The sequence below is a fragment of the Chlorocebus sabaeus genome, chromosome 6 (assembly GCF_047675955.1).
Source record: "Chlorocebus sabaeus isolate Y175 chromosome 6, mChlSab1.0.hap1, whole genome shotgun sequence".
NCBI lineage: Eukaryota > Metazoa > Chordata > Mammalia > Primates > Cercopithecidae > Chlorocebus > Chlorocebus sabaeus.
This window is the reverse complement of record NC_132909.1, coordinates 60,158,712-60,429,771: the sequence shown is the minus strand read 5'-3', so window position 1 is coordinate 60,429,771 and position 271,060 is coordinate 60,158,712. Positions and strand designations below refer to the sequence as shown.

The 271,060-nt window shown below is 57.4% G+C and overlaps 14 protein-coding genes across 26 annotated transcripts in view; 6 read left to right on the top strand and 8 right to left on the bottom strand.

Moving 5' to 3' along the window:
- Nucleotides 1–52,761, top strand: part of DOT1L (DOT1 like histone lysine methyltransferase) — a 71,607-nt gene extending 18,846 nt beyond the window's left edge. The window contains exons 2-29 of one of the 2 annotated variants that reach the window (XM_007994703.3): nt 357–400; nt 6,682–6,756; nt 10,180–10,243; nt 11,489–11,717; nt 14,218–14,312; nt 14,705–14,767; nt 21,160–21,215; nt 23,769–23,848; nt 27,636–27,704; nt 28,482–28,588; nt 29,827–29,868; nt 31,273–31,383; nt 31,492–31,726; nt 31,933–32,046; nt 32,413–32,504; nt 34,205–34,306; nt 34,498–34,635; nt 35,123–35,248; nt 36,883–37,367; nt 37,568–37,703; nt 38,386–38,532; nt 40,381–40,495; nt 42,250–42,833; nt 43,234–43,439; nt 45,624–45,688; nt 46,356–47,300; nt 47,892–48,519; nt 49,929–52,761. In XM_007994703.3, coding sequence (XP_007992894.1) covers nt 357–400; nt 6,682–6,756; nt 10,180–10,243; nt 11,489–11,717; nt 14,218–14,312; nt 14,705–14,767; nt 21,160–21,215; nt 23,769–23,848; nt 27,636–27,704; nt 28,482–28,588; nt 29,827–29,868; nt 31,273–31,383; nt 31,492–31,726; nt 31,933–32,046; nt 32,413–32,504; nt 34,205–34,306; nt 34,498–34,635; nt 35,123–35,248; nt 36,883–37,367; nt 37,568–37,703; nt 38,386–38,532; nt 40,381–40,495; nt 42,250–42,833; nt 43,234–43,439; nt 45,624–45,688; nt 46,356–47,300; nt 47,892–48,484 — 5,118 coding nt within the window. In that variant the 3' untranslated portion in view covers nt 48,485–48,519; nt 49,929–52,761. The remainder of the gene's footprint in view (nt 1–356; nt 401–6,681; nt 6,757–10,179; nt 10,244–11,488; nt 11,718–14,217; nt 14,313–14,704; nt 14,768–21,159; nt 21,216–23,768; nt 23,849–27,635; nt 27,705–28,481; nt 28,589–29,826; nt 29,869–31,272; nt 31,384–31,491; nt 31,727–31,932; nt 32,047–32,412; nt 32,505–34,204; nt 34,307–34,497; nt 34,636–35,122; nt 35,249–36,882; nt 37,368–37,567; nt 37,704–38,385; nt 38,533–40,380; nt 40,496–42,249; nt 42,834–43,233; nt 43,440–45,623; nt 45,689–46,355; nt 47,301–47,891; nt 48,520–49,928) is intronic. The other variant, XM_007994704.3, reaches the window with a different exon arrangement.
- On the bottom strand, nt 50,308–53,936 carry LOC119622435 (uncharacterized). The gene is given in 3 exon segments (XM_037994371.2): nt 50,308–50,654; nt 50,657–50,898; nt 53,893–53,936. Coding segments are annotated over 3 exon segments (633 nt in total).
- PLEKHJ1 (pleckstrin homology domain containing J1) lies at nt 53,274–56,773 on the bottom strand. Of its 2 annotated transcripts, none has more exons than XM_037994441.2 (6): nt 56,260–56,773; nt 56,028–56,038; nt 55,867–55,933; nt 54,277–54,367; nt 54,125–54,188; nt 53,274–54,011 (listed from the first exon to the last, which is right to left on the bottom strand). In XM_037994441.2, exons 1-6 carry the CDS (start codon nt 56,351–56,353, stop codon nt 53,946–53,948), a joined length of 393 nt encoding a protein of 130 aa, XP_037850369.1. In that variant the 5' UTR covers nt 56,354–56,773; the 3' UTR covers nt 53,274–53,945. The 2 variants fall into 2 exon arrangements, with proteins under 2 accessions (XP_037850369.1, XP_007992890.1); XM_007994699.3 differs by having other exon boundaries at nt 56,028–56,095; nt 56,260–56,764.
- Nucleotides 56,774–56,880: 107 nt separating this feature from the next.
- On the top strand, nt 56,881–69,863 carry SF3A2 (splicing factor 3a subunit 2). Of its 3 annotated transcripts, none has more exons than XM_007994697.3 (9): nt 56,881–57,005; nt 63,406–63,568; nt 64,531–64,602; nt 64,719–64,765; nt 66,323–66,432; nt 67,936–67,985; nt 68,065–68,205; nt 68,790–68,858; nt 68,952–69,863. In XM_007994697.3, exons 2-9 carry the CDS (start codon nt 63,443–63,445, stop codon nt 69,750–69,752), a joined length of 1,416 nt encoding a protein of 471 aa, XP_007992888.1. In that variant the 5' UTR covers nt 56,881–57,005; nt 63,406–63,442; the 3' UTR covers nt 69,753–69,863. The 3 variants fall into 3 exon arrangements, with proteins under 3 accessions (XP_007992888.1, XP_007992889.1, XP_072873248.1); XM_007994698.3 differs by lacking the exon at nt 56,881–57,005 and adding an exon at nt 57,044–57,620; XM_073017147.1 differs by lacking the exon at nt 56,881–57,005 and adding an exon at nt 58,157–58,191.
- Nucleotides 69,864–69,971: 108 nt separating this feature from the next.
- AMH (anti-Mullerian hormone) lies at nt 69,972–73,283 on the top strand. The gene is made up of 5 exons (XM_007994696.3): nt 69,972–70,943; nt 71,535–71,683; nt 71,855–71,963; nt 72,051–72,222; nt 72,313–73,283. Exons 1-5 carry the CDS (start codon nt 70,529–70,531, stop codon nt 73,166–73,168), a joined length of 1,701 nt encoding a protein of 566 aa, XP_007992887.1. The 5' UTR covers nt 69,972–70,528; the 3' UTR covers nt 73,169–73,283.
- Nucleotides 73,284–73,292: 9 nt separating this feature from the next.
- JSRP1 (junctional sarcoplasmic reticulum protein 1) lies at nt 73,293–79,969 on the bottom strand. Of its 2 annotated transcripts, XM_007994691.3 has the most exons (7): nt 77,916–79,969; nt 76,716–76,854; nt 75,952–75,989; nt 75,688–75,808; nt 75,125–75,298; nt 74,096–74,187; nt 73,293–73,978 (listed from the first exon to the last, which is right to left on the bottom strand). In XM_007994691.3, exons 2-7 carry the CDS (start codon nt 76,816–76,818, stop codon nt 73,526–73,528), a joined length of 981 nt encoding a protein of 326 aa, XP_007992882.3. In that variant the 5' UTR covers nt 76,819–76,854; nt 77,916–79,969; the 3' UTR covers nt 73,293–73,525. The 2 variants fall into 2 exon arrangements, with proteins under 2 accessions (XP_007992882.3, XP_072873249.1); XM_073017148.1 differs by lacking the exons at nt 76,716–76,854; nt 77,916–79,969 and adding an exon at nt 76,084–76,705.
- Nucleotides 79,970–85,994: 6,025 nt separating this feature from the next.
- On the top strand, nt 85,995–89,819 carry OAZ1 (ornithine decarboxylase antizyme 1). The gene is given in 6 exon segments (XM_007994690.3): nt 85,995–86,226; nt 87,802–87,859; nt 87,861–87,947; nt 88,203–88,375; nt 89,078–89,163; nt 89,298–89,819. Coding segments are annotated over 6 exon segments (693 nt in total). The 5' UTR covers nt 85,995–86,080; the 3' UTR covers nt 89,441–89,819.
- A 948-nt stretch (nt 89,820–90,767) lies between these two features.
- On the bottom strand, nt 90,768–97,739 carry PEAK3 (PEAK family member 3). Of its 2 annotated transcripts, none has more exons than XM_007994687.3 (4): nt 97,545–97,739; nt 96,874–97,030; nt 94,314–94,843; nt 90,768–92,510 (listed from the first exon to the last, which is right to left on the bottom strand). In XM_007994687.3, exons 2-4 carry the CDS (start codon nt 96,953–96,955, stop codon nt 91,701–91,703), a joined length of 1,422 nt encoding a protein of 473 aa, XP_007992878.3. In that variant the 5' UTR covers nt 96,956–97,030; nt 97,545–97,739; the 3' UTR covers nt 90,768–91,700. The 2 variants fall into 2 exon arrangements, with proteins under 2 accessions (XP_007992878.3, XP_007992880.3); XM_007994689.3 differs by having other exon boundaries at nt 96,874–96,959.
- Nucleotides 97,740–107,070: 9,331 nt separating this feature from the next.
- LINGO3 (leucine rich repeat and Ig domain containing 3) lies at nt 107,071–126,261 on the bottom strand. The gene is made up of 2 exons (XM_007994686.3): nt 126,185–126,261; nt 107,071–108,995 (listed from the first exon to the last, which is right to left on the bottom strand). The coding sequence occupies exon 2, from the start codon at nt 108,947–108,949 to the stop codon at nt 107,171–107,173; it is 1,779 nt and encodes a 592-aa protein (XP_007992877.1). The 5' UTR covers nt 108,950–108,995; nt 126,185–126,261; the 3' UTR covers nt 107,071–107,170.
- Nucleotides 126,262–141,190: 14,929 nt separating this feature from the next.
- On the bottom strand, nt 141,191–147,877 carry LSM7 (LSM7 homolog, U6 small nuclear RNA and mRNA degradation associated). The gene is made up of 4 exons (XM_007994685.3): nt 147,813–147,877; nt 147,639–147,729; nt 144,050–144,121; nt 141,191–141,482 (listed from the first exon to the last, which is right to left on the bottom strand). The coding sequence occupies exons 1-4, from the start codon at nt 147,816–147,818 to the stop codon at nt 141,340–141,342; spliced, it is 312 nt and encodes a 103-aa protein (XP_007992876.1). The 5' UTR covers nt 147,819–147,877; the 3' UTR covers nt 141,191–141,339.
- A 3-nt stretch (nt 147,878–147,880) lies between these two features.
- SPPL2B (signal peptide peptidase like 2B) lies at nt 147,881–169,381 on the top strand. Of its 5 annotated transcripts, none has more exons than XM_007994681.3 (15): nt 147,882–148,028; nt 153,452–153,571; nt 155,810–155,992; nt 157,000–157,089; nt 157,301–157,440; nt 158,053–158,192; nt 158,301–158,397; nt 159,126–159,242; nt 161,291–161,372; nt 162,061–162,135; nt 162,753–162,815; nt 162,945–163,044; nt 163,631–163,708; nt 166,024–166,184; nt 167,483–169,381. In XM_007994681.3, the coding sequence occupies exons 1-15, from the start codon at nt 147,882–147,884 to the stop codon at nt 167,744–167,746; spliced, it is 1,857 nt and encodes a 618-aa protein (XP_007992872.1). In that variant the 3' UTR covers nt 167,747–169,381. The 5 variants fall into 5 exon arrangements, 4 of the variants coding, with proteins under 4 accessions (XP_007992872.1, XP_007992873.1, XP_007992874.1 ...); XM_007994682.3 differs by having other exon boundaries at nt 158,050–158,192; nt 166,024–166,247; nt 167,483–167,592; XM_007994683.3 differs by having other exon boundaries at nt 158,050–158,192; nt 166,024–166,207; nt 167,483–167,589.
- A 5,460-nt stretch (nt 169,382–174,841) lies between these two features.
- Nucleotides 174,842–242,222, top strand: TMPRSS9 (transmembrane serine protease 9). Of its 2 annotated transcripts, none has more exons than XM_073017143.1 (19): nt 174,842–175,391; nt 205,108–205,274; nt 210,605–210,732; nt 214,406–214,473; nt 214,619–214,794; nt 216,509–216,550; nt 218,234–218,347; nt 220,388–220,559; nt 223,645–223,919; nt 225,997–226,133; nt 229,722–230,040; nt 232,543–232,714; nt 233,422–233,693; nt 235,132–235,268; nt 237,840–238,239; nt 239,992–240,160; nt 240,947–241,212; nt 241,299–241,435; nt 241,878–242,222. In XM_073017143.1, exons 2-19 carry the CDS (start codon nt 205,133–205,135, stop codon nt 242,037–242,039), a joined length of 3,288 nt encoding a protein of 1,095 aa, XP_072873244.1. In that variant the 5' UTR covers nt 174,842–175,391; nt 205,108–205,132; the 3' UTR covers nt 242,040–242,222. The 2 variants fall into 2 exon arrangements, with proteins under 2 accessions (XP_072873244.1, XP_072873245.1); XM_073017144.1 differs by lacking the exon at nt 174,842–175,391 and adding an exon at nt 176,502–176,544.
- A 297-nt stretch (nt 242,223–242,519) lies between these two features.
- TIMM13 (translocase of inner mitochondrial membrane 13) lies at nt 242,520–243,845 on the bottom strand. Its single transcript, XM_007994678.3, has 3 exons — nt 243,378–243,845; nt 243,221–243,289; nt 242,520–243,011 (listed from the first exon to the last, which is right to left on the bottom strand). The coding sequence occupies exons 1-3, from the start codon at nt 243,495–243,497 to the stop codon at nt 242,913–242,915; spliced, it is 288 nt and encodes a 95-aa protein (XP_007992869.1). The 5' UTR covers nt 243,498–243,845; the 3' UTR covers nt 242,520–242,912.
- A 93-nt stretch (nt 243,846–243,938) lies between these two features.
- Nucleotides 243,939–267,757, bottom strand: LMNB2 (lamin B2). 2 transcript variants are annotated; one of them, XM_073017145.1, is made up of 12 exons: nt 267,463–267,757; nt 258,848–258,984; nt 253,480–253,636; nt 253,268–253,393; nt 249,836–250,006; nt 249,628–249,753; nt 249,135–249,355; nt 248,666–248,948; nt 248,307–248,414; nt 247,687–247,806; nt 247,454–247,564; nt 243,939–244,112 (listed from the first exon to the last, which is right to left on the bottom strand). In XM_073017145.1, the coding sequence occupies exons 1-12, from the start codon at nt 267,724–267,726 to the stop codon at nt 244,050–244,052; spliced, it is 1,887 nt and encodes a 628-aa protein (XP_072873246.1). In that variant the 5' UTR covers nt 267,727–267,757; the 3' UTR covers nt 243,939–244,049. The 2 variants fall into 2 exon arrangements, with proteins under 2 accessions (XP_072873246.1, XP_007992867.1); XM_007994676.3 differs by lacking the exon at nt 243,939–244,112 and adding an exon at nt 244,114–246,855 and having other exon boundaries at nt 267,463–267,756.
- Nucleotides 267,758–271,060: the final 3,303 nt, after the last annotated feature.

Genomic DNA, 271,060 nt, shown 5'->3' with positions numbered 1-271,060 from the left:
AGCTGACCTCCAGGGAAAAAATGGGGAGATACGTGGAGGAGCTTGGGGCAGCCGTTTGCTCTAGGGTGGGAAAGAAGCAGGGCTGGGGGCCATAGACTCCATCCCAGCCTCTCCCCGCTCTCTGCCTGTGGTAGGACACAGCGTGCCAGGAATAGGTCCCTAGCAAGGTCTGTGTCCCTTCGTGGTCCACGGTCTGGGAATGTCTCTGGTGGTCTCCCCTGGTGGTGGGCTTGGGAGTTGCACCAGTTGGGAAATGAAGAGGTGGGAAGTTGATGGCATCACCTGTCCGGGAAGAGAGCGACGGGCTCACGGGGTGGAGGGTGGCTCTGCGTCTCAAACCTCTCTCTCTCTCTCAGGACAAACATCACGATGCTGCTCATGAAATCATCGAGACCATCCGGTGAGTACACGGCCTGCAGTGTGTTGTCTTCAGAGCCTGGGGCCGCTTCCGTGGACACCCGTGCCCTGCAGACTGTTGTGGGGATGGCTGCCGCAGGGGTAGATTCCTGGAGGTGTTGCGAAGTGGATCGGGGTGACCCAGGGACAGGTAGAGCTGCTTCCTCCAGCTCCGTTCCTGGCCAGTGGGTGCAGAAGTCCTGAGCTGGTGGGGTGTCCAGTGGTCCTCCAGGGGCGTTGCACTGCCTTCCTCTGTCTCCTTGTCAGTCTCCCCACTGTGGGTTTTGGACTGACCTTCACCCTCACGTGCCTTTGACGGCCTCCTGTGTCTGCCCCGTGGGTGCAGAGAGGAGCGTTCTGGGGATGACTTGGATGGGCAGGAGGAGGAGGCCATCCTGTCCTCGTGAGCTCCAGCCTGGTCTCCAAGGTCTGCAGCAGCAGTGCAGGGAGGCCCTCTGGGTGCCTCTCTGCTGCCCACTGGGAAGCTGCCCATGGTGGCTGGCATTCTGCCTGTCTCAGGTGCTCAGGGTCAGAACCCTCACTGTGTGGCACCTGCAGGGAGGCCACATGTGTCCATGTGGCCCTGGCGTCTTGCTGGGCTGTTCCTTGGCATGCTGGGTGTGAGGACACCGCCTGTGCACAACGCCCAGCATCTGCCCAGGCCTGCAGCTGCCACTAGGGCCATGCCGAGCTGCTCTTGGCCGGTGGCTCTGTGCCAGGCCCTGGCTCCTGAGGTCTGTGGTTCACTGTTGGGGCCCGGCAGCCTCTCCCTGGCCAGGGTGTTTGAGGATTCAGTGAAATCGTTTGTGTAGGTCGGCCAGGGTGGGCCTGACCCAGGGCCTGTGCTTAGAATGTGGGATCTGCTTTTTGTTAATGTCATGATTTGTGGACCAGGCAGTGGAGTAGGGGCCCCTTTGTTCTTGGTAAAAGAATCCTGGTGTTATGGTTGGAGGGAGGGCTGTGGATCAGGCAGCTGGGCCCCAGCCCAGCCCCCGCCCAGCCCCAGCCCAGCTGCAGCATGCTCCTGGCAGCCAGCCGCCTCTCTCTGCCTGGGTTTCTCTTATGGCAGCCAGCGGCCAAGACTGTGCTGGCATGAGCCTCTGTGGGTGCTCCTCACACAGGGCCGTGCAGTCTTTTTAAGGACGCTCAAGCCGTGCGCAGTGGCTCACGTCTGTAATCCCAGCACTTTGGAAGGCTGAGGCAGGGAGATCACTTGAAGCCAGGAGTTCGAGACCAGCCTGGGCAACTTGACGAAACCCTGTCTTTACTAAAAAAAATACACAAATTAGCCGGATGTGGTGGTGGGTGCCTGTAGTCTCAGCTAGTTGGCTGAGGCAGGAGAATAGCTTGAACCCAGGAGGTGGAGGTTGCAGTGACCCAAGATGGTGCCACTGCACTCCAGCCTGGGCGGTAAGAGTGAGACTCCATTGCAAATAAATAAATAAATAAGAATGCTCAGCTGGGCATGGTGGCTCATGCCTGGACTCCCAGCACTTTGGGAGGCTGGGAGGGTTGATCACTTGAATCTAGGAGCTGGAGATTGGCCGGGCAACATAATGAGACCCTGTGTCTACAAGAAAGTAAAAAATTAGTTGGGCATGGTGGTGCATGCCTGTGGGTCCCAGCTGCTTGAGGGGCCGAGGTGGGAGGATCACTTGAGCCCAGGATGATCACTTGAGACCAGTGGCACTGTGATTGTGCCACCACCCACCAGCCAGGCAACAGAGTGAGACCCTGTCTCAAAAAACAAAACCCAAACAAGAAAGAATGCTCCAGTGCTGTGGCTTCTCCAGGCCATTGTTGTCTGTGCAGGTTCTGCCAGTGATGCCCAGACGCAGTCTCTCTGGGTTAGGGTCTTGGTGCAGCAGGTGTGGAAGCCCCGCTCTGACCAGGCTCTTGCTGGTGGGTCTCGAGGTGCTCAGGCAGCAGGTGAATTGCATCTGCTCCCCATGGGAAGTGGCCCGCACAGGCTTCTGGGGTTGGAGGAGACCCCAGGCCCCCGGATCTCAGGCAGTGACGGTGAGGGTGCCTCGCCGAGGAGACCCCGGGCCCCCGGATCTCAGGCAGTGACGGTGAGGGTGCCTCGCCGAGGAGACCCCGGGCCCCCGGATCTCAGGTGGTGATGGTGAGGTTGCCTCTCTGGCTGCATGCTCTCCTTCTGCAGGGCTCAGAGCTGACTGTCTTGTTTGAACCTTGTGTATTTTCTGGGGAGTGCATCTGGAGCTTAAGTGTTGTAGGGAACAGGGGTCCAGGCACAGGGGTGCGCACCAACACCTGGGCATCCGTGGTGTAGGCAGAGGCCTCAAAACTCAAACCCCCTGGAGAGGCTGCTTTCTGCTATGCGTCCCCAGCACATGACCAGGGTTCTCACGATGTGACGCTGCACAGACCTTTTCTGTCTCACTTCCCCCAGAAACACTGATGACGTTGACGTTTTTACACAGCAAACACCATTCAGTCCCCATACGGCCAGTGTCCCAAGCGTGTCCTCCCACCGTGTTATTGGTTTTTTGGGTCAGAGTCTCGCTCTGCTGCTCAGGCTGGGGTGCAGTGGCGCCATCTCAGCTCACTGCAACTTCTACCTCCTGGGTGCAAGCAATTCTCCTGCCTCAGCCTCCCAAGTAGCAGGGATTACAGGTGCTTGCAACCATGCCCAGCTGATTTTTGTATTTTTAGTAGAGATGGGATTTTGCCATGTTGGCCAGGCTGGTCTCAAACTCCTGGCCTCAAGTGATCCAGCCCCCTCAGCCTCCCGAAGTGCGGGGAGGGCTGTTGTTTAAAGATGGTTCAGCGGTCCCAGGCTCTCCTCGTTTGGATGTCCACTGGAGAATCAGCCTCTCCATTTCTCCAGAAAAGCCAACTGGGCTTTTTCTAGAAATTGGTTTGAGCCTGCAGTTCAGTTTGGGGAAAGGGGCGTTTAAACAATGTCACTCCCAGGTATTCCTGTTTCAGTGCTTTTTTTTTTTTTCGAGGCGGAGTCTCGCTTTCTCACCCAGGCTGGAGTATAGTGGCATAATCTCGGCTCACTGCAACCTCCATCTTCCAGGTTCAAGGAATTCTTCTTCCTCAGCCTTCTGAGTAGCTGGGATTACAGGTGCCCACCATCACGCCTGGCAAATTTTTGTGTTTTTAGTAGAGACGGGGGTTTCACCATGTTGATCAGGCTGGTCTCGAACTCCTGACCTCGTGATCCGCCCGCCTCAGCCTCCTAAAGCACTGGGATTACAGGTGTGAGCCACTGCGCCCGGCCTTTGGTGCTTTTTTATGTGGCATTTTGACAATCCTTTGCTGCCAGTATGTGTAAAGACTGCTCCCTTTTGCTTGCCGGCCTTGCCTGTGCTGAGCTCCGGCAGCGTCCACGCGTATCCCTTAGCGTGCTCTGTGGCGCAGAACCACGGGTCTCAGTGAACGCCATACCGTGCTGAGCTCTGGCGCCGTCTGTGGCGCAGAACCACGGGACTGAGTGAACGCCATACGGCTGCTCCTTTCAGGCTGCTTGCTGCTTGTTTTTCTTGCCAAGTTGCTCCGGCCAGGACCTCCTGGACGATGTGATGAGAAGAAGTAACTGCAGACGGCCTTGCTCGCGTCAATCTCGGGGGCCTTGCTCAGTGCCTGGGGCTTTTCGTGATCTGTGTCGTGGGGTCCCCTGCCGGTGTCATCCGGGTGTGCAGGTGTTGACCAGGCTGGGGAGGGGTGACGAGAGGCACCAATAATCACAGAGGGCAGGTACTGCAGCCCTTCTGACAGGATGCTGTGTGTCTCAGTGTGGGAGGGTCTTGGGGGCACGTGAACCTGAGGTCGGGTCCTGGCCAGCTGGTTGGAGTCTGTGGCCGGGTGGGGACTTGGTGTGGGGTGGGGGGCAGTGAAGCTGCTCTCGGAGTTCTGGAAAGCTGCCAGCTGGACTTAGCAGGTCGAGAGGAGTGGGGGGCAGAGGCCGAACCCCCATCCCTCCCCGTTCCCGCCTGCTGAGCCGCAGGCCAGGCGGCTGGGGAAAGTGGGCCTTCAGCTGTCACAGTGGCTCGGTGACTGATCCCGTGCAGTTTTCAAGTGGAAGGCGTGTTCTTGCATTTCTGGCCTCTTGTGGGGTACTGTCGTGATGGCACTGAATGCCATCCTGCGTGCTTTCCCACCTGCCCACGTGGGGCTGCTCAGACCTCTGTCCTGGTTCCTTTGGTGAATTGCAGTGACTAATTTTAGAGTGAAGCAGCTTTTCCTCCCTGGGAGGTGCTGCGCGTGGTTGTGAGGTGCCACTGCGCAGTTCCCTCACGTTTTTAAGGGATTGTGGGGTGTGTTGGTAGGGGATGTTGGTGTGCTGTTTCCTTTCTTATCCTTCCTTTCTAGCCCTTTGTGTCTCTATGGTTTTGGTGTCAGGATGATGCTGGCTGCATAAAAAGTGAAAAAGTTTCTGTAAGTTTAGTGTTGTGTCTTGTCAGTGTTTGATGGAATTCACCAGTGAAGCCGTCGGGGCCTGGAGCCGTCTCTAGGAAGCAAACTCTGACAGGTGTAGAGCTGCGGAGCTGTTGTTTCTTCTGTGTCAGTTTCGGTCATTCGTGTTCCTCGGGGGATGTTTATTTCTTTGAGGCTGTTGGATTTATACCATTTTCTTTTGTTTTTATTGTGGAGACAGTCTTGCTCTGTCACCCAGGCTGGAGTGAAGTGGCAGGATCTTGGCTCACTGCAGCCTCAACCTCCCAGGTTGAAGTGATTCTCCTGCCCCAGCCTCCTGAGTACCAGGGACTACAGGCATGAGCCACCGCACCTGGCTCCGTTTTCTTAGTATCCCTGATTCTCCTTGCTGTCTGTAAGTTCTGCAGGGATGATGCCCCTTTCATGATTGGGTCCTTTTTTTTTTTTTTTGAGATGGAGTCTCGCTCTGTTGCCCAGGCTGGAGTGCAAGGGCATGATCTTGGCTCACTACAACCTCCGTGTCCTGGGTTCAAGCAGTTCTGCTGCCTCAGCCTCCCAAGTAGCTGGGACTACAGGCATGTGCCACCACACCTGGCTAATTTTGTATTTTTAGTACAGGTGGGGTTTCACCATGTTGGCCAGGCTGCTCTCGAACTCCTGACCACAGGTGATCCGCCCACCTCAACCTCCCACAGTGCTGGAATGACAGGCGAGAGCCACTGCGCCCGGCCTTCATGATCCTTTTCAATATGGTGTCAGGGTCCAAGTCAGGTCAAAGAGTTTTAATGGGCTGGTTTGTTTCCGTCTCTTCATCTATGACCCCCTCCGCCTCATTTTTCTTGGCAGTGTTTGTTGATGAAGCTCTGCTGTATTTTGGGATTAGTTAATTCTTCAAATTCCTGTTGGGTTTATTTTATTTATTTATTTTTGAGATGGAGTTTTCGCTCTTGGTGCCCAGGCTGGAGTGCAGTGGCGCGATCTCGGCTCACTGCAACCTCCGCCTCCCAGGTTCAAGCAATTCTCTTGCTTCAGCCTCCTGAGTAGCTGGGATTACAGGCATGCAACACCATGCATACAAACACAATGCATACAAACACTAATTTTGTATGTTTAGTATAGATGGGGTTTATTCATGTTGGTCAGGCTGGTCTCGAACTCCTGACCTCATGATCTGCCCACCTCGGCCTCCCAAAGTGCTGGGATTATAGGCGTGAGCTACCGCGCCTGGCACCAGTTGACTTTAGTTTCTAGTCGATCGGTTGCTTTTTGAGCTCTGATGTGGCCAGTGGGTCCCTAGACCAGCCCTGTAGCAGGTGCGTTCACTTAGCTCCCCGGAGCCACCGGCGTGTGGCCTGGAAGCCATGTAAGATCAGTGTGCTTCAGTAACAGCTTCATGGCGCACGTCGTAGCCTGAGTTTTGAAGGCACGCCTCCTTTCTCTCTCCACTCTGAGTGGAGTGGTAGGGATGTTTGTTTTCTGTTGGAGAGGATGCAGTGTTTAAGAACATGCTGGTAATGCTCAAGATTTTCAGGCCTGTAATCCCAGCGCTGTGGGAGGCTGAGGTGGGCGGATCGCTTCAGATCAGGAGTTCGAGACCAGCCTGGCCAGCATGGCCTAACGCCGTCTCTACTAAAAATACAAAAATTAGCCGGGCATGGTGGCAGGTGCCTGTAATCCCAGCTACTCGGGAGGCTGAGGTAGGAGAATCGCTTGAACCCGGGAGGTGGAGGTCGCAGTGAACCAAAATCACGACAGTGCACTCCAGCCTGGGAGGCAGAGGGAGACTCTGTCTCAAAAACAAACAAACAAAAAGACAAAAAACAAAACAAAACCAAAAAAACCAAACCCCTTCTGATTGTTTCTGCTGCTGTGTTTCAGATGGGTCTGTGAAGAAATCCCGGATCTCAAGCTCGCTATGGAGAATTACGTTTTAATTGACTATGACACCAAAAGGTAAGCAGAGTCCTGCCCGGCCACTCTGCTCTGAGGACAGACTTGGCTCTTGGGGAGGACAGGAGGACGCATCCTATAATTAGCTCTTCTTAGATGGTGCAAGCTGATCTGAAATTTCCTTTTAGAGTTGGCCGTGGCCACCATAAAGTTATTTTGGTAGGAAATGTTTATCAACTCTTGGCAAAGGCTGTCAGAGGCTGGACAGAATTGGAAACTCCGGTTGTGGAAAGTGGGATTGGCATGTGTGGAGTCAGCCTGCGCTAGTGATGGCTCTTTTTATAGCGGGCGGCTGACGGCCAGAAGTCCGAGTTCCTGCCTGAGGCTGCTGGGAGGGCCTGGGCGACCTCAGGCTCCCTGGCAGCTCTGCTTCTATCTCAGTTGGGTTTAGTTAGTCCCTCTGTCTCCAGCCCTGTGGCTGTTAGCAGTTTTGCCCTGGCAGCTTCTGGGTCTTGGAGGAGGGTCTTGTGGGTGGAGAGGGGCAGGGCTGTCTCTGGAATGCTTGCTTGGAAGTGTTTTGTTTTTCTTTGAGAAGGAAGACATTCCAGGCTCACGCCTTTTTCAGCTCTTGGGAGTCTGAAATCAACAGAGTAGTCCTCCGTCAAGGGCTATGCTGTTGTGAGCTTAGGTAAGCCCCTCTCCACAGACAGTCAAGCCTAGAGGGCCCTGGCACCCTCCCAGGCTGAGCACATGGCTGCACTTTACCTGGCTCTCCGGCCTCGCTGGCATGTGGGAGGGACTCCTTTGTCTGTGGTCAGCGGTCTCAGCCTCAGTAAGCCTCGAGATCCTGTGCCCCTCCCTCAAGCCCTGCCCATTCCCTGGTTAGCACCCTGGTACCCCACAAGCAGACAAGCGCGTTGCTGGCAGGGTCCTCCATGCCGACCCGCTGCCGTGGATTTCACGCCACCTGCCCCGCAAGTCTGGGCCTCGCGCCACCCCTCCTCAGGCGTGATGGTGTGCTGGGCCCTTCCCTGGTTTAGTATAAAGGGTGTGATGCAGCGTGCAGATAAACAGCCGCATGGCAGGGTCCACAGGGAGGGGCCTGCAGGGCCCTGCACAGAGCTGTGTCTCCATGGAGTTGGGGTGCACTCACCCCAAAGCTCTTTGCACCCTGTGCTTTTGGGTTTTCACGGGGGCTTCTTGGAGACTTGCTTGATGATTGCCTCCATCTCTCTCTAAGCTTCTTACTGCAGCTTGGGCTTTACCCTACCCGGGACCTTACAACAAAAGATGCTCCTGTCACCTAGAAGTTCCCAGCCATCAGGAGCTTTATTAGGAACCGGAGGCCCCTCGGGTGGGTGGGTGTTGTTGGGCTGAGCCCTTTCGTATTAACCTGGGGCGCTTATGGCGCCTCACTTGTGTGTGGCCAGCGTCTGCCTTGGCTCTGAGCAGCAAGTGTGTCAGACGCTGTGCTCACGGCGCCCCTGCACGTGGGTGTGTGGTGTCCTTCCCCTTCGTGTGGGATGGGCTTAGCCAAGGCTGGAAGGACGTCCGGGACAGGCTGGGCAGGGGGTAATCATTGGAGCTGGGAGGACCACCTGAGGGACCGAGCCATTAGGGCTTTAGGCCAGGGACAGCCCAGCTCCTCTGAGCACCTGCATTTGGACATCCTGCCAGGGAAGGGTCTCTTCCCGGGAGTATGCAGAGATGATTTTGAGAGGGTCTGGTTGTCAGGGTTGAAGGCGGTGTGTAGAAGTGAAAACACAGGAAGGGCCAGCACTGCTCCCCGGAGCTGCCGGAAAGGCAGGAGGCAGCAGGCTGGCTCTGTTGGGTCATCTGGCCCTGGCCAGATGCTGCTCATGGACCGAGGCCCACACGGTGCCTGCTGGCCCTTCACACTACCTGGGCTACCTCCGCCCCTGTGTCCTTTGTCCTCCGGATGATCCAGGTTCTGTGTGGCCGTGCTCCCGGGGCTGTCAGCTGGCTTTTGTTCTTGGTGTTTGCTGCTCTTAAGTTCTCTTGCTTTATTCCCTGCAGCTGCTGCTTAAGAAAAGCATGAACCTGGCCTTTGGAGCGCAGGTTTTCCTATGAGGAAGGGAAAGTGTGAACCTTGGGCACACACTGCCCAGGTGAATTCAGGGCTGCCAGGGCGAGGCAGGAAGAGCATGAGACTGGGACTGGGGCGGGAGCAGGGGTCTGATTGCGCAGCCACGTCTCGGAGCATCTGTCAGGCTCTTGGGGTTGCCCTTGGGAGGAAGCTGCCTGCGTGCACGTGGAGGCGGCGGAGGAAGGAGGTGGAGGAAAGTCCCAGCCGCGCCCCCCCCGCACAGGTGCAGGTCTCCTCGGTGCTGGGGACTGGATTGTTCTCTGGCAGGGACCGTCCTGGACACTGCAGGGTGCCGAGCAGGGTCCCTGCCTCCATCTGTTGCTTGCCTCGCCATGTTCCCGGGGTCCCTGGTGAGAGCCACTGTGTGTGACAGTGTTCATGGGACAGGTTACCCCTCCTCCTCCTGTCTCTTGGTCTGCTCTGGACACCTTCTGAGGTGGTGGGACAGACGCTGTTGTCCATGTTTTGCCAGTGGGTCCAACAGGTTTGGAAGATGAGCAAGTTATCCCAGGTCGAGACTGGACAGACTAGGCCAGGCAGACCCTGCAGCAGGCCTGCCCCCACCCCGGAAGCCCCCCTGAATCTGGGCCTGGGCGTGGCCTGTGTTTCTTGTGGCTCACATGCCCCACAGACAGTGGGCGCTCCCTGGAGCACAGGTGCCCCCTGCTGCCCAGTTGGCCCTGCCCTGGATGCTGTTGGGTGCAGGCATTTAGGTAATGAAGGATTGCCCTGTGGCTAGGGCTGAGCGGGGCAGAGCTGCTGCCAGGGGACCGAGTCTTACGGTGGACCCTGCTATGCCATGTCTGACGTGACACACTGCTGACGTGTGAGTCGGAGCTGTTGAAGGACACGTGCACAGAGCAGTGCGGGCGTGGGTGGGGCACCCTCCTCTCTGCAGTGCTCCCTCCTCCTGCACCTGCCCTGTCAGAGGCCCAGTGATCCCTGGGACCCCAGCCATTCACCTGCCTCTGGCGATGGTGGCTGTCCCCAGCCAGGGCAAGGAAGACCCTCTAAGGCCGGCCCCAGGGGTTCCTGCTGTTGGGCCGGCCTCCGTCCCCCTCGAGCCGTCTTTCTCTCCTCACGCCTCCAGCACACCTGGACCTCAGCTTAGTGTGGGGAACCTGGGCAGGTCCAGACTGCCTCAGGGCTCAGTGCTTTCCTGCACCAGTCTCTCGGCCGGCCTCCTCGCCTGTGCGTCAAACCTGAAATCTCCATCAGGGTGGAAAGTGAGGCTTCTGCCAGAGGGGTCTTGGCCAGCTGGCTGGTGGCTGTCCAGGCAGAGACCGCACCGTGGAGCCTGCCCTGTCCGTGTGCTGTCCCTCCCATGCATGCGGCTCGCACTGGCCCATGTGACCAGGGCCTTCCCTTGCCTTTTTCAGCTTCGAGAGCATGCAGAGGCTCTGCGACAAGTACAACCGCGCCATCGATAGCATCCACCAGCTGGTAGGTGGCTTGCCCCTGCCCGGGCGGTCAGTAGTGGTGCCAGGCTCCCAGACCCCTCCAGACCCCTTATGTCACCACCTTGTGGCACAGGGCTCCCCTTAGAGCCCCCAGGGATTGGAACATGCAGCATGGGGGGACCGTGGTCTGTGGGTGAGTGATGTGGGGGCTACTGAGGCTGGGCTATGTCCTCGTGGGCCACGCCAACTGCGTGCTGTGGCCATGTGCCAACACAGAGCCGTCCGTGGTTTGTGTGCTGAGGCAGGGCCCTGAGGGTTGTGGTGTCTGCACATGCCTCTGCAACCCTGGGTTTGTGACCGTGGGCCCCAGCAGAGGCGGGGTCCCTGTCCTCCCCGGGCTGTGTGAACGCCGGCCTTCCCCTTGGACCTCCCCCACACCGCCTGCCTTCATCAGGCTGGATGCTGGCCTGGGCTGCGCCCTTGGACACCCCGGTCCTGCTGTGTCTCGTGAGGCTTTCCTCACAAAGGACGGGGGACACAGCGAGCTGGGGTGTAGCAGGGAGGGGAGCGTGCTGCTTCCCATGTTCTAGAAGGCGCCGGGGGCCCCTGGGGCATGAGGGCAGGGAAGCTCTTTCTTGAAGGTCTTGATGTGGAGGGAGTCCTGCTGGGGGCGGCATGGGCTCACTCAGCCCTCCTGAGTGGGGCTGGGCTGCCCCGCCCCATGAGCCTGCCACCCTGCCCCGGCTTCCCCCTTACCACGTGCATGCAACTCTGTGGGCCCCTGAGAACTGAGCTAGCTGGGACGAGAGGGGACCACCTCGGCCTGCTGCAGGCGGTGGGGAGGAAGGCGGGGTTCCAGGTGGTCGAGTCAGGTGAGGTGCAGTAGGCTCAAGGCTTTCACGGGGCTCGTGGCACCTGATGGGGGTCCCTTGGTGTCGGCGCCCCGCTCTGCTGCCTCGGCCCGGAGGAGTGATGGTGTTCTCAGTGGCCTGTGTGGTCTCGGTGGTCTTGCCAGTGAGGAGAGAGGTCTGTGGTGGGAGGAGGAGCCTCCGGGGACCCCTCTGAGATGGGGCCTGACCCTGGGGATGCTGCTTTGCTGCTTGTAGGAAATGGGGCTGGGTTGGAAACTGACCTGGGAACCTGGCGGCCACCCCACAGGGGGACGAGAGGCCCTGCAGCCGGCTCCCTGCTTCTGCTGGGAAAGGGCCTAGGTCTCAGGGGTGGAGGGGCTGGGCAGCCTGTAGCCGTGCGGTTTATGTGACATGGCCGGGCCACCCTCCGTCTGCAGTGGAAGGGCACCACGCAGCCCATGAAGCTGAACACGCGGCCGTCCACTGGGCTCCTGCGCCACATCCTGCAGCAGGTCTACAACCACTCAGTGACTGACCCCGAGAAGCTCAACAACTACGAGCCCTTCTCCCCTGAGGTGTACGGGGAGACCTCCTTCGACCTGGTGGCCCAGATGATCGACGAGATCAAGATGACCGATGACGACCTGTTTGTGGACTTGGGGAGCGGTGAGTGTCGCCCGCCACGCCCGGCTGCTGTGCACTTCCAGGCCACACGCTCTGCCTGACCCACACCTGCTTGGAGAAGAGTTTAACAGGGACTCATGATGTTGGCGTGGACGGCGCTTCCTTTTCCCGGCCCCTCTGTCTTGTTGTGGGTCCGTTCCTTTCCCCAGCCCTGACCTTCCCCAGAGCCCGGGGCTCTACCCAGAGAGGAGAAATCGCAGGAACCCAGTGGTTCCCAGACCAGGCCCATCCTTCCAGGTGCCCGGAGACTCTGCTTTTCCCTGCTTCCCACTAGCCGGGGAGCTAGACCTGTGCCCCTCTGTCGCTCACTCCCAGAAGCTGCCACTCGCTAGCCTGGGCCCCAGCCCAGTCCCCACCCGCACTGCAGCCTACTGCGGTCCTTCTCTGGGCACACCTGCTCCCTTTGCAGCGGCTGGAAAGGTCCCATGCAAAGGAAAACCCCAGGTCCCTGGGCTCATGGAGGCCCTCTCGCCCTCCCTGCATCCCCGGCCTCCCTCAGTACCCCTGCGTCTGGGCCATGCCCTGCCCCTCCCAGGTTGGGGCTCAGGGTGGCCTCGACGAGTCCCTACAGACCACCTCCCACCTGCTGGCATTCTTTCGGCCTCCCCCTGCACTCAGAGTCTGATAGGCGACAGGCTGTGCTTGTGAGGCGTCGTCTCCTCTCAACCACGGTCGGGGCCCCTTGAGACCAGGCCCCAGATGTGGGTTTCTGGCCCTGTCTTGAGCCCCGGCGTGGCCTGGCCGAGGCATAGATGAGTGGTCAGCTCAGGAACAACGTCATCAGCCTGACTCTTTCCTGATGGGACCACCCCATCCAGGCAGGGCTGACGGGGCCACCAGCCGACAAGGGTCAGATGGCAGAGGCCCCTTCTCCACAGTGTCTGCACTGTCTCTGGGCTTCTTGGACCTCGATGGACATGTGAACCTTGTGCCTGCAGGCATGCGAGCCCCACATCTGCCTCACTCCACAGTCCTGGCTTTGATGTGGGGGAGGGGCCCCGAGGGCAGGGACCAAGAGGACTTTGCACAGACCCGGTGTGGCGGCTCATGCCTGTCATCTTAGCGCTTGGAAGGCTGAGATGGGAGGATCGCTTGAGGCCAAGAGTTCAACACCAAGCTGGTCAGCGTAGCAAGACCCCATTTCTATTTACTTATTTAAATTTATTTCCAAATTTTAAAAATGCAATAAAAAGAATGTATATTGGCTGGGTGTGGTGGCTCACGCCTGTAATCCCAGCACTATGGGAGGCCAAGGTGGGTGGATCTGAGCTCCTAAGGTCAGGAGTTCGAGACCAGCCTGTCCAACATGGTGAAACCTCTTCTCTACTAAAAGTACAAAAATTAGCTGGGTGTGGTGGCACATGCCTGTAATCCCAGCTACTCGGGAGACTGAGGCAGGGGAATTGCTTGAACTTTGGAGGCGGAGGGTGTGGTGAGCTGAGATCACATCACTGTATTCTGGCATGGGTGACAGAGTGAGACTCTTGTCTCAAAAAAAAAAAAAAAAAAAAAAAAAGGCATATCTGGCTGGGATCAGTGGCTCCTGCCTGTAATCTCAGTGCTTTGGGAAGCTGAGGTGGGAGGATTGCTTGAGCCCAAGAGATTGAGACTGCAGTGAGCCAGGATCTCACCACTTGCAGTCCAGCTTGGGCGACAGAATCAGACCCTGTCTCAAAAACAAAAAATTAAAAAGGCGTGTATGTTTTAGATGACTAGCACTTGCCGGCCCGGCTCTGGGCCCCTGTCCCTGTGTGCTTTTCCCGCTGCTGTGGTGGTGGCGGTCTGTGCCTGCTGTGGTTGCACCGTGGTTCATTCCCTGGAGTGCAGAGCTGCCTAGCAGGGGAGGAGAGGCGGCTTGACACCCCCAGTGTGTGCCGCTGCCTCCGCCCTCCTGACGCTGGCACATCTGCAGCCCCCATTCCCTCCTTCTCCCTTAGAGCCGGGGGTTGCTGGGTTGTGTGCTGACGCTGTGAAACCGCGGCGGCCGGGAGACTGTCTTGGCTGCAGGGGCTCCTCACTGCCTCTCCCACCCCACATCGAATCTCAGTCTAGTCCCGCTCATGAGCCTTCCTGGGGTGCCGTGAGATTTCATCCACCAGGTTGCTGCGTGTCTGTGTCATGGTGACGCGGGGATAATTTGAGGTGGACGGGAGCCTCTCCAGACCTGCCAAGTCTCGGGCAGCCCTGTCTGAACAGTGAACACCACATAGGGCCTTTAGACTCAAAATGAATTCTGGTTTCAGGGGCCACCAAGTGATGTCCATGGATGACACGTTGTGATGACCATCCCCTTGTGGGGGCTCCACTGGGGGCCTGGTCTCACCCTGAGTGACCTTGGAGCATCGGATATGTGTGGAGACTTGTGGCCTCCCCTGTGGGTCTTCATGGCTGCATCTTTGTGGCCTCTGTATCCGAGGCTGGCATGGCCTCCTGGGTGGCATCTGAGTGCTGTGTGGTATCTGATGGATCTCTCTGATCACAGGTGTGGGCCAGGTCGTGCTCCAGGTCGCCGCTGCCACCAACTGCAAACATCACTATGGCGTCGAGAAAGCGGACATCCCGGCCAAGTATGCGGAGGTGAGCAGGTCCGGGCGCCAGGGTGCGTTGGAGGCAGGGGACCATCAGAGGAAGTGATGCCCTGGGTGCCCCCACCCCACTGCTGGGGGACTCCGAGTCTGGGCGGCGTTCTTTCCAGGCCCAAGATGTCTTAGCTGCCTGCAGAGTGTGCCTGTGAATACGGTGCCCGCATGCCCTCACGGCCCATCACAGGCAGGCCTTCCAGGCGCTGCGGGGGCGTCTCTGAGCCTGTTTCACAGCACGTGCCACAAGTGAGGCGGGAAGTGCTCAGCTCCACCTCATGGCACAGCCCTCTGAGAAGTGGGGTGTTTTGGGTGGCCTGCCCAGGCGGGCGCATTGAGGCCCCATTGCCCTGAGAGTTTGTAATGGGCGTTTGGTTTCTTTCCTTCCAGACCATGGACCGCGAGTTCAGGAAGTGGATGAAATGGTATGGAAAAAAGCATGCAGAATACACAGTGAGTGCCATCGCTCCACCCTGGCTCCCATCACCGGCCCCATCCCCGCTCCCACCCTCCTCTTAGCCCCTCCTTTCTTGCCAATGTTGGCACATGGCTTTCGGCACATGGCGTGCCCCCTGGAGTCCCCTCTGGTTCTCATAGGGCTGCCTGGGCGTGGCCTCTGAGCCCGCAGCAGGTGCCTCTGTTGGCCCCGTCGCTCCCATCCTCTGTGACATAGCTTCTGTCCCTCGGCAGCGTGCGGTGCACAGAGGCGGTTCAGGGAACGGGCTCGGGGCTCCACGGAGCGGAGGCCTGTGGGACAGGCCGGGTTCTGGGCCGGCTGCAGCGTCCTTGGGGTGTCATCCCTCACTGGGGACAGCCTTGTTTGGACGGGTTCCTGGTCCTCAGCGCCGTGTTCTTCATGACAAGCCGGCAACCTCGGGGTGGGCAGTGTTCTCTCCCGCCCTGTTGTGATGCGGTCTGAGGTGCTCCTCCCGTGTTCCGTGTGGATGGCGCCGCGTGTGGCTGTCCCTGTGGGGTGTGCACTCCCCTCGATGGCTGAGTGGCAGTGGGATGGGAGTGGGCGTGGGAAGGGGATGCTCTTTAGGGAGCAGGAAGGACGGTTTTCCTGACCCAGGTCGGGTGATTACTGGGCCACAGCTTCCAGGAGTAGCTGCCGCTCCTGCATCCTCCCCGGACTCCTTCCCACCCCGTGCTAAGTCCTTAGACACCAGGCTCCACCCTGGTCCTTTCCACACAGAGGCCTGCAGAGCTGGGTCCTTCCTTGACCTGTGCTCTCCTCCTCCCAGTCCCAGCTGCCCAGGAACTCACCTGTGGTGGAGTCTGACGGCGCTTGGGGCCCATCGGCTCTGCCTCCCAGCAACGTCTCAGACCTGCGGACTCCATCCCCTCCCCGCCCTCGTGGGGTGTGGGCTCGGTGCTGGCGCAGCTGCTCCTGTGATGTGGATTGGAGGGTGGCTTGGGGTCTGGGGTGCAGGAAGGTGGGTGCTTCCTGTTCTAGACTTGGAGTCCCTGGAGTACAGAGCCCGCAGCCCCTTGAGTCCTGAGAGGCCTCCCTGACAAGGCGGAAAGAGTGCTGGGCAGAGCGGTTGCCAGGTCACCACCTTGGGAGGACGATGGCGCAGGAGTCGCCAAGCTGCCCAGCAGAGCAGCTCAGGACAGAACATGGCAAGGCCAACTCGTGATCCCAGGTGCCTGCGGCAACACAGTTCCTGGGTGGAATCTGCACGTTTGAGAAGCAACTGGAAGAAGGTGTTCAGGGGTCCTGTTGTCAATCGACTCTCACAGTTCAGAGGGACCAATGAGGGACACAGGTGGCGTATAGTTCCAGTCCTCTCCTAGGCGGTACCCGCCCCTCACTGTCACCTCAGCAGGGTGGATGGAGGTGTGGCCAGGGCTGTGTACCCTCCCGTCTGTCTGGAGCTCCCTGCCGAGGCGCCCTCTGTGGGCCTGTCAGTCGGGTCCTTCCTCAGATCGCTGTGAGGCCTCGGCATTCCTGTCATTGCCGCGAGTGGGCGTGCGTCCTGCCTAGCATGCATCCCTGGCCCCCACCTCAGACCTCTCCATGCTGTCCCACAGCACAGGTGAAGGCCAGAGTCAGGGTGCTGGGCCCCGATCCCTTGCTGGCTGGTTCTGCCCTGGGTGTCCTGGCTGTGGTGGTCTGAGCAGATGAACCTGAGTGGGGACACAGATGCATGGTCCAGGCATGGCCGTCTTCCCCTGCGAGGCCTGACATGGGCTGCAGTGGCAGGGACACCTGAGTCAGGCAGTGTCCTTCTTTGCATCCTCAGGGAGGGAGCTGCTGGCTGGAAAGTTTTGTTGTTGTTTTTTAGAGGCAGGGTGTTGCTCTGTTCTCCATGCTGGAGTGCGGTGGTGCAATCATAGCTCATTGCAGCTGTGAACTCCTGGGCTCAAGTGATCCTCCCACCTCAGCCTCCTGAGTAGCTGGGACTGCAGGCGTGCACCACCACACCTGGCTAATTAAAAAAATAATTTGAGCAAGACACAGTGGCTCACGCCTGTAATCCCAGCACGTTGGGAGACTGAGGTGGGCGGATCGCCTGAGTTCAGGAGTTCAAGAGCAGCCTGGCCAACATGGTGAAACCCCGTCTCTGCTAAAAATACAAAACCTGGCTGGGCATGGTGGTATGCACCTGTAATCCCAGCTACTTGAGGGGCTGAGGCAGGAGAATCACTTGAACCCAGGGGGCGGAGGCTACAGTGAGCGGAGATCGCACCCCTGCACTCAAGCCTGGGTGATAGAGCAAGACTTTGTCTCACACACACACACACATACAAATTGTAGCAACGGGGTTTCACAGTGTTGGCCAGGTTGGCTTAAACTCCTGTGTTCAAGCGATCCTCCTGCCTTGACCTGCTGAAGTGCTGGGATTACAGGCGTGAGGGTGCCCGGCTGCCTCCGTGTCTTTTTGAGGCTTGACAGCCCATTTCTTTTTATTGCTGAATAGTAGTCCATTGTCTGTATGTGCCACAGTTAATTCACCCACTCGCCTGCTGAGGCCATCTCGGCTACTTCCACAGTTCGGCAGTTATGAGCACAGCTGCAGTAAAGGTCCGTGTGCAGGTTTCTGTGTGGGTGCAGGAGCTCCACTCCTGTGGGTAGACACCAGGCAGCACGATTGCTGGATCGTCTGGAAAAACCGCCAGACCGCCTCGTAGTGCGTCTGCACCGTCTGCGTTACCTCCAGCGGTGAACGGGAGTTTCTGCTGCCCCAAGTCCTGGCCGGCACCTGGTGCCGTGAACATCTAGGGAGGTCATTGATACTTTCTCTTCCCCTCATCTCCTGAAGCCTTGCTGCAACGTGAGTTCCTGGAGTTCTTACCGATTCCTTGTGGTTTTCTTTTCTTTTTTTTTTTTTTTGACATCAGAGTCTCGCTCTGTTGCCCAGGCTGGAGTGCAGTGGCACAAGCTCAGCTCACTGCAACCCCCGCCTCCTGGGTTCAAGCGATTCTCCTGCCTCAGCCTCCCGAGTAGCAGGGATGACAGGCGCCCGCCACCATGCCCAGCTAATTTTTGTATTTTTAGTAGGGACGGGGTTTCACCATGTTGGTCAGGCTGGTCTCAAATTCCTGACCTCATGATCCGACTGCCTCTGCCTCCCAAAGTGCTGGGATGACAGGCGTGAGCCCCCGCGCCCGGCCTCCTTGGGGTTTTCTGCATTGACACTTGTGTCGCCTGCAGACACGGAACTTCGCTTTTGCCTTCGAAGTCCCTGTCCCTTTCTTCTCCTTTTCCTGTCCTCTTGTACTGGCCGGCGCGGGCATTTCCCATGCGATGTGAGTCATGGGGACAAGACGGTTACCCTTCCCTGCCCTGCTCTTGGTGGGCAGCTGAGCACCTGGCCATGGAGCACGGTGTTAGTGGCGGGCTTGTGTGGATGCTGTCCCTCGGGTGGAGGACGAGCCCGCAGTCCTGAGTGTGCGGCACGCGTTTTTTCGGTGCTGCTTCTAGTGTCAGCGCAGTGCTGTGGTTTCCATTCCTCACCCTGTTGCTGTGATGGGTTTCCAGTGTTGAATGTGTCCCCCTTGGTCAGTGTGCGATCCTGTTTATCCGAAGCGGGATTCTGCTGGCTGATGGGCCGCTGAGGTGTTTTCTGCCGTGGTGGGAGCTGTGGTCTGCAGTGCTTCCTTGCGGCCGCACCTGTCTGGTTTGGTCTCTGGGTGGTGCTCCCTCGGCTTCTGTTCTGCTGTGTTTGACCAGGACTTGTGCACCCAGGGCTGCGGGCCCAGCTCTCCTTCCCTTTCTTGTGGTGATTGTTCCCGAATACCCTGCCCACAGTGGAAGCTGGGTCCACTTGCAGTCCTGCCGGAAGTTCCCACATGGGTTCCTGGCTGTGGCAGGAGAGCCACACAGATCCCAGCACAGAGGATGGAAGCCCTCACCGTGGTTCCCAGCGATGGCCAGAAGGGCACCATGGTGCCTTCCTCTGCGTGGTCTGACTGGGCTGAGCCTTGCTCAGGAGAGGGTGGCTGTCAGGTGCGGGGGCTGCCCCGGCACTGCTCCCCCTTCTGCCTCATCTTGTCAGCGTTCAGGGTCAGCACCCTGCTTCTAGGGCCTGGGTCCGCAACATAGCTGAGCAGCGTAGTGTCTCCTATGGCGCAGGCGCTCCCAGCATGGAGCTGCGTTCGTGGTCTGAATTCCGTGCGGGGTTAGGTACTCAGGGTCAGGCCAGTGGCTCCTGAGATGTGTCTGGGAGCATGATTTGGGGGGAAGGATGGCATTCCTCAGGGCTTTGGTAACACGTGTCGGAAAGAACCTGGTGGTGGGGAAGGCAGGTGTCGATACCAGCCTCCACCTCTGGCATCCGTGCTGTTTGCAGCCAGCTCTGCTGCGGAGGGTGCGCCAGAGAGGCTTCTACCGACTGTCCGTGGCCCTTTCTGATGGGAACTTACATTCCGGTATTGGAGGAAAGCCTCGGAGCAGCTCTCTGTGGCTCTGCCCATGCTCTGCTTGGGAGGCTCCAGGTCCTCCTGCCTGAAGCGGTGTCACCAGGAAGGCTCCCAGAGACCCAGACTCCCGGTTCCTATGGGGCCGGGGTTCCAGACTCCAGAGGGAAGCAGGGTTTCACATAAACCATGGCGTTTGCAGAAACAGCTTTGGCCCCAGAGCCTGCCCTGTCATGGAGCGCGGCGGACCCCAGGGTGGGTTCCCAGCCCCAGGCCTGCGATGCGAGCCCGAGTCTGCTGAGTGCTGCTCAGGACTTGGGATCTGAGTCATTTCCTGGGTGGCTTGTCCACGGGGAATGAGGGATGTTCACAGGGTCTGTCAGGTGTAGAGAGGGAGGAGACGGGTGTTGGGGCAGCCCAGCACCTGCAGAGGCTCAGGATGGCCTGCGTGCGCACCCCCATCCCGTCTCCCCCCCTCCTGGGAACTTCCCCTGGCCTTGGAGAGCAGAGGATATATAGCTGCTCCTGGCTGGGGCGGGCGGCCCTGCCCTCTGGATCTGCATCTGGGTGGACGGGTGGCCCTGTCCTCCGGGCCTGGAGTGGGGGTGTCCCTGTCTCTCTCGGGCTGGGTGGGTGGGCCACCCTGTTGCTTGGGGCAGCGGCTTGCTTGTGGGACCTTCTCTGCTCAGGGACTCCCCCCCCATCCTGAGAGACACTCGGTGGGCACTGGGCCTGCGGCTGCTATGAAAGGAGTGTTGCGGGTCCTCCCTCGGCCCTTGGGGTGCAGGTGTGGGCTTCTTCGACCGTGACTCAGGTTGCCCTGACCCCCAACAACTCCGGCCCCCAGCATGGATCCCCTTCCTGTCTGTGGATGGGCCTGTCCCGGACATTTCACAGAAATGGGATCACACACTGCGTGGCCTTTTGTGTCTGGCCTTTTGTGTCTCTCACTGAGCATGACGTCCTCAGGGTGCATCTGCGCTGTGGCCTGGGTTGGAGCCTGGCTCCTGCTCCTGGCGGGGTCCTGCTTCCGTGTGCACGGCCTTGCTGGGCTCTGTTGATCTTTCATCTGATGGACACTTGTCTGCTTCCACCTTTTGGCTGTGGTGAGTCGTGCTGGCTTTTGGAGGCATTTGTGTCAGGCTTTTGCTTGGGTGTTTCTTTCTCTGGGAATGGAGGTGGTGGTAATTTTGAAGGATTTGAAAGGCAGGGTCTCAGTTATCCAGATGCTACTGCGTTGGGCAGCTAGGTTAATAAGAGGTGTTTCCTCCTGGACGGTGCTTGGTCTTGAGGTCTGGAGGTGGACTGGCGTCAGGCTGCAGCTGGCTTTGCTGTGAGCGCGGCGTGGAGCTGGGGGACAGCGCTGCTCTTAGCTCAGCAGCGCACAGGGGCGGACACCCCCAGAGACTGGCAGCTCAGCTTTGCTGTGTGCATGTTTCTTGCGGTTGGTGAGGGAGGGACAGAGCTCGGCACTAGGCTTTCCCGGCCTGGCCAAGTGTCGCTGCCTGCCATGGAGGGTGCCCCCCAGCGTCCTGCCGCCTCCCTCAGGCACTGCCTGGAGCCAGCATGGTGGGGACTGCAGGCCCTGCCTCGGGGCGCCCCTGCTGGCCACTTCTGGTCCTGGGAGTGGCTGCAGCCCCTGATTTTGAGCTTACATTTCTAGGAGACTGCAGCATGGCTGGCAGGTGTCTGTTGGTGTGGCTGTGGTCCCCTTGGCTGGGCCTGGCCTCCCCGAGTGGATGCTGGAGCACGAGGGCCTGTCCCGGCTTCTCAGGAGGTCCTCCCTGTTCTCTGCGCATCCCTCTCACCTGCACTTCTGCCTGCAGCTCCCAGGGCTGCAGCCGGTGGGGCCTGGGCGTCCTCCTGCTCCTTCCCTGCAAGCGGAGCTGTGCTCATTTCATTCTTTCTTCACAGGGGCCGGGGCGGGCTGGGGCTGCCAGGGAGGCTGGGGGTCCCCATTCATGCCTGTTTTCTCTTTTCAGTTGGAGAGAGGCGATTTCCTCTCAGAAGAGTGGAGGGAGCGAATCGCCAACACGAGGTATGGCCGGCATGGGGCGTGCGGGGCATGTGGGGTATACGCTCACGGGCGGGCAGTGGCCATGGCACTGGGGTCCGGGAATGGCCCCTCACTCCTGTGCTGGCTATGTCAGGAAAGAGGCCAGTGGGGACAGGAAGGGCGCCTTTCCCTCACCCTGGGTCTCCCTCTGAGGGCGTACAAAGCGGACATGCCCAGCAGATGTGCCCAGCAGAGCCCCTGTCAGCCCCTGCAGATCCTGCTGGCAGTGAGCCTGTTCCTGCTGCCCTATCCCCTTGACTTTGGGACATTGTGGGCCCCTCTCGCCTGGGTTCCTGGGCCTCCTCCGCGCTCAGGCTTGGTCTGGGGGTCTTCCTGTCTCCGTGCATCGCTCCTGGAGTGGCTGGCACCCACACAGTGTGCACAATGAGGGCTGCTCGAGGGAGCGGCCCCCCCTGGTCCCAAGCCATCTCGGCGCTGCCTGGGCTTGCCCCCTCCGCGCCGCCTCGCACCCAGGCCCAGGAGCTCAGGGCATTGTCCAGGTCCGTCCCCACTGCCACCTGTTTGTCCTGGTGGCTACCGGCTCTGTGTGGCTGGGCTGAGCCCCTGTGCTCTCCACTGCCCAGCCTGGGTGTGGCCACGGTGCTCCCGCGTCTGCCAGGGACCCTGGGGGCCCAAGGCTCTTGTGAGAGCAGCCAGCGAGGTGGGGTCAGCAGCCGGCTGGGCCCTGCTCCCCCAGTCCCACTGTCCTCCCTGCTCCCCTTGTCCTCCCAGCATTCCTTGTCCTCATGTCCGTTGTCCTCCCTGCATTCCTCGTCTTCCCCACATTCCTCGTCCTCCCCATGCCCCTCGTTCTCCCTGCGTCCCTCATCCTCGCCATGCCTCTCATCTTCCCCGCACCCCTCCTTCTCTGCATTCCTCTTCTTCCCCATGCCCCTTGTCCTCCCCGCACCCCTTGTCCTCCCTGCCCCCTCGCTCCTGCTGTCTTCCCTGTGCTTTTCTTCCTCTCGGGTGTGCTCATGGCTTATGGTTAAGTGTCCCCCATGGACAGGGTTTGGGGTACAAGTAGAAAATGGGAGTTTCTTTTCCCAAAAGGTTCCTAGGTTTGCTCTTCTGTGTGAACTTCTATTTGGGTTGGGGCACTGTGCCCACCGGTGGGTGTTCTGCCATCTGGAGGGAATCGTGCTGACCCTGTGGTATCCCCATCCCATGGGGTGGTGGTGGGAGCACAGGGGGACCTGCAGCGGTCAGGCCATGATTGCTGTCTTGTAACAAACTCTTAAGCCGAGAGGCTGGGCATGGTGGCTCAAGCCTGTAATCCCAGCACTTTGGGAGGCCAAGACGGGCGGAGCACGAGGTCAGGAGATCGAGACCATCGTGGCTAACATGGCAAAACCCTGTCTCTACTAAAAAAAAAAACATACAAAAAACTAGCCAGGCGAGGTCGTGGGCGCCTGTAGTCCCAGCTACCTGGGAGGCTGAGGCAGGAGAATGGTGTAAACACGGGAGGCGGAACTTGCAGTGAGCCGAGATCCAGCCACTGCACTCCAGCCTGGGCGACAGAGCAAGACTCCATCTCAAAAAAAAAAAAAAAGAAGGGGAGAGATTTCCTGGCATCCCGTTGACATCTGGGCTTGGCACAGGCTCTTGCAGTTCCTCTCTAGGAGCTGCCAACCTCGCTGCCTTGTTGGGTAGCCCCAGCCCTGGGCTCAGCCTGCTCTGGCTCTGGGCACAGTGTGCAGATCTTGACCAGGAGGGGCTCCTCCCATAGGTTGCCCGCTGACCGTGGGGCCTCGCACTCTGGCCTCAGCCTGTTTTTCCCTTCCTGTGTCTCACCCACGATGGCGGTGGCTTTGGAGGTGGCATCATGGAGTTTGCTTCTCTGAACACCCAGTTACCCAGGTCTTTCTGGCTCATGCCACTCAGCCGCCTTGGCCACCTGAGCTCAGCCAGCCTTACGTCTAGCCTCCCTAAGTGCAGTCCTGAGTGGGGAACACAGGCGGCCCCAGGACCTTCATTTGAGGATAGTGGCCTGGGAAAGCTGTGCGGGGCCTGCATGGGAGCCTCCGGTTCCCCGCTGCTTGCCAAGGGGTCTGAAACGCTGCCAAGGGCGCCTCACCTGGGGCTGGTTGTCTGCGGTCTCTGCGGCGGTTGAGCGGGAGCCTCTGCTTGGTGCCCCCTGTGGCCGTCCAGCCCCCTGCTGGGCCTCTGTTTTTGGACACCTGCCTTCTTCCCTCGGCCTGTGGGTCCTTCGCGGCTGCTCCTCCTGCATTGTGTGGGCTGCTCGTGAACCTTCCCAGATCCCTGGACTCCAAGATTCACGATAAGGGACTTGGCCCTGAAGCCCGCCCCTCTGTGTTTGGCCCCGCTCAGAAGAGGCCGCAGTTGCCTTTTCCCTGCACCTGAAACCCACGGTGTGCGCGTGGCGGTGTGCGCGTGGCAGTATGCGCGTGGCCCTGGAGGTGGCGGCGGGTGTGGGCAGGGCTTGGCACCGACAGCAGCGGTTGTTGGCTCTGCCGGGTGGCTGTGCCCGTGAGACGAGCCTTCATGGCACTGAACTGGAGTATTGTTTTGCAGTGTTATATTTGTGAATAATTTTGCCTTTGGTCCTGAGGTGGATCACCAGCTGAAGGAGCGGTTTGCAAACATGAAGGAAGGTAAGGCGCCCTCCTCACCGGTCTGTGCTGGTGTGACGTGATTGAGGAAGGGCGGCCGGGAGGTCCCCGCAAGTTGTCCTGCAGAAGGCAGCTCAGACTTGGGGTCCTTAGTCCCCTGGGAGCCAGGCGGTCTTCCTTCGTGCTTTTTTTTCTTTTTTTATTGAGACAGTTTTGCTCTGTCTCCCAGGCTGGAGTGCGGTGGTACAATCTCTGCTCACTGCAACCTCCGCCTGCCGGGTTCAAGCGATTCTTCTGCCTCAGTCTCCCGAGTAGCTGGGACTACAGGTCCGTGCCACCATGCCCAGCTAATTTTTGTTTTTATTTTATTTTATGTATTTTTTGAGATAGAGTCTTGCTCTGTCCCCCAGGCTAGAGTGCAGTGGTGTGATCTCAGCTCACCACAACCTCTGCCTTCTAGGTTCAAGCCATTCTCCTGCCTCAGCCTCCCAAGTAGCTGGGACTACAGGCACACACCACAATGTCCGGCTAATTTTTGTAATCTTAGTAGAGACGGGGTTTCACCATATTGGCCAGGCTGGTCTCGAACTCCAGACCTCTGGTGATCTGTCTGCCTCGGCCTCCCAACATTTTGGGATTACAGGCGTGACCGCCACGCCCGGCCCTGGAACCTTCTTGCGTTGAGCCTGCAGCTGATCACCCGGGGCGAGAGTCCCCTTTGTTCTTGACCTGAGCACATGGAACGCAGTGTCCAGAATGAGCAGGAGCGGGGCTCTCAGCTGTTTTGTTTTCTCCCTCCGGAGAAAGGTCACCAGGCCCATGCAGGGCCCTTCATGCTGTTTTCTGAACCCCAAGCCCTGGCGTAGTTTCAGGAGCGGATAACTCAACCCATCACATCAATTCCAGTCCTGCAGTTGAGGGTGGGACCCAGATCACAGCCTGTGGAGTGCCCCTTCCCCTAAACATGGAGACTGAGCGTGCCATTGTCCCCCAGCCCCTGCCAGCCCTCCAGCAGGACGCAGGGCAGGTTTGGGGTCTTCCTTGAGGGGACTGTGCTGCCTGCCTTCCGAGGCTCTCCACCAAGCCTTGCAGCAAGCACCACCGCGTCTGTGTACTGGCCACTGCCAGACTCGGAGCCAGGTGCTCTGGAGGTACCCCCTCTCCCTCCCGACTGCTTCCCACCTGTCCTCTCTAGGGAGGCTTCCAGAGGCTAGGGGAGAACCGTGGTGGGCTCTTCAGGCCTCTCAAACAAAACCCAGAGGGTCTGCAGCTGCCTTCAGCACCAACTCCCCACAACCATGGGGATTTGGAGGGTGCTTGTGTGCATGTGTCTGTGAGTGTGTGTCTGTGTCTCTGCATGCCTGTGTGTCTTGTGTGTGTGCCCGTGTGCCTGCGTGTCTGCTTGCGTGTCTCTGTGTGTGTGTCTCTGTCTGCATGTCTGTGCCTGTGTGCATGCCTGTGTGTGCGTGCCCGTGTGCCTCCCTGTCTATGTATGTGTTTGCTTGTTTGTTTCTGTGTGTGCATGTAGGCCTACGTGTCTCTGTGCATCTGTGTGCCTTGAGAGTTTATTTGATATCTGTGTGTGTGTGTGTGCGTGTGGCAGTGGTGTTTCTGAATTATCTTAGAGCTACATGAGGACACCATGCTTCCCCGCCCAGTCGCCCCCACACCTCAGCAGCACTCCAGGCCTCCCTGCACTCTGCCACCGCTCGCAGGAAGGCAGCAGTGGCCGCAGGCAACTCCTGTCACCCCCTCCGTGGTCCCCGTACCTGCTAGAACGCCTCTTCTGGCTGTTTCTCGCTAGCTTTCTCTGCACGCTCAGACGTGGTGGCTGGGTCAGGGTACTGCAGTGGCGTCTCCTGTCCAGCCCCTCCCTGTTTTGAAGGGAGTGGCCAGCAGCACTGATTCTAGGGACCCTGAGGATCCTAGACGTGCCCGTTAGCATCTGTCAACCTGGCTCTGCAGCCATTTGACTTGGCCCTGCTCATGTTTGAGGTCCTCTCGTAGGGATACTGGCCTAACCCGTGTGCCCAGCCTGGCCCCGGAACTGCCCTTCCTGCCCCTCCTGAGGGGAGTGGCGTGCAGAATGCCAGGCCTGGGCTGGCGCGGCTTCTGGGAAGAGAGCTGGGATGGCGGGGTGTGTGTGTGTTTAAATGGATCCATTTTGACTTTTACTTTTTTTTTTTTTTTTTTTTTTTTTTTTTGAGGCGGAGTTTCGCTCTGTCGCCCAGGCTGGAGTGCAGTGGCCGGATCTCAGCTCACTGCAAGCTCCGCCTCCCGGGTTCACGCCATTCTCCTGCCTCAGCCTCCCGAGTAGCTGGGACTACAGGCGCCCGCCACCTCGCCCGGCTAGATTTTTGTATTTTTTAGTAGAGACGGGGTTTCACCGGGTTAGCCAGGATGGTCTTGATCTCCTGACCTCGTGATCCGCCCGTCTCGGCCTCCCAAAGTGCTGGGATTACAGGCTTGAGCCACCGCGCCCGGCCTTTTTTGTTTTTTTGAGACGGAGTTTCGCTCTGTCGCCCAGGCTGGAGTGCAGTGGCACGATCTCGGCTCACTGCAAGCTCCGCCTCCCAGGTTGACGCCATTCTCCTGCCTCAGCCTCCCAAGTAGCTGGGACTACAGGCGCCTGCCACCTCGCCTGGCTTATTTTTTTTATATTTTTAGTAGAGACGGGGTTTCACTGTGTTAGCCAGGATGGTCTTGATCTCCTGACCTCGTGATCTGCCCACCTCGGCCTCCCAAAGTGCTGGGATTACAGGCGTGAGCCACCGCACCTGGCCAGCGTAGTGGGTTTTGAAGAAACTGCCTTACACACGTTGGCTGGCCTTGCCTTCCTCATTTAACAGGAAATCCCGGGAATCATACTGGACAGCGCAAGCTCCTTTCCTGGCGCATCTTGCAGCAGTGGCTGCCCAGGGCTCTTCCGCAGCCGCGTCCCCCGCTGGGCTGAGTTGCTCCTCTTTTGGGAGGTTCCTGTGCAGAGCCCATTTCACGCAGGGAAGCCCTGGCTCAGGGTCTGGGCTGCTTCAATTTTGTGAGGACTTGAGAACTTTTTTTCTTTTTTTGGGGCTGGTAGGGGGGTTGAGTCTCGCTGTATCATTCAGGCAAGGAGTATAGTAGCTGTATCTTGGCTCACTGCAACCTCCGCCTCCCAAGTTCAAGCAATTCTTCTGGCTCAACCTCCCGATTAGCTGGGATTACAGGCATGCATGACCACACCTGGCTAATTTTTGTATTTTTTTAGTAGAGACAGGATTTTACCCTGTTGGCCAGGCTGGTCTGAAGCTCCTGGCCTCAGGTGATCCACCTGCCTTGGCCTCTCAAAGTGCTGGGGTTACAGGCATGAGCCACCACACCATGCCAAGAACGTTTTTTAAGAAACGTTATTTGTAGGAGGTTGGGCACGGTGGGTCACGCCTGTAATCCCAGCACTTTGGGAGGCCGAGGCAGGCGGATCACCTGAGGCCAGGAGCTCCAGACCAGCCTGGCCAGCAGGGTGAAGCCTGTTCTCTACTAACAATGCAAAAATTAGCCAGGTATGGTGGTGCGTACCTGTAATCCCAGCTACTCAGGAGTCTGAGGCAGGAGAATCGCTTGAACCAGGGAAGCGGAGGCTGCAGTGAGCCGAGAGGCTCTGTCGCAAAAAAAAAAAAAAAAAAGTTACATGTAGGATAGGCTTACCCTTGGAAGGTGTAGGCAGGTGGACAGGACTCGGAGCCCAGTGTGTGTGTGTTCCGTGTCGTCGCTCCTTCTCTGTCACCTTGAGTGGTGTCTGCGCCTCTGTTTCCTCTCCCCTGTGTGGCAGTAAGCAGTGTCTGTGTTTCAGGTGGCAGAATCGTGTCCTCGAAACCCTTTGCACCTCTGAACTTCAGAATAAACAGTAGAAACTTGAGTGGTAAGAAACTCTCAGCATTGTTAATGATTCACACGGGTAATTTTAACCATCTGACATGTGCTATTCCTAAGTTTCTCCCCCTTGGCCCTGTGGAAATTGGGGCTGGATCCTTCTCTGGGGTGGGGCTGTCCTGGGCACTGCAGGGTGCTGAGCCGTGTCCCTGGCGTCCACCCACTCCCTGCCAGGAGCACCCCTGGTCATGACAACCACACATGTCCCTAGAGAGCACTGTGTGCCCTGGGGGCAGCATCACTCCTAGGGGAGACCCCGGCTTTGAGGGGAGACGTGAAGGATTTACGGGACTCTTGTGGACAGGGACAGGCCCACGATGGGAAGGAGCTGGCCCCTCCTGTGCCCCCTGCCTGCCTCGCTGTGCTGCGTGCTCTGTCGGCTCCCGGCCATGCTGGGCAGCACAGCCTCTTCTGAGGGGCTTCCCTGAGGAGCGCCCACCTGGGAGGTGCCTGTGTTGCTGGGTGCTGGCTGTTCTTGCAGCCACGATCTAAGTTGCTTCCAGATCTTCTCCCCCTCCTTTTCCATTCCACTCAGCTAGGTTTGTGGCTGTTTTTCTGAGGCTGGAGGGCCCCAGACCAGGTGCTGTTGAATGGTTCATCTCCCTGGGACGGCCTCTGTGGGCCGCTGTGGCCTGACTCAGTGTGGGAGAAGAGGGAAGACATGCAGCTCAGGCTTCTGTCCCCACACCTGCCCTTGGGTGGGTGAGGTCGGCATGGAGGGGCTGCGGGTGGACGTGGGCCCGGGCCTCACCTGTGGCTCCCACAGACATCGGCACCATCATGCGCGTGGTGGAGCTGTCGCCCCTGAAGGGCTCGGTGTCGTGGACGGGGAAGCCAGTCTCCTACTACCTGCACACTATCGACCGCACCATAGTGAGTGTCTTGTGCCTTTCGCCCCGCCCACGCCACACCGCCCGCCTTTCTCACGTGGCCTCTGAGACCCTCCCCCAGAGCCCTGAACGCGCACCCCCACCCCTCCACGGCTCAGGCCCAACTCCTCAAGGCCCCCTCAGCACTGCTTGCTCCGCGGGACCCACCAGGGTCCTCCCAGGCGCTGGGCGTGTCCTGGGTGAGGGCCGAACACTGTCTCCCCTTCTCTGTGCTCAGCCCTGGGGTGAGGTGGGGCCATCATCGTGATGCGTGACTGTAAGGGTCCTGGCCGCCATATCCAGAGGCCCCTGTGAACAGGAGTCCCACGTCCCTGTTCCCAGCTCCCTCCATGTGAGAGGGTCCTGAGCAGGGAGACGCCAGGGTCCATGGGTGGGGTCTGGGATGCTTCTTCCCTCCCTGTGTTCCCCAGGGTCCTCTGACACTGCCCTGGGCCAGTGTTCGGCCTGCCTGCCTCCCAGGGTGCTTCCCCCACAGCCCCTTCGCACAGGTATCCCGAGCCACCTGGCGTGTGGGCAGCGCTGGCCCTCCAGGGCTGGGAGGCTTCCCCTGGTCTCTTTCTCGTCCTTTGGTTGGGCAATCTGTTCTTGTTATTGGGGTAGCGGTGGTTTTCCTCACGGTGGTGCTGGTGTGTCCAGACCCTCACTGTCCGGCGCTCGGAGCCTCCACTGGAGCCTTGCTGGGGAGCGCTGGTGCGGACTGGGGGCCGACAGCCCTAGTCAGACTCACCCCGCCCCTCCCACTGCTTCCCCGAGGGCCCTGGGACGAGAGGCATGGTGAGCTGAAGCTGAGGCTCTGGGGGCTTGGCCTACCGTGTGGCCCCCACCCCCACGCAGTGCTGCTGCTTCAGCCGCCCTGGCACTGATGCCCTCGGCGTGGCCCCTCCCCTCCTCCTGTGAGGCGGGCGCGGTGCTTCTGTGCAGAAAGCCCTTCCTCTTCCAGAAGCAGAGACACATCCTGGGGCCCCGTATCTATTCTGAAGGCTCAAACCAGCTCTGCCCACCCGTCGCGTGCTGGTGAATTGAGGGTGATGTCTGGCCACAGCTGGGTTAGTCACATCTGTGTTTGCTGCTAGGTGGCTCCAGCTGCATGCCTGGTGTCCCCAAATACCAGAACGGCCTCCCCCGCCACTCTCCAGGGAGCTGATGTTATCTGGGTGTCCAGGCAAATCAGAACAGAGATTGGGACTCCCTTCTAATAAGGGTTCTCTTTCTTCATTTTAGCTTGAAAACTATTTTTCTAGTCTGAAAAACCCAAAACTCAGGGTAAGTTTGTGTGTTTTTTCTCCTGGGTTAATAACATGCATGCACTGATGTGGGGAGACGCAGAGCCGTGCGCAGCCGGGTTCAGGAGCCATGACTGGAGCATAGCCCTGCTGCCCTTCAGGGCCCAGCCCAGTGGCCTTTCCCGCCTCCTTCCTGCTCCTCTCTGTCATTCCTGGTCCTCTCCCTACCCTTTCCTCCCTGTCCTCCTGCTCCTCCTCTCCTGTCCCAGCCCTTCTCTCTCACCATTCAGTCTCTCTCTCCCACCCTGCCTCTCCCTTTCTCTCTCTCTGCCACCCACTCTCTTGTCTCTTTCTCTCCCTGTACTTTGCCTTGTCTTCGATGGTTTGGCCTGGGCCATCCTTCTTGTTAATACCCATTTCTGGGGAGGTGGCTTGGGTTAGTTTTGGTGATGGGGTAAGTTGCACTGAAGGGCTGGGTGGGTGAACAGCTTGTGCATCACTGCCAGCTGCCCCCTCTTGAGGTCTGAGTGGCCACACCTGCACTTGTCCCACCCTCAGTGCAGAGTGCAGCTCCTGGGCCCCCGCCGCCGTGCACGCTTTGCACTGTCGCAGGCAGGGCTGTCCCCTCCGCTCCCACCTTAAAGCCGCGGTAGGAAAGCCTGGCTCAGGAGCCGCAGTGGCTGCCCTGCTCCCTGGTGCTTCTGCAGTCTCATACCTGCCTGCTTATTTGCCACCAAAGCTGAGAAGACGTTTGTCCAGGTGTCCTTTCCTTTTGGAGGGTCAGATGGGACCAGTGTGTAGAGAGCCCCATTCGGGAAGGGCTCTGTCACTGCCTGGATTTGTAGCTGGGGCTGGGCTCCAACCTGGCCTCAGAGTATGGTAACCCTCGGGGGCCCTCTGTCCTTCCCACCATGCTTAGGGGGATGCAGGTCTTCCCTGAAGAGCAGGGAACAGCCCGAGGTGGCTGGTGCCCCCTGTGTTCTTCTCGTGGGTCGCGCCCTCCGCCAACTCTTACATCAGAGAACTTGTGCACGGTGTCCCGCGTGTGGGCCTCGGTGCCTTTTGAAGAGAGGAGAGAGGGTAGGGGAGGCTGTGGGCTGTGGTTTCTAGGTCCTGCTGCCCGAGGGGCTTCTCGTCTCCTTTCTTAGATGTGGTTCTTCTCTCCGTGGCTCACAGTCTGGCTTCTTACTGACGGGTGGCTGTGATCGTGGGAGTGGCTGTGAATGCCATCATCCGTGCCTACAGGTCACGTCCTGGCCTGTGGGACCCCAAGCAGCCCACTGCTGTCTCTGGGCCTCAGTTTCCTGATTGGTGCCACAAAGGACTTGCAGTGGACAGAGTTGGGCCTGTGGCCCCCTCGAGTCTGAGCTCCGCGTGCCTCTCGGTGTAGGAGGGCTGTGGGCAGCGCTGGGGCTCCCCGTGGCTCAACCCGCTCTCCTTCCAGGAGGAACAGGAGGCAGCCCGGCGCCGCCAGCAGCGCGAGAGCAAGAGCAACGCGGCCACGCCCACCAAGGGCCCCGAGGGCAAGCTGGCCGGCCCCACCGACGCCCCCATGGTAAAGCCCGGCCTGGCTCCTGGTGCTGGAGGGCACCCGCCCGCTGCCCGGGAGACCTCATGGGCGGGAGGCTCGGCGCCCACCTCTGTTCTTCTTTGTGTCCTCCAGGACTCTGGTGCTGAGGAAGAGAAGGCAGGAGCAGCCACCGTGAAGAAGCCATCTCCCTCCAAAGCCCGTAAGAAGAAGCTCAACAAGAAGGGGAGGAAGATGGCTGGCCGCAAGCGCGGGCGCCCCAAGAAGATGAGCACTGCGAACCCCGAGCGGAAGCCCAAGAAGAACCAAACTGCACTGGATGTCCTGCACGCCCAGACCGTGTCTCAGACGGCAGCCTCCTCGCCCCAGGGTGAGTTACCCCTACGCCACGGCCCCGTTCTCCCTGAGTGCAGATGCCTGGGGGGCCGTCTGCTGGGACGCCGCCCTCCTGAGCCCCAGGCGTTCAGGGTGTCCCAGGAGCCTCCCTGGTGGGGCTGTGCCTTCAAGGTGGCCCCGTCCTAAGGGGTTGCTGGGTACCTGCCCCGTGCTGATGCCCTGTCCACCGCTCTCACCCAGATGCCTACAGGTCCCCTCACAGCCCGTTCTACCAGCTACCTCCGAGCGTGCAGCGTCACTCCCCCAACCCGCTGCTGGTGGCGCCCACCCCGCCCGCGTTGCAGAAGCTGCTAGGTGAGCTCACGCGAGGGGTCTGGCGGAGGGTGCTGGGCTTGGGGTCCCGGGAGGACCGTAGGTTGTGAGTCTGACCTCGCAGCAGCTTAGGGGTGCTGCTGGTACGGGGTGGGATGCTGCTCAGGGCCCTGCAGTGCCCACGATGTCCCCACGCAGCGAGCACTCGGCTGTGCAGGGGTCAGAGGGCCTGAGTGCTCTGAGAGCCCGGAGTGTGTGGTGTGGGCCCCGCCGGGCTCTGCTGAGCTCCTGCCTCATGAGCGCCTGACACCTGCCGAGGCCTGGGGCTCGTTCTCAGGGGCCGCTCCCTCCTCGTCCCGCTCAGCCTCAGCTGTTCTCTTCTCACTGGTACTCCGCCTCTCTTCCCAGAGTCTTTCAAGATCCAGTACCTGCAGTTCCTGGCATACACAAAGACCCCCCAGTACAAGGCCAGCCTGCAGGAACTGCTGGGCCAGGAGAAGGTGGGTCCTGGCCCCCTTGTCGTTCCTCCTTCCTGCACAGAGGCAGGTCGGTTCCTGTTCCTGGGCATCTGTCCGCTGTGGCAGAGGCCCTGGAGCGCAGGCCTGAGTGAGCTCCCTCCTCCTCTCACCTGCTGCGAGAAACAAACCTACCCGTTTAAACCCAAAGAATGGACTGAGAGACCCGGAGAACAGCAAAAATGAGACTGTTAATCATGGTTTTGCAAGACCTGGTGTCCGATAGGCACACCCTGCTCAATTTTAACAAGCAACTTAGCCCGTAGTGCACAGGTCCCTCCCCCGGTTCCTCAAAGGCTGAGTACTGTGCCTGGACATTGCCTGTTGGTTGCTCGGCAGGGGCTGTAGGTGTTTTGTTTTTCTTTTCTTTTTTTTTTTTTTTTGAGGTGGAGTCTCGCTCTGTCGCCCAGGCTGGAGTGCAGTGGCGCGATCTCAGCTCATTGCAAGCTCTGCCTCCCGGGTTCACGCCTTTCTCCTGCCTCAGCCTCCCCAGTAGCCGGGACTACAGGCCCCCGCCACGACGCCCGGCTAATTTTTTGTATTTTTAGTAGAGTTGGGGTTTCACTGCATTAGCCAGGATGGTCTCGATCTCCTGACCTCGTGATCCACCACGCCTGGCCGTAGGTGTTTTCTTTAGGGTTGTCCTGCTGCATTTTGTGCATTGCAATCCCAGTCAGCTCAGGGGCTTTTCAAGTATTTGACTTATGACCTAAGTAGCTGGGCAGGCTGATAAGAACAGACAAAGCGAGCTATTTTGCAGACTAGTAAACCTTCATCTTAGACTAAACTTCTTTGATTCGGGTGAGGGCAACTAAGCGGGGGGAAGGGGAGGCGGCGAGGCTGACAAGAGGCATCAGCGATCCAAGCAGGGGCCTAGTGCCTGCTGTCTTCTGTAGTTCGCTGACCTAAGCTGACTGAAAGCACTTTGTCCTGAAAATGGACCACTGTATCCATGATTTCTTTCACCTGAGGTCCCGGCTGTGGGGCCCCGCCCATCCCACTCTGGGAGCCTCAGAGGACCTGCCTCTGGGGAGTTAGGCCTGGGCTATGGGGTGGAAGTTCTGGTGGCCCAGAGATAACTCCAGAAGCCACTGGAGCCACAAGGTCAGTGGTCCCTGAGCCCTGGTTTGCATTTTTGGACTTTGGTTTTGCTTTAGGAAAAAAAAAAAATGCTTATAGCGTGCTTTGAGCATACGCACATACATTGCTCCCTGTGTAGCCGACAGCACGCCTGGGCCGGGGCCCTGTTCTCTGCTAGTGTCTGGAGGTTGTCCTGTGTCGATGGCTCCTGGGCTCTTCCCTTGGAGGTGGGCCTCCGGACGCTGAGTTTTTGCTGTTACGCTGCAGAAGGCTTCCTTGCAGATCCATGTGAAAAGTCCGTTCCCTGGTATTGCCTTGGGATAAACTCCTCAGCGTCAGCCGGCTTCTGCGTGGCTGGGGGCGCTGCCCTGGCTGGGCCCGGGTTGGGTGGCAGGCGCCATCCCTCCAGCTGCAGAGAGTTCTTTGCAGTGAACCTGTCGCAGAGGTGGTCCCCTCCCGCTGTGGCCTGAGTGTTTCTCGGCATCTCAGCCCGGTGTGGGTCCCCTCACACGTGTCTGTCCTTGAGCGCGTCTTCGGGAAGTGTGAGGGGCAGGGCGTGGGCCCTCCCTGTGGGCCCTCAGTCACCTGCCCTGTCTGTCCTGCAGGAGAAGAACACCCAGCTCCTGGGCGCGGCTCAGCAGCTCCTCAGCCACTGCCAGGCCCAGAAGGAGGAGATCAGGAGGCTGTTCCAGCAAAAATTGGATGAGGTAGTGGACCCCAGAGGGCAGGTGGCAGCTGGGGCACAGCCTGGGGTGGCCCACGTCCGTCGGTATGGCTTCCTATTTGGGCCTCTGTTGGGCTGTGTCCCAGGGGCTGGGCTGCAGGGTTGGTCATGGCTGGGGGCTTACTTCACCTTGGAGGCCACCAACATGACCTCTGCCCCACCCCATGTCCCCAGCTGGGCGTGAAGGCGCTGACCTACAACGACCTGATTCAGGCGCAGAAGGAGATCTCCGCCCACAACCAGCAGCTGCGGGAGCAGTCAGAGCAGCTGGAGCAGGACAACCGTGCGCTGCGCAGCCAGAGCTTGCAGCTGGTGGGTGCCGCAGCGCAGGGACAGGGACGTAGAGGGAACCAGAGGGGCCCTGCCTGGGTGGGTGTGTCCCCTCTGCAGACGGGAGGCTCTGGAAGGCTCGCCTCTGTCTCGGGGTTTGTTTGGAGACGAGTCGCGCCACCTGTGAAAGCTTGTCGAGCATGTCCCATCAGGCAGGCCCCAGCCCTCGGCTGGATGGTTTCTCAGCGACCCTGGGTGTCAGGGAGCCACACTGTGTCAGGCTCAAGGTGTGGGGTCATGGGAGCACCCCCCTGTCGTCGTGTGGGTGCTGGAGCTGCCTTATCTGTCCGTGGCGGGTCCTAGTCTCCGCTTGTTCTGCATCCTCAGTCTGCTGTTCCAGAAATGGGGTCTGTGCCCTAAACACACAGGCTGTAGGCTGAGGCGGGTCCAGGGAACTCTGCCCTGAGGGTGTGGAGTGTGCCAGGCAGGCAGCCAGCCAGTCACAACTGCCGCATCCCTGTCCCCTCAGCTCAAGGCTCGCTGCGAGGAGCTGCAGCTGGACTGGGCCACGCTGTCCCTGGAGAAGCTGCTGAAGGAGAAGCAGGCCCTGAAGAGCCAGATCTCAGAGAAGCAGAGGCACTGCCTGGAGCTGCAGGTGGGCTGCGCGCAAGGCTGCGCTCCATGGTGTCCAAGCCTCTCCCTTCGGCCTCCCTGTGACAGCGTTGAGGCCCGGGGTGGTTGCTGTGACAGCGTTGAGGCCCAGGGTGGTTGCGGTTGCAGCAGCCTAGGAAGAAGGTAGAGGGGGACAGTTGGGCGGAGGCTTGTGGAACCTGTCTTGGGCCGCAGGCTGGCTGTGTGGCTGGCCCCGCCTCACTCTGGCCCTCAGCTCTCGGGGGCATCTCAGGCTTGCTAGGCTGAATTCGCAGCGCTAACCCAGGATTTCCTGATTTCCTGGCTGCCTCCTTGCAAATCGCTTCTGTAACAGTTCTAGGGGAGAATTTGCTCATTAGAAAAATAGCTGGATCGGTGCAGGGGTTCACGAACGCCTGTAATCCCAGCACCTTGAGAGGCTGAGGCGGGCAGATCACCTGAGGCTAGGAGTTGGGAGACCAGCCTGGCCAACACAGTGGGACCCTGTCTCTACCAAAAATACAAAAATTAGCTGGGTGTGGTGGTGCATGCCTGTAGTCCCAGCTCCCAGGCAGGCTAAGGCAGGAGGATTATTTGAGCCCTGGAGGTGGAGGCTGCAGCAAGCCAAGATTGCACCACTGCACTCCAGCCTGGGCGACAGAACCAGGCCCGTCTGAAAGATAAAATAGCTCATACTTTCTGACACCGAGAAATGCATTTGTGGAGGCCAAGTAAAGGAAGTGTGGAGCAGGGTATGCGGTGGGCAGGTGCTCTCCTCCCTCCTCCCGGGCAGGGGCAGGTGCTGGTGGGCGGTGCCCACAGCTGCCGTGCAGCCTAGGAAGCAGCAGGTCATGGGCTTTGTTCCCAGAGCCCTGTCCTGTCGAGGCTGTGCCCGCCTGCTGGCCTTACGTATCCCCAGTGTGGTTTCACTGTTGGTGGACCTAGTGCCCTGTCACCGGACCTCCGTTGCCCTTTCAAATTATCGTACCAAACTTGCTGCAAGGCTGTCCCCGGAGGCAGGCTCCCATGGGCGGCTGACGGACGTCGGGAAGCGCCACCCACGTGCTGCCAAGCCGCTTCCTCACGTGGCCCGGGCGAGTCTCACTAGCATATGTTAGAGAAACGGAAGTCGCTGACCTCGTTACCACAGCCAGGCCCCAGGGTCTGCCTGGAGTAGAGGCCTCGGGAAGAGCGTATTTGGGTTCTGACCATTTTTGTCATAATCTTTCTTCTGTAATAAAGAAACAAAATGTTTGTTAACAGAAAGGAAAGCATGTAACCAGAACAGATAAACCAAAAGGAAAAAGCCCCTCGGAGACGCGGCGCCGGGGAAGCTGCCACGTCCGACTGGCATGTCCCTCCACAGGAGGGTGTTTTACACTCTGAGTCTATTTTGAGAGACGAGAGCGCTCTGTATCCTCCTGTTGCTCTTTTTGGAGAAGGTGCTTTCATGTCAGCAAAAACCATCCTCGGCCCTCCACGGTGCTTTATTTGGCGCCCCAGCTTCCCGACCCTGCCTCTAGGTGGTCCGTGGCTTTGGTTTTTCCATCCCATGCAGGCAGCGGGGTCCGGCCGCCCCTCGGGTGTGCATCTGTGCTGCAGTCTTGGGTCCCCGGTGTGGCCCCTGGTGGGGCGGGCCTGACGCCCTCTCTCCTGCAGATCAGCATCGTGGAGCTGGAGAAGAGCCAGCGGCAGCAGGAGCTCCTGCAGCTCAAGTCCTGTGTGCCGCCTGATGATGCCCTGTCTCTGCATCTACGCGGGAAGGGTCCCCTGGGCCGCGAGCTGGAGCCTGATGCCAGCCGGCTGCACCTGGAGCTGGACTGCGCCAAGTTCTCGCTGCCTCACTTGAGCAGCATGAGCCCGGAGCTCTCCATGAACGGCCAGGCTGCCGGCTATGAGCTCTGCAGTGCGCTGAGCCGGCCCTCGTCCAAGCAGAACACACCCCAGTACCTGGCCTCACCCCTCGACCAGGAGGTGGTGCCCTGCACCCCCAGCCACGGTGGCCGGCCACGCCTGGAGAAGCTGTCTGGCCTGGCTGCACCCGACTACACCAGGCTGTCCCCGGCCAAGATTGTGCTGAGGCGGCACCTGAGCCAGGACCACACGGTGCCCGGCAGGCCGGCCGCCAGTGAGCTGCACCCGAGGTGAGTGCCCTGGCGGGGTGGGGGTCTGCACCTGGTGCCTGCCGACTCTGCCTGCTGTGCTCAGGATGTCAGGGGTTCTCAGCAGGAGTGCGTCTGTTGAGGAGACTGAGGTGGGGAGGTGCTGGGCCGGGCCGCTGCCTCTGAGCGCCAGCCTGCGGCCCTGCGTGGCCCTCGAGAGTGACTGCAACTTCTCATTCCAGAGCTGAGCACACCAAGGAGAACGGCCTTCCCTACCAGAGCCCCAGCGTGCCTGGCAGCATGAAGCTGAGTCCCCAGGACCCGCGGCCCCTGTCACCTGGGGCCTTGCAGCTTGCTGGAGAGAAGAGCAGTGAGAAGGTGCGGGCCACAACCCCCGCCCAGGGCTCAGGGAGGCGCTCAGCAGAGGCGGCCTGAGCGAGTTGCTAGCAGGAGGGGTTGTCCTAGTTGACCTTGGGGCACAGCGAGGGACTGGGGTTGACCTGGAGGAGGACATTGTGGCTGAGTTGGGGGGCAGCCGGTAAGGACAGGTCACAGGAGACGCTGGGCAGGTGCCATGGAGGGTGTGGGCTTTGTCAGGGTGTCCCTGGCGCCTCTCAGTTCTCAGTGACAGACGGCAAGTGCTGGTGGAGATACAGAGCCCTGTTTGGGAGGCCGCTGCCCTCGAGGACAGCCCAGGGGGCACTGGCCTGTGTGCGCAGGGATGGAGAGGGATGGACAGCGACGTTGCATGGACTTGGCAGTGCTATGGATGTGGGCCCTGGGAGGCTTGGTGGCCCCTCGGGTCACTGCCCACCGAGCTGGGCGGGCAGGCTGGAGGGGACAGATGGGCATTGCTTTCAGACGGCAGGAGCGTGCTGTGCCTCTGGAGTGTCCCAAAGCTGGTGTCCAGGAGGGCCTGACTGTGTGGGGAAGGTTGCAGGGCCTTGGCAGCGTGGGGACCGCCTTGAGAGAGCTGCAGCAGCCCCCGTCCTGTGGCTGTGGTTCCTTTGTCCTGGAGGGGTTTGTTGACCCACGCCTGGGGGCGGGCCTTCGTCCGCAGGGCCTGAGAGAGCGCGCCTACGGCAGCAGCGGGGAGCTCATCACCAGCCTGCCCATCAGCATCCCGCTCAGCACCGTGCAGCCCAACAAGCTCCCGGTCAGCATCCCCCTGGCCAGCGTAGTGCTGCCCAGCCGCGCTGAGAGGGCGGTGAGTGGCTCCCAGGATGGCGTCCCCAAGGGTCATGTTGAGGCAAAACAGAGTTTGGGGTTCTCGAGACCTGGCTCGCTTTGTGAAGTCACAGACTGTTAAATGATGTCGAGCCTGAGGCAGTGCAGTGAAGGTGGACCGTCCGAAGCCGGGGTGTGTCTGGTGACCTGGGCCGTTGTTATCGCCAGTCTTTTTCTTTTGGGTAAAAGGTGGGTGTGCAAGTGGAGAGGGCCTCACACCTTCTGGGTTGAGGAGGAGCTCAGAGGCGCACCCTGGCTCCCAGCCTCATTCCTCACGAGGCCCCGTTGGCTGCTGTGGCCCCTGTCGTCGCAGCCGCCTCTGGGTTCTCCCCCCCCAGTGCTGTGCATGCAGAGAATCTCATTTTGTGTAGCATGGGTGGGATTTTCTGGGCATTGAACTATTTTTTTTACAAGTATACACTTCAGCGGTTTTTAGCATTTTCTGTTCTTTTTTATTTGATTTTTTCGAGACAGAGGCTCGCTCTGTCACCCGGGCTGGAGTGCAATTGTGTGATCTTGACTCACTGCAGTCTCCTCCTCCCAGGTTCAAGCAGTTCTCCTGCCTCAGCCTCCCGAGTAGCTGGGATTACAGGCATGCCCCACCACCACACCTGGTTAATCTGCCCCCAACCCCCCGAGACGGAGTCTTGCACAGGCTGGGGTGCAGTGGCACGATCTTGCGATCTTGGCTCACTGCAATCTCCGCCTCCTGGGTTCAAGCAGTTCTCCTGCCTCAGCCTCCTGAATAGCTGGGTTTACAGGCATGCGCCACCATGCCCAGCTGAGTTTTGTATTTTTAGTAGTGACAGGGTTTCACCATCTTGGCCAGGCTGGTCTCGAACTCCTGACCTCAGGGGATCCGCCCACCTTGGCCTCTAAAAGCGCTGGGATTACAGGCGTGAGCCACTGCATCCAGCCAATTGTTGTATTTTTAATAGAGGTGGAGGTTTTGCCATGTTGGCCGGGCTGGTCTGGAACTCCTGGCCTCAGTCGATCCACCTGGCTCGGCCTCCCACAGTGCTGGGATTCCAGGCATGAGCCCCCGTGCCCGGTCAGTTTTTTCGTATTTTATACACCTCGGTCTAATTCAGGACATTTTCTTCACCCCAGAAGTGTTGCCCCCGTCAGCAGTCACTCCCTAGCCGTCCCCCAGCCCCCGGGCCGCCGAACACACTCGTGTCCGGGCCTGTCCCTCCTCTTGGCACGTGAGGGCATTCCCTGTGTGGGCGGAGTGTGCCGTCTTCATCGTGCCCAGGTGATGGGCCCCGGCTTGACTCCCCGTTTTGGCGATTGTGAATCATTCTGCTGTGAGCGCTTGGGTCCAGGCTTCCGTGTGGATGTAGACTTGCTCTTTGGCCCGTGTGGGAGTGGAGCTGCTGGGTTCTGCAGTCACTACTGACCTTTGTTGGACTTGGAGTGTGGTGTGGGGAAGTGCAGGGGTGGTGGCCGGTGGGTGTGGTCTCGTGAGCGCCCCCACGCGACCGCTGACATTTGTCCGTGCTACTCAGAGAACAGCCACTTTCCCTGTTGAGGGTGGGCCGTGGGTGGTTTGAGTGGTGCCCAGTACTCCCTCCCCACCGCCGGACCCCAGGATTCCCGCCTCCTGACCCCCCTGCCTCAGGCCCGCTGCCTCATTCACACACAGGCACTGCCCCCCCTCGCTGCACCACCTGCCCGTGGCCCCACTGCAGTTCCCCCACTGCCCTCCTCCCATCCCGGACTGGACGGTGACCCTGGCGGCCTCCCCCAGCCAGCTGCAGCCCTCCACACTCACTGTTTCCAATTGGGTTCTGGGTCTCGCCCCTGACACGAGGTTTTCTCTCTGCAGAGGAGCACCCCCAGTCCCGTGCTGCAGCCCCGCGACCCCTCGTCCACACTTGAAAAGCAGATTGGTGCTAATGCCCATGGCGCTGGGAGCAGAAGCCTTGCCCTGGCCCCCGCAGGTAACGCCCCTCCTGTGCCCTACCTTCAGGACTTTGCTGCGGCTGCTCTTCAGGCAGGAGGGCCGGGGTGCTGGGAACGCAACACGGCTTCCTGGGGTGATCATGGGGGCTGCTGCCCCGAGCCACCAGGCCTCGTTACTGACACCCTTTCCTGCATCCCACCGGCTGGGTTGTGGATCGGGCTCAGCTGCAGCCATCGCGGCCTAATGCCTGCGTCTCCCAATACTGACACCTTGTGCTTGGGTATATTAATTCAGCCCGTGAGGTCGGCCCCAGCGCTGTCAGGGGCTCCTCTACTCACAGCCTGACTCAGGATCAGCTCCACACACAGCAGTGCCCAATGGCACAGGACCGTGGGCCTCCATGCTAGTAGCAGCGTGGTTTCTAGTTTCTTCAGAAGCCTGACCAGACTGCTGTTAGCCCAGTTTCTGCAAAGAGCCAGAGAGGACGCTGCTTTGGCTTTTGTCGACACTGCAGGCCTGTCTGTTGTGGAAGCTGCAGAGAGGGCACGTCAGCGAGCATGGCTGTGTGCCAGTAAAACTTGACTCACGACAGCGCAGGGCGCCAGACCCCAGGCTGGTTTGCTGGCCCCGTGTTGACACGTGGTGTGATGTGGCCGCTACTTCTTTAGGAGTAAAAAGTAAAATGGCCGGGCGCGGTGGCTGACTCCTGTAACCCCAGCACCCTGGGAGGCTGAGGAGGGTGGATCACCTGAGGACAGGAGTTCGAGACCAACCTGGCCAACATAGTGAAACCCCATTTCTACTAAAAGTACAAAAATTAGCCGGGTGTGGTGGCAGGCTTCTGTAATCCCAGCCACTCGGGAGGCTGAGGCACGAGAATCACTTGATCCTGGGAGGTAGAGGTTGCAGTGAGCTGAGATCGCGCCACGGCACTCCAGCCTGAGCAAAAAGAGTACAACTCCATCTCAAAAACAAAACAACAACAAAACGAGTAAAGTGCCGCCATTGAGATAGGAGGCTCTAGGGAGGCTGGGCAGGCTTCACAGTTGTCCACGTGAGGGCCCCGGAGAGGCCGCCGAAGCCTGGGCAGCTCTGCCCTCACAGGGTTGGGTTGTGCCCTTGGGATGAGGTCTGCTTTGCAAGAGGCAGTGACAGTGTCGGGAGGTTTTCAACTGGGTGGCAAACAGCCAACTCCAGAAGCGCCTCACTGCGCCCCTGCACTGAGGCCTCATTGGCAGAAGCAGAGAGGCTGCCCTTTGTCGTTGGGTGGTCATGGAAGTGCACCACTCATCGTGGGCTGGGAAGCGCGGCCGCAGCCTCCAGGGCGGCCATAGCTTGGAGCGTTCAAGCTGAGTTGTCCTCTGAGAGCAGGTGGGAGGGAGGCCCCTCAGCCTTGGGCTTTCCTCATGGTATCTCTGAGATCATGGGGCCAGAGAGCAACTTACTCAGAGGAAGCCCAGCTCAGCGGGGAGCCCGCACCAGGAGGCTTCTTGGGAGGCAGTATCTCAGCTGGGACCTGCAGGACACAGGCAGCCCAGATGGCGGGATGAGGCACAGGGTCAATCCTGAGCCCTGAGCTTGCCCACAGAGCCTTCTGGTTCCACCCCAGAGGGGCCGTTTTCAGACTCCAGCCCTGCTCCCCACTTCCCCGCCTCTCCTGGAGCCCACAGAGCTCCTGGAGGGTGGTGCTCCCACAGCCTGGCTTTTTCTTTGGCGCAGTGGGGCCCAGCATCCGCCTCTGTGGACTGAGCCCGTCCTGTGTTCCCTGACACCCCATGTCCTTCCTGACAGGCTTCTCCTATGCTGGCTCGGTGGCCATCAGCGGAGCCTTGGCGGGCAGCCCAGCCTCTCTCACACCTGGAGCCGAGCCGGCCACCTTGGATGAGTCCTCCAGCTCTGGGAGCCTTTTTGCCACCGTGGGGTCCCGCAGCTCCACACCACAGCACCCCCTGCTGCTGGCGCAGCCCCGGAACTCGCTCCCGGCCTCTCCCGCCCACCAGCTCTCCTCCAGCCCCCGGCTTGGTGGGGCTGCCCAGGGCCCGATCCCCGAGGCCAGCAAGGGGGACTTGCCCTCAGATTCCGGTTTCTCAGATCCTGAGAGTGAGGCCAAGAGGAGGATCGTGTTCACCATCGCCACTGGTGCGGGCAGCGCCAAACAGTCGCCCTCTAGCAAGCACAGCCCCCTGACCGCCAGCGCCCGTGGGGACTGCGTGCCGAGCCACGGGCAGGACAGCCGCAAGCGTGGGCGGCGGAAGCGAGCATCGACGGGGACGCCCAGCTTGAGCGCAGGCGTGTCCCCCAAGCGCCGAGCCCTGCCGTCCGCCGCTGGCCTTTTCACACAGCCTTCGGGGTCTCCCCTCAACCTCAACTCCATGGTAAGGATGGGGACCGGCGGGGCTGGGGAGCACGGCCTGTGAAAGAAAGACCAGAGGGAACTGGGGGGCTATGACTGAGTCTGGCCGTTGTCCACCATCTGCGGCCTGGCAGCCTGGGAGGAAGCGGCCGACAGCTGCTTGCAAGCTTCTTCATCCTTGGCTGTGGGGCCTTGGTGGGGGTGGCCACATGAGGAGGGGGTGTGGGGGGCTCTGGGATTGCGGGGTCGTGTGTGAGGACCAGGAGGAACCAGGATGGGGGCTGTACTGGCCACTGGGCAGGGCGTCAGTTTCCTCAGGAAACCCTGGGGTGCAGACAGGAGCCTCCTGGGGCCATGGGGCTCTCTTGCCTTGGGGTCCCAGGTCTGTGGTGTATACATCCGCTCTGTCTGTCTGCCCTCAGGTCAGTAACATCAACCAGCCCCTGGAGATTACAGCCATCTCGTCCCCTGAGACCTCCCTGAAGAGCTCCCCTGTGCCCTACCAGGACCACGACCAGCCCCCCGTGCTCAAGAAGGAGCGGCCTCTGAGCCAGACCAATGGGGCACACTACTCCCCGCTCACCTCGGACGAGGAGCCAGGCTCTGAGGATGAGCCCAGCAGCGCCCGGCGAGTCCAGGGGCCTGGAGGGGGGCAGGGCCTGGCAGCAGGGGCAGGAGGTGCCTGCTCACTGTGTGCTTGTGTGGGTGGGGAGGACTGGCAGGCTCTGAGGGGGGGGTGCCCTGGACGGGAGGGAGGCATCTGTTTAGTGAGGGGCCTCCCCGCAGGTCCTGGGCCCTGTTCCGGGCAGGGCTGGCCTCCCGGGCCATTCGCGGGGGGGGACACGAGCAGGGCCGCCGGTTAGAAGAGGCAGGCCAGGGAGGAGCTGAGTGCAGCAGGAGGGAAGTTTCAGCAGTGACGCGTGTGGGGGTCTCATCCACATGTCTCGCCCAGTGTATTGCAGTAGCTTTGTTACATGAAATTCATATATTATATTCTCCATTTAAAGTGTGCAACATTACCACTGCCTAAATCCAGAACCTTCCATCATGTTCTGAGAAAATCTCATCCCCTCGGAACACTTACTCCCCATCCCCTCCCCAGAGCCCTTGGCACCCCCCACCCCCCACCCTACTTTGTGTCTCGTGAATCTGAGGGCCCTGGGGACCTCCTAGGAGCACAATCACACAGGATGTGTCCTTTTGTGTCTGGCATCTCTCTCAGCATGACGTCCTCAAGGTGCATCCTCGGCCCCTTTCGTGGCTGGGTGGTGCTCTGCCATCCATCCGCCCATTGCGCTGGGCTTGCTTACCCTTGGCGGTTGTGAGCAGCGCTGCTGTGGCCACGGGCGTGCGTGTTTGTGTTCGGAAGCGAGTTTCCCGTTTCCTGCTGCCTGGGCAGAGGTGCTGGGTGGCCCAGCCCCCTGTGCTCTCCAGCAGCTGCACCATTCCACCCTGCCACCACGGGTGCACGAGGGTCTGAGGTCACCACATTGTCACCGCACTGAATTTCTTGTTTTGATTCTACTCATCCGAGTCGTCGTGAAATGATATAACGTTGTCGGGTTTTTTGCTTTTTTTTTGGAGACACGGAGTCCTTTTTTTTTTTTTTTTTTTTGAGACAGAGTGTTGCTCTGTTGCTCAACCTGGAGCACAGTGGCCAGATCTCAGCTCACTGCAAGCTCCGCCTCCCAGGTTCACGCCATTCTCCTGCTTCAGCCTCCCGAGTAGCTGGGACTACAGGCGCCGCCACCTAGCCCAGCTAGTTTTTTGTATTTTCAGTAGAGGCGGGGTTTCACCAGGTTAGCCTGGCTGGTCTCGATATCCTGACCTCGTGATCCGCCCATCTCGGCCTCCCAAAGTGCTGGGATTACAGGCTTGAGCCACCGCGCCCGGCGAGACACGGAGTCTTAATCTGTTGCCCAGGCTGGAGTGCGGTGGCGTGATCTTGGCTCACTGCAGCCTCCGCTCTCTGGGTTCAAGTGATTCTCCTGCCTCAGCTTCCTGAGTAGCTGCAGCTACAGGCACACGCTACCAGCGTGCCTAGTGCGTTTGTTTGTTTTGTAGAGACAGGGTTTTGCCATGTTGCCCAGGCTGGTCTCAAACTCCTGGCCTCAAGCATTCCGCCTCCTTCTGTCTCCCAGCGTGCTGGGATTATAGGCGTGCACCATCATAGCAGCCCTAAGTGTGCTTTTGGTGGTGGTCTAAGTTAGTTCATTTTGCTACTTTCCCACATGTACGTGCACGTGTCACATAAAAACTATCCTAGCCCTTGGGTGCTCGTTTTGCATTGGGATTGCTCAGCTTAGTGGTTTCCAGGATCTTTGGGAATTCGTGTGTTCCTGGTGTGTTCTTGGGACACTGGATCAAAGTGACCCCATGCAGTGTGTGGTTGGGTGTGGCTTCATGTGCTGACCTGCAACGCTGTGGCATTGTTTGCCACCTGAGGCACCAAGGTCTGAGGGGGGCAGGGAGATGGAGGTAGGGAGAGAGCTGTGTCTGGGATTCTCACACTTCTGTGTGCTGGGAAATTGCTTCTCCCATTCAGCTGCTGTACCTAATCTCTTGGCCCCTTGTCCCAGCAGAGGCCCTGGAGCCCCTGCCAGGACAGTGCCTTTGTGGCGCAACGGGGGTGGATCCCAGGGCCCAGCCGCCCAGTCGAGGCCTGGCCCAGGGTGGCTGCACGGATCCCATCTGGGCCCGGTGCTTCTTGCTCACCGCCTCCCAAGCTCCCGGGGCTGTTGGCTTTCAGTATGTGTGTCGTTCTTAGCATACAACTGGGTTTCAAGCATTAATGACCTTTTTTTCTTAACAGAATTGAGAGAAAAATTGCAACAATCTCCTTAGAAAGCAAATCTCCCCCGAAAACCTTGGAAAATGGTGAGTAACAAGTGTTTTGGGGCGTGTCCAGGTGTGTCCGTGCGGCCGTGGTGCCTGGTCAGTGCTGCTGACCCACTGGCTAGCCTGCTGCGTAGTGTCCTGCGTGGGTGCCAACACTGGGGCGCTGGGCTTCCAGAACTGCCTCTGGGAGGCCCAGGGCCTCCGCACATGCGCCGTGCTCTCGCAGTGGGTGGCTGACCTGCGGGGATCACCACCTTGGGTCCCATTTCCTTTGCACCCTGGCCTTCCCCCCGAGTGGTGCCTGCTTTCATCCCCCGCCCTGCCTGCGTCCTCAGTGAAGTCCCTGGCCTGCTCTGGGGCAGCCCTACCTTACCTCCCAGAGGCCTCCTGGCCTCAGCATTTTCCCCAGAGCTAAGGGAGAGCTCATCCTGCATGGCCTTGTCTGAGATCCGCTTCAGCTGCCTCGGTCCTGTCCCATCCCCTGCCATGTCATCCTGTGCTGTACCCCTCCTGTCCCATCCCATCTTGTCTGCTCCCATCCCCTTCCCTCCTGTCGTGTCCCTTCCTGTTCTTTTTGGCATCTTGAGTGTCTGTGGCCAGCCCTGCCTGCAGAGTTGCCTGTGCTGTGGCAGCAGCCCCGGTCAGCCTCGGGGGTAGCCCAGGCGGGTGCTCTGGGCTCACGACCTCTGCCTTTCCTCTGTGCCAGGTGGTGGCTTGGTGGGAAGGAAGACCACGCCTGCGAGCGAGCCAGTCAACAACAGCAAGTGGAAGTCTACTTTCTCGCCCATCTCCGACATCGGCCTGGCCAAGTCTGCAGACAGCCCGCTGCAGGCCAGCTCCGCCCTCAGCCAGAACTCCCTGTTCACGTTCCGGCCCGCCCTGGAGGAGCCCCCTGCCGATGCCAAGCTGGCCACCCACCCCAGGAAAGGCTTTCCTGGCTCTCTGTCGGGGGCTGACGGACTCAGCCCAAGCACCAACCCTGCCAACGGCTGCACCTTTGGCGGGGGCCTGGCGGCGGACCTGAGTTTACACAGCTTCAGCGATGGTGCTTCTCTTCCCCACAAGGGCCCCGAGGCGGCCGGCCTGAGCTCCCCGCTGAGCTTCCCCTCGCAGCGTGGCAAGGAGGCCTCGGACGCCAACCCTTTCCTGAGCAAGAGGCAGCTGGACGGCCTGGCTGGGCTGAAGGGCGAGGGCAGCCGCAGCAAGGAGGCAGGGGAGGGCGGCCTGCAGCTGTGTGGGCCCACGGACAAGACCCCGCTGCTGACCGGCAAGGCCGCCAAGGCCCGGGACCGCGAGCTCGACCTCAAGAATGGCCACAACCTCTTCATCTCCGCTGCGGCTGTGCCTCCTGGAAGCCTCCTCAGCGGCCCCGGCCTGGCCCCGGTGGCGTCCTCCGCAGGCGGCGCGGCGTCCTCCACCCAGACGCACCGGCCCTTCTTGGGCCCCTTCCCGCCGGGACCGCAGTTCGCGCTCGGCCCCATGTCCCTGCAGGCCAACCTCGGCTCCGTGGCCGGCTCCTCCGTGCTGCAGTCGCTGTTCAGCTCTGTGCCGGCTGCCGCAGGCCTGGTGCACGTGTCGTCCGCTGCCACCAGACTGACCAACTCGCACGCCATGGGCAGCTTTTCCGGGGTGGCAGGCAGCACAGTTGGAGGTAGGCAGGGCTGCTGCCCCCGCGCCCCCGCCGGCGGCCCCTTCCTTTGCAGGTTACCTTCCACGCGCTCTGGCGCCAGGAGCTGAGCTGCAGGTCCCCTCGTGCTGGCTGGTCCCCACCGTCCCGGCAGGCACAGTCGTGAACCCCAGTCCTGTGGGGAGAGGGCTCACGCTGAGTCCATGTGTCTTGGGTTCTCTGGTTGTAACCGCGTCCCTCTTGTTTTCAGAAGGCCACGGCGCGCAGGGCCACCAGAGCATTACTTTCTCCCGTGGAGGTCACCTGCTAAGTGTGGCCGCCCGGGCTCTGGAAGGCTCTGGGAGCTGGTGTTGGGTAAGAGCGAGTCCCCGCAGTTCCTGCCCAGTCAGGGCGGAGAGGAGCCGCCGGGGGAGCGGCCTGGCCTTGGGGCTGCTTCGGGGCGGGCGGCCGGAGGGCGGGCAACCGCGAGCCTGGCCGAGCCGCCGTTCGCGCTTGGTGCCCGCACGCGCCCGGCGCCTCCGTTTCGCTTCCCTTTTTGTGAGCCTGCGGCTGCTTCTCTGCGCTTGCCTGGATGCTGCCGCCTGTTGAAGCTGCGTTTTTCTCTCCTGTTTGCAGGTGTCTTTAACCACGCGGTGCCTTCCGCCTCTGCTCATCCGTTTGGAGCCCGTGTCGGCCGCGGGGCTGCATGTGGCAGCGCCACGCTGGGCCCGAGCCCGCTGCAAGCGGCGGCCTCTTCCTTTCAGGCCCCGGCCTCGGTTGAGACCCGGCCGCCCCCTCCGCCTCCGCCTCCCCCGCTGCCCCCGCCTGCGCACCTGGGCCGGCCCCCCGCGGGGCCGCCCGTCCTCCACGCCCCGCCTCCACCTAACGCCGCCTTGCCTCCTCCCCCAACGCTGCTGGCCTCTAACCCTGAGCCCGCGCTTCTGCAGAGCCTCGCGTCCCTCCCGCCTAACCAAGCTTTCTTGCCCCCCACCTCTGCTGCCTCTCTGCCGCCTGCTAACGCCTCTTTGTCTATCAAGCTCACCTCCCTCCCGCACAAGGGCGCCCGCCCCTCCTTCACGGTGCACCACCAGCCCCTGCCCCGGCTGGCCCTGGCCCAGGCCGCGCCCGGGATCCCGCAGGCCAGCGCCACGGGGCCGTCCGCGGTGTGGGTGTCCCTCGGCATGCCGCCTCCCTATGCCGCGCACCTTTCGGGGGTTAAGCCGCGATAAAGACCTTGCTTAGCTAGCAGTGCGTATTGTGTAAGGTAAGGCCGGAGCCCTGCGCCGTGGCTCACTCCAGACACTGAACTGTCCTTCCTTTGGCAGAGAAGATGGCCACAGGGCTTGGCAGAAGTCCCGGGGGTCCTGAGAAGGGAAAAGGGAGAGAGCCAGGGAGACCAGGGACATGGTCGTGCGAGAGGGACTGCAGGACAGGCACCAGCCGTGGAGTGGCCTGAGTGTGTTGAGTTCCAGCTGCCCACAGCTGGGTCCCTGTGGTGATGCCGCAGGACTGAGGTCAGCCCTGGGGGCAGCTGTGCCAGCCCCTGTGGGTGAGGCTTACGGGGTGCCAGGCCAGGGGGCTGGGGGCTCTAGCTCCTAGAGCAGCCTCCAGGGCTCCATCTGCACCAGGCGCAGGTCACTCATGACAGGTGGCATGGCTTGGTGCTGTTCTCCAGGCACCCAGCGTGTAGCAGGCACAGTGCTGGCTGCAGAGGTCCTGGGGAGCCAGGGTGGCTGGATGGATGCCTCTGGTTGGGGCCTGTCTGGCTGGTGGCCTCGGATACCCCTCATAGGGAGCCAGTGAGGCCCCTGGTGCCCCGCCTGCCTGGGGGCTGATGGGTTCCTGGCGGGGTCGAGAGGCAAGCTCTGTGCCCTGTGTGTTGGGGCTCCCTTGCTAGACATGGCTGATGGCGGCCACACTGTTCTGTGGTTGTGGCCCACAGCCAGGGGGCTTTCAGCCGCTCAGATACCAGCACCGCATCGGGCAGGTTAGTGTAGTGTCCACCTTTGAGACCAGGAGGAAGTTGGAGGCAGGAGTGATTTTGATGATGTGAGGCCTTGAGGGACGGTCCTGTCCACTCCTCCCGAGAGTCTGTGGAGACTGTGGCCGCTGACCCAAGGGCAGTTGGCCACCCGTGCCCTCCAGGGACATGGTGTGCCCAGCAGCGCAGTGCGAAGGTGCCCTCTGCTCGTCCCTGGCCTTCTGCCTCGGGGGTGGGCCCTGGGACGCAGGCCTTCCTGGGCGAGTCCAAAGCCCACCGGGCAAGGAGAGGAGGAGGACTGGGAGCCAGGAGCCAAGGCGGAGGCCGTGGCCAGGGCTGGTCGGCCAGGCGGGTCGGTGCGGGCACCTGCGGGCTGAAGAAGCTATGCTGGGTCTCATAGGAGATGAGCTGCAGGTAGGGTGGCTTTAGCTGAACTCGGCTGTGTGTCTCCTTTGGAGGAATGCCGGAGCTTGGCCTGCGTGTCCACGTGTCAGGCTCCCTGGGTCTACCACGGGGCACGCCCATCATCTGTTGCGGTTAGAGGGAGCTGGCACCATGCCTGTCATGGTGCTGGCCCCAGGTGGCCTGTGTGCTCATGGGAGGCCTCGGTCCCCAGCCTGGGTGAGTGTTGGGCTCCCCCAGACGCGATGGTAACCTCAGGTGGTCGCTCTTCCCATTGTGCCCTTCTGCAGGTAACTAGGATTTCTACCTCAACCGCGAGACCTATGCAAGGACGGTGTGGACCAACTAGCGCCCGTGGCATGGTGCCCACCGGCCTGCCAGGCTCCCACCCCTGGATGGCAGAGGCGAGGACGGACGGGAGCTCCACTGTGAATCGGCGGCGCACGCCGCAGGAGGCTGGGACTGGTCCAGTTTGTACTGTCGATAGTTTTAGATAAAGTATTTATCATTTTTTAAAAAGTATAAACAATTCTGACTTATTTTATTCCATCTAAGTGGTAAAAGGCAACCTATTGAGAAATATAAATATCTATATATGAGAGATCTATATAAAGACACGTGTCTGCAGGGCGGGCCCGCCAGCGGATTCGCCGACAGCCTGCCCCGGTGCTATCTCATCCCCAGGCCCGCGCCTGCCTCCACCCGCTTGGTGCTGACTAGACGCTGACAACGCCGAACCCCGTTCTCAGAAACGCCGCCCGGCCAGCTCCCCCGACGCACTGCTCCCGTACCAAAGGCAGGCCCGTCGCCACCACATTCCTCGGAGGCCCCCACCGCGGCCTGAGCCCCTTCCTGAGCCCCTGGCGCCTGTCCTGAGCTCTTCACCTTTACCCCGGCACTGTGAACCCTTAGACTGTTCACCCTCCGGGGCTTGGGTCGCGCCCTTGCACGAGAACGGGTCTGCGCGGTGGTGTAGCTGGCCGCGTGCTGTGCGATGGTGCTGTGAGGACGGCCAGGCACGTTTAACAAGTGCATTTACTTTTGTATTTCTCGGCTGTCCATGGCTCGCAGCGTGCCCTGCGATGTGGGGCAGGCCTGTGTGGGTCCGTTGGTGTTTCTGTACAGGAGAGAGTCACACTAATGAGTGGCAGTATTTTATAGAGATGTGATGAGAATTTATAAATTTCATAGATTTGACAGCTTCTATTTTTAGATGGTATAATGCACAGTGAAGAGGAAAAAAAAAGCGAGGGGAAAAACCTTATTTATTCAAACAGTGCACAAAGTGGCCCCGGGGTCGGTCCCCACCCCAGACCCCTCAGTGGCAGCTCCCAGCAGCCCAGACAGAGCTGCCGGCGCCCCTGCCTGCCCCACATCCCCTTCCTGTCAGGGTCACGCCTGGCACCCGTCCCGTGAAGCCTGTGGTGGCTCTCCCAGCTGCTGTGGGTGTGCTGGGGCCGGGGCGCACTGCTGAAGCCTGGCCTCTCTGGCCTTAGGCCCTAGGGCGATGTCGGCCCCCCACTCTGCAGCCTGGGGGGTGCCTGGGACTGGGTGTGGAAGGAGAGGCGCTGAGCCGGGGTGTGGCAGGCAGGCAGGGCCACTCTGGTGCTTCGGGAGCCCTGCAGTCGGCCTGGGTTGTCTGGGGAGTGGTGGCTCTGTGCCCTCCCTGGAGGATGGGATCTGGGAGTCTGAGCTGCCCACACCTGACCCCGGGCTGTGTGGCACTCCCTGAGCCCACCTTCTCAAGTGCTTGCCCCTGTGAGGTGGCATCCGGGAGCCTCTTCCCCAGGGTGCCACAGATCCACCCTCCAGGTGTCAGCCCTGCGTTCCGGTTCCCAAGGGCAGGATGGACACACATCATGTCCCTACCACGTTTTCCTGCCGCGTGGCCTCCAGAGGGAGCCGAGGAGGAAAGGTTTCTGTGGTTGCTAGGTGGGCGAGTGCTGTGTGGGAGGGCCTGGAAGACCCCTGCTTGTGCCTGGTGGGGGTGCTGCCTCCCCCGGCCCTCAACAACCTCTCAGACCCCTGTCCCCCAATATAGTTGAGTTCTGAAGATGGTGCTCCAGACCTGTCCCTTAGGTGGCGCCCAGCGCCTTCCCCGCCCCGCGTTGGTGCTCTCAGTTCGAAGGTGCTGTGCCTCTGCCTGAGCCCCAAGCCCTGAGCCTGGCCTTCAGGACGGGCAGCCCGCTCCATGTCGCCACGGGCCCGATATGCTGCAGGGTTGATGGCAGAGAAGGCATGGAGTCCCTGGTCTAGAACAAGACACATTCTTTAAACACTGTATCACTTCTGCCTCCCTCTAGGGGACAGTGGCAGTCCGGGTGCCACCGCGGGTCCTGCAGACGGGCCATGCAGGGCTCCTGCCCATGCAGCCCATATCCACACACAGACGACCGTGTGGTCAGGGCGCACACTGGGTCTTGGAGCCACTGGCCCAGGCAGAAGTCTTCTTGAGCCCACTGGGTCACATGCGTGTCACCACACATCAACTAGTGTGGTGCTGCCTGTGGACACTCTCCTGTTCTGAGCCCTGGACCCGTGTCCCTCTCGGGCACTCCCAGACTGAGGGGGGGTGTATGGCAGGTGGCGGGATGGCTGTGGAGCCTGGTGATCTTGGAGCCTGGTGCTGGCACCTGGTCTGAGTTTCCATGGGCAGCCGACGGGGACCTGTGCTGCTGCTGCTGACTGTGGGCAGGCGGGCGGCGCCTGGGAGTGGCTTTTGCTCAGGAATCGATAGGAACCCTAACGACTAGGACACCCTCTCCTTGGCCCACGAGGCGCACACGGTGACTTATTTAAGACTTCCCCCTTAATTTATCTGCCCCCAAGACGCGTCAGTCTGTTCAATGGTCAGCAGGGGACCCCCCGCCCGCCAGCTGACTGCCCTCGTCATCGGTGGTCAGATCCTCCCCCTCCCACCCCCACCAACACAACACGCTGCTGGTCTGTGTCAGCCTTTGTAACACGCGGGAGGCTCTGCCGTGTCTTTCTGGTGAACTGTATTTGGATTGCGCGCATTGTCACGGTCCGCCCCCGGGCTGCGGGCGCCCCTCCCTCCGGGCACCCCTGCATTCTGCATCCCCACCTCTAGACGCTGTAATAAACAGACCGTTTTCACTTGGACCTGGTGTGAATGGCAGCCTTTCTTCTGGGTGGCATGAGGCATCTCCTGGCGGTGAGAGGCCCCGGCTAGTGTCGTCGCTGAAGCAGGGGGAGTGGAGGGCCTAGGGGTGCTCCTAGCAGAAGCTACAGGGGCTGACACCAGGACACCCTGGCCTTGGGGAGGCTTATGACTGCACCAGGCCACAGGCAAACTGCCTTCTGACGAACAAAAAACCTGATCTGCAACCCCAATGACATGAGCAAAGTCCTTTTCACATCAGATGGACCAAAGCCAGCCAGCCCAGGCCCCGGCCACACTGAGAGGACCCATGAATGCTAGAGGCGGGACCCCAGGTCGTCACAGGATTCCTGATACCACACAGCAGCCCCGTTCTCCCCAGGCCTGTGTCCCAGCCTCCACCTGTCCTGGCTGGGGGTTCCAGCCCCTGCCTCTCAGGACCCCGAGCTTTACTTCCCTTGGGCGGGGGCTCCCCAGCTGCCCCTCCCTTCTCCTTCACTTCATTGCCACCCAGTGTGGAAAAGAGGTACCTTTATTTGAACATGACAAGCACCCTGACCCCAGGGCAACCACTTCCCCAGGCGCACAACCAGGGCCCTCCTGTCTGCAGGAGAATTCACAGCTGGTGGGGGCTCGGCCCCCATGCCATTCACAGCTTTGTCTGGCTCTGTACATTCATCAGCGGGGGCAGGGCGCCACGCCACCAGCCCAGGGGCTCGCGAGGTCCTGGATGCACACAACTCAGGCAGGGCACCCGTGGGAGGGCGTGTATCCTGCAGCAGCACTTGGCACCAGGTGCCAGGCCAGTCAGGTGGGTCCTGGGGCCCCGGAGAGGGCAGCTTGCTGGGCAGTTTCACAAAATGCAGCCCCTGCCCACACCCAGCTGGCTTCAGGCTTTGGATGTCTCCAAACCAAAAACCTCCCACCGAAATCCAGGTGTGATGGCTGGGTGTGACGGCTCATGCCTGTGACCCCAGCGACTTGGGAAGCTGAGGCAGGAGGATCACGTGAGTCCAGAAGGTCAAGGTCACAGTGAGCTGTGGCACCACTGCACTCTAGCCTGGGCAACACAGTAAGACCCTGATCCAAAAACCAAAAACCAAACAAAATCCAGGCATGGCCAAGCGACTCACGGCTGGGCAGGGCCAGTCCTGTCCAGCTGCACGCTGACCGCCATGCCCTGCGCTCATGCCTGCAAGCCACTCAGCTGGAACCTGGCCTCCTCGGATATGCCGAACTGCTCCAGGGGGTCCTGTGGGGTGGACGGGTGGCCATTAGCCAGGGCCAGAGGACTGCCTCTGCCACCTGCAGCCCCACCCCAGCCACCTGCAGCCCCGCCCCGGCCCTCTGCAGCCCCGCACACACCTTGCCTGTCACCTTCCGGATTTCGTTCCTGTAGAAGACGAGGCTTCGCCGCATGAACTCGTAGCTGGGGAAGAGGGTGGCACGGGGTCAGCTGCCTGCTCTGCATGGCTGCTGTGCCCACCCCAGCGGTGCCCACCACCGCCTGGCCCCACCTGGCCCGACGCAGAGCCTCCATCCACTCCTGACACTGCTCCTCGCTGCTGCACTCAAAGTGGTACTTCCTCTCAGGGTCCTCGATGAAGCCTGGGGAGGGAGCACCTGTGGTCGGTCCTGCCCAAAACCACAGGAGCAGCTTCCTCTTGCCACTGCCCAAAACTGTTCCTCCTCTGGCCCCCACAAAGATGTGTTCATGTTCTGAACCCCCAGAACCCGTGAGTGTGGCCCTGTAGGGAAATAGGGTCTTGGCAAATAAACTAGTTAAAATGAGGTTGTGGCCAGACACACTGGCTCACACCTGTAATCCCAGCACTTTGAGAGGCCGAGGTGGGAGGATTGCTTGAGCTCAGGAGTTCGAGAGCAGCCTGGGTGACATAGCAAAATCCCCATCTCTACAAAAACAAAAATTAGCTGGGTGTGGTGGTGGGGCCTTGTAGGCCCAGCCACTCTGGAGTCAGAAGTGGGAGGATCACTTGAGCCAAGGGGGTTGAAGCTGCATTGAACTGTGATCACGCTACTGCACTCCAGCCTAGGAAACAAAAGATTCTGTCTCAAAAATTAAAAAAAAAAAAAAAAAAAAGAGGGCCAGGTACAGTGGCTGGAGCCTGTCATCCAGGCACTTTGGGAGGACAAGGCAGGAGGATCACCTGACGTCAGGAGTTTGAGACCGGCCTGGCCAATATGGCAAAACGCCGTCTCTACTAAAAATACAAAAATTAGCTGAGCATGGTGGCGCACGCCCGTAATCCCAGCTACTTGGGAGGCTGGGGCAGGAGAATCACTTGAACCCTGAAGGGGGAAGTTGCAGTGAGCCTAGATCACACCACTGCACACCAGCCTGGGCGAGAGAGCAAGACCCTGTCTCAAAAAATAAATAAAAAATAAAGTAAAAAGTGGTTGTCAGGGTGCGCCCTAAATTCTGCTTGGCGTCTGTGTAGAAGGGGAAATGTGGGCACAGACGTGATGCAAGGATAAGGTGACACTTCCACAAACCAAGGAACCTGGAGGATGCTGGCCGCCACTAGGAACTGGGAGATTCCCTTCGGCCTCAGAAGGACCCAGCCCCACCAACACCTTCATCTAGGACTTCTGGCCTCCAGAACTGTAGAGAATGTTTCTGATCTCTAAGCCACCTGACCTGTGAAAATTTGACAGCCACTCTGGCAAACCAGCAGGGACTCCATCTTTGCCCGCAGAAGGGAATCTCTTAAGACCCAGGAGAACACCCCCCTCTCACTTCCCCTACCCCCACCTAATGCTAGACCCATGCTAGTTGTGGCAGTTGGGAAACCCTTTGGGCGGGGCTGGCCCAGCCTCTCTGTGAGTACAGCCTGGGCCCACAGGGAAGAAAGAGCACAATCTGGAAGGTACCCAAGCTTAAGTGGACTTGGCAGGTGGGCAGGATGGTGCCCGCCAGGAGAACCTGACCTTGAACTGCCCGTGGACAAAGCATTCTTATGTCTGGGGAGGGTGGCGCCAGGCTGGGGACACAGTGGAGGCCTTGAGCGCCTGGGGAGGGGACAGTTGCAGCGCTGCTGGTGCCCCGGGCTGCGGGAGGCGCCGCTGGCTTCCCTAGCCCCACTCACTGATGGAGAAGGCGCCAGGCTCTTCCCGGATGACTCTGCAGCGCTCCAGCAGCAGGGCTCCGACGGGCTGGAGGAGACACGGGCGCCGGGACGGAGCCGTGAGCACCCGGCCTCCGCGGGGCCCAGCCTGGGACCCGCCCGCGCGCCCTCGACGCCCCTACCTCGGCCTCGTCTGTCCGGAAGTAGAAGAGGAAATTCACCACTAGCTTCACCAGCCGCCGCTTCAGCACTGCGGGCACAGCGCGCGCTCAGGGGCGCAGGCAGCCCCCGCCCGGACCCCGGCCTCCCGCCCCCGGCGCCCCGACCCGGAATCCGGCCTCCGCCTCCCGCGCCCGGACCGCGGCCCCAGCCTCCCGCCCCTGGCACTGTCCCGGTCTCCCGGGTCCCGCTCACCGCTGCCCTTCTTGGGGCCCCTCATGCCCAGCTCGGCCGCCATCTCGGCCGGCTGCCGGGACAGCGCCTGCAGCTCCTTCTCGTTGTACCGCATGGCTTCGCGGGGAACGGGAACCTGGACCGCGCCCTCCCGGCCGCCGTCCCCGTTCACGCCGGGGCCGGCGCCAAAAAGGTCTCAGGGCGCAGACACGGAAGCACCGCCGGGGCTAGTGCGCCTGCGCACTTTGGGCCGGCCATGCCGCCAGTCTCCAGTGCGTGGCGCTGGCGACCTGGGGCGGGGCGCGGTGCACGGGTTGGTAGCGGAGACGGACAGTCGTTACATAACCATTAAATTGAAATAAACCAGACAAAGGTGGAACAGCATCAAGGCACCCCCGCGATGGCTGGCACCCCTTCCTAGAGCGGCCAGGCGCAGGCGGAGGGAGCGATAACGTCTCCCGAAGAATGTCAGCCGCCCCTCGCGAAAGTTAGCCCAGCGCGGCCGCAGCGGACCAAGGGTTCGTTGGGAGCGTTGTGCGCACGCGCGGTTTGCCTTCCAGGCCGGGCATTTAGCCCCGCCCCCTCCAGCCCTTTCCCTCGCGCCTCCTGACCCTCTGACTTGCGCCGCTGGGCGGGCCGGGCATGCGCACACCAGAGGGCCCGCCCCGTTTGCCCCGGAAGTGCTTTCTTTGCCCGCGACGCGCGTGCGCCGAACGAAGTCGTGGCGGTGGCGGATGGAGGAGGAGATAACGCGGCCTCAGGCTCTGGTGAGGAGTGGAGCCGGTTGAGGGTGGCGGGCGACTTGGACCGGGGTTTCCCTGGGGAAGAGCGGACGTAGGAGAGAGGAGCTTGCGACAGGCCTCAGGCCGAGGGGCGGGCGGCGGCGTCGCTCCCCTCCCTCCTCCCGTGAGCGTCCGGCCTTGTGCATCCTGTAGGCCCCGCGCTGGGCGGGCCCGGAGGGTCGGGCCGGCTCGGAACTCTATTTCCAAACTCCTGGTGGGAGGCCGCGCGCGGGGGCTCACGCCTGTAATCTCACCGCTCAGGGAGGGCTTGGGAGGATCGCTTGAGGCCAGGAGTTCGAGACCAGGCTGGACAACACAGCGAGACCCCATTTCTACAAAAAAATTTTAAAAATTAGCCAGGAGTGGTGGTTGCACCTGTAGCCCCAGCTGCTCGAGAGGATCGCTTGATCCCGGAATGTCGAGGCTGCAGTGAGCCGTGATCACAATTGCACTCCAGCCTGGGCAACAGAGCAAGACCCTGTTTCACAAAATGAAAAAGAAACAACTAAGACTCGTTGGGATCAGATCGGGATCGCGGCTGAAATGGTTTGGGCCTCCTTCCTTGTAGCCGAGAACGCTTCTGCATGCTAATCTATACCTGTGAGTTCACTGGGACTCTGTGATATAACTCCTGTAAGCCTCATTCCCCTTAAAATGGGAGTGACAGCTTCAACACCATGCCAAAGGCGACCGGAAAACGTTAGCTGGCCCCATTTTGCAGGTGCACACCGCTGTGACCGTTGTTCGTGTGTATCCTTGGAGAACACCAAACAGCCAGGGGGAGCTTTGGAAAAGAGGTTGTTTGCTGGGTTTAACGAGAGAATGGTGTTGCCACCAAAAACTAATTCCTTCTCGCTGGTCCAGTCCCAGGTCCCGGAGGCCACCTTTCCTCAATTCTTAAGCTCATTTCCCCTGGTCGTCGTCGGTTTTTTGTCTCTCTGTTTGTTTTGAGACAGTGTCTTGCTCTGTCACCCAGGCTGGAGTGAGTGCAGTGGTGCCACCACAGCTTACTGCAGCCTCGAACTCCCATGCTCAAGCCGTCCTCCTGCCTCAACCTCCCGAGTCTCTGGGACCACAGGTGCTCACCACCATGCCCGGCTAATTTTTGTATTTTTTGTAGAGACGGAGTTTCGCCATGTTGCCCAGGCTGGTCTCGAACTCTTGACCTCAGGTGATCCACCCCCCCCCCCACTGCCCACAGCCTCCCAAAGTGGTAGGATTACAGGCATTAGCCACTACACCTGGCTCTTTTTTCTATTTTTTTGTAGAGATGGGGTTTTGCCACTCTGTTCCCTGATCTTTACCTTAGTAAATAACATACTTCTTCCTGGATATATCCATTTGTAGACATCATCTGCTGATTTCCTGTCACTGCTGTTGAGATCTTCTCCCTCTTATCCACCCACTGCACCTTCGCCTTCCATATCCTGAATGAGTTTCTGTCGTGAGCACAGTTGGTCATTGGTTGTATTTTCTAAATAAGATGCAAAATGTTGTTGGCTGCTCAGGGCCGGGCGCGGTGGCTCACGCCTATAATCCCAGCACTTTGGGAGGCCAAGGCAGGTGGATCACGAGATCAGGAGATTGAGACCACCCTGGCTAACATGGTGAAACCCCATCTCTACTAAAAATACAAAAATTCAGCCAGGCGTGGTGGCCGGCACCTGTAGTCCCAGCTACTCGGGAGGCTGAGGCAGGAGAATGGCGTGAACCCGGGAGGCGGAGCTTGCAGTGAGCTGAGATCACGCCACTGCACTCCAGCTTGGGAGACACAGCGAGATTCCATCTCAAAAAAAAAAAAAAAATATATATATATATATATATGTATATAAGTTGGCTGCTAAAACAAGTAATGTGTTCAACTGGGCTTTTGTTGTAGCATTCTATTTTCCCTTAAAGCTAATTAACTTTGTTTTTACCATTAGCCTTTCTTTTCCCTACTGTTTGTTTATTTCCCCACAAAGCTCCAGCATCTCACACCTATCAGTTGTGTTTTGCACAGGTTTAAATAAACTGATCTCCCCCTCACCACTGCCCTCCAAGACCCCCGTATCCTCCTTCTCCAAATGGGACTGGTTGTGCTCTGCCTGGGTGAAGCTGGTGTCCCAAACCTTCCTGTCCTTGCTGCCCTGTGCTGACCTGTGTTCCCAGTGTGGCCATCTTTTCCTCTTCCTGCTGTCAGAGCAGAACTTCTGGGAGCTTTGGAAGAAATAGGTGATTTTTTTCGGGGATGGGGGAAGTCCTTGATTGCCTGAAAATGAGTTTATTTACCCTCATAGTTAGAAGTTTGGTGGGGTATAAAAATCTACATTGAAAATCCATATTTGTAGGCCGGGTGCGGTGTCTCACACCTGTAATCCCAGCACTTTGGGAGGCCGAGGCGGGTGGATCACCTGAGTTTGGGAGTTTGAGACCAGCCTGGCCAACCCGGCGAAACTCCATCTCTATTAAAAGTATAAAAATTAGCCAGGCGTGTTGGCAGGCGCCTGTAAGCTCAGCTACTCAGGAGGCTGAGGCAGGAGAATCGCTTGAACCTGGGAGGTGGAGTGTGCACTGAGCCAAGATCGAGCTACGGCCTGGGCGACAGAGCAGGAATCCATCTCAGAAAAAAAAAAAAAGAAAGAAAGAAAAAAACATCTGTGTTTGCTCAGAACCGTGAAAGCATTGTTTTCAGTGCGGTTCTCGGAAGATCAGTTCCTGTGCTGGTTTCTGATCTTGTCTGCTGAGTTTTCTTTGTCTAGTGGAAGCTGCACATTTTCCTGAGTGGTGTGCGGCGTGAAATTCCCTGGTCTCCCCGTTCCCTGGGGTCTTTTTCTTTTCTGATCTTGGTGAGTCCTTGGTATCTGGACAGTTTGGTTCCTTTTAGTCCTGGGTTTTGTTTTTGTTTGAATTTTCTTGTTTTTACGTTATTTCTGTGATCATGTTTTTCATGTTTTATTTTGTTGGGTACTTTTTCTGTTCTCATTCTGGAATGCTGTCTGGGTTCTTGCTTTTCTCCTGTTTTTTCGACACTTGGCTTTCCTTTATGAAAGATTTGTTTGGCTGAGCTTCCAACTCTGGTATGGAATCTTTTGTTTGGATCGTCCCGTCTGTATTGTTCAAGGGCTTTTTGTTTTAATTCAACTTGGTGTCATTCAGCTTCCCGTTCTGGTTTTCTGGTGCAGCGGTTTCCCCCAATAACGAAGGAGGGAGGCAGCAATCTCTTATTGGGATTCCCATCAGTCTCTTTGTTCTCAGATGCGTGTGTTTCTCTTTAAGAACAAAGCGGCTGGCAGCTCTGTGTGAGCGCCACTTCTCATCCGGGAGGCCAACTGCCCAGTGGTCTGGCGAGGAGCGGGGCTTTTCTTTGAGGTGTGGGGACCCCGAATGTTCGTATTTGAGGATTCTTCCTCTTGTGCTGTTTCCCCAGAAAAGACTCCTGGCCTCCCCCTGGGCGGGGGGGCATCTGTGCTGGGCCGCCTGCCGCCTGAGCTGTGCCGAGGAACCGCAGGACTTCCCGATGCCCAGTCGGCAGGTCGTGATTCGGTCCCCTCTTTTCAGCCTGATGCTGGGCCCCGTTGCTCTGCTGGGCCTGTCTCTCTAACTCCAGAGGTCCTTTTATGTCAGTTCTGCTGGAAATAAAGTTCTGATCTAGTCGAGGGCCGTGGGGGATCAGAGCGTGGGACCTTCCCCAGGGTGCCGCCACGTTTCAGCTGCTGGGGAGGGACGGTGCGGGTGTTCAGCGGCTGCGATGGCTAGGCTTGGGTTCAGATGGCTTCTGGGTTTTGGATCAGAGTTTTACTTGGTGAGTGGTTGAGTATTGGTCTGGGTTTGGGTTTCTGTGGGCCAGACTCCACAGGTGACAGCTCCCTGTGACAGCTGGAGCTTGTGTCCTGAGCCAACCACTGGCCGCTGGGGTGTTCTGTCTGGCCAGTTTGAGAAGTAACTAGGCTCGCCCTAGATGGATTTGAACTCTTGGCTTTGTTAGCATTTTGCCATCTAAGTTCCTTTTCCAGGTCCTCCCAGCCATTGGGTCGTTAGAACATTCTGGAAATGTCACTAAAATGTGATGGGAAATAAGTACATCAGAATGGGTTGGTGGCTCTTGGTGTGGCCATCTGCACCTGTCCTGGCCCCAGAAGCTGCGCTGCCCCTTCCCGCGTGTAGGAGCGAAGCGCAGGTCACTCCTGAGACTGAGCCCCGCTCCTCCCGGGTCCTGGGTCCTCCACAGACCGTCTGCTCTTCTCTCCGGCAGACGCTGCTGGCCATGAGGACACATGGGCGGGCACTGTGGAGAGTGCAGGCTTGGGAGTAGAGACCAGTGATGGCTCTGCAGAGCTTAGCCTCAGAGTGGGGGCATGGTCCAGGAGGGGCCACGACCGGGGACAAGCAGGGTGTTCGCATGCTGCTGAATTCTTTCATGAGGGAAGGAACAGGCCGTCCTCCTGGGAGAGGGGAGCGCTTGATGACTCCCCAAGATCTGTGTGTGGGAGTGCCTCCCAGCACCAGGCCCCCCTGGGTTCTTGGGGTGCATCGTGAAAGAAGGCCGATTCCCTGCCTTCTGGCACGTTCCCCCCAGTGAGGGCTTGGTTCGGTGCTGAGGTGCGTGGAGGATTGTGGTTTCTGTGAGGTGTGGAGAGGCAAGTGCAGCCGCGGCCTGGTGGGAAGCTGCTCACTGGGCTCCCCACGCACATCCCCCGATGTGAGTTTCATGTCGCTTGACCAGGAAATGCTTGAATGTCCTCCAGAGAAAAACTAGGCACTTCATGAACCTTTCGGGCAGCACCCACACAGTCCCGCCCGCCTGTGCGCCGTCCGGAGACAGAGCCTCCCAGGCAGTTGTAAGCTGGCAGCAGGGATGGTGGGAGTTGGCATGGCCTGCGGCTGACGGCACCAGCACGGAGAGGATGCCGTTCTCCCTGGTCCTGAAGAATGCGTGGTCAAGACGCCGGAGGCAGGGAGGGCTCCTTGGGGCCAGAGGGTGGCGTTCCCGGCAAAGGACAGTCCTTCTGGTGTCACAGTCTCCTTTTTCACAATGGAATGTTCTTTGTTTTGTGAAGGGATGGCGATGGCCACGGTGGAGGTTTCTCGAAGTTTACGTGACAACACGTAAAAATGGGCATCTCTGGGTGGGCTTTTATAATGTCTGAACTTGTGATGGGGCATCTGTGATGCTGCAGTGAGCTGGGAGGTCCGCCTCACCCGTCACCACGCTGGATCATTTTCATCAGCTTGCCCAGGGAATAAAAACTGGGTGGGGAGGGGTCCTGGGCCCCCGTAGATTAAGGGGTGACTTCAGGCCCCACCGCAAGTCAGCAGCACAGCTGGCCTGTCTCTCAGCGTGCCCCTGCACACCTGCCGCCACCGTGGCCTGTCCCTCAGCGTGCCCCTGCACACCTGCCGCCACCGTGGCACATCACTGCAGATGCAGTCGTTCAGATGACATGGCTGTATCAGCTTCTGGTTCTGGGGTCAGAGTCCAGTCCACAGGGCTCCATTCCTTCTGGAGGCTCTGGGGGAGAACTCGTTTCCTGCCTTTCCCAGCGTCCAGAGGCACCTGCGTCCCTCGCCTTGGGGCCCCTTCCTCCCCGTTCACAGCCACAGCACAGCCTCTCTGACTCAACGGGAAGAGTGCCAGGAGATGAGAGGAGGCTGCCTGGAGCTCAGGTTTGCACGGAGCCTGAAAGGGCGTGGGAAACCGTGGCAGGCCTGCGTCTGGAAGAGGGTGTTGGGGACTCAGCAGAGCCCTCCTGCGCCACAAGCAGATGTGACCGATCTCCCGGATGTTACCCAGTCAGGACGCAAAGATCAGTGTCCTCACCTCCCAACAAGTTTACAGCGAACCCAAGAGATAGAATTAGGCTGGGGACAAGTAAGCGCAGCCAACCAGAGATAGAATTAGGCTGGGGACAAGTAAGCGCAGCCAACCAGAGATAGAATTAGGTTGGGGACAAGTAAGCGCAGGCAGCCAGAGAGGGAGTTCAGAGGAAGACTTGAACACTGGGGGCTTAGGCAGTCCGGGAAGGCTCCCTGGTGGTGGTGACTCGTTTGTGAGAATTTGGCCTTGTCTTCCCTTTATGCCTTCTCTGGGCTCCCCGCTCCATTTCAGGTCTCCAGGCCTTGGCACTCTGGGCTGGAGTGGCTTCCTCTCCATCCCTCACATACGCTCATTTGGAGACAGGCTCCAGCTTCCTCGTGTCTGTGCCTGTCCACAGTGGGCCCCGGCCTCCTGGAAGAGACTGGGTGCACTTTGGGGTGGCCCCCTCGGGGCTGGTTAGACCCTGGCTCTGGAAGTGCAGGGTGAGGGGCTGTCTCACAGGCTCCAGCCTGGTGGCCTGGCCCAGGGAGGTCCCAGCAGCAGCCCTGTTCTGAGCCATCCTTCTCCCTCTCCTCTTGGCCTCCACAGGTGTCTCCCAGTCTGCTAAAGCCCCAAGGCTGTCACCATGGACTTCCAGCATCGCCCTGGGGGCAAGACCGGGAGCGGGGGTGTGGCCTCCTCCTCCGAGAGCAACCGTGACCGCAGGGAGCGCCTCCGGCAGCTGGCCCTAGAGACCATCGACATCAACAAGGTGGGCCAGCCACCATGCAGCCGCCTGTGGCGGGGGCTCGGCTTTCCAGGACAGCCCTGGAGAGGGTGCCAGAGGCTTTTCGTGGGCCTCCACCCAGCCTGGGTGGTGCAGCCCCGTGTCCAGATGCTCCCCTGTTGCCCTGAGCAGCCACAGCTCCCGTCTGTCCACCTTAGAGAGCAGACCCTCTGTGGCTCTGAGCCCCGTGTGAGAATGTTTTGTTCTGTCCAAAACCTTCTGTTTCGCATCATTTAATTTTCTGGGAGTGGGGAGAGCTTATGTCAGTCCAGCCAGATGTGGTGAAGGGCAGCCTTTGATTTTAGCTTGTGCAGGGGCAGGGATGAGCCGGGTCCCCTCAGCACCGTGGACATCGGGACTGGAGCACTCTGTGTACCCTGACACGCCCCACGGACCTGGCCTATGACGAGGGCTCTGTCACCGTCCCTGTCTTCCAGATGAGGTCACGGGTGGAGGGGGTGCCCCAGCCACAGATGCTGGAGTTAGCCTTTGAACTCCAGCGTCTGACACGAGAGACGTGCACCCGGCTGCCCCGGCTTAGGGCCTGGAGATGGGCGGGTCTGTGGGCCTTCAGTGTAGCCCATTTGCTTTTCTTGTGCCTTTGTCTGCCTTGTGCCGACCACTGGCGTGGTGGCATGGGCAGCGGACAGCTCCCTGCATCAGGAGTGACCAGGAGTGCTGTCCTGACTCTGCCTCCCTCTGACTCAGAACCACCAGGAAGGTGGTGCGGGGGGCTCCCTGGGAACCCCAGCTGCTCAGAGCCTGGGCCACAGCCCCAGGCGGTGACAGCTGTGCTCACAAAGGCCTCCCGCCGGATCCCCCGTTTTCAGAAACGCTTGACACCGTCAGGGACAGCCATGCCTGTACAGAAAGGGAATCCTGCGTCTGAGGGCCCTGACCGCAGCAGGCCTCGATCTGTCTAACGGGCGCCTGTTCTTCCCCTCCAGGACCCGTACTTCATGAAGAACCACCTGGGCTCCTATGAATGCAAGCTCTGCCTGACGCTTCACAACAATGAGGTGCGGCCTCTGCCCGGCTCCGGGCAGCTCTCGGCGGGCTGAGTGGCTGACGTCAGGGGGACCTGCCTGTGTCTCTCTGCCCGGCCCGAGTCATGTGTGTTTCCTTTCCACTCCAGGGGAGCTACCTGGCACATACCCAGGGGAAGAAGCACCAGACCAACCTGTGAGTACCCCGTGCCCCTTTGATGCCTGGTGCTCCAGCAGCTGTCAGCTCAAGTCTCTGTGAGCCTCACGGGCCACTGCTCCACGGCCGGGAAGCCAGCCTGGCCTGAGCCTCCCTGGGCGCTGGAGTACGGTTTCTGGGGAGCATTAGAGAACAGAGGCGTGGATGGCTGAGGTGGGCAGATCACTTGAGGTCAGGAGTTCGAGACCAGCCTGACCAACATTGTGAAACTCCATCTTGTGCCGGGCGCGGTGGCTCACGCCTGTAATCCCAGCACTTTGGGAGGCTGAGACGGGTGGATCACGAGGTCAGGAGATCGAGACCATCCTGGCTAACACGGTGAAACCCCGTCTCTACTAAAATATACAAAAAACTAGCCGGGCGAGGTGGCGGGCGCCTGTAGTCCCAGCTACTCGGGAGGCTGAGGCAGGAGAATGGCGTGAACCCGGGAGGCGGAGCTTGCAGTGAGCCGAGATCCGGCCACTGCACTCCAGCCTGGGCGACAGAGCCAGACTCCGTCTCAAAAAAAAAAAAAACTCCATCTTTACTAAAAATACAAAAATCAGGCTGGACATGGTGACGCACGCCTGTAATCACAGCTACTATGGAGGCTGAGGCAGGAGAATCTTGAATCTGGGAGGCAGAGGTTGCAATGAACTGAGATGGTGCCACTGCACTCCAGCCTGGGCGACAGAGCGAGACTCAGTCTTATTTAAAAAAAGAAAAAGAGGCCGGGCGCGGTGGCTCAAGCCTGTAATCCCAGCACTTTGGGAGGCCGAGACGGGCGGATCATGAGGTCAGGAGATCGAGACCATCCTGGCTAACACGGTGAAACCCCGTCTCTACTAAACATACAAAAAACTAGCCGGGTGAAGTGGCAGGTGCCTGTAGTCCCAGCTACTCGGGAGACTGAGGCAGGAGAATGGCGTGAACCCGAGAGGAGGAGCTTGCAGTGAGCTGAGATCCGGCCACTGCACTCCAGCCTGGGTGACACAGCAAGACTCCGTCTCAAAAAAAAAAAAAAAAAGAAAAAAGGCCGAGCGCAGTGGCTTACGCCTATAATCCCAGCACTTTGGGAGACCAAAGCGGGCAGATCACCTGAGGTCAGGAGAGCAAGACCAGCCTGACCAACATGGAGAAACCCCATCTCTACTAAAAATACAAAAAAATTAGTCAGGCGTGGTGGTGCATGCCTGTAATCTCAGCTACTGGGGAGGCTGAGGCAGGAGAATCGCTTGAACCTGGGAGGTGGAGGTTGTGGTGAGCCAAGATCGCGCCACTGCACTCCAGCCTGGGCCACGAGCAAAACTCGGTCTCAAAAAAAAAAAAAAGGCAGAGACATGGAGTTGTTGGAAGGACCCCAGCCAGGGACAGTGAGGAGCATGACAGGAAGAGAACGTGCCTGTCCTATCCGTGTTCTCAGCCAAACCCAGGGCCCCTCCCAGGCCCCTGGCCCTCCTCATCCCTCAGTTTGTAGTGAGCTCCAAGTTCAGGGGGCCCGTGGCCTTGGTGCCTGTGTGCGGAGGGGCCCCAGCACCACGTCCATCCTGCCTGCAGGGCCCGGCGAGCCGCCAAGGAGGCCAAGGAGGCCCCTGCCCAGCCCGCACCTGAGAAGGTCAAGGTGGAGGTGAAGAAGTTTGTGAAGATCGGCCGCCCAGGCTACAAAGGTGAGTGCCCGGAGCGGCGCTGGCCACAGCTGCTGCTGCTACATGAATAGGTTCTTTGGGCTCCAGTGCAGGAGGTGCAGCCCTGAGACCCTTGTTCCTGAGCCGCTGTTTTCTGGCCTTGGTGGCCATCCCTCACCCACCTGCAGCCTCTGGCGTTGTGTCTGGGAGCTGTCAGGCTGAGCCCGATAAGCACCCGTCTCACCCAGCGGCCCCTTTCCCAGCTGAGCCACAGTCTGTGCCCTCCTGTCCGAGTGTTGTGGAAGCTTCTGGGGAGTCTTGCTAAGCAAAAGAGTGGAGGTGTGGTGAGCCCTGGTACATTCCTCCAGTTAACCTTGAAGCCTCTGAAGGAGGACAGGAAGAAGCAGCTGTTAGAGGCGGCTCCTCCGGGACCCTCAGCAGTGGGAATGGCAGGAGGTGACCTGGTTCAGAAAGCCAGGGAAGCGGCCTGGGTAGAAGAGACAGACTTGTGTCTGTAGGGTCAGGAAGGCGGACACGCTCCCCAGCAAGTGTTCTTTTTTTTTTTTCTTTTTTTTTTTTTGAGACAGAGTCTCGCTCTGTTGCCCAGGCTGGAGTGCAGTGGCGTGATCTCCACTCACTGCAAGCTCCGCCTCCCGGGTTCACACTGTTCTCCTGCCTCCGCCTCCCGTGTAGCTGGGACTACAGGCACCCGCCACCGCGCCTGGTTAATTTTTGTATTTTTAGTAGAGACGGCGTTTCACCGTGTTAGTCAGAATGGTCTCGATCTCCTGACCTCGTGATCCGCCCGTCTCGGCCTCCCACAGTGTTGGGATTACAGGCATGAGCCACCGCGCCCGGCCCCAGCAAATGTTCTTTACGGAAGATGGGGACAGCCTGTGTGCCTGGCCTCCAGACAGGAGCCTGCAGGGCACAGGCCCCGGGGCAGGTGCACTGGGTGGACGAGGGCGGCTAGAGCGGCAGACTCCTGGTGGGGAGACCCTGACAGGTCCTGAGCTTGGGCTCAGGGCAGTGAGGAGGTGGAGGGCTTGTGAGCGTGCGTGCCTGAGGCTGCTTGGAGAGTGGCCAGGCCGTAGGCGGCCCAGCAGCCATTCTTGGGGTCCAGGCTGCGGAGCTCTGGTGGGAAAGGCATCCTCTCCCGCTCACCCTATAGATGGTGTTGGCCCTGTTCAGGCGGCCCCACTCTAATCCCAGAGCCAGGGTGCCAAGGGCCACTCCCTACCCAGTGGCCCCGACTCCTGCTGGATAGTGTCCCAGCACCCTGGGTGAAGGGCTCTGGGGATTAGGACAAAGGAGTACCACCCTCGGTCCCTGCCCGAGTGACTCCACAGGTAGCTCAGCCCTGGCGCACCTGTGCCTTCACCTATACCAGAGTCCCAGAGCCTGGGCGGAGATTGGCGGTTGCCTGGAGCCACAGGGCCTCCCCTGGGGTCTCGCCCTCATTCAGTGGGTGGCATTAGCCCGCCCCAGGTCCCTCAGCTTCGGGGAGGACAAGCAGCCGGGACCTGAGAGCTTTCTGTGTTGCAGTGACCAAGCAGAGGGACTCGGAGATGGGCCAGCAGAGCCTCCTCTTCCAGGTGAGATCAGGGGTTTGGGTGTGGGGGGCGGCCGAAGGCACCTGAAAGGCGGCGCTGCCACCCGGCTGTGTCCCCACAGATCGACTACCCTGAGATCGCCGAGGGCATCATGCCACGCCACCGCTTCATGTCTGCGTACGAGCAGAGGATCGAGCCTCCGGACCGGCGCTGGCAGTACCTGCTCATGGCCGCTGAGCCCTATGAGACCATCGCCTTCAAGGTAGCATGGCTGTGGGGTCCCCTGGGCCCCCGGGCCCCCTGAGATGTGCGAGCCAGAAGGATCTGCACAGGCTGGGCAGGGCGCCCCTCCTTTCAGGCTCTGGGGTCTCCTGAGATCCCTGAGACGGAGCCAGAAGGGTCTGTGCAGGCCGGGCAGGGCACCCCTCCCATTGGGCTTTGCAGGAGGGGACCTGCTTGGGCTCCACCGTGCCCATGGAGAAGGGAGGCCGGCAGGGCTGAGCGCTGGGCCTGTGAGGCCTTCGCCAAGTGACCTCACTTCTTGGTCCAGGCTGCTGGAGGGCTTCCCACAGCCTGTGCCCACGCCTGGACAAGGCAGCCATCAGGAAACAATACAAACGGCGCCTGTCCAGGGCGGGGACCAGCCGTGTGCTAGCATTGAGGCTGGGTCTGTGTCACTCCAGAACTGAACCCTGTGCCCATCGAAAGTCTTACCAGGCCGGGGCCTTCTCTTGGGCTCCCAGGGTGGAGTCCGGGCCGGGGAGGCTAACGCCTCAGGCTCCCTGCCTGATGGCTGCCCTGAGGTCACAGGGACCAGGAGCCCCTCTCTGTCCCCCGCCCTCCCAGGTGCCGAGCAGAGAGATTGACAAGGCGGAGGGCAAGTTCTGGACACACTGGAACCGGGAGACCAAGCAGGTGAGTGGCTAGCCCTGAGCTTGGCTCCTTCGTGCCCAGCCCTGGTGGCCCTAGCCCCACCCGTGCCTGCTGAGCCTTTCTCCGTCTCTCTAGTTCTTCCTCCAGTTCCACTTTAAGATGGAGAAGCCCCCGGCTCCGCCCAGCCTCCCCGCCGGCCCCCCTGGGGTGAAGCGGCCTCCACCCCCGCTGATGAATGGTCTGCCCCCTCGGCCACCGCTGCCCGAGTCTTTGCCACCGCCACCGCCAGGAGGCCTACCTCTGCCACCCATGCCCCCCACGGGGCCTGCGCCCTCAGGGCCCCCAGGACCACCCCAGCTACCCCCGCCAGCTCCAGGGGTCCACCCCCCGGCCCCAGTGGTGCATCCCCCCACATCTGGCGTCCATCCCCCAGCTCCTGGGGTCCATCCCCCAGCTCCTGGCGTCCATCCCCCAGCCCCTGGGGTCCACCCACCAACCTCTGGGGTCCACCCCCCAACTCCCGGAGTCCACCCTCCAGCCCCTGGGGTTCACCCTCCAGCCCCCGGGGTTCACCCACCAGCCCCTGGAGTCCACCCACCAGCCCCTGGGGTTCACCCACCAGCCCCGGGGGTCCATCCTCCCCCATCAGCGGGGGTTCACCCCCAGGCCCCAGGGGTACACCCAGCAGCCCCTGCTGTTCACCCTCAGCCCCCGGGGGTGCACCCACCAGCCCCAGGGATGCACCCTCAGGCCCCGGGAGTCCACCCCCAACCTCCCGGGGTCCATCCATCAGCTCCTGGGGTCCACCCTCAGCCTCCTGGAGTTCATCCCTCAAATCCTGGGGTACACCCCCCAACTCCCATGCCCCCAATGCTGAGGCCCCCACTCCCCTCCGAAGGCCCAGGGAACATACCTCCCCCTCCCCCAACCAACTGAGAAGCTGCTCCCTCCCCCAGCAAGCCCAGCGCCAGGTGCTCCTGCCTTTTCCCATCGAGAGAAGGCTGCTCTTTTGTACTGCCCCCTGCTCATTAAACAGCCTTCCCCAGCCCTGAGTGCACTGATGTCTGCAGCGCTTGTCAGTGCTGTGTGGGAGTGCCAAGCACAGCACCATCCCTGAGTTTGCGCCGACTGGGGAGGGCCTGGGGCGTGCCAGGAGACACCTGTGGGAGGCCTGAGAGACAGCTGTACCTTGGAGGTGGCCTGGTGGAGGACAGACTCCACCAGCCAGCTAGCAGGGGGTCTGGGGTCCTGTCCTGGGGAGGGAAGAGCAGACTCTTGTGATATCCTTGGGGTCTCCAGATAGCCCACCAGGGGTTGGGAGGGTGAGCAGGGACAGGACGCCCCCACTGACTTGGGACCCTCCTCCTCCAGGCCCACCCCCTAGCACCCAGGACACTGGGCCCCCCGCCCCCAGCGCTGTCTAGTCTGGCTGCTTGGCCATCACTCCCAGCCTGGTTCCCACTCCTGTGCCTTCTGGGGACGGGCCCTCAAGGACAGCATGTTGACAAATCAGGCGCAGCTCTATCGCTGTGGGGAGGGAGATAGGCTGCTGGCGACAGAAAGGGCTCTTTGAGAAGGCCACTCTGCCTGGAGTGGGGGCGCCGGGCACTGTCCCCCAAGGTCGCGGCAGAGGAGATAGGGGCCTGTCCTTTACAAACACCCCACCTTCCACTGCTTCCACAAGGCGGGCAGCCCAGCCCCTGGCAGCACCCATGACGCGGGACCTGCCTCTCACCAGCCTGACCCTGGTGCTGTCCGCCCTGGGGGCTCTGCTGGGGACTGAGGCCCTCAGAGCAGAAGAACCAGCTGTGGGCACTGGTGGCCTCATCTTCAGAGAAGACTTGGACTGGCCGCCAGGCAGCCCACAAGAGCCTCTGTGCCTGTTGGCACTGGGTGGGGACAGCAATGGTAGCGGCACCCCCCTGCAGGTCATGGGGGTTCTGAGCGCCTATGAGCGGGCCTTCCTGGGGATCGTGCAGCGGGCCCGCTGGGGCCCCCGAGACCTGGCCACCTTTGGGGTGTGCACCCCCGGTGACAGGCAGGCTGCCTTGCCCTCTCTACGGCGGCTGGGGGCCTGGCTGCGGGACCCTGGGGGGCAGCGCCTGGTGGTCCTGCACCTGGAGGAAGGTACGTGGGGCCCAGCCCCGAGCTTGGCACCGCCGGCCTCCTTCAGGTGGGCCAGGTCTTCCTAGGGAAGATCATTGGCTGGCAGAGCCCACACCCTGGGCAGGGAGGCCGTGGTCTTGTTCCGGGGCTGGGTTGTGGGTCTGTGGCCTGGAAGGTGGGCACTGTGCTCTGTCCTGTCCCTGAAGCCCAGCTCTTAGACCGGCCCCTGCCGCAGTGGCAGGGAGAGAGCTGTTGTCTTCTCGCCACCCATGAAGAAACCACCCTGTGGCTCGGGGCCAGTGGAACCCTCCTCCCCACTGCCCCACACCTGGCCAGCCTGTTCTCGGGGCCGCTGGCCTGAGAGACTCCCTGCGGGGAAGGGGCTTCATCGGACACCCTAACCCAGAGACCCCAGGGCAGCAGCCCCACCCACAGCCTCAGACGCAGCCTCTGCCTGCACAGGAAGGCGGTGAAGAGGGACACTTCGTCCCCCGCTCGAGGCCCCCTGCACGGTGGCCAGAGCAGCAGGGACGGATCCCAAAGACTCCCAAAGGAGTGTGGGACGGGCCTGGCCTTCAATGGCTCAGGCGTCCCCTGCTGTCCTGGTTGCAGTGACCTGGGAGCCCACACCTTCGCTGAGGTTCCAGGAGCCCCCGCATGGAGTAGCCGACCCCCCGGAGCTGGCGCTGCTGGTGCTGTACCCTGGGCCTGGGCCTGGCCCTGAGGTCACTGTGACGAGGGCTGGGCTGCCGGGTGCCCAGGTACCAGGGAGTTGCATGGGGCATTGCCTGGGCCGCGGCAGGGGCATGGATTTGTTGCAGGGTCTGAGGTACTGAGAGAAGTGTAGAACCAGTGGCAATGGGAGGAAGGGCACCGGTAGAGCGGGGCTGGCTAAGCCTCCATCCAGCCGGGCTGAGCCCTGGTCTCCACAGAGCCTCTGCCTGTCCCGGGACACTCGCTACCTGGCGTTGGCGGTGGACCGCCCTGCGGGGGCCTGGCGCGGCTCCGGGCTGGCCTTGACCCTGCAGCCCCGCGGAGAGGGTAGGTGTGCGTGGAGAGGGACCGGGCGCCGGGTCGACTGCCCTCAGCCCCCAGCCCCTGAGCCAACCCCGCGCCCACCCACCGCAGGCTCCCTCCTGAGTACGGCCCAGCTGCAGGCACTGCTGTTCGGCGACGACCACCGCTGCTTCACGCGGATGACCCCGGCTCTGCTCCTGCTGCTGCGGTCTGAGCCAGCGCCGCTGCCCACGCCGCTGCCCGCGCAAGGCCAGCTGGACACCGTGCCCTTCCCGCCGCCCAGGTGCGTGCAGGCCCGGGGGCATGGGGCAGGAGCAGGCGGGGGCCGCGTGGCCTCGCGCCCGCTCTCAACTCCCCTAACTGCGGGTTCCAGGCCAACCGCGGAGCTCGAGGAGTCGCCGCCCAGTGCAGACCCCTTCCTGGAGACGCTCACGAGCCTGGTGCGGGCGTTGCGGGGCCCCCCGGCCCGGGCCTCCGCGCCGCGCCTGGCCCTGGACCCGGACGCGCTGGCCGGCTTCCCGCAGGGCCTGGTCAACCTGTCGGACCCTGCGGCGCTGGAGCGCCTGCTAGACGGCGAGGAGCCGCTGTTGCTGCTGCGGCCCACCGCGGCCACCACCGGGGACCCCGCGCCCCTACACGACCCCACGTCGGCGCCGTGGGCGACTGCCCTGGCGCGCCGCGTGGCTGCCGAGCTGCAAGCAGCAGTTGCTGAGCTGCACAGCCTCCCGGGTCTGCCTCCAGCCGCAGCCCCGCTGCTGGCACGCCTGCTCGCGCTCTGCCCAGGCGGCTCCGGCGGCCCCGGCGATCCCCTGCGAGCTCTGCTGCTTCTGAAGGCGCTGCAGGGCCTGCGCGCGGAGTGGCGCGGGCGGGATCCACGCGGGCCGGGGCGGGCACAGCGCAGCGCAGGAACCACCGCCGCCGACGGGCCATGCGCGCTGCGCGAGCTCAGCGTAGACCTCCGCGCCGAGCGCTCCGTACTCATCCCGGAGACCTACCAGGCCAACAATTGCCAGGGCGTGTGCGGCTGGCCGCAGTCCGACCGCAACCCGCGCTACGGCAACCACGTGGTGCTGCTGCTGAAGATGCAGGCCCGTGGGGCCGCCCTGGCGCGCCCCCCCTGCTGCGTGCCCACCGCCTACGCGGGCAAGCTGCTCATCAGCCTGTCGGAGGAGCGCATCAGCGCGCACCACGTGCCCAACATGGTGGCCACCGAGTGTGGCTGCCGGTGACCCCTGCGCCGCGCGGACTCCTGCCCCGAGGGGCCGGACGTGCCCCAGCTCGCGCCCCTTCCCATATTTATTCTGACCCCAAGTATCGCCCCAATAAAGACCAGCAAGCAACCGAGTGGGGTGTCCGTGCGTGTTAGAGGGGCCGCCCGTCTCTCCTTGGGCACGGCCTGGGTCCACCCTGTAGCGCTCGCTGTCTTTCCCCTGCCTGAAGCGCCCCGCGACGGTCTTTCAGGCCCCGGACTCGTTGCCGGGTCCAGGCGTAAAGAAGCAGATGACTCTGCGGCCGCAGCCCTAGCTTTATTTCGCCAGAGTCGCGGGTTGTCGAGAAGGGGTCCCTGGACTCGGGCGCGGGCCGGCTTAGTCCCGCCTCTTGCCTGCGCGGAGCTTCTGGCGACTCCCAGGCCGCTCCTCCTCGTCGGGACGCCTCGGGGAGACCCAGGCCTGCCTCTTCCTGGGCTCGGCGTCCCTGGAGTCCCGTGCCCACGGCCGATGGCCCCCTTCGCGTGACTCCCAGCGCCGAGGCAGGGCTTCCCGGGGCTCCTTGGCGGCCCGTGGCCTCTCCTCCTTCCGCGGCCTCTCTTTCTTCGGCCTCTCCTCCTTCCGCGGCTTCTCCTTCCGCGGTTTCCCCTCTCTCCGAGGCCTCTCCTTGGGTCCCCGGTCTGCGAGGGGCGCACGGTCCTCCCCGACGGCCTCTCCGGTGGCCTCGTCCTTCTCTGCAGCATCCCGACTCCCGGGAATCTTGGGTCTGATCTCTGCCTCGGTCCGGGGCGCAGGCAGCGCTGATGGGGGCGCCTGGGCCTCGAACTTAGGCTGCAAGACAGAGAATGGGGTCCTGGGGTAAGCGCCCACCTTGCCCCCGGCCCGGGCTCCTTCTTTCCCTGGGGATGAAGGCCCCACTGCCCGCGGTCACTGGAAGGAAGCGCTTACCAGGGGCGACGATGGCTCCCTCGGGGCCGAGCTTGGCGGGACCCAGGGCTCGGGCGCACGCGCTTGGACTGCTGCCTCCCCAGCCACGGCGTCTGCAGCGACAGGGTCGGGACCCGAGTCAGATGGGTCGAGGCATGGACCACACTGTCCATCCGTCCCTCACCGCTAGAGCCCCCCTCCCTGGACAATTGGAGTGGGGCTCCCGCGGTACGGCTGAGGCTAAGGATGCCCTGAGCCGTGGGAAGGGACTCCGGGACTCCGCTGCTGCGGAGCGCCCCTCCTCCGAACCTCGCTCTTTCTTTTATTTTTTTTTTTTCTTTTTGAGACGGAGTCTGGCTCTGTCGCCCAGGCTGGAGTGCAGTGGCCGGATCTCAGCTCACTGCAAGCTCCGCCTCCCGGGTTTACGCCATTCTCCTGCCTCAGCCTCCCGAGTAGCTGGGACTACAGGCGCCGCCACCACGCCCGGCTAGTTTTTTGTATTTTTTAGTAGAGACGGGGTTTCACCGTGTTAGCCAGGATGGTCTCGATCTCCTGACCTCGTGATCCGCCCATCTCGGCCTCCCAAAGTGCTGGGATTACAGGCTTGAGCCACCGCGCCCGGCCCGAACCTCGCTCTTTCAATCCCTCATTCTTTCCCCCGACCACGGGCTGTAGGAGACCCCTAGCAAGGGACGGGTCGCAGGAGTGCCCCCGGGGGGCGCTCACTAGCTGAGCTGTCCCCAGAGAGGGCGCAGGAGGAAGGCGGCAGAACGCTTCGCGGGAGGAGGGGTTGCACAAGGTCCATCCGGAAGCCAGAACCTACTCGCGGCGAGGGAAATGGGCCCCGCAAAAGGTCCAGACGGGGTGAGAGGGGCGCGCAAGGCCCGTCACTTAAGGGGAGATGTACAAACCAACTTTGGGGGCATGCAAAACCTACTCCTGGGAAGGAGGCTCCCAGACCCCACCCTTGCGTCACAGGGCCCTTCCTTGGAGGAATAGGCGCATAGGTGGACCCCAGCCTCGCCCCACCTCTGGGGAGCCCGCGCTCACCGCGGCACAGTTGGAAAGCCGAGCCCAGCAGCGCCACCAGCGAGGCGAGCACCAGGCACTTGTTGAGCGACAGGTCTCCCCAGGGCAGCTCCTGGCTCAGGGCCGGGGGTTGTGGCGGCGGCTGCGGGGGCGGCGCGGTCTGCGCCTTCTTGCGCGCGGGGGCGCTCCGAGGGCCTGCGGGGGCAAGTGCGTGCTGCGCTGTGGCCACTGGCTCTGCGCCGCCCCATTCCCCGGGCACAGGGGGCAAGAGAGAGGCCTGCGCCCTGAACCCGGCTCACCCTACCTGCCTGTGCGGCCCTGGGCGCAGGTGAACCCAGCCCCGGTGCCCCGCAGCTGCACGGGGATGCCCAGAGTTTCTGGAAGTTAACTTCCGGGAGCTGAGTGGCTTAGCCGGTATTATCACGCATTAGTAGAGGCTCCCGGCCCGTTGACTCGCTGCCTGCCACACTTCGACGCCACTCAACCAGGACACCCCCCAAGATCCAAGGACCCAGCTCCGGGACCTGAGCCTCACACCAGTCCTTTCCCACCCCACACCTCACCCACGCCTCCTGCAAACCCACTCGCTCCGGCTTTCAGCCTCTCCTTCCCCGTTCCTGGGGTCCCCCTGGCGGCAGCCTCTTTTTCCATCTTCTTGGGCCTGGTGTCCACACTGCGGCCTTCAGCCACCGGCTCCTGAGAGTCCTGTGGTTATCATGAGACATTCCACATGTTTCCTTCCAGTGCCAAACCCTTCCCGTGGGCTTTAGACACCTGCCTCCCTTGGTGGGCTTGTCCCCAACTCCCCAGGCATCCTGGGTTAAAGGCTGAGGGTCCCAGCTACTCACGTGGGGCGGGCTGCCGGAGTCGGCCAGCCTGGGTGTTGCTGTGAGAACAGAGGGAGAGTCAAGGTTGTGGGGACCCCCAGGCCAATCCCACCCTCTCCCCTGGCCCTGCTGGGTGACGCGCGGGTGACTAACCCCATCTTGTAGATAAGTAGGCAGAGGCCAGCACAGTGGTTCACACCTGGAATCCCAGCACTTTGGGGAGGCTGAGGTGGGAGGATCACCTGAGCCCAGGAGTTTGAGACCAGCCGGGGCAACACAGTGAGACCCCATCTCTACCAAAAAAAAAAAAAATTAGCCAGGCATGGTGGCTGGCACCTGTGGCCCCAGCTACTTGGGAGGCTGAGGCACGAGGATCACTTGAACCTGAGAGGTCGAGGCTGCAGTGACCTATGATCATGTCACTGTACTCCAGCATGGAAGACAGAATGAGGCTCGGCCTCAAAAAATAAAAAATAACAATAATAAAAAAATATAAAAATACAAAGAAAGCAGACAGGCTTGGAGACAGCTTTGCCGGGAGACACGAAGCATTTCGGTGGCAACGCAGGATTGGAACCTAGATCTGTGTAGCCCAGCACCTGTCTTCCTTGGGGGCTCCTTACAGACCCCTGAGGCAGAAATGAGGGCCGGGGGTTGAACCTGGGGAGCACAGTTTAAGCCAGTCCAGTGTGGGAGGCTAAGAAGCTCTGGTCTCTGAAGATGGGCCTCCTGGCTCACGGGGACCATCAGGGAAGGGCTTCCTCCTGCCAGCACCACAGGGGTACCTGGAGCCCTGTCCTCCTGGGGCTCGGCCAGCGCAGAGTGGTCTTCCAGGGCCTGGCAGCTGCCCAGGCCGCCATCTAGCTCCTCCCAGGCGCTGGTTGCCATGGAGATGACTGGAGCAGCAGCAGGTCCCGGACCAGGCTGGGAGGGATGGGGAACAAGCTCTTGCATTTACTGAGTCCCTCACGGGCCTGGGCCTGACCTGGAGGTTCCGTGGACACCAACTAACAGGCCCCGTCCTGCCACCCTCGACCGAGGCTGTGATTTCTGCCTCAAGCACCCCTCACTCGGGAAATTCACACTCATGCCAGGCACGGCCCGGCGCCCACACCAGGCATCTCCCTGTCCCTGCATGCCAGCCCTGGGGCCCCTCCCTGTAACCCAGCCTCGCTGGGGCCCAATATCCATCAGCACAGCAGCCAAGGCTGCTCTGGCCCAGAGAGGGCGGGAGCCCCTGCAGGGCAACACAGCAGTAAGTCCCAGACACACCCCAAACGAAAACTCTTGGCCCCAGTGTCAGCTCATGTTCTCTGAGACCAGGGACTATTTTTATCTGGTGCCTGAGGCCAGCGGGACAGGCTAACAGGTGCCCCAGCCCCTCCCGAGCCTCTGCTATCATGGGGTCTCCCTCTGGGCCACCCTGACCTGCCATTCTGGGCACTTACATCCCGCCGCATGACCCTGTGAGTCTACAGGCTCGGGCCCCAGCAGCAGAACCATCCTGGCTCCGGTTGTGACAGGCCGGGGCAGGGGAGGAGGGTCCCAGGGGCTGTCTTCTGATCCTGACACAGAGTACCCTGCCTTGTTCCACTAACTTTGTTCCCATATGACAGATGAGGAAACTGAGGCTAGAGACAGCGCCATTGGCTGGAGGGCGCAAGGAGCTTCAAGTCAGACCTGGAGCTGTACTCTTCAGGGTCTCCATGGCCTCTGGCTGCTGGGATTAGGGTGTCCCTATATCTAGGCTGAAAAACCACCCAGCCCTGGGGCTCCAAGACCTGGAAGGGGCCTGTCGCGTGGCCGTGGGGGAGGGGCCCAACAAGCATGGGAGGCTGGTGTGCGGCCCCTGGGTGTGAGTGGGGGGCAGCTCTAGGAACTGGGGGCCCTTACAGTCCTCCGCAACACCCTTCCGCACCCCGGGAGCCCACGCCTCTGCTCGGGACTCCCCCAGCCTCACTTCCTTACCCCCGAGCCTCACTTACCCGCCAGCCGCTTTGCTGAGCCTTGTGGACAGGATGGAGGATGGGGAGGGTGGCCCCGTGATGGACGGCAGCAGGTGGCTGGAGACCGGGGGTGGGCCAATCAGCAGGCCCGCGGGAGTGAGGTCACAGCCAGGAGTCCCCCACCCTTCCCTGCCATTGCAGCAGGGCAGGGCATTGCTCCTACTCACTCAGCACTGGCTGCTGCCATGCCAGGGAGACACAGCACCTGCAGCTGGGACTACAGGCGTGCACCACCACACCCGGTTAATTATTTCTATTCTATTCTATTCTATTCTATTCTATTCTATTCTATTCTATTCATTTTTTGACACAGAGTCTCGCTCTGTCGCCCAGGCTGGAGTGCAGTGGCCGGATCTCAGCTCACTGCAAGCTCCGCCTCCCCGGGTTCACGCCATTCTCCTGCCTCAGCCTCCCGAGTATCTGGGACTACAGGCACCTGCCACCACACCTGGCTAGTTTTTTGTATTTTTTAGTAGAGACGGGGTTTCACCAGGTTAGCCAGGATGGTCTCAATCTCCTGACCTGGTGATCCGCCCGTCTCGGCCTCCCAAAGTGCTGGGATTACAGGCTTGAGCCACTGCGCCCGGCCTTTATTTTTTTTTTTGAGACGGAGTCTCGCTCTGTTGCCCAGGCTGGAGTGCAGTCGCGCCATCTCGGCTCACTGCAAGCGCCGCCTCCCAGGTTCACACCATTCTCCTGCCTCAGCCTCTCGAGTAGCTGGGACTGCAGGTGCCCGCCACCACGCCCGGCTAATTTTTTTTGTGTGTTTTTAGTAGAGACGGGGTTTCACCATGTTGCCCAGGCTGGTCTCGAACTCCTGGGCTCAAGTGATCCACCCGCCTTGGCCTCCCAAAGTGCTGGGATTACAGGTGTGAACCACTGCGCCCTGTTTCTATGCTTAACTTTTTGAAGAGCCGCTAGTCTTTTTTCCAAAGTGACTGCACTGTTTTACCTGCTCAGCAGCCACACAGGACCGTTCTAACTTTTCCACATCCAACTCATCATTTTCCAATTTCTTTGTTTTTTTTATTGCCAGCCTAGTGGGTGTGAACGGCATGATCTCATTGTGGTTTTGATTTGCATTTCCCTGGTCAAAATAAATAGCTTTTTTTTTTTTTTTTTTTAAGAGACCTGGTCTCAAGGCCAGGCACGGGGACTTACGCCTGTAATCCCAGCACTTTGGGAGGCCAAGGTGGGTGGATCACGAGGTCAGAAGATCGAGACCATACTGGCTAACACAGTGAAATCCTGTCTCTACTAAAAATACAAAACTTAGCTGGGCGTGGTGGCGGGTGCCTGTAGTCCCAGCTACTCGGGAGGCTGATGCAGGAGAATGGTGTGAACCCAGGAGGCAGAGCTTGCAAGAGCTTGCAGTGAGCTCAGATTGTGCCACTGCACTCCAGCCTGGGTGACAGAGCAAGACTCTGTCTCAAAAAAAAAAAAAAAAGAAAGAAAGAAAGAAATATAAGTACAGTAAAGGGAAAAACAGCAGCTTGCTTGAGATAAGCCCTGTTTACTTGGGGACCTCGCTTTTCCGTGTGTGTTTGCCCAGCTCGTCCCGAGGTTGGAGGTTGCCTGCACGGCTGTGGGTCCTGCTTTATCACCCAGCAGCAGACGCCTCTGCGGCTTTGTGGCCAAACCCCGGCCTTGTGCAGCCTCCCTGTGGCCTGAGCTTATCACAGGCAGCATGGTGCATATTAAAAATGGTAAGTTCGGCCGGGCGCGGTGGCTCAAGCCTGTAATCCCAGCACTTTGGGAGGCCGAGGCGGGCGAATCACGAGGTCAGGAGATCGAGACCACCCTGGCTAACACAGTGAAACCCCGTCTCTACTAAAAAATACAAAAAAAAAAAACTAGCCGGGCGAGGTGGCAAGCGCCTGTAGTCCCAGCTACTCGGGAGGCTGAGGCAGGAGAATGGCGTGAACCTGGGAGGCGGAGCTTGCAGTGAGCTGAGATCCGGCCACTGCACTCCAGCCTGGGCGACAGAGCAAGACTCCGTCTCAAAAAAAAAAAAAAAAAAAAAAAAAAAAAAAAAAGGGTAAGTTCAGGTCGGGCGCGGTGGCTCAAGCCTGTAATCCCAGCACTTTGGGAGGCCGAGACGAGCGGATCACGAGGTCAGGAGATTGAGACCATCCTGGCTAACACGGTGAAACCAACACGGTGAAACCCCGTCTCTACTAAAAAATACAAAAAACTAGCCGGGCGAGGTGGCGGGCGCCCGTAGTCCCAGCTACTCGGGAGGCTGAGGCAGGAGAATGGCGTAAACCCAGGAGGCAGAGCTTTCAGTGAGCTGAGATCTGGCCACTGCACTCCAGCCTGGGCGACAGAGCGAGACTCCGTCTAAAAAAAAAAAAAAAAAAACAGGTGTAGTGGCTCATGCCTGTAATCCCAGCACTTTGGGAGGCCTAGGCGGGTGGATCTCGAAGTCAGGGGATCGAGTCCATCCTGGCTAACACAGTGAAACCCAGTTTCTACTAAAAATACAAAAAAATTAGCCGGGCGTGGTGACGGGCGCCTGTAGTCTCAGCTACTCGGGAGGCTGAGGCAGGAGAATGGTGTGAACCCGAGAGGCGGAGCTTGCAGTGAGCCGAGATCGTGCCACAGCACTCCAGCTTGGGTGACAGAGTGAGACTCCGTCTCAAAAAAAAGAAAAAAAAAAAAGATTGGTTCAGCCAGGCGCGGTGGCTCACGCCTGTAATCCCAGCACTTTGGGAGCTGGAGGCGGACAGACCACGAGATCAAGAGATCGAGACCATCCTGGCCAACATGGTGAAACCCCGTCTCTACTAAAAATACAAAAATTAGCCAGGCGTGGTCGTGTGTGCCTGTAGTCCCAGTTACTCGAGAGGCCGAGGCAGGAGAATCGCTTGAACCTGGGAGATGGAGGTTGCAGTGAGCCGGGACTGTGCCATTGCATTCCAGCCTGGGTGACAGAGCAAGACTCCATCTCAAAAAAAATGGTCAGTTCTCCGGGAGGCAGAGGTTGCAGGGAGTGGCCACTGCACTCCAGCCTGGACGATGTCTCAAAAAAAAAAAAAAAAAAGGCAGTTCTTCTTTACTTCCTTTTTTCTTCCCCACACTGTTTGTTCAAAAGAGTTCATGGGCCTTCTGAGTTTTTCTTCAGGAGACAGAGCCAGGCTGTAACGTAATGCCAGGCAGGAAGACAGGGAGAAAAGGAGACCAAGATTCTTCTTTATTTTCCTGTGGTTTTTTTTTTTTTTTTTTGAGATGGAGTCTTACTCTGTCGCCCAGGCTGGAGTGCAGTGGCATGATCTCGGCTCACTACAAGCTCTGCCTCCCGAGTTCACGCCATTCTCCTGCCTCAGCCTCCCGAGTAGCTGGGACTACAGGTGCCCAACATCACGCCCGGCTAATTTTTGTTGTATTTTTAGTAGAGACGGGGTTTCACCATGTTAGCCAGGATGGTCTCGATCTCCTGACCTCGTGATCGGCCTGCCTTGGCCTCCCAAAGTGCTGGGATTACAGGTGTGAGCCACCGCGCCCGGCCATTTTCCTGCTTTCTTTCCTTTTCCTTTTCTTTCTTTCTTTTTTTTTTTTTGGAGACACTATCTTTCTCTGTCACCCAGGCTGGAGTGCAATGGTGTGGTCACAGCTCACTGCAGCCTTGACCTCCCGGGTTCAAGTGATCCTCTTGGCTTAGCCTCCCAAGTAGCTGGGACCACAGGTGCCCACCCCAATCCCAGCTAATTAAAAAAATTTTAATTTTTTTCTTTTCTCTTTTTTTAAGACGGAGTTTCGCTCTGTTGCCCAGGCTGGAATGCAGTGGGGCAATCTCGGCTCACTGCAAGCTCTGCCTCCCAGGTTCACACCATTCTCCCATCTCAGCCTTCCCAGTAGCTGGGACTACAGGTGTCCGACACCACACCGGCTAATTTTTTGTATTTTTAGTAGAGACGGGGTTTCACTGTGTTAGCCAGGATGGTCTCGATCTCCTGACCTTGTGATCTGCCCAGCCTCTGCCTCTCAAAGTGCTGGGATTATAGGCATGAGCCACCACACCCGGCCAAATTTTTTTAATTTTTAAAAAATTTCTAGAAATTTTTAAAATTATCGACGAAGTGAGAACCTAGTGATAGGGTCTTGCTATGTTGGCCAGGCTGGTCTCTAATTCCTGGGCTCAAGCGATTCTCTTGCTTTAGCCTCCCGAAGTGCTGGGATTACAGTCGTGAGCCATCATGTCCAGCCCCAATCCTTCTTTATTTTTACCTGTTTACATTTTATTTTATTTAACTTATTATTACAATTCTTTTAGAGACAAGGTCTCCCTCTGTCACTCACGTTGCAGTAGGGAGATCACTGCTCACTGCAGCCTTGACTTCCCTGGCTCAGGTGATCCTCTTGCCTTAGCCGCTAGAGTAACTGGAACTAGAGGTGTGCACCACCATGCCCAGCGAATTTTTAAATTTGCTGCAGAGATGGGGTCTGGCTATGTTGCCCTGGCGGGTCTTGAACTCCTGACCTCAAGCGATTCTTTTGCCTCTGCGTCCCAAAGTGCATACTAGGCCCACATATCCTTTTTAAAATCAGAGTCAGCTGGGCGTGGGGGCTCACACCTGTAACCCCAGCACTTTGGAAGGGTGAGGTGGGTGGATCACCTGAGGTCAGGAGTTCGAGACCAGCCTGACCAATATGGTGAAATCCCATCTCTACTAAAAATTCCAAAATTGGCCGGGCGCGGTGGCTCAGGCCTGTAATCCCAGCACTTTGGGAGGCCGAGACGGGCGGATCACAAGGTCAGAAGATCGAGACCATCCTGGCTAACCCGGTGAAACCTCGTCTCTACTAAAAAATACAAAAAACTAGCCGGGCGAGGTGGCGGGCGCCTGTAGTCCCAGCTACTCGGAAGGCTGAGGCAGGAGAATGGCGTGAACCCGGGAGGCGGAGCTTGCAGTGAGCTGAGATCCGGCCACTGCACTCCAGCCTGGGCGGCAGAGCCAGACTCCGTCTCAAAAAAAAAAAAAAAAAAAAAAAATTCCAAAATTAACTGGGCATGGTGGTGTGAGCCTGTAGTTCCCAGCTACTTGGGAGGCTGAGGCAGGAAAATCACTTGAACCTGGGAAGTGGAGGTTGCAGTGAGCCGCTGAGATCATGCCCCTGCACTCCAGCCTGGGTGACAGAGTGAGACCCTGTCTCAAAAATCAATCAGCCGGGCACGGTGGCTCACACTGTAATCCCAGCACTTTGGGAGGCAGGCAGATCATGAGGTCAGGAGTTTGAGACCAGCCTGGCCAATATGGTGAAATCTTGTTTCTACTAAAAATACAAAAATCAGCCAGGCATGGTGGTGCATGCCTGTAGTCCCAGCTTCTCGGGAGGCTGAGGCAGGAGAATCATTTGAATCCTGTAGGTGGAAGTTGCAGTGAGCCAAGGTTATGTCACTGCACTCCAGCCTAGGTTACAGAGCTAGACTCTGTCTCAAAAAAAAAAAAAAAAAAAAAAAAAAAAAAAAAAAATTCAATCAGTCAATCAATCAGAGTTATACTCTCTGCCTCCTCTGCCAGCATGCCTATCCCCTCAACCTTGATTTCAGAGGAAAACCCAGGCATGGGCCCTCTATCCTTGACCACCGACATCCTCTGCTGTCCCTTTCAGGCAGTTCAAGCCTCTTGAAAGATATGCCTCTTTCCCTCCCTGCTGTCTGGGGGTCCCTCACCAGTCACAGACTTCCCAGCTCTCAGCAAAGCACCTCCCACCCTGGTTCCCAGGGAGCCTGGCCAGGTGGGCCAGCTCGGCACAGTTGCTGATACTGGCGCTCATCCAGCGTGGCCTGGCCAGTGTGGGGGTGGCCCTTCTAGAAGCCTCACAGCATTGGCAGGCGGCCATCAGAGTTAGAGGTGGACAGGAGGAGGAAGTGAGAGCTGTTGCAATCAGGACAGAGGGACGGGGTTCCCTGGTCGTGACTGTTCTGGAAATCGCACTCGTGACCCGTTCATTTCGAGCACCCTCTTGCCTCAGTTCCCAGAGGAAGTCCTCAACTAGGGGATGTCATTCTGCCCCCAAGGGACATTGGGTGATGTTTGGGACATTTCTGGTTGTCATGACTTGGGGTGCTCCTGGCATGGAGTGAGTGGAGGCCAGGGACGCTGCTCAGTACCCTGCAGTGCCCAGGATGCCCCAACCCAAAGAACAATCCAAGCCCAATGTCCACGGGGCCAAAGGAGGAGACCCTGAGTTAATTATTTGAAACAGAGTCTGTTTTCTGCTCCAACCAGACACCAGGATAAAATCCCAATGGGGCAAACAGTATAAACCAGGAGGGCCGCAGCACCTGGGATTCTTCTCCTCTCTCCTTCCCCACTCAGGGTGTGGGCTGTTTTGTTTTTTGTTTTTTGTTTTTTGAGCCGGGCGCGGTGGCTCACCCTGTAATCCCCAAACTTTGGGAGGACAAGGCAGGTGGATCACCTGAGGTCAGGAGTTCGAGACCAGCCTGGGCCAACATGGTGAAACCCCATCTCTACTAAAAATACAAAAATTGTAATCCCAGCACTTTGGGAGGCCGAGGCGGGCGGATCACAAGGTCAGGAGATCGAGACCATGGTGAAACCCCGTCTCTACTAAAAAATAGAAAAAAATTAGCCGGGCGCAGTGGCGGGCGCCTGTAGTCCCAGCTACTCGGGAGGCTGAGGTAGGAGAATGGCGTGAACCCGGAAGGCGGAGCTTGCAGTGAGCCGAGATTGCGCCACTGCACTCCAGCCTGGGCGACAGAGCGAGACTCCGTCTCAAAAAAAAAAAAAAAAAAAAAAAAAAAAAAAAAAAAAAAAAATTAGCCAGGCGTGGTGGCGGGCACCTGTAATCCCAACTAGTTGGGAGCCTGAGGCAGGAGAATCGCTTGAACCCGGAAGGCGGAGGTTGCAGCGAGCCAAGATTGCACCACTGCACTCCAGCCTGGGTGAGAGCCAGGCCGGCTGCAAACAAAACAAAATTAAAACCATGAACGAAATCGGGATTTGCCAGAAGTAGCATTTTTGCTTGGTAAGAACAAAATTTAGTTTATACATGAAATATAAAATATTTTATTAAACCTCACTGCAAAGTGGCAACTTTTTGCGGAATTCATAGTCTACACACAAGCTATGTACCAGTATGTAACTGCCAAGAGTTCTATCTTTGCTTACTAAATGCAAACTGCAGTTCACACCTGAGATTTTTTTTCTGGGTTTAACCAGGAGGGGAAATATTTTTGCTGGATAAGTCCACATTTTAACTCAACAGGCGAAACAGTTTACCGAACTTAACCACCAAAGAAATCGTTTTTTCCTTGGGAGATCCACATTTTAGTTCATACATGAAATGTGTTTCTGAATTTTAACTGCCAGGAGTAGTGTTTTTCCTTAGGGTAAGTGTTAGTTTCCACAGGAAAAATCTGAATTTATCTGCAAAGAATAAAATTTTTGCTTAAGTCCAAATTGTACACGAAATATTTTACTAAATTTGAGTATCTTTAACATTGGAAGTTCTTTTTTAAAAAAACACTGGAAGCATTTTAAGAACTGCAAGACCAAATTAAAAAAAAATAAAACCAGTATTAGCGATGATTACCAGGAGTTACTGGAAATAATTTTGTGCTATGGGAGGATGGGCGCGTTTGGACACCCCTCCCAATACCCAGGGGCCTACCCAGGGGAGGGGTCCCGCTGCGTGAAGGGACCCTAGGGAGGGCGACGTGCACCACGACAGACAAACGGGCACTCGGAGAGCCCCGAAAATCGGCCCCAGCGAGCCGCCCACGCCCCAAGACACGGTTGTGGGGGCGGGGACGGCTCAGGGCGAGCGCAGCGCGTACCCGGCGCTATGGCAGCCCCGCCCCCGGGCGCCCGCAGAAGGACGCGCGCGGGAGGGGGCGTGGCCCGAGGCTCACCAACCAATCTCCAGAGCGCCTCTCCCTTTTCCTTTACCTTCCACCAATCAGACGCTGGAAGGGGCGGGCGTGACTGTTTTTCCCGGCGGCCCCGCGGCTCTGCCTCTCGTGCGGCCGCGTTCCCGGCGGTGCGGGGGGCGTGGCCCGGGCGCGGCGTCTATAAAGGCGGGCGGCGGCAGCAGCGCCATTTTGCGAACGGCGAGCAGCGGCGGCGGCGCGGAGAGGCGCAGCGGAGGTTTTCCTGGTTTCGGACCCCAGCGGCCGGATGGTGAAATCCTCCCTGCAGCGGATCCTCAATAGCCACTGCTTCGCCAGAGAGAAGGAAGGGGATAAACCCAGCGCCACCATCCACGCCAGCCGCACCATGCCGCTTCTAAGCCTGCACAGCCGCGGAGGCAGCAGCAGTGAGAGGTGAGCGCCCCGCCCCCGTCCGAAGCTTCCAGAAGCGCCGGCCGCGCAGGCCCGCGGGGGGGCCGTCCTCGGGGCGCCAGATAGGTCCCCGGCGCGCGAGATCCACCCCTTTGTCAAGGCCAGAGTCGTGCCGGGGACGAGGTAGGGGCTGGGCGGGCCTGGAGGTCCCCCCGGCCTTGGCATAGCTCTTGGGTCGGGTTTGGGGGTCACGGGTGCGGAGTTGGATTTGGGGGGCGCCGTCCGGGGCGCCTGATTTGGGGGTGGGGCATGAGTCGGAGGTCGGATTTGGGCGCAGGACGGGGAATGTCGGGGAGGTGTGTGTGTTTTGCGGGGTTCGCAGGATGGGACTCGGCTTTGAAGGAGGGGAGAGAGTTGGATTTGGGGGACGCAGACTGGAAATACGGTTTGGAGGAGGGGTGTGCGAGCTGGACGGATTTGGGAGGCGCAGGATGGGGCAATCTGGTTGGGGGCGGGGTCGGCCTTGGGGGGCCGGTCCGAGGTCAGGCAGGGCCCGCAGGGCCGGTGAATCTGCACTTTTCGGTCCCGGCCGTTGAGCGTGCGTTGCCGGAGCGGGGAGCGCTTCGCGGCGGACGAGCTCCCTTGGGTCTCCTGCGCCTCGATGTGGCCCCCCGCACGCAACCGACCTCGTGGGCCCCGTTTTTCGCCCCAGAGCGAGTCGGTCTGGATGGCCGGGGACGCGCGGGGCGAGGGCGCGTACGTAGACGGCACCCAGTTGTTCTCCGCGGGGGCCGTCGGGGAGCCGGGGGTCGCGCATTCCGACAACCCAGCAGCGCCCTGGGAAGTCCCCCGCCGCCTCCCGGGACGACGCGTCCCGCTTCCGGGGACGCGGGTGCCAGCTGCGGTTGTGGGGGAGCCCGCGGGATTTCGGTCGAGCTTCCACGACTGCGTTTCCCGAGGTGGGCGTCGCTGAGTCCCGGGGATCGGGAAGTTGGGCCGCGGTGCTGGCGGTGCCACGGTTTGGGGGCCGTGCAAAATGGAGGCAACTTTGGGGCCTGTTTACACCGCGCAGCAAATGGCTGCTGGCGCTGCCGGCTGCGCGATTGTGAAAATCTCCCCTGGGGCGCGGGGCCGCGTCTGCCTAGATGACGCAACCGGGAGGGCCCGGGCCCGGAGCGGGGGCGGGCGGGGGGCGGCCAGGAGCAGTAGCGGGGCGAGTCCTCCGCGAGGTCAGGCCAGGCCCGCCCCCTCCTCGCGAGGACAAGCAAGGGTTCCAGATTCTGACCGCAGTGCAGGGTGGAAAGGGGAAGCCGCGGCCGAGCTGAAAAGGGGAAGCGCCGGCTGGCGCGGTGGCGGGGGGGTGAGGCTCTGTCCCGGCGGGGCTACGTGAGGGGAAGGGACCCACTCCGCCCTGGGAGGGTTGGGCTATCCCGGGTGGCGCCGCCCGAGACGTCGGGGCTCAGTGACCGATGCCGTTGTAGGTGCTTGGGGCAGGCGTTGGAGCTGCCCTTGGGAAGCCCCGGGGGTGTGGGGGTGGGTGGCCGAAGACCGTCCGGGCGCCCTGGAGGGGTCTCCGCCGGGAGTCTGGCGCTGCCTGGTGATCGCATCTGCCTTCAGTTCCAGGGTCTCCCTCCGCTGCTGTAGTAACCCGGGTCCGGGGCCTCGGTGGTGCTCCTGATGCCCCTCACCCACCCCTGAAGATCCCAGGTGGGCGAGGGAATAGTCAGAGGGATCACAATCTTTCAGCTAACTTATTCTACTCCGTGAGTACGGCGCTGGGGTGGGCGGGGCTGGGGCTGCTCTGGGGCCGCTGGCACTTGTTGTGCACTTCGCTGCCGGTACCTGTGATTGAATTTAATCCTGGGAACCCTTCTGAGTTTCATCAGAGAGGGGGCACAGTCTGCACCCCAGGCCTTGCTTGAGCTGAACACGGCTTAGGCCCAAGCCTTAGCGCTACCGGTCTCTTGCCCGTGGGGTGAGTCGGGGTTCTGAATTACGCTGCACCGTCCCCCGGACAGGATGATCGGCTGAATGTAACAGAGGAACTAACGTCCAACGACAAGACGAGGATTCTCAACGTCCAGTCCAGGCTCACAGACGCCAAACGCATTAACTGGCGAACAGTGCTGAGTGGAGGCAGCCTCTACATCGAGATCCCGGGCGGCGCGCTGCCTGAGGGGAGCAAGGACAGGTGAGGGTGGGGACGGGGGGGAGGGGTGCTTGCCCAGGGTGGCAGGGACAGATGAGGGAGGGCACTGCCTTCAGGCAGCAAATATGGGGGCCACCATCGCTGTGTGGGTTGGGATGGGCCCCCCTTGTTTTTTTTTTTTTTTGAGAGGGAGTCTTACTCTTGTCGCCCAGGCTGGAGTGCAATGGCATGATCTCTGCTCACTGTAACCTCCGCCTTCCGGGTTCGAGTGATTCTCCTGCCTCAGCCTCCCGAGTAGCTGGGATTACAGGCGCCCGCCACCCATGCTCAGCTAATTTTTGTGTTTTTAGTAGAGAACGAGGTTTCGCTGTGTTGGCCAGGCTGGTCTCAAAACTCCTGACCCCTTGATCCGCCCACCTCGGCCTCCCGAAGTGCTGGGATTACAGGCGTGAGCCACCGCTCCCGTTCTGGGATCCCTTTTTAAAAAGTGCATTCCAAGTTTGTACCCTGGGATTCCACCCTCCAGGGGATACCGGGCAGTGTGTGAGAGCCTTTCTGTCCCGGGCCATGCACGTGGGTGGGTGCAGCGGTGCTGCTCACCACGGCGGTGTCAGGACGGCCCCACCCAGAGAACGATCCGGGCCCCAGGGGGACCCTGGAGTAGAGTGGGCTTCAGGGTAGCTGCTAAGGCCCAGGAGGTAGGTGGGCGGGTCGGGCTAGCCAAGACTCTGACACCCGCTGCAGCTTTGCAGTTCTCCTGGAATTCGCTGAGGAGCAGCTGCGAGCCGACCATGTCTTCATTTGCTTCCACAAGAACCGCGAGGACAGAGGTAGGTGACTCGCATCGCCTTCAGCAGGGTGTGTGGGGGCACCTGCCATGCACCTTCATTTTCTCCCGGCGGGGGTGTGGGGGGCGGGTGGGGGCTCCTGGGCGGCGGGGTTTCTGACGGCTTCTCCCCCACAGCCGCCTTGCTCCGAACCTTCAGCTTTTTGGGCTTTGAGATTGTGAGACCGGGGCATCCCCTTGTCCCCAAGAGACCCGACGCTTGCTTCATGGCCTACACGTTCGAGAGAGAGTCTTCGGGAGAGGAGGAGGAGGAGGAGTAGGGCCGCCTGTGGGCTGGGCATCTGGCCCCTGGGGCCACCCCTTGTCAGCCGGGTGGGTGGAAACCGTAGACTCGCTCATCTCGCCTGGGTTTGTCCGCATGTTGTAATTGTGCAAATAAATGCTCACTCCAAATTAGCGTATATTTCTTGAAGTTTAATATTGTGTTTGTGATACTGAAGTATTTGCTTTAATTCTAAATAAAAATTTATATTTTACTTTTTTATTGCTGGTTTAAGATGATTCAGATTATCCTTGTACTTTGAGGAGAAGTTTCTTATTTGGAGTCTTTTGGAAACAGTCTTAGTCTTTTAACTTGGAAAGATTAGGTATTAATCCCCTCTATTGCTCTCCGAAAACCAATAAAGTGATTACACCCGATGCACATGGCTCCGTGGTGGTGACGCCGGGGGCTGGTGGGAGGAGTGCCTGGGACCACAGAGGGCCCTGGGTAGAGGGGTCGCAGGGGACTTGTCACCAGGGCAGCTGCAGGACCCCTCCCACGGAGGAGACCCCCTGGGCTGGGAGGCCTGGGCCCTCAGCTTGGCGTCAGCCTTGCCACTGTTCGCTTGGAGCCCCTTCCTGCATCGCGTCCCCTTCCGCCCCCCCCGGGCCTGCGCATGGGGATGTCTGTTCCCGACTCCTTTGGGTCACCGTGTTACTGGCCGCGCCCGGGGACCTGCAGCGCTGTTCAGGGTTCAGGTCAGGAGCACTTCCGGTGGCGTCAAGGCCTGGAGCGCTTCCGGGTCTGCGACCCCCGCCGTTTGCGCGGGGCTGCGCCACCTGCCGGCCGCATCCGGGAGCATCACCCGGAAAGTTAGGGCCAGGCCTGGCCGGGAAACCGATTGGAAAGAGGAGGAAAGGCACTCGAAGAGATTGTAGCCTTGGCGAGCGGGGGCAGGGGGATATTCAGCCGTTTGAGCATGGTGGGGTCGGCTGGGAAGATAGATGTGAACACAGACACTCTCAGCTCATTTGGGCAGTGCAAATGCAGAGAAGGGGTGTTAGAGCTGAGGCGTTGCAGGATGAATAGGAGTCTGAACCAGAGTAGAGGGGGCTATTTCCGGCGTTAAAAACAACTTGGGCAAAGGCATAGAGGCCGGAAAGTACAGGGATAAATGACGTGGGGTTGGAGACTGAGGAGACTTTGGAAGAGACCTGTATGTATTCTGAGGCACTGGGGAGCCATGGGAGGTGTTTGAGCTGGAGAGGGACCTCATATCTGGGGTTGGAAAGATCCTCCCAGGACTGCCATGGGGAATGGAATGGAAGGGCAACTCTGAGTCTCCAGGAAGGAGGCCACAGGCAAGTGCAGTGCGGTGTGTCAGAGGCATAAAGACTGCATTCCCCTCCAGTGAGTCTACTCTGTGCCTGTTTATTCCATCATCCTGCAGTATTAAGTGAGCACCTACCGTGTGCCAAGCCTGGCCTTTGCCCCCAGGGAACTCACAGCCTTGGGGACAGTAACAGAGGAATAAATGCTCCTGGGAGTGGGCGGAGAACGAAGGGTAAGGAGCTAGCGAGGGCCCAGAGGGGGCACCTTTATTCGTTTAGATAAAGTGGAACTGGAACAGTATGGCAGAGGGAACAGCCTGCACAGATGCTTGGGGGTGGGAAAGAAGTTAGTGTGTCATGGAGGAACAGGAAGGGAGGCAGGGTGGGTGCAGAGGGATTGTAAGGAGGTGGCAGGGAACCGCGGGGACTGTTTTAGGGATGGTGAGTCCAGACGCCTCTGAGATGAGCTGGGTGTCTAAGGTCCCAGGGAGCCTTCCCTTCCTGTGTCACCACCAAACAATTCTCCACTAGGGACATGGCCAAAATCGCTGGCCGTCTTCAGCACAAGGGGGTGCTCCAGGGCCAGGAATGCTCTGGTCCCGGCATTGGCCTCTCAGGGAGACAATGACAAGACTCACCGCGGAAAAGTGCCCTGGCTGCTGGGGAAAGCGGAACACAGAGAGACACTCATCAGCGGGGGTGTCCACACCTGGAAGTGGCCTGGGGGCCCTGGCTTCAGACAGCTGCTGCCCACACAACAGGCGCTGGCCAGCCCCCAGCCCTGGAGGGGTAGCTGCACTCCTGGGAAGCCCTTGACCCACATCGCCAGCACGAGAGGGGAGACCCTGGAGGGGGGCGCTGCTCTTTCTGCTGCGTCCCTGGACTCTGCAGGAAGAGGTTGTCTTGGCTATCATAGAGACGCTGACCTCAGCCCCAGCCCTGCCTCCTGGGCAGGCCTGGACCTGGTGTGTTCGCCCTGGGTTGGCTTCAGTCCCACAGCAGCGCCAGGGCCTGGCCCATAGAGGACTCGGTGGCCTCGGCCAGGTATTCGCAACACAGCCAGTCCTCGAGGCTGGGCGCTTCCCCACCTGCGGCCCGCTCTGCCAGGCGCAGGACCAGCAGCCCGCGGTGCAACCGCAGCCAGGGCCCGAGCGCCCTGAGCCAGGGACTGAGCGGTGCTCCGCGGCCGCGCATCTCCGGGCCGGGTCCCCAGAGCAGCGCCTGCAGCGCGCCCCGCGTCCGGGACGCCGAGGGCTGCAAGCGGGTCAACTGTGCTGCCAGGCGCTCCAGGCCCGCGGCCAAAGGCGTGGTCGAGGGCGCAGCAAGGCCTAGCATCTCGCGGAGGAGGCTGCCCAGCTGCGGCGCGTGGGGGCCCGGGGAGCCCGGGGGTCCGGGGGGCTGCAGACAGACGCGGCCAAAGTCAGCGAGGAGTAGGCGCGGGTGCCCAGTCGCCGCACAGCCCCGAGGTGCCGCCAGCAACAAGTTCTCTGGCCGCAACTCGACCAGGGCCGCGCCCCACGCCTCCAGGAACTCCAGGGCCGCGCTCAGCTGCAGCAGCACCAGGGCCACGGCCCACACGAACTCCTCCGGCGGCTGCGTGCAGGCCTCCATCAGCCACTGCGCCACCGTGCGCTCCGGCACCTCTGCTGCCAGCGCCACCGCGCCTCTCCAGGGCGCCCCGGGCAGTGTGCCTTCAGGCACCACGCCACACAACCCCTGCAGATTGAAGTGTGGAGACAGGGAGGCCTGCAGCTCCAGGCCCCACGGGTGGGGCACGTCCGCCCCGGGCTTGGGTACCTGCAAGGCAGAGGGGGTGTCGGGGCCTGAATCACTGGGCCCCCCACCAGCACTGCCCGCCCCAGAGCGACCTGCCACGAAGTCTCCCCCGCACACCCCCAAACTGCCCCCACTATGGCTGGGGGTGGGAGACTGCCTGCATCCCTCCAGCAGCAGGAGGTCGATGTTAATTGGGAAGTTAGTCACCAGTAAGGGCTTTTAGGAAAATTAAGCCAGGGAAGAAGATGGTGGCAGTGTCCCTGGGCAATGAGTTCGAAAGCAGATTCCTGGGCCGGGCACGGTGGCTCACGCCTGTAATCCCAGCACTTTGGGAAGCAGGGGGATCACTGAGGTCAGGAGTTCGAGACCAGCCTGGTCAACACAGGGAAAGCTCGTCTCTACTAAAAATACAAAACTAGCTGGGCGTGGTGGCGCGCCTGTAATCCCAGCTACTTCGGAGGCTGAGGTGAGAGAATCGCTTGAACCCAGGAGGCGGAGGTTGCAGTGAGGGGAGATCGTACCACTGCACTCCAGCCTGGGCAACAGAGTAAGACTCTGTCTCAAAAAACAAAACAAAACAAAACAAAACAAAACAAATAGATCCCCGGCCACAGAGGTGTGGGAGGGGTTTTGACAAGGGCTCCAAGGCCATATCCATGGCCCCACACTTTAGAAACGTGGTTTCCTGGGTTAACTGTATTGATTCACATGTTAGTTGCAAAATAAACAAGTCTAATATGGTCTGGATCTGTGTCCCCACCAAATCTCATGGCAATTGTAATCCCCAGTGTTGGAGGTGGGATCTGGTGGGAGGTGACTGGATCTTGGGGGTGGTTTATCATGAATGGCTCCGCACCATCCTCCTTGGCACTGTCGTTGGGATAGCGCGTGAGTTCTCGTGAGATCCGGCTGTGTAAAGGTGCATGGCACCTCCTCCCTCCCTTCCTCCTGCTCCTACCATATGAGATGGCTGCTCCCGCTTCGCCTTCCACTATGATTGGAAGCTTCCTGAGGCCTCTCCAGAAGCAGAAGCCACCAGAACCATGAGCCAGTTAAGGCTCTTTTCTCTATAAATGACCCAGTCTCCAGTATTCCTTGTTTTCTTTTCTTTACTTTTTTTTTTTTTGAGACAGAGTCTCACTCTGTCTCCCAGGTTGGAATACAGTGGTGCAGTCTCGGCTCACTGCAACCCCCACCTCCGGGTTCAAGCGATTCTCCTGCCTCAGCCTCCAAGTAGCTGGGACTACAGGCGCACACCACCACGCCTGGCTAATTTTTGTATTTTTAGTAGAGACGGAGTTTCATTATGTTGGCCAGGCTGGTCTCGAACTCCTGACCTCATGATCTGCCCGCCTTGGCCTCCCAAAGTGCTGAGATTACAGGCGTGAGCCACTGTGCTGCCCAGCCTTTTTTTTTTTTTTTTTTTTGAGACAGAGTCGCTCTGTTACCCAGGCTGGAGTGCAGTGGCACATTCTTGGCTCACTGCAAGCTCCGCCCCCCAGGTTCACGCCATTCTCCTGCCTCAGCCTCCCAAGTAGCTGGGACTACAGGTGCCCGCCACCACGCCTGGCTAATTTTTTGTATTTTTAGTAGAGACGGGGGTTTCACCGTGTTAGCCAGGATGGTCTCAATCTCCTGACCTTGTGATCTGCCCGCTGTGGCCTCCCAAAGCGCTCGGATGACAGGTGTGAGCGCTGGGCTCCAGTATTTCTTTACAGCAGTGAGAGAACTGACTCACAGAAAGGCCAAGCGAAACAAGCCCTGGGTTATGCCTAAGATGGGACACTGGGGACACCTCAGAGAAGGTGGGGCCGTGAGTCTCACCTTGGCGACCAGGATGTGCCAGGCGTCGTCATGCACGCGCACCACGCGGTAGTACAGGGCATCCCCACTCTCTGCGCAGGGCGAGCTGTCCAGGAGGCGGAAGCCGTGGCCAGGGCGGCAGGGCCCGGGGTGGCCCCCCATGAACCGGGTATGGAGCCGGGCATAGATGGCACGGAGGCCCTGCAGCTGCCGGGCAGCCAATGCAGCGTGCACAGCCTCTGGACTGTGCAGATTGCGGAGGGACAGGCCCAGTGGGGCATCAGTCAGGCCAAAGGTCAGCTCTGCAGGGGGACAAGCTGGTCCCACCTCAGCCTGGCTCTTGTCCACACTGTGGGACCACAGAAAGGGCCTCCGAGGCAGCTGTACTTGGATGGAGCTGGCATGGGGGATCCTGCGGTTGGGCAGTGACTGGGTCCGGGTTAGGATTTTCTTGGGCAGGGGTGGGGGCAGGGGCTGTGGGTCGGTGGAGCGGGACCCAGGGGTCCGGGGGCGGCAGGCCTTGGAGGGCAGCAGGTGGGCACGGATCTCACCTGCAGGGAGAGACAGTGGGGAGGGTTGAAGACAGGCGGAGTGGGAACGGGACACATGACTCCACCTCTCAGTCTCGGTTTCCCCATCTCTAACATGGAAGTAATAAGGCTGGGCGCCGGTGGCTCATGCTTGTAATCCCAGTACTTAGGAAAGTGGAAACTGAGACAGGAGGATCACTGGAACTTAGGGTCTGAGACCAGCCTGGGCAACCTAGTGAGACCCTCTCTCTGCAAAAATTTAAACAAATTTGCCAGACGCGGCCGGGCGTGGTGGCTCACACCTGTAATCCCAGCACTTTGGGAGGCCAAGGCGGGAGGATCATGAGGTCAGGAGATCGAGACCATCCTGGCTAACACGGAGAAACCCCGTCTGTTACTAAAAATACAAAAAATTAGCTGGGCGTGGTGGAGGGCGCCTGTAGTCCCAGCTACTCGGGAGGCTGAAGCAGGAGAATCGCTTGAACCTGGGAGGCGGAGCTTGCAGTGAGCTGAGATTGCGCCACTGCACTCCAGTCTGGGGGACAGAGCTTACGGAAGGGGAAACTGAGGCTCATAGGAGGATGGATCAGTTTCAGAGAATGGTGCCACCCAGCACTCAGTGACTCCTACTCTTACCTCTGTGACTTTGGGCAGGTGTCTCTCTGGCTTTTTTTTTTTTTTTTTTTTTGAAGTCTTGCTCTATTGCCTAGCCTGGAGTACAGTGGCCCAATCTCGGCTTGCTGCAACATCTGTCTCCTGGGTTCAAGCGATTCTCCCACCTCAGCCTCCCGAGTAGCTGGGATTACAGGCGCCCGCCACTATGTCCGGCTAATTTTTGTATTTTCAGTAGTGGAGATGGGGTTTCACCATATTAGCCAGGCTGGTTTCAAACTCCTGACCTCAGGCGATCTGCCTGACTCGGCCTCCCAAAGTGCTAGGATTACAGGCTTGGATCACTGCACCCGGCCTTTTTTTTTTTTTTTTTTTTTTTTTTTTGAGATGGAGTCTCCCTCTGTCGCCCAGGCTGGAGTACAGTGGCTCAATCTTGGCTCCCTGAAACCTCTGCCTCCCAGGTTCAAGAAAGTCTTCTGCCTCAGCCTCTCCAGTAGCTGGAATTACAGGTGCGCACCACCGTGTCTGGCTAATTTTTGTATTTTTAGCAGAGACTGGCTTTGCCATGTTGGCCAGGCTGGTCTTGAACTCCTGGCCTCAAGTGATCCTCCTCCTTGACCTCCCAAAGTGCTGGGATTAAAGGGTGGGATTACAGGCATGAGTTACCGTGCCCAGCCCCTCTCTCTTTTTATTATTATTATTATTATTATTATTATTTTGAGACAGAGTCTCGCTCTCTGGCCCAGGCTGGAGTGCAGTGGCCGGATCTCAGCTCACTACAAGCTTCGCCTCCCGGGTTCACGCCATTCTCCTGCCTCAGCCTCCTGAGTAGCTGGGACTACAGGCGCCCACCACCTCGCCTGGCTAGTGTTTTGTATGTTTTTTTTTTAGTAGAGATGGGGTTTCACCGTGTTAGCCAGGATGGTCTCAATCTCCTGACCTCGTGATCCGCCCGTCTAGGCCTCCCAAAGTGCTGGGATTACAGGCTTGAGCCACTGCGCCTGGCCTCTCTTTTTAATGGTATATATTTTTTTCTCTTTCATGGCTCACTGCAGCTTTGACCTCCTGGGCTCAAGGGATCCTCCTGCCTCAGCCTCCCCAGTAGCTGGGACTGCAGGCGCTTGACACCATGTCCATCTTATTTTTTATTTTTTTGTAGAGATGGGGGGGCGGGTCTCATTATGTTGCCCAGGCTGGTCTTGAACTCCTGGCCTCAAGGGATCCACCTGCCTCGGCCTCCCAAGGTGCTGGGATTACAGGCGTGAGCCAACACACCCCGCCCACCAACCCACAGGTTATTTTTCAGCCCTTGCCCACTCCGGGCCTTCCTGAGGTCACTCATTTTACCAACTGCTGCTGTTCCCAGAGGACACGGTGTCCTCCACCCCCTGCCACTCCCTGCACCCCCCCGGCCCAGGGCTCCCTGGGGAGCTGCTTACCGAGGTTGCTATACGTGGGCTGAGTCGACCAGGTGGGGTCGTCGGGCTCAGGGGGCTCTGTGGGGGTCTCCGGGCTGCTCATGTTGCTGGGGGAAGGTCAGACGGGGCGTGGTGGGGTGGCGCACGCACAGGGCGACATGGGAGGGGTCCGTGAGTGCTGCAGCATGGGAGACCGTTGAGGCCCCCTGCTCCAGCGCCCTTGGTGAGAACAGGGGCACCCACACTCCACTCCCTTGTCCAGTTTTGACCCTGCTGTGTGATCCTGAGTGGGTTTCCTGCCCTCTCTGGGCCCCTGCTGTGTGATCCCAAGTGGGTTTCCTGCCCTCTCTGGGCCCCTGCTGTGTGATCCCGAGTGGGTTTCCTGCCCTCTCTGGGCCCACTTCCTCAATCATGAGGCAGGTCTGTCACCCATTAATCTTCCAGGCAGTGGGAAGGAACCCCCACTGCACGTTTGGGATGGGGACAGAATGTTCAGCCTGAGGACAGGTCTTTGGGGGTCAGTTGTGGGGAAGACAGTGTCCAGGGACCCAGGGATCCACGCTCAGGCCTCCTCCCTGAGGGCTCAGCTGTGCGGTTGCTGTCAGCAGCCAGGCCCCAACCCACCCCCGCCCAGATCCCCACCTGAAAAAGTGACCGCTTCTGTCCAGCTCCCCGCTCCAGGAGCCCCCTACCTTCAAGACTGGCGTGCCCTCTGGGGGAGGAGGGGTCCTGGGGGACGAACTCCCAATGGCCACAGCCCCTGGCCTCGAAGGAGGGGTCTGACCTAGCGCCGGCAGCTGACAGGAAAGCGTCCGGCCAACTGTCAGACCGCAGCCCGGGGTGGGGCGGAGGCATTTCGGCAACACTTCCCCACCCACCGCGGCCACCCCCTCCCCTGCCCGCCCTCAGAGGACCCAGGAGGTGGGATCTGAAAGTCAATAGCACCAGGGCTGACAGCCTCAGAGGCCAGGCTGGGGTAGGGGCAATGAGGAGCCCTGTGAGATGGGCAGAGGGGCAGAGCTGGCCCACCGTAGGGAGGGCACAGAACGTGGTGGCGGCTGTCCCTGGAGAAGGTGAAAGTGGGGTCTGTGGGTTTCACTTCCCAGGGAACCGCCTCCCCTCCTGTGGCAGCATCTTGAGGAGCCCCCAGCGGCCCCCTGCCCGATCCCAGGGCCCCCGAATGTGGAGTGTGGGCGAGGACCCTCCCGGCTCTGCCGCGCGTCGCTGTGTGACTGTGGACAAATCCCCACCCCCTCCCTGCTCTGGCCAATAAAGTAAAGCGTCTCCCGCATCCCGCCTGGTAACAGCCGCGCCTGCTGGATTTTTCTTTGAAAAAAACGGAATCGGCTCACTTTCCCCCTTCCCCCTTCCCCCTTCCTCACTGCCTTGATGCATTTATTTAGAAAAGACGTTGTAGATAAAATCACCATAAATGGAAAAATCAAGAATGGAAAAAACCCAAGGAAAAGCAGACACGGGGTGAAATTCCAGCTGAAGTGTGTGCCTGTCAAAACTGTCTTTTTTTTTTTTTTTTTGGAGACAGGGTCTCACACTATTGCCCAGGCTGGAGCGCAGTGGGGCAATCGCAGCTCACTGCAGCCTGCAGGAAACTCCTGGGGCGATCCTCTGGCTAAGGAAGGAGCCCACTACTCCTCCTGCTGCCCTCCTCCCCCCACCTTGCCTAGTTCACAAGACAGGAGGAGAGAGACAAAGCAAACAGTTAGAAAGAAACAAAAGTAAGATAAATAGCCAGACAACCTTGGCACCACCATCCGGCCCTAGGAGTTAAAAAGGTAATAATAGGGCCGGGCGCGGTGGCTCAAGTCTGTAATCCCAGCACTTTGGGAGGCCGTGACGGGCGGATCACGAGGTCAGGAGGTCGAGACCATCCTGGCTAACACGGTGAAACCCCGTCCTACTAAAAAATACAAAAAACTAGCCGGGTGAGGTGGCGGGTGCCTGTAGTCCCAGCTACTCGGGAGGCTGAGGCAGGAGAATGGCGTGAACCTGAGAGGAGGAGCTTGCAGTGAGCTGAGATCCAGCCACTGCACTCCAGCCTGGGTGACAGAGCAAGACTCCGTCTCAAAAAAAAAAAAAAAAAAAGTAATAATAGGCTGGGCGTGGTGGCTCACGCCTGTAATCCCAGCACTTTGGGAGGTTGAGGTGGGCGGATCACGAGGTCAGGAAATTGAGACCATCCTGGCTAACACAGTGAAACCCCGTCTCTACTAAAAATACAAAAAATCAGCCGGGCATGGTGGCGGGTGCCCATAGTCCCAGCTACTCAGGAGGCTGAGGCAGGAGAATGGCGTGAACCTGGGAGGCAGAGCTTGCAGTGAGCCGAGATCGTGCCACTGCACTCCAGCCTGGGCGACAGAGCGAGACTCTGTCTCAAAAAAAAAAAAAAAAAAGAAAAAAAAAGTAATAATAATAACATCGATCCCTGACCTAAACTACTTGTGTTGTCTGTAAATTCCAGACACTGTATGGAAAAAGCATTGTAAAACTTTTTGGTCTGTTACCTCATGCCTGTAGTCCCCAGTCATGTTCCCCACACTTGCTCGATTTATCACGACCCTTTCACATGGACCCCTTAAACTTGTGAGCCTTTAAAAAGGCCAAGAATGTCTTTTTTGGGGAGCTCGGCTCTTAAGACGCGAGTCTGCTGACGCTCCCGGCCAAATAATCCACTTCCTTCTTTAATCCGGTGTCTGAGGAGTTTTGTCTGCTGTTCGTCCTGCTATACTGCCTCGGTCTCCCAAAGTGCTAGGATAACAGGTGTGAGCCAACCTGCCCGGCCCCAGAGATGCTCTTGCAGCAAAGATTGAGTGTGTTTCATGTGGGGTTCCTGATCCCATTTCCCTGAGGGGAAATGGGCCCAGAGACAGTATGGGCTCCATCAAGGGTCACACAGCAGCTCGAGGCTGGGAGCAGAGGTCCACAGAGCCACTGCTGAGTCCCCCTGACCTCCCCCAATCCCCTGAGAAGGGGGAAGAGGGGAAGGAGACTACCTCTCCCTTATGAACATCCTTCGAGTGGGTCCTGTGCCACACTTTTTTTTCTTTGAGACACGGTCTCGCTCCATCACCTACACTGGAGTGCAGTGGTGTGATCATAGCTCACGGCAGCCTCCGCTTCCTGGGTTCAAGTGATCCTCCCACCTCAGCCTCCTGAGTAGCTGGGACCACTGGCGTGCACCACCATGCCTGGTTAGTTTTTATTTTGTTTATTTATTTTTGAGGTGGAGTCTCACTCTGTCGCCCAGGCTGGAGTGCAGTGGTGCAATCTTGGCTGACTCCAACCTCTGCCTCCTGGGTTCAAGCAATTCTCCTGCCTCAGGCTCCCAAGGTACTACAGCCACCGGCTACCATACCTGGCTAATTTTTGTGTTATTATTATTATTTTTAGTAGAGTTAGGGTTTCACCATGTTGGCCAGGCTGGTCTCAAACTCATGACCTCAGGTGACCTGCCCACTTTGGCCTCCCAAAATGCTGGGGTTACAGGCGTGAGCCACTGCGCCTGGCCAGGGCACAGAGTTTAAAATGATGCAAAAGCTGGGCAAATGCCTATAAAAAAAATTAGCCGGGCATGGAGGTGGGTACCCGTAATCCCAGCTACTCTGGAGGCTGAGGCAGGAGAATTTCCTGAACCTGGGAGGCAGAGGTTGCAGTGAGCTGAGATCCCACCACTGCACTCCAGTCTGGGTGGCACAGCAAGACTCCATTTAAAAAAAAAAAAAAAGTCTGGGCATGGTGGCTCATGCCTGTAATCTCAGCACTTTGGGAGGCTGAGGTGGGCAGATCACCTGAGGTCGGGAGATCGAGACCATCCTGGCCAACATCGTAAAACCCCATCTCTACTAAAAATACAAAATTAGCCAGACGTGGTAGCCTGAGCCTGTAATCCCAGCTACTCAGGAGGCTGAGGCAGGAGAATCGTTTGAACCCGGGAGGCAGAGGTTGCGGTGAGCCAAGATTGTGCCAATGCACTGCAGTCCGGGCGACAAGAGTGAAACTCTGTCTCAAAAAAAAAAAAAAAAAAAAAATGTTCATAGTGTGGTATGGCCTCTGGATCATGCCCCTCCAGATCCTACAGTTGTCCCTTCATTGAGGCCCTTATTGAGCTGTGGGAGCTGGGACCACATTCTCTCTGGGTCCCCAGCATCGCCCAGCACGGGGCGGGGGGGCCACATGCTGATGGATTTCACATGACTTTGGCCTGTTGGAGAAAAATGCCTGTTTGGTTTGAGACAGGGTCTCACTCTGTCACCAGGCTGGAGTGCCGTGGTGCGATCTCGGCTCACTGCAACCTCCGCCTCCTGGGTTCAAGCGATTCTCCTGCCTCAGCCTCCCGAGTAGCTGGGATTACAGGCGCACGTCCACCACGCCCGGGTCATTTTTGTATTTTTAGTAGAGATGGGGTTTCACCATGTTGGCCAGGCTGGTCTCAAATTCCTGACCTTAAGCGATCCCCCTGCCTCGGCCTCCCAAAGAGCTGGGATTACAGGCAGGAGCCACTGCGCCTGACCCGTTTTTTGTTTGTTTGTTTGTTTGTTTGTTTGTTTGTTTTAGTAAGCAGAATAACAGCCTCAAAAAGCTCCTGTGTCCTCATCTCTGGAATCTGACGAGGCAGCTGTCTGGTAAGGGGGATCAAGGTTGCAGATGGAATTCGGCTACCTTTCATCAGATAGGGAGATCTTCATTTTTTGGGGGCTCAGTGTCCACACAGGAGTCCTTGTAAGGAGGAAGGCAGGTGGCTCAGGGTTAGAGAAGGAGATGTGATGACCGAAACAGAGGTCAGAATGACGTGGCCACGAGCCCACGGATGCAGGCGGCTCTGGAGACAGAAAAGGCAGAAAGTCGATTCTCCCCTGGGATGTCTGGAGGAAACAGCCCTGCTAACTGATTTTCGACTTTGGGGCTCCAGATCTGTCAGATCATAATTTTAAGTTATTTTACGCCACTAGGTTTGTGGCCATTTGTAACTGCGGTTGTAGGAAACTCACGCAGTTTTTATCGTGCATACCACAGGACGATTGCAGGATTATTATTATTATTATTTGAGGTAGTTTCCCTCTTGTTGCTTAGGCTGGAGCACAGTGGCACGATCTTGCCTCACTGCAATCTCCGCCTCCTGGATTCAGGTGGTTCTCCTGCCTCAGCCTCCTGAGTAGCTGGGATTACAGGCGGCTGCCACCACACCCGGCAAATTTTTGTATTTTTCGTTAAGATGGGGTTTCGCCATGTTGGCTAGGCTGGTCTCGAACTCCTGACCACAGGTGATCCACTCGCCTCGGCCTCCCAAAGTGCTGGGATTACAGAAGTGAGCCAACACGCCCAGCCTATTGCAGGATTATCTTCCAAATTACAGACAAACAAACCGAGGCACAGAGAGAGGCAGGGACTTGCCCCAGGCCACGCAGCAATGGAAGCCAGAGACCTGAGCCTCCAGCTTCCCTTGGCCCCACGAGCAAAAGCTTGCGTGTGGGAATCGTGTCTCTGTCTTGTGGAGGAAAACAGGAGGGAAGTTAATATGCGGGGCTCAGGGAACCACCTGGAAAAGATGCCGGCTTGCTGGGGGGATGTGGGAGAGAGAGAGACACCCCAAACACGCATCCACGTCCAGAAGATGGGGGTGAGAGACCCACGAGGGTGCAGGCGTGGGCTGGGGCACCTGGAGTGCTGTTCTAGCTCCGTCTGGGAGGGGAAGTCAAGGCAGGCTTGGTCAGAAGCCACCCAGACATGTGGCGTGAGGATGGCTTGGTCCCGTCCTGGTTTTAGGGGCCCTCTCTTGGGTTTCCAGCCACCAAGGAGATCGGTGTTACTTTAGCTGGGTCTTGGCTGCCTGAGCAGGAAGGGCCTCTTCTGAGGTCTCCCCTGCCCTCCCCGCAGTGCACCCCATAAATGAGACAGGATTCATGGAAAGCTTGGAGGTTGCACCTGGTTCATGTCAGGCACTCAGAGCATTGCACAGGGAACAGGCGGCTCTCCTGGACGGGGACTCTGAGGCCCACAGGACAATAGTTTCACCTGCCTTTGCTGCAGGAGAGAACAGGAGATCAGTCTCCACGGGAGAGTCCCACAGCCTAGAGCCCCCCTCACCCTCCAGCTGCCTTGAAACCAGGCATGGAGAGAGGGCCGCCTCACAGTCGCTGACGGGCCTCTGTTCTGCCCCCGAAGGGCAGGGAAATAAAGGAACCTTAGTCCTAGGTTCAAATCGGGGAACCGAGGTCCAGAGAACAACACTGGGCTGTGGCGAGTGGGAGGCTGCTCTTGGCTGGGACTTCTGCATTCTAGTTCCGTCCACCTCCTTCCTGAAAAAGCACGAGCTTCTCCCTGTGCCTTCCTGGGTGGGTGGGGTTTGAGTCTTCACGCCCATTGTGCCTCAGTTTCCCCACCTGTCGCCTCTCCGTGCCTCGGCTTCCCCATCTGTTGCTCCTCTGTGCCTCAATCTCCCCATCTGTCAGTGAGGACTGGCGCGGGCTAAAGCACTTTATTAATCTCACTTCCAAAGCCAAGACTCCCTGGTTTTTCTCGGAGCCCTCAGAGACAGGCAGGGCAGACGTGGGACCCTGTCAGCAGCACCCAGACTCCACGACAGGCCAATTCCAGGAGGCACAGCGGGGACCCATGTCTTCTTTCTTCCCTGGTCTGAGGCTGGGGAAGGAGTTTCCCAACGGCCCAGCTTTGCCCACTCTTCTCAGCCCCCACCTGTCCCTAGCTGGGGTCTCAGAGCGGCTTCCCTCCATTCTCTGCCCCTCCCTCAACCCATCTGTAAAATGGGTTCGTTAACAGGATCCACCCAGCTTGCAGGGCTGGCCTCAGCATGAAAGGAGGGCACACACACAGTGCCTGGAACAGTGCTGGGAACAGCATGGGCGCTGCAGAAGTGTGGCCTATCACATGTCACTAGTGGCATGGAATTCTCTCAGGGTTGGCTTCCCCTGGGGACCCCAGCAGTCCCTCATCCCTCAGCCCTGCCCCCTATTGCTCCCATGGAAGTAAGAACAAAATCTGAAGTTTGTTATTAAATCGGTTCCATTTTTATTGGATTTGAACCAAATACAGCAGGATGAGGGGTAGGGGACTGAGGGGTCTTGGTTCATGTTGGGATGGGGTGGGGAGCTCAGGGGGCTGGGAAATCCTAATATACGGATGCTCTGTGAACCCTAACATGACCGAGAATGCACCCCCTCCTGTCTTTGATAGGCTAAAGGCACTTGGATATCAATTTTGGGGGGGCCCTTGGGGTTGTCATGGTAAGCAGAGTCAGGCAGGTGCTAAGAAAAAAATTGGTTCTGCTCAATTCAGGGGTGGCGGTTGGGGTTACAGGAACTTCACCCTCACTCATGTCGAGCCCCCTGGACCATCCGTACACCGTGGTGCAGGCCTGGGCCCTCCCGGCCACAGCTCAGGGAGAATGGGCCGGTGCCGCCTTCCAGCTCCGTCTGAAACCTTTGCTCAAACCCTCCAGGGCTGAGCCGGCTTTCTCTCTGTTTCTCTCTGACTGATCTCAGAGCAGTCTTGAGGGATCCAGGATCCAAGTCAAGCCATCAGGCCCATCTGCAGGCCTGGCCTCTGAATACAGGGTAATAGGTTTCACCCTCAGACCCATTTTACAGATGAGGACACTGATGGTCTAGGTGATCTTCGGTCACCAGCTGAGATCGTACAGCTGGGCAGGAGCAGAGCTGCTTTTGAGCCCTTCCTGCAAAGTCCTAGAGGGTCTGTCCTAACCTCTCGGTTGGCAGCCAAGCCCTTTCTGACTGAGGTTTTGGCCCAACAATGGTTCCTGTCCCTGCCCCCAGAAACGTCCTAACTGTCCTCTGGAGGATGTGGAGGGGGAGGGGCAAGAACTGGCTATGAGGAGGCCAGGTCACAGATGGTCCCTATGGTCCCTGTCTAGTGTCTGAATCCTTCTGCAAAACCTCAGCTCCTGCTTGTTTACCCCCCGTGACGGGGAGCTCACCATCTGCAGAGCAACAGGGCGGTGACTTCGGGGAAGCTTTTCCTTGACCTGAGCTGCAGTTGGCCTGTGACCCCAACTTTGGTCCTAGATCTGCCCCACCTCTGCAGGTGCAGAGACCAAGTTTCTTCCATCACATTCTTCCAAGGACCCAGGTCCAGGCCTTCCTGCAGGGTGAAGCCCTTGTTCTGGCCTTGTTCTTGTCACTGCCTCTGCAATGCACATAGCAGGGACCCCCCGGGAACTCCCTGTGCTCTTTGGTCTTGTTCCCCACCTGTGCCATGAGTCAGCAGGGCTGGGCATGATGGGGCCACACTCAGGGCTTGTCTGAGGCTGGCTTAGGGGTCAATGTGTACCTAGAGGCAAAGGTCCCTCCAGTAGACCCATTTAGAGGGACACTCAGGACCCCAGAAGCCATGGTCCTGGGCCGGGGCCAGGGTGGCTACCTCTCCCTTGTGGGGTGGCCCTCTCTTGCCAACTGTTCTGAGAAGCAAGTGGCAGTGGAGGGAGGTGGAGGGCTGGGGCAATGGCTCCTCCTTGCGGACAGCCCTGCTGGGCTGTGGGGAGGACAGAAGACAGGGCGTGGGGGCCCCTGACTGTAACCACTGTGTGTGCTGGGTCCTCAGCAGACCTGAGCCCAGGCCCTGAGGTCGACTGGGAGATGCTTAGCAGAGCAGGCGCTGGGGTGGGCTGTGTGTCCCGGGTGTGAGCTGTGTCTCAGTTGTGAGTTGTGCCTGTCCCAGGTGTGAAATGAGCATGTCCCGGGTGTGAGCTGTGCTTTCACGAGAGCCCTGCCTGCCTCTGTGGTCAGCTCTGGTGCCCAGGGCCTGGTTTTAGTGTCAGCCGGGTGTGAGGTGTGTGTTTCAGGTGTGGTGAGCTGTGTGTGTCCCAGGTGTGAGCTCTGTGTTCTGGGTGTGAGCTGAGCGTGTCCTGGGTGTGAGCTGTGTGTTCTGGGTATGAGCTGTGCCTGTCCCAGGTGTGAACTGTGTCTCGGGTGTGAGCTGAGCATGTCCCAGGTGTAAGCTGTGTGTCCCGGGTGTGAGCTGTGTGTTCTAGTGTGAGCTGTGCCTGTCCCAGGTGTCAACTGTGTCTCAGGTGTGAGCTGAGCCTGTCCCAGGTGTGAACTATGTCTCAGGTGTGAGCTGAGTACATCCCAGGTGTGAGCTGTGTGTTCCAGTGTGAGCTGTGCCTGTCCCAGGTGTCAACTGTGTCTCAGGTGTGAGCTGAGCCTGTCCCAGGTGTGAACTATGTCTCAGGTGTGAGCTGAGTACATCCCAGGTGTAAGCTGTGTGTTCCAGTGTAAACTGAGTGTGTCCCAGGTGTGAGCTGTGTGTCCCAGGTGTGAGCTGTTTGTTCTGGGTGTGAGCTGTACCTGTCCCGGGTGTGAGCTGTGTGTCCCGGGTGTGAGCTGTGTGTTCTGGGTGTGAGCTGTCCCTGTCCTGGGTGTGAGCTGTGTGTCCCGGGTGTAAGCTGTGCCTGTCTTGGGTGTGAGCTGTGTCCCAGGTGTGAGCTGTGTCTCGAGTGTGAGCTGTGCCTGTCCCAGGTGTGAGCTGTGTCTCGAGTGTGAGCTGTGCCTGTCCCGGGTGTGAGCTGTGTGTCCTGGGTGTGAGCTGTGCCTGTCCCAGGTGTGAGCTGTGTCCCAGGTGTGAACTGTGTCTTGAGTGTGAGCTGTGCCTGTCCCGGGTGAGAACTTTGCTCTCATGAGATCCCTGCCTGCCCCTGTGGTCAGCTCTGGCGCCCCGGGTCTGGTTTTAGTGTCGGCTGGGTGTGAGGTGTGTTTCACCTGCGTGATTGGGTTCCAGGTATGAGTGTGTCTCTGGGTGTGAGGTGCAGGAGGCCCAGGTGTGAGCAATGCAGACTTTCTGAGCACCCTCCCCTTGGGGCTGTAGGGTCCTTTGTGGGTCTTGGGTGTCCACCGTCTCCCCGGTGTGATCTGTGTGTAAAGGGCTGGGGGAGCGGAAGCCCAGGGCTTGGGGGCAGCAGAATTGTGCCTCCTGGGTGTGAATTGCGGGCCCTGAGGATCTTGGGGTCTCTCAGCACCCCCAGTCATTCCAGGTTGGTAGATGGGAGCCCATCACCCCACCCTTGCAGCCCGCACCCCCACCACCAACTCAGCCACCATAGCAGGGACAGGAAGACGGGTTGAAACCTTTAGAAAACGCTTGAGAAACTGCAAAAAGACGCATGCTGATGAAAAACAGTCCTGCGGTTGGGCGTCTACAAAAAAAGGGGAAGTTCTGCCAGGGGAGCCGCCGTGCAGCCGCCCCCGCCCCCTCCGGAAAATGCATAGGTGGACACGCGAGCGGCCGGCCCGCGAGGGGTGGGAGGGGAGGGCCCGCCCCTGGGGACCCCTCAGATCATCTTCATGTTGAACTTGCGCGCGCCCCCCTGGCCCGCCGCGGCGGCCGGCCCATCCACCTTGCGGAAGGAGTACTCCACCGAGAAGTTGTTCTTGTGCTGCCCGCGGCCGCGGCTCCACACGAACAGCAGCACGAAGCAGAAGAGGACCACGCCCAGGAAGGTGATGCAGCCCATGGCGGTGGACACCAGGATGGTGGTGAGGTCCAGCGGCGCGCGCAGGGCCGCCAGCGTCTCGTTGTGGGCCTCGCCCGGGGTCCGGTTGGCGGCCGGCTCGGGGCGCACGGTCAGCGTGGCGAAGTACGTGTCGTTGCCGCCCGCGTTGCTGGCCACGCACGTGTAGGTGCCGCTGTCCTGCGGCCGCGCGTCCTGGATCTCCAGCGTCCCCCCGGGGAGCACGTGCGCCCGGCCTGCGCTGGTGGCAGTCACTGGCCGGTGCTGGGGGGTCACCCAGGCCACCGTGGGCGCCGGCTCGCCCTCGGCGCGGCAGAGGAAGCGGACGTCTTCGCCCGCGGTGGCTGTGACGCGCTGCAGCCGCCGCTCCCGGATCTTGGGTTTGCGGCACACGAAGTACTCGAACAGCACGGAGTCCGGCAGGTTTCGCAGCGCGTCGCCGCGCACCTCGGCCGGGGTGGCGCAGGCCGGCAGCCGCCCATCGAAGTTGAGGGTCTTGCGACGCTGCACGATCCACAGCAGGCGACAGTCGCAGGCCAGCGGGTTCCCGTCCACGCGCAGCGTCTCCAGCGTGTTCACCGAGTGGAAGGTGCTCTCCTCCAACGTGGAGAGCAGGTTGTTGGAGAGGTTGAGCAGGCGGATCTGGCGCAGGCCCAGGAAGGCCTGAGGCTCCACCACGGCCAGCAGGGCCCCGGCCAGGTGCAGCTCGCGCAGGCGGACCAGGTCCCGGAACGACCCCCGCGGCACCGTGCTGATGGGGTTGTGCGACAGATTGAGGCAGGTGAGGTGCGCCTGGTGCCGCAGCGCGGCGGCCGGCACGGCAGTGATGTTGGTGTGGGTGACGGACAGCGATGTCAGGTTCAGGCCCCGCAGGCTGCCTGCGGCCACCTCCTCCAGCAACGGCCAGTTGTCAATCTCCAGGTGCAGCAGCCCGGGCAGCCTGCGGAAGTTCTGGTCCTCCAGCGCGGCGATGGCCAGGTGGCGCAGCCGCAGGGCGCCCAGGCCGCGCAGGTGGCCCAGCGACTCCCCGGACAGAGCCGTGAGGTTGCAGCGCTCCAGGGTCAGCTCCTCCAGGGCCAGCAGCCCCGCGAAGGCGCGGCGCGAGATGAACACCAGGTCGTTGTCACCCACCTCCAGCCGGCGCAGGCTGTGCAGGTCCTGGAACGTGTAGTCCAGCAGGATGACCAGCTTGTTCTCGCTCAGGTCCAGCAACGTGAGGTTGTCCAGGCGCGTGAAGACCCCGGGCGGGATGAGCTTCAGCTGGTTGCCACGGAGACGCAGGACGCGCAGGCGCGGCAGGTTGGCGAAGGCGCCGGGCTCCACGTGCGCGATGGCGTTCTCGCTCAGGTCCAGCTCCTCCAGCGCGGGCAGCGCGGCCAGGTCGCCCGGGTTCAGGCAGCGGATGCGGTTGCGGCTGAGCTCCAGCAGGCGCGTCTCGGCCGGGATGCCTTCGGGCACGGCGGTCAGGCGGCGGCGCGTGCAGGCCACGGCGCGGGTCTGCGCGGTGCACTCGCAGCGGGCCGGGCAGCCTCCAGCCGGGGGCGGTGCCGCAGGCAGCAGGAGCAGGGGCAGGCTCAGGACGCACAGCCAGCAGGTCATGGTGCGGAGCGTGGGCCTAGGGCCGCGCCACCATCCTCCTGCGCACCTGCGGGCGGGCGAGGAGCGGGCAGCGTTAGCAACGTTAGCACCGTTAGCACCGGGTGCCCCTCCGCGGCGCCTCCGCACCCAGCCCACCCCTAACCCGCCCCAGCACAGCGGCTGGCGCCTGTAATCCCAGCATTTTGGGAGGCTGAGATGGAATAATTGCTTGAGTTCAAGAGTTCCAGACCAGCCTGGGCAACATAGCAAGACTCCCATCTCTGCAAAAAAATAAAAGATGAGCCACATGTGGTGGCGTAGGCCTGTGGTCCCAGCTCCTCAGGAGGCTGAGGCAGGAGGATCACTTGGGCCCAGGAGGTGGAGGCTGCTGCAGTGAGCTATGCTCGTGCCACTGCACTCCAGCCTGGGCAACACAGTGAGACCCCTGTCTCTACAAAATAATAATAATAATAATAATAATAATAATAATAATAATTAGCTGGTTTGCAAGTAATTGTGAAATCTTAAGAAGTTTACCCAGGCATGGTGGCCTGCACCTGTGGTCCCAGCTACTCAGGAGGCTGAGCCAGGAGGATTCCTAGAGCCCAGGGGGTCAAGGCCACAGTGAGTTGTGATTTTTTCACTGCGCTCCAGCCTGGGAGACAGAGGGACAGAGGAAGACCCAAAAAAAAAAAAAAAAAAAAAGCAGCATTGATCCACTGTGTGGCTGCAATTCCAATCTCCTGGAGTTTTGTTTTGTTTTGTTTTTGCTTGTTTGTTTTTTTGAGATGGAGTCTCGCTCTGTCGTCCAGGCTGGAGTGCAGTGGCTTGATCTTGGCTCACTGAAACCTCCACCTCCTGGGTTCAAGAGATTCTCCTGCTTCAGCCTCCCATATAGCTGGGATTACAGGTGCCTGCCACCACGCCTGGATAATTTTTGTGTTTTTAGTAGAGATGGGGTTTCACCATATTGGCCAGGTTGGTCTCAAACTCCTGACCTCAGGTGATCCACCCGCCTTGGCCTCCCAAAGTGCTGGGATTACAGGTGTGAGCCACCGCGCCCACCCGCTCCTGGGTGTCTTTACACAAGAGAATGGAACACACAGTGCATGGAAAACCTGGGAACATTCACAGCCGCATCTGTAACCGCCAAACCGTGGGAAAGGCTGGACTGTGCACCAAGGAATGGATGGGTCAGCACAGTGCAGCCGGCCACACACGAACACGACTCAGCCACCAAAGGGAGCCAGGCTCTGACCCAGGCCACAGTGAGGATGCACCTTGAGGATGCCATGCTCAGTGAGAGATGTGACAGAAGGCTACATCGTGTGATCCTCCTTCTTTCTCTTTCTTTTTCTTTCTTTTTCCTTTCCTTTCTCTTTTTTTCTTTCTTTCTCTTTTTTTTTTTTTTTTTGAGGCAAAGTCTCGCTTTGTTGCCCAGGCTGGAGTGCAGTGGCTGGATCTCGGCTCACTGCAAGCTCCACCTCCCAGGTTCACGCCATTCTTCTGCCTCAGCCTCCCGAGTAGCTGGGACTACAGGCGCCCGCCACCTCGCCCAGCTAGTATTTTTGTATTTTTTAGTAGAGACGGGGTTTCACTGTGTCAGCCAGGATGGTCTCGATCTCCTGACCTCGTGATCCGCCCGTCTCGGCCTCCCAAAGTGCTGGGATTACAGGCTTGAGCCACCGCGCCCGGCCCTTTCTTTCTTTCTCTTTCTTTCTCTTTCTTCTCTCTCTTTCCTTCCTTCCTTCCCGCCCTCCCTCCCTCCTTCATTCTTCCCCCCCCTCCCCTTCTCTTTCCTTCCTTCCCTCCCTCCTTCTTTCTTTTTTTTCTTTCTTTCTTCTTTCTTTTTCTTTCTTTTCTCTCTCTCTCTTTCCTTCCTTCCTTCCTTCCCACCCTCCCTCCTTCCTTCCTTCTTCCCTCCCCTCCCCTTCTCCTTCCTTCCTTCCCTCCCTCCCTCCCGCTCTCTCTCTCTTTCCTTCCTCCCTCCCTCCCTCCCTCTCTCTCTCTCTCTCTCTCTCTCTTTCTTTCTTTCTTTCTCTCTTTCAAGACGGAGTCTTGCTCTGTCGCTCAGGCTGGAGTGCAGTGGCTGTGATCCTGGCTCACTGCAAACTCCGTCTCCTGGGTTCACGCCATTCTCCTGCCTCAGCCTCCCAAGTACCTGGGACTACAGGCGCCCACCACCACACCCAGCTAATTTTCATATTTTTAGTAGAGACTGGGTTTCGCGGTGTTGGCCAGGCTTGTCTTGAACTCCTGACTTGGGGAGCCTTGACCTCCCAAAGTGTGGGGATTACAGGCTTGAGCCATCGCGCCCGTCCGTGTGATCTCATTTCTATGAAATATCCAGGACAGGCCCATCCACAGACAGGGAGATGACATTTGATCTCAGACCCTGTTGTGGGTGGAACTGTGTTCCTGCAAAAGATATGTTCAAGGCCAGGCACGGTGGCTCACGCCTGTAATCCCAGCACTTTGGGAGGCCGAAGTGGTGGATCACCTGAGGTCAGGAGTTCGAGACCAGCCTGGGCAACATGGGGAAACCGTGTCTCAACTAAAAATACAAAAATTAGCTGGGCGTGGTGGTGTGCATCTATAGTCCTAACTGGGGTGGGGGAGGTCTGGGGTGGGAAGATCACTTGATCCCAGGAGTTGAGGCTTCAGTGAGCCATGATCGCGCCACTGCACTCCAGGCCCTGGGCAACAGAGCGAGACTGTCTCAAGGGTGGAAAAAAAAAAAAAAAAAAAGGTATGTTCAAGTCCTACCCTCCGTACCCGCTGTGCACGGGACCTCATTTGGAATCAGGGTCTTTACAGATGCACTCAAGTTTAGATGAGACTGTGGTGGGTTACAGTGAGCCTTTTCCAACGACTCCTGTCCTTACAACAACAGGGACACCTGGCCACACACCTCGCCCCTTACAGGGGAAATACAGCCGTGTGAAGACGGAGGTAGAGGCTAGGGTGACACAGCCACAAGCCAGGGATTGCTGAGAGCCCCGGGAAGCTGGGAGAGGCAGGAAGAATGCTCACTGGGAGCTTCCAGAGGGCCCCCAGCCCTGCGGACACCTTGATTTTGGACTTCTGCCTCCAGAGCTGGGAGAGCGTATGTTTTGGTTGTTTTTTTTTTTTTTTTTTTTTTTTTTTTTTTGAGACGGAGTCTTGCTCTGTAGTCCAGGCTGGACTGCAGTGGCTGGATCTCAGCTCACTGCAAGCTCCGCCTCCCGGGTTTGCCATTCTCCTGCCTCAGCCTCCGGAGTAGCTGGGACTACAGGCGCCCGCCACCTCGCCCGGCTAGTTTTTGTATTTTTAGTAGAGACGGGGTTTCACCGTGTTAGCCAGGATGGTCTCGATTTCCTGACCTCGTGATCCGCCCGTCTCGGCCTCCCAAAGTGCTGGGATTACAGGCTTGAGCCACCGCGCCCCGCGTTTTGGTTGTTTTAAGCTCCCTGGGTTTGCGGCGCCTTGTTCTGGCAGGAAACAGGCCGACCCAAAAGTGGAACAGAACAGAGCCCGTGGATTTCTGGAGGGAGGGTGTGTGGGCTGGGGGAACAGCCAGTGTAAAGGCCCTGAGGTGTGGCGGGCATCTGGAGAAGCTAAGGGAGAGGGTGGAGTGGGGCGGGGAGCTGGGCCTCTGGGTGGGGGGCAGATGGCATGGAGCCGTGGTGGCCCAGAGGAACAGGTACCAATGCTCCGTGGGTCCCGGTGGCTGTGCGTCCTGGGCTCTTCCCATCTCTTCTGGGAGCCTGCTGCACCCCTACCAACTCTTCTTGGCTGCAGCCCGGATTCTGGGGGCTGGGGTGGCAGGTAGAGGTGGGGTTGGAGGGAGCGGGAGGACGGAGCTGGAGCTACCAGGCGGCACTGCCCAGCTTCTTCTGCTTGGCTGCTTCGCCCGCCAGCCAGCGGCTATTTTTGGCATCTTAGCAGCTGAGCCCCGCTAGGCATCCCCCCAGGCCCCTTGGCCCAAACCAGGCCTTGTGTCTCTTCACGGTTCCCATTGGCCGTCGATCCTCATCTGCTAAATATCTGCGAAGGCAGCTCCTGCCTTCCCAGCGCCTTTCAAGAATTTAAGCGGAGAGCGAACAGACGCGGAGCCCCGGGAGACTGCTTAATGTCAGAGATGAATCGTACGTACATGAGGACAGTTTGTATCTTGCAGCTGTAATTCATTAAGATGAGGTCACGCAGGAGTAGGGGGAGCCCTAATTCAATGACTGGCGTCTTTATAAGAGGGAAATTTGGACACAGAGACACAGGCAAAGGCCAAGTCACCGCACAGGCAGAGACCAGAGTGATTCATCCGCAAGTCAAGTGACACCAGGGATGGCCAGCTACCACTGGAAGCTGGAAGAGTCAGAAAGGGTCTCCCCGAAAGCCCCCAAAGGAAGCTGGACCTGCCTGAGCTTCGACTTCCAGACTCCAGAACTGTGAGAGAAGAAGCTCCTATTGCCAGGCGCGGTGGCTCACGCCCGTCATCCCAGAACTTCGGGAGACTGAGGCGAGCGGATCACTTGAGGCCAGGAGTTCGAGAGCAGCCTGACCAACATGGAGAAACCCTGTCTCTACTAAAAAAAATACAAAAATTAGCCGGGCGTGGTGATGGGCACCTGTAATCCCAGCTCCTTGGGAGGCTGAAGGAGGAGAATCGCTTGAACCCGGGAGGCGGAGGTTGCAGTGAGCCGAGATGGCGCCACTGCACTCCAGCCTGGGCGACAAGAGGGGAAACTCCATCTGAATAAATAAATACATAAAGTGAAACGCCAAACTGAATTCTGGATTTAGGTGGACACGGACATGTATATACAGATGCCAAAACTGGGTGTTCACAGCCCGCATGGAACAGCAGGGCGCTTGGCAGGAAGGAAGGTGTCACAGGCGAGAATGCGGTCCCACCGAGAGAAAAGCGAGGGGCCTCTGGTTTCCAGGAGGCCTTGGTCCTCCTGCCCCCAGCTTGGGATCGTAGGGAACTTGAGGGAGGGAGCGAGAGAGGGGGCATGGCCCCCTCCCCCGCTCCCCAGAATCGTGTTTAATCCCAACCTGGACATTTTACAGGGAAGGCAACCCTTCCCTCCAGCAAGCTCCCTCCCAGCGCTGTTTTTCTGGGTCATTCTCTCCCGAGCTGCTGCCCTGCCGACAGCACCCTCAGGGGCTGTGTCACAGGAGGGGACGAGAACGCTAGGGCAGTGATGGCACTTTTATCTGTCCCCCGCCCTGTACCTCCCCCCTTACTGTCCACTCCACAGTGTTTATAAAACCACTGGTGAAAACCTGCCCACGGGCCGGGCGCAGTGGCTCACACCTGTAATCCCAGCCCACAGGGCGGACACAGTGGCTCACGCCTGTCATCCCAGCACTTCAGGAGGCCGAGGCAGGGGGATCACTGGAGCCCAGAAGGTCCAAGGATGCAGTGAGCTGAGATTGCACTGCTGTGCCATAGACTGGGCAACACAGCGAGATCCTGTCTTTGTTCTTTTTTTTTTTTTTTTCCTTTTTTTGAGACAGGGTCTCGCTCTGTCGCCTGGGCTGGAATGCAGTGGCATGATCTCAGCTCACTACAACCTCCACCTCCTGGGTTCAGGTGATTCTCCTGCCTCGGCCTCCCGAGTAGCTGGGGTTACAGGCGCCCGCCACCACACCTGGCTAATATTTGTATTTTTAGTAGAGACGGGGTTTCACCATGTGATCCAGGTTGGTCTTGAAGTCCTGACTTCAAATGATCCATCCGCCTCGGCCTCTCAAAGTGCTGGGATTACAGGTGTCAGCCACTGCGCCTGGCTGCAAGACCCTGTTTTATTTATTTTTATTTATTTATTTATTTTTTGAGACAGAGTCTCGCTCTGTCGCCCAGGCTGGAGTACAGTGGCGCGATCTCGGCTCACTGCAAGCTCCGCCTCCTGGGTTCATGTCATTCTCCTGCCTCAGCCTCCCAAGTAGCTGAGACTACAGATGCCCGCCACCACGCCCGGCTAATTTTTTGTTATTTTTAGTAGAGACGGGGTTTCACCATCTTAGCCAGGATGGTCTTGGTCTCCTGACCTTGTGATCCGCCTGCCTCAGCCTCCCAAAGTGCTGGGATTATAGGCGTGAGCCACCGTGCCCGGCCAATTTTTTTTTTTTTTTTTTTTGTGAGATGGAGTCTCGCTTTGTCACCCAGGCTGGGGTGCAGTGGTGTGATCTCAGCTCACTGCAACCTCTGCCTCCTGGGTTCAAGCGATTCTTCTGTCTCAGCCTCCCGAGTAGCTGGGATTACAGGCCCCCGCTGCCAGGTCTGGTTAATTTTTGTATTTTTGGTAGAGATGGGGTTTCACCATGTTGGTCAGGCTGGTCTCGAACTCCTGACCTTGTGATCCGCCCGCCTCGGCCTCCCAAAGTGCTGGGATTACAGGCGTGAGCCACCGCGCCCGGCCCAATAATTTTTTTTTTAAAGCAGTTCCCACAAAGCACAGATAAGGGCAAAATCAGGAAGTTTCCTAGAGAGATGACAGGTCTGGAATCGCCTGGTCACAGTCACACTGATCCAGTGGCAGAAATGCCAGTGGGAGGCCTCAATTCGGATAAGCTGTGTGACCTCTGTTGAGAAACCTACCCTCTCTGGACCGCGCCTGTCACAGCACAGGCACAAGAGCCCTCCGGGGCACCCTCCAAGCTCTGGCTCTATAATTACTCCTGGGATGAGAGGACAGATGATCCCTCGAGCCCGGCAGGGCCCACTCAAGCGGTGACCTAGTTTTACAACCCTGACTGCCCCCCTCAACGGCCTGGCCCTATCATTTCCTCTGCGGGGTGCTGCCGGGGAGGTGGGAGGGGGAATCTGGCGGCTGGACTCAAGCTTCTGACATGTCCCCTAAGGGTCTGGTGCTCCCCAACTTGGGAGCAAGAACTGGTTCCTGGAGAGGGGACCTGGGAGACTCGATTCTGTCTACATGGCCTGCCTCTGCTCACTGTGTGCCCTGAACGCATCTGGTTGGTCTCCCTGGTCTCTTTTTATTTTTATTTTTTGGGATGGAGTCTCGCTCTGTCGCCCAGGCTGGAGTGCAGTGGCGTGATCTCGGCTCACTGCAAGCTCCGCCTCCCGGGTTCACTCCATTCTCCTGCCTCAGCCTCCCGAGTAGCTGGGACTTGAGGTGCCCGCCACCATGCCCGGCTAATTTTTTGTATTTTTTTTTTAGTAGAGACGGGGTTTCACTGTGTTACCCAGGATGGTCTCGATCTCCTGACCTTGTGATCCGCCCGCCTTGGCCTCCCAAAGTGCTGGGATTATAGGCTTGAGCCACTGTGCCTGGCTGGCCTCCCTGGTCTCTTGCAGGGCGGTGTCTCTTGGGTGGAGGGCTGGGGGGGTCTTCAGCCAAGATGCCAGAGAGCTCCCTCAACTCTTGCCGCTCTCAGGTGAGGAAGGGGCTGGGTACTCTGAGCAGGGGGTGACCCTTTCTGGGTCGGTTTTCTCACCCTGGAGCCCGGGGCGTTAGGTAGGATGGGGTTAGAAAGCCAGGACCCCCACTGCTTTTCTTTGTTTATTTGAGACAGGGTCTCACTCTGTTGCCCAGGCTAGAGTGCAGTGGTGCGATCATAGCTCACTGCAGCCTCGACCTCTTAGGCTCAAGTGATCCTCCTGCCTCAGCCTCCCACGAAACTGGAACTACAGCTGTACAACACCATGCCTGGCTAATACTGAAAATTTTTGTAGGCCAAGAGTGATGGCTCATGCCTGTCATCCCAGCACTTTGGGAGGCCGAGGCGGGCGGATCACTTGAGGTCAGGAGTTTGAGACCATCCTGGCCAACATGGCGAAACCCCGTCTCTACTAAAAGTACAAAAATTAGTCTGGCATGGTGGCAAGCACCTGTAATTCCACCTACTCGGGAGGCTGAGGCAGAAGAATCACTTGAACCCAAGAGATGGAGGTTGGGATGAGCCAAGATCGCGCCACTGCACTCCAGCCTGGGTGACAGAGCGAGACTGTCCCTAAATAAATAAATAAGGGAGACGAGAAATTCACGGCTCAGACAGCATCAGGAAGGGCAGACCAGGCGGAGGGCACTGTGGGGCAAAGGCTGTGGGGCAGGACTGTGCCACGGTCACACCAGGCTGCGCAGACAGGCTGATTTTTTTTTTTTTATTGAGTCAGAGTCTCACTCTGTGGTCCCGGCTGGAGTGCAGTGGTGCGAACTTGGCTCACTGCAGCCTCCACCTCCCGGGTTCAACTGAGTCTCCTGCCTCAGCCTCCTGAGTAGCTGGGATTACAGGCGCCCGCCACCCCACCTGGCTAATTTTTGTATTTTTAGTAGAGGTGGTTTCACCCTGTTGGCCAGGCTGGTCTGGACCTGCTGAGCCCAGGTGATCCACCTGCCTCGGCCTCCCAAAGTGCTAGTATGACAGGTGTGAGCCACCACGCCCGGCCACCAGGCTGATTCTTTAGGAGCCTCTGTCCCCTCCCTTGTCCTCAGGCTGCAGCCCTCGGGGAGGCAACACTTTCAGGGCTCTCTATCTCCATCCTCAGAGGTCCCTCGGACCACTCCTCTCCCAGGAAGCGGCCACCCACCTGGAGCATCACCTCCCGTCGTCCCAGCATGGAAACCCCATCTGTTCACAGACACCTCCCAATGGTGTGTCCTGGTCACCTGAACTGCCACCCAGGGACCCAGCCCCATCCCTGACGTCTCCCAGGGTGACCCGCAGAGCCCCAGCGTCACCCCGGCCACACGGAGCCAACCCCAGTTCCACCCTTCCTCTCCCACAGGCCAGACTCCTCCCTTGCCCTGGGCCTCCCGCCACTGCCAGGCCTCTGTCCCCCACCCCGAACTCCCCTCCTTCCAGCCGGGCTCCGGTTCGCCCCCAACATTCAATACGCTCCTCCTGTTCTGGCCTCGGTGTCCCCAGCTGCCAAATAGAAATGGGATAGGGGCGGATCAGGCCAGCCCCTGCAAACCTGGGTCTCTTTGGGCTCTGTGAACGTTGGGGGCCTGGTCGTTCTCTGGGGTGGGGCCGTCCTGGGCCCTGCAGGGTGCTGAGCAGCGTCCCTGGCCTCCACCCGCTCCATGCCAGGAGCACCCCCTGTCAAGACAACCACAGATGTCCCCAGACATTACCAAATGTCCCCTGGGAGCAGAATCACCCTGGTTCAGACCCCCTGGGTTAGGGGATTCCACGGACCCTCAAGAGACTCTGCATCCCACCATCCTCAGCCCTGCTGAGGTCCCAGGAGGCTGCACACGTTGAAATCCATGCCTGAGTAGGAGGGAGAGAGGAGGTGAATCCCAGGAGCTGGGGACCCCTGCTTTATACCGTCTGCCCTTTCGGGAGTTCATCCTGGTGTCTGGTGTGAGCAGGGGACAGATTTAGAATTTTTTTTTAATTTAAATAATTAATGCAGGTCTCTCTTGGCACCATGGACATCTCATGCAGATGATTCTCTGTCCTGGGCACTGCAGGGTGCTGAGCAGCATCCCTGGCCTCCACCCACTCCAAGCCAGGAGCACCCCCTTCCCAGTCGTGACAGGCACAAATGTCCCTGGACACGACTCAGAGTCCCCTGCAGGGCAGAACCTCCCCGAGTGAGTTCTTGCTGTAGAGGACGCTGGCACACAGCCCGCCTCCAGTTCATGCCCCAGGAGGAGCCAGGGCGATTCAGCCTGTTTTACACAGGAAGGTGGAGAGCCAGAGAGGACGGCAACGTGCTCAGGGCCACACAGCAGGCAGGAAGCAGGTACAAGATGCGACCCCGGGCCTGCACACCCTGTGTTCCTCCCGTGGTTCTGCTAGGGTTTCAGGGGGACCTCACGCCCCATGGGACCTGACTCCTGCCCATCTCGTGCCAGCCTGGCCGAGCCAGGAGGCATCTGGGAGCTCCACGCCTGCCGGGCGGCCCCATCACAAAAGCTGCAGCCTCCCAGAGCCCAGGCCCCAGACTAGCAGATGTTTAAGAGACACGGACGACCCAGCACTTTGGGAGGCCGAGGCGGACGGATCACGAGGTCAGAAGATCGAGACCATCCTGGCTAACACGATGAAACCCTGTCTCTACCAAAAATGCAAAAAATTAGCCGGATGTGGTGGCGGGCACCTGTAGTCCCAGCTACTCGGGAAGCTGAGGCAGGGGAATGGCGCGAACCCGGGAGGCGGAGCTTGCAGCGAGCCGAGATCGCACCACTGCACTCCAACCTGGGCGACAGAACGAGACTCCGTCTCAAAAAAAAAAAAAAAAAAAGAGACACGGACAAGGCCGGGCACAGTGGCTCACGCCTGTAATCCCAGCACTTTGGGAGGCTGAGGCAGGTGGATCTCCTGAGCTCAGGAGTTTGAGACCAGCCTGGCCAACATGGTGAAACCTTGTCTCTACTAAAAATACAAAAAATTAGCCAGGCGTGATGGCAGATGCCTGTAATCCCAGCTACTTAGGAGGCTGAGGCAGAAGAATCACTTGAACCCAGGAGGCGAAGTTAGCTGAGATCGCGCCATTGCACTCCAGCCTGGGCAACAAGAGTGAAAATCCATCTCAAAAAAAAAAAAAAAAAAAAAGAGAGAGAGACGATGGGAGCCGGGGAGCCCCCAGGCCAGCCTGTACCTGAGTTTCCTCAGCCCCAGCCCTGGGCACCCCCTTCCTGGACTGAGGGTGTGGGTCAGTGTGGGGGTTGGGGGTCCTCATCGCCCACAGGGGCCCCGCTGTGTGGTTGCTGATTCCTGGTGAAGGCCTTTGCTGACATGAAGAGTGCCTCTAGAATCCCAGGGCCTGCTCTAAACAGCTCATAGACCCAGACCCCCCCAACACACAAAGCCCCTTGCAGGACCGGATGAATGTTTGTGAAAACATTAAAAAAGTAGCCCAGCCTGGTGGTGTGCACCTGTGACCTCAACTACTTGGGAGGCTGAGGCAGGAGGATCGCTTGAGCCCAGGAGGTGGAGGCTGCAGTGAGCCATGATCACAATGATCACACCACTGCACTCCAGCCTGGCCAGCAGAAAAAGACACTGTCTCAAAAGAAAAGAAGAAAAGAAGAAAAGAGAAAAGAAAGAAAAGAAAAGGTACCAGTTGCCCTTCCGTGAACTGGAAACACAATAGAGAACAGAGGCCAGAAAATCCCCGTCCTTTTATTTTTATTTATTTATTTGTGTTTTTTTTTTCTTTTTTTTTTCCTTTTCTTTTCTTTTTTCACCCAGGCTGGACTGCAATGGCACAATCTCGGCTCACTGCAACCTCCGCCTCCTGGGTTGAAGTGATTCTCCTGCCTCAGTCTCCCAAGTAGCAGGGATTACAGACATGCGCCACCGCACCTGGCTAATTTTTGGATTTTTTAGTAGAGACGGGGTTTTGCCATGTAGCCCAGGCTGTTCTCGAACTCCTGACCTCAGGTGATCCACCTGCCCCGGCCTCCCAAAGTGCTGGGATGACAGGTGTGAGCCACCGCGCCCGGCCCCCTGTCCTTAAGGAGCTTACATTCTGGTGCAGGTGACACCGTGAAATCAGCGTATGTCACATCAGCTGGTAATAAACGCCACGGAGGTGAGAACAGCTGTGTCCTCGGGTGACGTCACCTCCTCAGCTCTGCGCCCCGCCATCCACAGGCGTGAAGCTGGAGCTGGGGCTGGCCACCGAGAACCTTCCTGCCTCCCCTCCCGAGCAAGGGGCACGTCCCACCAAGCCCGGATGGCCCGTCTGCCCCTGCAGGGTCCCCCGCTCTGGTGGTGGGCTTGGTGAGCTCTGCTGCCCGGCCTCAGGAGTCTGGGGGAGCGCGGCGTCGACCCCTGTGGAGGGAGGACTCCTGTTTCAAGGACAGAGCCTCATTACCATGCACGACCAGCCGCAGCCCAGGCCGCAGAGGCCTTTAGCAGGGGGGCCGGGCCGGTGGCAGGGACTGCGTTGGCGGTGGTGGACGGGAGTGGGGGTCTGTCCTCAACAGGTGGGGCTGGTCCGTGTGCTGGCCCCTGCCATGCGATCGCACCCAGGACTCTGGTCCTCCCTCTAAGCCCCAGCATGTGCCCGTGCTGCGCGGGTGCTGGAGGCACGGCAGCCTCCACGCAGACGCCCGCAGCATCACAGCCTGTGCGCTGCACATCCACGCCCTGTTACAAATGTTCCATTCAACGCCTTCTAGCACATTCACAGATCATCCGCCGGCACCTCTAGTTCCAGAACATTCCATCGCCCCCAAAGGGAAGCCCCGTCCCCTTCAGCAGTCACTCCCAGTCCCTCCCCAGCCCCGGCCCGGCCCGCACGCATCTGCTTCCTTTCTCTGCGGATTGGCCTGTCCTGGACCTCTCGCATCAATGCAATCAGATCATCTGTGGCCTCCAGGGACCGGCCTTTCCCTGAACGTCAAGTTGGGGGCACAAACAGGCGAGCATCGCGCAGCCCAGCGAATGGGCAGATCGTCCGAAAAAAGCGCTGAGGAGGGGAGTCAGTAGGGAGCTGTCGGGGGGTCTGTTCCGGGCTGTGGCTGTGTTCCACGGGCCCAGGGAAGACCCCCTCTGGGCTGAGACCTTGATGGGGAGCCGGGGTCAGCGGGGTACAGCGAGGTGAGGGGCGATGCTGGCCGGGGGTGTGTCTGCGCTTGGTGGGGTGGGAGCCCTGGCTGGCAACAGCAAAACAGACCCGGGCACTGAACCCTCAGGGAGGTGTCTGGACTTGCGTCCACAGGCAATGGGGAGCCATGGGAGGATAAGGAGCAAGAACATGGTGAGATCTGGGTTGCAGTTGGAAGGTGCGTCCAGCTCTGCGCAGTCCAACCCCAGGTCGCCCTGCCTCCCCCAAACCTGGAAAATCTGGACTCTCGGCCGAACCTCCATCTTGAGAAAGCAGGGCGCTACTACCTCCCTCGGCACCCCGTCACCCACACGCAGAGCTGTGGCCAACGACGGAGCATGGGGAGGCTGAACTGAACACCAGGTGCTGAACCAACGACCCTTTGTCCACTCCAGAGCCAGGACAAGAACTCAGGGGTCCCCACCTGAATCGGCCACCGACCGCCTTGGGCAGAGACATCGAAGTCTCTGAGCCTCAGTTTCCTCTTCTGCAAAAGGGAACCGCAGGGTTCCCAGTCATCTCCCCGGAATGAGCGAGTGAGAGGTCGGGTGAGGAGGTTCCTTCCAGGGAAGTCTCTACTGAGTGCCGGCTGGGGTCAGGAGCCCCAAGTCATAGGCCCTGGTCTGCTCCTGGCCATGTGTTCACCTCATTCATTCATTCAACAAGCATTCACAAGCATTCATTCGACAATCATTCATTCATTCAACAAGCCATTCATTCGTCCAAAAGCATTCATTCCTTCTTTCAACAATCATTCTTTCAACAAGCATTCATTCGTTCATTCAACAAGCATTCATTCGTTCATTATAATTCAATCATTCATTCATTCAACAAGCACTTAAATACAATACCTGTGTGTCAGGCACTGCTCTTAAGACAAACAGCAGTGAACAAAACAGACAAATCCCTGCATTCTGTTTATGGGCGAGAAACAGAAGAAACAAGGAAAGCCAGCTGTCACATGGCGGGCCATGGTATGGGAGAAAATAAACAGGGAAGGGGGGCTTGGGGTTGGCAGAATGGGGTTGGCAGAACGAAGGCCTCCCCACAACCAGCCCGTTCTAATCCCCGGAACTGCAGATAAAGCCACCTTACATGGAAAAAGGGTCTCTGCAGATGGGATTAAGTAAGAATTGTGAGATCAGGAGATCATCCCGGATCATCCGGAGGCCCAACATCCTCACAGGGTCCTCACGAGAGGAGGCAGGAGGGTGCAAGTCAGAGACAGATTGGAAGAGGCTGCACTGAGGCTATGAAGGGAAAGGGTGGGGCCCTGAGCCAAGGGATGCGGGTGCCTCTGGGCACTGGGAAAGACAGGAACTGGATTTTCGCCTGGAGCGCGCAGGAGGGCCCAGCCTTGCCCATGTCCGGTTTTTTTTTTTTTTTTTGAGACGGAGTCTCGCTCTATCACCCAGGCTGGAGTGCAGTGGCACAATCTCGGCTCACTGCAACCTCTGCCTCCCAGGTTCAAGTGATTCTCTTGCCTCAGCCTCCCAAGTAGCTGGAACTACAGGCACCTGCCACCATGCCCAGCTAATTTTTTGTATTTTTAGTAGAGATGGAGTTTCACTATATTGGCCAGGCTGTTCTCAAACTCCTGACCTCAGGTGATCCACCCGCCTGGGCCTCCCAAAGTGCTGGGATTATGGGTGTGAGCCACCGCACCCAGCCTTATGCCCTGGTTTGATGCCAGTGAGGTCCATTTTGGACTCTGGCCTCCAGAACGGTCAGATAATAAATGTGTGTGGTTCTCAGCCACTGCTGTCACAGCAGCCGGAACTCATCGGGGTCATTGCAGTCTTGAAGAGGGAGGTCGCTCAAGGCCTCCGGGATCTGTGCACCTGCCTTCTGGGGCACGTAAGGCGGGGGACACTGACCTCTCCTTGGGGTCTGAGATCTGTAGCGACCACAGTGCAGGCACCGGCCTTGGGGACCCCCTCCCAGAAACTGCCCCCCACGGCAGGACCTGGGCAATGGAGGCCTCTCTTCCCAGTATCCCCAGCTGTCCTTAGATACGGATCCTGGGCTCATGATCCTGGAAGCTCAGCCCAAGGAGAAGGCAGAGTGTGGCTGGGAGTGGCCGGGGTCTCTCCCTAGAACAGAGGCGGCCCCACCTGCTTGGTGCCTGATGGGATGGGCAGCTCCCTCCCTCGGCTCCTGGCCAAGTCCCGAAGCCCTTCCAATCCACCTCCTTTATTCTGAGCAGGGCTCTTCCCCTCGGCCCTCTTGCAAGGTTACCTCAAACACATTCTCCCTCCAGTCCCCGCCCAGGGCAAGGGATGCTGACATCTGCCTCGAGAAAGGCCCTCCTGGAGGCCGACCGAACCCAGAGGTGGCAGGGGTGAGATGCTTGGTAGCTGCCCCCTCTGTCCCCAGGCCCACAGCGACCTCTATCTCCCTCTCTCTACCCCCTACCACAACCGGGGTGGTGGGAGTAAGAGGAGTGTGGTCTGGATGCGATCCCCATTCGAGCTTCTAAGACAGATATGGGAGGAGGGGGCCCAGCCCTTCACAACACGCGGCCCTCCAAGGTCTACTTTTGGGGACACGCTGCCGGTCCCGCAGGACCCCTGCATCCTCTGTCCTAGATCCAGGCCCTCCCGGGGCTTCATCCATGACAATTCATTAAGCCCTAATTAGCTTCCATCTGCTGTTAGTCCCCGTCAACCCCTCGAGGGGCTGGGGGCCTCCCGACCCACTTTCCTTCCCAGCTTGTACACGGGGGCCGTGGACTGCTCTCTGCAGGTGGGGCCTCTAGATCTGGAACCCGTTTTGGAGCACCTACTGTCTACAGCGGCCACTTCACCCACTAGCCCAGCCCTGACGGCGGGGGGAATAATAAAGTTCATTTTGGAGAGAAAGAGACTGAGGGTCAGAGTGGGCCCCAGCTCACCGCATTGCTTAGCTGCAGACAGTCAGCATTTGAACCTGAGTCTGATGCTAGCTCCTACCCACAAAATCCCAGCTCTCCCCTAGAGGGTGGAGGGCGCTCTTTGGAGGCCTGAGATTGACATGTGGTGGTGGGCGGCTCGACGGGGCCCACCCGGGGCAAACTTTGCTCGCAGAGTTCTTTGAGAGGCTCTCTACCTGGTGACGAGGTAGTGACTCAGGGGGTGCCGAGGAATGACAGTGCTGTGGGAAGAGACATCAAACCGCCTTCTATTCCCACTCAGCAAGGTACCTTCAGGTCCCGGCTTACCCTGGGGGTGGATGGCTGAGTCTGAGGGGGGCCAGGAAGGGCCCTGAGCATCTGTTTTATGGCGGCAGCACGCCACAGCCGAGGTGGGCAGCATCTCATTTAATACTGTGTGGGGTGAATCTGAGACAGGGGACGTCATTTGCCAGAAGTCGCTGGTGGAGACTGGACAGGCAGGGCAGGGCAGGCTGAGTTGAACTCTCCTAAGCCCCCATCCCACTGCCCGGCTGCCCCTTTCCTGCCACCCCATATCATCCAGGTGGGGACAGGAGCTGGGTCTACAGGGGAAGTCCATGGGTTCTTTCCGCTCAGATTCTGTCTCTGACGATGGCTGCCGCTTCGGCTCGGAGAGGAGCCAGGGTAAGGCCATGTCCCAGCAGCCCACCCCGCACCAGCCTCCTGATAAAGCCAGCGCCACCCTCCCTGAACCTGTTTCCAGCCTGCATCCTCCACCTGACCACTCACACCTCACACCTTCTCCATCCTCTCCACGCCACTTTCAGGGAGCCCTCCTGGGTTGCTCTGGTTCTCACAGCTCTGTTGTCCCTGAAGGTTCCCCCCAGCCAAGCCCAGATCGTCCCTCTGCGAACACCACTGCACAGCAGACGCCCGCTCCCCACCCCCGCCAGAGCAAGGGTGTCTGCAGCCTCACTGCGTCCACGGATTAGCCAGGGACTGCCCGCTAGAATACAGCTTCTGGGGCCCATCACCTCAGAAGTTCTGACTCCTCAGAAGTGGGGGGGCCGGGACACCGGCACCATTAGTGCCCCAAGCACACGTTACCCAGTTATAAGGTGGTCTCCAGCGTAAGGACGCGGGGCTTCTCTTGTGCCTGGACCAAGGCGCAAGGTGCTGCTCCCCAAAACTTGTTGAATGGGGTTCAAGGCCTCCCCTGGCCAGGCCCCAGAGGCCCGGGAGGTGGGGGCACCCAGGCCCAGCCTCAGGGCACAGAGAGAAGCCCCTACCATTTCTGGGGCTATTCAGACGCAGGCCCCCAGAGCAGGGGACTCAGCCCTATGCCCCTAGGTCCCTCCCCGACAGGCTGGGCCGTCAGCTCAAGGGACGGAGCAGGCTCCGGTGTGGACCCCAGACGCCCTGTGCGTCTTCCAGCTCCGCACCCCCAGGCTGGACCAGACCCGGCTCGGGAGAGACAGGCAGGTAGGCGCGGGCTGCAGGCTCTATTCGGACATTCCCCACACCCCAGACCCAACCAGTGCCCCCTTCATCTCCTCCTGGAGAGGAGCGCATCCTCCCAGCGTCCCCACTGCTCCGGGGAGATGCCCACCCGGTTTCGCGCTCCTTGGCGCTCCAGGGGAGGGGCGGGGGGACCCCAGGGTGGGGAGTTCGCCCCCAAAGTTTCCAGGGGGAGCGTCGGGGGCCTGGCAAGGAGCGACGCGCCCGGGAGGGGTGCGCGGGGCGATTTCCCCTGGCTGAGGATGGGGTCGCGGGTTGGGGGCTTCGGGCGGCAGGGGCGCAGGGTGCAGGTGTGGGGTCCCCAGGCCTGCGGGCGCGCCCCACGCCGGGCCCCGGCTCGGCCACTCACCTGGGCGGCTCCGCCGCGGACACGGCGCGGGCTGCGGCGCGGGGGCCGCCCGGAGCCGACACGAGCAGCCGCCGCCGCCGCCGCCTCCCGGGCTCCGCCGTGCGCGCCGCCGCCGCGCGCACCCGCCCGCCGGTCTCCTCGGCACGCCTGGCGGGGGCGCGCGGGGGCTGCGCTGGGCCGCGTGCTCGGTGGTTGGGGCCGCAGGTGTGCGAGGCCACGTGGGCGCAGGTGCGGGAGCGCTGGGAGGGCAGGTGCGTAGCCCCTCCGTGAGCACCCTGCGCGCTTCGTGTCCGAGGACCCCCTGTGCCCGGGTGCGCCTGCGGAGATGGCCGTGCAATAAACGCAGGGGCACCCCAAGTGCAGCAGGTTGTTCCGTGTGGAATCTTCTGGAAGCTGCCATCGCCTCCTCTGCCCACCGTCCCCAGGCCGCCACCATCTGCACCTGAACACCTGCCACAGCCCAGCCCTCCAGGCCCATTCCTTATGTTGCCCTCGGAGAAAGCCCCTCAGAGGAAGCTTAGCCGCTGGGCTCCAGAACCTGCCATGGTTCCCTATTGCCCTGAGGGTCCCGTGTGCATCCCATCTACGTTGGGATTTCGTTTTTTCTTTCTTTCTTTTTTTCTTGAGATGGAGTCTTGCTCTGTCGCTCAGGCTGGAGTACAGTGGTGCCATCTTGGCACACTGCAACCTCTGCCTCTTGGGTTCAAACCATTCTCCTGCCTCAGCCTCTGGAGTAGCTGGGATTACAGGCTCCCACCACCATACCCAGCTAATTTTTGTATTTTTAGTACAGCTCGGTTTTCACGATGTTGGCCAGGCTGGTCTCAAACTCCTGACCTCAGGTGATCCACCCACCTCAGCCTCCCAAAGTGCTGGGATGATAGGCGTGAGCCACTGCCCGGCCGCCTGCACTGTTTGGTCTGCCGCACTGCCTCCTTCCCCCTCACTTGTCCTCACTCACTCTTTCCCGGGCTCCACCCTTTCAGCCTTCCTCAAACAGGCCAAGTCCCTCCAGTCCCAGGCCCTTGCCTTCACTGTGGCCAGCTTGGACGGCCTTTCTCTCCATCCCTCTGTCGAGCAGCTTGGAACCTCTGTCTAACGGGCTTGTTCCCCAATGTGCCTTCCGCCTAGCACACACCAAGTGCACCATGAATGCTTGTGGAAAGTTTTTTAACCTTTTTTTGTCTTTTTTTTTTTTTTTTTCTTTTTTGAGATGGATTTTCCCTCTTGTCACCCATGCTGGAGTGCAGTGGTGCAATCTCGGCTCACTGCAATCTCCGCCTCCTGAGTTCAGGCGATTCTCCTGTCTCAGCCTTCCAAGTAGCTGGGATTACAGGCGCCTGCCACCATGCCTGGCTAATTTTTGTATTTTTTAGGGGAGACGGGGTTTCACTATGTTGGCCAGGCTGGTCTCGAACTCCTGACCTCAGGTGATCCACCCACTTCAGCCTCCCAAAGTGCTGGGATTACAGGTGTGAGCTACTATGCCCAGCCCCTTGCTGCATCTTCTAAAAGCCACATTTAGCCTCTCCATCTCACAGATGAGCAAACCAAGGCTGGGAGATGCCATTTCTCCCAAGTGAGGGGCGAGAAGGAGGCCTTGGGAGCCTGTGTGCCTAACCTTGCTCTGTCTGCCCCCTTCACCCACCCCGCAGTCCTCCCCACCCGCTGTGTAATCCCAGTGGCTTTGGAGGTGGCCTGGCATTCGCGCAGCCACCTGTGACTCAAGCAGGCTCTGTTCCCAGACTGTCGCGTTGGCTGGAAGCCCAGAAACTGCATCCCTGGAGGCTGCAGGCCAGGCCCCCCCACCACGGGATGCTGTGGGGGGCAGGTACAGTTCACTTCCTGGCCCCAGAGAGGTCCAGAAGGACTTTATGCCCCCCATACTCTCCCCACCAGCTGGCCCTGGGCTACTGCACTTTATGAACCCAGTGGAGGAGGTCTCCTTCTCTCTCTGATCCTGTTTCTCTCTGTGTAAAGTGACGCTCCTGATAGCTGGCTCTCAGGGCTCTTGTAGGAAGGCATTCATTGAGCACCTACTGTATACCAGGCCAAGGGCTGGAGGGAGGATTCTAGACTCAAGGGGGATTTCTTCGGACAGAGGGAGCAGATGTCTGAAATATGAAATCATCACAAAGTGGCATAGAAGAGGCAGTAGAGACACCGGGTCCCGGACCGAAGCCAGGGGCCAGGGAGGCCTCCCAGAGGAGGGGACACTTGCCGTGAGTCCTGGAGGATGAGGGATGCCAGCTGGGGTCCAGTCTAGGCCCTGCCTGTGTAACTGTGGGCTATGTCCCTTCAGCCTCAGTCTCCACCTCTGCAAAATGGAGATCAGAGCAGTTCCCATCTTCTTCCGGGGCTGCAGAGACTCTGCAGTGGCTCTGCCTGGTTTGTGGCCAGTGCTCCTGAGCCCTTGGCGGGGGAGATTGGGCCAGGCTCCTACCGCAGGGCCTTAGCACGGGCTGTTCCCTCTGCCTAGAACGCCCTTCCCCCAGACCTCTGCCCCGCCTGCCCCTTCCTCCTCTTCACTCGCGTCTCCACCTCCAGCCTCTGTCTATCCCTCTCTCCCGGCCTACGTTGACACATGCCTGCTAAGATGTCCAATTTGCTGATGTGCCCCGTACAAGCTCTACCCTCCTTTTTTTTTTTTGAGACGGAGTCTCGCTCTGTCACCCAGGCTGGAGTGCAGTGGCCGGATATGAGCTCACAGCAAGCTCCGCCTCCCGGGTTTACGCCATTCTCCTGCCTCAGCCTCCCGAGTAGCTGGGACTACAGGCGCCCGCCACCTCGCCCGGCTAATTTTATGTATTTTTTTTTTTTAGTAGAGACGGGGTTTCACCGTGTTAGCCAGGATGGTCTCCATCTCCTGACCTCGTGATCCGCCCGTCTCGGCCTCCCAAAGTGCTGGGATTACAGGCTTGAGCCACCGCGCCCGGCCTACCCTCCCTTTTTATCATGGTCTCCAGTACCCGGCACACAAGAGGCCTCCAATAAATGCTGGTTGAACAGATGGATGATCCAGTGGCATTGAAGATGGTGGAGTTTGTTCCCAGAGCAGGCGTTTCTGGGGGGCTGAGTGGGGAAGCGGCCCCCCAATCCTGGTTTCCCTGGAAATGTCTACCGCTTCCAGAAACCACTGCCTCTTTTTTTTTAGATGGGGTCTGGCTCTGTCGCCCAGGCTGGAGTGCAGTGGTGCGATCTCAGCTCATTGCAGCCTCCACCTCCCGGGTTCAAGCGATTCTCCTGCCTCGGCCTCCTGAGTAGCTGGGATTACAGGCATCAGCCACCACGCCCAGGTAATTTTTGTATTTTTGCTAGAGACAGGGTTTCACCATGTTGGCCAGGCTGCTCTCGAACTCCTGACCTCAAGCAATCTGCCCGCCTTGGCCTCCCAAAGTGCTGGGATTACAGGCGTGAGCCACCTCACCTAGCTCTTTTTTAAGGCAGGGTCTCACTCTGTCGCTCAGGCTGGAGTACAGTGGTGCAGTCATAGCTCACTGCAGCCTTGACCTCCTGGGCTCAAGTGATCCTCCTACCTCAGCCTCCCAAGAAGCTGGGGCTACAGGTGAGCACCACCGCACCCAGCTAAGTTTTAATTTTTTTTGTAGAGACAGGGTGTCACTATGTTGCCGGGGCTGGTCTTGAACTCCTAGCCTAAAGTGATCTTCTCTTCTTGGCCTCCCCAAGTGCTGGTATTACGGGTGTGAGCTACTGTGCCCAGCCCAGTCTTGTAATATTATGTGTCCATTTGTTCCTTCCCAACATGATGAGGGATTAGTTATTATTATTATATATTTTTAAGAGACAGGGTCTCATTCTGTCACCCAGGCTGGAGTGCAGTGGCATGATCACGGCTCACTGCAGCCTCGAACTCCTGGGCTTAAGTGATCCTCCTGCCTCAGCCTCCCAAGTAGCTGGGACTACAAGCATGTGCCACCACACCTGGCTAATTTTTAAATTAGCTTTTTAAATTTTTTGTAAGACAGTTTCACTCTGTTTGCCCAGGCTGGAGTGCAGTGGTGCAATCTTGGCTCACTGCAACCTCTGCCTCCCGGGTTCAAGCAATTATCCTGCCTCAGCCTCCCAAGTAGCTGGGACTACAGGCGCATGCCACCACACCCATTTAATTTTTGTATTTTTAGTAGAGATGGTGTTTCTCCATGTTGACCAGGCTGGTCTAGAACTCCTGACCTCAAGTGATCCGCTCACCTTGGCCTCCCAGTGTGCTGGGATTATAGGTGTGAGCCACCGAGCCTGGCCCTGATTAACTTTTAATTAACAGGGTCTTGCTATTTTGCCCAGGCTGGAGTGCAGTGGTGCAATCATAGCTCACTGCAGTCCCGAACTCCTGGCCTCAAGTGATCCTCCCATCTCAGCCTCCCAAAGTGCTGGGATTACACATGTGAGCCACTGTGCCTGGCCTGGATTCATTATTATTCCCACTTTACAGATGAGAATTTGGGGGCTCAGAGAGGTTAGGTCACTAGCCTCAGGTCACACAGCATCTGCCTGCTGAAGCCGGGGCTTGACCTCAGGCATCTGGAGCCCAAGGCTGCAGGACTCTACACGTTTGCCTCTTAGCAGCCAAGGACTGTATCCCCGGTTACAGAGGGAGGCCACTTGTCTGGGGCCACATGGGAGGCTCCCAGGCTACCTGCCCCTGCAGCCTCCTTCCTTGGAGCATGACTGCCACTTCTACCCGCACCTGGTCCTGTCCCTCACGCTGGAGAGGGCGAGCAAGAGGAGGAGGGCTTTTAATTTTAGAAATGATTCCTGCCGCAGAAGAGTTCCTGCTGGTTTTCCCAGGCAGGACAGCACAGGACAGGAGACCCCTCGGCCCTACCACGCCCCTCCCCAGAAGGCCACCTTCCTCTGCGGGCTGCTTCCTCCCCGCCCCCAGCCTCTCCCACGGCTTCCCCATCTGGAGCCGCCCTCTCCGCCCAGGTGGTGAGTCTCCATGGCAACATCCCATCACAGGTGGTCGTAACCTTAGCAACCAGGTGCTCCCGCCCCACTGCCTGGGAGGCTCAAAGCTGCGCCTGCTTCCCCCTCCCACGCTCTCCCTGCCCCCCGGGGCAGCTCTCCATGAGGAACTGAGGGAGATGCATCCTGCCAGGGATGCTGGGCCCAGAGACTTGAGGGACACCCCAAGGTCACCCAGCAGCTGAGAGGCTGGGCCTGGGGTGCTCCACGGGATGTGAAACCCACCTCCCTCATCCCGCTGGATGCAAAAGAACCTGCACTTCTCAGCATCTCCTGGGCACCTACTAGGTGCTGGGTCCATGCAGGCTCAGGCACGGTTACTACCTTCAGGAGGCTTCCACTCAGGACAAGGGGTGGGGAGACACTGACCGAGGACAGGAAGGGGACAATGCCTGGAATCCCAGCACTTTGGGAGGGAGAGGCAGGAGGACTGCTTGAGACCAGGAGTTCGAAACCAGCCTGGGCAACACAGTGAGACCCTCATCTCAAAAAAAGAAAAAAAATTAGTTGGACGTGGTGGTGCACGCCTGTAGCCCCAGCTACTTAGGAGGCTGAGGTGGGAGGATCGCTTGAGGCCAGGAGGTTGAGATTGCAGTGAGCCAGGATCTTACCACTGCATTCCAGTCTGGGTGACTGAGCAAGACCCTGTCTCAAAAAATATATATGCATATTGGCCGGGTGCACTGGCTCACACCTGTAATCCCAGCACTTTGGAAGGCCAAGGCAGATGGATCGATTGACGTCAAGAGTTAGAGACCAGTGTGGCCAATGCGATGAAAGTACAAAAATCAGCTGTCCCCACAAATAAGTGACCCCCAGAGTAAGTTCTAGGTTTAGAATGAAGTTTATCCATCTGCCATAAAAAAAAAAAAAAAAAAAAAAAATCTCTCGGCCAGGCGCAGTGGCTCACACCTGTAATCCCAGCACTTTGGGAAGCTGAGGTGGGCGGATCACCTGAGCTCAGGAGTTTGAGACCATCCTGGTCAACATGATGAAACCCCGTCTCCACTAAAAACACAGAAATTAGCTGGGCATGGTGGCAGCCGCCTATAATCCCAGCTACGAGGGAGGCTGAGGTAGGAGAATCACTTGAACCCAGGAGGCGGAGGTTGCAGTGAGCTGAGATCGCACCATTGCACTCCAACCTGGGGGATAGAGTGAGACTCTGTCTCAAAAAAAAAAAAAAAAAAACAGAACTCTCCTCTGATATACATGGAAATTAATCGCCCACATTAGATTCTGAAGGAAACTCTTGCTTATATTCACTTTTTTTTTTTTTTTTTTAGTTGGAGTCTCGCTCTGTCGCCCAAGCTGGAGTGCAGTGGCCGGATCTCAGCTCACTGCAAGCTCCACCTCCCAGGTTTACGCCTTTCTCCTGCCTCAGCCTCCCGAGTAGCTGGGACTACAGGCGCCCACCACCTCGCCTGGCTAGTTTTTTTTGTATTTTTTAGTAGAGATGGGGTTTCACCATGTTAGCCAGATGGTCTCAATCTCCTGACCTCGTGATCTGCCCGTCTTGGCCTCCCAAAGTGTTGGGATTATAGGCTTGAGCCACCATACCCGGCTTTTTTTTTTTTTTTTTGAGGCAGAGTCTCGCTCTGTTGCCCAGGCTGGAGTGCAATGGCGTGATCGCGGCTCACTGCAACCTCCGCCTCCTGGGTTCAAGCAATTCTCCTGCCTCAGCCTCCTGAGTAACTAGGATTACAGGCGTGCACCAACACGCCCAGTTAATTTTTGTATTTTTAGTAGAGACAGGGTTTTCACCATGTTGGCAAGGATGGTATTGAACTCCTGACCTCATGATCCACCCGCCTCAGCCTTCCAAAGTGCTGGGATTACCGGCGTGAGCCACCGTGCCTGGCTTAGCCTTTTATTATGGAAAATTTTATACACAAACAAAGGCTTAGAGAATCACGTAATGAACCCCCATAAAGCCATCCCCTAAGTATGATGCATCTTGTTCCATAAGTCCCTCTCCACCCTCCCCAACAGACTATGTCAAAGCAAATCCCAGATGCGAAGTAATTTCATCCATAGATATTTGCATTTCTAAAATACAACAACTTAAAAAAACACAGCCAACAATTCCATTATCATTTTTTAAGAAAATGGACAGTAATTTCTTAATATGCTCAAATATCCAGCCAGTGTCCAATTTCCCTGACTGCCTTCTAAAATTTTTTCACACTTTGTTCGATTCAGAATCCAAATAAGGTCCATTTATTGCAGTTGGTTGATATGTCTGTCTGTCTCTCTCTCTTCTCTGTCTCTCTGTGTCTCATTTTTTTTTTTCTGGAGACAGGGTCTCACTTTGTCACCCAGGCTGGAATGCTGGAATGCAGTGGTGCAGTCATAGCTCACTGTAGCCTTGAACTCCTGGGCTCAGGTGATCCCCCTGTCTCAGCCTCCTGAGTACCTGGGACCCCAGGTGCATGCCACCATGCCCATTAATTTTTTTCTTTCTTTTTTTTTTTTTTTTGGTAGAGACGGGGTCTTGCTGTGTTGCCCAGACTGGTTTTGAACTCCTGGGTTTAAGTGATCCTCCTGCCTCAGCTTCCGAAAGTGCTGGGATTACAGGTATGAGCCACTGAACCACCACTCCTGGCCTTAGTTATTCCTTACTGCTGTTTGTCTTATATGTTATTTTCCTGTCTTATCACACTGTGTGGAACCTCCAGTACAATGTTGAAAAGAACCAGTGGAACTGGACATCCTTCCCTTGTTTCTGGTCTTAGGGGTAGAGCACTCAGTCCTTCACCACTGAGGATGGCGGCTGTAGGGTTTTTATAGACACTTTTTATCTGGTTGAGGATATTCCATTCTATTCCTAGTTGCATGCTTTAAATTTGCATGAGTGCTGAATTTTGTCCAAGTGAGAGCTGAATGTTCTGCATCTACTGAGAAGAGCATATGGTTTTCCTCCCTTATGCTAATCATGTTGATTCTTGAGTATTAAACCAACCTTGCATTCCTGGGATAAGCCCCACTTGCTGGTCATGATGGAGAATCCCTTTTATAGATAGCTGGATTCAATTTGTTAATATTAAGGATTTGTGCATTGATATTCATGAGGGATATTGGCCTATGATTTTCTGTAATGTGTGTTGGTTATGCTGGCCTCATAAAACACGTTGGGAAATGTTCCCTCCTTCTCTAGTTTCTGAAAGAGTGGGTAGGATTGGTGCTGTTTGTTCTTTAAAAGCTTCAGGATCGATTCTGTTGTTGTTGTTGTTGTTGTTTTCCAGAGAGGAAGTCTCTATGTTGCCCAGGCTGGCCTTGAACTCTTGGGCTCAAGCCGTCTTCCTGCCTCAGCCTCCCAAAGCACTGGGATTTCAGGCATGAGCCACTGTACCTGGCCTGGGAACAATTCTGAAAGTAGAGTTGTCAGCATTTGCTGATGGCTGGGACGTGTGAGGCAAGAGAAACAGGAGGGAAGGGCACCCTAGGGTGTAAGCTTGAATCAAGGAGCTGTTTCCTTGGATGCAGAAAGCTGGAGCAGCACCTGGTGGAAGGAGCATTGATTTGGGGTGTGCATTAATTTTGGAGTGCCTGTTTGGTGCTGGGGCAGAGATGAGGTCAGGGAAATGGAAGTCAGAAGCCTTTTCAGCATAAAAGTGGAACCCACAGGCATCTCTGTCTCTGACTTCGTACCCATTACCCCCAGCTTCCTGTTCCCATACTGCTTCCGGTCTGTGTTCACTGGCCAGCCTGCAGGAACTCTGTCCTCTGTCAGGCACTGGAACCCTAGTGGCCTTGGGCCCATCATTCCTGGGTGAATCCTGACCCCTGCTGGCTCTGGTCAGCACGGCTGAGGCCAGCTCGGCCAAGGCCAGCGTGGCCGCGCAGTGGTCGGGGAGTCCACGGAGCCGGGTCCTGAAGGGAGGTAGAGAGTGTGAGAAACTGGAGGCAGAAGGGCACGGAGTTCAGACAGACCTGGGCCCACTGGGAAAGCCCCTGTCTAAAGGGCAAGGTGGGGAGCCGGGACTTATTCCTGTGGACAGTGGGGGCTTTGGGGAGGCGCAGAGTGGGAGGGACCTGGTGAGATCCCAGGAGCTTGAGCCCTGGCCATGGAGCTGGGACCCCCAGGAGTGTTCTTTTTGAGACAGGGTCTCACTCTGTCACCCAGGCTGCAGTGGCACAATCACATCAGCACAGCCTCGGCCTCCTCGGCTCAAGCGATCCTCCCACCTCTGCCTCCCTAAGTGCTGGGATTACAAGTGTGAGCCACAGCGCCCGGCCCTAGGGGTTTGCTAACCTCTCTCACCCTGGGCGCTCCCCAGGCTCAAACCAGCAATTCCTGAACCCTAGGAGCTCTCCTCGTGGGCACAGCTTCTTCTGGTTACAAACCTTCTTCCCTTCATATCCATGTCCTCGTCTAAATCTAGGCAGGAAATCGAGACCCAGAAACAGGTGGCGATGGGCAGCATGGGCCTCTGTGGCAGAAGGTCCCGTGCTACACAGCACTGTCCGGGTCCTTGCACGGGTTTCCAGAGGCGCAGGGAGGCCTCTCCCCGGTCGTTCAAGGCAGGCATGGACCTGCGGCGTGAGGCCAATGGTGACTTGCTTTCTCCCAGCTCCTGGGGCCATGGCGTGTTCATTCCCTTTTCTTTTCTTTCTTTCTTTCTTTTTTTTTTTTTTGAGACGGAGTCTTGCTCTGTCACCCCAGTTGGAGTGCAATGGCGTGATCTCAGCTCACTGCAACCTCTGTCTCCCAGGTTCAAGTGATTCTCCTGCCTCAGTCTCCTGAGTAGCTAGGATTACAGGCGCCTGCCACCACGCCCAGATAATTTTTGGACTTTACTAAAAGTCCAAAAGAGATGGGGTTTTGCTATGATGGCCAGGCTGGTCTGGAACTCCTGGCCTCAAGGGATCCACCCACCTTGGTCTCCCAAAGTGGTGGGATTACAGGCATGAGCCACTGTGCCCAGCCTCATTCCCTTTTCTCTTTGCCTCTCTTAGGCACTGGGACTTAATATCCGTGCCCACAAGATGGGGGTGGCTGGGAGTCCCGGTGGCTTGGGGCAGAGGAAAGGCATGGTGGGGGAGATGGAGCAGCAGGCAGCCCACTTCCTAGGCTAGGATTCTGGCTGTGTTACCCTGTGCAAACTGCTTAACCTCTCTGGGCCTCAGCCACCTCATCCGTGAATGAGAGTAAAAAAGGACCTGCCTGAGGGTTTGGGGGAGGGTTCTGTGAAGCAGAGCTACCTTGGAGAGGGCAGCGGGGTCGGGGAGGTGCCGGACTGACCATCAGCAATGTCCAGCTCCCGTCCTCCTTTGGAAGCCTCCAGAACCTGCAGTGAGGTGGTGCCCTGAGGATCTCTGGCTGGTGTCGGGGCGAGACGGGCCCATCTGTCTTATCCGCCAATGTCTCCCAGAGTGGGGCCTCCGAGGACAAGACCCGAGGGGTCTCGGCCAGCACCCGGAAGCCGTGGGCCGTGGTGACCGTGGGCACAGGCAGCAAAGCTGGTTCCCGGGCCAATGGCTGCGGCCCCCACACCGTGATCCGAGGGCTGCACTGACCATGGGCAGGGAGTTGAAAGGGTGGATCTGGGCCAGGGTCGGGAGCAGCCTGCAGATGGCACGGCGGGCTGGCTGGCGGGACCCACTGGGGCTGGGGATTTGTACAGGGCAGGAGGGCGGAGGCCTGGGGGGATCCAGTGAAGCCGGGCAGGCCGCTGTGTCCTCATTTCTCTGCCGGTTCCCTCTCTGCGTCTCCGCCTCTGTTTCCGCCTCTCCCTGTCTCTCTCCAGACCTCTCTGTGCCTCCCTATCTGTAACCGGGTTTTTCTTCTCTGACTCTTTGTAAAATATTAAATTTTCAATGTAATATGGAATGTAAAATATTAAATATTAAATTTCTCCTTTTAAAATATTAAAAGCAGGCCAGGTGCAGTGGCGTGCGCCTGTCATCCCAGCACTTTGGAAAGCCGAGGTGGGAGGATTCCTTGAGCCCAGGAGGTCAAGGCTGCAGTGAGCTGTGCTCACACCACAGCACTCCGGCCTGGGCCACAGAGCGAGACCGTCTCTTAAAAATAAATACATAGATACAATTAAAAGTGGCTTTGTAGTTGGCTGGAGGTCCTGAACTCCTCCAGCAGATCCTCTAGTGGTAGGCAGCTGGGTTACTTCTAGTCTTTTCCAAGCAGCTCAGAGTGGCTCTCTGGGGTAGAAACGGTTGAGAGGAACAGGCTCATTCTGGTCTATTATCTGGGGAGTTCTGTCTGTGTCCCCAGGAAGCTGACCTCTCCCTCTCCCGGCCTGCACAGCATTCTCTTACTGTCTTTGGGTCTCATTTCAAAGCTTCGTGCCCTGGGCTGGGCATGGGGGCTCACGTCTGTAATCCCAGCACTTTGGGAGGCTGAGCCAGGAGGATCACCTGAGGTCAGGAGTTCGAGATGAGCCTGGCCAACATGGTGAAACCCCATTTCCACTAAAAATACATAGCCAGGCGTGGTGGCAGGCACCTGTAATCCCAGCTACTTGGGAGGCTGAGGCAAGAGAATCGCTTGAACCAGGGGGGCGGAGGTTGCAGTGAGCTGAGATCGTGCTGCTACACTCTAGCCTGGGCAATAGAGTCAGACTCCCATCTCAAAAAAAAAAAAAAAAAAAAAAGCTTCATGCCCTGAACTCTATCCCCAAATGACTGACTATCCCCGAGTGCCCAGCTGCGGAGTGGCTACTCAACACCTTTTTCAACACTTAAGAGGGAAGGAATTGGATTTCAGAGAGGTTGGGACACCTTCCCTAAGCCACACAGCATGTGGTAGGAGGAGCCTTGAGCCCAGGGCTTTGTGGCTGCAGAGGGCTTTGCAAACTTCATCAGCTCACTAGGAAGTGACAGAGTGGGCAGAGAGCAGTCTGCAGTGTGGGGGGCTGTTTTGAGGGGTGCAGCGGTGGGCAGGCCTTGCTTCCTTGGAGAAACCATGGGGCTGGAAGACTGGACTTCCTTCCTCTCCTGCCTCCCTGCCATTCCTGGAGGTTCTAACGAGACCAGTTAGCCTCTAAGGCCTTGACACCTTCTCCCACCGGTGGCTGAGGCCTCTGGGCCACTGGGACCCTGGGTTTCAGCCTTTACTTCTGGCTCAGACAGGGCAGGCAGGTGTGCCTCGTGAACAGCTTGTGGGTCTCCGGGGCGGTCGGCTCTTGTGTCAGGGTTGGGTTTCTCCATCGTGCGACCTCTGGGCTCTGAATCTTGATTCCCCCACCTGTCAAAAGGACGTGGGGAACTGGTCCCCTCATTTCAAAGCTTCGTGCCCTGGGCTGGGCATGGTGGCTCACGTCTGTAATCCCAGCAATTGGGGAGGCCGAGGCGGGTGGATCACTTGAGGTCAGGAGTTCGAGACCAGCCTGGCCAACATGACGAAAGCCCGTCTCTACTAAAAATACAAAAATTAGCTGGCTACGGTGGCGGGTGCCTGTAATCCCAGCTACTCGGGAGGCTGAGGAAGGAGAATTACTTGAGCCAGGAAGGCAGAGGTTGCAGTCAGCTGAGATCATGCCTCTGCACTCCAGCCTGGGTGACAGAGTGAGACTACATCTAAAAAAAAAAAAAAAAAAAAAAGCCAAGCCTGGTAGTGGTCACCTGTAATCCCAGCTACTCAGGAGGCTGAGGCAGGAGAATCACTTCAACCTGGGAGGCGGAGGCTGCAGTGAGCTGAGATCGTGACATTGCACTCCAATCTGAGCAACAAAGAATAAAAAAAAGAAAAAAAATATATAAAATATATATATATATTTCTCAAAAGAAAAAAATATATACATTTTTTTGTAGAGATGGGATCTCACTATTTTGCCCAGGCTGGTCTTGAACTCCAGGGATCAAAGAGATCCTCCTGCCTCATCCTCCCAAAGTGCTGGGATTCCAGGTGAGAGCCATTGTACCCAACCTCAGGACATGCTGTGAGCAGGGAAGGAACCCAGAGGGAACTGGCTGTAGGTGACCAGTCCACCTCACAAGGGGGGCAGCAGTGGGGGCAGGTGTTAGCAGCATGGGCTGTGGGGTCCAGCCTCCTGAGGCACCCACCCTCCTGATACACCCACCTCCTGATGCACCCTGGCCTCCTGATACACCCCACCCTCCTGATACACCCACCTCCTGATGCACCCCGGCCTCCTGATACACCCCACCCTCCTGATACACCCACCCTCCTGATACCCCCACCCTCCTGATACCCCCACCCTCCTGATACACCCACCCCCTGATACACCCACCCTCCTGATACACCCCACCCTCCTGATACACCCACCCTCCTGATGCACCCACCTTCCTGATGCACCCACCTCCTGATGCACCCCACCCTCCTGATACACCCCACCCTCCTGATACACCCACCTCCTGATACACCCCACCCTCCTGATACACCCCACCCTCCTGATGCACCCACCCTCCTGATACACCCACCCTCCTGATACACCCCACCCTCCTGATACACCCCACCCTCCTGATGCACCCACCCTCTTGATGCACCCACCTTCCTGATACACCCACCTCCTGATACACCCCAACCTCCTGATACACCCAACCTCCTGATACACCCACCTCCTGATACACCCACCCTCCTGATACACCCCACCCTCCTGATACACCCCACCCTCCTGATACACCCACCCTCCTGATACACCCACCTCCTGATACACCCCACCCTCCTGATACACCCCACCCTCCTGATACACCCACCCTCCTGATGCACCCACCTTCCTGATGCACCCACCTCCTGATACACCCCACCCTCCTGATACACCCACCTCTTGATACACCCCACCCTCCTGATACACCCACCCTCCTGATGCACCCACCCTCCTGATACACCCCACCCTCCTGATACACCCACCTCCTGATACACCCACCCTCCTGATGCACCCACCCTCCTGATGCACCCACCCTCCTGATGCACCCACCCCCTGATGCACCCACCCTCCTGATGCACCCACCCTCCTGATGCACCCACCCTCTTGATGCACCCACCCTCCTGATACACCCCACCCTCCTGATACACCCACCCTCCTGATACACCCACCCTCCTGATATACCCCACCCTCCTGATATACCCACCTCCTGATACACCCCACCCTCCTGATACACCCCACCCTCCTGATACACCCACCCTCCTGATACACCCCACCTCCTGATACACCCACCCTCCTGATACACCCACCCTCCTGATACACCCACCCTCCTGATGTACCCCACCCTCCTGATACACCCACCCTCCTGATACACCCCACCCTCCTGATACACCCACCCTCCTGATGCACCCACCTTCCTGATGCACCCACCTCCTGATACACCCCACCCTCCTGATACACCCACCTCTTGATACACCCCACCCTCCTGATACACCCACCCTCCTGATGCACCCACCCTCCTGATACACCCCACCCTCCTGATACACCCACCTCCTGATACACCCACCCTCCTGATGCACCCCACCCTCCTGATACACCCACCCTCCTGATACACCCACCCTCCTGATACACCCCACCCTCCTGATACACCCACCCTCCTGATACACCCACCCTCCTGATGCACCCACCCTCCTGATGCACCCACCTCCTGATGCACCCACCCTCCTGATACACCCCACCCTCCTGATACACCCCACCCTCCTGATGCACCGACACTCCTGATGCACCCACCTCCTGATACACCCACCCTCCTGATACACCCCACCCTCCTGATACACCCACCTCCTGATGCACCCACCCTCCTGATGCACCCCAGCCTCCTGATACACCCACCCTCCTGATGCACCCCACCCTCCTGATGTACCCCAGCCTCCTGATGCACCTGGCTCCTGCTGTCTCAGGGGTTGGCCTGGGGTTCCACAAGCCCCTAATCAGACTGAGGCTCCTGACTTGCCTGTCCCGGCCTTGCCTGTGCCTGCCTTGGTCACCTGTGAACCCTCACCCCCAGGAGGGACCATGGCTGGTATCTGATGAGCTCCAGGGTCTGAGTCCAATCTCCAGGAATCCAGGTTTCCTCAGAATGTCAAGGGAAAAGCAAGATTCCAGGGCTCAGACACAATGAGGTTTGCAGTTTTATTAAGAAAACAAAAATTCAACCTATACAAAAAGGAAAGCACTTCCATTCCAGCAGGCGGCACCGTAGTGGGAGCGGCGGCCAAGTCTGTGGGGAACCGAGCTGCTCCGGCCTGTCCTGCAGCCCTGGCCCGGCTAGGCGTCCTGCTGCTGGATGAAGGGGTTGGGGATGGCCTCCATGCCGTCCTGCGGGCAGATCAGCACCACAGACGTGCCCCGGCACACCACGAGGCCTAGTTGCCGGGTGTCCTCCGTGAGCTTGTACTGGTCATCAGGGTCTGGGAAGGAGCAGACAGAGAGGGCTGAGGGAGCTCCAGGAGGCCTCTGAGAATTCCCACCGACACAAGACCCTTGCTCCGCCCTCCCCACCTGCACCCTGCGGGTGCCATGAGCATGCAGGGACCTCAGAGGGGGTGCACTCTGTGGGGCAGGTCCCCGGCTCCCATGGCTCAGACCCACAGCCCCTAGAGACCAGCGACAGCTCCACAGACAGCAGCCACAGCCTGCCCTCACTCCACAAACCACAGGAACAGGGAGGCCTGGGCGACAGCCGGCTACCCTGGGTCTCGGAGCTCACTGGAGCCCAGGCACCAGGGCCGGGGACCAGGTTATCAGATGGCCAGCCAGAATACAGGCACCCCGGGCCTCCTGGTCTCTGCAGGGTTCCTGGAACCCTAGGGGGCCAATATTCACCCTATAAGAGGCTGGGGGCTGGGCGCGGTGGCTCACGCCTGTAATCCCAGCACTATGGGAGGCCGAGGCGGGTGGATCACGAGGTCAGGAGATTCAAGACCATCCTGGCTAACACGGTGAAACCCCATCTCTACTAAAAATACAAAAAAATTGGCTGGGTGCAGTGGCTCAAGTCTGTAATCCCAGCACTTTGGGAGGCCGAGACGGACGGATCACGAGGTCAGGAGATCGAGACCATCCTGGCTAACACGGTGAAACCCCATCTCTACTAAAAAATACAGAAAAACAGCCAGGTGAGGTGGCGGGCGCCTGTAGTCCCAGTTACTTGGGAGGCTGAGGCAGGAGCATGGTGTAAACCCAGGAGGTGGAGCTTGCAGTGAGCTGAGATCCGGCCACTGCACTCCAGCCTGGGCGACAGAGCTAGACTCCGTCTCAGAAAAAAAAAAAAAAAAAGAGGCTGGGCTGGGTGCAGTGGCTCATGCCTCTAATACCAGCACTTTGGGAGGCTGAGGTGGGCAGATCACGAGGTCAAGAGATTGAGACCATCCTGGCCAACATGGTGAAACTTGGCCTCTACTAAAAATATAACAAATTAGCTGAGTGTGGTGGCGGGCGCTTGTAGTCCCAGCTACTCGGGAGGCTGAGGCAGGAGAATCACTTGAACCCAGGAGACGGAGATTACAGTGAGCTGAGATGGCGCCACTGCACTCCAGCCTGGTGACAGTGAGATACTGTCTCAAAAAAAAAAAAAAAGAAGAGGCTGTTCATGTGGGCTGGCACCCCAGGGAAGCACCAGCAAGCCCAAGACAAGCTCTGAAGAGGCTGACGGCGATGAAAACTCCTCACTACTGTGGTGGTGTGGTGGTGGGGGCATGGGAGAACCACAGGGCCCAGGTTGTTAACATTTTTGTTTTAGAGACCAGGTCTTGCTCTGTCGCTCAGGCTGGAGTGCAGTAGCGTCATCTCAGCGCACAGCCCCAACCTCCTGGGCTCAAGCAACCCTCCTGCCTTCGCCTCCCGAGTAGCTGGGGCCACAGGCACAGGCACCGTCATGCCTGGCTAATTCATTTTTTTTTGTTTTTTTGTAAAGACAGGGTCCCACTATGTTGCCCAGGCTGGTGTCAAATTCCTGGGCTCAAGTGATCCTCCTGTCCTGGCCTCCCAAAGTGCAGGGATTACAGGCATGAGCTACCGTGGCCAGCTCCAAGAATAAATCTTGTGTCAGTATCAATGGGTCCGAGGGGTAAGACCGTCTCTTTCTAAGTCCTGGCCTCCCCCCGATGCCTTGGCTGGGCTGGGGACTTGCAGCAGGAGCTTCTGGAGGGGAGAGTCTAAGGACCTGGCGGCCTCACTGGGGAGGGGAGCGAGCAGGGGCAGGGAAATGAGGGAGGGTTCTCTGGGGAGGAGATGGGGGCCCTGCGTTCAAAGTGGGAATTAACAAGGCAGAAGAGGAGAGGGGCCCGAGAGGGGTCCCACAGCATGCTTGCTCTCCCACAGCAAGGCTGCTCTCGGCTGGGCGCCACAGCTCACACCTGGAACCCCAGCACTTTGGGAGGCTGAAGCAGGGGGATGGCGTGAGCCCAGGAGTTCCAGACCAGCCTGGGCAACACAGTGAGACCTCAGCTTATCTCTTTTTTTTTTGAGACGGAGTCTCACTCTGTTACTCAGGCTGGAGTGCAGTTGCACCATCTTGGCTCACTGCAGCTTCCGCCTCCCGGGTTCAAGCGATTCTCCTGCCTCAGCCTCCTGAGCAGCTGGGATTACAGGTGTAAGCCACCGTGCCCGGCCCCTCGCGACACCAGTTTAACAAAAACTAAAATAATACAACATTTAAAAAGGCTGTCCTCTAACTGTGCCGGGAGCATTTTAAGTGCCCTGTCAGTATATAGAGACCAGTGGGGAAGCTCCCCCGTCTCTCCAGGCCCCACAACAATGGAGTTTCCAGCTTTGTGAGGACGTCCAGGACCGGTGAGCGCTCAGCCCGTCCATTGGCCACCACAAGGCTTCACATTGGTGACTCAGAGTGAGGTTTTGTGGGTTTCAGAGAGGAAGAACCAGCAGGCAGCCCCATGGCCGCCTCCCTTGCCCTGCTGCCCCCTCACCCCACTGCCCTCCTCATCCCACTGCCTGCCTTGGCTGCCGCCCCACTCACCTCGCATGTACTCAATGGTGCCGTCCAGCACAAGGTTGAGGAGTGGGTCGAAGCCCTTCAGGATTCCACTGGCTTGGAGAAATCACCGGGGGAGAGAAATGAGAAAGCATGAGATCCGTCCTGGGTACAGGCCCTGCCCACGTGGCCCAGGCATGCGGCTCACTGCTCCAGGGATGGAGGATTGAGGGTGCGGGAGGGCTCCCGGGAGGGGCTGGTGACAGGCGCCTCCAGAGTGACCCCCACCATGGGCAGCCGACTGTGTCTGCAGGGGGCCAGAGGGCAAACACTTCTGGCCGTGTGGGCCACAGGGTGCCGGCCACAGCTGCTGGCTTGGGCTGCCTGGGTGGAAGCAGCTTCGGTGATGAGTCCATGTGTGGCTGAACCGTGGCCAGTCAGCTCTACACACAGGCACTGAAATGGGAATTTCATATCATTTCCACATCGTGAGACAGTCTTCTTTTGATCCCTTTCCAGCTATTTAAAAGTCATAAAAACAATTCTCAGCTCAAAAGCAGTAGCAAAACAGGCAGCGGCACATGCATGCGGTGGAACCACCAGCCGGGAAGAGGAGCGAGGCTGGCGCAGGCCACGGTGTGGATGTGCCTGAGGACGCGCCTGAGGACGTCACGCTCGGTGAGAGACGCCAGTCACAGAAGGCCGCGCAGCGTGTGATTCCGTTTCTATGAAAGGTCCAGGACAGGCCAATCCACAGAGACAGGGAGGCGACAGGCAGTGACAGCTGATGGGGACAGGGCTTCCTCTAGGGGAGACAGAGTGCTCTGCTGTGACAGCGGTGATGACTGCGCTGCCGGACCCGTGCTGGGGCCCTCAGTGAGTTCATGGAATACAGAAGAACAAATCCCAGCCCTGCGGCTCAGGGCTTGCGGGGAGCGGGCAAGAGAGATGCTCTGAGACCCGGGTGCAAAGGCTTTGGGGGCTGAGGCGGTTGCTGTGGCTTCTCTCTCCACGCTGCCTGCCCCACCCCCCAAGCCTCGCCGCCTTAGGTCACAACTTGCCACCTTGGGTTAGGGCTCTCTGACCCGGTGGTGACCTCTGCCATCTGATCCTGCTCCGCAGTGTCTGGTAACACTGAGAAGGGTGAAGGGGGAGCTGCGTGTCCTCAGCAGAGGCCAGCCCACCCTCCCTGCCTGGGACTCCCCTCCCCTCCCCGGCAGGCTCCTCCAGCCCAGGCCCAGGAGCGGTTCCACCTCTGCGCTCACTGAGGGGCGTCCCACAGCCACCCCCTCCCTACCCTCCTTCTTACCCCTGTCATCTTTCAGGTGCTTCCTCCAGACACCAACCCACACCCCTTAGGGTGCTGCCCTCTGCATGCCCCCCACCAATCTCAGGAAGCAGGCACCACAGGCATTATTCTGCCCGCTTGTCTCCTCCCAAGGCAGGGCCGTGAGCCTGTACTACGACCCTTAGGCGAACGTGGCCCGCCGCTCATCGCTGTAGTCAAAGTTTCACTGGCCCACTACCACACTCGCCCACTCAGGCGCTGACCAGGGCGGCTCTCCTGCTTTGCGGGCATAGCTCACTGGTTGTGACAGAGACCATCTGGGCTGCAAAGCTGAAGATATTTGCTGTCTGGCCTTCTACAGAGAAGGTCCGCCCGCCTGCATATAGGCTTCAGCCCCTACCTCCACGGCTCCCTCTCTCTGCGCTCAAGTCCCTCCCCTGCAAAATGAAACTCGTCACCTATGAGATGGGGTCAGACGCAGCTGTTCAGGTCCTTGGCACCAGCCTGACCAGTGAGCCAGCCCTCCTCACCGGGACAGATGCGAGCACTGAGGTAGGTAGGCCTCTAACCAAGGTTCCCCTCCCCGGGGTGTGGGCTCGGGCCTGTGACTCCGGCAGGACATGATGTCACTCCTGCACTTAGGTTATGTGGCGACGACAAGGAACTTTGCAGCTGTTTGAGCCCCTGAACCAGCTGACTTTGAGCTAATCTAGAGGGAAACACCCTGGGTGGGCCTGACTGCATCAGGTGAGTCCTTCAGGGACCAAACTCTTTCTCTGCTGTGTGCGTGCGTGCGTGTGTGTGATTTATTTATTTATTTTTAGATGGAGTCTCACTCTGTCTCCCAGACTGGAATGCAGTGGTGTGATCTCGGCTCACTGAAAACTCTGCCTCCAGGGCGATTCTCCTGCCTCAGCCTCCCAAGTAGCTGGGATTACAGGCATGAGCCACCAGGCTTGGTTAATTTTATATTTTTAGTAGAGATGGGGTTTCTCCATGTTGGCCAGGCTGGTCTCGAACTCCTGACCTCAGGTGATCTACCCGCCTCAGCCTCCCAAAGTGCTGGGGTTACAGGCGTGAGTCCCCGCGCCCCGCCAAGAGCTGCAGCATGCATCACCAGCCCACTGCCTGTGGGAATGCTTCCTGCCCTCTGAGAGCTCGCCCTGTCTTCACTAGATTCCATGGAAGAGTCGCAGGCAGAGGCAAGCATCAGGTTAACATGCATGAAACTGCAAAGGGTGACAGGTGCTACCAGGATCCTAGAACGATGGGGCCTGATCCCCAGGCTCAGGGGGGGCTTCCCAGAGCAAGCGCCTGCGGAACTTGTGCTTTTGCCCCCTTTGCAGTCATGAGCCTCGATGCCTTAATCAGAAGTATGGATTTGGATTTTACTCCAGAACAACGGGGAGCCTCAGAGGTTTTCAGCAAGGAGCAAGAGGCCTCCATTTCTTTTTCATTAGGTGCCTCTGGCTGCTGAGTGGAGACTGATCTTAGTAGCTGTGATTCCCAACCCGAGGGTCGGGGGGGGGGAGGGCGGTCCTGTCCCCAGAGAACACTAAGCAACGTCTGAGGCTATTTAAGTTGTCACAACTTGGTGGAGGCCAGGGATGCTGCTCAGCACCCTGCAGTGCCCCAGGACGGCCCCACTCCAGAGAATCCGGCCCCAAATGTGTCCACACTATTGTGCCGGAGAGACCTTGACTTAGGGGGAGGAAGAACAGAAGCTGGGAGATCTGTGGGGATCTGGGGCAGTCCTTGGACATACAAGATTTCGGGAGGCCAAGCTGGAAATCCCAATACCGGCTGCGCCACTGTGACTTTGGGTTACGTTTGTTTCCCGCTCCTTGCCCCAGTTTCCCCGCCTGCAAAATGGCCATACCAGTTCCTACCTCCCGGCGTAATTCGGAAGCCTGCACAAGGTAGTCGGCGTCAAGCGTGTAAAGAGGCGCCTCTGCGGCGGCTCACGCCTGTCATCCCAGCACTTTGGGAGGCCGAGGCGGGCGAATCACTTGAGGTCAGAAGTTTGAGACCAGCCTGGCCAACATGGTGAAACCCCGTCTCTACTAGAAATACAAAAATTAGCCAGGAGTGGTGGCGCCTGTAGCCCCAGCCACGCAGGAGGCTGAGGCAGGAGAATCGCTTGAACCCGGGAGGTGGAGGTTGCAGTGAGCTGAGATCGCACCACTTGCACTCCAGCCCGGGCGACAGAGCGAGACTGCGTCTCAAAATAAATACATAAATAAAAATAAATAAAAGAGGCGCCTCTGCATGCATCCTCATCACCTCTGTTGCTGAGTTTATTTTAAAATTTTAAAGCGGGGGTGCCGACGGCGGGAGCCTCCTCACCTTCGCGTCCTCCCTGGAACTTCACCCGGATCGTCTTGTCGATGTACTTGGACAAGTCCAAGATGCTCTCCTTTTTCTTCTTCTCCTTATCCTGCGGGGAAAGCAGAGCGCATGAGGCCTGGAGCACGGCCCGAGCCCCACGCCCCCCGGCTCCGGACTCCGCCGCGCGCTCACCGCCATCTTGTCGCGCCGTGCGGCTCTTCGCAGACACCGCCCCGTGCCCTTTGACCTCCCCCCACGCGCATGCGCGGCGCATGTGTGGCCCGGGGTCTCGGGGCGTTGCTGGGAAACATCTGCCGACGGTTGCGGCGGGCACCGGCCGACATGGCGGCGGTGGCGGCGGCTGCGCTGGCGCGGCTTGTGGCGGCCTTTCTGCTCCTCGCGGCCCAGGTGAGCGCGGCACCGGTCCCGACGGCACCGCAGGCTGCGGCCCCTCGGCCTCTCGGCCCCGAGGCTACGCGCAGGAACGACCCCTCTTGGCCCGTCTTGGGGGTCCAGCCTCGGGGATCCGCGGTCCCCTCGTTGTCGGCCGGCGGTGCCGGGGCCCGGCCGTGACCTTGCGGGGCTGTCCCCGGCTCCTCTCCCTTCCCCGCCTCGGAGGCCCTCCGCCGCTGCAGCGCCTCTCACTTCCCACCGGGCCTGAAGTTTGTGCCCCCTCCACCCTCCGGTTCTGCTTGTCCGTTTCGGGGTCTCCAGCCGCCGCGGGGGACGCCTGTCTCCCGCTCTGTGGCCTTGGGCAGGCGGCCGCCCACCCCGCTCCGAGCCTCAGTTTCCCTTTAGGCGGAACGGCCCGGTGCTAAGCTAACCTCACCCTAGGGGGTGCGGTGGGGGAACCCAGAGGCGTCCCGCGCGTCCCCCAGTGACTGGCCAGCATCCTGGAGCGGCCGAGAGCCCAGCCCTGCACTGGGGTCGTATCCCCGCTCCATCTTTTACTCCGTGACCTTGGACGAGGGAATTCCCTGCTTTGAGCGTCAGTTGCTCGTCTGGAGAAGGGGGGTCGACTATGGTGTGGATTCTGGAGATGCTACCCCAGGGTGACCAGCACCTAGGGCCAGCACACGTTCCTTATGTTCATTGTGTATCCTTTGATGTAGAGTGTCAGGTTCTAGTGGGGACAGTCTACGAGATCGCACTGTCGTTAACTGCATCTTTTATTTTCTTAATTCCAAATCTTCCCTCTTACCTGAGTTTGGTGGCTCAGGGAATGGAACCCGGAGCAGCCTCACAAATGCGGCCCTTAACCTTCACTCCTCTCTCAGAGTTCTCTTAAGGCGTCGCCGCCACCGGACTCCTTCTTAGTCTCCACTCCTCCAGCCCCACTGCCATCCCCCTGCTGTGGCTGCCTTTGTCCCCCACATCCCCAGTCCATCCTCGACACAGCAGGAGTGACCCTTTCAAAGTATGTCAGACCATGTCGCATCTGGATGAACGTGCTGTCCAGTTGTGACCTGGCGCCAGGGGAGCCTGCAGCTCATTGCAGGAGCTTCGTTGTCTAGTCTTTTCTCTTACCCTGAAACGCCCGTGGTCTCTGCAAGGCTGGAGGGCCCCCTCAGAAGCTTTCTGCGAACCCCACCTCCACCCCCAGCTGCCCTGTCAGCCCCCTGGACTCCCCCCATTCTGCGGCCAGGGACCTAGAGACCCCGGACATTTGGAAGGAGGAGGAAAGCCAAAGGTGGAAGAAAGATCATAGAACGCTGTGGAGGGAGGGACTCAGTTTGCTTTTCCGAAGCAGGTGTGGTTTTTTTTTTTTTTTTTTTGAGACGGAGTCTCGCTCTGTCTCCCAGGCTGGGGTGCGGTGGTGCGATCTCAGCTCACTGCAACCTCTACCTCCCGGTTCAAGCAATTCTCCCACCTCAGTCTCTCGAATAGCTGGGATTACAGGTGCACGCCACCACACCTGGCTATTTTTTTTTTTTTTTTTTTAAGTAGAGACGAGGTTTAACCACATTGGTCAGGCTGGTCTCAAACTTCTGACCTCAGGTGATCCACCTACCTCGGCCTTCCAAAGTATAGGGATGACAAGCGTGAGCCACCATGCCCTGAAGCAGGTGTTCTGAGCCATGAGTAGGAGTTTGCCGGGTCGGCAGGAGGGGAAGGGTGTTGGAAGCACCAGAAGCAGCATGAGCGGGGGCTGGGAGGTGTGAGAGCTAGCAGGTGATTTGGGGTTGGCAAGGGGTGGGCTGTGGCTGGAGTCTAGGGTGGAACAATGCTGGAAGGGAGGATTTACACCCTGAAAGATGTCACCACCAAGGAGGTCCTGGGGGGTGGGCTGTGGAGGGATGCTGGAGCAGGGACACAGAGGAGGGGAGTGGTGCGAGTGGCCCCAGGCAGAGAGTGAAGGCAGAGCATTTGGCCTCTTAGGCTGGATGATAGGCCGCCTGGTGGAAACCAGGTTGTGGAAGGCTCTCTGTGCTGGGGTGCATGGACTTTAACCTGGGCGGGCTGAGGAGTGTGAGCTTTATCTGGAGGGTGGGGAGTCAAAGGACGTGTCAGAGGGACGTGAGAGAGCAGGTGCTCCTGGCCTTCCCAGAATCCTGGTTGTAAATACACCCTGAGAGGCCCGTCCCTGTTGGGGGGCGGTGCTTCGCGGCAGTGGACATTTGAGTCCGATTGCCCAGTATGAGACTAGTTCTCTGGGCAGAAGCCTGCTTGGTGACAGTCCTCGACTCGCTTGCTACCATTCTGTGACCCTGAGCAAGGAAGTGACCTCCTCAATGAGACACCTCCCCTCCCCCACCCCATGGAGCCCATTCCTCAGCAGATCTGAGCTGGAGCTGGTGGCCCTGTCTGGACCCAGCCTGGCTCCTGGAACTCCTGCGTTCCCAGAAGGGAGGCTCTCCCGGCCTGGACTCACTGGCCTGTTTCAAAGGCCCTTGACATGGATGCTTTTACACTCACTTCGAAGCAAGGTTTCTAAGCCTAGAAGTTTCTAAACCAGTGTGCAGTGGCGAAGCATCTGAGCTGCCATTTGTGAAGGATTTGGAGGTCAAGGCCTGGGCTTTGAGCCTGTCCTTGTAGCCCGAGCTTTTTCTGCTCCTCCAAATTTCGGCGGGCCTGACTAAAACTCAGGGCCCTCAGAGCTGTGGCCGTTGGACTAATTGTTCCCAGTTTCTTTAACTCAGCAGATGAGGAAACTTCCTGGTGAGACGCCGCTGCGTTCTCTGGCCTTTGATAGAAGCATAGGCTTGTTTTTTTAACAGAAAACCAGTTTTGCGAATTGTGGAGAGGAAAATGCATGAATGTGCTTTTGTGCTTTTAAATGACCCTTTTAGACAGAAGCAGAGAAGCAGTTCTGTCGGTTCCCATTTTACACAAAAGACACTTTTCACCAAAGTCCCTGATCCCATAGAACAGAGCTTGGCAAGTGTTTTCTGGGAAGTGCTAGACAGTAGTTTTGCTGGACTCTGTGGCCCATGTGGCCCGTGGTGTGGATGCTTGGTTTCTCCTGTTGTACTTCTAGAGCCAGAGACTCTTCCTTAGGAATGGGCTTGGCTGTGTTCCAATAAAACTTTATTTACAAACACAGAAGGTGGGCCGGACTATGGATTCTTGGCCTCTGCCGTGACCCATAACATTCCTCCTGGAGTAGGTGCGAGGGGTTCTGAACACTGTGGGGCTGTGTTGTAAGGAGCACCCTCCGGGCTCGGCCCCAGGGCCAGACTAAGGGCTGCTCTCAGGGAAGGCAGTCTGGTGGGCAGAACTGGAAAGAAAGGGCTCCTGACTCTGCCTCGGCTCTGGGGGAGGGTCACACGGGAGGTGCTTGGAGTTGGGCTGGGGCAGGTGTGGGAAGGAAGCAGCATTAGCCAAGTGCTATGAGACCCCCAGTTGATTGTGGAGACTGGGGCTCCGTGGGCTTTCACCATGCTGCCACCCCAAGGTCGCCAGGGCCTTGATCAAGATGCTCCCAGACCAGGCCGGAGCCCTTGTGTGATTTCAGTGAGGGCCCGGCTGTTGGAGAGCCAGTCTGTGCCCGTGTGCTGGGGTTGGTGTCTGGTATCAGGGACCGTCGGGACCTTTAGCCAAGCCAGAGCTCCCCTTCCCCAGCTCCAGCTTGGCAGAGCTGCTTCTGCACTGTGGGCCCTTGTGGCGTTGTGGCATTGACCTTTTCGGTGCACGGCTCAGTCCCCCTCCAGATATGTTGCCATCCTGTTCCTGATGAGGTGAATGGCTGTGGCCTGTTTGTTTCCATGGCAGGTCCCCTGGGGGCCAGGGGGTGTGGCTGTCTTTCTGTCTGGGAGGTTTACAACCTGGCCCAGGAGCCCGCAGCGTGCAGATGGGCCCTGCGGCCCTGGAAGGCCGAGGGCTGGGCACTCCTGAGAACAGGCGGGCCTAGGGTGCGGGGTGGGCCTCCCTGGTCCCTGGCACATGGCTTTTCTCCTGGGACCCCTCCTTCCTGTGCAGGCCGGGCTCCCCTGGGGGCCCCCTCTGAGGGTCTGCAGTGTGACGCAGCAGCTGGGACCTGGGCCCCGTCCCTGTGAGACCCTCTGGTGACTGGTGTCCTCACGAGATGGAGAGCTGCTGGGTGGGGGCCCTGGGCAGGGGAGCAGGAGGAAGGTGGGGATGGTAGGTGCGGGCGGCTGGACTGCACTGGGCTCTGCTGGGAGAACTGTGGCTCTGCTTAGGCCAGAGCCCCTCAGGGTCTGCAGTGGTCCCGCGGTGGGAAGTGTGGTGAACAGCACCGGCTTCCTGCATATGGAATTGCGTCTTTCCTCATAGCTCCATCCTGCTCTGTTAAACATTGGATTGAGGAGGCGGGGCTCAGCCCTTCTGGTCCAGGCCCGTCTACTCCGTGACCCTCCTGGGAGGCCTCCAGGGCTTCGGGGCCTGGTCCTGCCCCTTACTTCATTTTGAGAGCATAGCAAGGGCCTGGGCCCACTCTGTCCCGGTGCGGTGGGCCACCACCCCTGCTCCTCTCGGCAGGCTTTGGCCACTCGTGCCCGTTCCGTGTCAGGGGCTCCTGCCAGAGGATCCGGACTTCTCCCTGTGGCCCTCTCTGAGCCGCTGCTGCAGGCTGGAGAGCACGAACTTGAAGCCCTGGCTGGCTGTTCCTTCTCCCTCCCAGGAAATGGGAGCTGCTGTGCTGGACTCTGCTGGTTTGGGGCTTTGTGGGGAACATGACGCTGTCTGTCCTGCTGGTGGCAGCGTGACCTGTGGCAAACCTCAGCCTGTCCCACTCAGGACCCAGTGCCCGTAGGCCCCTAGGCTCAGCTGCTTCCTGCTATTCTTCCAGCAGGAGCTGAGGGGTGCCGGCCAACCTGGGATCCATCCCCCTGGTCTGGGACCCATTATGTGCCTGGACCCCCTTGTGCCCCTGGAGCGCCAGTCGATAGGCAGTGCTCATGGGGCTGTGGGTCAAAGGCCACTCAGACCTGGGGGGGTGTGGAGGCTTGTCCAGGCCTCCCGCCCAAGCCCAGGGCCAGGTCCGCTGGGGCCCTGCCCTTCTTCCCTGCTGAGGGCTCTGCCTTCGGCTGTCCTTCTCCCACCGTGCCCACTGGTCCTGGGAGGTCCAGGAGGTGATGCGATCCCTGTTTTTTGGTGCAGAAACTCGGGAGCCACAGAGAGGTGACCTGACACACTCATGGTCACCAGCCTGGGGCCCCCTGAGGAAGGTGAGCTGGTCTGCGTCTTTGCCATAAACCATGTACCATCACATCCCTGTCTGTCCTGTCGAGACGGGGAGGCATCCTAGATGACCTCGTCAACACGGGTGCCCTTCCTGGAGGCATCCGCGTCTCCTCGGGCCTGTTTCCCGTGGGGCAGTGTAGCCCCACGCGTCCCGTGCTGTGGCTCTGATCGCCGGCCTTGTCCCGCAGGTGACCTGTGAGTACGGCATGGTGCATGTGGTCTCCGAGGCTGGGGGCCCCAGAGGCAAAGACTACTGCATCCTCTACAACCCACAGTGGGCCCATCTGCCGCATGACCTCAGCAAGGCGGTAAGTACCCGCCAGCCGGGCGCCGCCGCGGAGGGCATGCGTGGGCCCCAGGGCTCTAGAGACTCATCCAGTCAGGGCTGCAGGAAAGATCCAGAGGCGAGAGGCAGGCCCTGGCCAGGTCTGGGGGACTCTTGGGTAGCCCCTAGTTCCCCTGGGCCTCCCCAACCCTGGTCATCAATGCAGGCTGTCCATAGGGCCTTGGGATGCAAACCTAGAGGCACCGGCTGAGCCCCATGTGGTTGGACAAGGGTCTCTATTTCTCCATGCTGGGGTCCCCATCTAGTGGGCCCGGACAGAGGGGTCCTTGGAGGAGTGACAGCAGAGGGCACAGTGGGGTCTCGGGGACGAGACCTGTTCCTTTCACCATCTTCCCGACTGGGGCACTAACACCGGTTGCTGGGTGGGTCCCTCCCTCCCTCAGAGGCCCCACCTCCTTTTCCACTGCATCCCTTAGGCCCTGCCCCCTTCTCACTGCATCCTTCAGGCCCCGCCCTCTTTTCCACTGCATCCCTCAGGCCCTGCCCCCTTCTCACTGCATCCTTCAGTCCCTGCCTTCTTTTCCGCTGCTTCCCTCAGGCCCCGCCTCCTTTCCCACCATGTTCCTCAGGCCCCGCCTCCTTTCCCACCATGTTCCTCAGGCCCTGCCTCCTTTCCCACTGTGTCCCTCAGGCCCCGCCTCCTTTCCCACTGCATCCTTCAGGCCCCACCTCCTTTCCCACTGAGTCCCTCAGGCCCCGCCTCCTTTCCCACTGAGTCCCTCAGGCCCCGCCTCCTTTCCCACTGAGTCCCTCAAGCCCCGCCTCCTTTCCCACTGCATTGCTCAGGCCCCACCTCTCCTGCTGAGTCCTTCAGACCCCGCCTCCTTTCCCACTGTGTCCCTCAGACCCTGCCTCCTTCAGGCCCCGCCTCCTTTTCCACTGCTTCCCTCAGGCCCCGCCTCCTTTCCCACTGTGTCCCTCAGACCCTGCCTCCCTCAGGCCCCGCCTCCTTTTCCACTGCTTCCCTCAGGCCCCGCGTCCTTTCCCACTGTGTCCTGCCCCCTCCTGGATCCCTCGAGGCCTGTCGGCCAAGAGGTGCTAGCATCTTCCTGTCTGCTTTGTTCATAGCGTGTGCGTGAGCATGTGTGTAATTGGTACGTGCCTGCACATGCGTACGTGTCTGAGTGCATGTTTATGTGAGTTTGCATGAGTGTATGTGTCCACATGCCTGAGTGTGTGTGTGAGCACATGTGTAATAGACATGTGCATGGACATGTATGTACCTTAGTGTGTGTGTGTGTGTCAGCACATGTGTGCATGTGAGCGTGTGTAATAGGTGTGTGGGGCATGTGCATGGGTCTGAGTGTGTATGTCTGTGCACGTGTGTGAGCATGCATGCAGTAGGTTTCTGTGTGGGTGTGTGAGTGCATGTGTGTGTGTGTGCAGGTGTGTGTAAGCATGTAACCATGTAATAGATATGTTTGTGGATATGTGCATGTGTCTGTGCATGTGTAATAGGTGTATATGTGTGTGCGTGTGCATAATAGGTTGTGTGGATGTGTGTGGATGTGTGTGCCTGTGTGTTTTGAGTTCGTGTGTGTACATGAGTGTGTGCGTGTGAGCTTATGTGTCATAGGTATGTGCACGTGCCTGAGTGCGTTTGTGTGAATTCGTGTGTGTGTGCGTGCGTGTGTAATAGGTATGTGTGCACGTGAGTGTGTGTGCTCCAGCCTGGCGGTGGGTGTGTGCGTGTGTGTGTCATGTGCTCCGGCCTGGCTGTGGGTAAGCGCGTGTGTGTGTGCGCACTGGCCTGGCTGTGTGCGCGTGTGTGTGCAAGCGCACGTGTGTCTTGGCTTCCTTCCTGGGCTGTGAGGTTGCTGAGAGTTGGGGCCTTGCTCTCCGCACACTGGAACCCCTCCCGTTTCTCACAGATACCTGGCTGTGGTGGGGCTGTGGTGGGGACCCACTCGGTCTTGCTGAGTGAGCTGTGATGGCTCGCAGGGTGGCTCAAGTGTCAGGGGACAGCCTTGTCTGTGAGGACTCCGGCCCTGCTCAGATGAGGCAGCCCAACCCGTCGCCCAGCGCCCTGCTGTGGGAACCACTGTAGGGATGGCTCTGCCTAGGTGGGGCTGAGGCCATGCGGGGCTTTAAGCGAGAGCCGAGATCTAACTCGGCGCAGGCTTCGGGTGGGAGAAGGGGCAGCTGGGTCCTCCTGGTGACTCACATCATGTGAGACGAAACCGTGCCCTGGCCTTTCCAGTCTTTCCTGCAGTTGCGCAACTGGACGGCCTCCCTGCTCTGCTCCGCAGCGGACCTCCCTGCCCACGGCTTTGGCAACCAGATCCCACTGGTGGCCCGGGGGAACTGCACCTTCTATGAGAAAGTGAGGCTGGCCCAGGGCAGCGGAGCACGCGGGCTGCTCATCGTCAGCAGGGAGAGGCTGGTACGGCCCTGCGCCCCCACCACCGAGCCAGCTCTCAGGGGCAGGAGGGGGATGCAGGAGGCAGCAGCGGCAGGGGCTGGTCTTCTGATTTCTCGCCAAAGGCAGGCCCTCTGTGGGGAGGATCCGGGCTGAGTGTGGCTGTGGGGAGGGCAAAGATGAGTCTGTTCTTTCTGTGCTGCTGGTCGGGGGTGTGGAACTTTGGCCGTGGTCTTGTTGGGTGCCTGTCCTAAAGCAGCCCCCAGTGGTGAGGGAAACCACACACTCCGTGGGGAGGGGATTGGGGTGTCTTCTGCGGAGCAGATGGCCTGGCCCTGAACTGGTCCCTTCTGGGGACGCTGGTGCCGGCTGTGCTTACCTGTGTGGTCCCAGCCAGGTGGCCTGAAGCCCAGCCCCTTTTCCATCTTCTGTGAAACGGGCTGTGGTTGAGAGCTGGGGGCCTGGCAAGGCTGGTCACAGCAGGGGACACGCTGACTGCTGGGCTGGGCAGGGTGCACGGCGCCCCTGAAGTGTAGTTTTGGGGTAAGAAGAAAACGGAGTGCAGGAATTCCCTCACAGCCCTGCCTGTGGCTCTGGGCTGCCCCCACCAGCGTTGCAGCCTGAGCCTGGCCACCTAGGGAGGCCTGGGGCAGGGTCTCAGGGCTGAGGCCAGAGCAGGCCGGGCAGAGCCGAGGGTGTCATCCCCGTCTGCACGTGCTGCCGTCGTCATTGAGAGGCCCTCAGTGGGTGTGGGGCTCAGGGTGGCCTAGTGGGCAGGCGTGGGCTGTGACAAGTGTCACTCAGGACGTGTGTGTGCGGTTAGGGAGTCCCACGGCTGAGGGAGTGATTGGCTGTCTTAGGCCCGGGGCCCTGTTGTCGGGTGAAGAAGGTGCAGAGGGGGAGCAGATAGGCGCCCCCATCCTGGCCTGAGCCTCGAATGAGGGTCCCAGGAGAGGAGGCAATGGGCACAGAGCTGGGGGCCCACGCATTGCTGCGGGTGATGCCTGCCGCTCCCTCCTCTGGGCCCCCAGGTCCCCCCGGGGGGCAATAAGACGCAGTATGATGAGATTGGCATTCCTGTGGCCCTGCTCAGCTACAAAGACATGTTGGACATCTTCAGGGTAGGTCTGCCGCTGCTGAGACCCGCGCTCCCGAGGAGATGGGGCGGGGGCTTCGGGCTGGCTGCTGGGGGGGTTTGTGCCAGGGTGGTGGGTGAGGCGTGGCCCCTGCAGGCCAGGGTCTCCAGCCCCAGCCCCATAGCCCACCGCTGCACGCTGACCCGTGGCTGGCGGGTGGCTCTGATGCCTGCCCCTGGTGTGTTCCTTGAGGCAGCGTTTCGGCCGCATGGTGAGGGTGGCGCTGTACGCGCCTCATGAGCCAGTGCTGGACTACAACATGGTCATCATCTTCATCATGGCCGTGGGCACTGTCGCCATCGGTGGCTACTGGGCCGGGAGTCGGGACGTGAAGAAGTGAGTTTTGCGCCCTGCGTGGGCTGTGATGGGCGGGCGGGTGGGCGAGCGGCTCTGACGCGGGTTGGGACGGCCAGTCTTCCCATCCGGAATAGCAGTGAGCGCTTTGGCCTGGGCAGGCATGGCTCGCCCCGTGGAGCCCTTCCTTTCTTCCTCAGGAGGTCCTGGGACAGAATCAGGCTCTTTTGCTGCTGGGGTGGGCTCCGGGGACCCGGTGGGTGTGCGGGGCTGGGCAGGTGTGGATGTGGCAGGTACGGGCGTGGCAGGTGCAGGGTGGGCAGGTGGCTGGGGCTAGCTGCCCTCTCCTGCCCAGCCGCCCGGGTCTGGGAAGGCCCCATGTCCAGGGCTCTTTATGCAGAACCCGCACAGCAGCCTCTGGCCCGGCCTAGTGGCCGCCCCAGCTCAACCCAGGGACGGGAGCCCGGCCACCCTCTGCGGTGTGGTCTCCTCTGCCCTGGGGACGTTTGGGGCAGTTCCTTGCACTTCAGTCCCCCGGGTCCCCTCCTGCTCCTGGGTTTTCTGCCGCATTGCCCCGGGTGGCTGTGGACTCCTGGGCCCCGTGTAGGCCAGCCGGCCCCAGCGCCCCGTGACCCCATGGTGTCTCCCAAGAAGGTACATGAAGCACAAGCGCGACGACGGGCCCGAGAAGCAGGAGGACGAGGCGGTGGACGTGACGCCAGTGATGACCTGTGTGTTCGTGGTGATGTGCTGCTCCATGCTGGTGCTGCTCTACTACTTCTATGACCTCCTCGGTGCGCGGCCCCGGGTGGGTGGGCCGCGGCGTGGAGATGCAGCCGGCCCTGAGGGAGGGAGGGTGGCGTGCGGGCCTGGCCCCTGGCCTCACGGCCCTGCCCCTGCAGTGTACGTGGTCATCGGGATCTTCTGCCTGGCCTCCGCCACCGGCCTGTACAGCTGCCTGGCGCCCTGTGTGCGGCGGCTGCCCTTCGGCAAGTGCAGGTGAGGCTGCCTCGCTGGCCCCGACGTGCCTGACTCTGTGCAGTGATGACCACGGCCCCTTTGCCGCCCCATAGCCCCCATGGTGCAGTGTAGCTCAGAGTCCACAGCAGGCGCTTCCTCAGCACTTGACTGTGGTTCCAAGGCCCAGGAGCAGGGCAGAGTCCGGGCGAGCTATCAACGGAGCCCGCCAGCAGCCAGGCACCGGGGGTGGCGGGGGGAGGGTGCTCTTGTCCCCAGGAACCCTGCCCCAGGTGGCAGGCTGGCCGGGGCATGGGAGGGCACCAGGGTTCTCCAGGGAACCCAGAAGGTTTCCCACAGCACGGAGCTTGGCCTGGCTCTTAGGGGTAAAGGGAGCTCCGGGGGCGTCTCCGGCAAGATCAGACCTGGGTCTAGGACTCGGGCTCGCCCAGGGGAGACCTTTGTGGGTTGCTGTCCCTGGGTGAGGAGGCGGGAAGCCTGGAGCAGGCAGGGCCTCGGGCGAGGGGTGCAGCGCAGGCGAGGGGCTCTGTGGGTGCAGCCAGTGGCCCCCCAGCACCTTTCTGGGCCAGGCTCTGCCCTGCCCTTGGGGTGCCTACTGTTGTCATCGTGCGGGGATGTGGAGTTTAATAAGGAGGACAGAGTGGGGCTGCCACTCTGGAGGGGGTGCCTGGGCAGGGCCCGAGGGTGGTGGGCAGTGGGATGAGGCCGGGGGCTGGTGGGCTTGGCTCTGACTGCCCCGTGCCCCCCAGGATCCCCAACAACAGCCTGCCCTACTTCCACAAGCGCCCGCAGGCCCGCATGCTGCTCCTGGCGCTCTTCTGCGTGGCTGTCAGCGTAGTGTGGGGTGTCTTCCGCAATGAGGACCAGTAAGTGCTGCCTCCCCCTGGCCCCGGCGGGCGGTGGCATCCTCAGATGCTCCCTCCCACAGGGCTCCTGGGGCCCTGACTCGCTGCCCTCCCTGGAGGCTGCCCCAGCCTGGAGCCGCTTCAGGACCATGTTATGAAAAGCCCTGGCCCTGGGCTGCCCTGATGGGGCCGTGGGGTCATTTCACCTGGGTTTGTGTGGGTGTCATGGGAACCCTGACTGGAATCTGGGAGGAGAGGTCAGAGCCTCTGTGGCCGGGAGCCACGTCCTCCAGCAGGCCTGGATGGGACTCCTGTGCAGGGCATCACTGCCCAGAGCCAGTCTGTTCCCTGCTGTCCCCGTCTCTGGCACCAACGTGCGCACTGCAGGCCCGAGGACGAGGGTGTGGGCTCCAGGGCAGCCAATCCTCTTGGTCATGCTTGCCACGGCCTCTGAGCAGTGATGGAGGTGGGGCAGGCACTGCTCCCTCCTTGCTCAGCTCCTACGCGGCCTGGACTTGTGGCTGCCTCCTGCCATCCAGGCCTCCTCGACGATGCCGAGCGCCTGGCACTGTGTTGGGAGGACGGAGCTGGCCTGTCCCCGCCTGGCTCCTGCCACTGTCACTGATACCGTCTGGCACTTCCTCTCGGCTTTTTCCCAAGGCAGCCAAGTGCGCTTGGCTTTGGTGTGTATTGGAGCCGCGGCACGTTTAACTGGCAGAAGGAAGACGTGAAAATATTTTGAATCCTTTGTACACAAAAGGAAAATGAATCCTTTCAGTTATTTCCAAGCCAGGAAACTCATTCCGTCACGTGAAGTTAGAGCAGGCTGCAGTCAGCTGGGCACAGGGGCTCACGGCTGGGATCCCAACATTTGGGAGGCCAAGGCAGGACCATCACTTTACCCAGGAGTTCAAGACCAGCCTGGGCAACAAGCAAGAGCCCCTCTCTATTTAAGAAATAACATAAAATCAGAAAAAATAACTGGCCACAGTTCTCTGGGTGCTTGTGGCGTGTGGCTCCTGGAATTGACTGTTCCAGCGTCTCCATGGAGGCCTCTGTTCTTAGCAGCCGCCCTGCCCTGGAGATGTTTTTATCCCATTTTCAAATGAAGCCTTTGATGTTTGAGACGCTGAGGAGCGCTGGGCAGCTCGTCCAGCAAGTGGCAGGCAGAGCCTCCATGGGGGCAGGGGCCAGCGGGGACACTGGGGCTTCATGGGGCTGGGAGAGAGTCAAGGTTGCAGCTGGCTGCAGGGGCTGTGGCCTTGTTCAGGAGGCGGTTCTGTGCTTTGCTCCAGGGCACCAACTGCATGGCAGCCCCACCTACTGTGGACCCAGAGGTTCTGCAAGGAAACCTGGTGTGGCACAAGTTTTACTTTAATAAACAGTTTGGGCGCGGTGGCTCGTGCCTGTAATCCCAGCACTTTGGGAGGCCAAGGCGGGCAGATCACTTGAGGTCAGGAGTTTGAGACCAACCTGGCCAACATGACAACCCCATCTCTACCAAAAATGCAAAAAAAATCTGCCTGGCATTGTGGTGGGCGCCTGTGATCCCAGCTCCTCAGGAGGCTAAAGCAGAATTGTTGAACCTGGGAGGTGGAGGCTGCAGCGAGTCAAGATGGTGCCACCAAACTCCAGCCTGGGCGACAGAGTGAGACTTCATCTCAAAAACAAAAACAGTTTGGAGGGGGTCAGTGCCCGAGCCTTCCTGTACATGCACCCTGTGCCTGGCCGCTGCCTCCAGCCTGGCACCCGCCATCCGGGGACAGTGACTGAGGGGATGCAGCCGGCCAGGCCTGTGTCCACCGTCCTGGCTGCAGAGTGGTGGGCTCCTCTACCTGCTTCTGCAGGGGGGCCCTGGGGTGGGGCCTGTGCTGCCCGCCCTGCTGGAGTTGTAACAGCAGGGGTCCTCCCACAGGTCTGGGGTCCTCAGGGTCATCCCCGGGGCAGGTGGAAGTGCGGCAGGGCCGCCTGCTGGCTGAGAGTGAAGGCCTGTGTGTGGCTCGTGGGAGACGGCGTCCTGGGTGGTCAGCCAGCCTCCGCCCCGGCAGGGATGCTGCTTTGTCTTGCAGGTGGGCCTGGGTCCTTCAGGACGCCCTGGGCATCGCCTTCTGCCTCTACATGCTGAAGACCATCCGTCTGCCCACCTTCAAGGTGAGCGCGGGGAGGGTGCGGCTATGGGGCAGCGTGGGTGGTGGGGGGCCGACCCCCCGCCTGGCCCATGTGGGGCTGTGGTCCTTGCAGGTCTGTGCTCCTGCTCACTGCCCTGGCTACGGCCACCTTGGCCTGTTGTGAAGGGTGGAGCTTGAAGATTGGGTCCCAAAGCCCCCGCCGAGGCGGCCTGGGTGGGTGACTGCGCGGCGGTGGTCCCGGCAGGGGCAACTCATATGTCTGCATGAGGTGGTGGGGAGAGCGGTGGAATAGGGCTGAAAGAACTGGCCTCCATGGTACCAGGAGCACGGGGATGTTGTCAAGCCCCAGGCGGCCACCTTCCCATGAGGGCCCCACAGGACCCCAAGCGAGCGGCATTTGAATGCTCGGGACGGCCCCCTGTATCCCCAGAGCCAGCCGGGCGTGGCATGGGCCTCCACCCTCTGCCCCTCCTGCCCCTCCTTCCTGTTATGCGGAGACTCTGAAAGCCTAACTTTTGTCCTTAAATCCTGACCTGATGTTGCTTCCAGAGCTGCTCCTGCATGGTGCGGCCCAGCACTGGCGCTCTGCTGGGTTCCTTTAAAGGCTTCCTCCCAGGCGGAGGCGCTGGGCCTCATGAGATGGGAGTGGAAGGGGGTGTGGGGGAGGCACAGGCTGGGGTGAGGGCTGCCCTCAGCCATGGGCTCCGCAGGCCTGCACACTGCTGCTGCTGGTGCTGTTCCTCTACGACATCTTCTTCGTGTTCATCACACCCTTCCTGACCAAGGTAGGAAACCGCCTGCACCCCGCTCCACCCCATTACCCCGCTCCCCTGCCCCCATCCCATCACCCCGCTCCCCCGCCCCATCACTCCCATCACCCCACTCCCCCGCCCCCCCTACCCATCACCCTGCTCCCCTGCCCCCATCACCCCATCACCCCCGCTCCCCTGCCCCCATCACCCCATCACCCCACTCCACCGCCCCCCTACCCATCACCCCACTCCCCTGCCCCCATCACCCCATCACCCCACTCCACCACCCCCCTACCCATCACCCCGCTCCCCCATTCCATCACCCCATCACCCCGCTCCCCCGCCCCCCACCCCATCACCCCGCTTCCCCATCCCATCACCCCATCACCCCGCTCCCCCACCCCCCACCCCATCACCCCGCTCCCCCGCCCCATCACCCCATCACCCCGCTCCCCCGCCCCCCATCCCATCACCCCACTCCCCCGCCCCCCATCCCATCACCCCGCTCCCCCGCCCCCCCTACCCCATCACCCCGCTCCCCCCGCCCCCCCTACCCCATCACCCCGCTCCCCCGCCCCCCACCCCATCACCCCGCTCCCCTGCCCCCTACCCCATCACCCTACTCCCTCACTCAACCCTCTTCTGTGCAGAGTGGCAGCAGCATCATGGTGGAGGTGGCCACAGGGCCTTCGGACTCAGCCACCCGGGAGAAGGTGCGTCCTCTGACCGCAGGGCCTCCGGTTGCCATGGGCCAAGGTGTTGCGCGGAGAGGGATAGGGCTCGAGGCGTCCTGCGGCTGGATGAGGATCCTGGAGGACATTGTCCTCTTCCCGTCTTTGCAGCTGCCCATGGTCCTGAAGGTGCCCAGGCTGAACTCCTCGCCTCTGGCTCTGTGTGACCGGCCCTTCTCCCTCCTGGGTTTCGGAGACATTTTGGTGCCGGGTACTGAGGCGGGCGGGGCACACGGTTCGCGTTGTGGGGCAAGGCCCTGGGTGACTGGTTTGCCTTTGGGAGTGAGCGGCCTGCGCACGGTTGGCTGCAGATAAAGCCCTGAGGGTCAGGGTCGGGCAGGTTGGGGCCGTTGAGGCCTGTTTGCCTGGGCAGCGAGGGCATTGCCTGGGTGGGGTAGGGACGCTTTGGGTCCTAGGGAGCAGGGAAGGCCTCCCGATTGCAGACAGCCTCGCTCCATCCTGCTCAGGGTTGCACAGGGGTCCTTGCTGGGGCCTGGGTCCCAGTGAGCTCACGTTGCTCTGAAGGCAGAGACTGTACCCTTGCAGCCTCAGTGTCCCCAGGGTCCTGCCAGGTGTGTCTGCCTGGGCTTTGCTCTCACTGTGGACTCAGTTTACCCACAGAGTCTTGGCAGCCCTGTCCTGAGCAAGCGTGTGACCTGTCTGTGAAATGACAGCAGCCACTGGGCAGAGAGAGGCCCATGGCGCCCACAAGTGCTCAGGTGCCCGCCTGCTCCCAGGGAGCGCCCACTCCAAGGCTCTGTGGGCCCAGGCGAGCCTCCTCTGTGTGCCTCCCCCAGGGCTGCTGGTGGCCTACTGCCACAGGTTTGATGTCCAGGTACAGTCCCCCAGAGTGTACTTCGTGGCCTGCACCGTCGGTAAGTGCCTCGGTCGAGCCCATGCTGGCCACTCCGGCTCCGGCCCCGCCCTGACTCAGCCTCTGTCCTAACCGTGACCCCAACCCCAACCCTAACTCCAGCTCTAACACCATAACCATGACACCCTAATCCTAAACCGTAACCCCCTAACCCTAACCCCCGGCCGCTCTGGGAGCCGGGCTCGGGTGCCTGGGCCTGTGCCTGGGCCTGGGCCTCGGCCTCCTTCCCCCTCTTTCTCATTCTCCCTGGCTTCCATTGTTCTGTTCTGTTCTTTTCCTTTTCTGTTTTCCTCTTTTTGTCTTTTTCTTCTTTGTTTTGTCTTCTACTGTTTCTGTTGTTATGAAAGTGTTTATACAAAGTGCCGTTTTCTGCTGAGCGACATTGTTTTAAGAAATGTTCCCCCACCACAGCCGGCCCTAAGAAGCTGTGGTGCTTTCTGGTTCACGGGCAGGAGGGTGAGCCGCCTCTGCTGAGCCACGCCCTCGACCCAGCCCTCCACATGGCTCCCTAACGTTCACTCCCAGGGCCAGGAGAGCTCAGGCCGGCCTGCAGTGCCCTTTGGTTGGTGGTGGTCCCCTCACCCCTGCTTCCTGCAGCTGCAGGTGACCCTGGCTTTCCCCTCGCCCCATTTTACTGTCTTCATGATTATCCTTTAAAATCACGGCTGAGGCCGGGCCCAGGGGCTCATGTCTGTGATCCCAGCACTCTGGGAGGCTGAGGTGGGGGGATCGCTTGAGCCCAGGAGTTCAAGACCAGCCTGGGCAACATAGTAAGACCCTGTGTCTGCAGAAGAATACAAAAATTAGCCAGGCATGGTGACATGTGCCTGTAGCCCCAGCTACTCGGGAGGCTGAGGTGGGAGGATCACTTGAGCCTGGGAGTTCAAGGCTGCAGTGAGTCATGATCGGGCAACAGAGTGAGACCCTGTCTCGAAAAAATAATAATAAAATGAAAGAAAAAATAAAAACACAGCGGCAGAGATTTCTCTCTCCTGAAGCATAATTTGTCAAGTTGTCCCTGTAATTCCTGAGATTGAAGCCACTGAGATTTTATAGGCGCCAGACCTCTCCGTTTGTCTCCCCATCTGTCGATGATGGCTGATGGACACATGGATGGTCTAAAATGGACCAATAGGGACGCTCCCTGGGGCATGGTGTCAGAAATACAGAGATGAGTGTTAGAAAAAGTGCCAGGAGCAGTGTGCTTGCTGGACACAGCGGCTCTTTTTTAAGAATGTTCTAGTAAAAAGTTAATTTTCTCAGAGCTTTATTTTGAAATTTTAAATGACAGTTGCAGGGTTGGTACAGAGAACTCCTGTGTGCCCTGTTCTCAGAGGGACTGGCCATTTCCTCACATTCGCTTGATTCCGTTCTCTCTCTCTCTCCACACACTCATGTGCTCTCCCATGTACTCCACTTGGCCCTCCCTAGCCCTGGGTTCCGCAGCTGTGGATTCCACCAGCTGTGGGTTGAAAATATTTGGGGAAAAGAAATTGCATCTGTACTGAACATACCCGGATTTTTTGGGCCGGTATTCCCTAAGCAGTGCCGTGGGACAGCCACCGCCCGCAGTGCCGTCGTGTTTGTATTTGTAGGAACCTACCGGGATTTGTGGTTCGGCAGGACGTGCGTGGGTTCTAGGCAGACACTGCACAAGTTTACGTCAGGGATGTGAGCAAGGGGGGTCCTGGCAGCCCTCCCCTGCGGGTGCCAAGGGTGGCCACGTGCACGTTTGTGTACTTACACACACACACATGTAAATCACAGGCTGTGTTCTCAGGGGACTGGGGCACCGCGCCGGTGGGGGGACACTGTGCCCCTTGACCCCACACCTTTGACTGGGTGTCTCCTGAGAACATACTTGATACGCCCCCAGCTCGGTGTCCAAGGGTTTTGTGGTCAGGCACAGGTGTTCACCTTTGGCTGATTTTCTCATTAGAGGTTCATAGAAACTGCATCCTGGATGTGTCTTGCAGCCCCGTCTGCTGTCACATCTGCCTCCCGCGGTCCTGCAGCTGCCCGAAGCCTGCCCCTGCCTGTCCCTCTCCTTGCCCTGCCCCTTCCATGTCCTCGGTGACCCTCACGCCCCTGTCACTGGCCCCGCTGGGGCAGGGTGGGAGTGCGGCCCAGGAGGTGCCGGAAGGATCCATGTACTTCGAGGAGCCTGTGGCCCTGCTGGCTGAACCCCCGCTCTACCTCTCCCGGCCTTGCACACCCCTGCCCTCCACTGCGCCCAGCCCGCTCGCATTCTTCCCAGGGGAGTGGCTGGTGGCCCCGGCCTGCCTGGCTGAGGTGATGCCTCTTCTGTCCCCACAGCCTATGGCGTTGGCCTCCTGGTGACATTCGTGGCGTTGGCCCTGATGCAGCGTGGCCAGCCCGCCCTCCTCTACCTGGTGCCCTGCACGCTGGTGACAAGCTGCGCCGTGGCACTCTGGCGCCGGGAGCTGGGCGTGTTCTGGACGGGCAGCGGCTTTGCGGTGAATACCAGTTTGCTCTGACTGTGAGAAATAGTCGCCTAGTGAGCCGTAACTAGAGTTCAAGTTGAGTGAGGCCTCCGGCCACAGCAGCCCCGCGGCCGCGACGGGGTCAGGGTCCCGGCAGCGTCTGCTTTGGGTGTCGTGCGCGTGCGGCGCCGGTGGACGGACGTGCTGGGTGGGCCCCGGGGGTGCCCTGTCCTTGCTAAAGTTGCTTCCCCCAAAACGGTCACTGGCGCCCCACTTGTGTGGGCATTGGGCATCCGTCGCCGCCTCCTGAGCGCGAGGCGCCCGACTGGGAGTGGGGCCGCAGAGCCCTGTGCGAGGGGAGCAGGCTGGTCCTGGCTGTGGAAGCCCTGTCCCCTGTCCCCTGTCCCCTGTCCCCCTCGGTGAGGCAGGGGGCGGCTGGCAAAGGTTAACCGTGCGCGACGCAGGGAGGGCTTAACGCCATGTCAGTTCTGCTTTTGTGATTTTTATAAACGAGAAGTGGGTGGGACCCCCCCCCTCCCAATGGGCTGTGGGGCGCTTAACCAAGAGGGGTAACTTCCTGGGTTCCCGAGACTCAGGCACATTGCGCCCCAGAGCTGCCCCCGCCCCTCCGGGCAGTGCCTCTCGGAGGCCATGACCACCCAGGGAGCAGCCCCGCGCCGCAGGGCGATCCTCAGGCTGTTGGGCATCGGTGCAGCTCCTCCCGTAGCCGGCCTCCCTCTGCGGGTGATGCCGCGCTTCTCAGTGGTGCCCGCCGCGTGTGGCGGGCCTGCGTCATGTTTTGTGGAAGTTAGACCACACCCATCTGCCGCACTGGTGTGGTGCATTGGGCCGAGCTGTGGTTCCAGGGCCAAGCCAGGCTCATGGGCCCCACAGATGGGACCATGGCCTGAGACCAGGCCCGAGGGAGAGGTCTCCTGGGGCCAGCACCCCCACCCCAACGGTTTCCCCATTCTGATGGGTATTTCAGAAAGTTCAGGAGAAGTGGGGGACCAGGCCCCAGGGCCGAGAGACGGAGAGTCCAGGCTTCTCTTTGGAGGGGCTTTGCACAGCTCCCAGCCTCTGCTGGCCTTGGGTTCCCCTCCTGCGGCCCCTGTGCAGATGGACGGGGTCCTGGGTGCCCGTGGGCCATGGAGCCGGCCCCCTCCTTGGGACACCTCTGCTTGTCCCAAGCCTGGGTCCAGAGCCCCTGGGGATGGCGCCGCATTTTAACCCTGCCCCCGTGGCCTGCGGGTGCTGGGTGTCGTGGCCCCTACCAGGGCCCTCCTCTGGGTCCCTGTCTTCTCCTCACCTCTGCCTCCCTTCTCCTGTAGAAAGTCCTACCTCCATCTCCGTGGGCCCCAGCGCCAGCCGACAGCCCACAGCCTCCCAAAGACTCGGCCACACCGCTCTCCCCGCAGCCACCCGGCAAAGAACCAGCCACGCCTCCCCAGCCTGCTGAGCAGCCCCCAGAACCATGTGTGCCCGAGGAGATGGGGGCTGGAGCCCCCATGCGGGAGCCTGGGAGCCCGGCTGAACCCGAGGGCCGGGACCAGGCCCAGCCGTGCCCGGTAGCCCAGCCTGGCGCCTTGCCCTAGGGGAGGGGTGAGACGCTCGCTGCCGTGCCCGCCATACCAAGTTGTTGGAGCTGCCTGGCGCCCACTGGAGACAGACGGACAGATGCCTGTACCTGGCACTGAGGCCTGTGCTGTCCCCACCCGCCCCAACATGGTGCTCATCCTTGCCGAGACCCCCGTGGTCCGTGCCCGCGCCCAGCCCAGCTGCCCCGGCTGCACGCCTGCTGCTCCAAGCTCGCCCGGCTGCCACAAGCCCTCTGCGGGTCCGTCCTCCTCCCCACTGGAGTCCGTCCTCGCAGGCCCTGCCTGGCCTCTCTGCAGACCCTCAAGCGCCGTCTACATGAGTGAGCAGGCGTGGGTGGACTCCGGCCGCAGACACACTTGGTGCTCACCGGCCGCTTCGTCCTTCAGGTGACCTTCCTCCCCACAGCATCCTGTTCTCGGGCGGAGGAGCAGCTTTCTGTCTCCCAGAAGGCATCGCTTTTCCCTCTCGAGCAGATCGGAGCCCCTGGGAGGTTTGGAAGCCACCTCCAAGCCTAGGACATGGCCTGGTGGCCGGGGTGGCATCTGGACCCTGACGCTGGCTGAGACAGGCCTGTGGGGCAGGGTTTCGGGGCGTGAACGAGGCTGGCAGTGAGTGGACAAGCCGTTCCCCTGGCTCAGGCCCCGCCCTGCCCTCAGCCGGGGGCACCTGGCCGTGCCTGCACACTCCTCCCCGTTTTAATAAACAGTCGCAACTTCTAGAAGTCCTGCTGGTGCCACCTGGTGGGGTGGACATCTCAGACTGCCCTTCTGACAAGCAGGGGTAGGCGCCAGGCAGGCTGGGTCAGGCCCTCGGGGGTCCCTGGGGCCCTGGGAGGGAGGGACTGGGCCGCGTGAGGTCCTGGCTGCTCCTGGCACCCAACCTCACTCCCCGCGTGGGCCCTGTGTTGCTTTTCCGCCGAGAGGGGCTTGGGCCTGGGTTCTCCCTGTGGCAGCGGCATTGGTGCGTGGTTCTTAACCCTCTGGACGCAGCATCTAGGAGCTTCTGGAACCCACGAGGACATCTGCCACTGGTGTGGTCTACTCCCTGATGAGGTTCTCCTGACTCCGGGGCAGAGACGTCCATGCAGGAACTGACTGAGGCGTGGCCCCAGGCCCCGGCATCCTCTGCTCGCTGACCAAGGTGTGGCCCCAGGCCCTGGCATCCTCCCCTCGCTGCACGTGGGCACTTCCGAAACAGCGCTCCCTGTGGCTGCAGCGACAGAGCTTGCACCCTGGCTGTCTGCGGCGCCAGGGCCCCAGCTCCCGCCTGCCACCCACCCTGTCCACGCAGCCTCCAGACTCGAGTCCAGAATCTGTTTCTGTCCAGTCAGTCAGCCCCAGCTGCACATGGGGACTGCTGAGCGCTGCGCTCTCACGGGTCTGTTCCCATCAGAGGGTGGCAGGGGTGAGCCCCGATCCCTTCCAGAAAATACCAGCTTCCCAGGGCGTAATGGCACCTTCACTGAAGCCATTTTGTACATGGGGACAGGGTGGGGACCTCTCTTTTTTGGTGTTGGACGTTGGACCAGTGGGGAGGGGTTCAGAGGCGGTGGTCCTGTCCTTGACTCCGTCTGTCCGTGTGGCCTTGCTGCCGTTCAGTCTGATCATTAAACACAGCTTTTGATACACGTGGCCCGGCCTCTGCCTCTGCAGTGCGTGGCTTGGGGCATCTGCTCTGTGCAGGTCGCGGTGAACAGAACTGAGAGCTGGCAGGCCGCCTGGCTGTCCTGCAGAGGACGGATGGGAATGGCCACCGCAGGGCCGGCCAGTGCTGTGAGGTGCCCAGCGTCACTCCCGTGGGCTCTGCGGGCTGCGTGGTCCCCGTCACGCATCTCAGCTCTGCCACTGTTGCTGGAAAGCATCACAGACCATGTGTAAAATGGGCCAAAATGCTTTTTAAAAATTAAAATAGAGATGGGGTCTTGCAGTGTTGCTGAGGCTGGTCTCGAACTGCTGGGCTTGGGTGATCCTCCCGCCTCGGCCTCCCAAAGCGCTGCAGTGACAGGCATGAGCCACCGCGCCCGGCCCCCAGATGGTTTTCTTGCCAGACCCTGTAACTGGAATTGTATAGCATTTTCACATCTCAAAATAGTTTATTATTATTTTTTTCTCTTTAAAAATGCAAAGAGCTGTCTTAGCCGCTTTGTGACAAGGTTTGGTTTCCAGCTGCTGCTCACTGGCCCCAGGCCTGTGGAAATGTGGGTGATGGATGCGGGTTTGTGTGTGGGCCGAGGAGCTCGTGAGCCCTGAGCATCTGCCAGGCATCAGGGACTGTGTGTGTGTTGTTCTAGTCTCACCAAGTTCTCCGCTACATTAGAGAAAGTGAGTCCCAGGCCGGGCACGGTGGCTCACGCCTGTCACCCCAGCACTTCGGGAGGCTGAGGCGGGAGGATTGCTTGAGCCTAGGAGTTTAAGACCAGCCTGGGCAACGTAGCAAGACCCCGTCTCTACAAAAATTACCTGGGTATGGTGGCACACACCAGTGGTCCCAGCTGTTCTGGAGGCCGGGGTGGGAGAATTACTTGAGCCCAGGAGGTCAAGGCTGCAGTGAGCTGTGATCACACCACCGCACTCCAGCCTGGGTGACAGAGCGAGACCCTGTCTCAAAAAACAAAACAAAACAAAAAAAACCCCAGCAAGCCTCTGAGGCTGCGTGACTGTAAGGGATCAGAGACGTGGATGCCTGCAGGCCCTGAGCCAAGCCAGGACTGCCTGGCAGCGTGACGCCCTTGGCCTTAATGTGAAACAGGGTAAGGACACAGTGGGAGATGGAGGCTCAGGCCTTACCCTCACAGCAAAGCTGAATTCAAACCCACTGGGGACGGGACGGCTTAATCACGGAAAGCGAATTCCAGAATACTTGAAGTCACAATATGTTTCGGTTTTTTGACCTGAGCAAGTTCATCGATGCGCTCCAGAAGGAGCACCCCGGATGGCCTTTCCACAGGGGAAATCACTGCTCAGAGACCACCTAGCAATGACCCTGAACGCTCCTCCCCTGCCTGCCTCTAGTGGTGATTGGTCCTGTCCAGGAAAAGAAAAACTCGCTATGTCCTTAGCTCCGGTGGACTTGAGCCCCAGGGCTGAAGGTTACAGTCGGGACTCAGTGCCTGGAGCCCTGGGCTGACACCGCCTCCAACTGTGACCACCTGCGGTCGTGGGCAAGTCCCTCCACCTCCAACTCCCTGTCGTCTGGAAAGTGGGTTAGTGATGCACCCACTGCAAGGCACGGCGGCCGGAATGCCACCAAATCAGCTGTCTGGTTGGACGCTTAGAAGCAGTCGTGACTTTTGTGTTAGTGACACACTTGGTTCAGGAAGACAGAGAGCTCCTGCCAGGCTCAGCAGGTGTCCAAGCCCGGGGGTGTGTACACACCCTGACTGTCGGGTCACACACCCCGGGATGTCGGGTAGAGCTCGGGAAATGGAAACAGCCTACTCCTTGGCACTGGGGAGGATATTTTGTTTCTTTTCGGGGAGAGCACACCTCTGTCTTGCAGTTTAAGTTACAAAGTGGAACAGTATGGTAACAATAGTGATCTTCTTTCACTAAGCTGAGCAGAGCTTACGAATTTTTTATCCACCCACCTATCCGTCCACTTATCCAACCAGCCGTCTACCCATCCATACATCCATCCACCCACCCACCCATTTATCTAACAATCCATCCATCCATCCACCCACCCACCCACCCATTTATCCAACCATCCATCCATACATCCATCCACCCACCCACCCATTTATCTAACAATCCATCCATCTGTCCACCCACCCACGCACCCATTTATCTAACCATCCATCCATCCACCCACCCACCCACCCACCCATTTATCTAACAATCCATCCATCTGTCCACCTATCCATCCACTTATCCAACCAGCCGTCTACCCATCCATACATCCATCCACCCACCCACCCACCCATTTATCCAACCATCCATCCATCCATCCATCCATCCATCCACCCACCCACCCACCCATTTATCCAACCATCCATCCACCCACCCACCCACCCACCCATTTATCTAACCATCCACCCATTCACCCACCCACCCACCCATTTATCTAACAATCCATCCATCCATCCACCCACCCACCCATTTATCCAACCATCCATCCATCCATCCATACATCCATCCACCCACCCACCCATTTATCCAACCATCCATCCATCACCCACCCACCCATTTATCTAACCATCCACCCACCCACCCACCCATTTATCCAACCATCTGTCCATCCATCCACCCACCCACCCACCCATTTATCCAACCATCTGTCCATCCATCCACCCACCCACCCATTTATCCAACCATCCATCCATCCATCCATACATCCATCCACCCACCCACCCATTTATCCAACCATCCATCCATCACCCACCCACCCATTTATCTAACCATCCATCCACCCACCCACCCACCCATTTATCCAACCATCTGTCCATCCACCCACCCACCCACCCATTTATCCAACCATCTGTCCATCCATCCACCCACCCACCCACCCATTTATCCAACCATCTGTCCATCCACCCACCCACCCACCCACCCATTTATCTAACCATCCACCCATTCACCCACCCACCCACCCATTTATCTAACAATCCATCCATCCATCCACCTATCCATCCACTTATCCAACCAGCCATCTACCCATCCATACATCCATCCACCCACCCACCCATTTATGCAACCATCCATCCATCACCCACCCACCCATTTATCTAACCATCCATCCACCCACCCACCCACCCACCCATTTATCCAACCATCTGTCCATCCATCCACCCACCCACCCACCCATTTATCCAACCATCTGTCTACACACCTGTCCACTTATGTATCCATCTGTTCATCCACACACCCACCCATTCACCCACCTATCTGTTCAGTTATCCATCCATCCACATACCCTCCATCCACCCATTTATCCAACCATCTATCCACACACCCATCCACCCATTTATCCACCCATCCTTCTACCCATTCACCTGTCCACCCACTCATCCATTTATCTACCCGTCCATCCACTCATCATCCACCCATCCATTTATCCAACATCCATCCACACACACACCCCCATCCATCCATCTTTCCATCCACACACCTATCCATTTATCCAACCATTCATCCACCTATTCACCTGCCCACCAATCCATCCATCCACCTGCCCATCCATTCATCCATTTACCCATCCATCTACCCATTATTTACCCCCCCACCATCCATCTGCCCACCCACCCATCCATCCATTTGCCCATCCATTCACCCATCCATCCACCCACCCACTCATCCATTTACCCATCTACCCATCTACTCACCTACCCATCCATCTATCCATCCATTCATCCACCCACTCACCCACCCATCCACACACACACCCATCTATCCACTCATTTACCCTCCGTCCGTCTGTCCATCCATCCATCCATCCTTCCCTCCCTCCATCACTGAACCACCCATCCACTCATTCACCCACCAGTCATCACTGCCGTGTGCCAGGTCCTCTACTAAGCACCCCCTCTGGTCCAGGCAGAGAGCTGCTATAGCTGCACAAGGAACCAGGACTCAAGTGTTTGGGGCCAGGTGGGAAGTCATCAGAAGGTGAGAGGGTGGAATTCTGGAAAGAGTCCACCAATGGCCCTGAGAAATAGAGGAGGGGGTTCCCGTGGGGTCACAGACTCTTCTCCACACAGCTCAGAGCAGGTTAGAAATGCCTCTTGGGAACCAGCCGCAGCCCGCCGCCGAACAGGGGGGTGGGCAGGAGAATGCAGCAATGGGAGGTCTTGGACGTGGAGCCCCAGCTTGCATCCCAGGAGCTGGATGACTGGCTCTCAGGGCTGTAGCCACCTCTTCTGCCTAAAAGGAGGTGACAACTACTTTTGTGAGGCCATCATGAGAACCTAGTGGAGTCCCTGCTGAGTGCCGGGCACACAGCACATACTCAATAGACTGGATCATTCTGCAGGCGGCTGGGGAAATGGGGACCCAGGAGGTGGATCCTCCAGGATTGCTGTTCCTCCATAACCAGGCTTGGCTCCCCAGGGCTTGCAGCACTTCTCAAAAGCAAATCACCACTTAAGGCACAAAGACGTTGCAGCCAATGGTAATAAAATGGGGCTGGTTGCTCAAGGCAGTTCCAAAAAAAAAAAAAAAAAATGTCCCCAAAGTTTCTTGAGATAAGAGATGAGACAGTGGTTCTAACGAAGTGCACCGTCTCTTTCGACGGCATGGAGGAATGTGAACAACTTCATGACTAAGCAGGAGAGGCAGCCATCGAGGCAGCGGGTGGCACAGTCAAAACCGAGGCCACCCAGTCTGACCATGAGGGAGAGAAACACCAGACAAACCCACTTGAGAAGTGTCCTGCCAAACATCAGACCTCCTTCCCCGGGAGCGTGCAGGGGTCAGAAACGGGAACGTGACCTCCTTCCCCGGGAGCGCGCAGGGGGTCAGAAACAGGAACGTGACCTCCTTCCCCGAGAGCGTGCAGGGGTCAGAAACGGGAACGTGACCTCCTTCCCCGGGAGCGTGCAGGGGTCAGAAACGGGAACGTGACCGCCTTCCCCGGGAGCGTGCAGGGGTCAGAAACAGGAACGTGACCTTCCCCGGGAGCGTGCAGGGGTCAGAAACGGGAACGTGACCTCCTTCCCCGGGAGCGCGCAGGGGGGGGTCAGAAACGGGAACGTGACCTTCCCCGGGAGCGTGCAGGGGTCAGAAACGGGAACGTGACCTCCCTCCCCGGGAGCGCGCAGGGGGGTCAGAAACGGGAACGTGACCTCCTTCCGCAGGAGCGTGCAGGGGTCAGAAACGGGAACGTGACCTCCTTCCCCGGGAGCGCGCAGGAGGTCAGGGACGGGAACGTGACCTCCTTCCGCAGGAGCGTGCAGGGGTCAGAAACGGGAACGTGACCTCCTTCCCCGGGAGCGCGCAGGGGGGGTCAGAAACGGGAACGTGACCTCCTTCCGCAGGAGCGTGCAGGGGTCAGAAACGGGAACGTGACCTCCTTCCCCGGGAGCGCGCAGGAGGTCAGGGACGGGAACGTGACCTTCCCCGGGAGCGTGCAGGGGGTCAGGGACGGGAACGTGACCTCCTTCCGCAGGAGCGTGCAGGGGGTCAGAGACGGGAACGTGACCTCCTTCCCCGGGAGCGTGCAGGGGGTCAGAAACGGGAACGTGACCTCCTTCCCCGGGAGCGCGCAGGGGGGGGTCAGAAACGGGAACGTGACCTCCTTCCCCGGGACCGCGCAGGGGGGGTCAGAAACGGGAACGTGACCTCCTTCCCCGGGAGCGCGCAGGGGGTCAGAGACGGGAACGTGACCTCCTTCCGCAGGAGCCTGCAGGGGTCAGAAACGGGAACGTGACCTCCTTCCGCAGGAGCGTGCAGGGGTCAGAAACGGGAACGTGACCTCCTTCCCCGGGAGCGCGCAGGGGGGTCAGAAACGGGAACGTGACCTCCTTCCCCGGGACCGCGCAGGGGGGGTCAGAAACGGGAACGTGACCTCCTTCCCCGGGAGCCTGCAGGGGTCAGAAACCGGAACGTGACCTCCTTCCCCGGGAGCGTGCAGGGGTCAGAAACGGGAACGTCTGGGAAACTGCAACAGCCTGGAGAGACCCAAGGAGACGCAACGCCTCGATGCCATGTGGGATCCCGGGTGGGGCCCGGAGCAGGAAAGGGCACTGGGGGACACTGAGTAAACCGGAATCAAGTGTGGACTCCACTTAACAGTGATGCATCAGTATTGGTTCATTGACTGAGACAAATGTATCCCACTGGCCTGGATGCCGGGAACAGGGGACCTGGGATGTGGCACACGGGAGTTCTGAACTATCTTTGCACATTTTGTGGGAATCTAAAACTCTTCCAAAACGTTTAGGCTGGGCACGGTGGCTCACTCCTGTAATCCCAGCACTTTGGGAGGCCAAGGTGGGAGGATGGCTTGAGCCCAGGAGTTTGAGACCAGCCTAGGCAACATGGCAAGACCCCGTCTCTATTTACAAAACAATTAAAATGTTTTATTTAAAAAATACTGTAGTTCCATCATCCCGGGCAACATGATGAGACCCCATCTACTAAAAATACAAAAATTGGTCTGGTGTGGTGGCAGGCGCCTGTGGTCCCAGCTACTCCAGACGCTGAGGTGGGAGGATCACCTGAGCCTGGGAGGTCAAGGCTGCGGTGAGCTAAGATCGCGCCACTGCACTCCAGCCTGAGCGACAGAGAGACTCTGTCTCAAAACAAAAAACAGCACACACACACACACACACACACACACACAGTTACACCAGCTCCCTAGAAAATGCCCTTAGCACCTGCCCTCAGGGCTGTCCTGCGCTCACCCCTCCCTGCGCCCTGTCCCGGGTCACCTGCCCAGGTGGGCCCACCTGCCCACGGCGCCCACTCTGCCGGGACCCCCCACCCCATGGCTCCTGGCCGCGGGGCCCACTCCCACTCCCATGCCTGGCTACCCCCAACTTCACCCATCCCCATCGTCTTCCATTCTGGGCCGGCTCCCGCCAGGGGTGGGAATCCAGGGTGGAGGTCGCAGAGCCCTGGGACCCCTGTCCTCCGGAGACCCCAAGCCTGGGCGGCACCTCTGACCCGGAGCAGGTGTTGCCGGGGAAGGGGCTTGGCGGGGGGCGGGGGGCGGGGAGGAGGGGAGGAGGGCGGCTCCCCCACCCGGCTCCGCCCCACCCCTCCCTTCTTCCAGCCCAGGGCCCAGCTCCAGCTTCTGCTCCGCTTCGGGGCCGGCGGGATCTGGGCAGCAGCGGTGCAGCCTCGTCTTCCGGAGTGCGGTGAGTCGCGGTCGCCCACTCCCCTCAGAACAGCCCACTCTTTCTCCAGCCCCGTTCCCCAAGCCCTGGGGTTGTGTGGTCGCCTCTGGGGCTGGGTAGACATGGCGGGGTTGTGTAGATGCAGCCAGGCTGTGTAAACACCACTGGGGTTGTGTAGAGGCAACTGAGGCTGTGTGGACGCCACTTGGGTATGTAGACAAGGCCAGGTTGTGTGGATGCAGGTGCGGTGTGTAAATGTGGCCAGGGTTGTGTGGACTCAGGTGCGTTGTGTAGATGCAGCCGGGGTTGTGTGGACTGACTGGGTTTGCGTGGACGCAGGTGCAGTGTGGACATGCGGCCGGGGTTGTGTGGACTCAGTTGCGGTGTGTAAATGTGGCCGGGGTTGCGTGGGCGCAGGTGCGGTGTGTAAATGCGGCCGGGGTTGCGTGGGCGCAGGTGCGGTGTGTAAATGCGGCCGGGGTTGCGTGGGCGCAGGTGCGGTGTGTAAATGCGGCCGGGGTTGCGTGGGCGCAGGTGCGGTGTGTAAATGCGGCCGGGGTTGCGTGGGCGCAGGTGCGTTGTGTGGATGCCGCCGGGGTTGCGTGGGCGCAGGTGCGTTGTGTGGATGCCGCCGGGGTTGCGTGGGCGCAGGTGCGGTGTGTGGATGCGGCCGGGGTTGCGTGGATGTATCTAACCTGTGTAGATGGGCTGAGGTTTGTAGGTGAGGTCAGCCTGGGTAGAGGTTTGTAGGTGAGGTCGGCCTGGGTAGATGCGCCCGGGGTGTGTGGACGTAGCTAGGATTGTGTGGATGCAGCCTGGTTCGTGGAGGGGCCTGGGACGACCGAAGCCCTCCCCATCCGCACCCAGAGTCCTTTCTTTTCTACCCGTGAACTTCACCTAAAGCAAGAATCAAGCATCAGCCTGGAGCCCTCTGGGGTCAGGAGCAGCAGGAAAGCGGCTGACAGCTACTGGGGTGGGGTCTGGGGTGGGAGGGGAAGCTGGGGTGGGAGGCGAGGCTGGGGTGGGGTGCGGGGCTGGGGTGGGGTGTGGGGCTGGGATGGGGTGCGGGGATGGGGTGGGAGGGTGAGGTGGGGTGTGGGGCTGGGATAGGGTGCTGGGGTGGGGTGGGAGCGAGTCTGGGGTGGGGTGCCGGGCATCTGACTGGAGCGTCTCCTCCTGCTCCAGTTCTCACCCTGGGAGCGCTTCTGAGTAAACACACACAGGGACGTTTCAGGTAACAATTGGAGAGTGAAGGGCCTGAGATGAGGTTGGTTATCGGCATTTACCTGGGGGAGGGTCCTCCTGGATTCAGTTAGCCCGGCAGGAACCCAGGCTGGGGACCTTGGCGTTATCCCCGAGTGACCAGGAGTGACCCACATTCTGGGAACTGGGGAGGGGTCCCAGGACAGGGTCTGTGCTCAAGGGTCTTCTGTGGCCCAGGGACCTTCGGTTTCCCTCCCTCATTTTATAGGGGGTCAAACCAGGCTTCAGACCCAGGCATGGGCTCCCGGAGTTGCCAAAGGTTTTGGGGACTTGCCAACGGGTTCGGGCACTGCCCCGCGGGACTTCATGGCCCCAAACACCTTGTGGTCCGCGTGGTGGCCGCCGCCTTGCCGGTCAGGGATGCCCTGCGGGACAGCTGTGGTCCTGACTTCCTGACCTTTCCTAGGGCCCGGCCAGGCGGGGCTGTGTGAGATTCTGGGTGAGGTGGCTGTGTGGCTGTGTGTGATTGTGTGTGGTCTTGTGATTGTGTGTGATGTGTGGTTGTGTGTGGCAATATATATAATTGTGTCTGTGGTTGCGTATGGCCGTGTGTGATTTGTGTGTGATTGTGTATTATGTGCGTGGTCATGCGTGATTGTTTATGTTGTGTAATTGTGTGATTGTATATGGTGTGGTTGTGTGTCATGTGGTCATGCGTGGTTGTGTATGGTGGTGTAATTTGTGTGTGTGACTGCATGTGTGAGACCATGTGTGGTTGCGTGTTGCATGGGAGGTTTCTGCAGCTGTGTGGTTATAGTGTATGGTTGTGTGTGATTGCATGATGAGATTTGTATGATTTTATGGATGACTTTGTGTGGTTGTGTATGGTTGTATAATTGTGTGTGATTGCATATGATTGTGGCAATGTGTGTAACCGTGTCTGTGTGTGACTGTGTATGGTTGAGTTGTGACTGTATCAGTGTATGACCAAATGTGTGAAGTTGTTTGGCTGTATGGTCATTGTATGTGAGATTTGTGCAGTTGTGTTGCAATGTGTGGTGTGTGGTTGTGTGAGGTGGTGGTTGTGTGTGGAAATCCCCCCTTCCTAGTCTTCTCATCTGGGCATGGGGATGAGGGTCCCAGTGCTCAGGCTGGCCTGACCAGGGGGTAATTGGGCCCTGCAGAACCTCACAGGGCCTGCTTGTCCTGCCACACGGAATGGGAGTCCGTGTGTGCCCCGCTGCCCACAGCGTGTGAACGTGAACCGGGGACCGTGCGACCCACTGCACTTTGGGTCCCATCCCTAAAGAGCATTCATGGACTCTTGAAAGTTCCCTTTGCAGAATTTGGGATATTTAGGGTGTAAAATATGGAGCTTGGAGAGTCCTTAGGCAAAAGGTGTTGGTGGTCGGTTGCCCAGGCTGGGCACTCTGTCTGCTGGTGCATGGGCTTGCAGGAACGCTGGAGCATCAGAGTTCAAACCCTGTTGTCACTGTGGTTGGTTAAGGGCTTTGCGGCGACGCGGAGCCATTGTAGACGGGTCACAAGTGAGGGCAGAATGAAGGCAAAGGCGTTGCTTCTCTGACAGTGGACACATGGGTGCAGATTTGACGTGGGAGGGGTGGGGGGACAGGCGAGTGTGTGGGAGGGAGTGAAGTCGTGTGATTCCCCGTGCATCTGTGCGTGCAACTGTGGGTGGTGGAGCTGGTGCCTGGGGAGGCAGGACTGGACCCTGGGCACCAACACTGGGGCAGGGTTTAGAGCTCCTGGCCCTGTGCCCCTCGGTCCCCAAGGCTCACCTGGCTTAGCTGGGGAGCAGGGTTCTCGGGGAGCATAACAGAGAAGCTGCTCAGCAACGTGGAATAGTCACTGGAATTCCAAGAACTGTGTGTGTGTGTGTGTGTGTGTGTGTGTGTGTGTGTGTGTGTGAGTGAGAGAGAGAGAGAGAGAGAGAGCGCGCCTCAATCTCCTCCTCTGTAAATGGGCATACTGATATTAGCTGGACCTGCGTACCCTGAGATTATTGGGAGGGATGGATCAACTCTCGTAAGCCTGTGAGCCCTACACCAACAGGACGCTGTTGGGACCGAGCACCTGTAGTCCCAGCTACTCAGGAGGCTGAGATGGGAGGATTGTTTCAGTCCGGGAGTTGGAGGCTGCAGTGAGCTGTGATTGCACCACTGTACTCCAGCCTGGGTGACGGAGGGAGACCCTGTCTCAAATAAATAAATAATGAAAGATGGAGCAAGAGAAGAAATTTAGGAGCCCAAGAATGAAGCTGAGGCGAACCTTGGGGTTTAATTGAAGTTGATGGTTGAGGCAGCCCCTGCAGGCTGTTCTGAACCACTGATGTTTCTATGTGTGGCTCTGAAATGGATGCAGAGGATAACATACTCTGGGTAATCCACTCATAACTGCATAAGGCTTTCTTCGCTGTTGTTGCTTTGTAGAGATGGGGTCTCACTATGTTGCCCAGGCTGGTCTTGAATTCCTGGGCTCAAGGAATCCACCTTGACCTCCCAAAGTGCTGAAATTACAGGCGGGAGCCACGGCACCCAGCCTTTTGTTGTTTTGTTTATGCGTTACCTTTATTAATTAAAAAAAATTTGGGGGGATAATTTTAGTTGCGAAGATGGTACAGAGAGTCCCCGCACACACACCCTCCACCCGCTGTCGCCTTGCGTTGATACCTTTGACCACAGAACAAAGAGCAAAACTAAGGCATCCTCGTAGGTGCCGCACTCAGTCTTTCCCCCGATATTTCTGTTCTATGTTGGACTCTAGGATCCCACATTGCATTTAGGAGCTGTGTTAATTTTAAATGATACAACTCGTAAGCGCTTGGAAGGTTATTTTTTAATCTCTGCGTTTTTCTCTGTTTCCCTTGGTATCACTCATGTTTATCAGCGTTTTCCCTCCCACACGATTACTGACTCCCTTCTCCTCTGTCCACGTTATAAAGCTGAGAGAACACAAGATATCATTGCTGCAGATAGTTTTCTCACAAACACCTCTTCCCATGAAAGCTAACAAAAAGACCATAGACAAAATGAAAGAAAAAAAAAAGACCAAGCTTATTAAATTTCCTGTAGGCTTGCTGAGTGATTTATTTCATGATGTTGGGGTGATGGAGGAGGGGAGGTTTTCCCGGCTAGATTCAGGCCCGAGGACAGGTGACAGACAACAGCTGCCTGTTCCATAAACGGGCTTTGGCTGCCGTGGGACCAAAGATGGGGAATCGAATGGGATGGAGGTGTCCGAAAACTGTGATCGTCTTGGATTAGGTGAAGGAAAAAACGAACAAACCAACAAAAACAAAAAAAACTACACAGACAGGTGGGCAAGACAGTCAAAGCGCTGAGACTGAGGCTGGGGATGTGATGGTACCGGCTTGTAGTCCCAGCTGTTTGGGAGGCTGAGGCAGGAGGATCACTTGAGCACAGGAAGTTGAGACCAGCTGGGCAAGATAGCAAGACCCCATCTGTACAAAAAATTAAAAAATCAGCCAGGCATGGTGGTGTGCACCCGTAGCCCCAGCTACTTAGGAAGCTGAGGTGGGAGGATCGCTTCAACCCAGGAATTGGAGGCTGCAGTGAACTGTGATAACACCACTGCACTCCAGACTCTGTCTCAAAATAAATAAATAAATAATTTTTAAAAAGATAGGGAAAGAGAAGAAATTTGGAAGCTCAAGAATGAAGCTGAGGTGAACCTTTGGGTTTTATTGAAGCTGCTTAGAAAAAAAAGGGAACCCAAGGGCCCGAATTTCTCCTTGGAGAGGTTGAACCGTGGTTTTGAGTGACTAGAAAACATTAAAAGCAGAGATTGAGACCCTGTCTCTACCAAAAATTTTAAAAATTAGCCGGGTGTGGTGGCATGCGCCTGTAGTCCTAGCTACTCAGGAGGCTGAGATGGGAGGATTGCTTGAGCCCAGGAGGTTGAGGCTTCAGTGAGCTGTGATTGCATCACTGCACTCCTGCCTGGGTGACAGAGTGAAACCCTAGCTCAAAAAACAAAAAAGTAAATGAAAAAGAACACCAGACAGAAGATCCCTGGGACCTGCAGTCCTGTGTATTGGTTATTGGTTACTGTATAACAAATGTCTCCCAAATTTAGCCAACTGAAAAAACACATTTATTATGTCACAGTTTTTGTGGGGCAAGGATTTGGGAGGGATTTATCTGGGTGGTTCTGGCCCAGGGTCTCTCATGACGTTGCAGTTAAGACATAGGCCAGGGGCTGGGCATGGTGGCTCATGCCTGTAATCCCAGCACTTTGGGATGCCAAGGTGGGTGGATCACAAGGTCAGGAGATTGGGGCTAACACGGTGAAACCCCGTCTCTACTGAAAATTCAAAAAATTAGCCGGGCGTGGTGGTGGGCGCCTGTAGTCCCAGCTACTGGGGAGGCTGAGGCAGGAGAATGGTGTAAACCCGGGGGGCGGAGCTTGCAGTTAGCTGAGATCGTGCCACTGCACTCCAGCCTGGGAGACAGAGTGAGACTCCCTCTCAAAAAAAAATAAATAAATAAATAAGCCAGTGGCTAAGTCATGGTGGCATGTGCCTGTAATCCCAGCTACTAAAAATACAAAAAATTAGCTGGGCATGGTGGTGGATGCCTGTAGTCCCAGCTGCTCAGGAGGCTGAGGAGGAGAATGGCGTGAACCCAGGAGGTGGAGCTTACAGTGAGCCGAGATTGTGCCCCTGCACTCCAGCCTGGGCGACAGAGTGAGATGCTGTTTAAAAAAAAAAAAAAAAATACATGGGCCAGGGCTGCCTCATCTGAAAGCTCGTCTGGGGCAGGAGGAGCCACTCCCAAGCTGGTGCCCTCATGTGGCTGTTGGTGGGAGGCCTCAGTTCCTCATCACGTGGGAATCACCATAGTGTTGCTTGAGCATCCTGACAACATGGCTGCTTGCTTCGTCCAGGGCTAGTGATTCAAGGGAGAGAAAGAACAAAGCCATAGTGCTTCTATGATCTAACCTCAGAAGTCTAGCTCCATTTCTTCTGGCACATTCTATTCTTTACAAGTGAGTCAATAAGTCCAACACACACTCAAAGAGAGGGAAATTAGGCTCTGCTAGGTGAGGAGAGCAAATAATTTTGGGGGATATTTAGAAACCACCACATCTATAACCTTGGGCAAGTTACCTAACTTTTCTGTGCCTCCAATTCGTCTTTGGTCAGAATAGAACCAGTTTCACGAGAACTGCAGCAATAAATGAGATGATGACTGTAAATATTGTTTAATATAACACCTGTCACACAGAAAATGCTTATCTACCTTTTCCGAGATGGAGTCTTGCTCCATTGCCCAGGCTGGAGTGCGGTGGTGGAATCTCGGCTCCCTGCAACCTCTGCCTCCTGGGTTCAAGTGATTGTCCTGCCTTAGCCTCCCAAGTAGCTGGGATTACAGGTGTACACCACCATGACTGGCTTGCTTATTTATTTATTTATTTATTTATTTATCAGAGGGAGTCTTGCTCTGTCACCTAGGCTGGAGTGCAGTGACGCAATCTCGGCTCACTGCAAGCTCTGCCCCCCGGGTTTACACCATTCTCCTGCCTCAGCCTCCCAAGTAGCTGGGACTACAGGCGCTCGCCCCACGCCCAGCTAAGGTTTTGTATTTTTAGTAGAGACGGGGTTTCACCATGTTAGCCAGGATGGTCTCGATCTCCTGACCTCATGATCTGCCCGCCTCAGCCTCCCAAAGTGCTGGGATTACAGGCATGAGCCACTGCACCTGGCCCATGACTGACTAATTTTTGTATTTTTAGTGGAGACAGGTTTCACCATGTTGGCCAGGCTGGTCTCAAACACCCGACCTCACGTGATCCACCTGCCTCAGCCTCCCAAAATGTTGGGATTACAGGCATGAGCCACCATGCCTGGTCTTATCCACTTATTTTTATTAAAGGCACATTTTTCAGTGTTATAGCTCTTGAGGAATGATGTACCAGCTATAGTTATCAAAGTGTAACTCTCTGGATTTGTGGGGCTGGAGGTGCAGAGGGAAATAACTTGCTCTTTCTGGAAGCATTAGGCTACGGAATGGGGAGACAGCACGTGGTGGTTGCGCTTTTCCTGGCTCCCCTTTCCCAATGGTTAAGGGAAGACGAATGGGAATGAAGCAGCTCCAGGCTCTGCGTGTGGCAGAAACCATCCTACCATCTACTCGAATTTTGCAGTTTGTACAATTCGAGAGACAAAAAATAAAAATAAAAATAAAGCAGAGAATGTGAAAGGCACAGTAGGGTGACTGCCAGGAGGATATAGCTGAGTATGTCAGGCAGGAGACACAGCCTGTGCAAAGGCCCTGAGGCTGGACCATGCTGTGTGTGTTTGGGGATCAGCGAGGGGGCCAGTGCAGCTGGGGCTGAGGGAGGGAGGGGTTGGAGATGAGGATGGTTAGACCCAGTCGCTGTGGGGAGGTTTGGGCAGAGGCAGGACGGCATCTGACATAGGTCTTAGCTGTCTCCCTGAGGCTCCCCACTGAGAACAGACCCAGAAAGGGGAAGATGGAAATGGCATTTTGGGAGCCTGGGCAATGCTCGGCTTAGACCGGGCTAAACATGGCGTAGGGGCCCAATTCTAGATTTACCCTGCAGACAGCCCGACAATGTTTTTGGATGGACTGGGTTTGGGATGTGCCAGGGCATCAAGGATAAACCCAGTTTATTTTTTATTTTTTATTTTATTTTTATTTTTAGACAGAGTCTTGCTCTGTCACCCAGGCTGGAGCACAGTGGTACAATTTCAGCTCACTGCAACCTCCGCCTTTCGGGTTCAAGCGATTCTCCTGCCTCAGCCTCCTGAGTAGCTGGGATTACAGGTGTGTGCCCCTGCACCCAGCTAATTTTGTATTTTTAGTACAGATGGGGTTTCACCATGTTGGCCAGGCTGGTCTCGAACTCCTGACTTCAGGTGATCCACCCACCTCGGCCTCCCAAAGCGCTGGGATTACAGACGTGAGCCACTGCGCCCAGCCAAACCCAGGTTTTAAAAAAAAAATTTTGTACCCAAGTGACTATAAAAGTGAAGCTGCTGTCTGAACTGGGAAGACTGTGGGAGGAGCAGGTATTTTTGTGAAGATGAGAAGAGTGAGGAGGGATATGAGAGCTCAGTTTGGTCAGTGTCAAATTTAAGAAGCCTGTTAATGATTATATTAGCTTTTGTCTGCTTTTTTTTTTTTTTTTTTTTTTTGAGACGGAGTCTCGCTGTATCGCCCAGGCTGGAGTGCAGTGGCCGGATCTCAGCTCACTGCAAGCTCCGCCTCCCGGGTTTTTACGCCATTCTCCTGCCTCAGCCTCCCGAGTAGCCGGGACTACAGGCGCCCGCCACCTCGCCCGGCTAGTTTTTTGTATTTTTTAGTAGAGACGGGGTTTCACCGTGTTAGCCAGGATGGTCTCGAACTCCTGACCTCGTGATCCGCCCGTCTCGGCCTCCCAAAGTGCTGGGATTACAGGCTTGAGCCACCGCGCCCGGCCATTTGTCTGTTTTTTTAAGACAGGGTCTTGCTCTGTCACCCCCACCCAGGCTGCAGTGTAGTGGCTTGATCACAGCTCACTGCAGCCTCAACCTCCTGGGCTCAAGTGATCCTCCTGCCTCAGCCTCCCAGGTAGCTGGGACTACAGGTGTGTGCTACCACCCTGGCTAATTTTTGATTTTTTTTTTTTTTTTTTTTTTGGTAGAGATGGGGTCTCATTATGTTGCCCACACTAATCTCAAACTCCTGGGTTCAAGTGATCCTCCTACCACAGCCTCCCAAAGTGCTGGGATTACAGACCTGAGCCACTGCATCTGACCTAGTTTTCTGCAAATTACCGCAAATGTAGCAACTCGAAACAGCTCCTGTTTACTGTCTCATGGTTTTGTGGTTTCTGTGGGTTGCATGTCTGGGCATGGTTTGGCTGGTTTCTCTGCTCAGGGTCTGACAAGGCTGCAATCAGAGTGTTGGCTGGGCTGTGATCTCATCAGAAACTCAACTGAGGATGGCAAAGCACAGTGGCTCATGCCTGTAATCCCAGCACTTTGGGAGGCCAAGGCTGGCAGATCACTTGAGGTCAGGAGTTCAAGACCAGCCTGGGCAACATAACGAAACCCCATCTGTACTGAAAATACAAAAATTAGCAAGGTGTGGTGGTGTGCACCTGTAATCCCAGCTAGTTGGGAGGCTGAGGCAGGAGAATTGCATGAACCCAGGAGGCAGAGATTGCAGTGAGCTAATATTGTGCCACTGCACTCTAGCCTCGGTGACAGAGACTTCATTTAAAAATATATATATATATATATATATATATATATCCCAGACTGGACAACACAGCAAGACCTCGTCTCTACAAAAATTAAAAAAAAAAAGAAAAACCCAGCGTGGTAGCATGTACTTGTCCCATCTACTCGGGAGGCTGAGGCAGGAGAATCACTTGAGCCCAAGAGTTCAAGGCTGCAGTGAGCCGCGATTGCACCACTGCACTTCAGCCTGGGTGACGGAGCCAGACCCTAACTCAAAAAGAAAAAACTGCGTGACAATATTATGTATCTTGATGACCGAGGTTTTTGGAGCTCACTTTAATTTTTCTCCTAAGGCCAATACCTCCCTCCCGTCACCCTACTCCCTGGCCCCGGATGTCCTCTGCGAAGGCTCTGAGCCCGAAGCTCACTCCTGTTTGAAAACAGACACTGGCAGGTCTCAGAGTGGCATTAAGGACACGCTGGCCCTGAACCAAGACTCCCCAGCTGGTCTCATCTGGAGGCTGGAAACAGACATTGCTCCTGCCTCGTTCACAGTCACTCATGGCTCTGCTCACAAAGTCCTTGCTTGTCCCTCCTTGGGGGCCCCCATATGGCTCCAGATGGTTCCTGACAGATGAAGACAGAAGTGGGTAGGTTGACCAGATGTCCCAGGTTCCAGGTTAAAACTGGAATAGCTGCTGGGCGCAGTGGCTCACGCCTGTAACCCCAGCACTTTGGGAGGCTGAGGCAGGTGGAATGCCTGAGCTCAGGCGTTTGTGACTACCCTGGGCAACACGGCAAAACCCCGTCTCTACTGAAATACAAAAGAAAAAAAAATTAGTCGGATATGGTGGTGGTGGGCACCTATAATCTCAGCTACCTGGGAGGCTGAGGCAGGAAAATTGCTCAAACCCAGGAGGTGGAGGTTGCAGTGAGCCAAGATCATGCCACTGCACTCCAGCCTGGGTGACAGAGCAAGACTCCCTCTCAACAACAACAAAACCAAAAAAACAAAAAACAAAAAAACACAAAACTAGCCTTGAGCAAACCAGGACCAGGACAACTGGTCACCCCAAAGCAAACTGAGTCACTGGGTGACAGGGACTTTCACCCCATTACCACCATGTTGAGATGAGAGTAGGACCTCCTGCCTCCCAACTGGGCCAGAGGATGCCGGGAAAGTGGCATCTGTTGGGTTAGAGGCTGGTTGAGCCACAGGCTCCATTTGGAGACATCGATGCCAATGGTTCATTATTTTGGTGCGATCTCAGTTCACTGCAACCTCCGCCTCCTGGGTTCAAGCTGGAATTATAGGCGCCCGCCACCATGCCTGGCTAATTTTTGTATTTTTAGTAGAGATGGGGGCCGGGCTGGTCTTAGACTCTTGACCTCAAGTGATCCACCTGCCTTGACCTCCCAAAGTCCTGGGATTACAGGCATGAGCCACCATGCCTGGCCTATCCTTTTCTCTTCCCTGTATCTTGGTGCACAGTTCAGATCTGAGATCCCACGTCCATCCTTCTCAAAGCTTTTTCCTGTAACACGGGTGGGCGAGTCTCCTCCTACTGATCTCTTTGGTTTTATAGCGACACATTTTTCTTTTTGGTTTGCCTAGGGGCATTCTCACGTATCTCTCAAACCCGGCCGGTAACTTACCCTCCTACGTTGCTTTAAAAAAAATATAAATGATACCTCCTTTTGTCAAGGGCTTCCTCCCACTTCAAGGTCACCGGTGAACCTCCGTGCCCACTCTTGTTTCTCAAAATGGGCTATCTTCCCTCCTTCTACCTGTGTATTTCATTCTCTCCCACCCCCAGTCTTTGGAAAAAAAGATAATAAAACTCTAGAAGATATTTTGTACTCTGAGATTAGCGGTGTGAAGGACCTTCCAGAACCTTCTCTCTCTGCCTTTCTCTGAATTAAAATGCCCGCTTGTCTGAGACCGGCTGTCTCCACTGCATCTGAGTGATAAGATAAAGATTCATCGAAACGGGCAGGTTTTATTTTTGGTCTGCCCAGCACTAAATGATTTTGTTTTGGCTGACTTTTTTGTTTTTTTAAAAACCCTAAACGGACTTTGCAGCTTAGTAAGAATTTATTTCAATTTAGAAATATGGGTGTTCTAAACTCTTTTTTTTTTTTTTAATTTAAAAAAATTTATTTTTTCCTGAGACAAGGTCTTCCTCTATCACCCAGGCTGGAGTGCAGTGGCACAATCGCAGCTCACTGCAGCCTCGACCTCCTGGGTATAAGTGATCTTTCTGCCTCAGCCTCCAAAAGTAGCTGGGACCACAGATGTGCACCACCACGCCTGGCTAATTATTTTTATTTTTTGTGGAGATGGGGATCTTGCTATGTTGCTCATGCTGGTCTAAACTCCTGGCCTCAAGTGATCCTCCCTCCTTGGCCTCCCAAGGTGCTGGGATGACAGGTGTGAGCCACTGCGCCTAGCCAGAAACTTGGGTTTTAAATGGACTTTGCATTATAATGAGATGGGTAATTCACCCAGGATGAATTCAGCCTTCAGCTTTTGCTTTCTTTTTTTATTTTTATATATTTATTGATTTTTGAGACACAGTCTCACTCTGTTGCCCAGGGCTGGAGTGCAGTGGAGCAGTCTGGGCTCACTTCAACCTCTACCTCCCAGGTTCAAATGATTCCCATGCCTCAGCCTCCCAAGTAGCTGGGATTACAGGTGCACGCTTGGCTAATCTTTTGTGTGTGTGTTTTTAGTAGAGATGGGGTTTTGTTATGTTGGCCAGGCTGGCCTCAAATGCCTGGCCTCAAGTGATCCTCCCACTTTGGCCTCCCAAAGTGCCAGGATTACAGGCGTGTGCCACCACTCCCAGCTAATTTTTGTATTTTTAGTAGAGACGGGGTTTCGCCGTGTTGGCCAGGGTGGTCTCGAACTCCTGGCTTCAAACGATCCACCCATCTCAGCCTCTTAAGGTGCTGGGATTACAGGCATGAGCCACGGTGCCCGGCCAGCTTTTGCTTTCTTTGCCGTACACGTGGCCTAGGGAGGTTGCAGCTTGGAGGTTTTCAGCCAACTTTTTGCGAAGCTAATACACACCATGCTGATTTATTCTTGGGTAAACTTGTCAGCTTTTCCCTGAAGCAACAAATGCTTTTGTCTGCACCAGCTATTTGCAAAGTACTTTACAGGGAGATTTGAGCAAGGCAGAGAGGTAAACAAGGCTCGTGTCTATCCTTGAGGAGTTGAGAGGAGTCTAGAAGGTTGTGTACGTTGGGCGCATCTGGGCAGTGCCTTATAACATTTTCCCAAGTTACGGAACTGACGCCTCCGCGGCTTCACTGCTTCTCAAGTTACTGCATCAGCACCAAAGACTCCTTTTTCTTGTATTCACGGTGACAAGGAGAGGCTCAAAATCCTGCCTGTCCATTAATTTCTTGCTGATTTCTCTCAACAATCTTTTTTTTTTTTTTTTAAATAAGAGAGGTAGGGCGCAGTGGCTCACGCCTGTAATCCCAGCACTTTGGGAGGCCAAGGCCGGTGGATCACCTGAGGTCAGGAGATCGAGACCAGCCGACCAATATGGTGAAACCCTGTCTCTACTAAAAATACAAAAATTAGCTGGGTGTGGTGGTGGACACCTGTAGTCCCAGTAACTTGGGAGGCTGAGGCGAGAGGATCGCTTGAACCCGGGAGGCGGAGGTTGCAGTGAGCTGAGATTGTGCCACTGCACTCCAGCCTGGAGACAGAGCGAGACTCCGTCTCAAAAAAACAAAACAAAACAAACAAACAAAAAAACACCCCTCAAAAACCCAAAGACCCTGTTTGAGGCCCCTGCATTGTTCTGGTTGTCTCTGGGAAGCCCCTAACCAGGCTTGGAAGAAGTTCTTGCAGGAAGGTTTCTTCTCTGACCACCGGCTGGCTCTGGCCTCTTGCCCATGAGCCTCTACGGCCTTGGTGGGATGGACGCTGAGTGCCTAAGCCTGATGTTGTGTTGCTTGTGTTGTTTTTTTTTTTTTTTGAGACGGAGTCTCGCTCTGTCGCCCGGGCTGGAGTGCAGTGGCCGGATCTCAGCTCACTGCAAGCTCCGCCTCCCGGGTTTACGCCATTCTCCTGCCTCAGCCTCCCGAGTAACTGGGACTACAGGCGCCCGCCACCTCGCCCGGCTAATTTTTTGTATTTTTTTTTAGTGGAGACGGGGTTTCACCGTGTTAGCCAGGATGGTCTCGATCTCCTGACCTCGTGATCCGCCCGTCTCGGCCTCCCAAAGTGCTGGGATTACAGGCTTGAGCCACCGCGCCCGGCCATACTTGTGTTGTGTTGATTGCATTGTGTTCTTCTCTAGACAGCAGCAAAGGAGGCGAAGAGCGTTTCCTTTAGGGACCATCCTTGTAGCAGTTGCTGCTCTCTGCCTTGGTTTGTTCACAACCTATATATCCTGGCGCCAACTGGCGCAGAACTTGGCTCCATGACTAAACAGGTCCCGTGGAGGAGCTGGCGCTGGGTGGGGCTGTGCCAGACGCACTCTGGTGTCCGCTGAGGCCTTCCCTGGTGGAGACTCCTGCCCCCCACTCTGTCCCCTTCTGGTCTCTTCCTCCACGGCACCGACCTCTTCCTTCTGTTGGCCACCAAGAGGGTGGCCAATGACCCCACGTCTACACGTGGCAGTTTAGGAGCCCCACTGGGAAGAAGGCGTCTCCGTCTCTGCTTCTGTTAGTTGAACCATAAGAAACTGATCTTGTTCTGTAGACTTTAGTCTTAAAAAGTGGCAGTTTTATAAAGTTGAAACTCAAGGATCCAAAAGAACTTGGTGGTCTGCTTTGGTCATATGCAACCTCTTGGGTCCATCACTGATGGGGATGGAGGGGTGGGCACTGTGATTGCCAGGTCAGGGTGCAGTGTGGACCAATCACTGTTGGGGATGCAGGGACGGATACTGTGATTGGCAGGCCAGGGTCTAGTGTGGACCAATCACTGATGGGGATGCAGAGGCGGATACTGTGATTGGCAGGCCAGGGTCTAGTGTGGACCAATCACTGGGTGGAGATGGAGGAGTGGATACTGTGATTGGCAGGCCAGGGTCTAGTGTGGACCAATCACGGGGTGGAGATGGAGGGGTGGAAGCTGTGATTGGCAGGCTTGTGTTCAGTGTGGACCAATCACTGATGGAGAGAGAGGGAGTAAACATTGTGATTGGCAGACCTGGTGGCTAGCACCATGATTGGCCACCCCACCAGGACAGCAGGGATGAGGTGGACCTTCATTGAAGAAAGGGATGCTGGGCAGACAAAAATGACATTGCCACCACACATACCCTAGAAAATTACAATTGAAGAGATAAAGTCGATCAATGACCTGGGGAAACTGAGGCCTGGAGAATTTCATTGCCTTGCTGGGAGTCTTGGAAGTCTCAGGGTGAAGTGAGGATCTGGATATTACGAGTTGGACAGCTCCCATTTGCAGGGTGCTCCTCCTGTAAAGATGCCAGATGCGCAGTAAACCGTTCAGCTCTCTCCAAAGTCAGCATCGAGGAGCATTGCCCCTGGGAGCCTGTGTTGGCTTCCTGATGCTGCTGGAATAAGATGGGCCTCCCCGGGCCAAAGTCAAGGTGTGGGCAGGGCTGGTCCCTCCTGGGGGCTCCAGGCGAGAATCTGTTCCCGCCTTTCCCAGCGTCTAGAGGCACCTACATCCCTCGCTCGGGGCCCCTTCCTCTCCCTTCATAGCCACAGCATAACCTCCTCCAGTCTCCCTGACTGTCCCCTCCCACCTCCTCTCGTGAGGACACTGTGGGGATATCAGGCCCCCCAGATCATCAGGATTATCTCTCGTCTCCATGTCCTTCACTCAGTGCCACCTGCAGAGTCATTTTGACCATGGAAGGCACCATATTTACAGATTCTGGGATTAGGAACTGGATGTCAGAGTCATTATTCTGCAGCCACAGAACCCACTCAAGATGTCATTTCTCTTTTTTTCTTTTTGAGACAGTCTTGCTCTGTTGCCCAGGCTGCAGTGCAGTGGCACAACCTTGGCTCACTGAAACCTCCGCCTCCCAGGTTCAAGCGATTCTCCTGCCTCAGCCTCTTGGGTAGCTGGGATTTCAGGCATGCACCACCATGCCCGGCTAATTTTTGTATTTTTAGTAGAGATGGGGTTTCGTCATGTTGGCCAGGCTGGTCTCAAACTGACCTCAAATGATCCACTCTCCTTGGCCTCCCAAAGTGCTGAGATGACAGGCATGAGTCCAAGATGCATTTCTAGGAATGTACCCAGAGACACTGTCAGATTCTCTGGACCGAGGAGTCAAGGCCCTTTCTGAGCTGTGGTTCAAAGGAAGATTCTGCTGCCTGATTTCTGCCCGCTCTCCACCAGGCCTGCCAGCTGCCAGGATGCAATTTCTCTGGCTTCTGAGGAGGGCCAGGCAGGGTCGTGCCGGGGCAGAGGCTCACCAGCACGTGTCTGACCCAGTGTGCCCAGAACCCGAGAAGCTGGAGTGGCCACAGGCTGGCTTCTCCTGAGTCCCTTTCTGTTCACAGATCCCCACTCCTGGCTATCTGCATGTGGTCATTTCTGCATGGAGACAGTTTAGGTATGCCCCACAGTGGATGTCCCTGGGGCTCTTGGCTCTATTGTTACTGGCCACCGGCTCTCACAGCTCACATTTCAGTCCTGCATATGTCAGTTCCTCGTACTTTCTTTCTTTCTTTTTTATTGTGTATATGTATGTATGTATGTATTTGAGATGGGGTCTCACTATGTTGCCCAGGCTGGTCTCAACCTCCTGGGCTCAAGCAGTCCTTCTGCCTCAGCCTCCCAAAGTGCTGGTATTACAGGCATGAGCCACCACACCTGGTCTTCCTTTCTTTCCTTCTTCCTTTCCCTCCCCTTCCCCCCTCCTTTCCGCCTTCTTCCTCCCCTCCCCTCCCTCCCTCCCCTCCCTCCCTCACTTCCTCCCTTCTTCCCTCCCTCCATCTTTCCTTCTTCCCTCCCTCCATCTTTCCTTCTTCCCTCCCTCCATCTTTCCTTCTCTCTCTCTCTCTTTTATTTTTTTTTCTGAGACAGGGTCTCACTCTGTCACCCAAGCTGGAGTGCAGTGGTGTGATCATAGCTCACTGCAGCCTCGACCTCCCAGTCTCAAGTGATCCTCATGCCTCAGCCTCCCAAGTAGCTGGAACTACAGATATGTTCCACTATGCCTGGCTAATTTTTAACATTTTTTTTGCAGAGACAGGGTCACACTCTGCCACCCAGGCTGGCACAATCATAGCTCATTACAGCCTCGATCTCCTGGGCCCATGTGATTGACCCTCCCGCCTCAGCCTCCTGAGTAGCGGAGACTGCTGAAATGCACCACCATGAAAGGTCAATTTTAAAATTTTACATTTTGTGGCCGGGCGCGGTGGCTCAAGCCTGTAATCCCAGCACTTTGGGAGGCCAAGATGGGCGGATCACGAGGTCAGGAGATCGAGACCATCCTGGCTAACATGGTGAAATCCCGTCTCTACTAAAAAATACAAAAAAATAACCAGGCAAGGTGGCGGCCGCCTGTAGTCCCAGCTACTCAGGAGGCTGAGGCAGGAGAATGGTGTGAACCCGGGAGGCGGAGCTTGCAGTGAGCTGAGATCTGGCCACTGCACTCCAGCCCGGGCGACAGAGCGAGACTCTGTCTCAAAAAAAAAAAAAAAAAAAAAAAATTTACATTTTGTAGAGATGGGGTCTCACTATGTTGCCCAGGCTGGCCTCAAACTCCTGGCCTCAAGCGATTCTCTTGCCTTGGCTTCCCAAAGTGTTGGAATGACAGGCGTGAGCTGCCACACCTGACCCCCCTTTTCCTTATAAATTAGCCAGTCTCAGGTATTTCTTTACAGCAGGACAAAAATGGACTCAGACAACTGTGTTTAGGCATTACTTATAGGGTGACAACTGTCCTGGTTTGATTGGAATTGAGTGGTTTCCTGAGACATGGGACTTTCAGTGCTGAATAGGGACAGTCCTGGGCAAACTGGGACCATTGGTCCCTGTAAATGTTGATGGGATACTGTGTCAGTCTGTTCTCATGCTGCTAATAAAAGCATACCCAAGGCTGGGCACGGTGGCTTACGCCTGTAATCCCAGCACTTTGGGAGGCTGAGGTAAGTGGATCACGAGGTCAGGAGTTCAAGGACCAGCCTGGCCAATATGGTGAAACCCTGTCTCTACTAAAAATTAAAAAATTACCCAGGTGTAGTGGTGCACGCCTATAGTCCCAGCTACTCGGGAGGCTGAGGCAGAATTACTTGAAAATGGGAGGCACATGTTGCAGTGAGCTGAGATTGTGCCACTGCACTCCAGCCTGGGCGACAGAGTAAGACTCCATCTAAAAAAAAAAAAAAAAAAAAAAAAAAAAAAAAAACAACAACAACAACAACAACAAAACAACAACAAACCTACCTGAGACTAGGTAATTTATAAATGAAAAAGGGGTTTAATTGACTCACAGTTCAGCATGGCTGGGAGGCCTCAGGAAACTTACAATCATGGCGGAAGGGGAAGCAAACATGTCCTTCACATGGTGGCAGGAGAGAGAAGAATGAAAGCCCAGCAAAGGGGAAGCCCTTTATAAAACCATCAGATCTTGTGAGAACTCACTACTATGAGAACAGGATAGGGGAAAGTAGCCCCGTGATTTAATGATCTCCACCTGGTCCCTCCCATGACATGTGGGGATTATGGGAACTACAACTGAAGATGAGATTTGGGTGGGGACACAGCCAAACCCTATCAGATACCTGGAGGGAGAAATCAAGAATGTAGGTGGCAAAGCTTTCTAAATGTGCTCGATGTGGAACAGCTCTCCAGCAACGTGTGTCCTCAGACAACACCTGAGCTTCTAAGTGTGGTGCACAGCAGCCTTCCAGATGGGGCTGTTGGGCCTTCCTGCCACCCCTCTCACAGTTCTCCTATACCCTGCCCAACACTAGGCCCTGACGTTCCCTAAACTCTTCCCTCCCTCCCTCCTTCTCTCTCTCTCTTTCTTTTTTTTCTCTCTCTCTCTCTCTGTTTCTCTCTCTCTCTCATTTTCTCTTTTCTCTTTCTCTCTCTTTCTTTTCTCTTGCCCATCAAGTGCAGTGGCACAGTCACACCTCACTGCAGTCTCAACCTCCTTGGTTCACAGATCCTCAGCCTCCTGAGTAGCTGGAACTACAGGTGCATGCCACCACGCCCAGCTAATTTTTCTATTTTTTATAGAGCTAGGGTCTTACTATGTTGCCCAGGCTGGTCTCGAACTCCCATAGTGCTCAGCGTCCCATAGTGCCTCAGCCTCCCGTGGTGCTGGGATTACAGGCATGAGCCACTGCACCTGGCCAGTTGTAATTAACTTTAGTTTTAATAGCCATATGGGGCCAGTGGCTGCCATTTTGGACCTTGCTGGTGTAGTTGTATGACTGTTTATGCTCTCAGCTCCCACTTAGTGGGAGAATCATGCAGAGTCATGAGACTGACGCAAGAGGATCATTTAAGCCCAAGAATTTGAGACTGCAATGAGCTACAATTGTGCCACTGCACTCTAGCCTGGGCCACAGAGTGAAACCCTATCAAAAAAAAAAAAAAAAAAAAAAAAAACCAGGTGAAGTGGCTCATGCCTGTAATCCCAGGACTTTGGGAGGCCAAGGTGGGCAGATCATTTGAGGTCTGGAGTTCAAGACCAGCCTGGTCAACATGACAAACCGTGTCTCTACTAAAAAAAAAAAAAAAGAAAAAGAAAAATTAGCCAGGCATGGTGGCATGTGCCTGTAATCCCAGCTACTGGGGAGGCCGAGGAGGTAGAATTGCTTGAACCTGAGAGGCAGAGGTTGCAGTGAGCCAAGGTTGTGCCACTGCAGTCCAGCCTGGGTGACAGAGCAAGACTCCACCAAAAAAACAAAAAAAAAATCAAAAAAACAGTGGATTCTTCCCCAGTCGAGCCTCAGATGAGAATGCAGCCCAGCTAACACCTGGGTTGCAGCCTTATGAGACCCTGAGCAGAAGGCCCAGCTAAACCCTGTCAGACTCCTGACCCCAGGAAATGAGGATGTAACAAGTGCATGTTGTTGGCAGCTGCTAAGTTTGTGCTGATTTGTTACACAGCAGTAGCTGACTAATACACTTTCTCTACATTAGTCTTGACTTCTTTGCTCCTGCCACAGGGATTCTAGATACTTTATCCCTGCCATGTAGAATCCGTTCCTTCCACTGGATGCTTACTCAATTCCTATTTATCCTTCTGAACTTGGATAACTCATCACTCTCTCGGAAAACCGTCCCCTGACCGCCTGTCTAAATCAAAGACCCCTGTACACAGATTCGAAGTTCCTGGTTGTGCTTCTAGTTTTGAGCCATCCTTGGAGCATCGTGTTAATGGATCTGGGCCTCTTCCACTCAGATGTAAACTCTCTGAGCTCAGAGAATCGTATCTGTCTCATTCAGGGTACAACGCAGCCAGACCTGGCCCATCGTAAAGGTTGGCTGGATGGAGACCGAAATGAATGGCCCTTCTATATTTGATGCTAAATAGCCGTGGAGTCCTTTCTGTGAACCAATGATGGTGATGACAAGACCATTTAGAGAACACAGGAATCCTCAGAAAACCTGCGGGGCAGGGTCAGCAGAGGCAGCTGGGGTTGAATGAACACAGTGTGTGGGTGTGTGTGTGTTGAGGAGTGAGCTCATGCTCTAAATGTGCCTTTTCCAGCTCGAATCACAGAAGGGAATCTTGGTGTCTTTTGTTTCTAAACCATCCATCAAGTGATTCTTGGAGATTCTCTGGCTCCTCTGAAGGCCGTTCAACTCAAGTGTAAGAGTAAACGGGAAAGTGTGGTGCGGCCTCACTCCCCGCCACCCCTGCCTCTCTCTCTGCTACCCCTGCCTCTCTCTCCACTGCCCCTGCCTCGCTCCCCACCGCCCCTGCCTCGCTCCCCACCGCCCCTGCCTCGCTCCCCACCGCCCCTGCCTCGCTCCCCACCGCCCCTACCTCGCTCCCTACTGCCCCTGCCTCGCTCCTCACTGCCCCTGCCTCTCTCTCCACCGCCCCTGCCTCGATCCCCGCCGCCCCTGCCTCGATCCCTGCCGCCCCTACCTCACTCCCCATCAATCCTGGTACATCTCTCCTTTCTCGTTGGCTCTGGATGGTGGCGGCCAGGCATGGAGTGGCCCTTCCCAGAGGGACACGTTCCCCTAAGGAGGGAAGATTCTGGCTGGGCCCCAGCATAGGATTGCCAGACTCAGCAGTAAAACATTCAGCACACTCGGAGACATTAGAATTTCAGACATGTATTTATTCATTCATCCATTATTTTGACACGGAGTCTCACTCTGTCACCCAGGCTTGAGTGCAGTGGCACAATCTCGGCTCACTGCAACCTCTGCCTCCCGGCTTCAAGAGACTGACCTGTCTCAGGCTCCCGTGTAGCTGGGACTACAGGTGTGCAACATCATACCTGGCTAATTTTTGTATTATTATTATTTTTTTAGATGGAGTTTTGCTCTCTTTGCTCAGGCTGGGGTGCAATGGCACGATCTCAGCTCACCGCAACCTCCTGCTCCCGGGTTCAAGCGATTCTCCTGCCTCAGCCTCCTGAGTAACTGGGATTATAGGCATGTGCCGCCACGCCCAGCTAATTTTGTATTTTTAGTAGCGATGGGGTTACTAGAGATGGGGTTTCACTGTTGGTCAGGCTGGTCTCGAACTCCTGACCTCAGGTGATCCACATGCCTCAGCCTCCCAGAGTGTTGGGATAACAGGCATGAGCCACAGCACCCAGCCAGAATTTCAGATTAATAACCAAAACATTTCTTTTTTAAACAGGGTCTCACTCTGTGTCGCCCAGGCTGGAGTGCTCACTGCAGCCTCTACCTCTGGGGTTCAAGTGATTTTCCTGCCTCATCCACCCAAGAAGCTGGAATTACAGGCATGCGTCAACATACCCGGCTAATTTTTGTAGTTTTGTTAGAGACGGGTTTTCACCATGTTGGCCAGGCTAGTCTCAAACTCCTGATGTCAGGGGATCTGCCCACCTCGGCCTCCCAAAGTGCTGGGATTACAGGCGTGAGCCACCGCGCCTGGCCAAAACATTTTTTTAGTAGGAGAATGTCCCAAATTTCGCACGAGAGAGACATACTTATACTAAAATACAGATTAGGTACAGAATTCTCCAGAGACAGGACCAGATGAGTGGATACACAGACACATACACACAGATGCGTACACACACACAGATGCGACGCACACATGCACACACACACACGCACACACACATGCACACACACAGACACAGACCCCACATATGCACCCACACCCACACATGCACACACACAGACCCACACATGTACACACACATGCACACACAAGCAGATGCACACATATACAGACGCGCACACACACAGACGCACACATGCACACAGACCCACACATGCACACACACACACAAATGCACACATACACATATACAAATGCACACAGACACACATGCACACACAGATACAGACCCACACATACACACACAGATGCACACACGCACGCACAGATGCACACATGCACACACATACACACACATGCACACACACAGATTGAGATTTATTTTAAAGATTTGGCTCACACCACCGAGGGGCTGCAGGTCTGGAATCTGCAGGGCAGGCTGGAGACCTTGGGAAGAGCCGATGCTGCAGTCTCAAGCCCAAAGGCCATCTGGAGGCAGATTTCCCTCCTCCTGGGGAACCTCAGTCTTTTAAGGCCTTCAACTGATTGGGTGAGGCCCACCACATTACTGCTTTATTCAATATCTACTGATTTAAATGTTAATTGGGCCGGGCACGGTGACTCATGCCTCTAATCCCAGCACTTTGGGAGGCCGAGGCAGGTGGATCACCTAAGGTCAGGAATTCCAGACCAGCCTGGCCAACATGGTGAAACCTCATCTCTACTAAAAATACAAAAATTAGCCAGGCATGGTGGCAGGCACCTGTAATTCCAGCTACTTGGGAAGCTGAGGCAGGAGAATTGCTTGAACCTGGGAGGCAGAGGTTGCAGTGAGCCGAGATTGTGCCACTGCACTCCAGCCTGCGACAGAGCAAGAATCTGTCTTAAAAAAAAAAAAAAAAAAAAAAGTTAATTGGACTGGATGCAGTGGTTCACACCCATAATCCCGGCAGTTTGAGAGGCTGAGGCAGGAGGATGGCTTGAAGCCAGTAGTTCCAGACCAGCCTGGGCAACATAGCAAGACCCCATCGCTACAAAAAAAAATTATTTAAAAAATTTTCTTAGAGACCGGGTCTCCCTACGTGACCCAGGCTGGTCTTGAGCTCTGGGCTCCAGTGATCCTCCCATCTCGGCCTCCCAAGGTGCTGGGATTACAGGCGTGAGCCACTGCACCCTGATTCTACAAAGAAATTTTTTAACTTAGCTGCTGTAGTGGTATACATCCATATTCCAGCTACTCCGGAGGCTGAGGTGGGAGGATCGCTTGAGCCCAGGAGGTCGAGGCTGCAGTGAGCTGTGGTCACACCACTGCACTCCAGCCTGGGTGACAGAGTGAGACCCCCGTCTCAAAACAATAAAAATAAATACATAGATATTAATTGTATCTAAAACTTACCTTCACAGCAACAGCTAGAATAATGTTTGACCAACCAACCAAAGCCAGGCCAAGGTATTGCATAGAGTTAACCGTCCCAGGGACACACTTAGGCTACAAAAGGATGTTTGATTATCTGAAACTCAAGCTCCATGGGGTGTTCTGTATCTCATCTGCCCACCTAGGCCTGGTTTTCATCCCCACAGGCGTCCAGAACAACTCCACTCCCTCCAGAGAAGCCCTTGGCCACGTGGGCACGTCCATGGGACCCAACCTGGGGAAACAGAATGGCATTGTTCCCCTAGCTTCCTTTTCTGTGGGTTCCTTTTTTTTTTTTTTTTTTTTTTGAGATGGAGTCTCACTCTGTCGCCCGGGCTGGAGTGCAGTGGCCGGATCTCCGCTCACTGCAAGCTCTGCCTCCCGGGTTCACACCATTCTCCTGCCTCAGCCTCCCGAGTAGCTGGGACTACAGGCGCCCACCACCTCGCCTGGCTAGTTTTTTGTAATTTTTAGTAGAGACGGGGTTTCACCGTGTTAGCCAGGATGGTCTCGATCTCCTGACTTCGTGATCCGCCCGTCTCGGCCTCCCAAAGTGCTGGGATTACAGGCTTGAGCCACCGCGCCCGGCCTTCTGTGGGTTCCTAATGGGGAAAAGTGTGTTGGAGGCCAAGCAAGAATCATTCTCCACCCACACAGCGGACACCCAGGGGAGCTGAGGCGGAGGGGAGGCAATGAGATCCACCTTTGCAGAAAATGTGGAGGTGATTCACCCCTTTGGAGAGAAAGGCGTCCCTGCAGGCTGAGAACATGCAGAGTTTGAGGTTAAGGTCTATTGAGGTCTCACGAGCATAAAAGAATGTAAGCTAGGGAACCAGGTGTGGTGGCTCCCACCTGTAATCCCAGCACTTTGGGAGGCCAAGGTGGGTGGATCACCTGGGGTCAGGAGCTCGAGACCACCCTGGCCAACATGGCAAAACCCCATCTCTACTGAAAGTACAAAAATTAGCTGGGCGTGGCCGGATGCGGTGACTCACGCCTGTAATCGCAGCACTTTGGGAGGCTGAGGCAGGTGGATCACGAGGTCAGGAGATCGAGACCATCCTGGCTAACACGGTGAAACCCCGTCTCTACTAAAAATACAAAAAATTAGCCAGGCGAGGTGGTGGGCGCCTGTAGTCCCAGCTACTCGGGAGGCTGAGGCAGGAGAATGGCGTGAACCTGGGAGGCGGAGCTTGCAGTAAGTCGAGAACACGCTACTGCACTCCAGCCTGGGTGACAGAGCAAGACTCCATCTCAAAAACATAAACAAACAAACAAAAAAATTAGCCAGGCATGGTGGTGTGCACCTGTAATCCCAGCTACTGGGGAGGCTGAGGCAGGAGAACTACTTGAACCTGGGAGGCAGAAGTTGTAGTGAGCTGAGATCGTGCCACTGCACTCCAACCTAAGAAAAGAAAAGGCCAGGCGCGGTGGCCCACACCTGTAATCCTATAATCCCAGCACTTTGGGAGGCCTACCTGAGGCCACCGTGGCTACCTTGGCCCATCCCTTGATGAAAAGGGGTCACAGAGGACGTGAATCCCAGGAGGTGGTATCCTGGTGCTCCCGGTGGAATCTGTCTGCCCCAGGTGTTCCGTTACATCCCTCAGGGGCCGACAGCTGCCCAGTTCTGCCTAGGGATCCATGCGACACAGAGGCAGTTTCTCGTGGAAACCCTGGGTGAATCCCCTGCTCCAGTGAGACTGAAAGCGGCAGGAGCACAGAAGAAGGTCATGGTGTCACCGTTGCACATGGCTGCCATCTGGCCGTGTTCTGGGACTCATGTTCGTAAATCCTCTTACATTTCAAAGCCTTAGTGATAACCCATGAGTGGGAGATCGCCCAGAACGGGGACTGGCAAATGATTATAAACACCAGAGAGGTGGCCGGGTTCAGTGGCTCACACCTAGAGGCCGAGGCAGGAGGATCACTGGAGGCCAGGAGTTCAAGGTCAGACTGGACAACATAGTGAGACCCCATCTCTACAAAGAAAAAAAAACCGGATGTGGTGGCACACCTGTGGGCCCAGCTACTCTGGAGTCTAAGGCAGGAGGATCGTTGGAGCCTGGGAGGTCAAGGCTGCAGTGAGCTATGATCACACCACTGCACTCCAGCCTGGGTGACAGAGCAAGACCTTGTGTCTGAAAAATAAAAAATAATAAAAAAGATTAGATATCTATTCCAGGGGTCAGGAAGCGACATCCTGTGGACCAGAGCCAGATCTGGTCCTTCCCCTGTTTTCATACAGCCCACCAATCTAAGAATTATTTTTGCATTTTATTATTATTACTGGAGACTGGGTGTCGCTCGGTCACCCAGCCTGGAGTGCCCTGGTGTGATCACAGGTCCTTGCAGCCTCAACCTCCTGGGCTCAAGCAGTCCTCCCACCTCAGCCTCCTGAATAGCTGGGATCACAGATACGCGCCCCACCATGCCCGGCTAATTTAATTTTTATTTTCTGTCGACATGGGGTCTTGCTTCTTGCTATGTTGCCCAGGCTGGTCTCAAACTCCTGGACTCAAGCAATTATCCTGCCGCGGCCTCCCAAAGAGATGGGATTACAGGCGTGAGCCACCGCTCCCAGTCAGGATTTGAATTTTAGTGTCCATAAAGTGTGATGGGAACATAGTTGTGTCTAATTCTTTACATGTGGTTGGCTGCTTCAGTGTGATAACGGCAGAGTTAAGGGACACGGTCCTGACTGCCTTGTGAGTATGAAAATAGTTACTGCCGGCCGGGCGCCGTGGCTCACGCCTGTCATCCCAGCACTGTGGGAGGCCAAGGCAGGAGGCCAGGAGTTTGAGATCAGCCTTTCCAATATGGTGAAACCCTGTCTCTACTAAAAATACAAAAATTATCCAGGTGTGATGGCATGCGCCTGTGGTCCCAGCTACTTGGGAGACTGAGGCATGAGAATCACTTGAACCTGAGAAATGGAGGTTGTAGTGAGCCGAGATCGTGACACTGCACAGCACAGCTATGGTCCCAGCACTTTGGGAGGCTGAGGAGGGAAGGTTGCCTGAGGTCAGGAGTTCAAAACCAGCCCGGGAAACATAGCAAGATCCCCTCTCTACAAAAAATAGAAAAGTGGGACCGGGCATGGAGGCTCACTCCTGTAATCCCAGCACTTTGGGAGGCTGAGGTGGGTGGATCACCTGAGGTCAGGAGTTCAAGACTAGCCTGGCCAACATGGCGAAACCCTCTCTCTACTAAAAATATAAAAATTAGCCAAGCGTAGTACTGGGCACCTGTAATCCCAGCTATTGGGGAGGCTGAGGCAGGAGAATCGCTTGAACCCGGGAGGCAGAGGTTGCAGCGAGCCGAGATTGTGCCACTGCACAGCAGCCTGGGTGACAAGAGCGAGACTCCATCTCGATAGAGAGAGAGATAGAAAAATGAGGCTGGCGTGGTGGCGTGTACCTGTGGTCCCAGCTATGGAAGCTGAGGTAGGAGGATCGCTTAAGCCTGGACATTTGAAGTTGCAGTGAGCCAAGATCACACCACAGCACTCCAGTCTGAGCAACAGAGAGACTCTCTCTCTCTGAAAAAAAAAAAAAAAAAAAAGATGATGTGTGAAAGTCGGGAGGAGAACTCTGGGTTTTAGGCTGCTGGAGGGATTTAATGTGTGTGTGGCCAGGAATGATGTAATCTGATGAACATTTCAAAGGCACCTTAACTGCTGTGACCAGTTCACAGAAGGGCAAGGGAGGGAGGAAAGAGGCCAGTCCCTCCGGAGGGGATGCTGGTGACCTGTGCTGGTGGCCTGTCCAGAGCTGTAGCTGCACAGATGGTGAGGAATGACTGGATTAGGAATCTGTTTTGAACACTGAGCCAACAGGAGTTGTTGATGAGGGTGACAGAAAAAGAGTCTGTGGTCACAAATTCTTTGATTCTCCTCCCTTCGAAAGATGGCACTCAGGCTGGGCACGGTGGCTCACGCCTGTAATCCCAGCGCTTTGGGAGGCTGAGATGGGAGGATCGCGTGAGGTCAGGAGTTTGAGACCAGCTTGGGCAACATAGGAAGACTCCCTCTCTACAAAAAAAAAAAATTAGCCGGGTGTAGTGGCACACACATGTGGTCCCAGCTACTAGGAGGCTGAGGTGGGAGGATCGCTTGAGCCCAGGAGGTGGAGGCTGCAGTGAGCTGTGAACTCCAGCCTGGGCAACAGAGAAAGACCCTGTCTCAAAAAAAAAAAAAAAAAAAAAAAAAAAAGGCAGGAGGGTGAGAGTCAGAGAGAGACTGGAAGAGGCTGTGCTGTGGCCGTGAAGGGGGAGGAAGGGGCCCTGAGCCTCTAGACGCTGGGAAAGGTGGGAAACAGATTCTCTCAAGTCCCCAGGAGGGCCCAGGCCTGCCCACAGCTTGATGATGAGCCCTGTAAGATGGATCTCAGAACTGTGAGATAATAAATCTATTCCATTTTTAAATTTTTTGAGACAGGGTCTGGCTCTGTCACCCAGGCTGGAGTACAGTGGCGCGATCACAGCTCACTGCAGCCTCCACCTCTTGGGCTCAAGAGATCCTCCTGCCTCAGCCTCCTGAGTTGCTAGGATTACAGGTGTGAGCCACCACATCTGCCTAATTTTTGTTTGTTTTCTGTGGAGATGGGGTCTCACTATATTGCCCAGGCTGGTCTCAAACTCCTGGGCTCACGCAATCCTCCTGTCTCAGCCTCCCAAAGTGCTAGGATTACAGGTGTGAGCCACCATGCCTGGCCAATAACTCAGTGTTCCTCTAAGGTCCCAAGTGTGGGGTCCTTTTTTACAGCAGCTCTGGGAACCTCAGACTTACTCTTTCTAACAATGGACCCCAGTGACCTACGGCAACCCCTCACCCTTACACAGCGGCCCAGCCAGCAGTCACTTTCCACCTTTTTGTTTTTTTGAGACAGTCTCGTTCTGTCACCAGGCTGGAGTGCAGTGGCACGCTCTCAGCTCACTGCAACCTTTGCCTCCCAGGTTCAAGCGATCTTCCTGCCTCAGCCTCCTGAGTAGCTGGGATTACAGGTTCACGCCATAATGCCTGACCAGGTTTTTGTAGTTTTAGTAGAGACAGGGTTTCACTATGTTGGCCAGGCTGGTCTCAAACTCTTGACCTCAAGTGATTCACCCACTTTGGCCGCCCAAAGTGCTGGGATTACAGGCATGAGCCACCGCATCCGGTCTTTTTTTTTTTTGGAAACGGAGTCTCGCTCTGGCACCCAGGCTGGAGTGCAGTAGTGCGATCTCGGTTCACTGCAGCCTCTGCCTCCCGGGTTCAAGCGATTCTCCTGCCTCAGCCTCCCAAGTAATTGGGATTACTGGCATGCATCAACATGCCTGGCTAATTTTGTATTTTTAGTAGAGATGGGGTTTCACCATGTTGGCCGGGCTGGTCTGGAACTCCCGACCTCAAATGACCCACCCACCTCAGCCTCCCGAAGTGCCGGGATTACAGGCGTAAGCCACCGCGCTCGGCCATTTTTAAGGGCATAGTTGCAACCCTTGCTTATGGGAAGAGAAGTACCTTCAGCCTCTGACCCCATGTTTCTGTCTTGCTGTGTGGCATCCAGCTCGCTGTCTGCGTGTTTCTGAGCCATGGAGTCTACTGTGGCTGACGTACACCTCATGCCCAGGACAACCAAGGAAGTCCCCACTCCAGACGCTGCGTGCTGTCGAGTGGTCACCATTGGTGTGGTGGCCACCAGCCTTGTCATCCTCACCCTGGGAGTCCTTTTGGGTAAGTGACTGTGGGATTGGCTGGGTTCACAAAACAAGGGGACGTGTGCAAAGTCACCAGGAAGTGACTTGATGGTGTCTCCATGACCATCTTAGAATCAAAGGGCAGTGTCTAGGCGTGGAAATGAAGGCTGCCCTAGGTCAGGCGGGTGGGCGGGGAGTGGAGCGGGTGAGTTCCTGCGTGCGTCAGTTTTCCCAACTAAAGAAGCTCCCAAAGGAAGTTTTCACAGCTGGGATGACAGAGAAACACAGACAGGGAAATGATCTTGTTTTAAATTTTGGCAAATCAGCAAAATACCCAAAAGGATTTTTATAAAACCGAGCAATTGGGTTGGGCGTGGTGGCTCCCGCCTGTAATCCCAGCACTTTAGGAGGCTGAGGCAGAAGGACCATCGGAGCCCAGGAGTTTGAGACCAGTCTGGGCAACATGATAAAGCCCTGCCTCTACAGAAAATACAAAAAATTACCCAGGCGTGGTGGCGCCTGTAGTCCCAGCTGCTCAGGAGGCTGAGGCAGGAGAATCACTTGAACCTGGGAGGCAGCAGTTGCAGTGAGCTGAGATCACACCACTGCACTCCAGCCTGGGTGACAGAGTGAGACCCTATCTCAAAAAATAATAATAAACAATAAGACCAGGCGCAGTAGCTCACACCTGTAATCTCAACATTTTGGGAGGCCGAGATGAGCAGATCATGAGGTCAGGAGTTCAAGACCAGCCTGACCAACATGGTGAAACCCCATCTCTGCTAAAAATACAAAAAAAGAGCGAGAGAGAGAGGGAGAAGAGGAGGGGAGTGGAGGGGAGCGGAGGGGAGGAAAATAAATAGCTGGGCATGGTGGTACATGCCTGTAATCCCAGCTACTTGGGAGGCTGAGGCAGGAGAATTGCTTGAACCCAGAAGGCAGAGGTTGCAGTGAGCCAAATTCATGCCCTTGCATTCCAGCCTGGGTGACAGAGCAACTCTAGCTTAAAAAAAAAAAAAAGACCGGGTGCAGTGGCTCAAGCCTGTAATCCCAGCACTTTGGGAGGCCGAGACGGGTGGATCACGAGGTCAGGAGATCGAGATCATCCTGGCTAACACGGTGAGACCCCGTCTCTACTAAAAAATACAAAAAAAAAAAAAAAAAAAAACTAGCCGGGCGTGGTGGCGGGCGCCTGTAGTCCCAGCTACTCGGGAGGCTGAGGCAGGAGAATGGCGTGGACCAGGGAGGCGGAGCTTGCAGTGAGCTGAGATCCAGCCACTGCACTCCAGCCTGGGCTACAGAGCGAGACTCCGCCTCAAAAAAAAAAAAAAAAAAAGTTAGTTTTAACATTTAAATGATTATAATAAACAGTAATTTGTGGAGAAATGCTCTTGTGTGGCAAAATAGTAAGTTGGAGATCCTTTGAGAATCCTAATTTTTTTTTTTTTTTTTTTTTTTAATATTTGTGGAACTTCTGAAACTCCCAGAGCCAGACATGTTTGGCTGAGGCCCTCTAGTGGCCATGGGTACCAAGTGCAATATAATTTGGGTTCCTCCTGGGAGTGTATTTGTGTGTGCATGAGGGTGTGCATGGTGCACACGTGTTCATCGGCATGCGTTTGTGTGTGCATGCATGTGTGTGTCTGCGTGTGTATGTGTGCATGGATGTGTGTGCGTGTGTTCGTCCTCACACTAGTAAGAGGCAGGGTCAGGGCAGAGTTTCTCATCTACGTTCTAACAAATACATTTTGGGAAAAACGGGTAGATATAATTCCCATCAGGACCCCCCGAAACCACAGGAAGTCTTTGGTTTTGTCTTGTTTTGTTTTGAGATGGAGTCTCTTTCTCTGTCTCCCAGGCGTGACGGAGTGCAATGGCACTATCTCAGCTCACCGCAACCTCCACCACCCGGGTTCAAGCAATTCTCCTGCCTCAGCCTCCCAGGTAGCTGAGATTTCAGGTACGCGCCACCGTGCCCAGGTAATTTTTGTATTTTTGGTAGAGACGGGGTTTTGCCATGTTGGCCAGTGCTGAAAGTCTTTTAAGAACCACTTAAGGGCCGGGCGGGGTGGCTCACGCCTGTAATCCCAGCACTTTGGGAGGCCGAGACGGGCGGATCACGAGGTCAGGAGATCGAGACCATCCTGGCTAACATGGTGAAACCCCATCTCTACTAAAAAATACAAAAAACTAGCCGGGCGAGGTGGCAGGCGCCTGTAGTCCCAGCTACTCAGGAGGCTGAGGCAGGAGAATGGTGTAAACCCCGGAGGCGGAGCTTGCAGTGAGCTGAGATCCGGCCACTGCACTCCAGCCTGGGCGACAGAGCCAGACTCCGTCTCAAAAAAAAAAAAAAAAGAACCACTTAAGGCCGGGTACAGTGTCTCACACCTGTAATCCCAGCACTCTGGGAGGCTGAAGCAGGAGGATCACCTGAGCCCAGGAGTCTGAGAGCAGCCTGGGCAACATAGCGAGACCCCGTCTCCACAAAAAATTAAATAATAAAAACAAGAAGTATTTAAAATTAAAATTTTAAAATGTTTTAAACGAAAATGAGTGGTTGTATGTGCCTGTAGTCCCTGCTACTCAGGAGACTGAGGAGAGAGGATTACTTGAGCCCAGTAGTTTGAGCCTGCAGTGAGCTATGATCACACCACTGCACTCCAGCTTGGCAGACAGAGTGACACTCTGATAAAAAATAAAAAATAGCCGGGCGCGGTGTCTCACGCCTGTAATCCCAGCAGTTTGGGAGGCCGAGGCGGGTGGATCACATGAGGTCAGGAGTTCGAGACCAGCCTGGCCAATATGGTGAAACCCCGTCTCTACTAAAAATACAAAAATTAGCTGGGCGTAGTGGCACGTGCCTCAAATACCAGCTACTCGGGAAGCTGAGGCTGGAGAATTGCTTGAACCCAGGAAGTGGAGGTTGCAGTGAGCCAAGATCGTGCCACTGCACTTTAGCCTGGGCAACAGAGTGAGACCCTGTATTTAAAAAAAAAAAAAAAAAAAAAAGGGCCAAGCACGGTGGCTCACGCCTGTAATCCCAGCACTCTGGGAACCTGAGGCAGGCAGATCATGAGGTCAGGAGATCAAGACCATCCTGGCCAACATGGTGAAACCCCGTCTCTACTAAAATACAAAAAAAATTAGCCGGGCGTGGTGGCGTGCGCCTGTAGTCCCAGCTACTCAGGAGGCGGAGGCAGGGGAATCGCTTGAACCTGGGAGGCGGAGGATGCAGTGAGCCAAGATCATGCCATTGCACTCCAGCCTGGCAACAGAGTAAGACTCTGTCAAGAAAGAGAAAGAGAGAGAGAGAGAGAGGGAGAGAGAGCAAGCCAGCCAACTAGGCGGATGGCGGGTGTCTGTGGTCCCAGTTACTTGGGAGGCTGAGGCAGGAGGATCACCTGAGACCAGGAGGTCGAGGCTGCTGTGAGCTGTGATTGCACCACCGCACTGAAGCCCGAACAATAGAGACCCTGTCTCAAAGAAATAAGACATTTAAAAAAATAAAAATGAGAATTCACCCCTTCCCGAACAGCTCACCGTTTTAGCTGGAGACGTCAGGAGAGGCTGAGTGGAGAGCGGGGGACATTCTGAACTATTTCTGCAACTTCCTGAATCTGCAGTTGTTTCAGAGTGAAGACTTACAGAGTGAGGTTGGGACACAGAGGCGGGGCAATTCAGTCCACCCACCAGGGTGCTCGCGTTTCCTTATTTTTAGTTTCTTGAACGAGAAAACATACCGTTTTTAGAATTGGTTCAGAATATTCTATCTACTGAATAGATGACTATGTAAATAGCCATGTAGCATATCTATCCATTTAGGGTAATCGGAAGTGGGCCCCAGCTTTCACAGATCACGTGGTTGCTATTTGCATCTTTTAAATGTTGTAATTATGGCCATTTTTTTTTTTAAATTTTATTTGGCTGGTGTGCACTTCTGGTAGTTTTAACGTATTTTTGACCAAAACTCGTGCTCTCATGGTTTCTGTGCTTGCTCTCGTAGTTTTTATTTAGAATTTTTTCTGCTGCTTGACTCAGCATAGGAATTTTTTTATGACATTATTTTTGTTATACTTTGTATTTCGGGCACAACATAGGCAACAGCTAAAACCCAGTGCTTTCTGCCAGGCGCAGGGGCTACTGCCTGTCATCCTAGCACTTTGGGAGGCCGAGGAAGGCAGATCACCTGAGTTTAGGAGTTCCAGACCAGCCTGGTCAACATGGAGAAACCTCATCTCTACTAAAAATACAAAAATTAAGGCTGGGTGCAGTGGCTCACACCTGTCATCTCAGCAGTTTGTGAGGCTGAGGTGGGTGGATCCCCTGAGGTCAGGAATTCCCGACCAGCCTGGCCAACATGGTGAAACCCAGTCTCTACTAAAAATGCAAAACAACTAGCCAGGTGCGGTGGTGCACGACTGTAATCCCAGCTACTCAGGAGGCTGAGGCAGGAGGATCGCTTGAACCCGGGAGACAGAGGTTGCAGTGAGCTGAGATCACACCACTGCACTCCAGCCCAGGCAACAGAGCGAGACCCTATCTCAAAACAAACAAGGTTGGGCACAGTGGCTCACGCCTGTAATCCCAGCACTTTGAGAAGCCAAGGCTGGTGGATCATCTGAGGTCAGGAGTTCAAGACCAGCCTGACCAACATGGAGAAACCCCATCTCTACTAAAAATACAAAAATCAGCTGGGCGTGGTGGTACATGCCTGTAGTCCCAGGCACTACTCACTCGGGAGGCTGAGGCAGGAGAATCACCTGAACCCGGGAGGCGGAGGTTGCAGTGAGCTGAGATCGCACCACTGCACTCCAGCCTGGGCAACAAGAGCAAAACTCTGTCTCAAAACAAACAAACCAACCAGTGGTTTCTAAAGATGACCTCATGGGCCTGTGGCCGGACAGTCCTGATGGCCTCTGGCTGTGCTCATGTCCCTGCAGCAGGAGGTGGGATCTGTCATGTTACCATCTCCTGATGCCATTCCAGCGGTCACTCCCTGGAGTCAGCTCAGATCCTGGGCCAGGCACCGCATGGGAGATTGACGTGAGCAGGACCTTCTTCCTGCCTTCGAGGAAAACGCGGGGGCGTCTGGGGCTCACCGGGCTCTCACCCACCTTGTTCTTACCTGGGAACCTCCGGGGGGTTGGCTGTAGAATTCAGCTCCAAACCAGAATGCTTTTGGGGGTTGAGGGAGAGCCCTGTGAGTCCCTATTCAGGGCAGCCACAGGGGCGTTCGCCACCCCACTGCGAGTCGGGAGTGACCACCGGGGTGTGTGGGCACAGACAGGGCGGGTCCCGGGCGGCAGCTCAGTGCAGGCCTGAGCCCCCAAAGGTGGACTCTCTCACGGCCCCTGGTCTCGTCCCCAGCCTTCCTGTCTACACAGGGCGTCCACGTGGACCACACGGCCGAGCTGCGGGGAATCCGGTGGGCCAGCAGTTTGCGGCGGGAGGCCTCGGACTATCACCGCACACTGACGCCCACCCTGGAGGCACTGGTGAGGGTGGTCTGTGTTTGGGGGCCAGGGAGGAAAAGCGGGTGGCCAGGGCTTTGACCTAGAGCTGCTTTCCATGTGGGAGGGAGGCAGGCCAGAGGCAAGGAGGCCGAGGTGGAGGCTGTGAGACTGGGAGGCCAGGCCATGGGGGAGGGGAAAGGACGAGGCCAGGTGGTCAAGGCAGATACCTGCAAGGCAGAGCTGTATCCACTGAGGACAGACACACATAGGATTGATTTTAGGCCACATTTAGAGGTTTTTTTTTTTTTTTTGAGACGGAGTCTCGCTCTGTGGCCCAGGCTGGAGTGCAGTGGCGCGATCTCGGCTCACTGCAAGCTCCGCCTCCCGGGTTCACGCCATTCTCCTGTCTCAGCCTCCCGTGTAGCTGGAACTACAGGCACCCGCCACCACGCCCGGCTAATTTTTTGTATTTTTAGTAAAGACAGGGTTTCACAGTGTTAGCCAGGATGGTCTCGATCTCCTGACCTTGTGATCCGCCTGTCTTGGCCTCCCAAAGTGCTGGGATTACAGGCGTGAGCCACCGCGCCCGGCTTTTTTTTTTTTTTTTTTTTTTTTTTTTTTGACTTGGAGTCTCACTCTTTCACCCAGGTTGGAGTACAGTGGAGTGACCTCTGCTCAGTGTAACCCCTGCTGCCCAGGTTCAAGTGATTCTCCTGCCTCAGCCTCCCAGGTAGCTGGGATTACAGGTGCGCACCACCACGTCCAGCTGATTTTTGTATTTTTAGTAGAGACAGGATTTCATCATGTTGGCCAGGATGGTCTCGAACTCCTGACCTCAAATGATCCTCCTACCATGGCCTCCCAAAGTGCTGGGATTACAGGCGTGAGCTACCGTGCCCGGCCCTCCACATTTAGAGTTTTATATTTTATTCTAAAGGGGAATCAGAGCCCTCATGTATAGCTGGGGGAATGTATTTTATTTTATTTTTTTGAGACGGAGTCTCGCTCTGTCGCCCAGGCTGAAGTGCAGTAGTGCGACCTTGGTTCACTGCCACCTCCGCCTCCCAGGTTCAAGCGATTCTCCTGTCTCAGCCTCCTGAGTAGCCAGGGTTACAGGCATCCACCACCAAACCTAGCTAATTTTGTATTTTTACTAGAGATGGGGTTTCACCATATTGGCCAGGCTTGTCTTGAACTCTTGACCTCAAGTGATTCACCTTCCTTGGCCTCCCAAAGTGCTGGGATGACAGTTGTGAGCCACTGCAGCCAGCCTGGAGGAACGTAAAATGAGGCATTCCTGGAAAGCAGGAAAAGGAAAAAATAATAGTGATGCACGCCGGGTGCGGTGGCTCACGCCTGTCATCCCAGCTCTTTGGGAGGCCGAGGCAGGCAGATCACCTGAGGTCTGGAATTTGAGACTAGTCTGGCCAACATGGAGAAACCCCGTCTCTACTAAAAATGCAAAATTAGCCAGGCGTGCTGGCACACGCCTGTAGTCCCAGCTACTCGGGAGGCTGAGGCAGGAGAATCGCTTGAACCCGGGAGGTGGAGGTTGTGGTGAGCTGAGATTGCACCACTGCACTCCAGCCTGGGCAACAGAGCAAAACTCCGTCTCAAAAACAAACAAACAAACAAATAAACAACAGTAGTGCAGCTGCATGGAAAACAGGTTGGCAGCTCCTCAAACGGTTACACATAGTGACCATGTGATCCACAGTTTCACTGCTGAGGGTCTACCCAAGAGAAGTCAACAGATATATCCAGGCCAGGTGCGGTGGCTCATGCCTGTCATCCCAGCACTTTGGGAGACTGAGGTGGGTGGATCACGAGGTCAGGAGTTCCAGACCAGCCTGGCCAACATGGTGAAACCCCATCTCTACTAAAAATACAAAAATTAGCCAGGCATGGTGGCAGGTGCCTGTAATCCCAGCTACTCGAGGCTGAGGCAGGAGAATCGCTTGAACCTGGGAGGCGGAGATTGCTGTGAGCCAAGATTGCACCACTGCACTCCCACCTGGACTACAGAGTGAGACTCCGTCTCAACCCAAACCAAACAAAAAATGTATGTCCACACGAAAACCCGTGTGTGGATGTTCATGGCAGCATGGCTCATAACAGGTAATGATGGAAACTCAGATATCATGAACGGATGAACGGGGAAGCAGCGTGGCCATCCACACACTGGAGTATGACTCAGCCAGGAAAAGGAGCCAGGCTCGGACACAGGACACAGCAAATTATATCTCGATGGAAAAAAAAAGTTTTCCATTTTATTCTAAGAGAAACAGACGTGTGGCCACATCAGCAATCGTGTATTAAAAAGAGCACTCCAGGCGGGCACGGTGGGTGCCTCACATTTGTAATCCCAGCACTTTGGGAGGCCAAGGCGGGTGGATCACCTGAGGTCAGGAGTTCGAGACCAGCCTGAGCAACATGGCAAAATCCCATCATTACTCAGAACACAAAAATTAGCCAGGTGTGGTGGTGTGTGCCTGTAATCCCAGCTACTCGTGAGGCTGAGGTGGGAGGATTGCTTGAGCCCAGGAGGTGGAAGTTGCAGTGAGCCGAGATCGTGCCATTGCACTTCAGCCTGGGTGACAGATCGAGACTCCATCTCAAAAAATAATAATTAAAAAAAACAGGCTGGGCACAGTGGCTTACGCCTGTAACCCCAGCAATTTGGGAGGCCGAGGTGGGTGGATCACGAGGTCAGGAGTTCAAGATCAGCCTGGCCAATATAGTGAAACCCTGTCTTTACTAAAAAATACAAAAAATTAGCCGGGCATGGTGGCGGGCGCCTGTAATCCCAGCTACTTGGGAGGCTGAGGCAGGAGAATTGCTTGAATCTGGGAGACAGAAGTTGCAATGAGCCGAGATTGTGCCATTGCACTCCACCCCAGGCGGCAGAGCAAGACTCGGTCTCAAAATAATAATAACAACAATAAAAAAATTAAAAATAAAACTTAAGTCTGGGTGTGGTGGCTTACAACTGTAATTCCAGCACTGTGGGAGGCCGAGGCAGGCGGATCATGAGGTCAGGAGTTCAAGACCAGCCTGGCCAACATAGTGAAACCCCATTTCTACTAAAAATACAAAAAATTAACTAGGCATGGTGGCAGGCACCTGTAATCCCAGCTACTTGGGAGGCTGAGGCAGCAGAATCGCTTGGACCTGGGAGACGGACGTTGCGGTGAGTGGAGATTGCACTACTGTACTCCAGCCTGGGCGACAGAGCAAGACTCTGTCTCAAATAAATACATACATACATACATACAAATAAAAATTTAATTTTTTTGGGGGGGGATGGAGTCTCATTCTGTTGCCCAGGCTGGAGTGCAGTGGCACGATCTTGGCTCACTGCAAGCTCCGCCTCCTGGGTTCACACCATTCTCCTGCCTCAGCCTCCCGAGGAGCTGGGACTACAGGTGCCCGCCACCACGCCCGGCTAATTTTTTGTATTTTTAGTAGAGATGGGGTTTCACCATGTTGGCCAGGCTGGTCTCAAACTCCTGACCTTGTGATCCGCCTTCCTTGGCCTCCCAAAGTGCTGGGATTACAGGCGTGAATAATTTTAAAATTTAAAACAATAAATAAAAGGAAACTCTTTCCCATGAAACCAACCCCTTCTCCAGCTCAACCCCTTCAACAGGCTGCTGCAGTGCCAGGGTGCCCACGCTGGGGGTCTCAACATTTGCCGTTCTTGTTTCTATTGCAGTTTGTAAGTAGTTTTCAGAAGACAGAGTTAGAGGCAAGCTGTGTGGGTTGCACGGTGCTGAATTACAGGTGAGTTGAAGCTTCCATTGGGTGACGGAAACTTGGTGGACATCTGGGAGTTTCTGGAGGACTCCAGAAAAGTCTGGAAAATTCTAGAAGATTCCAGCAGGGAGGAGTCCCTCCCTCTCCAAGGGCCTCTCCTCCATACCTGTAGGGATGGGAACTCCAGTGTCCTCGTACATTTCCAGTTGCACTTCCTGCTGCGACCCCTCCAGACGCTGAGCCTGGGCCTGGAGGAGGAGCTGTTGCAGAGAGGGATCCAGGCAAGGCTGCGAGAGCGCGGCATCTCCCTGGCTGCCTATGGCACAATTGTGTCGGCTGAGCTCACAGGTGAGTGGGCAGCCGAGACCGAAACCCCATCACGAGGAGGCTGGAGGCGGGCAGGCGTTGCAAGATACATTTTGATAATCACCCCTTCCCATAAAAAGAAAACAAACTGGCCGGGCGCGGTGGCTCATGCCTGTAATCCCAGCACTTTGGGAAGCTGAGGCGGGTGGGTCACTTGAGGTCAGGAGTTGAGACCAGACTGGCCAATATGGTGAAACCCCATCTCTACTAAAAATACAAAGATTAGTTGAGCATGGTGGCGTGGACCTGTCATCCCAGCTACACGGAATTCTCCTGAGGCAGGAGAATCGCTTGAACCCGGGAGGTGGAGGTTGCAGTGAGCCGAGATTGTGCCATTGCACTCCAGCCTGGGAAAAAAGAGTGAAACTTTGTCTCAAGAGCAAACAATCGTACGTAGAAACTGACATTGCCTTTGCCTTAATGGTGTGGACCAGGGGTCTGTAAAGAGAGTGTAAATCTTTTCTTTTCTTTTTTTTGGGGGGACAGGGTCTCACTCTGTTGCCCAGGTTGGAGTGCAGTGGTTTTAAAAACTAAAAAATTGTACAGTGCACCAGGTTATGACTGGGGAGTCAGATGCAAGTTCAGACCATTTGTGGCCAGGCGTGGTGGCTCACGCCTGTAATCCCAGCACTTTGGGAGGCCGAGGCGGGTGGATCACAAGGTCAGGAGTTCAAGACTAGCCTGGCCTCGATGGTAAAACCCCGTCTCTACTAAAAATACAAAAATTAGCCAGACGCAGTGGTGGGCGCTTGTAATCCCAGCTACTTGGGAGTCTGAGGTAAGAGAATTGCTGGAACCTGGTGGGGCGGAGGTTGCAGGGAGCTGAGATCACACCACTGCACCCCAGCCCGGGCGACAGAGCGAGACTCTGTCTTTAAAAAAAAAAAAAAAGATTAGTCACCTTGACCTTGACGTGCAGGACATTTATGGTTCCCTCCCCACCAACCGTAACATGCTGGTTGAGGCCTTAATAACCTCTGCTGCAGTGTTCACAGAACTTCCCTTGGCGATAGGGAGGTCCCAGGCCCCGTGCAGTTTGGTGGCTGCCCGAGCCCTGTGGCTAGTGAGTGCTCTCCATGGGGCTAGTGAGACTGAGAATCGGTGTTGAAGTGGATTTCATCATCCTCACTGACCGAAGGTAGAATTTACGTGACTCTGGGGTGGACAAGGCAGCTGCTTACTTTACTCCATCACCTGTCTGCAATAGCACGTTTTCTTTTCTTTTCTTTCCTTTCCTTTCCTTTTCTTTTCTTTTCCTTTCCTTTTCCTTTCCTTTCCCTTTCCTTTCCTTTTCCTTCCTTCCTTTTCCTTCCTTCCTTTCCCTTCCTTCCTTTCCCTTCCTTTCTTTGATGGAGTCTCGCTCTGTCGCCCCGGCTGGAGTGCAGTGGCGCGATCTCAACTCACTGCAACCTCCGCCTCCTGGGTTCAAGTGATTCTCCTGCTTCAGCCTCCCAAGTACCTGGGATTACAGATGTCCGGCACCACACCCAGCTAATTTTTGTATTTTTAGTAGAGACGGGGTTTCACCGTGTTAGCCAGGATGGTTTTGATACTCCTGACCTCAAGTGATCTGCCGGCCTCAGCCTCCCACAGTGCTGGGATTACAGGTGTGAGTCAGCGCGGCCGGCCAATAGGACGTGTTCAGAGGGTTTTACGGCTTATTCAGTGAGCTTCTATCTTCTCTGTTTTGTTGCAGGAAGACATAAGGGGCCCGTGGCAGAAAGAGATTTAAAATCAGGTATGTTTTTTTCTCTGGCCTTTTCTCTGATTGCAATTACTGACAGAGGTTTCCTAAGATTCCTTTCAAGGAAATGAAAGAATCTCTGGAACAAGGCCAGGCGCAGCGGCTCATACCTGTCATCCCAGCACTTTGGGAGGCTGAGGCAGGAGGATCACTTGAGGCCAGGAGTTTGAGACCAGCCTGGGCAATATAGCGGGACCCTATCTCTATAAAAATAGTAATTAAGGCCAGGCGCAGTGGCTCACACCTGTAATCTCAGCACTTTGGGAGGCCGAGGCGGGCGGATCACAAGGTCAGGAGATCGAGACCATCCTGGCTAATGCAGTGAAACCCTATCTCTACTAAAAAATACAAAAAAAAAATAACCGGGCGTGGTGGCGGGCGCCTGTAGTCCCAGCTACTAGGGAGGCTGAGGCAGGAGAATGGCGTGAACCCAGGAGGCAGAGTTTGCAGTGAGCCAAGATCGCACCACTGCACTCCAGCCTGGGCAACAGAGCGAGACTCCATCTCAAAAAAAAAACAAAATTAAAAGCCAAAAATAATTTTTAAAATTATTTTTAAAAAGTAATAAAAATTAGCTGGGCATAGTGGCATATTGCCTGTACTCTCAGCTACTTGGGAGGCTGAGGAAGGAGGATCACTTGAACCCAGGAGACAGAGGCTGCGGTGAACTGAGATCACGCCACTGCACTCCAGCCTGGGCGACAGAGTGAAACTACATCTCAGCCAGGCGCGGTGGCTCAAGCCTGTAATCCCAGCACTTTGGGAGGCCGAGACGGGTGGATCACAAAGTCAGGAGATCGAGACCATCCTGGCTAACCCGGTGAAACCCCGTCTCTACTAAAAAATACAAAAAACTAGCCAGGTGAGGTGGTGGGCGCCTGTAGTCCCAGCTACTCGGGAGGCTGAGGCAGGAGAATGCTGTAAACCCGGGAGGCGGAGCTTGCAGTGAGCTGAGATCCGGCCACTGCACTCCAGCCTGGGAGACAGAGTGAGACTCTGTCTCAGAAAAAAAAAAAAAAGAAACTACATCTCAAAAAATAATAAATAAAATAAAATAAAAGAATAAATAGGCCGGGCGCGGTGGCTCAAGCCTGTAATCCCAGCACTTTGGGAGGCCGAGACGGGTGGATCACGAGGTCAGGAGATCGAGACCATCCTGGCTAATACGGCGAAACCCCGTCTCTACTAAAAATACAAAAAACTAGCCGGGTGAGTTGGCGGGCGCCTGTAATCCCAGCTACTCGGGAGGCTGAGGCAGGAGAATGGCGTAAACCCGGGAGGCGGAGCTTGCAGTGAGCTGAGATCCGGCCACTGCACTCCAGCCTGGGAGACAGAGCGAGACTCCATCTCAAAAAAAAAAAAAAAAAAAAAAAAAAGAATAAATAGTCTGGCCTGGTGGCATGCACCTGTGGTCCCATCTACTCAGGAGGCTAAGGCAAGAGGATTGCTTGAACCTGGAGGTAGAGGCTGCAGTGAGCTGTGATCGCACCACTGCACTCCAGCTTGGGTGACAGAGCTAGACCTATCTCAAAAACAAAAACAAAAGAAAAGGAAAAAAAATGGAGAGAGAGAGTTTCCGTGTTTCCATACCCTGGGGGTACTAAGTGTAGAGTGGTGCCTTACTGCAACCAGGAGATGTAGCCTGAGGTCAGAAAGTTCATTCTTTTCTGTCCTCAGGCCGCTGCCCAGGGAACTCCTTTTCCTGCCAGAACAGCCAGTGTGTGACCAAGGTGAACCCGGAGTGTGACGACCGGGAGGACTGCTCCGATGGGTCCGATGAGGTGCACTGTGGTCAGTCTGCCTGTCCGGCCTGGTCTCTGGGCCCTTTCCCTTTTCCAGGGTCAGCTGCTGGCTCTGGTCTCTGGTCACTGTGCTTATGTCACTTGGGCACACAGGCCTGGCATTTACGGGGGCTGGGCAGAGAACAGAAAGGGGCACCCATGGTATGGAGAGAAATGTGAGCAAACAGCAGAGAAAAGGAAAAGCGCAGGTGTGTGACGGGGGGAAGCCTGGGGAGAGGAGGGAGAAGATATCAGGCTGAAAACAGAGGTTCTGGCCAAAGCCTGGGAAGTCTTGAATACCAGGAATTGGAGCTCTGTCCTGTAAGTAGTGGGATGTGGCCACAGGGATTTGAGCAATGGAAAGAGACAATTAAAATGCTGGAAGAGATTAGCTGGGCATGGTGGCTCACACCTGTAATTCCAGCACTTTGGGAGGCCAAGGCAGGGGGATCACTTGAGGCCAGGAGTTTGAGACCAGCCTGGACAACATAGTGAGACCCCCATCTCTACTAAAAACAAACAAAAAAAATTAGCCAGTGTGGTGGTGTGTGCCTGTGGTCCCAGCAACTCAGGAGGCTGAGGTGGAAGGATCGCTTGAGCCCAGGAGATTGAGGCTGCGATAAGCTATGATTGTGCTACTGCACTGTCCAGCCTGGATAACAGAGTGAGACCCTGTCTCAAAAATAAATAAAACAAAATGCTGGAAGAGTAGCCAACATTTTTCTAGCAATGCTAGCCCATGCAATAAGGTGTAAGGACAGCAGTTTAAGTATTGGGAAGGAAGAGGAAAAGCTTAATTCATTTGAAATCATTGCCTATCTAAAATAAATCAATATCCAAACAGAAGGAGAGAAGCTGAAAGAATAAAATAAAATGAATCAAGAAATTGACTAAAAAGCTATATAAAATAAAGGCCGGCCAGGCACGGCGGCTCATGCCTGTGATCCCAGCACTTTGGGAGGCCGAGGCGGGTGGATCACGAGGTCAGGAGATCGAGACCATCGTGGCTAACACGGTGAAACCCCGTCTCTACTAAAAACTACAACAAAAATTACAGGCGCGGTGGCAGGCGCCTGTAGTCCCAGCTACTCGGGAGGCTTAGGCAGGAGAATGGCATGAACCCAGGAGGCAGAGCTTGCAGTGAGCCGAGATCATGCCACTGCGCTCCAGCCTGGGTGACAGAACAAGAGTCTGTCTCAAAAAAAAAAAAAATAAAAATAATAATAATAATAATAAAGGCTAGGTATGATGGCTCACACCTGTAATCCCAGCACTTTGGGAGACCAAGGTGGGTGGATCACTTGAGGTCAGGAGTTCGAAACTAGCCTGGCCCACATGGCAAAACCCTATCTCTACCAAAAATACAAAAATTAGCCAGGCATGGTGACAGGTGCCTGTAATCCCAGCTACTCAGGAGGCTGAGGCAGGAGAATCCCTTGAACCTGGGAGGTGGAGATTGCAGTGAGCTGAGATCATGCCATTGCACTCCAGCCCGGTGTACAGAGCAAAACTCCATCTAAAAAAAAAAAAAAAAGCTGTGATTTTGCTTTATACAGTAATAATGGGTTAGAAGATACAAAGGAAAAAATCCCTTTCATGATCAATAGCGACAAAAAATGAAATATCAAAGACTAAACTTACAAATGTGCCATGCCTGTGACAATAATTATTATATATAATTATAGAATTACAAAATTTTGCTGAAGGACATAAAAGTAGACTAAATAAGCAGAGAGACACAATATCATATACAAACATGTACGTGCGGTCATCGCCCCTTCCCCACAGCTAAGATAGGGACCTTTCTCCGTCACTCACTGGTGCACGTGACCTTGGATGCTTGACCTACGTGCCAGGATGGGGCAGCCAGAGGAACTGAAGAGGGAGGGGTGAGGAGACCCCAGAAGAGTCAGGGAAACCAAGGAGGGGCCCCCAAGTATCTCTTTGAACCTAGGGACTGTAGATAAGAAACTCAGAGATGGAGGTTCTGGGAGTTCAGGGTGAGGTCCTGCCTTCATGGGGTCCTGGCTGGTGACCTGCTGTCTTGCAGAGTGTGGCTTGCAGCCTGCCTGGAGGATGGCCGGCAGGATCGTGGGCGGTGTGGAAGCGTCCCCGGGGGAGTTTCCATGGCAAGCCAGCCTTCGAGAGAACAAGGAGCACTTCTGTGGGGCCACCATCATCAGTGCCAGGTGGCTGGTGTCTGCCGCTCACTGCTTCAATGAGTAAGCCTCCATCCCAAAGCACCGAACCCAAACCCTCTGTATTTCTCCTGCCTTCCCTCAAGCACTGGGGGCGTCACTTCAGATTTCCTTAGAGCCCCTGGAAGTAATTTTTTCTTTTCCTTTCTTTCTTGCTTTTGTTGTTGTTGAATCTGAGTGCATTTTTTTTTTTTTTTTTTTTTTTTTTTTTTTGAGACGGAGTCTCGCTCTGTTGCCCAGGCTGGAGTGCAGTGGCCGATCTCAGCTCACTGCAAGCTCTGCCTCCCGGGTTCACGCCATTCTCCTGCCTCAGCCTCCCGAGTAGCTGGGACTACAGGCGCCCGCCACCGCGCCCGGCTAGTTTTTTGTATTTTTTAGTAGAGACGGGGTTTCACCATGTTAGCCAGGATGGTCTCGATCTCCTGACCTCGTGATCCGCCCGTCTCGGCCTCCCAAAGTGCTAGGATTACAGGCTTGAGCCACCGCGCCCGGCCTGAGTGCATTCTTTTGATTTTATTATTATTATTTTTTGAGACAGTCTTACTCTGTCACCCAGGCTGGAGTGCAGTGGCGTGATCTCAGCTCACTATAAGCTCCGCCTCCTGGGTTCACACCATTCTCCTGCCTCAGCCTCCCGAGTAGCTGGGACTACAGGCACCCGCCACCACGCCCGGCTAATTTTTTGTATTTTTAGTAGAGATGGGGTTTCACTGTTTTAGCCAGGATGGTCTTGATCTCCTGACCTCGTGATTCACCCACCTCGGCCTCCCAAACTGCTGGGATTACATGCGTGAGCCATCATGCCCAGCCTCTTTATTTTATTTTATTTTTTCTTTTGAGACAGAGTCTCAGTCTGTCGCCCTGGCTGGAGTGCAGTGGTGTGATCTTAGCTCACTGCAACCTCCACCTCCTGGGAAAAAGCGATTCTCTTGCCTCAGCCTCCCAAGTAGCTGGAACTACAGATGTGTGCCACCATGCCTGGCTAATTTTTTTTTTTTTTTTTTTTGTATAATTAATAGAGATGGGTTTCTGCCATGTTGGCCAGGCTGGTCTCGAACTCCTGACCTCAGGTGATCCGCCTGCCTTGGCCTCCCAATGTGCTGGGATTACAGGCGTGCCCAGCCTGACTCTACCATTTCACATTCCCACCAACAGTGCACAAGGGTTGCAATTTCTCCACATCCTGCACTTGCTGTTCTTTTGAGAGTAGCCATCCCAGTGGGTTTCGTGAAGCAGCATCTCCCTGTGGTTTTGACTTGCATTCCTCAGCGACTAATGACATTTTGTTGATGTTTTGCTCATTGTGGACATTTTTTGCATTCACTTTGATTTTTTAACATATTGTGTTGTGTTGTGATATTATCCTTTTTTTTTTTTTAGACAGAAGCTCACTCTGTCGCCCAGGCTGGAGTGCAGTGGTGCAATCTCGGCTCCCTGCCACCTCTGCCTCCTGGGATCAAGCAATTCTCCTGCCTCAGCCTCCTGAGTAGCTGGGATTACAGGCGCCCGCCACCACGTCCAGCTAATTTTTGCATTTTTAGTAGAGACAGGGTTTTGCCGTGTTGGCCAGGCTGGTCTCGAACTCCTGGCCTCAAGTGATCTGCCCGTCTCTGCCTCCCAAAGTGCTGGGATTACAGGTGTGAGCTACAGTGCCCAGCTCGATATCATTTATCTTGACGGCTGAGATTTTTGGCAACTCTTTAAATTTTGTGCCCAAGGCTCATGGCTGGCTCCCCTCACCCTAATCCCAACTCTGTCGGATCCTGCCTTTGTTTAAAATGTTGATACTTGGCCAGGCTCTAGTGAGCTTGTGGCTCATGACTGTAATCCCAGCACTTTGGGAGGCTGAGGCAGGGAGATCACTTGAGGTCAGGAGTTTGAGACCAGCCTGGCCAGCATGGCGATACCCTGTCTCTACTAAAAACACACAAAAAAATCAAACCTGTCATCCCAGTTACTTGGGAGGCTGAGGCACGAGAATCACTTGAACCTGGGAGGTGGAGGTTGCAGTGAGCTGAGATCTCGACACTGCACACCAGCCTGGGAGATAGAGCGAGATTCCATCTCAAAAAAAAAAAAAAAAATGTTGATACATCATGCATCATGCATTCTTCTGCAAGTGCGATTTTTTCTTTTTTCTTTTTTTTTTTTTGAGACAGTTTGCCTGTTGCCCAGGCTGGAGTGCAGTGGTGCAGTGATAGCTCACTACAGCCTCAATCTCCCAGGCTCAAGCAATCCTCCTACCTCAGCCTCCTGAGTAACTGGAACCACAGGTGCACGCCCCCACACCTAGCTCATATACATATATATATATATATAAATTTTTTTCCCTTAGAGTCTCTCTCTGTCGCCCAGGCTGGAGTGCAGTGGCACAATATCGGCTCACTGCAACCTCCACCTCCTGGGTTCAAGCAATTCTCTGCCTCAGCCTCCTGAGTAGCTGGGATTACAGGCGCCCGCCACCATGCCTGGCTAATTTTTGTATTTTTAGTAGAGACGAGGTTTCACCATTTTGGCCAGGGTAGCCTATTTTTTTTTTTTTTTTTTTTTTTTGAGATGGAGTCTTGCTCTGTGGCCCAGGCTGGAGTGCAGTGGCGCGATCTCGGCTCACTGCAAGCTCCGCCTCCCGGGTTCATGCCATTCTCCTGCCTCAGCCTCCCGAGTAGCTGGGACTACAGGCGCCCGCCACCACGCCCGGCTAATTTTTTGTGTTTTTTAGTAGAGATGGGGTTTCACCGTGTTAGCCAGGATGGTCTCCATCTCCTGACCTCATGATCCACCCATCTCAGCCTCCCAAAGTGCTGGGATTCCAGTCGTGAGCCACCGTGCCCGGCCTGTTTTTTTTTTTTTTTTTAAGACTGCATTTCGCTATGTTGCCCAGGCTCGTCTTGAACTCCTGGGCTCAAGTGCTCCTCCCGCCTCAGCCTCCAAAAGTGTGGGATTACAGGCATGAGCCACTGTGCCCGGCCTAATTTTTATAAACACTATTAATAAATATTAATTTAGGGGGGGATGCTCCTTAAATTTTGCACCCAAGATGAGTGTCTCATCTGCCTCCCCTGTCGGCTCTGACTCTTGGTGGCCTCTGACCTGGGGTTTGCTCCTGCAGATTCCAAGACCCGACGGAGTGGGTGGCCTATGTGGGTACGACCTACCTCAGTGGTTCAGAGGCCAGCACCGTGCGGGCCCGGGTGGCCCAGATCGTCAAGCACCCCCTGTACAACGCAGACACGGCTGACTTCGACGTGGCAGTGCTGGAGCTGACCAGCCCTCTGCCTTTCGGCCGGCATATCCAGCCCGTGTGCCTCCCGGCTGCCACACACATCTTCCCACCCAGCAAGAAGTGCCTGATCTCAGGCTGGGGCTACCTCAAGGAGGATTTCCGTACGCATCTTCCTCTGCCTGCAAGTGAACTCAGGCAGGCGGGCAGGCAAATAACGCAGAAAAGGGCCGGGTGTGGTGGCTCAAGCCTGTAATCCCAGCACTTTGGGAGGCTGAGGCGGGCGGATCACGAGGTCAGGAGATCGAGACCATCCTGGCCAACATAGTGAAACCCCGTCTCTACTAAAAAATACAACTACAACAACAGCAACAAATTAGCCTTGGGCCGGGCGTGGTGGCTCATGCCTGTAATCCCAGCACTTTGGGAGGCCGAGACGGGTGGATCACGAGGTCAGGAGATTGAGACCATCCTGGCTAACACGGTGAAACCCCGTCTCTACTAAAAATACAAAAAATTAGCCAGGTGCGGTGGTGGGCACCTGTAGTCCCAGCTACATGGGAGGCTGAGGCAGAAGAATGGCGTAAACCCGGGAGGCGGAGCTTGCAGTGAACCGAGATCCGCCCACTGCACTCCAGCCTGGGTGACAGAGAGAGACTCTGTCTCAAAAAAAAAAAAAAAAAAAAAAAAATAGCCAGGCATGGTGGTGAGCGCCTGTAATTCCAGCTACTCAGGAGGCTGAGAATTGCTTGAACCCGGGAGGCGGAGGTTGCAGTGAGCCAAGATTGTGCCACTGGACTCCAGCCTGGGTGACAGTGGGAGACTCTGTCTCAAAAAATAATAAAAAAATAATAATAATAATGCAGAAAAACACAGTGGGTCTGCATTATTCTCTGATTCTGTATTCACAAATTCCACTGCTTGCTAAGATATATTTATAACCCATCATCGATGCTACTGCAATTTTTTTTTTTTTTTTTGAGACGGAGTCTCGCTCTGTCGCCCGGGCTGGAGTGCAGTGGCCGGATCTCAGCTCACTGCAAGCTCCGCCTCCCGGGTTTATGTCATTCTCCTGCCTCAGCCTCCCGTTTTTTTGTTTTGTTTTGTTTTGTTTTGTTTTTTTGAGATGGAGTTTCGCTCTTGTTGTCCAGGCTGGAGTGCAGTGGTACGAACTGTGCTTACTGCAGCCTCCACCTCTGGGTTCAAGCAATTCTCCTGCCTCAGCCTCTTGAGTAGCTGGGACTACAGGCATGTGCCACCACACCCAGCAACTTTTTTTTTTTTTTTTTGTATTTTTAGTGGAGACGAGATTTCACCATGTTGGCCAGGTTGGTCTCGATCTCCTGACCTCATGATCCTCCCACCTCGTCTTCCCAAAGTGCTGGGATTACAGGTGTGAGCCACCTCACCCAGCCAAAAAATTTGATCTTAATGTACTGAAATGCACATCTAAATAGCCGCACGTGGCCAGTGGCTACTGCATTGTGTGGTGTAGTTTCAGGGGTGGTCAGTCAGTCACAAGATGACTGACAGAGGGAAGTGGATCCAGTGGAGAAAAATAAGGCGGGGGTGGGGGCTGCAGCTTTAAATAGGGAGGTCAAGAGATGCCTCCTGGAGCGAGGAGATGAAGGAGGAAGTCAGACAGATTCTGCAGGGACAAGCGTTTCGGGCAGCAGGAACAGCATGTGCAAAGGCCCTGGGGTGGGAGGACAGCAAGGCAGCCCCGGGGCTGGAGTTGATGTGACCTGATTTAATGTTTAGCAAGAGTGGCGCTGGCTGCTGGGTTGGGAATGGATTTCAGTTGGGTGGGACCAGAGTGACAGAAGTGAGTGAGGAACAGCTGTAATGACCCAGGCAAGGATGGGCGTGAGACAGGGGCTGATTCTGGGTGTATCTGGGGGCTGACTTGAGGCCGACTTGGAATTTGAGGACTGTGGATCTGGAAGGAGGGGCCTGAGATCCTTGAGATGGGGAATGCTGAGGGCGGAGCTTGTGGAGGGGAGATGAGGATCTCGGGCTGGGGGTGTTATGTCTGATGCCTCTTCCTTGTCCAGGCAGAGAGTGTTACCAGGTGAGGTGTTTATCTTTTGCAGTTTCAGAGCCAGGTGTTGTAGGCGGCCATGCTTGCAGCTGGGGAAACTGAGGGAGGCTCGGAGAGGAGATGTCCTTCAGCCTCCCAGCTCAAAGTGGCTGCCAGGGCTCCGGCACTCTCACCCTGCTTTTCTCTCCCCATCGGGCCAGTGGTCAAGCCAGAGGTGCTGCAGAAAGCCACTGTGGAACTGCTGGACCAGGCACTGTGTGCCAGCCTGTACGGCCACTCACTCACTGACAGGATGTTGTGCGCTGGCTACCTGGATGGGAAGGTGGACTCCTGCCAGGTGAGCCCCCGACGCCCCAGACCCCAGAAAAACACAGAAATAGACAGGAGCGTGTTCAAATGCTGTGCAGTTCACAGATATCTGGATGTTCGTTCTTGAGGAATTTTAAAGCAGTTGGGACTGAGAGAGGCAGGTGCTGCTTAGAGGATCTTCCAGAAGCTCTAACCTGACTGCACTTCCTCCTCTACCCTCCATGGCTCCCTGCTCCCTCCCAGTAGGCCCCAGGTGCGTGCCACAGAGGCTGGGGTCCTTGTGTAATCTCCCTGGCTACGATGGGGTCCCTGTGTAAATCCCCCCAGCTGCCCTCTAAACCGGGACTTGTGTGGGGACACAGATGCTGTTCCCAGCGCCAGGCTGATACCACATACCACCCAAGAAACACCTCTTGTATGAATGATGCCAGCACACACCCTGGGCATCAGATTCTCTCCATCTGTACGGGAAAGGTTGGTCTACGGGAACCCCGTGGACTCTTGCCCCTGGGTGGTCAGCTGTGCCAAGAGCGACCTGCAGGCTCAAGAACTTTCCAGGGCTGGGCACTGTGGCTCATGCCTGTAATCTCAGCACTATGGGAGGCCAAGGCAGGTGGATCACTTGAGGTCAGGAGTTTGAGACCAGCCTGAGCAACATGGTGAAACCCCATCTCTACTAAAAATACAAAAATTAACTGGGCGTGGTGGCGGGTGCCTGTAATCCCAGCTACTCGGGAGGCTGAGGCAGGAGAATCATTCGAACTGGGAGCCGGAGGTTGCAGTGAGCTGAGATCACGACATTGCACTTCAGCCTGGGTGACAAAGCGAGACTCTGTCTCAAAAAAAAAAAAAAAAAAAAAAAAAAAGAAAGAAAGAAAAGAAAATTGGGTCACTCAAAGCTGCCTCTGCTGTTTACCTGGAACCTTCTTTTTTTTTCTTTTTTTTTTTAGATGGAGTCTTGCTCTGTCGCCCAGGCTGTAGTGCAGTGGCATGATCTCAGCTCACTGCAACTTCTGCCTCCCAGGTTCAAGCGAGTCTCCTGCCTCAGCCTCCAGAGTAGCTGTGATTATAGGTGCGCGCCACCACACCTAGCTAATTTTTGTATTTTTAATTAATTAAGACAGTGTCTTGCTCTGTCACCCAGGCTGGAGTGCAGTGGCACCATCTTGGCTCACTGCAACCTCTGCCTCCCAGGTTCAAGCGATTCTCATGCCTCAGCCTCCCAAATAGCTGGGATCACAGGTGCCCACCACCACGCCTGGCTAATTTTTATATATATATATATTTTCACTTTTATCCTCAAGTTTATTCCTGTGGTAAAACTAAAATAATTTAATATTTGAGAGATCAACAGAAACAGGAGAATAATAATAATATTAATTATTGCTAATATGTGTTGAGTGTTTACATATAGTGTTACATATAGTATTCTAAGCATAATACTATGATGCAAATTTTTTTTTTTAAATTATACTTTAAGTTCTAGGGTACATGTGCATAACGTGCAGGTTTGTTACATATGTATACTTGTGCCATGTTGGTGTGCTGCACCCATCAACTCGTCAGCACCCATCAACTCATCATTTATATCAGGTGTAAGTCCCAATGCAATCCCACCCCCCTAATTTTTATATTTTTAGTAAAGACAGGGTTTCGCCATGTTGGCCAGGCTGGTCTCGAAATCCTGGCTTCAGGTGATCTGCCCACCTCGTCCTCCTCAAGTGCTGGGATTAGCGGTGTGAGTCACCATGCCCAGCCGACAATTACATTTTTTGTTTTCAATGTATCTCATTGCTCTTTCTTCTTTCAGCCACTTGGTCTTGTTTTGCAGTGTTCTGTTCTTGTTTCATGGACACCATTTCTTCTTTTTCTCTGAGGATCGTAATTTAATCCCAGTTATAGTTCTTCTATATTCTATATTTGTGGTTAACTGTATTTCAGGCAAACGTAAGTTTTTCTGTTGTAACTGAGTGTCTTTATTTCATGGAGATTGGAATCCCTCAAATGGTGCTTAAGAATGAAAGGCCGGGTGCAGTGGCTGACACCTGTAATCCCAGTACTTTGGGAGGTTGAGGCACCCAGGTCTCTTGAGGCCAGGAGTTTGAAACCAGTCAGGGCAGCATAGCAAAACTCTGTCTCTACAAAAACAAAAACAAAAATCAGCCGGGTTTGGTGGTGCATGCTTGTAGTCCCAGCTACTTGAGAGGCTGAGGTGGGAGGATTATTTGAGCCTGGGAGGTGGAGGCTGCAGTGAGCCAAGATCACAGCACTGCACTCCAGCCTGAGTGACAGAGTGAGACCCCATCTTAAAAAAAAGAAATTGAAAATTTAAAAATGTCACTAAATTCTTGATGTGATCTCATATTTGCTATTCACTTTCTCTTGGTGGGGGACATTAACACCCTGTGTTCTTGGATTCTCTGTCCCCTTTCAAGGGGCCAAAGACCTCCTGGTCTCGTTGATCTTTTGTGGTTGCCCAAATCCCTTTTCTACCTCAACCAACCCAGGTCCTCTTGAGAAAGCTTTCTCTTTTGTCTGGAGCTTCCACACACGGGCTGGGCTGCCGCTTCCCTCTGTCAGCTTCTCATGATTCTTCATGGCTTCAGTCCACCGCCAGGATCTCCCCTGCCTAATTTTTTAGCATGGTTGTGGATTCCTGTCTTTTTTGTGCATACCTTTGCTCTTGTTTCTAAGGGCTGGTGGGTGAGGAAAAGATAGGGAGAGACTGCTACACGTGCTTAGATTGCCATATTGAAACCAGAAGCTGGAGAAAATGCTAGGAACTAATAAGAGAGGGCTCGTCTTTAAGAATGCAAGAGTCGGCCGGGCCCGGTGGCTCACCTGTAATCCCAGCACTTTGGGAGGCCGAGGTGGGCAGATCACTTGAGGTCAGGAGTTCAAGACCATCCTGGCCAACATGGTGAAACCCCGTTTCTACTAAAAATACAAAAAATTAGCCAGGCGTGGTGGCACGTGCCTGTAATCCCAGCTACCTGGGAGGCTAAGGCAGGAGTATCACTTGAACCTGGGAGGCGGAGGTTGCAGTGAGCTGAAATTGTGCCACTGCACTCCAGCCTGGGCAACAGAGCAAAACTCTCAGAAACAAAAACAAACAAAAAACACAGAATGTGAAAGTCAGGGTGAGCTGGATATAGGAAGGTAAAAAATGGTGAGGCTGGATGAGTGAGAGCAGATGAAGCAATGCTTCATTGGGAGCAGTGCTGCAGCTACCAGTGAGATATCTGGAGGCACCCACATGGCAGTCATACCATCAGCCTAAGCAAGTGGTGACATTATCAAAGATCTACTGGGTTAAGAAGAGGAGGGGATGTTACTTATTTGGGTCACGTTTTAGCCTTCCAGATGTAGGACTAAAAGACATCTTGGAGATCCTATAGTCCAACTGTCTTGGGTTGTTTTTTGTTTTCTTCTTCTTTCGCCACAGAAGAGGAAAACAGGTTCTGAGATGTGATTGATCAGCCCACAAGGGCTCTGTGAGCTCGTGTGGAGAGAGGTCCTGGCAGTCCCAGCTCAGAGCTCCTTCTTGGGCCTTGCAGCCCTGGCATTTGGACTGGCTGCTGCCGACCCATCCTGAGGGCGTGTTTTGGTTTCCTAGGGCGACTCAGGAGGACCCCTGGTCTGCGAGGAGCCCCCTGGCCGGTTCTTTCTGGCCGGCATCGTGAGCTGGGGAATTGGCTGTGCAGAAGCCCGGCGTCCGGGGGTCTATGCCCGAGTCACCAAGCTACGTGACTGGATCCTGGAGGCCACCACCAGAGCCAGCATGCCTCTGGCCCCCACGGTGGCTCCTGCCCCCACCGCCTCCAGCACGGCCTGGCCCACCAGTCCTGAGAGCCCTGTGGTCAACACCCCCACCAAATCCACGCAGGCCCCCAGCACTGTGCCTCTTGACTGGGTCACCGTTCCTAAGCTACAAGGTATTTTCGGGGCAGAAAGGAAGAAGATGATGTACGCGCCTATCTATCTTGATTTAGGGAGAATTGATATCTTCATAGTATTTTCATAATTTTGGGTCTTCCTGTTCAAGGAAAGGTCATGTGTATCCATTTATTCCCATCTTCTGTTGCGTGTACGCTCATGGTATCTTTCTGTCCATAGGTCTTGTCCATGTCTTGCTAAGTATGGCGATCTATCAATGGAATACTTTTTTTTTTTTTTTTTTTTTTTTTTTTTTTTGAGACAGAGTCTCACTCTGTCACCCAGGCTGGAGTGCAGTGGCGTGATCTTGGCTCATTGCAACCTCCGCCTTCTGGGTTCAAGCGATTCTCCTGCCTCAGCCTCCCGAGTAGCTGGGATTATAGGCGTCCGCCACCACACCCAGCTAATTTTTGTATTTTTAGTAGAGACAGAGTTTCCTCATGTTAGGCTGGTCTCAAAGTCCTGACTTCACGATCCGCCCACCTCAGTCTCCCAAAGTGCTGCAATGACAGGCATGAGCCACCTCGCCCGGCCTGGAATACTTCCTATTATATTTTCAAATAGCTTGTACCCAGACAACTTGTAGGATTGGCCCGGCGCGGTGGCTCATGCCTGTCATTGCAGCACTTTGGGAGACTGAGGCAGGAGGATTGCTTGAGGTCAGGAGTTCAAGACCAGCCTGGACAACATGGCAAAACCTGGTCTCTACTAAAAATTAGCTGGGCGTGGTGGAGGGCACCTGTAATCCCATCTACTCGGCAGGCTGAGGCAGAAGAATCGCTTGAACCCAGGAAGCAGAGGTTGCAGTGAGCTGACATGGCACCACTGCACTCCAGCCCAGGTGATAAGAGCACAACTCCATCTCGAAAAAAAAAAAAAGAAAAGGCCGGGCGCGGTGGCTCAAGCCTGTAATCCCAGCACTTTGGGAGGCCGAGACGGGCAGATCATGAGGTCAGGAGATGGAGACCATCCTGGCTGACACGGTGAAACCCCGTCTCTACTAAAAAATACAAATAACTAGCCGGGCGAGGTGGCAGGCGCCTGTAGTCCCAGATACTCGGGAGGTTGAGGCAGGAGAATGGCGTGAACCCGGGAGGCGGAGCTTGCAGTGAGCCGAGATCTGGTCACTGCACTCCAGCCTGGGCGGCAGAGCGAGACTCCGTCTCAAAAAAAAAAAAAAAAAAAAGAAAGAAAGAAAAATACAAAAAAAAACTAGCTGGGCAAGGTGGCGGGCACCTGTAGTCCCAGCTATTCGGGAGGCTGAGGCAGGGGAATGGCGTAAACCCGGGAGGCGGAGCTTGCAGTAAGCTGAGATCCGGCCACTGCACTCCAGCCTGGGCGACAGAGCGAGGCTCCGTCTCAAAAAAAAAAGAAAAGAAAAGAAAACTTGTAGGACTATATCTGTTTCCAAAACCTGTTAGTTACTTTCATATATATATAAATATATAATTTTTTTTTTTTTTTTTTTTTTTTTTTTTTGAGACGGAGTCTCGCTCTGTCACCCAGGCTGGAGTGCAGTGGCCGGATCTCAGCTCACTGCAAGCTCCGCCTCCTGGGTTCACGCCATTCTCCTGCCTCAGCCTCGCGAGTGGCTGGGACTACAGGCACCTGCCACCTCACCCGGCTAGTTTTTTGTATTTTTTTTTTAGTAGAGACGAGGTTTCACCGTGTTAGCCAGGATGATCTCGATCTCCTGACCTCGTGATCCGCCTGTCTCGGCCTCCCAAAGTGCTGGGATTACAGGCTTGAGCCACCGCGCCCGGCTTTTTTTTTTTTTTTTTTTTTTTTTCCTGAGACAGAGTTTCACTCTTGTCGCCCAGGCTGGAGTGCAGTGGTGCGATCTTGGCTCACTGCAACTTCCACCTCCTGGTTCAAGTGATTGTCCTGCCTCAGCCCCCTGAATAGCTGGGATTACAGGCGTGCATCACTATGCTCGGCTAATTTTTGTATTTTTAGTACAGTCAGGGTTTTGCCATGTTGGCCAGGCCGGTCTCGAATTCCTGACCTCAGGTGATCTGCCTGCCTTGGCCTCCCAAAGTGCTGGGATTACAGGTGTGAGCCACCGCGCCCGGCCATGCTTCATTTCAGTTCACCTACACCCCATGCTCTGTTCCGAAACCCCATAGCAATCGTACCCCTTCCTTTTCTGAGCTGCCCCATGGGTCTCCTGGAGTGCAGCCCTGTCTTTGCAAGGAGCCCGTAAACCCGGCTTTGTGGGCTGCGGGCCTGTGGCGGGGTCTGTTGCGGGGGGTCCTCAGGTTGACTGGGCTGCTGCTGTTGCTTTGTTAACTTCTGTCCCCCAAGCTAGGCCACGAACTTGCTGCAAGACCTTGGGCAAAATATGGACACCTCCAAGCCTCCACGCCTTCATCTGTGGAATGGGCGGGATTGCGGCACCTTTAGGGCCTGGCTGCAGTTGGTGTCCTGGGACCCTACCCACCCCCATGCTCCCATCCGAGCAGGCCAAGATCCCCAGACCTGGTCTTGTGTCCCCCTTCCAGAATGTGGGGCCAGGCCTGCAATGGAGAAGCCCACTCGGGTCGTGGGCGGGTTCGGAGCTGCCTCGGGGGAGGTGCCCTGGCAGGTCAGCCTGAAGGAAGGGTCCCGGCACTTCTGTGGAGCGACTGTGGTGGGGGACCGCTGGCTGCTGTCTGCCGCCCACTGCTTCAACCAGTAAGGCCCGCCTCCTCCAGGAAGGCTGCCCGGTTTCCCCTCCTCATCAGCCCCTCCCTGTCAGAAACGATCCTGCTGGGGCTGCCTCATGGTGCCCCCCGCCACCCCTCGCCCCACCCTGGGGAGCAGCCTTTCCTCTCCTGAGGGCAGCTGAGAGACAGGAGGGAGCCGGTGCCAAGGCTTCTGAGGACAAACAAAAGGGGAGGGGGAGAAGGTTCCTTCCCCATTGCTTGCTACCCAGGCAGCATTTATCTTGGAGATTCCCAGGCACGGTGGCCCACATCTGTGGTCCCAGCTACTCAGGAGGGTGAGGCAGGAGAACTGCTTGAGCCCAGGAGGTCGAGGCTGCAGTCAGCCTGATGGTGCCACTGCACTCCATCTGGGGCAGCAGAGCAAGACCCTGTCTCAACAAAAAAAGACTCATAAAGCTGTAGGGGGTTGGGAGAGCTTTGGCACAGGTGTAGAAAATGAAGCCTGAGGGTCCCCTGAGTTGCCCAAGGTCCCCCAACTCGGGATCCTTTTCAGGAGGAGCCCGGCAGCCCCTCTTCCCCTGGTCCTCCTCCCTGGAGCCGAGGGTCAGAGGAATGGTCCTGGGACCCAGGCAGCCCTGTGTGGCTTTCCAGGGGGGATGCATCAGCCCTGTCCGTCCCCCAAGAAGGCGGGCATGTGCTGGAGGGCGGGCACGTCTGAGGGCCCTGTCTCCACAGCACGAAGGTGGAGCAGGTTCGGGCCCACCTGGGCACTGCGTCCCTCCTGGGCCTGGGCGGGAGCCCGGTGAAGATCGGGCTGCGGCGGGTGGTGCTGCACCCCCTCTACAACCCTGGCATCCTGGACTTCGACCTGGCTGTCCTGGAGCTGGCCAGCCCCCTGGCCTTCAACAAATACATCCAGCCTGTCTGCCTGCCCCTGGCCATCCAGAAGTTCCCTGTGGGCCGGAAGTGCATGATCTCCGGATGGGGAAATATGCAGGAAGGAAATGGTGAGTCCTGCCCCGATCGAGGGGAATGGTGGATTTATTCTCCAGGGCCTGGCCTGGGGAGGACCAGGATGGGCATCTCTTACCTGGACCTTAAACCAATTCCATGGCACAGGGACCTCTGTGGCTGATCCCTTTGTCTTTAGTCCCACTGCCCACACACCACTCACCTCCCCATTCCATCTGGGGGCAAAATCTGGCCGTTGCCTGTTTGTATAAATAAAGTTTTATTGGAACAAGGGCCACGTTCTCACAACAACAGACTGTCTATGGCTGCTTTCCTGCAATAGCAGCAGAGTTAAATACTTGTGACAGAGACTGGCCTTTAAAGCCGAAAATATTTACTTATTTATTTATTTATTTTTTTGAGACAGAGTCTTACTCTGTCGCCCAGGCTGGAGTGCAGTGGCCGGATCTCAGCTCACTGCAAGCTCCGCCTCCCGGGTTTGCGCCATTCTCCTGCCTCAGCCTCCCCAGTAGATGGGACTACAGGCGCCTGCCACCTCGCCCAGCTATTTTTTTGTATTTTTTAGTAGAGACAGGGTTTCACCGTGTTAGCCAGGATGGTCTCGATCTCCTGACCTCGTGATCCGCCCGTCTCGGCCTCCCAAAGTGCTGGGATTACAGGCGTGAGCCACCGCACCTGGCCTAAAGCCAAAAATATTTAAATTCTCTGACCATTTATAGAAAAACGTTTGCTGGCAGCCACATGCGGAGGCTCACACCTGTAATCCCATCACTTGGGGAGGCTTCAGCCAGTGGATCTCTTGCAGTCAGAAGTTTAAGACCAGCCTGGCCAACAGGGAGAAACCTCGTCTCTACTAAAAAAATACAAAAATTGTCTGGGTGCGGTGGCTCACGCCTATAATCCCAGCATTTTGGGAGGCCGAGACGGGCGGCTCACTTGAGGCCAGTAGTTCGAGACCAGCCTGCTGGACATGGTGAAAGCCCATCTCTACTAAAAATACAAAAATTAGCCCGGTGTGGTGGCGTGCGCCTGTAATCCCAGCTACTCAGGAGGCTGAGGCAGGAGAATCACTTGAACCCGGGAGGCGGAGGTTGTGGTGAGCTGAGATCACGCCATTGCGCTCCAGCCTGGGCAAAAAGAGTGAAACTCCGTCTCAAAAAAAAAAAAAAAGCAAACGTCCCACCCCAACAGTTAATGCTTCCCTTGACCTCAGAATGGCCTCCTGCACATTACCCAGGTGCTAGGGCGGCAGCCCCATGGGGACAGTGGGGAGACTCTTGCGCTCTGAGTGAGGAATCCAAGGCCCACCTCCTTCTCACTCTGTGGCTTTGTGTGATTCCTGCAACTCTGTGAGCCCCGGTTTCTTTGTCTGTGGGGTGGGGATGCTGCATCTCGGCACTGTTATCGGACCCGAACTAGAACTGCTCTGATGATCACTCTGCAAGTGGCGTTTCTGGGCTCTTTCCCTGGTAGCCACCAAGCCCGAGCTCCTGCAGAAGGCGTCCGTGGGCATCATAGACCAGAAGACCTGTAGCGTGCTCTACAACTTCTCCCTCACAGACCGCATGATCTGCGCCGGCTTCCTGGAAGGCAAAGTTGACTCCTGCCAGGTAAGCATTCCAAGGGGGAAACCGGGCAGTATTTAGATGAAATGCCCACACCCGTTCACCTGGCAGTTCTGTGTGTACAGACCTAGATATCGTCCCTCCCCTTCCTTCCCTCCCTTTCCTTCTCTCTCTTTGTCTCTTTCTGACGGAGTCTTGCTCTGTCACCCAGGCTGGAGTGCAGTGGCACGATCTCGGCTCACTGCAACCTCCGCCTCCCGGGTTCAAGCGATTCTCCTGCCTCAGGCTCCCGAGTAGCTGGGATTACAGGCATGTGCCACCATATTTTTGTATTTTTAGTAGAGATGGGGTTTCACCATGTTGGCCAGGATGGTCTCGATCTCCTGACCTCGTGATATGACTGCCTGGGCCTCCCAAAGTGCTGGGATTACAGGCGTGAGCCACCGTACCCAACCTAGATTTCCTTTTTTTTTTTTTTTGAGATGGAGTCTTGCTTTGTTGCCCAGGCTGGAGTATAGTGGCATGATCTTGGCTCACTGCAACCTCTGCCTCCTGGGTTCAAGTGATTCTTCTGCCTCAGCCTCTGGAGTAGCTGGGACTACAGGCATGTGCCTCCACGCCCGGCTAATTTTTGTATTTTTAGTAGAAACAGGGTTTCACCATGTTGGCCAGGCTGGTCTTGAACTCCTGACTTCAGGTAATCTGCCCGCCCTGGCCTCCCAGACTGCTAGGATTGCAGGACTGAGCCACTGCGCCCAGCCATAGCCACCATGCTCAGATTTCTGAAGGGCTCAACCATGCACGCAAAGACAGAGGTTAATTTTCCGGCTGGGTGCAGTGGCTCATGCCTGTGATTCCAGTGCTTCAGGAGGCTGAGGTAGGATCAGTTGAGGCCAGGACTGCAAAACCAGTCTGGATGACATAGTGAGACCCCGTCTCTACAAAAGTAAAATTGTCAGGCAGAGTGGCAGGTGCCTGTGGTCCCAGCTCCTTGGGCAGCTGAAGTGGGAGAATCTCTTGAGCCCAGGTGTTCTAGGCTGCAGCAAACCGTGATCACACCACTGCACTCCATCCTGGGTGACACGGCAACACCCTGTCTCAAAAAACAAAGGCAGGTGCAGTGGCTCCTGCCTGTAATCCCAGCAATTTGGGAGGCCGAGGTAGACAGATCACCTGAGGTAGGCAGTTCAGGACTGGCTTGGCCAACATGGCGAAACTCCATCTCTACTAAAAAAATACAAAAATTATCCAGGAAAGGTGGCGGGTGCCTGTAATTCCAGCTGCTCAGGAGGCTGAGGCAGACAGTATTGCTTGAGCCCAGGAGGCGGAGGTCCCAGTGAGCCGAGATCGTGCCACTGCACTCCAGCCTGGGCAACAGAGCAAGACTTCGCCTTAAAAAAAAAAAAAAAAAGGCATCAGATTTCAGGAGTAACTCTCAAAGTTAGATGCCATTATTAGGCCGGGCGCGGTGACTCAAGCCTGTAATCCCAGCACTTTGGGAGGCCGAGAAGGGCGGATCACGAGGTCAGGAGATCGAGACCATCCTGGCTAACATGGTGAAACCCCATCTCTACTAAAAAATACAAAAAAAAACTAGCCGGGCGAGGTGGCGGGTGCCTGTAGTCCCAGCTACTCCGGAGGCTGAGGCAGGAGAATGGTGTAAACCCAGGAGGCGGAGCTTGCAGTGAGCTGAGATCCAGCCACGGCACTCTAGCCTGGGGGACAGAGCGAGACTCCGTCTCAAAAAAAAAAAAAAAAAAAAGATGCCATTATTACTAATCAATACAAAATACCAATGACAGTGTAAATGCCCATTCATAGGCAGTAGTTAAAAGAAAGGTAGTAAATAACCTGCAATGGAAACTTACCCAGCCCAAGTTCTCAAACCAGACTCCTGAGTTCAAATCCTGCTTCAACTGCTGTGTGACCCCAGGCAAGTGCCTCAACCTCTCTGGGCCTCTGATCCTCATACGTAAAGTGAGAAGCCTAATGATGCCTATCTTCTAGGAGTGTTGTGAGATCAGTGTCTTGCATAGTCTTTTCTTCCTATGTATTCATTATATTGTATTTTTTTTTTTTTTTTTTTGAGACGGAGTCTTGCTCTGTCGCCCATGCTGGAGTGCAGTGGCCGGATCTCAGCTCACTGCAAGCTCCACCTCCTGGGTTTACGCCATTCTCCTGCCTCAGCCTCCCGAGTAGCTGGGACTACAGGCGCCCGCCACCTCGCCCGGCTAGTTTTTTGTATTTTTTAGTAGAGACGGGGTTTCACCGTGTTAGCCAGGGTGGTCTCGATCTCCTGACCTCGTGATCTGCCTGTCTCGGCCTCCCAAAGTGCTGGGATTACAGGCTTGAGCCACCGTGCCCAGCCTGTATTCTATTTTTTAATCATACTCTCTATATAATCATACTCTCTATTTAAAAATACTCTCTGTATCAGTGGGCAATTCATAATAGCTTTTTATCTTGAAAAAAATGTTGAGGCCAGGCCAGGTGGTGTGCCCTCTGCCCCCCCGCCCTCGATGGGGCCCACCCACAGTGGGAACACAGGAGGCTATGGCAGTGCCAGGAAGAGAGGGTCCCTGGAGGACCAACCAGTGCTCTTTCCTTCCTTTCTAGGGTGACTCTGGGGGCCCCCTGGCCTGTGAGGAGGCCCCCGGCGTGTTTTATCTGGCAGGGATCGTGAGCTGGGGTATTGGCTGCGCTCAGGTTAAGAAGCCGGGCGTCTACACGCGCATCACCAGGCTAAAGGGCTGGATCCTGGAGATCATGTCCTCTCAGCCCCTTCCCGTGTCTCCCCCCTCGACCACAAGGACACTGGCCACCACCAGCCATCCCCCCAGGACGACAGCTGGCCTCACGGTCCTGGGGGCCACACCCAGCAGACCCACCCCTGGGGCCGCCAGCAGGGTGACGGGCCAACCTGCCAACTCAGCCTTATCTGCCATGAGCACCACTGCTAGGGGACAGATGCCATTTCCAGATGTCCTGGAGGCCACCACGCACTCCCAGCTACCAGGTACCCGGAGAGACGGAGGGACCCCTGGGAGTGGAGGGTACCATGTGAATCAGCCCGGGCTGCCAAACAAGACACAACATCCTCTGTGGCCGGGCGCAGTGGCTCACGCCTATAATCCCAGCACTTTGGTAGGCCAAGGTGGGTGGATCGCCTGAGGTCAGGAGTTCCAGATCAGCCTGGCCAACGTAGTGAAACCCCATCTCTACCAAAAAAAAAAAAAAAAAAAAAAATTAGCTGGGTGCAGTGGTGGGCGCCTGTAGTCCCAGCTACTCGGGAGGCTGAGGCAGGAGAATCGCTTGAACCCAGGAGGCAGGTTGCAGTGAGCCTAGATCGTGTCATTGCACTCCAGTCTGGGTGACAGAGCGACTCCCATCTCAATAATAAAAATAAAACCAGGTGTGATGGTGTACGCCTGTGGTTCCAGCCACTGGGGAGGCTGAGACAGGAGAATTATTTGAGCTCAGGAAGCAGAGGCTGCAGTGTAGCGAGATCACACCATTACACTCCAGCCTGGGTGACACAGCCCGTCTCTAAAAAAATAAAAATAAAATGAAAGCAGGGGCTTTGATGGTTCACAGCAGTGCCACGTCCTTGGGTGAGTGTTTCTTGTGAACCTGGCAGCTGCCCTCATGTGGGTCTGTCCCCGCAGCCTGGGGGCTGTCACTTTCTCAGTCTGAGCTGATTTTTCCTTTTTCTTTTTTTTTTTTTCTTTTTTTTTTTTTTGAGACGGAGTCTGGCTCTGTAGCCCGGACTGGAGTGCAGTGGCCCGATCTCAGCTCACTGCAAGCTCCACCTCCCGGGTTCACACCATTCTCCTGCCTCAGCCTCCCGAGCAGCTGGGACCACAGGCGCCGCCACCTCGCCCGGCTAGTTTTTTGATTTTTCCTTTTTCAATAGCTATGGCCTTCCCAGGGCCCACTTCCTTGGGTCCAAAAGAGGTGGAGAAGCCCCGCCTTGAAATACAGGCAGGTTCTGTGTGGAGGCAGCTGGCGTTCCCAAGGACAGGGGCTGTGGCTGCTGTCACATTTCCCAAGGCCACCTGGTCTTGGGTCAGGGCCAGATGGTGCCCCGGCTGGTGGGGAACTGGCAGTTCCCCTTGCCGACCTTGGTATCTGCTGCGGGTGGCACAGGGGGAAGGGGGCACCCAGGGAAGCCAGCTGGGTGGTGACAGAGGGCGGGGAGGGGGGCTCGCCCCTGAGGAGGAAAATGGCCGTCTGGAGACAGCAGGTGGGTACGGGTCCCCTCCATGGGTGGTAACGGGGTTCCTGAAGCCCCCCGGCAACCACCCCATGTATTCTTGCCACAGCTGTGTTCTCAGGAAGGCCTTTGCACTTGGCACCGTCTGGGGAGGGCTCGGAGGCCATCAGGGATCCAGGCAGAGTGCCAAGGCAGGGCTGGGGCCTCTGGGTCAGGGCCCTGGTATGTGCAAAGGCCTTGGGGTGGGAGGGAACTTCTGGAGGACGGAGATGTGGGAGGCTGCCATGAGAGGGGCTTTCGGCCTGGCCCCGGCAGGGGAGAAGGTGTGGTCCCAAAGCTGAAGTCACAGGAAACAAATGCATTTCCAATGTTATTTGAGAAAAGCCCAAAGACCAAGCAGCAGGCCCAGCATCCTTTCCTGCCGAGTTTTCCTGGGGCAGGTCCACCCGCGCATCCGGGGCTCCCAGGGGAATTCACGGAGGGGCGGCGCCCTGGGGGGCTTCGTGGAGGAGGCGCCCTGGGTCCACCTGCCCATGCGCCTGGCTCCCTCCGCAGACTGCGGCCTGGCGCCGGCGGCGCTCAGCAGGATTGTGGGCGGCAGCGCAGCGGGCCGCGGGGAGTGGCCGTGGCAGGTGAGCCTGTGGCTGCGGCGCCGGGAACACCGCTGCGGGGCCGTGCTGGTGGCAGAGAGGTGGCTGCTGTCAGCGGCGCACTGCTTCGACGTGTGAGTCCCAAACGCTCCAAATGCCCCTGTACGTGTCTGTAGCTCACCTGGAACCGAACTATTGCCCGAAAACGCACCGTGACACCCTCTTTTGCCGGAGTGCCCTCCCCGACCCCAGCTCCCACTGCCCCAGGCTGCTCCTCCCACCCCCATCCCCACTCCCTGCAGCCCTCCCCTGACCACCCACCCCTCAGCCTGCCCACCCTCCCCTCAGCCTGCCCACCCTCCCCTCAGCCTGCCCACCCACCCCTCAGCCTGCCCACCCTCCCCTCAGCCTGCCCACCCTCCCCTCAGCCTGACCACCCTGGGCTGTCCTACCCCGCGGTCCCCACCTAACCGGGGGCTGCAGCCCCTCCCAGCTCCAGGCCAAGCCCACGGGGACATTGGGGTCACTTCTTTCCCCAGCCCTCGCCCCTGGCACTTAGCTCCAGCCCCCGCCAAAGCCCACCCAGTAGAAAGCTGTCCTCCCCCGGGCCCAAGCCCTGGCAGGCGAGGGGTACGGTATTCCAGAGGGGACACCCAGCTCCGGGCCCTGCGGGGCTCGAGGTCAGAAGTGGAGCGGGGGGTGGACCCTCACGGCCACCAATATTTTCAGAGCGCTAATATTAGGTGGTGATGACTGCAATTCTTGGTGCTGCCTCGGTGACTGGTGGGGGACACTGAGCCCATTCCCAGACTGGCAGCCAGAGACCAAGAGGCCAAGAACCCTGGTCGGCCCCTGGGGGACACCGCAGGGGCCGGGGGCGCGGGGGCTCTGGCCGACGCCTGTCCTCGCGCACCCTCCAGCTACGGGGACCCCAAGCAGTGGGCGGCCTTCCTAGGCACGCCGTTCCTGAGCGGCGCGGAGGGGCAGCTGGAGCGCGTGGCGCGCATCTACAAGCACCCGTTCTACAATCTCTACACGCTTGACTACGACGTGGCGCTGCTGGAGCTGGCGGGGCCGGTGCGCCGCAGCCGCCTGGTGCGCCCCATCTGCCTGCCCGAGCCCGTGCCGCGACCCCCAGACGGTGCGCGCTGCGTCATCACCGGATGGGGCTCGGTGCGCGAAGGAGGTAGGCGCGCCCGGGGCCGGGGTGGTGCGGGGTGCAGGGCGGCAGCCGGACGGGGTCCCCACCCGCCTCGTCTCGCTGGTCCACAGGCTCCATGGCGCGGCAGCTGCAGAAGGCTGCCGTGCGCCTCCTCAGCGAGCAGACCTGCCGCCGCTTCTACCCGGTGCAGATCAGCAGCCGCATGCTGTGTGCCGGCTTCCCGCAGGGCGGCGTGGACAGCTGCTCGGTGAGCCCCGGCCCGGCCCGGGCGACCAGGGGCCCAGGTCCCGCCCAGCCGCCAGGGAGGGAGGGTTCCCGCTGCCACGAAGCCCACCATCCGGGCGCCACGCTCCGGTGCAGACTTCTCCAGAGGATCAAGCAGGGGGCCTTTTTGGCTCTGGAGGAATTTCCACTCCACAACCGTTTATTGGGTACCCACCGCATCCCACCCCTGGGCCTCAACGGCAGAGCAGGCACAGGCTGCAGCGGGAGGCCCCATTCCACTCCGAGACCACGTGGCGGGTGTCCATCAGTGTCTGCCACCTTTGCATTGAGCCCATTTTCCAGATAGTGAAAGTGCAGCTTCCAAGGGAAGCCACTCACTACGGTCACCCCTACGGGGGCCAATGACCCAAGGGCTGCTATAGGAGAGGTACCGGACTCTGAACCCCCGCTTCTCTCCCCAACAGGGTGACGCTGGGGGACCCCTGGCCTGCAGGGAGCCGTCTGGACGATGGGTGCTAACTGGGGTCACCAGCTGGGGCTATGGCTGCGGCCGGCCCCACTTCCCAGGTGTCTATACCCGGGTGGCAGCTGTGAGAGGCTGGATAGGACAGCACATCCAGGAGTGACCGCCACGTGACTGCCCAGGCCGGGACTCTAGGCAAAAGCAGCAGGAGCAGCAGGCCACCCAACACCCCACCTCACTGTACCCTACTCAAGGACGGGAGTGGGGGGGTGTGGGGGGGCTATAGGTCATGGGGATGCATTTTGGTAGCACCCTTTGTTCCAATAAACACAGCTGCTCCACCCCAGCTCACTGGCTCAGCACCTCAGTGTCACAGCGCGGACCACCTGCCTGGCACTCCAACAGGACCCGGGTGGAAGGAAGAGGGGTCAAAGCAAGCCTGGATAAGGGGAGGGCTGTCCCCCTTAACCTTTGGGGCAGGGGTGGTGGCAACAACACATTCCTCGTGACTCAGCAGCCCGGTGGCACTTAAGGGGAAATATGGACTTCTCCCAACCCAAGAGAGGCTGAGACCCTCCGAACTGGGGTTCCAGGGACACGCGTCAACTCTTCCCAGAGATCCCTCAGGAGGGAAATAAAGAGGTTTCTCTCCGCCCTCCAATTTATTTGCCCATCCGCAGGAGGTGACAGCTCCGGTGGGGTCTGACCACCCCCACCTCCAAAGTCCAGACAAGAGTTCTCCGCCCAGAAAATATGAGGCTGACCTGGGCCCACTAGGGGAAGACCCCAAAGGCCTGAAGGAGGTGCCACTGGGCTGCCAGCACTTTGGGAAGGCACAGGGCCCCCCCACCCCCGAGATCCAAGCTGCACTGGCTGGCAGGGGGCAAGGCGGGGGGTGGCGAGGACACAGTCCCGTCTGTCCCAGCACCGGTGCCACCCCGCTAAGCCCCGGGCAGGCAGTACGCACATGCGGGCCCCACCTTTCAGAGCACGTTTATGGAAATGAACGGGGCGGGGCGGCCCGTGGCCTCGCCCGTCACATATTGGCTCGTTCCCGCTGCAGCCGCGAGTTGTAGGCGCGGGACACGGTGTTCCAGGCGTCCATGTAGCGGTCCATGCACATGGCGATGCACTTCTGCGGGACCGGAGGGGCGCACAGCTCAGCTCGGGACCTCGCGCCCCCGGGGACCTCCCTCACCCCGGATCCAGGCCGCCCGGGCTGCAGAGTGCACGCGTGCGGTAGCCACTCCGCCGCGCCGCCTCCTTAGTCTGCGCACGCGCAAACGCCTCCCCCCTCGAATCCAGACCCTCGCGACCCTTGCCCCGAACCTCCGCGGGTCTCACCTGCTCGGAGTTGTCCAGGGAGCCCCCAGGTTTCCCGATACACTTCCGGAAACACTTGTCCGTCATCCTCTGTGGAGACACGCGAGGCTTTAGCCGCGACGTCCGCCCCCAGAGGTGGCCCTCTCGCCCCAGCGCCCGTCCCCGGCCAGCCCCGCACCTGCAGCAGCTCCTGCGCGTTGGCCACGGCGATCTGCACCTTCACCTGCTCCATTATGAGCCCTGGGTCCAGCTTTCCGCTGCTGGAGCCCCCGAAATCGGAGCCGAAGCCGCCCTCCATGGCTACGCAAAGTCAACCGGACCGAGGCCGCGTGCGCCGACCCGTAGCTGCGCCGGAAGCGGGCCGCCCGGGGCACCACGGGAAACGGAGTCCACGTGGGCGGGGACGGAAGACTACAACCCCCACAAGACCGCGCGCGCCCGGGCCATTCCAGGTCGCGCGGGGGGCCCTCTGCTCACGCGCAGGCCTGGACCTGCCGTTACCTACAAAAGCCACCCGTGGTTGCGACTCTGCGGGAAGGCGGCCGACTTCGCCCGAGGAGTGGGGGGGCCACTGCGTGCGGCCGAAGCCGATCACTTTGTACACAGGCTCTGTCTCCGGCTCGTCCTACCAGAGGCCTGCCGCGCATGCGCACGAGGCAGCCGGCGCGTCTCTATTACGTGCTGCTGCCGGGGCGGAGCCCGGTCGCATCACATGACGAAGAGTCCACTAGTGCTACAGCGTCGGAGGCTCACTAGAAAAAAACGGGCAGGGTCCCATGCATCACCTGGGGCCTGTGTATACTCGCCAGTCACCTTTTCCTTGAGGGTGGAGGGGTTTTAGACATCCGCTTCATTGGGGACAGAGGCCCCGGCTCGAGCTTCCCCGTGCAGGAATAAACTCAAGAGGCAGAACCTAAAATCAAAATGTTTATTGGAGTGTTGTACAAAAGTTTCCAGTCATAAAATGTATATTACAAATCATTGGGAAAAAAAAAAAAACAACAACACATTTGGCATGCATTTTCTTAAAAACCGAATCTCGGAAATGAAAGTCCATGCCAGCCCCAAGGCTACAGCCCAGCTCCGTTTGCAGGTGGTGCTGTGACGCTCGCTGGCTGCAGGGCTTGGAAGGCGCCGCAGGCGGCGACGCCCCAGGACTGAGTCCTTTGGATCTTTAACAAAGAACTGCCGCGTGCAGGCCTCAGACCAACCCCAGCCAAAGCCGCTGGCATGAGGACAGGTGCATGATCGGATTCTGGGTCAGCGGGGCAGGCTTCCGCGTTAACCTTGGGCTGTGCACCCCAGAACCCGCGTTGGTCCAGCAGCCGTGGGCCTCCCCCCAGGGCTGGGCGGCGTCTGATGCTTCGCAGGGAGGGCGCTAGGCTTGGAGTCACAGCATGGGCTTACACAGAGGGATGGTTTCGCATCGTTCTAAGCGGCACACAGCTAAGCGTATTTGGGGACAAATGCAAATTGTTTCCCAGGCCATAAATTTTAAAACTTTGATTTTCTTAGTGTTTCCAAAGACTCAATTCTCAATGAACCTCCAATCACCCACAGGCTGCACAGTCCACACCTCTCCCCACTCCCTTCAGCTAAGGGCACCTGCAGTCCTAGGACCACCCCCAGCTCCACCCAAGGCAAATGTAGGGTGGGGGGTTCTGTGGACCTGGGGCGTGCTGTGTTCAGGACAGGGCTGGGCAGCGTCTGGACACCAGGACCTGCCGGTTTTGGGGGGGAACTTTGTCCCTGAGCCCAGCCTGTGAAGCTGTCAGCAAATTACAGACCAACTCCAGGATACAGCTTTGCTCCCCCAGGCCCAAAATACATAAAATGTGGCTGAGACCACTGCATACTCCACACAGGACAAGACCACCAAGACCCACCCCCAGAACACTCGCTGGCACGAAGCCTGGCCACTCGAGTCCAAGTGATTCCTGCCATGAAGGTGGGGAAGAGGACAGTCTGTCGCCAGCACTCCCACTTCCAGTGGCTGGCAGAGGGTATCCCTGGGGCGGGCAAAGCTCCCTACCAGCTGCCTGACTGGGAGCACAGTGTGGTAGCCTGTCGGGCCCCTCCAGGAGGAAATGCTTTGGTAAGACATGCCCCCCTTGATCCACATGGGACAGGGACTTCTGAGAGCAAGGACAGCGAGCAGGCGGGGTCTACATGGAGCAGCGGGTGTTTCTGCTTTGTCGGCCGCTGGCTACTTCCCGGCCTGGGGCCGGGGTCCCCCATTCCTTCCTCCCACTGGCAAGTCCCCAGGGAGGCGGGATGCACAGTGACAGGGGAGCGGTGCTGCCCCCACCCTGCCAAGGCCTGGAGACGGCGCGTGCCAGCGGCTCAGTTTTGGTGGCTTTAAGACTCGAGCTGCACTTTCTGAAGGAGGCTTTGCTGTCGGAGTGACCCCCAGTCCCACACCACCCCGGGGACGAGAGTCAGCCTGTCCTCAAGGCCCTGGCGTGAGCTCCTGACCTGCATACTGACCAATGTAAAAAAATAAATATCCATTAAAAAAATAACTTCTGTGTATCTATGAGGGAGGGTGTAAACGGTGAGCTATTGCCAAAGGGGGTGCCAGGCGTTGGGAAGCTGGACTGAGGGCCTTGGGGGCGTCATGATAGGAGTCAGGTGGCCTTGGCCTATCTGAGAAACACGGCTTCAGCGAGAAAATCACAGATGAAAGCTACAGTATGGATAGATGCATGTGTGTATCTAGGCGCAGGGCAGACGGAGTGGGAACCCGGGAGGGGATCCACAGCGCTGTCCTCCAGGGAGTTCACATGGCGTTCCCTGCAGACAGCTGTTCTGAAACTCACAGCCTCTGCCTCCGAGGCAACCAGCTGTGTCCCCTCCCTGCTTAATGTGACAGGTCTTACAACCCGACTGTCCTCATTCTTCCTTCCCCGGGTCTTCCCCTCCCCTGCCCTGTTGGCCCTGCAGAGTCAGGAACTGACCTGAGGGAAAACTCCCCCAAATAAAGTCAACGGTCTGAGAAACCCGGCCGGTGGGCTGTCAGAACGGGAATCTGGAAGCCCAGGCAGCAGAGCAAAAACCCACCCTGGGGGCCACGCCACCCCCACGCTGCTCCACACCCGCTGCGTGGCTGCCTGAAGAGCTCCTGCTGTCAGAAGCTGGGCGGCCACAATGCAGGCTTGGCCCCCGGCCCCACCAGGTCAACGCCTGGATTCTGAATTTGGTTTTGTAGAAAGCCTTCAAAAAACCCACCACCACTGAATTCCTACGCGGTTTCCGCGCTCTGTCCACATCAGGGCCGTCTCCTGTCCCCGCTCTAGCCTTGCCGGCCCTCCTCCCTCCAAGCCCGAGCATCTTCTAAACCTCGGGGTCCTGGCCCTGGGCTTCCAATTTGACCAAATGGTGAGATGGGGAGTGGGGTGGGACTGAAAAGTCTCCGGGGCAGCGGTGAAGTGGCAGCGAAGTGAGGCTGGAGGATACCCGAAGGGAGGGAAGGCTGGGGGAGACCCACCCACACGTTCTGGCAGTTTGCTTAGAAATTCTCTAGAAATGTATCAAGAACTAAAGAAAGCCAATGATATAAAAATAGTTTTCAGTGGCTCTGGGTAAAGAAAGGTGTGTGGATGAGGAGTGTGGGTTCACATCACGTAGCAGCCTCTCGAGGTGGTCCTCGGGTCCCCCTGCAGGAAGGAAGGAAGGAAGGAAGGACGGCCATGATCAGGGCCAGCCTGGAGGCAGCCGGCAGGTAGACGGCTGCCCCCACCTCCCCACCAGGAAGGGGCTGAGCGACAGCAGTGTCTACTTCTAGAGCCTTCCACTCCACTTCCACTTCCCCATGAGCCCGCCTGTGAGCGACACGTTCTGTTTTGGGTTCCAAAACAAATCACAGGAATCTTGCGATACATGCATTTACCGCAGTGTGGCTTTGGCGCTCATCTTCTCCCCAAAAGCCAATATTGAAGGGACCTGTGTCTTCGACTGAGGAAGTCTGGTTGACCAGAGAGCATCTGGGAGCTGTTCAACACCCAACTCTCAGGGGACCCCCTGGCCAGCTACCCTGAGGTCTGTGATGTTGCAAATCCACATGACGGGCGCGACCCAGGAGGCAAGAACAGGTCTCTGCCGTGCCCGTAACAGCCAAGGCTGGCTTCACCCTGAACCACGGCAGCCAGAGGGAGCTCCCGCCGGGGATGCGGCAAGCGCACATGTGTGTGCGTGCAGGAGCTCACTCTGCCCCAGAGGCTGCCCCCCAGCCGCAAGTAGGCACAGGGGTCCTACCTGTTGGTGGAAAAGATCCTCCTCGCCGAACTCGGCTTCCTCCTCCTCTTCCTCCCCATTCTCATTCTCCCGCACCACTGAGGACTGCTTCACAGTCCTCATGGCCACTTCCTGTGTGGGACAGGACATGGCAGCGCGTCCAGGGATCAGGCCCAGAGCTGCCGTGGCCACCCCGAGGGTCCCCAGGCCCCGCTCAGGACTCTAGCCAAGCACCCCCCAAGCTGGGCACCTACCTCGCCATCCGCGTTAACCAGGACGGTGCGGAAGCTCTCGCCCGTGCCCCAGCTGCTCTGGCCCTTCCACACCAGCGTCGAGGGGGGACTGTGGGCCACCCCAGCACCAGCGGCCCACACCTGGGGACCCAGGAACAATGGCCCCGTCAGGGTCCCCTCTGGTTCCAGGGACATGGGTCAGCCACTGGCTCCTACCGCACAGCCCCCTTCAATGCCCTTCAATGTCCTGGGCATTCCGTCCTTCCAGCCCGACGCAGGCTTATCCAGGGCGATGGCCCCCAGGATACAGAAAAGACCAGGCTTCTCTTGGCAAGCAGGGCTGAGCTGGGATATGATGCCCACCAGGCTCCATGGCCCATGCCGTTGACTGTTACACTTCACGGGGACGCCTGCCAGCCCCAGTGGCCTGGACTCAGACCCAGGGCACACAGCTCAGACTCCAGGGAGGCCCAGTGGGGTGACACTGGCACATGGAGGTTCTATAACTGTGGCAGCTGCTCTTAGACAGTGCCTGGTGCCACCACCATCCCTACCCCCTACCAAGTCCTGCTCCTCCAGCCCCCTGGCCCCACCTCACATCCCATCCGTGGCCACCCTCGCCCTCCTGCCCCACCACCTACCGTGACCATCTGGCCGGCGCGCAGGACGTACTTGGGTGTGAACTTGTAGGCGATCTCCTCCCCCTCCAAGATCTGCCTCTTAATTCTCCAGTTCCCCAGAGACTGATCCTGGAAGACACGGCGCACACCTGACCCTCAGCCACCAGGACTGGGACATCGCCCCGATCGCCCTGGCTGGTGGCCCCGTCACCCTGACCCTGGTCACCCCCACCAGCTGGGTCACCCCGTTACCCCTGTGCCCCGGTCATTCCGGTCACCTTGTCCCCTGCCTCGCATTGGCCGGTGGCCCCATCACCCTGACCCTGGTCACCCCCACCAGCTGGGTCACCCCGTTACCCCGTCCCAGTCACTCCGGTCACCTTGTCAGAGTTGTTCTTGAGCTGCACGAACTTGCCCTCCAGGTCGATCTCCTCGATGCTGACACTGCCCGAGGCCGAGGCCTGCTGGGCCAGGTGGAAGCCGCCACCACCACCCGTGCCCGTGCCCAGGACGCTGGGGCCGCTGCCCAAGGGCTCCTCCACCTCCAGCCTCTTCCGCTTACTGCGGCCCAGGCGCCCAGTGGCCGACGTGCTGCTGCCGCTGCTGCTCGAGGTGGCTCGTGAGACGGTGACGCGCGAGGATGGGCTGGGGGACAGCTTCAGCCTGTGGGGAAGGCAAGGAGGGCCGGACTGGTGGTGGCCCCAGACAGCCCAGGGCACGCAGAGTGGTGGCCGCGGCCTAGCCACACCTCCACCCCTGCCCAGCACTCCCAGCAGCCCCGTCTCGCCTCTCCTCCTACCCCGCCCCTCCTCCTCGCTCCGCGCTCCCAAGCCCCCAGGCCTGCCGCACCTCTCCTCCTCGCCCTCCAGAAGCTTCCGGTAGGCGTTGATCTCCATGTCCAGGGCCAGCTTCACGTCCAGCAGCTCCTGGTATTCGGCCAGCTGCTGCTGCATCACGTCCCGCATCTCCGTCATCTCTTGCTCCTTGGCGTCCAGCATCTTCCGGAACTTGTCCCGCTCCCCAGCCATGGCCTCCTCCAGCTCCCGGATGCGATCCTCAGCGGCGCTGGCCTGTGGAGGGGGCGGGCAGCGAAGGTCAGGGCAGCCCCTGAGTCACAAGGCCCGGGTGATCCTGGGACTACGGGAGAGGGGCCCTCACCGCAGACTGGGGCAGAGACCAGGCCTGGGCATGGGGCGCACGGGACGGGAGGGAAGGGGCATCTCTGGGCGCCCCGAGGGCTCCATCCACTGCCAAGAGGCCAGAGCCCCGCGCCCCGCACATCCAGGACAGGGCCCAGAGGTCGGGCCAGGGGGACGGCGGGCGGTGGCGCTGTGCGCATCACCTGCTTCTGGAGGCCGGAGAGCTGGTAGCTGAGGGATTCCAGGCGCATGCGGGCCTCCTTCAGCTCCTCGCGAGCCGCACTGGCCGCCTTGTCGTTCTGGTCAGAGCTCAGCTTGGCGCTGTCCAGCTGTGGGGAGATGGGCAGGTGAGCGCGGGTGCGGGGTGGGGGTCCCACCGGCCACCCCTGCCCACCCGCCCGCCGGGCACACCTTAGCCTGGTAGGTCTGCTCCAGCTCCAGCTTGTAGAGCCGCACTTGCTCGTCGTGCTGGCTCCGCAGCTCCTCCAGCGCCTGTGCCATCTTGAAGTCATACTCCTGCTGCCGGCTGCTGTCCACCTCCACCAGGCGCCGCTCGTGCCGCCGCCGCGTCTCCCGCACCTCCTGCGGACCGAGGCTTCATGACCCTCCGGTCCCGCCTGGGCCCCAAGCACCAGGCCTAAGGGAGGGCTCCAAAATGTGCCAAGAGGAACCTCCAGGCAATTCCTGGTTCCTTGTGCACAAGTTACAAACCAATACACGTAAAGGTGAGAGGCGACCCAGGGGCCATTCACGCGCTAGAACGGACTCAGCCACGAAAAGGAGTGAGGCTCTGACACCGCCAGGCATGAACGCACCTTGAGGACGTCACACTCAGGGAGAGAAGCCAGACACAAAAGGCCACCGTGTGTGATCCCATTTCCATGAAATGTCCAGGACAGGCCCATCCACGGAGACAGGGAGGGGATGGGTGGGTACCGGGGCTGGGAGTGACTGCTGATGGCGGGGCGGGTTCTTTTTGGGTGATGGAATGTTCTAGAATTAGAGGTGGTGGTTACAAAACCCTGTGGAGATCCTGCCAATGCTGAACTGTCCACTTTAAAAAGGTGGACTTAAAATAGCCGGGTGTTGTGGCGGGCGCCTGTAGTCCCAGCTACTCGGGAGGCTGAGACAAGAGAATCGTTTGAACTTGGGAAGTTGCAGTGAGCCAAGATCACATCACTGCACTCCAACTGGGCATCAGAGGGAGACCGTGTCTCTCCAAAAAAAAAAAAGTGACTCTCTCATAAAAGCCAGTATTGAAGAAAGTGGGCCAGGCGTGGTGGCTCACACCTGTAATCCCAGCACTTTGGGAGTTCGAGGCAGGCGGGTCACCTGAGGTCAGGAGTTTCAGACCAGCCTGGCCAACACGGAGAAACCCCATCTCTACTAAAAATATAAAACAGCCAGGTGTGGTGGTAGCGGGTGCCTGTAATCCCAGCTACTCTAGAGGCTGAGGGAAGAGAATTACTTGAACCCTGGAGGTGGAGGTTGCAGTGAGCTGAGATCATGCCACTGCACTTCAGCCTGGGCGACAAAGCAAGACTCCGTCTCAAAACAAACAAAAATCAAAACAAAGAAAGTGAATTACTGATGTTCGCACCTCAGGGCCCAAATTACAGTGGGGCAGCAGACCCGGCCCTGACAGTGATGGGATGCCCGGGCCACAAGGCAGGGGAGCCACAGGGCAGCTGTCTCGACACAGGGCGGGGTCACACCAGGGCAGAGGCACCAACTGGAGCTCACATGGCTCTTAGGAAGGAAACGGCCCCTTCCTCCTCTTCCCAGCTCCCCCGACTCTGCGACAGAAACCATGTTACTTATCTGCGACAGAAACCATGTCACTTATCACCACGGGACTGGTTTATAAAAACAGCAGAGGCTGGGCACAGTGGCTCACGCCTGTAATCCCAGCACTCTGGGAGGCTGAGGTGGGCAGATCACGAGGTCAGGAATTCAAGACCAGCCTGGCCAACATGGTGAAACCCCATCTCTATTAAAAATACAAAAAATACACCAGGCTCAGTGGCTCATGCCTGTAATCCCAGCACTTTGGGAGGCCGACGCAGACGGATCACAAGGTCAGGAGTTCAAGACCAGCTGACACACATGGTGAAACCCCGTCTCTACTAACAATACAAAAATTAGCTGGGTGTGGTGATGTGCACCTATAATCCCAGCTACTCAGGAGGCTGAGGCAGGAGAATGGTTTGAACCCAGGAGGCAGAGGTTGCAGTGAGCTGAGATGATGCCACCATACTCCAGCCTGGGTGACAGAGCAAGACTCTGTCTCAAAACAAAAAAAGAAAAAAAAAATTAGCTGGGTGTGGTGGCGCTCACCTACAATCCCAGCTACTCTATAATCCCAGCTACTCGGGAGGCTGAGCCCAGCGTGGGCAAAAGCAAGACTCCATCTCTAAACAAACAAACAAAAAAATAGCAGAAACGCTTCTGAAGGAAGTTGGCTACCTTTGCAGACAGCGAGGTGGGTGGCCCAGCCAAGCAGAGCTCTGCAAGCTGCGCACCCACCCCCATAGCCACCCTCCCGCCTCCACAGGTGCCCTCTCCAGGACTCCGCACCCTGTGGGCTGCACAGGCCTGCGTCAGGCTCCCCACCGCAGCTCCCTGTGAGGGCTGCGCGGGGGTCTCTTCCCAGGTGCCCTGTGGGCTCTACCTGGGGCATGTTCCTGCGAACCCGCACAGAAGCCCTCATGAGTCTCTTCACGGGCTCTCTCACAGGCTCCTCCATAGACCCCCTCACAACTGCCCTGGCGGCCTCCTCTCTGGCTCCTCTGGGGGCCCTCACACGCTCTGGGCCTGGCCGGAGCGGGGCACGGCTCCTGAGCAGCCTGGACATCCCTCCACCAGCAGTCAGCAGCTCCCCCTGGGCAGTGAGTGTGGGCCTGGCCAGCCTCGGCATTCCACCCTGCACTGTGACATCACAATTGGTTCTGAGGGACACAGGCTGACGACGCCTTCTCTCCCCACTCCCCTCTCCGAGCCCCTGGAGGCAGAGGCCCCAGGAAGGAGGCTGGGTGGGGAGCGCGGGCCCCACCCTCACTTTGGACAAGGAGGCCCTGTGGGAGGCTGGACAGTGGCCCCCAGAAGATGCACCTGACGCCTGCCTCATGGTCTAGCGGTTAGGATCCCAGGCAGCTGGGGTTCTGCTCTCAGGGTGGGAACACCAAGCTTTTAGAAAGGCAAGAAATCAAAGGAGACCTTCCATGACACTGAAGAGATGTGTTTTGGCCAGGCGCGGTGACTCACGCTGGGAATCCCAGCACTTTGGGAGGCCGAGGCGGACGAATCACCCGAGGTCAGGAGTTCGAGACCAGCCTGGCCAACCTGGTGAAACCCCGTCTCTACTAAAAATACAAAAATTACCTGGGCATGGTGGTGCACGCTTGTAATCCAGCTACTTGGGAGGCTGAGGCAGGAGAATTGCTTGAACCTGGGAGGTGGAGGTTGCAGTGAGCCAAGATCGTGCCACCGCACTCCAGCCTGGGCCACAGAGCGAAACTCCGTCTCAAAAAAAAAAAAAAGATATGCCCACGTCCCCATCCCCAGCAGCTGTGAATGGACCTTATTTGGAAATGGGGTCTTTGCAGATGCCATTAGGTCACTCTGGATGGTCCAGGAAGGCCCAAGTCCAATGACAAGCGTCCTTGCAGGATACACAGAGTATGGACACCGAGGGGAGGCAGCGTAGGAAGACAGAGGCAGGCACTGGGGAGACGCAGTCGAAGCCAAGGGCGCCCTGAGAGGCAGGAAGGAGCCTCCCTGGAGCCGTGAGGGCGGACTTTGCGCTTCTGCTGTGCCAGGCTGGAGGCCAGGCTGCTCACTCACCTCCTCGAACACGTTCTTCCGGAAGTCCAGCTCCTCCTGCAGGCTCTGGCAGCGGTTCTCCAGGTCCACACGCATCAGTGTCTCCTTCTCCAGCTGCTTTTTGGCCACTGCATGACCGTCCTCGGCCTGGGAGACACAGGACAGCGAGCCGGTGTGACAACGTGTCTGCTGCAAACGCCCTGCTGGGGCGTCCCGCGGACCCTGGCACCTACCTTGGCCAGCTGGGCCCGCAGCTCGGCCACGTCACTCTCCAGGCCGCGCTTGTCGCTGAGGGCAGCTGCCAGCTCCACCTCGCTCCGGTGGAACAGGGACTCCAGGTCCTTCACACGGCCCTGGGCCACTGTGAGCTCTCCCTCCCTCTTCTTGGCGCTGAAAGTCAAGAGGGCAAGTGAGCGGGGAGGGGCAAGGTCCATGGGGCCGCAGGGAGCACCTCAGGGGGCGTCAGGCAAGCCCAAGGACAAGGTCACCGGGGCTTCCGAGCCCCAGACCTTCCCATCCCGCAGACGACGCAGCCCCGCGCACCCAGGCAAAGGCACACGTGCCCTTACTGTCTGCCCTGCACTGTCAGGAGTCCAGCAAGTGACAGGCACCAGCGCTTGGGACCACCCTGGAGGTGTGGGCTTTTCCAGCCTCTCCTGCCCGTTCTGGACCCAGGAGGACCACTTGGGGAGAAATTAATGCATCCTCTATTAATGTTACAAAGGAAGACCCTGGCCTTTGAAGAGTCGGCCTTGTTTGTAAACTTGAGCTGTCTGAAGCAGGCTTACCTGGTCTTCTACTAAACCAAATTAGCTCCAACATTAGATATTTAAGATAGCAAATACTCAGGCTTTTTAAACACACAAATACTACCAGTGTGGATTTTAGGCTCTTAAGCTTTTTTTTTTTTTTTTTTAAAGAGACAGGGGTTCACTTGTTTGTACAGGCTGGTCTCGAACTCCTGGCCTCAAGGAATCCTCCTGTCTCAGCCTCCCAAAGTGCTGGGATTACAGGTGTGAGCCACCTCTCCCCGCAGGGAACTAACTATATCCTCCCAAGCAACAGTGAGGACACCCACGGTTTCTCAGCGCCACCACTGCTGACATATGGGGTGGTCCTGGGCACTGCAGGGTGCTGAGCCCTGTCCCTGGCCTCCACCCACTTCGGACCAGAAGCCTCTCGCTGCCCAGTTTTGACAACCACAAATGTCCCCAGGAATCACCCAGTGTCCCCTGGGGACAGAATCACCCCAGGATGGGGACAACTGGGCGTATCTGGAATAACACAGCAAAGGCTGCTGGCTGGACATTAAAAGAACATCCACATCCAGGCGGCTCGAGCCCGTGACCAGAGGTCAGAAGTGACAGGGACCTCTCCCACCCAGCAGAATGCACTCCCGACGCTCCCTAGAGCCTTTCTTTCTCTTTCTTTCTTTCTTTTCTTTTTTTTCTTTCTTTCCTTTCCTTTTTCTTTCCTTCCTTTCTTTCTTTCTTTCTTTCTCTCTCTCTCCCTCCCTCCCTCTCTTCTCTTCTCTTCTCTTCTCTTCTCTTCTCTTCTCTTCTCTTCTCTTCTCTTCTCTTCTCTTCTCTTCTCTTCTCTTCTCTTCTCTTCTCTTCTTTCTTTCTTTCTTTCTTTCTTTCTTTCTTTCTTTCTTTCTTTCTTTCTTTCTTTCTCTCTTCTCTCTCTCTCTCTCTCTCTCTCTCTCTCTCTCTCTCTCTTTCTTTCTTTCTTTCCTTTCTTTTCTTGAGTTGGAGTTTTGCTCTTGTTGCTCAGGCTGGAGTGCAATGGTGTGATCTCAGCTCACTGCAACCTCCGCCCCCCGGGTTCAAACGATTCTCCTGCCTCAGCCTCCCAAGTAGCTGGGATTACAGGCATGAGCCACCAGGCTCGGTTAATTTTATATTTTTAGTAGAGACGGGGTTTCTCCATGTTGGCCAGGCTGGTCTCGAACTCCTGACCTCAGGTGATCTACCCGCCTCGGCCTCCCTAAGTGCTGGGATTACAGGCGTGAGCCACCATGCCTGGTCCCGCAGTGCCTTTCAAAAGACCACCTAGGCATTTGCCCAAGAACTGAAAGTGACCACCTGTCTAACTGTATCTCCATCAACAACTGTATTTATCTATATTACCTATGTGCATATATATCAATCTACAGATAGCTTTATCTTTTTTTCTCTCTTTTATTTTTTTGAGACGGAGTTTCATTCTTGTTGCCCAGGCTGGAGTGCAATGGCACAACCTTGGCACACCCCAACCTCCACCTCCTGGGTTCAAGCGATACTCCTGCCTCAGCTTCCCAAGTAGCTGAGATTACAGGCATGCGCCAGCATGCCCAGCTAATTTTGTATTTTTAGTAGAGACAGGGTTTCTCCATGTTGGTCAGGTTGGTCTTGAACTCCCGACCTCAGGTGATCCACCTTGCCTTGGCCTCCCAAAGTGCTGGGATTATAGGTGTGAGCCACCACGCCCGGCCTTACAAATAGCTATATCTATCTATTGCTCTATCTATCACTGTCTATCCATCTATCCATCTACCCATCATCCCTTCATCCATCCACTCATCCATCTCTCCATCCACCAGTCATCCATTCATCCATCTACTCATCCATCCATCATCTATCCATCATCTCCATCCATCCATCCTTCCATCCATCATCTACCCACTCATCCATCTACTCATCCATCCACCATCCATCCATCCATCCATCATCCACCCATCTCTCTCTCTCTCCCACTAGCTGCCAAGCTCTCACTCTCTGTGGGACTCTTCCTTCCTTCCTTGTGTGACCCAGGGAGGGAGGGCTGCCCTCCCATCTCACAGTGCCCTCCCTGCCCAGGATCTGTAATAAATCTTCAAACTTGTTTCCTATCGCTGTGTTGAATTTGCACCTTCTGTCAGAAGAACCAGGAGCTGCCCCAGGCTGGGATCCCAGTGCCAGAGCGATGGTCAGGCAGGCAAATGCCGGACATGGGTCAGACGCGAGCTACAGGGCAGCCACTGTGTAAACAGCCTCTCGTGTGAAGGGTCCCTGGTTGGGGGTCAGACAAACCAGGTCTAAGGCCACCTGCCAGGTAAAAGCATCCGTGCCGGGTGCACTGAACCCCAGGTCTGGCTCCCGTCGTGTCCCACCAGGGGCAGGGCTGCCAGCCGCTCTGGCGCTGGACCTGGTGAAGCCAGGGCTCTGCACACACTGGAGGTGTGGCATCCGCTTGCTTTTGAGAGGTGTGAAGGCCAGAGACTTCGGCCACAAAGCTGACGCGCCCCCATCGGCAGCCCTCAGGGACACTCAGCTCTACTTCCCCGCATGGAGCAGATCTCCAGCAGGGCCGGAGGTGCAGATCCTGCATCTCTAAGCACATGCCACCCAGGCCAGGCCCTTCTGCTCAGAGGGCGGCGAGCCCCGCGGCCCTGCAGGGGATTTTTGCAGGGGTCTGGGGGGAGCTGGAGTGTGTTGGGCAAATCCTGACTGAGTGACCGCTGTGTGGAAGGCACCGCTCTCACACCAGAGGTGCATCTAGAACCCTTGTCTTACACTGCGGGATGTCCTTGCAAGGGGAGGCACCAGCGACACAGGCTGCCCACCAGATGGGAGGCTGCCTGCGGGCAGGGCTGGAGCGGGGCTGGGAGACAACCTTGGGGGCAGAGACCTGAAGGAGCAGCGCCAGAGGAGCCAGGGCCACCGCTGCTGAAACAGCCTTCCAGGCAGGCGAACAGCAGCACAAAGGCCCAGGGGTGAGGTGGAAGAGGCAGGCTGCAGACCAGCTCAGAGGACTGGAGCAGAGCTCAGGGAATCTGGGAAGCTCCTCAACAACGAGGTCTAAACCACAGGGTTCCGCAGGACTGCAGGGCACGCCCAGAAGGCAGGGTGCTGGCTCCCAGGCCTCAGACCCGGTTCCTAAGAGCACCAGGCGCTGAGTTAGAATCTTCACCTGTGGCCGGGCGCGGTGGCTCAAGCCTGTAATCTCAGCACTTTGGGAGGCCGAGGCGGGCGGATCACAAGGTCAGGAGATCGAGACCATCCTGGCTAACTCGGTGAAACCCCGTCTCTACTAAAAATACAAAATTAGCCGAGCGTGGTGGTGGGCGCCTGTAGTCGCAGCTACTTGGGAGGCTGAGGCAGGAGAATGGCGGGAACCCGGGAGGCGGAGCTTGCGGTGAGCGGAGATCACGCCACTGCACGCCAGCCTGGGCGAGAGCAAGACTCCGTCTCAAAGAAAAAGAATCTTCAGCTGTGTACCCGGGGTTTCGTGGCAGGCTCTGGCTTGTCAGGTCCTGCACGCTGCTCCCTGTGTTTCTCTCATTGTGGGGTTTGGGAGATAAATTTGTTAGGATAAGAAAAACATTAGGCTTGGCCCAGTGGGTCATACCTATACCCAGCGCTTTGGGAGGCCGAGGTGGGAGGATCACTTTAGCCCGGGAGTTCAAGACCAGCTTGAGCAACATAGCAAGACCTCAACTCTACAAATAATTAAAAAATTAGGCCAGGCACAGTGGTTCACACCTATAATCCCAGCACTTTAGAAGGCTGAGGCGGGTAGATCGCTTAAGTCCAGGAGTTTGAGATCAGCCTGGCCAACATGGTAAAAAAAAGTAGCTGGGCATGGTGCTGTGAGCCTCCAGCTACTCAGGAGGCCGAGGCAGGAGAATCATTTGAATCTGGGAGCTGGAGGTTGCACTGAGCTGAGATCACACCACTGCACTCCAGCCTGGGTGACAGAGCAAGACTATCTCTCAAAAATAAATAAATAATAATAAAAAAAAAAATTAGCTGGCTGCAGTGGTGCCTTCCTGTGGTCCCCGCTACCCGGGCGGGGCTGAGGCAGGAGGATCACCTGAGCCTGGGGGTTCGAGGCTGCAGTGAGCTGTGATTGTGCCACTGAACTCCAGCCTGGGAAACAGAGACCCCGTCTCAATGAAAAGGAAAAGCTGGGCCTCACTGCAGACGCCACGCACGGCTCCGGAGATTGTGAACTGGGAATTCCTCAACACCTAGGGCGGGCACTGTGTAGCATTTTCTTTTTTTAATGTTTTAATGTGAGGTGAAATTCACATCCTGTAAATTTCAACTTCTTAAAGTGAACAGTTGAGAGGTGCCTGGTACAGGGCCAGCGGCGGCTCTGTCCGTCTGCACGGTGCAGTTCTGACATTTCAGAGCTCCGTGCAACCCTGTCCAAGCTCTAATCATGCCAGAGCCTGCATGGCTCCACTAATGAACCTGCTTATTATGCCCAGTGGGTGCTGAAGGCAGACAGCTCAGAGCCGCTGCCCGAGCAGGTTCCAGGGTGCACCTGTGCTGTGTGGGATGTGCTGAGAGTGGGCAGCCTGTCCTCATTCATGCCTGGCCCCAGGGTCCCCAGTTCCTGGCCACCATCAGGCGCAAATGGTCCCTCCTGGAGCCCCAGGCCCTGGGCAGGCAGGCAGTGGTCTCTGGGCCAACCTGAAGGGTCTCCTGTTGGCGAAGGGAAGCCAGCTCTCCATGGGAGCAGCACCAGCCCAGGCAGAGGGAGGGCGTCGGATGGAGAAGTCCCCTGCCCACCCGCCTCCGTCCACCCCGTGGTGCCAGGATCAGGGTGATGTCGTGCCCAGCCATGACCACTCACCTCTTGTTGACCTCGTCCAACTCTGCCCTCAGCTTCCCAATCTCTATCTGCAGCCGGGCGCGCTCTCGAGCTGTCTCATCCAGGACTCTCCGGGCGTCGGCCAGCTCCGACTCGTACAGCGCCTTGATGCCACTCACCTGGGGAGACCCAGGACGGGGTGAAGTGAGGAGGTACCCTTCCCCTTGGACTGCAGCAGCCTGGGGGCCCAGTCACTGGCCCCGCTCAGATTCCCGGGGACTGGCACGCAGAGCGAGAGGATGGCAGCCTGGGGACAGCCTGGACCAGCACAGCAGCTGGATGGAGCCTGTCCCCTTCCCCGGAGGACTGGCCACACCCAGACACGCAGCCCCTTGGCTGCTCTCATAGCGACATGATGCCTGGCCATTAGGTGCATTTTTCACACTCTTGGTTTCAGAACCAGAAAATTGGTGGGACATTTAATCAAGGATCTCTCCCACTGGGCAAGTGGACACTGAGCTGATCACTCTCGGACAACTGGTGATGACAGCAACCCGGGGCCCTCCCAGACCCCGCTGGGCCCCTGAGACCCTCTGCCTCTGCAACCGGGGGCCCTCCCAGACCCCTCTGGGCCCCTGAAACCCTCTGCCTCTGCAACCCGGGGCCCTCCCAGACCCCGCTGGGCCCCTGAGACCCTCCACCTCTGCAAGCCAGGGCCCCCTCCCAGACCTGCTAGGCCCGAGAGCCCCCTGCCCCCACTAGCCTCTGCAACCTGGGGTCCCCTTCCAGACCCCTCTGGGCCCCTGAGACTCCCCCCAGGCCTCTGCAACCCGGGGCTCCCTCCCAGACCCTGCTGGGCCCAAGACCCGCCCCCCAACCAGTCTCTGCAACCTGGAGACCCCCTCTCAGACCCCGCTGGGCCCAAGATCCCCCACTTCTGCCAACTGGGGGCCAGCCCGTGCCCCTCTATGCCCCCACCTTGCACGCAGGCACATGGCCCAGGCTCAGGCTGGGCTGCTCCCTGGGATGGAGGGAGGAGCATCTGGCCTCCCCCTGCCGTGTCCCCCCCGACAGGCCAGCTGCCAATGTGGTGGCTCGGAGGCTCCCTGACAGAAGCTCCCACCGCTCAATCACAGGGATCTGCAGTCAGAGCCCCCAGCACTCCCCACCAGCTCCCCCTCCACCAGCTCCCTCCCCACCAGCTCCCCCTCAACCAGCGGCCCCCACCTTCCACCCCTCAATCACAGGGATCTGCAGTCCCCAGCTCCCCCCGCACCAGCTCCCCCCCACCAGCTCCCCCCCTACCAGCTTCCCCTCAACCAGTGGCCCCCCCACCAGCGGCCCCCACCTTCCACCCCTCAATCACAGGGATCTGCAGTCCCCAGCTCCCCCCACACCAGCTCCCCACCCCACCAGCCACCCCTACATTTCCCCAGGGAGACCTGGCCCAGCCAGCAAGGACGCGGCGAGGGGCTGGAGAGCCGGGGGTCACCAGGGCAAGCAGAAGTGACTGGAACACCCACTGGGCCTCCCGGCTAAAGAAAGCCCCAAAACGAGGCACACGCGGTGCCCGGGAAGGCGACCTCTTCACTTGCTACTAATCCTGCTGCAACCACAGCCGCCACCTGCCTGGCCTCTGCACGCGCCAGCTGGGGGCACGGCTCAGGCTTCTCGTGGCCTTCCTGCCTCCCCTCCTCCCACAGGACCATGCACTCAATGAGTTTAAAAATATGTGGAAGCAAACCGCAGTGAGATGCCACTTCGCACCTGCCAGGGCGTCCGTCAAGAAGACAGACGGTCGCAGATGCAGGCAGTACACAGAGAAATCGGAACCTCACAGACAGCAGCAGGAACCTGAGCTGAGGCAGCCCTACAGAAAACAGCCCAGGGGCTCCCCCAAGAGTCACAGAGCCACCCCGTGACCCGGTAACTCCACTCCTGGGTGTGGACCCAGAAGAAATGAAATTCACTTCCATGCATGTTTGAAAACTACACACGGTGCTGGGCGCGGTGGCTCAAGCCTATAATTCCAGCACTTTGGGAGGCCGAGGCGGGCAGATCACGAGGTCAGGAGATCGAGACCATCCTGGCTAACACGGTGAAACCCCGTGTCTACCAAAAACACACAAAAAAATTAGCCAGGTATGGTGGCAGGCGCCTGTAGTCCCAGTTACTCAGGAGGCTGAGGCAGGAGAATGGCATGAACCCAGGAGGCGGACGTTGCAGTGAGCTGAGATCACGCCACTACACTGCAGCCTGGGCGACACAGAGACTCTGTCTCAAAAAAACATATACATATGGCCGGGCACCGTGGCCCAGAGGCCTGTCATCCCAGCACTTCAGTAGGCCGAGGCAGGCAGATCACCTGAGGTCAGGAGTTCGAGACCGGCCTGACCAACATGGAGAAACCTCGTCTCTACTAAAAATACAAAATTAGCCGGGTGTGGTGGCGGGTGCCTGTAATCCCAGCTACTCGGGAGGCTAAGGCAGGGGAATAGTTTGAACCCGGGAGGCGGAGGTTGCAGTGAGCCAGGATCGCGCCAGTGCATGCCAGCCTGGGCAACACAGTGAAACTCCATCTCAAAAAAATATATATATGTGTGTATATATATATTCCATTAAAACATTACTCATCCCATCACCCCAGCGTGACCATGAGAAAAACAACACGCAAACCCCCACTGAGGAATATCCTACTGCACACCTGCCCAGCCCCCTCAGGACCAACCAGAACCTCTAACCAGGAACGTGGAGGAAACTATCAGCCTGGAGGAACCTGGGAGAAAGGGACATGGTCACTAAATGTCACGTGAGGTAGTGGATGGGGTCTTGGGGCAGGAAAGGATAGCAGGGGAAACTGAGGAAGTATGAATACATGATGGATCTGCCCGCCTTAGCTTCCCAAAGTGCTGGGATGACAGGAGTGAGCCACCGCACCCGGCATACGATGATGGGAGGCTGAGGCCAGCAGATCACCTGAGGTCAGGAATTTGAGACCAGTCTGGTCAACATGGTGAAACCCCATCTCTACTAAAAACACAAAAATTGCACCATTGCATTCCAGCCTGGGCGAGCACAGAGCAAGACTCTGTCTCAAAAAAAGTAACTTTTTTTTTTTTTTTTTTTTTTAAAAGACAGAGTCTTGCTCTATCTCCCAGACTGGAGTGCAGTGGGGTGATCTCGGCTCACTGCAACCTCCGCCTCCTGGGTTCAAGCGATTCTCCTGTCACCCGAGTAGCTGGGACTACAGGTGCCCACCACCATGCCCGGCTAATTTTTGTATTTTTAGTAGAGATGGGGTTTCACCATGCTGGCCAGGATGGTTTCAATCTCCCGACCTCGTGATCCGCCTGCCTCAGCCTCCCAAAGTGCTGGGATTACAGGCGTAAGCCACCACGCCCAGACGGTTTCTACATTTTTTAATGGCTAGGGGTGGCCAGGAGAGGTGGCTCAGATCACCTGAGGTCAGGAGTTCGAGACCAGCCTGACCAGCATGGTGAAACCCCACCTCTGCTAAAAATACAAAAATTAGCCAGACGTAGCAGTGCAAACCTGTGATCCCAGCTACTGGGGAGGCTGAGGCACGAGAATTGCTTTAATCCGGGAGGCGGAGGTTGAAGTAAGCCAAGACTGTGCCACTGAACTCCAGCCTGGACAACAGAGCGAGACTCTGTCTCAAAAACAAAAACAATAAAGGCTGGGGAAAAAGATGAAGATACTTTGTGACACAGGCCGATTCCATGCACTTCACAGTTCCATATGTATAAATAAAGTTTTATTGACACACAGCTGCACCCACTTATTCACCTATGGTCTAAGGCAGCTTTCAGCCTATGGCAGAGCTGAGTGGTTTAGATGGAGACAGTCTGGCCTTTTCTAGAAAAAGTCTGCTGACCATGCCTGGCTGCCACGCTGTGATGATGAGGAAAGTTCTCATCAAAGTCTAGAGGTCGGGGCACCTCACAAAGAACCTCTGAGCCTGCGGAACAGGTGTGCCGGGGCAGGACAGCCTGCCTGTGCTTGTGAGGCGCTGCAAAGGGCTGGGGACAGGCTGGGCCTTTTGTTCCATGTGTCACGGCATCTAGCAAGTGCTGGGCTTGAGGGATGCCACCAAGTGTGTCCACACACGTGGGCCTGGCAGGGCTCAGACAGCCTGAGATGGCCTTTGCCTGGACCCCTCGGACACAGAGCGGCACAACTCAGCTGGAGGAGTCCACAGTGGGACAAAATGGCCCGGCTGAGAACTACAGCTCTGTGCAGAAAGTGCAAACACCAGCTTGGGGTCTCTTCCAAAGCGGACTCCGCCCTACACGCTCACCTCCGAGACCCCCTCCGGCAGCCCCAAGCAGCCAGGGGACACCAGGGGCGGGGAAAGGCAGAAGACACGGAAGCCAGGTCTCCTCCCTCGGGAACGTAAGGCCTGGCGGGGAAGTACCTGGAGTACCTGCCTCTCCTGCACCTGGACCCGGGCCACGGCGCTGCCTCCCTGCACCCGTCCCCACCCCCAACACCCAGTGCTCCTCCTTCAACAAATACTCAACAAATACCCATCTGGCCAGCGCCCACCCCACCCTTCCCCAAGCCCCCCAACAACGCTTGTATATGGTGATTCATCCACACCGCCAAAAGACACCCCCCAGCATCGCATGGGAATGTGGAACCCATGCTTGGCCTGGTTTTGTACGCGTGTGCAAGGGTGAGCTCGTGCGGGCAGGAAAGAAGTGAGCAAGTTAGCCGGGCGTGGTGGTGCAGGCCTGTAATCCCAGCTACTCGGGAGGCTGAGGCAAGAGAAGTGCTTGAACCCAGCAGGTAGAGGTTCCAGTGAGCCAAGATCACACCACCGCACTCCAGCCTGGGTTACAGAGAAAGACTCCGTCTAGGAAAAAAAAAAAAAAAATGGCCAGGCGTGGTGGTGCACGCCTGTAATCTCAGCTACTTAGGAGGCTGAGGCAGGAGAACTGCTTGAACCCAGGAGGCAGAGGTTGCAGTGAGCTGAGATCACGCTGCTGCACTCCGGCCTGGGCGACAGAGCGAGATTCCGTCTCAAAAAAGTGAGAAAGCTGTGTGTGAGGACCTTGGGGGACGCCACGCACCAGGATGCTGTGAGTCATGTTATGAGCCTGAAAAAATCTGAACTGAGTCCCTCATGCCTGGGCATGGCTCCTCGGCCTGGCCATTCTCATGGGGGTCACGTTATCCTCATGGAGGCTGGGCCATCCTCATGGGGGCCAGGGAATTCTCTTTTCAGGGGGCTGAGGAGCGCCCCAGCCCCCACCCACTCTATGCCAATGACGTCTCTCTCCCAGTGTGACAACCAAAGGCAGGCCCAGCCTTGGCCAAGAGTCCCCTGGGGGCAGAGCCTGGCCAGGTGACAGAGGCCCTGCTGTCCAGGTGACCTGCATGCTCTGAGGCCCGACACCCCAGGTCCCTCCTCGCCAGAGCTCCCTCCCCTGCCCCCCATCCTGCCAGCCTGAGCCGGAGGCTGCTCTCTGAACCCCACCTGGCCCACCAGTGTCTAGAGAGACCCCAGCTATTCCGGGTCACTCCCTCCACGTGACGCCTCCCTACTAGCGGCCCCCACCCCAGCAGGTTTCCAGCTCTGCTCCCCACTAGCCGGGTTCCTGGCCCACCAGTCCCAGGCGGAACTCCCAGCTGTCCCCTGCCACATGTCCTGCAGCCACGGCTGGGTGACAGGGCTCACGGGGGGCCAGTGTGTCATCTGCTGAATGGCTGCCTTCGCCCGAGTCAGACCCGCATTTCGCCCCGCCTGAGTGAACTGAGTTGTAAAGGACGCTGCTGGGGCCCCAAGCGGTGGCTGGGCCAGGCTCCCTCTAAAGCACGGGGCGGTCCAACAGGGCATCCAGTGGGGCTGGGGCTGGTACCTCCCCAGCACTCATGAGGCCCTGCACCCTCAAAGCTCCCTGCAGCTGTTCATCCCATTGGCAGGTGGGACAACAGAGGCCCGAAGACAAGAAGCCAGCTCTAACCCCGCACGCCACGGGTCCAGCAGGCGGCCTCGATGTTGGGACAATTCTGTCCCCACTGGACAGATGGCAAGATGGAGGCTCCAAGAGACACCGGGGCCTGCCCAAAGCCACACTAATTGAAAAGCAGGGGACTGGCCGAGCACGGCGGCTCACACCCGTAATCCCAGTACTTTGGGAGGCCGAGGCAGGCGGACCACCTGAGGCCAGAAGTTTGAGACCAGCCTGGCCAACAAGGCCAAACCCTGTCTCTACTAAAAGTACAAAAATGAGCCAGGCGTGGTGGCGCACACCTGTAATCCCAGCTACTCAGGAGGCAGGAGAATCGCTTGAACCCAGGAGGCAGAGGGTGTAGGCAGCTAAGATCGCACCACTGCACTCCAGCCTGGACGACAGAGCGAGACTCCAACTCAAAAAAAGAAAAAAGAAAAAAAAAAAAGCAGGGGACCCCACCAAGCACTGATCTTCCTTCTATCTCCCTGAAGGTACCAGCTACATTCTTTCAGGTTCCCTGTCCCCAGGGGACTGTGACAGCAGAACCCACAGGGAGCCACTAAACAAAAGCTAACATGCAGTGGCCCCACACACAAGAGCTGAGTATTATAATTATGCCCATTCCAAAGGCGAGGGCGCTGAGACTCAGAGAGGGTAAGTGACTAGCCCAAGGTCACACAGAGGGTAAGTGGCTCCCAGAAACGACCTGACCCCCTCAACAAGCAGCTCTTCTCCCGGAAGCCCACACGTCCTCTGATCTCCAGATGGGCGAGTGGGGGCTGGGAGCTGCAAATCCCGACTTCAGCACCTGGCTCTCCCAACAGGACGCTGGGACCTGGGGACCCCAGGACCCCAACCCATGGCAGGAATCAAGTGGGTGCTCCTGCCTGCCCTCCGTTCTGGAGTCCTGTCCTTGAATTGGGCATGGCCAGCGGGAGGGACAAAGCCTCCCCAGGGTTAGGTTGGGGGGCAGGACAGATTGCACCCAGACCCCAAGACACCCCGACCTCACGCCCCCTTGACGGGCAAACTTTCCAGCCCTTTCTCCTTCAGTCCCCACTGAAGCCTCGGGGTCCATTCAGAACCTCAACACTTTCCTCTGGACCCAAGACCCCAGCTCTCCCCCTTCCTTCATATTCCCTTGGGGACAGAACCTGCCAGGCCACCAGTGACCCCAGGGCACAGATAAGGGCCTGCCAAATTTCCCATGGGACCCCAAGGTATCAGAACCTCTCCCTTGGCCCCCTATCCCCCTCCCCCTGCCTGGGTAAGAGATGAGGGGCCTAATTCCCACCCCAGTCACCAATCTCTCCTGGATTCATCAGGGAACTCACTAAAGCTCCAGGGAGAACTGAGACCACGTGACTCACCCCAGAGACTCCAGGAAGACCCCCCCACAACCCATCATGGGCCTCCTCAGAGGGCCTGGGCCCCCCAGTCTCCTCGGAGCCCAGAGGGATGAGGCACATGGTGGGCTGCAGCCCAATACTCAGGGAGCCCCCAAATCCCCAGGACCTCTCTTTGGTGGGGAGCCCTAGTCTGCAACCCTCATGGCCCCAGAACACACCTCTCACAGAACAGTCCCCAGAGCTAGCTGGTGGCCCCTCTGCAGCCTTCACTCAGGACACGGAAGATCTCCTGGGACCCCCTCCATAGGTGGGGCATTCCTGGTCTGCACCTTTCCCTCAATGCCCTAGAACCCCCTGGGGGCCCCCAAGAGAATGGGCCATTCCCGTCTGCACCCCTCCCATGGGGTCCCCCAAGATCTAGGAAACTGCGGTGAGCAGGCTCTGTCCAGGCGGCACCCCTCACTCAGGGTCTCCCCCTGGAGATCCCCGAGGCCGGATCGTCCCCACTCCTGCTCAGGGTCCTCCGCGATCGCGTACCCCGCGGTGGGCGGGGCCTGGCCGAGCTGCACCCCTCACTCAAGGACCCCTCGAAACCCCCTGGAGACCCCCAAGCAGGGACCTGTCCCGGTCTGCACCCCTGCCCAGGGTCCCCGCGATCGCGCACCCCGCGGTGGGCAGGGCCTGCACCCTTCATTCAGGAGCCCCCCAAACCCCCTGGAGACCCTGAGCCGGGAGTCGTTCAGAGTCCCCCGCGATCGCGCGCCCCGCGGTGGGCGGGGCCTGGCCGAGTAGCACCCTTCGCTCAGGAGGCACTCTCCGAAACGCGGCGGAGATCCCCGAGGCCGGACTGTCCCCGTCCGCATCCCAGCTCAGAGTTCCCCGCGATTGGGAGCCCCGCGGTGGGCTGGGCCTAGCCGAGCAGCACCCCTCACTCAGGAGCCCCCAAACCTCCTGGAGACCCCTAAGCCGGAGCCTGTCCCCGTCTGCACCCCCGCCCAGGGTCCCTACGATCACGCACCCCGCGGTGGGCGGGGCCTGGACGAACTGCACCGCTCACTCTGGGGCCCCTCGAAACCCCCCCGGACACCCTCGAGAGCCGGGCCCGTTCCTGTCTGCACCCAGGGTCCCAGCGATCGCGCACCCCGAGGTGGGAGGGACCTGGCCGAGCTGCACCCCTCACTCAGGGGCCCCCCGAAACCCCGCGGAAACCTCCGAAGCCGGGGCCCGTCCCCGTCTGCACCCCCGCCCAGGGTCCCCGAGATCGCGCGCCCCGCGGTGGGCGGGGCCTGCCGGCTGCACCCCCGCCCGACCCCTAAGCCCCGGCGCCCACCTCGCGCGTGGTCACCTCCTCCTTCTCTGAGATCTTGAGCAAGAGCCGGTCGTTCTCCAGCTCCAGCGCGCGGACGCGGTCGATGTAGTGAGCCAGGCGGTCGTTGAGCTCGCGCAGCTCCTCCTTCTCCTGCAGCCGCGACAGGCGCGTGGGCGACAGCGGCGTGGCTGGTCCGCCCGCGCGGCCGGGCAGCGGCGTGGCCATGGTGGCGGCGGCTCGCGGCCTGCGCTGCTCCCGACGGCGGCCGGGGCTCGGCGGGCTCATTCAATCCGCGCCGCCGGCTGCAAGATGGCGCCGCGCCGCGCCGCGCCCGCCGCCCGCCGCCGCGGGGCAGCCTGGGACTGGTAGTCCGGCCACCGGGCGCGCGCGGGGCACGCCGGAAGTTGAAGTCTCTGTCCAGCTCCCGCTTCGCAGAGGCGCTGACTCCAGAGACAGACCGCCTGGCTGCAAACTCTCAGCTCCGCCACGAGGAAACAGCATTGAGCTCCTTTTTAGTGCCTGTTTCCACACTTAGAGAACCTCAAAACGTGCTCAAAGAACCAGCCACAAAAGGCCCTATAGGGCCGGGCGTGGTGGCTCACGCCTGTAATCCCAGCACTTTGGGAGGCCAAGGCCGGTGGATCACTTGAGGTCAGGAGTTCGAGAACAGCCTGGGCCACATAGGGAGGCCCCACCATCTCTACTATGGAGGCGCACGCCTGTAATCCTAGCTACTGGGGAGGCTGAGGCAGGAGAACCACTTGAACTTGGGAGGTGGAGGTTGCAGTGAGCCAAGATTGTAGCACTGCACTCCAGCCTGGGCAACAATGGGAAACTCTGTCTCAAAAAAAGAAAAAAGAAAAAAAAAAAAAAAAGCCATATAGTGTACAATGCTACTGATATAAAATGTCCAGAAGGCTATCAAGTAGCATGAATTTCAACAAATTGAGTTTAATGGTCTCATTGGCTCTTATTAGCAATTCATGAATGCGACAGCATTCAATCTATGAAATGCACTCAAATGAGCTGAGCAGAGAGAATGGGCACTCTGCATTATAAGCAGAAAAGGCTGAAGAAAGGAGAAATAATAAAAAAAATAAAAGCCAGGCCAGGTACAGTGGTTTGCTCACGCCTGTAATGCCAGCACTTTGGGAGGCCGAGGTGGGAGGATCGTTTGAGCCCAGGAGTTTGAGACTAGCCTGGGCAACATAGCAAGACCCCATTTCTAAAAATAAAAATAAAAAAGAAAATAGCCAGGGGCAGTGGCTCACACCTGTATTCCCAGCACTTTAGGAGGCCAAGCCGGGCAGATCATGAGGTCAGGAGTTCGAGACCAGCCTGACCAATATGGTGAAACCCTGTCTTTACTAAAAATACAAAAATTAGCCAGGCATGGTGGCACACGCCTGTAGTCTCAGCTACTCGGGAAGCTGAGGCAGGAGAATTGCTTGAACCCGGGAGGTGGAGGTTGCAGGGAGCCGAGATTGCACCACTGCACTCCAGCCTGGTAACAGAGTGAGACTCCATCTTAAAAAAAAAAAAAAAAAAAAAAATTAGCTGGGCGCCTTTAGTCCTAGGTATTTGGGAGGCTAAGGTGGCAGGATTGCTTGAGCAAGAGAGGTCAAGGTTGCAGTGAGCCATGATCACATCACTGCATTCCAGCCTGGGTGACAGAGCGAGACTTTGTCTCAAAAAAAGTAAAAATAAAAATATGAAATAAAAACCAATGGGTTGATTCAAAGTTACTTTTTTCATGGGGTCTGTTTTAACCCCCTCTGTTTTGAGGGGACTTCCCTATCAGGTTAACTGAGCCCCTTTGGCTTGGTGGCTGTGAATGTTTTTTTTTTTTTGAAAACCTGCACCCTTTAAATTTCAGTTTGAGGCCAGGTGCGGGCAGCTCTCATCTGCAATCTCAGCACTTTGGGAGGCTGAGATGGGGGAATCGCTTAAGCCTAGGAGTTTGAGAACATCCTGGGCAACATAGTGAGACTCTGTCTCTACAAAAAAAAAAAAAAAATTTTTTTGTCTGAGACAGAGTCTCACTCTTGTCACCCAGGCTGGAGTGCAATGGTGTGATGTCAGCTCACTGCAACCTCCACCTCCTGGGTTCAAGCAATTCTCTGCCTCAGCCTCCCGAGTAGCTGGGATTACAGGTGCCCGCCACCAGGCCCAGCTAATTTTTGTATTTTTAGTAGAGACTGGGTTTCATCATCTTGGCCAGGCTGGTCCTGAACTCCTGACCTTGTGATCCACCCACCTCGGCCTCCCAAAGTGCTGGGATTATAGGCATGAGCCACCGCACCCAGCCAAAAAATTTTTTAATCATTAGCCATGTGTGCTGGCACGCACCTGTAGTCCCAGCTCCTCGGGAGGCTGAGGCAGGAGGATGGCTTGCATCCACGAGTTCAAATCCGCAGTCAGCCATAATTGTGCCACTGCACTGCAGTCTGGGTAATAGAGCGAGACCCTGTTTCAAAAAATAAAAAAATAAAAGTTCAGTTTGACTACGTGGTACCTAGCACTAGAGACTCCATTCCAATTTTATCTGGTCTGCTGGGGACTAGAGACCCCAGTCTAAAACAATGGCCTGTCATAGATTTTATTTAACAAGGCCAGGGACGGTGACTCGCACCTGTAATCTCAGCACTTTGGGAGGCCGAGGCGGACAGACCACCTGAGGCCAGGAGTTCGAGACCAGCTTGGCCAACATGGCAAAAACCTGTCTTTCCAAAGAATACAAAAATTAGCCAGGCATGGTGGTGGGCGCCTGTAGTCCCAGCTACTTGCGAGGCTGAGGCACAAGAGTTGCTTGAACCCAGGAGGCAGAGGTTGCAGTGAGCTGAGATCACACCACTGCACTCCAGCTTGGGTGACAGAGCGGGACTCCGTCTCAAAAAAAACCCCCCAAAATGTAACTTAACAAGACAATCTGTACAGCGGTGTTTCTCCAACTCTGCACCAGGTATCTGGGGCCAGATCACTCTCTGTTGCAGGGGGTTGGAGACAGGGGGTGCTGTCCATTACAGGGTGTTGAGCAGCACCCATTCCATGCCATGAGCATCTCAGCCTCCTACTTATTTTTTATTTTATTTTTATTTTTATTTGAGGCAGCGTCTCACTTTGTGGCCCAGGCTGGAGTGCAGTGGTGCGATCTCAGCTCACTGCAATCTCCGCCTCCTGGGTTCCAGCGATTCTCCTGCCTCAGCCTCCCGAGAGCTGGGATTACAGGCACGCGCCACCATGCCCGGCTAAGTTTTTGTGTTTTTAGTAGAGACAGGGTTTTGCCATCTTGGCCAGACTGGTCTTGAACTCCTGACCTCAAGTGATCTGCCCGCTTTGGCCTCCCAAATTGCTGGGATTACAGGCGTGAGCCACCGTGTCCGGCCTCAGACCCCTAGTTATGACAACCAAATATGTCTCCAGACATTGCCACATGTCACCGGAGGGGCAAAATTGCCCCAACTGGAGAATAACTTCCTCTTGTCCTAGAACCGGCCCGGTCGTACTTCTGCCTGGGGAACTCCTTCTCACACATCTCACCTTGGGGGTTTGGCTCAGCCTCTGCCAGAGACCCCAATAAATCACACACTGAGAATCTAATGCCCTTTCCAGCCTACTG

What these genes read in the sequence shown, in the direction of transcription:
- PLEKHJ1 (XM_007994699.3), bottom strand. Translation starts at nt 56,353, where the DNA reads ATGCGGTACAACGAGAAGGAGCTGCAGGCGCTGTCCCGGCAGCCGGCC. An exon ending in TCCGGACAGACGAGGCCGAG is followed by an intron (nt 55,934 to 56,027) that starts GTAGGGGCGTCG and finishes TGTCTCCTCCAG; the next exon opens with CCCGTCGGAGCCCTGCTGCT. An exon ending in GCCTGGCGCCTTCTCCATCA is followed by an intron (nt 54,368 to 55,866) that starts GTGAGTGGGGCT and finishes CTCCCTCCCCAG; the next exon opens with GCTTCATCGAGGACCCTGAG.
- SF3A2 (XM_007994697.3), top strand. Translation starts at nt 63,443, where the DNA reads ATGGACTTCCAGCATCGCCCTGGGGGCAAGACCGGGAGCGGGGGTGTG. An exon ending in AAGAAGCACCAGACCAACCT is followed by an intron (nt 64,766 to 66,322) that starts GTGAGTACCCCG and finishes TCCTGCCTGCAG; the next exon opens with GGCCCGGCGAGCCGCCAAGG. An exon ending in CGGCCGCCCAGGCTACAAAG is followed by an intron (nt 66,433 to 67,935) that starts GTGAGTGCCCGG and finishes TCTGTGTTGCAG; the next exon opens with TGACCAAGCAGAGGGACTCG.
- AMH (XM_007994696.3), top strand. Translation starts at nt 70,529, where the DNA reads ATGACGCGGGACCTGCCTCTCACCAGCCTGACCCTGGTGCTGTCCGCC. An exon ending in CCTGCAGCCCCGCGGAGAGG is followed by an intron (nt 71,964 to 72,050) that starts GTAGGTGTGCGT and finishes CACCCACCGCAG; the next exon opens with GCTCCCTCCTGAGTACGGCC. An exon ending in GTGCCCTTCCCGCCGCCCAG is followed by an intron (nt 72,223 to 72,312) that starts GTGCGTGCAGGC and finishes TGCGGGTTCCAG; the next exon opens with GCCAACCGCGGAGCTCGAGG.
- JSRP1 (XM_007994691.3), bottom strand. Translation starts at nt 76,818, where the DNA reads ATGGCAACCAGCGCCTGGGAGGAGCTAGATGGCGGCCTGGGCAGCTGC. An exon ending in GGCTTTCCAACTGTGCCGCG is followed by an intron (nt 74,188 to 75,124) that starts GTGAGCGCGGGC and finishes CTGTCGCTGCAG; the next exon opens with ACGCCGTGGCTGGGGAGGCA. An exon ending in GGGAGCCATCGTCGCCCCTG is followed by an intron (nt 73,979 to 74,095) that starts GTAAGCGCTTCC and finishes TCTGTCTTGCAG; the next exon opens with CCTAAGTTCGAGGCCCAGGC.
- PEAK3 (XM_007994687.3), bottom strand. Translation starts at nt 96,955, where the DNA reads ATGAGCAGCCCGGAGACCCCCACAGAGCCCCCTGAGCCCGACGACCCC. An exon ending in GCCCACGTATAGCAACCTCG is followed by an intron (nt 94,844 to 96,873) that starts GTAAGCAGCTCC and finishes CTCTCCCTGCAG; the next exon opens with GTGAGATCCGTGCCCACCTG. An exon ending in GGCACATCCTGGTCGCCAAG is followed by an intron (nt 92,511 to 94,313) that starts GTGAGACTCACG and finishes TCTGCCTTGCAG; the next exon opens with GTACCCAAGCCCGGGGCGGA.
- LINGO3 (XM_007994686.3), bottom strand. Translation starts at nt 108,949, where the DNA reads ATGACCTGCTGGCTGTGCGTCCTGAGCCTGCCCCTGCTCCTGCTGCCT.
- LSM7 (XM_007994685.3), bottom strand. An exon ending in GTTCCAGGGAGGACGCGAAG is followed by an intron (nt 144,122 to 147,638) that starts GTGAGGAGGCTC and finishes GATTTCTCCAAG; the next exon opens with CCAGTGGAATCCTGAAGGGC. An exon ending in CACCATTGAGTACATGCGAG is followed by an intron (nt 141,483 to 144,049) that starts GTGAGTGGGGCG and finishes GCTCCTTCCCAG; the next exon opens with ACCCTGATGACCAGTACAAG.
- SPPL2B (XM_007994681.3), top strand. Translation starts at nt 147,882, where the DNA reads ATGCGCGGCGCATGTGTGGCCCGGGGTCTCGGGGCGTTGCTGGGAAAC. An exon ending in TCCGTCTGCCCACCTTCAAG is followed by an intron (nt 161,373 to 162,060) that starts GTGAGCGCGGGG and finishes TGGGCTCCGCAG; the next exon opens with GCCTGCACACTGCTGCTGCT. An exon ending in CTTCGTGGCCTGCACCGTCG is followed by an intron (nt 163,709 to 166,023) that starts GTAAGTGCCTCG and finishes CTGTCCCCACAG; the next exon opens with CCTATGGCGTTGGCCTCCTG.
- TMPRSS9 (XM_073017143.1), top strand. Translation starts at nt 205,133, where the DNA reads ATGGAGTCTACTGTGGCTGACGTACACCTCATGCCCAGGACAACCAAG. An exon ending in CGCCCACCCTGGAGGCACTG is followed by an intron (nt 210,733 to 214,405) that starts GTGAGGGTGGTC and finishes TTTCTATTGCAG; the next exon opens with TTTGTAAGTAGTTTTCAGAA. An exon ending in GCCGCCCACTGCTTCAACCA is followed by an intron (nt 232,715 to 233,421) that starts GTAAGGCCCGCC and finishes CTGTCTCCACAG; the next exon opens with CACGAAGGTGGAGCAGGTTC.
- TIMM13 (XM_007994678.3), bottom strand. Translation starts at nt 243,497, where the DNA reads ATGGAGGGCGGCTTCGGCTCCGATTTCGGGGGCTCCAGCAGCGGAAAG. An exon ending in ACGCGCAGGAGCTGCTGCAG is followed by an intron (nt 243,290 to 243,377) that starts GTGCGGGGCTGG and finishes GTGTCTCCACAG; the next exon opens with AGGATGACGGACAAGTGTTT. An exon ending in CCCTGGACAACTCCGAGCAG is followed by an intron (nt 243,012 to 243,220) that starts GTGAGACCCGCG and finishes CCGGTCCCGCAG; the next exon opens with AAGTGCATCGCCATGTGCAT.
- LMNB2 (XM_073017145.1), bottom strand. Translation starts at nt 267,726, where the DNA reads ATGAGCCCGCCGAGCCCCGGCCGCCGTCGGGAGCAGCGCAGGCCGCGA. An exon ending in TGCGGGCCCAGCTGGCCAAG is followed by an intron (nt 253,394 to 253,479) that starts GTAGGTGCCAGG and finishes TGTGTCTCCCAG; the next exon opens with GCCGAGGACGGTCATGCAGT. An exon ending in AGCAGACCTACCAGGCTAAG is followed by an intron (nt 249,754 to 249,835) that starts GTGTGCCCGGCG and finishes ATCTCCCCACAG; the next exon opens with CTGGACAGCGCCAAGCTGAG.